The following is a 288,358-nucleotide window of genomic DNA, read 5'->3' as shown; positions in this document are numbered from 1 at the left end:
CGCACTGTAAGATGTGCGAAGTTCTTCCGTGCTTCGTAGTGAAAAATGTGCGTTGAAAACCGTTAAAAAAATCTCCAACGGTTTGTGTTCAATGTTTTTCGAAGCGTTTTAGAAAATAACTCTTGCTGTCCATAAGGGTGGCTGAATTTATATAGTTCTGTATTGAGTGTTTTAAAAGCGTGGAGAATAAAATCGCCGGCCGCGGTGGTCTAGCGGTTCTAGGCGCTCAGTCCGGAGCCGCGCGACTGCTACGGTCGCAGGTTCGAATCCTGCCTCGGACATGGATGTGTGTGATGTCCTTAGCTTAGTTAGGTTTAAGTAGTTCTAAGTTTTAGGGGACTGATGACCATAGATGTTAAGTCCCATAGTGGTCAGAGCCATTTGAACCATTTGAATTTGGAATAAAATCCATTACTCTTCTGCTGTTTGGATTAATTTATGTTGAAACTGCAGAAAGGGAAATTCAATGCGTTAGTTACAAGGTCATCGCATCAGCAAGTTGAAGTGCGTTTCGCGAGACTGCAGCATAAACGTACTACCGTAACTTGACAGTAGGCGACATGCGTGGTTTATGTAGGGGTCGAATCCAATGACGTAACAGGAAAATCTCGGGAATGCATAGCACAATGTTAACGGGAAACCTGGTCAAGGAAAGTGGAGAAACGGTTTTTGATTCTTGTTTCATTAAAATCTGTGGAATCCTTTACACGCTTTGTTTCGTTATTTATTGAGCATAAACAGTTCATTGTCTGGTTCTATATAGTTTTTCTCGTATCTCAGCATTGTCGGTTTGTTTCCTTACAAATTGTGTTGACTCGGTATGCGGACACTTATATGACAGATCGGGTCATTATTGTTTATCATAGTTTTCTTACGTTGGTACATCTTTTACATTGCCTATCTTAGCTACAAATTTTCTGTTTAATGTATTAGTTTAGTGTCACAGACGCATCTGATGACGGAGGAAAAGGTGTTTTTATTAATACTTTGAATTCTACAAATTATCTTGTATCTTTTAGTAGGGCGTATTTACGAAACTATTTGGTTTTGAAGGCAAAGGTTTTCGTTGTTTTGTAGCGGCTAGCCTATTATGCATGATACTGAATGTAATACTTAATTTAGAGAGATCCGCTTCACTTGTACTAACATTTATCTAAACCACGACTTCCAGACCTACAGAGTGCCCCCCATACAGTAGTGGTTAGCGTAGCTATCATGAGGCAGCCAGGCAACGTATAGTTTCCGTCAACATGCAACGACTGGAACTGTTGAACTGACTGTCCCGACTGCATGTTATGTATTACCGAATGCTATAATTTCGTACGCTTGGAGATAGAATTTTAAAATCTCGAGATCTGTCGCGGTATAAATAAATATCAGTACAACTGATGCGGATCTCTAAATCAATTATCATGCTTCTCAGTTGCTGATGTCCCACATACCAAATATTGTGTATCTGATAGAATGCATTTACTTGTTTTAAATTTTGTACCCAAGAGAACCCTGGTTTTAGTGAATTTGGTAAGCGCACCAAAGAAACGTTGATGGTTTCTTCCGGGTGAATAATGACAAAACCAAGGATTTTGGCCCCGAAGCGTGCGAGAAAAGGTAACAGACTTTACCGAAAATGTACAATTTACCTAAAAATCGGTGTATCCGTATAACATAAGAAACTGCGGGTGTTAAGTATATCAATGAAAAACGACACTGAAGTTAATATATGGCAACAATTTCAAATCGCTATCTCCCTCTGAAGTAAATGGTCGTGAACATCAGAAACTTAAAATGAGATAGGCCCACTCGACTCACCTTAAACGTACGATGAACCGAGTGTAGAAAGATGACTGTTTAATCGAGGTTAACAAGAGGATGCGGAAATTAGAGTGTGACAGAGAATTCAGCTTTCGACTTGTTTTACTTCAGCTACTCCGCTGTTAACGTCAAAAATACACGGGCACAGCAGCATGAGAGTGCGCGTTTTTTTGGGTGGGGGTCTTGAATAATTCATCCCGACTCAATTCAGACAGCTGTCACATATTCCTGTTTACAGCGGCAGATACAAACACGCACATAGCAACACACACTGAACTCATGCATGTACAGAAATACACAGTAATGCACACGAATGCGGCCAGGCATGCCGAGAACACACGGATGTAAATATGGTTCTCTAAATGGCACTCATTGCTGGTGTTCCAACATGAGGCTTGAGGGGATGGTTTTACAGTCCCAGCGTAACTGTTACACTTGGTATCTGAGACGTTACAGAGCCACAATAGTGACTACGCCTGAGCCATACAGTTTCTTTTCTTTGGAAAACAGAAACGAAACGTTCATACACGTCCAAAACCAACACCTATTAACATATGGGCCGTTTTACTTGTGACGACTAATGTATAGTATTCGGTGGTGAAGACAGGATTCACAGGAGATGGTATAGTAACTTACAACATCACGCACAAGTGAGCAGATGCAATCCTCGACTAATAATCGAGGTAAGGCATCAGTATCACTTCATTTTAATGTATGGGGGAAATTGTTGCTGACAGTCTTAGATTATCACGCACCGACTGATGAATTACTGACGATATTAGTGAATGTTTTCCTTGAAGAAGGACAATGTGTGCGATTTATGCAAGATGGGGCACCACCGCCTTGGATTGGTCGAGGATGTTCGGTATCGTGGCCTCCACGTTCGACGGTCCTTAAACCATTGGATTTCTGGCTGCAGGGACGTTAATGCTTAAGCCAATGACCAGGTATAGAAGTTAAATGATAGTGTGACTGGCGTATCTGACGCGAACCGAATGGAGCAACGTTTATCTGAAAGCGTGATTCCCTGCAGAAAACGACTGAAATGTGCATCAAGACGGGTTGGAACACTTGCAGCCCTGCCTTTATATTCTCTATAAGAGACGAAGAGATGGGTAAGAGAGAACAGGTTAGCCTGTATCTCAATAACTCATTACTATTTTAGGAACTTTCTTCTAGTTCTGACCAATGTTACCCGCTGTAGCGTCATGTGCCACATTTTGTAAACGCTATTTATAACATTGCTGAACGCATTGTAGCTAAGAGACAATATTTCTTCCACAAGGACGGCGTTCTGGTATATGCGTGACTCTTTCAAGTTCACGCCACCTGGTTGTGAGCATGGTATCCTTATACGATGCAGCTTATTCACACCCGCTCCTATAAAACGTTCAAATGTGTGTGAATTCTGAAGGGACCAAACTGCTTAGGTCATCAGTCCCTAGACTTACACACTACTTAAACTAACTTATGTTAAGAAAAACACAAACACTCATGCCCGTCCGGCAGGGGGGGGGGGGGGGCGGGGGGGCACGCAGTCCGTCGTGACATGACTACCGCTCCTATGCAACATAGTGTTGTAGGCGTTATGTGCGGTCAGCACCTACACGCTGAAACGCTGAAATGTGATGTGACTATGTATCCAATGGTAGGGGCACCTGTATATGTCTCGACAATTGATTAAATCATATGGAAAACAGGAAACCCAAGGAATCAAAACTGAACGACAGCAGTTATATCCATGAGCATAAGTAACTACACTGTGCAACACAATTAAAGGATAACTTTTTCGAAACGCTGTAGCTGTCTCCCATTGAGACACAGAAATTAGAAATTTGGCTCGAAGGTGCCCGCAACATTCCTCCGTAATGGTGCAGGGTCACGACATGCCCGAAAGAAGGGCCAGACTCAGACGCGATGGACTGATGATGTCCTTTGACACCAAATTTCACCACTACAAACTGGCAGCCCCTTGACACTGCTCCAATTCCGCATGTCTACTAGCAATCTCGAGAGCTGCAGTGTAGCCTCGTAGCCTGCCCGCAGGCGCCTTGGTTCCTCGTCACAGTTTTTCCTGCACGAGTACATTTGTAAAGTGCTCAACGAAGGAGGGAGGGTGGCACTGAGAATGTCGTCGAACTGTTTTTTTTTAAAGGGACACCTTGCTATTTCATTCAAGCATATGCAATGTCGCATCTCTCCAGGATCACGCCGCAGGAGGGAACGAAATTGGAGGGCTGTAAAAGCATAAGCACTTTTTGCTGTTTCGGATTGTGTTCAAATTTCGTCAGACGCCTTCAGTCGGTCGCCAGCGCAGCAATTGCTGTCGTACTGTACTCCGTAGAGGTGCGATCACTAGCAGTGGTATTACCTACCCACGAGGTCATCAGAGAAACGTTGAATTGTCTAGGAGTTGTCAGGAACTGTCAGGTACGTCGTCCTGTTGCTGATCACACTGGAAATTGTCGTTTTCGACTGCGAAAAACGTAGCTTCAAAGATGTCTTTTGCGCCACCACCTAAGGCCTTTTCATGTCTATTCTGATCGCCATTGTCGCGTTGTTACAACAGTAGGCGCTGCGATTCTGAACTCTATCACAAAGACATAAAAAGAAGGAGTGAAATGTGAGTAAGAGGGGTTGTTGACGACTCTCCCAACGCGTGTCACGACCACGTTTGCCTTGCACAGTACTGTGATGAAATTTGCTGCCACTGCGACATCATTAACCCACCTCACAGCACATATGAACTTCTGAGCTCTGATCTTTCTTCTCTCGTAACGGCACATTGCTGTTTGACGCGTTGCCGAGAGCGGAGTGAAGTTCACGCTTTGGCGCCATTATAGTGGAAGGTTTCGGGCAAGTGTGAATCAAATTTAAAAATGTTACATTGCAACAGGAGACAAGGCGAGACGCCAAAACGCAAAGTTCTATATCACTTGCCGGAAATCGACAGTACAAGTTCCGCGCAATTATGACTGACACTGAAAGAACTGGCTGTAAAAAAAAAGAAAAAAGTGGTGACTGCCGAATTAATGTGACCAGACGTTTTCAGTAGATGACAAATTCAGAGAGCGTGATGGCCTGGGCGACAGTCGAACTCCCCCTGTATCGAGGTAGGTGAGAATAGCACAAACAGCATGTGGTCTTGCGTTATCTTGTTGAACAATATCGTCTCCTTCTTTTACAAGTATGACGACCTTCTCACAACTAACATTCAAATACGGCATCTGAATCATAAGACCACTGCTTAATCTTTTATACGGAATATGCAGTAGGAGTGTAGATTATGTTACTTTTTCCTGCTTTGTACGGTCGTTATAATAAAAAAAAAAAAATGGTTCAAATCGCTCTGAGCACTATGGGACTTAACATCTATGGTCATCAGTCCCCTAGAACTTAGAACTACTTAAACCTAACCAACCTAAGGACATCACACAACACCCAGTCATCACGAGGCAGAGAAAATCCCTGACCCCGCCGGGAATCGAACCCGGGCGCGGGAAGCGAGAACGCTACCGCACGACCACGAGCTGCGAACAGGTTGTTTAAAACTCCAGTTATTTGCGTGTCCTATAACGCAGTACAACAACACTGAAAAATTGTCCTCTTACATTTCCCCATTCTCAATACCCTCACATTTCAGCTTCTTATCATTTCAGTTTTGTAATAAAAACAAAAAAAACACACTTTTCCTCAATCGTATATTGCTCATACATGGACGACGAGGCGTAAGCAGTCGTCAGCAGAGTCGGAATCTTTTTTATTCTATGAAGGAATTACTGCCTTGGAAGTGTAGAGCAAGCCGCGTTAGCATCGTACGTTGCGCACCCAAGCTGCGAGCTACGATTTCAAATCAGATAACAAGAGGAGCTGGCGGCATTTGGTCGGCGAGATGCGAAAGAGGCGAGGCGGCGACAGAAGGGGATGTTATTAGTAAGCCGATACCGTTACCAATACGCGCCCTCCCCGCATTCTCAGTGCGCTTGCCTGCGGGATGACAAGGCGCCTCTCATTTTACGCTCCCGCGGAGGTAAATTTATCAGTCGGACAAACAATCCCGTTGCGAGCGAGCTGAAAAGGAAGCTGCTCTTTCGGCGAAACATTCTTTAATTTTTAAGTCCCTAAAGCGAAACTCATTAGTGGAAACATCTGCACGCCCTCTCTTTCGTATACTATTCCGTGCGTCACTCGAACATCTCTCCGTGCTCTGCTCGCTTGATCTCTAGAATTTCCTATTTTACTGTCACCTGATCCAAGTGAATTCTCTGGACACACATTTATGAGGAGTAAAGCAGATCTCACAGTGAATGAAGAAACGCCTAATGATTAAGAATTTCCTTCGAGTACTTTACCTTTAGGGTGTCTACTCGTTTTGAGAGATGGCTACAGCGAATGCTGTATATTATTCTTTCGGTGGAAAAAACGAGCCCTTGGGTTCTTAGTAGCTCTCTTTCAGAACCCGAAAGCGTATAATCCTTTCCGTGAAAAATGTTAAAAACGAGTTTCTTAGCTTGGTAGCGGCTGGAAATGCTGAGAAAACTATGAGGTGGCAATACTGTCTTACATTAACAATTACCATGCAATTTCAGCAACGTCGCATGACTGGAAATGTGGCGTTGAGAACGATAAGGTGCTAAAGTACATTGTTTTAGGGTCCATGTGGAAGTGAATATCAGAGAAATCGGGGAGATAGCTGTTTGTATATGTTGACATATAAAAAGGTGGCATACAGTACTCGTAAACAGTCCTCCCGTAGTATCACCAGATTCAGTAGCAATGCATACATGCCACAGTCGCAAAAACGACGATGGTGTAATTTAGACGCTTATGGTTTCGGAGTCTCAAACATATTTTTCACGCATGCTTTAATACTGGCGTTGTTGTGTCGTTTTTGCTGAACATACGTTTTCTACGCACATGTGTCAGACTACACATTTTAGTACACATCTTCTTGTTTTTATTCTTCGGTAGGACAGCAACTGGAAACAATGTTAGGTTTCTTGACATATGTAGTAACTGAACATTTTCATTGTAGCTGGCCGGGGTTGCTGAGCGGTTCTAGGCGCTACAGTCTGGAACAGCATGACCGCTACGTCGCAGGTTCGAATCCTACCTCGGGCATGGATATGTGTGATGTGTCTGATGTGTAAGTATTTCTAAGTTCTAGGTGACTGATGACCTCAGAAGTTAAGTCCCATAGTGCTCAGAGCCATTTGAATCAACCATTTTAATTGTAGTATCAGACACAACTGAAACATTTGATATTGTTAGGTTATTCATCTGCTGAGCAACTTAAATTAAAAAATGGCACAAATTCAATGTTCGCATAACCACAGTGACAAGTAATCTATGGTAGCACGTGGGAGGGCGCACATTTTGCCGAGCCATTTTGATGTACACTTCAGAAGTCCTTACACACCCCATTTTGGTCCCGGTCCCTCCCCAAGAGATTTCCATATTTTTGGGGTTCTCATGAAACACATTTTTGGCCGACGATTTGCGTCGGACGAAAATGCGCAGATGTGGGTACGATCATGATTCAGTAGACAAACACAAACATTTTTCCAGGAAGGCACTGACTGTCTTGTCTCACAGTGAGATACATGTATTTACCACTTTATTTTTGAAATAATAAACAGTTCACTTGGTCTTTTCCTCAGTTCTCTCGTTTTCATTTGACTGCACGTTACATGAGTGTCGATTATCGAAACTGGATACCCCCTGACGAAGAAGAGATAGTAGCTTAGTGAAATAGGTTATTGCTATTATCATTATTCATATTGTGTTACTAATGATGGCTTATGTAAATTGTCACGTGTAGTCTCTTGACAAAATTATGTGTTTCCTCTGTCACACTTCAGTAGTACAATGTTTTGGGTTGGCGAACAACATATATATGATGGCGATTAACGAAAACCATAAACAGGACCTACTACGAATTGTAGCTTGATGCGCAATTTTAATTCTGGAATAGAATATGTATGGTTTGACCTGCAGTCGGATAATAATACAAAATAAGTCATTAACATTGGTTTCTGAAGCTTTGAAGTTCAACAAAATCAACTTTAGAATCTCAGAAAAACGTATTTCCAACTATCCAAACTAAACGTTAGACACAAAAGGTAACAACACCTGTCCTTTAATGCGCTGAGAGACACAATGATCACCATCTGTGGTAGCGATAGTAGATAATATTTATATATTATCCCCGAAAAGAGCTTTACTTATAAGGGTAACTGTGTTTGCTTTAACAACAAAAGAGAAAGTTCAGGTCCGGGATAAAGACTTTTACCGAGCAGGAAAGCACTGCTTAAAATGCAAATTTAATCTGTTAGTCTAGTTGCAAATATATGTAAATTACAAGTAGCCACAGTATGTAAACGTTCGGCCATAGTAGTTACTGCATAGAGAGCTTTCCGATTGTCTTGCTAAAGCGTACAACGCACCGCTACAAGAGGACACCAGATATCGTGTTAATGAATGTGTGCGGATTTGGTATTCGCTTAAACTATTTAATGATTTCCTGTAAATTAAGGGAAAACAGCAAACAAATCTAAGGAATGTCTATATCTAACTTTTTTAATCCCGGAAAATACACTACTTCTCAAAACTCAAATATCGACATATATCTGTTTATTTATCAAGTATTTATGTACTTCCTATGAACTGACGAAGTGCCATTAATCAAGGTAAATCGAGACGAAGGAATAAAAACACTTGTCGATGATTAACGTGGAGGAAAAGAAAAATGGAAATTACTTATATTTGAGAACCGACATGACTGTTCACAGCAGTTTCCTTTCCGTTATGATTTGTTTACAGGAAAAAGAGATAAAACAGTGTAGAATTTATGGGGACCCTAAATTTTATGTCACAGCATGAGCTGGTATTAACAGTAAAGTTCGACATATAACGTGCACGTAAGGAAAGACCGAACATGAATCTTTAGCAGACGTGCAGCTAGTTTCGTAGAAAGGGGGAGATGAAAAGTAAGGCGCAGTTACCCATCAAGTAAAGTTCCGAAGTACTGCTAACCAAGAAAAAGAATAATTCTACCTATTTACAGTAGACCTCTAGTGCCGTGTTAATTGAGAGACTACCCTTTCTATACAACAACTGCCGAGCACATCCATTTGACTCTGTTTACTGCATTCATGCTTGTCCCCCTCCTCAGTTATTACAAAAGGCGGCTCTGAGCACTAAGGTCATAAGTCCCCTAGAACTTAGAACTACTTAAACCTAACTAACCTAAGGAAATCCCACAAATCCATGCCCGAGGCAGGATTCGAACCTGCGACCGTAGAGGTCGCGCGGTTCCAGACTGTATTGCATAGAACCGCTCGGCCACCACACAGGTATTACACCCCACACATGTGAAGTCATGTTTGATTAGACTGTGGCGTACATTCTTATACTGCCGTACACGAGGCAGCTAGGAACGTGCAAAAAAACGAGGTTCAGTCTGCCACGGATACTAAAGTTGAATAACTAGCCCAGATCCCTTCAGACAGCGCATCAGGTAATCTTGTCTCTCCGTGACACTAGCAACTATACACGTATTCCAAGGTGTACATTCAGGAAAATGTGAACTCGTTTAAATATCCCACTTAAATCAACATTGTGCCACCAGATACTCCAGCTGAAAATAGCCAATCATATATGGCATGTTGCGTCCATCTACACAACTTTGAATGTTCCTAGGATTTGATGCTGACTGCAGTACAATTTTACTGCCGCCAACTTATTTTTCGCGGAAAGACCACAAAGGTAAGACAAGAGAGATTAGGGCTCGTACAGAGGCATATAGGCAGTCATTTTTCCCTCGTTCTGTTTGGGAGTGGAACAGGGAGAGAAGATGCTAGTTGTGGTACAAGGTACCCTCCGCCACGCACCGTATGATGGATTGCGGAGTATGTATGTAGATGTAGAACTATAATTGAGAGAAATTTGATTTGAATTGATCTGTGACTGTGTAAATACACTAACTGAAAACAGTGAAACATCTACAAGACATGGTCGGTTGTTAGTGTAGCTTAGACGTACACGCCATGGGCGGGTATGTAAATCACCATGTTGTAATCCTGCGACAGAACGGACACTAGAGTGCATTAGTGTTATTAGTGTTTAGTATTGTTACTACGTCTGGTAGGGTAATACTGGGCGTGAACAGCCCCAGATGTTAGGTGAACGCCGTGAAGGCACGGAGATGCCAATTGCTCCAGTGAAATAACGTTATCAGCATCCGACAGTTTCAGAGAGGCCGCTTTGTGGGTCTTCATTTATCCGTCTCGGGCAATATTCATATTTTTGGGGCTTTCGGATGTGCCAGTTACCCATGTTGGATTCTATGAGAAAGTGAGGGCAGGCATGCTCATCGAGTGTTCAGTAAACCACATCTGATGATCATAAGGGAGGATCTCTGTATTGTACAACAAGCACGTCGTAAACCCAACACATCTGGTTTACCATCTGAGTACAAGCCATGGGCTCCCTACAACGTTCTCTGTCATCTCGCACAACTGGTCGGACACTAACACCAACCGGACAATGGAACCCACGTCCCAAGTGCAGGCTGCCGCAAACGTCACAGCAAAAAACAGTTGCTTTTGTAGTGACACCATCACAAATGTGTGAGGTTTTATGGGACTTAACTGCTAAGGTCATCAGTCCTAAATTATCCTAATACACACACACACACACACACTCAGGTCCGAGGGAGGACTCGAACCTCGGCCGGGACCAGCCAGATACCATCAGAGCGAAGCATGGACTGCTGATGAACAGTGACGCATTGTGTTCGGTGCTGAATCGCGGTTATGCACTACCTCCAGATGAGCATTGTCACAAGTAGGGCGGTGACCTAGGAAGAGGTTCGATTCTTCCACTGCTTCGGGAAGCCACAGTGTTATTCCTCGAGTCATAGTGTGGATTGGTTGGTTGGTTGTTTGGGATAAGAGACCAAACAGAGAGGTTATCGGTCTCATAGGATTAGGGAAGGATGGGGAAGGAAGTCGGCCCTTTCAAAGGAACCATCCCGGCATTTGACTGGAGCGATTTAGGGAAATCACGGAAAACCTAAATCGGGATGGCCGGACGCGGAATTGAACCCTCGTCCTTCCGAATGCGAGTCCAGAGTGCTAACCACTGCGTCACCTCGCTCGGTCATAGTGTGGAGAGCTGTCGTCTGTGAATTCGGGGGTCAGCTGGTAGTGACTGAGGGAACTGACGATAAAATGTACGTTACGGATGTCTTGAGTCCTCATGTGTTACTTCTCAAGCGAACGTAACGCGATGGAACTTCTCGTAAGGACAAAGTCTGTTCGGGCATGGCATTTGTCTTTGTTAACTGTCTACATGATGATGAGGCACTCTCGTGACCGCCAGAATCCCGAGATTAGTCCAAGAAGGAACATGTGAGGGACCAGCCTGAACAACCATTTAGTTCAGGATACTACGGATCATTTGTAACAGTTGTGTGCCAGCTTACTTCAGGAGAGGAGACAACGGCTTTATGTCATCCTTTCCAGCTGAATCATCGCATGGATCCACAACAGTGAGAGCACAACGTCACCACCTATAAGTGGGCTCTTTCTGGCAAGTTCTGTGTAAATTCGACCCTATTTTATAACCACCGAAATGACATCACGTATCCTCTCATTCCACGCAGTTTCATTCAGTTTCCCATTATTTTCTGAGTGCTTCATGTTTCTTATCAGGCAGTGTGCATCAGCTGCATGACAGAAAAAAATACTATACGGGGTGAATCAGCGGCCCCTACCAATTCGTTCTTAAGTTCCCTCTCAAAGCTTTGAACGACAGTTAGCAAATGGCTTCATGCTGTAAAAAATAGAAGTGAGGAATGGCCATGAGCGACAAGGTATTTTTGGACCAAAGTGTCTCCCATCTTTCTTTGTGTAATTAGTGGTGTAATCATACAGGTTTTACATATCGCTGTAAGATAATTCCATGTACAATACTTAATATGCCGTAAATGATTAGGATGTTATATACCGTAAAGTTATTACTTCCAAACTACGCATTTTGATATCTCCTGGAATTTCGTTGTTACCGGTGGTGTGACACACTTAACAAGGCAACGTTTCTGAACGATTTACGAAGGATTAAGTACTATAAACGGAATTAACTTGATAGAAATATCAAAAATCTGTATGACTGCACCGCTAATTATATGCTATGTGCTCATAGGCCGCACACCGCGCCTGATACACGCATCGCTCGGGGACCACAGCACAGCTACGACACCTGAGCATACGCTTATAACAGTCCGAAACCGGTAGTGTGAAAATGAAGTAATTTACAACTGAAGCGATATTTTCAACCTGTGCTATACAAGGAAAAATTGGAGACATTTGGATAAGTATGGCAGAAGTAAAGTATATCTTGGTACAAAAATACCGTGTAACTCATGGCCAATACTCACTTGTATTTTTTGCAGTATGATTCCGTTTGCTAACAGACGCCCCATGCAGTGAGAGAGAAGCTATATTAATTACATGGCTGTCGCCTGCCTGGATACAGTTCCTGATTTAGTTTCATAAAACTAATCAGCAGGTGCAGCTGAATCACCACGATTTTTTTAAAAAAAAAAATTATAGCTCGCCTCTGTAACTCTCTGGAAAACAACCAAAGAATGATCATAACTTCTCAAAAGTTTAGTTATATCTAGCCATATAAATAAACATTCCTTTCATCAATCAGTCAATGATAGCATATCTGAAGCACCCTTTAGTTACCTGAAAATTGTTTAACGTGCGGCCGAAACATGTCCTTCACAAGAGGATGGTGTACAGCTATTGTTCAAATTACGGTTATTCAAACACAGATATTTGCCTTACCATCGTACTATTCTACAGGATCGTTGTACATATATATTTTTTTCCTTTCGACGCGCCGTTTCGATGTGCAGACGCTTTAGGAGCGTGACACGTTCAGCCCAAGTTTGTGTGTGTGTGTGTGTGTGTGTGTGTGTGTGTGTGTGTGTGTGTGTGGACAGTCGCGTGCGGGCGGCAGAGAAAGTTTGCGGGGAGTCTCAATCGCGGGCGTCGGTGGTCGCGCTGTAAACACACTGGTCGGGTCCGCTTACAGCCCAACTTGCGACAACTGTCCGGCGCAACGTGTGTCCGCAGCTAAATGCCTTTTTCCTACTCGTCTCCTTTCCTCTCCTATCCTCTCTTCCTCACCCGCCTCTCTCCATACCCTTTCCTTTCCCTCCCCTTCCTCGTTCGTTTCCTCGATCGGCGACCGTCTATGTGTCCTTTGCAAAGTGACGTGGGTGTCATCATGTTCCAGCATGTCATCATGTTCCATCAGCGTGCAGCGTGGGTGGACAGTACTGCTAAAGGTGTTGTTGGTTGAAAATTGCGAAAAATGCGGGCAGAAGATATTAACTGTCAGCTCACTAGGAAAACGGGAAAAGCCTATATTAACAGCGGAACAAATGTGGAATACACTCATAGCCGTTCGCACTAGCAGGACGCCGACTAGTTGATGGCGACTCGTTTCTGACAACAGAGCAACATAATTTGTCACTAAGCAGAGAGTAGTCGGGACTTCGGAAAAAGTAATACTTACACGAGGCTGACACTTTTAATTAAAAATGAAATACAAACAAGATAAATGCAAAAAGGTATATATCTTTAATCGTCTGGATGGTCTATTCTTAGGGAGCGACCGCTTATTACTGTCTAATAATATGGCTTTCTTCCGTAGAAACATACAGTGCCGCGAGTTTTTTATTAATCTGTAGCAATGATCTTCACTTTTTCAAATTAGTCTGCTCCAGTCTGGGAAGAAAGTCACCATACTAAAACGGTGGAAGTGAAGCTTTGCGAAGCAATGCGTAGAATCGCTGGTACGTTGTCAACTCTGACACCATGGCTCTCCGTCATCAGCACAATTTCTCGGCCTAAGGTAAGACGATGAAAATCACTATTAAAGGATGGCTAAAAATAATACAGGCAGACCAAAATACCTATCTATTCAAGTTAAGGTAATTAATTTACCAACTATCTAAGAGGACAGAACACCTTTAACCTAATGGATAGGTGGAAGAAGGATTCGGAGAACGCAGTAATCATCATCTTATAACTGATTCCTCAAAAGCCCTGCTAGATTTCAGCTTCCTAAGAAAACACTGGACGAGGCTCAACCGTATACGAAGAGACCACACAAGATTCAACGTCCGCACAAGAGGCAAGGCCATGCTTTCTAATGCTTTCTAAATGGGGTTCCTGTAAAACTCAAGTTGTGCCTTTGGAGAAACAGAGGAGACTCTGGAAAATATCATAAGAGTCTGCCCTATAAGAAAATGTAGTAGATCATCTGAAGACTATGTATAAATCACATGTCAAGCTATGAAATGGATAGATCTGGACATCGATGTGTAGTAAACAACTAGCTTCGCATCATAAATGTCTCAGTCCTTGTTTGTTATCTCATACTTACCATTACTTTTATGTTATCTAATATAGTTGTACATTTGCATATGTTGTGCATCTGTATTCTTGTTTATTATTGTATTTGAATTGGTATAGGTGCTGCTGCCATGTGCCATACGACAAAGAAAGAAAATAAAATTGTCATGGAACAATAAATTGTGACAGGAGAATGAATTCACTTGTGCATCTCGTGGACTGTGCGCTATAAATCTTATCTGTAACTTGATTCCTTGCAGTGTCACTAAGTGAATGCCCAATAGTAGAGAAATCGTACAAATAATCCCGATTTTTGAATCTGCATAGTATTTGTGAACCAGCTTGTCATATCTCAATTTTTATACACGTTTTCTAAAACATAATCATGGTGCAGATGTCAGCTGAAGTAGACTGGGTGGCTGGATGGAGGACAATGACACATGGTTTATTATCAAAGCACTATAGCATTTTCTCACTCCCAGTTTATGAAAAGCTACGCTACGCTTTTCCACTCTTTTGTCTCATATACGCTCTGCACAAGCAGTTAAGGATGTAGAAAGTTCTCGTTTATCTTAAAATAAAGCAGATCACCATTTCCGCTACGTGGTTAGGGGTGCTGGCTTAGCAGTAAAGACGAAATAGCGAAGCTGTTTGCGTAATTGCCTCTTAATAAGCTGTAGACACGAATAAGAATGATTTTGATTGGAACAGGAGATGCCGGCCGAAGTGGCCGTGCGGTTAAAGGCGCTGCAGTCTGGAACCGCAAGACCGCTACGGTCGCAGGTTCGAATCCTGCCTCGGGCATGGCTATTTGTGATGTCCTTAGGTTAGTTAGGTTTAACTAGTTCTAAGTTCTAGGGGACTAATGACCTCAGCAGTTGAGTCCCATAGCGCTCAGAGCCATTTGAACCATTTGGAACAGGAGATGGAAGCAGATACTAGCAAAATTTACCCATGTCAATTAGTTAAAAACTAGTGAAACAATGTAAGTACAATTACGTATCTGTCTGCTTCTGTAAAATACAGTACGCAGTACATCGCCGTAATGCCAGTCTGTGGAGTATTTTAATTACGTTCTCCTTGCGTTTTCCACATTCGTTAGTATTTTCTGCGCATAAAGCGCTGTCAAAGGCAGGTGTATTCCCACAATATTTTACGAAGAGTAGTATAGGAAAACAAATGGTACCTTTCCATATAGCTCACAACCATATCAGAACTGCCTGATACTGTTGATCTTCCAGATTTTCGCAGTGATCCCTTCTAAATTTTTCAGTAACACGTCTACCTTGTATCCCTCCTACGAATTTTCACATGGAAATTTCTCTGGGTGTCTGTCAAATATTTGCAATTCTGTTTTTTCAATGTGTACCTGAAATCAACCCAAACAAGTGCCGCTTATGACGTCTTTCATCCGATGCCCATTGTTGACGGAAAGTGGACGTTTGTTTCCATTTGCAAACAAAATGACTTTTGAAATGGCATTTTGCATTCCCGTTCGGTAGAGCAGTCCTTCGATAGCAGTCCCAGATTAGTGCAATCCGACGTTAGTTATATCGTTGTGTAGTTACAGGGACAGTAAAACACGAAGAATAACCATTACTCCGGCAAAGGCAGCACTGTCATGACTTGTGCTGACTGTGACTGTCTAGCAGCAACGCTGCTCAGTCGCTGTTGGAATATTGGTTATTCTTCTCCTTTTACTGCCCCTGTTAATACATATCGATAAAACGACTATCACTCTAGGTTGATTTTTGATGGCTCTATCGAACGAGATGGTAAAATTTGGTTTTAAAAATCATTTTGTTTGTGACGGGAAATAAACCGACGCTTTCCTTCGACATAGGACTCGACATGATGAATGTGATGCGCTGCATTTGTTTTAGTTGAATCCAACGACACTTCTAAAAAACTAAGTTGAAAATATTTGCCGAAATACGAGAGAAAATGCACCTGATGACTCGTAGGAGGACGCCCTGTATAAATAACGTCACAGGGTATTTCGTTTATTGCTGTTAAACGCGTAAAACTTATATTGTTGTTTGTACAAGTGGTGTATATAGTTCTCTATATTTTTAGTGACAATTATTACTTACAGTACGGATTTTCAGCTACTTTACGTAAAACAGAGGAAAGATTTAGGGCGAAATACCTCCAAGTAAAAATATAATACCCAATGAAGATGGCGGACGAGTTCATTCAATCATTACCGCAATTTACTAGATGATCTTCAAGCGAGATGGCGTAGTGATTTTCAGTGTTGAACTTTTAAGGACGTAACATGGTCCATGTTTGAATTTCATCCAAAAACTTACACTTGATATGAAATCAATTCTTGTAGGAGCGTAGGACCCGACATAAAGAGGGTAAAAAGGATAAAATTATAAAACTTTCTTCATATTCCAGTCGTAGACCACCTGCCAAGTACAACAAAAATCTCCTTACTTCTTATAATTATTGACCAAATGGTTCTCGTAATCTACTCAATATTAGATATAATCTTATCTACATCTACGCTGTTAGGTGCATGGCTTAGATTAGAAGTTTAACACAATAAGACAAGTATTACAAAGTGTGTATATCTTGACGAAGCGTTATATAAGGGGCAGTCAAATGAAAAAGAAACAGATGAAGAAAGTAAGTAAACTGTTTTTTATTTCAAATGTACACCACATAATTGTTAATAAACGTTCCCGCTGTGAGACAAGACGGTCAATACCATCATGGAAAAATTTTTGCGGTTGCCAAAGGATCCATGGTAGTCCACCTTTCGCCCGAGGCAACTCTAGTAACAGTATTGCAGATCTATATTGTTTTATAGATAAACCGGTGAATGGTTTTATTTGAGGAAACTATAATTTCAAAGAGAATTTCGAAGACAATAACAAAACTTTATAACAGTACCAATGAAGATATCCATTCCAATGCTCCTACTTTTACACTAGTTTCCCATTATCTAACCTTTTGATTCGTTATGGTACAGGACCACTTATTAATTTGAATGAACTATGACTGTTATCGACACACAGCTGGGCAGACTCATAGACATGATCAGAAAACGTCGACTAACTTTCTATGGAAACGTACACTGAATAAACAACAACAGACACACAGAGAAGATTTTTGATGCAGTAAACAGCTCAATAAAATAATAACTTAAACATGGGCTTCGAGAGGCAGAAGACGATCTAAGAAAATCAGAAATCAACAGGAAAATGATAAGTAAAAGACGAATTCAGGCGCAGAATTATTAAAACGAAATTTGAAGTAAAAGAAAGGAAGGAAACAGATAACATGGATAGATCAAAAGAAAAAGGAGCACAGTCAAAAAATGAAGAGATTTTAGGAAGATAAAAAGAAGAAGAAAATTTTTTCATCGTGAAATATTCAGGTTGAAACAATGTCTTGAGGTCAAAATACGTAAAAACAATAGTAATACTAATACTAATAATAATAATAATAATAATATTTAGTATTAATAACACGAACAGAAAGAAATATATTTTACTTTCAACAAAGTAATCTCCTTTGGATTTAAAGACTGTCACACAAACTCCAGGCTTGTGATAAATAAATTTTTCTCGGTATTGTGAGTTTATACGATTCCACACATCCTTAACATTACATATATGTTCCTGGTTAATTATGTGAACTTTCGCGATATGTCTGGCCATTTCATCACAGGCCATTTCACTAAGATTACAGTCACAGATTTGGGACAGCCACACGATACCTTTCAGTACATTGTTGTCAACTCCCTCTCCTAAAAAACACCCCAACCCATAATAATAGAACTCCCACTGTGTTTATCTGCAGATAGAATGCACCGCTGGTTCACCCTTTCTCTTTCATATCGACGTACAAATGTCGTCCTTCCCATTCTAAAATCTCTAACTTTGATTCATCTGTGAATAACTCTTCCTTCCATACTTTGTATGTCCATTTACTATGTCTCCTAGCCAAGTCGAGCTTCTTCCTTTTACTTACGGGTTTCAAAAGAGGTTTGCCCGCCGTAAGTCCTTTCAGACCGGCATCAATCAAGCTCCTTTTCACGGTTGTAACATATGTGCCATTTTTTGTCCATTTCTACCAATTCTGCGGTAATTTGTGCTGCTGTATCGAACCTATTACTCTTTGTGGTAATTATGATGAACTTGTTATCACTTTTAGTTGTTTTACGAGCGTCCTGGTCACGTAGGTTCTTATTGCTACCTGGTGTCTTATCTGAAACTGATTTTCTTTTAATACAGTTCATTTTAGACTCAGTTTATCCATATAAGCGAGCAAATTGCCTGTGATATAGCGTAAGATATTTAGGGAAATCATGTTAGTTGTACATTGATTACAACGTTGTCTTAATCAGCGACACTTTTTGTTACGTTGTAAAGTTATTCAGTCAGTTCACTAGAGCTGTACACTAGATGTATGTGAGTATTCTTCTAATCAGCTATGTGAGATGTGAGCCATTGTTTATACAAGCGAGATTTTTCAACTGTTATGTTGTTTTGATACTGTTTTTATAATATATTCATGTAATTCACTTTAGCCATACACTGTATGTACCTGTAGTTTTATTGTGAATATAACTGTTTATAGTGTTAAATATACTGTCAACTCACATCAGCTGTACACTGTATTCCAATTGTTATTTTAGTAAAAGAGTATGAAATGCGTTATATAAGAACTTCGACTCACGAGAGTTTTTCAATTAACAACATACTTTAATGTAACTGTATCTCCAAATACTGTCAGCCTACATATTATAGGTTCACTATGTTATTATTGTTATAGGCGTATTACTATTAAAGTTTTTCATAAATATGTAGGCAAGCCAAAGGCAGATAGACAGTTCAGTTTTAATGCGTTTCACACGTTCTTTCTTTCGGTGAAAAGTAAATCTGATGATGGTCTATAGGTCGAAACATACCACAAAAAATTTTATCAGCAACTCTTGGCTATGAATCAAAAATTAACAAGCGTGGGTCACAGCCTCCTAGTATTGTATGACAATAAATTAAAATAATATGAGCAATAATTAAATATTAAATGCCTTATAACAAAAGCATAGGGAACTGGAGAGTATATTCTGATGTTGGGGTGAATTAGTTGATGCACCTGTGCCTTGGAAGATCCCTGCCCTCATTATGACGGTGGCACGATATGAAGAAGGCCAGCATGGTTATAGTACGGCATCCGTCGTTATTAAAGAACATCTTGGCTTCCTTCATAACCAAAGGTTCCGGAACAAAAGCGAAGCCCCTGTTTGCTGCGACGCTGCCGCTTCGTCCCTGAGAGAATACGGCGAAGATAGTCACTAGCACAGTCAGTGCATAGTTAAAATGGCTCCTCTATGAACAGTTACTTTGCTACTCGTTGAGTGCATTCAGTGCACGTAGTTATCTGTCTATTATCGCATGGATGGACTTCACATTAGGGGTTTCAATAGGTGCAACTAAATTATGACTCACGGGAAACAAATCCGTAAAATTATTACAGTGACGTATATTTCCTGTTAGCGCTTCTGAAAGGAATGTTCGCTCTTACGATGGATGAGGAACATGTCATTTCTGTTTTGCTTTCGACCTACACAATATTTTTAAAGACAGTAGTGTTTCACCAGCTCTTCTGCTGCCAACCACCTTCCCCTAAGTTTTAGTATTTTTCTTTCTTTTCATCTCCGCGTAACCAATAGGTCAAACATTTTCTACAGCCCGTTTTGCATATTATAGTCCACATCTCCCACTACAGATGTTTCCCAGCGTCTCGTTTAACTGTTCATGGATGCTCTAGTATTCGTCCCACTAGCAAACCATTTCTTCCTGTATCAGTATTTTACTGACATCTTTCTGCGCCAAATCTGTTCTGTACTTAGGCAATTCGTTGTTTACCTCTTTACTTAATTATTAATATTCACGCTAATGGTTTCTTATTTTCCAAATCTCCACAATGCCGACTAATAAGAGAGGTACGATTCTGAGAAGTATTTTATCAGGTATGTGATTGGTGCAGAGAATGTTTTGCGCGGAGTGGTGTATTAAAAGACGAATATCAGGAGAACCAAAATTGAGAAGTAGCTCCGGACACATTCAGAGGAAATACAATATAACAGCGTGTTTCTAGTATTCATAAGTGACTAATCAAATTGATCCAGCACATACGAAGTTTACACTGGGATTTGTGTCTACAATCCAGTGTCATTGCAGAACGACTGAAAGGAAGCGCAGAATTACTGGATAGCTGTTACCACTTGGAGTATCGAGTGGCAGTTCTATTAACGTGGGAATAATGATAAGAATACAATGAATCAAGATAAATATAAAGGTATTTTAAGTTTACGCCAAAGCTGAAAATCATTTGCTTGTAACATCGGTTACGAACGTAGAATTATAACACGAAGTGATGTGAATAGGAACGTCATGTGAAAACATTTGTAGGGTGGACATACTGAAGAATCACGACAGTTCATAGAAACCTTAGGTAAGTAGCGCATCTGCTAAGGAAAAACACTCTTTTATTCACTAATACCTTAGTCGCGTGAGGTGGATCTGACCTAATCACTTTCGACTCCAATGAACCACCTCGGAACTAGTACATAGTTACGTAAGGAACACCTCCAGCACTCATTGTGACCACATAAATTTAACTTAATACCCAGTCGACTTAACACCCAGTGATAGCGTGAACTCATGAATTTGTCCGTTTTGTATTACGGTAATAAATCACACTGACAGTAAGTGAATCTATGAGGGTTATTCGGAAAGTAAGATACGATCGTTCGCGAAATAGAAACCACAGTGAAAATCCGATGACATTTTGCACAGGTATGTTGGGCAGTGTCTCTCGTATGCCCGTCGATCCCATTACGTCGTTCTGTTTAGTTCTGAGCACACAGGGAGCACATAAAGGTACCTCGAACAATAGTGTCTCCCGCAAAGTACGAGGGTCTGGTGAGAAATTTCGCCTGAAAATATGTAGCCAGCATTAAATAAATGTCGTGCGTTTTCTTCTTCAGGACAATGCTCAACCGCATTCTGCAGGGGCAATGAAGATGCTACTGCATCATTTTCAATTGGAAACGTTTGATTACCCACAATACAGCCAGTAATTGTCTCCCTCTGAGTTTCATCTCTGTTCACATGAACTGCTGGCTATGAAGACAACATTTTGGCACAGACAACGAGCTGTAGGCCAGCGAAGAGAATTGGCAGAAAGCACTGGCGACTGCTTTCTAGAACGAGGGTGTTGTAAAGTTGGTACAACGCTACGACAAACGTCTAAGTCGGGTCGGTGACTATGGAGGTAAGTAGCTGGAAGTTGTAGCTAACTATTGCAAAGAAAACATTTTTGATTTTCGCTTTGGTTTCCATTTTGCGACCTATCGTTCCTTACTTTCCGAATATCCCTCGTACATCTGATGGAAAGCACAGGTTACGTAAAAGAGAGCTCTATTTTAACTCATACGATCAACTTCTTTCTTTCTGGGTTTTCTGAGGCAAATTTGTGTGGCAGTACGATCTGTTATAAACTTCATGGTTATATTGCATCTCTGCTGAAACTCTCTGCAGCAAGCCAAGTGGAAACACGGCTACATTAAGGTGACAGCGATCACATAAGAATTGCGAGAAGTGTTATGGTCAGTTAGTGTACAATACTGCACTTGTCTCCGGAATCACACGTGGTGTCATTAACCTTTAACGTGACCGGGGCGACAGTAATAACGCCTTACGTAATGCACCACGCTGTTGGATAACATCACATGTTCTGTTTTGAATATCAGCGTCCCTGAGCAGCCGCTTTAATTAATGGACCGTGCGTAGAACTCAAATGTAAATGAGTTGCTAAGATATCTCTTTCATCTTGAAATCAATAGCGACGTGGAATAGAGGTGAGGTGTATACATCGTGTATACTTCTCAAATACAACAGTGAAATAAGAATCACGCAAATAAAATTACTCGTATTTTCCCTCAAATACCTCTGTCACAGTTAATATAATGATGTGTTTTCACCATTAACGATGGGCTACAAAGTAACGACCAACGTGTTTTAGTAACTTTTTTCACCACTATGGTGAAGACATTGCATTCTTTTCAATGGCAAATGTTGCCATTGAGATAAGGTAATCGTACTAGGAATGTTCAATGAAGTAGAGAAAACAGTGGATATCGGAAATTCTGTAATAACCCCAGATGCCAAACCTTTCTAAAATCAAATTAAGTGGAATATGGCTAAAACAGTTTCAAATTCCATGTCGTTGTAAATTATTTTTTTTAGACATGATCGGGGTTAGGATTTTAGCATGGAATCCAAACCATATATTCTATTTTTGTGATAAGTATCAACTTTGCACTTAATTGGACGGTGGCTGTACGATAAATGTGCATCATATACCAAAACTATTGAGCCTCGAAGACAAACATACCTCATTAAGATAAAGAAAATATTGGAAGCAGAAGTACTTTACTTTACTGAAGAGATACTGAAATTTATTTCGTTGTTTGCAGGCGAGGAGCAAGAATACCTTTGGCTGTTGAATATTCAGACACTTTGAAGATCATTATTGATGCCACATTAATGAAGTATTCCATCACTGAAAGAGGTGTCAATATGAGAAAATTGCAATTGTAAACTGGGTCCTATGCAATTTCGTATTTACGAAACAGTCACGTTAATAACGTTTTTTCACATGTAGCTGAGATACTGGAGGATAGAAAACTATACAGTTACATCTCTAAACAGCTGAATTCATGTTTATTTCTGTGGTTATTTGGCCGGCCGAAGTGGCCGTGCGGTTCTAGGCGCTGCAGTCTGGAACTGCAAGACCGTTACGGTTGCAGGTTCGAATCCTGCCTCGGGCATGGATGTGTGTGATGTCCTTAGGTTAGGTAGGTTTCACTAGTTCTAAGTTCTAGGGGACTAATGACCTCAGAAGTTGAGTCCCATAGTGCTCAGAGCCATTTGAACCTTCTAGTTGAAACAGTTCGTATTTTCTTCAGTGGTTCACGGTCCTCAGGTCGGATCATGTTGTGAAAGCTGCAGAGTATTTCGACGAGACGGCTGCGCGTCATCTTCTGAAAGCTGCATAGTATTTCAAAAAGACCGTTGCGCGTTATCTTCTAGTTCTTACTGACGTGTTTTCAGTCAAAATGTCAGTAAACGTTTGAAGATGATGAGGTGTCTCATTGAAATAATTTGCAGTTTTCACAACAATACCCAAGGAGATGACTGTAAACCACTGAAGCACTTATTACGTCGGGAAAGTCTCAAACAGCACAGATTGTATCTTCACAGAATTAAATAAATTTGAGGTGTTTTCCTAACTTCACCAGTTTTACTAGTAGATGGAGGTAAAATGGAAATAGCGAATATGCAGCCCGCTCATTATTCGTACATGTGGCAACTCTTAGTTCGTTAATAAGTCTAGCACAACGTGTGTACGTTTATGAATCTTAGAAAGATTTTCAACACCACTGAACTACTCGCGCCCGCGCGAAAAAGATCCCGCCGAGATTGTGGCATAGGAGCCAGTGCTTCAGTGCCCGCATACAGGGAGCAGTTACTGCGCAAGATGAGGTGCGAGGTCCCTGTGCACTTCAGATTCTTAGAGACGCCTGCTCAAAATGAGGCAGAGAGCATCTCCATGCTGCCAGCATTCATCGGATGAGGTTCTCTTCAGTAACCGGTTCCTTAACGCACATCGGTCTCCGTATATCTCGAAGCGCTTCTTACGAATCCTAGGACAACCATGTGACGAGCTAGTATCCTTGTAGCACTTCGAAGTGACAGCTGCCAATTGTCACCATACACAACAGACAGTCACTGTAAGTGGAAATTATTGAGAACGTCGGACGAACTAAAAGAAAAGGGGTACGAAGAAGAACAAGGAAAATATAGAAAACACGAGAGAAGAAGGAAAAGTCTAGGCACAGAATAGAGAATTCGCTTGTAGTTCTTTTGGGTAGAAAATATACATTTTAAAACGAAAACATACAGTCTCGACCGCTAGAAAAGTTTATTTTTGTGATTACGGGTTTCGATCAGTTACTGACCGTCTTCAGACCTCATACCATGTAGGTAGACAGTGGCGGTGAACGGAGGAGGCTTTACGAACTCCATGAACGTCAACTGCTCAGTCGAGACTGTTTATCTTCGTTTTAAAGTACTAAGAAAAATCTCTGTTCTCCACGAGAAATGTTTTCAAAAATTACAGAAAATATAAAGACTTGGAATTTTTCTTGTCTCTACAATTGGATAATAATGGAAAACATCTGGACCGGATGAGATAACTGTGAATTTCTACAGGGATTTTGTGAAATAACTGTCTTGACTGCAAGAACACATTTGATAAAGTTTAGTTCTGTCATTCAGTGAACATAATACGAGTTTCCTGAATATCGGACCAGATTTGTCACTGGATACAGGACTTCGGAGAAGATAGAACTTAAAACATCGTTCTTGGTGGAAGAAAATCAACAGATGTACAGGTAATTTGACAATTATCCCAAATAAGTGCGACGAACCGTTATTGTTTGTATATAATAAATTTCGTAGTGGACAACATCGGAAGATCTATAAGGTTGTTCTTAGACGATGCAGTTGCTTATAAGAAGGTAGCAACGTGAGAAGACTTGGCGAACAGGAGATGACCTGCACACGATGGATGATTGGTGCAATGACTTTCGTAGGAACGCATCTCAAGTGTTTCAGTTCTCTCCTGTTTCGGTTTCCAAACAGTTCGTGTTTCACTGCCATACAACGCTGTGCTCCAAACCAACATTCTCAGAAATTTCTTCCTCACATTAAGGCCTATGTTTGATACTCAACTGGTCTCTCCTTCCCCAAATTAAGGCCTAGTATTTGATAATGAGAGCAGTTAGCAATTTCCATCAAACTTCAAAAATCTGTAATCTTTGAAAGATGGGAATTACATTATTTTAATAACTGGGATAGGGGTTACTTGTTCATTAAAATTCAACACAGGAAAGATGCAGTTTGCCTCTTAGTACAGCGGTTCACTGCCGGATCGTTCCTATGTGATTGGGTATTGAAATTGAAGAACCAAGCGGAAACAAGCATACACGATGAAGCTGTAACTGGAGGACAGATGGAAGAAAATGTCGCTAGGTGACCGATTACAATACAGAGGTCTTGGGTTCTATTGTCAGTCGGTCCAGGTTGTTCTGAGCCAAATTGTAGTTCCCCCTATAACGTTTTTACACGTACAATTATATTTACAATTTTTCTAGTGTTATCGTCATCTGATTTGACATCCACCTTCGTACATTGGTCCACGTAATGCGCAAGTCACGTCTATCATTGATATGCTGTATATGGTCAAAAGTATCCGAATACCTACTAGTCACCGTCCATACCGAGAATGTCCACCCTTCGCCTTTATGAAGACTTGATTACCGTTGGCTTCACTTTCAGAACGTCTGAATGCCTATAGAGTAACGGCAACACATGCTTCACCAAGTGCCGAAACCAGATAATTTAGTGATATTGTACGTTGAGTTCTGTAGCGAAGTCGACATTATAAGTCAACCCAAAGATGTTCTATTGGTTCCAAATAGCGGCTCTGGGTACTGGGTACTTCAGTCCATTCCAGGAATGTTATTGCCCACAAACCGTTGCTTCACAGATGCTGCTTTATCACAGGGTGCATTGTCATCCTGACACAGTCAAGGTGTCCGAACTGTTCCTCTACTGTTCACGGCACATAATGCTGTACAGTGACTTCATATTCTTCGCAAATTTGGCGTTTTCGTGAGAGCAATAAGGGAACCACGCGCTAAACACGAGAAACACTCCCATACCTAGCACGAATACCTCAGTACTTCAATGATGACACTACACATGGCGGCCGGTAAAGTTCTCCTGGTAGTAGCCAAACTAAACCCATCCATCACTTTGTCACAGGATACAGTATGATTCACTACTCCATATCACTCGTTCCCCGTCTCTTACTGTCCAGTGAGTGGTCTAAACCCACGTCAAGCGTCGCTAAAAGAAATGTGTGGCTTGCGAGGAGGTGCTTGACCATTCTACACAGCTCATTACATTTAACTCTCTGCGCAGAATAACTGTGGTAGCGGGACTGGTCGTAGCACTTTGGAATTCACAAGTAATTTCTCCAGCTGATATAATAAGATGTTTTACAAGCAACATCCGCAACTTTCGACGGTACCTGTCCGTCAGTGGTCAAGGTCTGTCTACCTTTTGTTAAGCCCCGGTGGTACGTTTGCGTATCCACTACTCAATCACATCACTAGCAGTCAACATGAGCAGTTGCAGAAGTGTTGAAACGTCTCTGATGTATCTGTTACCTAACATACCATGTCTAATCCATGTTCGAGATCTCCTGACCGACGGATTGCGCTGTTACTGCGTCTTTACCGCAAACACAATTCTCTCTGACTCTTTTTATACTGGAGGGTCTGCCTCTCGCACCATCTAGTGATCAGCACCGCATTACACAGGGGGCTCGGATACTTCTGATAGAGTAGTGTTCACTACATTAACGAAGCGAATTGCAAACTGATTTTCAAGAGATATCTGTGTGGTGCAAAGAGGGGCAACTGACTCTAAATAATGAAAAGTGTGAGGTCATCCCCATGACAGCCAAAAGAAATCCGCTAAATTTCGGTTACACGATACATCACACAAATGTGAATGCTGTAAATTGGACTGAATATTTACGGATTGCAATTACGAAGAACTTAGACTGGTACTATCAAACAGATAATGTTGTGGGGAAAGCAAAACAAAGACTGCGATTTATTGGCAGGACAGTTAGGAAACGCAGTAGGTCTGCTAAAGAGACTCTTGTCTGCGCTCTTCGGGAGTACTACTGGGCTGTATGGGATCCGCATCGCATAGAACTGACGGAGGACATCGAAAAAGTTCGATGAAGAGGAGCTCGTTTCATATTAACGCGGAGTAAGGGGAGAGAGTGTTAACGCTGCGTAGGGGAGCGAGTGCCATGGACATGACATGCGAATCAGAGTGGACATCACTAAACTAAAAGCGTTTTACGTTGCGGCAGGATCTTCTCGTGAAAAGTCAACCACCAACTCTCTCCTCCGATGGCGAAAATATCCTGTTGGCGTCGACCTACTCAGGCATAAATGATCTTAAGGATAAAATAAGAGAAATCAGAGCTCGCACAGAAAGATTTGAGAGCTTGTTTTTTCCCGGGCGCGTTTCGAGAGTGGAACGATAGAGAAATAGCTTGATGGTGGTTCGATGAATCCTCTTCCACGCACTCAGTTGTGAATTGCAGAGTAATTATGTAGATGTAGATATAGAAGCCTAAGATATCTTTGAGGCAATATGAATCTGACATCGTTAGTAGTCACCCGGCTGAGCTTATTCTCACAAAGCAAGAGGTCTTAATATGCGAAACTTTAAATGAACATTCACTAGTGACACATATACTGTAGAACACGGAGTTTCTTGTGTACAGAGAAGAGTGGCAATATCTGTTGAGGCAATCTTCTACACTGGCGCACTTGACACCGCGAGTACTGGTGAGTGTAATGGCAGAAGAGTGGTAGTAGAGGCCGGTGCGGAGCGCCGTGCTGGCTGCATTCTTGCTATGCAAGTCAGGCGGCGCGCAGGGCCAGATGGCGGGGCGTCTGCCTCTGCTGGTCGCGTTATCTGCCGCGAGCGCAGCCCCTGGGAGCCGCTAGCCCGCAGGTCACGCGCGCCGCGCACACCCAACAACTACCTACCGCGTCGCCTCGCGGCCGAGTGCCTCCTACCGCAGGTACTTCAACCAATAATCAATACCGTGTATCTTTCCACAGCAGGCAACAATAAAAAACCGCGAACTTCTTCTAAGGTTATTCTTATCTTAAGGGTGGTAACAATAAAAGTGCAACCGGAATTCCATTGTCAAATACAGAGGAGAGAACGGATAGGTGCAAGAATACATGGAAGGCCTCCATGGGGTAGAACACTGGTCTGATGTTATAGAAGAAGAAAGAGGAGTCGATTTAGAAGAGACAGGGGTCCAGTATTAGAATCAGTATTTGCTGTGCAGGGCTTAATATCAAATAAGGCAGAAACGATCGATAACATTCCATCAGAATTTCTAAAATCATTAGGGGAAGTGGCAAAAAAAAACACTTTGATGTGTAGAATGTATAAGTCTGGCAATATACCGTATACTTTTGGAAAAATATCATCCACACAATCCTGAACACTGCAAGAGGCGACAAGTGCGAGAATTCTCGCACAATCAGCTTAGCATCTCAGGCATCCAAGTTCCCGACAAGAATAATACACAGAAGAATGGAAAAGAAAATTGAGGACATGTTAGATGATCAGTATGGCCTTAGGAAAGTTAAAGGAAGCAGAGAGGTAATTCTGACATTGCAGTTGATAATAGAAGCAAAACTAAATAAAAATCAAGACACGTTCATAAGATCTGTCGACCTCCAAAAATCATTCGACAGCGTAAAATGGTGCAAGATGTTTGAAATTCTGAGAAAAATAGGGGTAAGCTATAGGGAGAGGTGGGTAATGTACAATACGTACAAGAACCAAGAGAGAATTTTAAGAGTGGACGACCAAGAACGAGATGCTCGGATTAACAACGGTGTAAGACAGGGATGTAGTCTTTCGACCCTACTTGTTCAGGCTGTACATCATCGATGAAGCAATGATGAAAATTAAAGAAAGGTTTAGGAGTGGAATTATAATTCAAGGTGAATGAATATCAATGATACAATTCGCTGATGACATTGCTATCCTAAGTGAAGGTGGAGAAGAATCGCATGATATGCTGTATGGAATGGACAGTCCTATAGGAACAGAATATGGATTGAGAATAATCGAAGAAAGACGAAAGTAATGATAAGTAGCAGGGTGAGAACAGCGAGAATTTTAATATCAGGATTGATGGTCACGAATTAGATGAAGTTCAGGAATTCTGCTACTTAGCTAGCAAAATAACCACTGACGGACGGAGCAAGGGGGACATCGAAAGCAGATTGGCACTGGCAAAAAGGTCATTGCTGTCCAAGAGAAGTCTACTGGTATCAAACATAGGCCTTAATTTGAGAAAGAAATTTCTGAGAATATACGTTTGGAGTACAGCATTGTGTGGTAGTGAAACATGGACTGTGGGAAAACCGGAACAGGAGAGAATCGAAGCCATTGTGATATGGTTTTACAGACGAATGTTGAAAATTAGGTGCACTGATAAGGTAAAGAACGAGGAGGTTCAGCGCAGAAACTAAGAGGAAAGAAATATGTGGAAGACACTGACAGGGAGAAAGGACTGGATGATAGGACATTTGTTAAAACATCGGGAACTGACTTCCATGATACTAGAGGGAGCTGTAGAGACCAACAACTGTAGAGGAAGACAGAGATTGGTATACATCCAGCAGATAATGAGGACGTAGATTACAAGTGCTCTCTGAGATGAATAGGTTGGCATAGGTGAGAAATTGGTGGGCCGCATTAAACCAGTCAGAAGACGGACGACTCAAAAAAATAGAAAAAATGTTCGAATGACATTTCCTCTATTTTACTACACAGACTTCACTTTATATTACTAATTTGATTTCGACTTTACGCCATTACCAAGTACAATAATGTTGCGACTAATTAGATTTTGTTGCGTGTTGTCTTCTTCAAGACCTGTTGAGTGGATGTCGCAGCGTGTAGGTAAGTACAAAATGATCGAAACGTCTGGTAGACAGGTAGCAAACAAGTTTTGCAGCCAAAGTGCAGTTGAGTCACAGAATTAAAATCAATACTGTAGTTACATGTGCAGTAAACATGGCACGAAAATATAGTGTGGAAGCCACTGGTTGACTCCAATTAGTAACTTCCACAGCATATCTTCATACCATGTTTACCACACATGTAGCTACTGAGTGGGCCAACACCATACTGAATGCCAGCATTATCAATGGAGGGCGCCACGAACATGTAAGTCATTTTCAGCCAGTTGTCCGGATACTTTTGATAGCATGTTAAAATTTTTGAGAAAATTTTTGAAGCTGCTGAGGAAGGCGGAATGAGACAGTCCTCTACTTTTCAGTCAGAGTCTTTTAAATAAACACAAAAATAATGGTACTTTTTGTCCTCCGATAAGAACATCTTACCGTTCGTTTCCTTCTTTTCCTGCTGCAGCAGGGCATGTATATAATATGAAAATAAATGTATTGGTAGGTAAAATTCAGATAATTTGCTTATGTGAAACTGAAATAAATTAAAATAAATTATTCACTTCAGACCAGATTTTACGTGCAAAACATTTTAGACGTTCTTTAGTACTACAACGTAAGGTTGCAAGATGATAACGGAGATCACTTTACAGTATAGTTTCTGAGCTACGTTTTCGTCTCGCACGGCGTTTTACGTGCGTATTTTACGTGTAGATGTCGGATACCTTACAACTTATGTATCACAGAAACGGATAAAGATATGAAGAAAATTTTTCAGGACTGTTCGAGATCGGGATCTTAGGAATACATTGGAAAAATGACAGCAATTTGTACCTCGTCTGAATTCTGACACCCCAAAAAAAGTTTTTGGGGTGTTTATCTGCAACCGCAATGATTTTTGCAAACGGGGAGGTGTGAACTTCTAGATAAATATAAAGAGTCTATATCACTAAAATTTAAGCAATTTGTGGCGGGTATTTATTATTTAGATTTATTCTCATATGGTTTTTAACGTGCGGAGGAAGGGTAAATTTTGAATCTCTGTATCTTGGTAACGGATAAAAACATAAAAAAAATTCAAGGTTGTTCGTGTTTTTAGAAACATATCGCAAAAATTTCAGCCATTTGCTGTACATAGCCGCCTTGGAATCCACTGGTGACACATCAAATGATAAAGAGCTGACAAATTTTTTCCAGTTACCCAAGCATGAGGGGGTGTGTGATATTCTTTGACCTTTACTGTAGGATAGTGACAATATGACGATCCTTCTGTTGGATGTACAAATGGTCCCTAGCCCAAGGGCTGTCCCTACCTTTTTATCTGCAATAGAACCCGAAACACGAGCACCGGAATATCCTGATCCATACTACGCATGCGCAGTAGTGTTTCTCATGATACCAGAGAGTGAAGTCAATGACACGTGTGGGTGCAACAAACTTTGGAATATCACAAGAAAGAAATCAACGCACTTTTAGCCCATTAACTTCTGCGTAACTGGATATTAAGTGGTAAGAAATAAATTAACGTTAATTTATGCAGTTTCATCTAATTAGAACGACAAAGTATTCTGTCAGTCTCTTCCTGGAAAGGTTACGTTCCACAAAAACCAGATTTCTTTAAAGGTTTCTGGCGTATTCTCTAGGCAACGCAACTTCCAGAAAAATCTAAGTTATTGCTTCCTTTAAAATTACCGAACATGAAAATAGAGTATTATTCTGACAGCCACGGGATTCGGTGGACGAGTAAAGGCGGAGAATGACAAGAATTCGCGGAACAAGAACTTCTGATTTCTCCGGCACCTTTTCACTTTTTGACTATTATCTCAGCGGGGAGGAGGGGAGGATAAAAATCGTTTTCAGATGTTACCGGGAAGGACACTGAAGCGCTACTCAAAACAGCATCTAATTTCCACATTTTCAATTGAGTTAGTTGTGAATATTTTTGCGCAGAAACAGCAACTACGTCGACAGAAAACTTCAGTGCTTCACTTGTGAAGTCAGTAAGCAACATCACTCGTACCGTTTGTTAACATCAACACTTGTGCTCTCCTTCCATATATACAAACACACACACACACACACACACACACACACACACACACACACACACACACAAAGAGCAGTTGTGGTTAGCGCTATGTACAAGTCGTGTCTGAGGAAAAAAAAGCAGCAAAGTTGATTTGAGAATTCCCTCATTTGTATATATGTGTAAGTTTACTTATCAGTCAGTTTACTTGCAGTCTACGAAAGATATCGAGATTTAAATATATGAAGCGCAAGGCATAAGGAAGGTGAGTAAGTTTAAAAAAACTAATGTGGCGTTTTACCTTTTTCTTATGACGAGAAGTTTATTGTACTTACATTTACCAACATTACGCTTCGTATTTAAATTGTCGAATCGTTCCAGGAATCTCGGAATAGAAGAAGTGTATGACTTCACACGAAGACTACCCTGCGCATTTCGTAAATCCTAGTTAGCAATTTTTTTTTTTTTTTTTTTTTTTACGGTATGTGAGATGTTATTCTGACACTTACATACTATGACTTAAGTGATGGAAGACTTACATTCACTCGCAGAGAAGCCCATATTTAACATAGGAGGCTTTTGTTTACTATACATGACCTCGGTTTGGAATATATGAAACAAAATCTTAAGATACTCTGCTGCGGGCGTGGAAGATACGGCACTTTACGATACAGCATTAGGGGGGAGGGGGGGGGCGTTCTAAGCCGAATATCTGTTTTCCGTCGAAAGACATCCTTTCTCTCTTCGAATATCTATGAACTGGCTTTCGCAGAGCAACTGTAACTACGATGAACGTCGTTCAACCAAATCATAGATGTTGGCCACTGATGGAATCGTGTATACGATTTGAGTTAACCCCCATAATGTCAATTAAGTACTAAAGATGACGTACTGAAGCAGCGAAACTCTTAACCATGTAATAAATAACATCATAAGAACGGCTATGGGTGTTCCAATTTATTACATAAGAGAAGGACGAAGTCCGTCAAACCTCCAATGAGAAGGATGGACACACAAAAACGAACGAACCCTGGTGTTCTGTTCGTAAAACGCATTGTGTACCGAAATATATATTTAAAATACCATTGTACCAAACAAATCTGAGAAACTTTGACAGTAGATGGCATGTGATACCTTAAGTGTGTGTAAGTGCTGTTCGTAATAACTTGAGACGTCTTCATTAGCCTGTGCAAATTCGCACGTGTAAAATCATGCATTCGTAATACAATAATGTACTGCTAGTCTAACGATGTATTACTGGATAAGTCCAGCGAAATTTCCTGTTACTTCGTCTCCGACAGTGGTAGACTTCTTCATCTACTACGTATAAAATTTGTAACTGAATTTTTATGAGGTGCGCACGCACTAATTTTCTGTCATACGGGAAATGTTCATATCGGTTACAAGTGGAGAGATTTTTGTAGGTTGTAGTTTTATATGTACACATGTGGGTGTGTTGGTTGTCTTTCCTCTGCGTCTAACTTTCTTTCCCCAACCACGTCATGTAATTTACTACCGGATGTTTTCTGCACAGCTGCAATTGCATCACTGAGTGATCCACGACTGTCCGTGTAGATTGACCGTTTTGAGGCGACGTGTCCACGTTCAACACCTAATCTGCTGCACAGGGGAAAATAAGCATTATTATTGACTCTACACATGGACTCTGAGGTACCAACCAACCAAAAAATATACGATTTGTAATAGCAATAAGTATTAGTCTCCAAATGACGTAAATACTAATGTAACAGTGTTCATTGCACCGTCCTCAGTCGCCAACACAAATCCCTGCAGCTATAACGTTACACCCTGTATTTTTAATGGTTTTTTACATTCTATGGCAACACGAATTTAATGTGCAATGCTACTGGAAGCCTCTAGAACCCAGATCCGTCTGGCATTTGCAGTTGCAAGAAGCATATCGACGAACTACAAAAGTAATTGAAGGCGATAGGAGGTGGAAAGTGTTCAAGTTGAACATCTTGATGGAACGCTACTAAATCTGTACTCCAGTACGTGCATCCCTGTGATATATGTCGGTTAAAATTTCCTCATTATGCCGCTTATTTGGAGTACATAGAAAATCCATTGCTACAGAAGAGGAATCGTGTGAGTACGTAATGGGTATTACGCTTGTTTAACCTTGCTGAACTTTTCAGGTGGAGATTTTAGCACAACATGCACCTCAGTTATCATGAGGGACATATGAGCACCGAACCTCGATATCGCACAGCCATTAGGCTATAGGGCATTGATTACACAACTGATTGCGATGAGATGGACTCATGTGAGCAGTGTCGCAAGAAGATGTCCTTCCAGAAGAGCTACACCACGAAAGGAAGGAAGGATAATTCTTCTGAACTGCTGAAGTCGAGATGAGTTTTACGGGCAGAGAACCACCAAGAAGAATCACCCGGTAGCGTTCTCGCTTCCCACGCCCGGGTTCCCGGGTTCGATTCCCGGCGGGGTCAGGGGTTTTCTCTGCCTCGTGATGACTGGGTGTTGTGTGATGTCCTTAGGTTAGCTAGGTTTAAGTAGTTCTAAGTTCTAGGGGACTCATGACCATAGATTTTAAGTCCCATAGTGCTCAGAGCCATTTGAACCATTTGAAGAATCACCAGGAACTGCTGGGAATAGGTTATTGGAAGCTGTGTTGAGACCTAAAGCTGACATAGTTTACCACTGACACCACTCCAGGGGTAACAGAGACTAGCATGGTGTATTTATAGAGCCAAATGGTAAGTTGATATAATACTACGGTGTTCAGCTATTGTCTGTGTCGGTCCGATCGACGTTAACTCATCAGTGGACGAGTTGGTGAAAGATCGTAAAAATCAGCGATTCACGAGACTTATAACTCTCAAACTCCTGAATTTATGGAGCGGGTATGTACAGTATATGACAACAGGACTGATTTAGTAATTATCTGAAGGAGGTGGAATACTCACAAATATGTGACTAGAACGATGTCCCCTGGTGTCAAGTCTTTTGTAACCAGTGTACCCAATCGCATGGAATTACTAGGAGGACAACAAAAAATCTTGCACTGCAGTTGACGCCTTGAGGGATGTATCGGTTCTTGACTGGTCTTCTTAGTCACTTCATCTGTCAGCATATAGTCAGAAATCTTCACAGAAACAAATTCCGGAAGATGACGTTAGGAGACTGTCTGTGTCTGTGTTATAACGAATTTAGGGGTGTGTTTCTCCACATGGGGTTCACACCTGAAACTGATGTTGTAGGTGGACATCAGTTATGAATTGAATGAAATGTAATCATTTAGCACCCGTTAATTAACGAAACTCTACGCCAAGCTTTGTAAATATTAAAGTGGTGTCTCTTGGTGCAACATTTCCCATTTTCGTGAGTGCATTTTTCAGATTTCACGACTGATAATGAATCCCAATGGGTTCACATTGGATTGAGCGGTAATATCGTCAGAAAATTAGTTGCAGACTTTGTATAAGTGTGCTGTTCCAGTATTCCTTTAAGCTATATTGAGTAGTCTCCGATAACCTAAATAAAGATGACAGACCGACCGGTCATTACTCCGCCCAAATACTACAACCTCTCTGGGGAGTACTAAAACACTTCCTTTTTGATTCCGTTGCTCATTCGAAAGCAACAGTTGTTCTCCACAAAGGAGGATTTAGGCAATTTCTGGTTACATATTTCTAGATGGTAACGTGCTCGCCTCCCACGCAAGTGGACCCCCGTTCGATTCTCGGCCGGGTGGGAGATTTTCTCTGTTCAGGGACTGGGTGTTGTGCTGTCATCATTTCATTCCCATCACCGGCGCCCAAGTCGCCCAATGTGGCGTCGACTGAAATAAGACTTGCACTTGGCGGCCGAGCTTCCCGAGATGGGACCTCCAAGCCAACGATGCCATACGCTCACTGCATTTCATTTCTAGAAATAACACGCTCGTGTGGCCAGCGTGACTGTAATATCAATCGCCCAACCTTTCTCGTTCCAGTTACAAACGTTTCCCAAGTTTTTCTTCATTCATTATGCAACTCTGTGTTGTTAGTTTGTTAATAGAACAGTGATTACAACACACACTTCTGTTCAAGCGGAGACTCGAAAAGGATTAACAGCAATGTAATCCGAATGTAAGTGAGTGTACCATAATTTCATTGGCCACTACAGCAGTTTATGGCAAGAAATATCTTGCCATTAGTAAAAGGGAAAGTACCATGATTAATAAAAGAAGTTAAAAAAATGCTACCTAACGTTATGTCGTCGAAACGGCAAAATATACGAACCATGTTATGGTTGTGCAGTATTCATTATCGTCTTCATCATGATCAACATTAAAGATTACGAAAATTGTCCCGGTTTCAGGGATCTCAGAATTGTTCTTTTCATCTTTCTTGTATTCTTCCTGTACTACGTCTTCCTATGGCTTTGTAATTATATAATGGGAATCAAATGAAAAGGAGTTAATATCTTAGTCCGACTGTGAGATAAGACGGCCAATGCCTTTACGCAAAAATGTTTGCTGTTGCCTACCGAAGCATGATCGTACTCAGGCGTGCAGGATCGCGCCTGTTCGTTCGAAGCAAACTGACAGCCACAAATGCCTCCTTCTGGGCTCTAAACATTTTGAAACATTGTGGTGAGAGATCTGGACTGATTGATGTAAAATGGGTCACAGCGAAACTTCTGCTGCGCACTCGAAACAACCTTGGCAACATCTGAGTTTGCGCTCGTGTTGCCAAGGATGTTTCGAATACGCTTCATAAATTTCGCTGGGAAGCCCTTACACATCCTTCATAAAGTTTTGGTCGCACCCCACGTGATTTTCATGTTTTTATAGCTCTCAAGAAATCTTTGTGAACATCGATTTGGTTCGGACGAAGAGGCGCACACCTGGGTGCCATCATAGTTCCACATGCAGCAGCAAACACTGTTCCATGAAGGCATTGACCGTCTTGTCTCAGAGTGGCATAAATGTATTAACAGATATGGCAATTAATTTGGAAATAATGAACGGTTTACTTTTTTCATTTGACTGTCCTTTTTTGGATTATGCATTCTTGGCCACTCTATCAATATCAGCTAACCACATTGTTTGGTGTGCTTCAATTTCTTGTAGTACTTGCATTACAAATACTCACCTTCATTTTAGATCTATCATTTTTGCTACCTGGATTCTTCATTTATTTTTGGGTCGGTGCTTGACATTACTCCATAAAGAATTATGGGGACTGTCATGGTTCTAATATTGTATAATGGACGCTAGATTTTCCATCTAAGAATGGTTTGATACTGGAGGAAATGTCACTGGATTTGTGAAATTAAACTATAAATAATGTATTTAAATACATTAATCTCTTAAAAAAAGCTGGCCTCTTATGTTGAACATTCCCCTTCTGAAATATTTATGGTGTGTCTTAGGTGTAGACATTCCAAAATCACACTTTTTTGTTACCAAACATAGTCTGTAGGTCGTCTTTTGTAAATCGCCTTCTGATTCTGTTATAACTGCTTGGACATCTGCGAACAGAAAGTTCATGTTTCATAGTTACTTATTACACTGCAGAGCAAAGTATATGTTCCAGTAAAGAATTATGCTCAATAAAGTAGGTGATGAAGGACATTCTTGGCTGAAATTTTAGTTTTCAGAATGCTGAGTTACAAGGAAAATAACGTCTTCTTTCGGTGACAGTAATTACCTTCTTTCCAGGTGTGTGTGTGTGTGTGTGTGTGTGTGTGTGTGTGTGTGTGTGTGTGTGTGTGTGATTTCAGTAGTTAGTTATTTATACGTTAATGTTAAGTTAAAAAGGCGTGATAATGTCGTGTCACTGGCCAGATAGTTCACACTTCCATCGCAAAGGATAACTGTTCAGCTGGCGGCCGAATAAGTCCGTTGAGACGGCAATGCTCGGCTTTTTACGCTGTCGTTGCGACAACGAGAACTTGGTCTGCAGCTATCGCCTTTAATAATTTAACGGTTCCCTCAAGTTGAGATCTCAGCAGTCACCGAACTACGGAGAAAGGGAGAATTACAACGGAGGAGAGATAAAATTAATAGCGACTACTTGTTATCAAAGATCTCAATTGGCCGTTCCCTGCTCGCAATCGCCTGCGTTTAAACAGCGTATCGTATGCGGCTGCCTGCCTTAGCTATTCCAAGAGATGGCGCGCCGACCTGTTAGCGCACGCGACAAGCAAACAGTGCAGGAAGCCAACTATTCGAAACAAAACGGCAATAATGAACTACCAGCGCAGGAACGAAGCGGAAATCTCGTAAGGTCGTTCTACCTCCAAGAAAGCGACAATGCACGGTTATTTGTAAGTACCTCTGAGGTTCCTGAAGGCTACTGTGCGGAAACTACAAGACATACAGGGAAGTTACACATATCAGTGGATAGAGCGTCTCACCATGTTTCGATCTGTAATACGTGCCGGATCGTAGTTGCAGACCGAGCCACTAGGGGGCAGGCGTGTCAGAACATGTAGACGAAACATCCGCTCCGAATTCTCGCACCGGATTAGTACTCGCCTGCACATAGGCAACTCAGTGAAGAAATTTGCTGTCGTTGCGTTCACGCACGTGTTCTCCCTGTTGTAGTGACGTTTCGTTCCTCAAAAGCGTTGCACATGTTGAGCACCTAAAACACTGTTCACATTGCGCACCATGCGGAAAACACACAGTGGTGGCCAAAATATTCCGAAAAACTGTCACTTGTCTTCAAGGTTGCCAGTCACTGAGAAAAATTTGAGTTCCTTCATAGCGAAACTCAAGTGCCTCAAGAAGCTGAAAATGGCATGTTCATCTCAATGACACGACACTGGAATCAATAGAGCCAACGCCTAAATTCGCCTCTGTAAGGTAGTTTTTTCTATTTTTGACACAAACACTTTTGATTCAATCATAAACGGTTTTGGCCTTAAAAGGCCGTCTTCATGTGCTACAACAGAGGAAACGAACGTTTGTAATAAGATCTGACACAAGTACAATTATTTCCGATAGATCTGTTTCTGAGTTTCGTAAAGGGGTATTAACACACATATGCTCCGTACCTATGGGCGGCATTTGGTGAACAAATGTTCGTGGGCTGTCAGCTAAACGTAAAATAGAAAATCACGGAATTTTACAAGGTGATTCAGTTGCCACTACCCATGGGTCTTATGGAACCAACAAAGCCTTCAAATACCCCCAAAAGATTTTCGTATTCTCTCGCTCTCTTTGCTCAAACTATTCGTCTTTCATAAAAAAACGAACAGGATATTTTTGTCGGAAATTTACTGCAGTTAAATTCTGTGCTGAGATACGCTTACGCTAGAGGCCCTAGTTTTCCAGTTATTCAAGGAAACCCAGAAAAGTCACCTTTAAACGCGTTTTTCTTGATAACTCGAAAACCATAGTCTCCAGCGAAAACCAATCCCAGTACAAAATATAACTACATTAAATGTTCTACAAAAAAGTTCTTCATTTTTCTTCCGTTGAACTAATAGTTCGCGCGTAGTGTGTGGGAGAATATGGAAATGTCGTGCATAGATTTTGAAGGCGTTGCTGGTTGCATAAAATCTTTGAGGTAGGGGCAGCTAAAGCAGCCTGCATACATACAACACAATGTTCTTTTCCTTCCCTACTCCCTGCGCTAGACAATTTTCAATCGTAAAATGCGACAAATACTATTTCAGTTATTCATGAAGCATGAAAGTGGAATACAGGTCGTTAAAACTTTGAAACCTATTTAAAGCAGAGTGAGGTCCTTACATTGAAAGAGACAGATTACCAATATTTGCGATACGTTTTTCGTGCCTGTCCGCACTGCACATGGGGTAGCTAGGTGTTTACGCGACTGTACGTAATCTTAGGTGAGACGACAAGGAGTGGCAGACCAGGGTATTTCCTTGTTGCAGCTCTGTGGCACACTTCGTCTGCATATGAGGTGTTTACGTTGACTGCGTAAAACATAGAAAGTGCAGACGCGGCCCGCACGGAACAATGCGGCACTCGTTCGAAGGAAGACCCCATAATTAGCTGGAACATGTATGAAGGAGTGACTACCTCAGGTAAGTATATTGCCGTAAATATTCAAATATCATTAGTTGCATACCCATTTTGATCACTCAGAAGTTTATTTCATTTCTTCTACTTCGCTAACGTAGACATCTCGCAGCCAGAGGAAGAGTGCCAGTGAGCTGCCAAAAGGAACTACGCTGGATGTCCTTTCCGTGTCGACTCTCCTAAGCTCATGTCAAGTGGAGAAAATACCTAGCAACTTAAAGTGTAGCGCTATCAGGCACCGAAAAATATGCCATAAGGATTGGTACTCTGGTCTCTCCTATTGTACTGACGTCACTCTGTTTTAAATATATTTTACTGCTTCAACGACCTGTATTCTAATTTCGTATTTTATGAATAACTGATTGAAATATCATTCCAATATTTATCATATTTCGCGGCCTTTACGATTTAAGATAGTCTTACAGAAGACGCGCGCATCTAGTGCGAAGAGTAGGAACGGAAACGTACACTTGGTTGTATGTGCATAATAATTTCTGATTTTATATTTAGTTCTCAACGCAAGAACACTTTTTAACTAAATTTCGCCAGTAGTTATCAATCGTTTACATGTTAATAGCACTGTACTAAGCTCACAAGCCGGCCGAAGTGGCCGTGCGGTTAAAGGCGCTGCAGTCTGGAACCGCAAGACCGCTACGGTCGCAGGTTCGAATCTGCCTCGGGCATGAATGTTTGTGATGTCCTTAGGTTAGTTAGGTTTAACTAGTTCTAAGTTCTAGGGGACTAATGACCTCAGCAGTTGAGTCCCATAGTGCTCAGAGCCATTTGAACCATTTTTAAGCTCACAAGTAGTCCTAGTGAAAGTACTTGTTTCAGGTCTTAATATAAACTTTTCTTTTCTCTATTGCAAGAATCTCAAGATGGCCATTGAAAACTGAAACAGGTTATGATTGTCTCGTAAACGAAGTGATGCCGCCAAAAAATAAAATAGTATCTTACAGAGGTGAATTTGGGCGTTGTCTCGAGAGATTCCGTTTCCGTCGTGCCAGTGAGATGCAACTACCCCTCTCCTCTTCGTCCATTTAGTGAGGCACTTAATTTTCGGTACGAAAGCACTCTAAATTCTTAGTGCCTGGCAGCGGAAGGCTGAAACTTGACGGCACATTACAGCTTTCGGAATGTTTCATTCACCACTGTGTCCTTCTTGCATCGTGCATTGTATGAACAATCCAGAGTCATTCATATGTACGTCGTTTTCCAAGATTTGCCTCTTTAGGTAACAACGTAATCGTCCGATCGGGGTTTTCCTGTAAGAAATGCGACAAAAAACATGAGTAGTTGTACAGTTCGTCGTCTGTCACCTTCTGACATCGTGAAAAGGTGACAACGGCATAAGGAGCTACCCTCGTCGGAAGATTTTTTGCGTATTGATTTCAAAACTTTTTCCGAGAGCCAGCGGCAAGTCATATAAAACTTCCTCACAGAGCGGCAACTATTTATAACAAGCTGGAACGGCACCCAGTTCAAATACGAGGGGGGAAGGAATAAATCACAGACAACAGTACACGAAGCGACTTTATTGAAACCGTAAACAACCGCGCATGTTCGTCGAGGACCAAACTTTGGGCCGTCCCCTACATCTGTCACTCCAAAGACGCCCCCAAGTTACGAAACCGAGCCTCGACTCTACACGGGCAGATCTCTCGGCCTACTATCACAGCATACTGGCAACTGAGAGAAGCTATAAAGTAAACGCCGTGAAAAGTTAGTGCCGGCGAAGAGTCATTACATTCCGCCAAGGTGCACATAAGTAAGTAAAGTACACAGGACGGTCAAAGACAGTCTGAAAAGCACAAGGGCGTTGCAAGGAAGGTTGTGCTGAGAACTATTTGTTAAGAAAAAACTCCGATACGATGCGCCGAGTTAATTAACACTGAAGCTAGCCAATCAGGCCGTTGCGCGCGCCAATTCAAGCACCCGTCGGACATAATAGCATGGATGACAGCGCACGACACTGCTCAGCCTTTGGCTCGGGTTCCATCCTTACTACCGCCCCATGTCCAATTTCTGTACAGCCCTCCTGTTCGGTTTTAAGAGACACATGTAAAACACGTTTGGCGACTCCGTCTCTGTCAGGCAGCCTGAACTTGCGCACCCTAAGGCCTGGTTGACTAACTTCAACGCTAATTTAGTCGGAAACGCCGCCACGTATCGAATCTTTTCTTAACAATAATTTCTCAGTACAGCTTACGCTGGAACACACTTACAAGCATAAAACTTTGAACATAGCTGCTAAGATTCAGTGACGGTGTCAGAATTATATTGGAACAAATAAGCCCTCGGTCACAAATATTAAGTCAAAATTGACCAGGTTTCGACGCTACTATGTGCGTCGTATTCAGAATTAAACTAACTGTTCTAAAACATATTAGATATATAATACATTAGTAAAATTATAGTTTGTACTGACTGGAAAGAGATGCAGTACTTACAAGTCACATTTTAAAAAAATCTAAGCCGGAAAGGCGACGTCATGAATAGTTGTAAGTAAGATGGCGAGCCCCTGAGGGCTGCTTGTACTTGAGTGAATAAGGTTTGCAACGACTTGTAAGTAGTGCATCTCTTTCCAGTCAGTACAAACTTTAATTTTATTAATCTATTATACACCTAATATATTTTAGAACAGTTAGTTTAATTCTGAAGACGACGCTCATAGTAGCGTCGAAACCTGGTCAATTTTGACTTAATATTTGTTCTGATATAACACTTACAAGCATTTCAGATTGTTTCTGACCACCCCATGTATGGTGCATCTACGTAAAAAGTGTGTATGGTTGTATATGTAATTCGAAACTTAATAAAACGGGTAACATTGGTGTCCATAGGCAACTAGGAATGTATTAGGTCTCTGCTTGCTGCTACGGGATAACTCGTCTCAGTTGTATCTGGGGTAAAGAGACGAATTCTGAAGACAATTTTTACAAATGATAAAAATCGTTCCACTGTTCGTATAAATGTCTAAATAGTGGTCAGCTCAGCTAAATTTCCGCACTGTCATAAAAAACTGCAGAAAAGCAAAATCAAAAGTTAAGTAATTGTGTGTTCATTGGACGTAATTTAGCGATTTGATGAGTAAAATGTTATCCAACTATAGCTACAGGCTTCGTGTAATCGGTGCTGAAATGACCTAAGGCGTCCCGAAAACGCGTGAATCGTCTCACAGATTAGAGTGGAATTGAAACCACCGACAACGTGATTAAGAGTTACAGAGACTATATTCACCCTAAATTTATAATATGGAACGTGTCATGTGAAGAATAGTTGCAAATACTTACAAGATGCATAATTAAATATGTTCGGTATTTATGCGTACACAAGGGTTCGTTTATATTAATTCAGTAATGCCTCTGCGCTAACGAGAAATTTATCACGCAGAATCAGCTTTCACACAAATGTTATCCGTCGTTTTACCATCATGGTTACATTCTCAGTAAGATGTATAAGTCTTCATTTATGTGTGTGTGTGTGTGTGTGTGTGTGTGTGTAATTACTCACTAGTGAAAACCTCACTGCGCTCTTTATCGTTTGTTAAATTTTATAATAATGTGAAATTCATGTCATAAAAGGGATCTTCTCGTACTTAGTTCGGAAATTTCCCGAAAAACTGAGTGGCACAGTACACAAGTGCCCTCACGAGAAAACACCTTGCTGCACCTACGAATTATCGTATTGCCCCTTGCACCACGTTTAAACGATAGGATGAGGCAAAACTGGAAACTACAGTGAGTGATTAAATTATGAATTTTATAAATATAGACGACACATGTAGGATTAGATGCTTAAATTGGGTAGCTCAAACAGTTTGGCGCTGAATGATTTGTAGTCCACATTTATTGTGCGTGTTAATCAAAAACATTCGTTCAGACATTCGTAAAACTCATGGACAATCTTGCATGTCAGTGTGTAGCGACTGACCGTATCGTGCAGGAAAATTAAAATCCCGAGTTGAAAACCTACTGCATTCTCGGATTACGCATCTACTTCGCATCGATCTCTACACGTTCAAACATTAGAGTGATGTGAACTATAGGAAAAACAGAGTCACTAAGATAATATTTCTGAAAAGAAAGTAACACAGTAGCTATTACAATGACATCGTGTCTAAGTTAATTTGCATATCGAGAACACCGTGTACATTTCGTCATATACAGCTACATAGTAGAGTTGGCGCTATTACCAAAACCAACAGGATCTTCTGCGTCACGAAACTGCACAGAAACTCTTACAGCCTATAGTGTACCGCGGAACTTCAATGACGCTTCGCACAGCAACGTTGACATTACGTCCTTCTACTAAATTTCAGCGGTACAACAGCACGAAATATCGGTGGCTTATCTACCGTGATACGTGCTATACTACATTTTGGTATCTAATCGCACAATTCAATTACGAAGTGTGGCGAGTTTATTATGTGATTATTTCCTGAAAAATGGCTAGAAATGACATGTTTTGTACTGATACAAGTGCCTGGAACAGATTTCTCTTATGAGACTTTAAAACGCAACCGATTACTGTACGGTTACACTAACGAAATCCCACTTCACTAATTATTAATTTTTATCCTTACGTCTTGTTACAAGAATGGAAGAAAGCGATGTATCTATCGGTTATGTGTCCTTTACAGCCTAATTAAGAAATAGGGTAAGACAATGGCTATCAATCTAAAGTTATTAGTTTTATTTATGGCATGACGATTTATCGTGTAACAAACTCGCCATGCCTACTAGCCGGAGAACAGTTTCCAAAACGCACAGCTGTTCTGCATGCAGATAAAGATGCAAAAGAATCCAGCTAATAATGTACTGTAAGATTATGTGTGAAAAACATACTGCACTCTTGTATTGTTGAATTATTCAACAGTTACACGATCTAGCTGCAGATACAGAGTGCTTGACGTGTACTATTTTCTGTAAAAAAACGCTAATACAACAATAGATTTAAACATTCATGAAATTGAAAATTGATCGTCATACACTGAAAAACCAACAATGCCCTAAAATAATTAGTCATGGGTAAAAATTTTGTAATTCTGAAGTACTGAACTACTTGACGCTCGTCCTTCGTTTTGTATGAGTACATCAATTCGAAACAAGATAGTTGGTCGTGCCATTAGCGAAGAGATTCTAAAAGCTGGTAGGTAATTGTTAGCAGTGTACAATTTCCTTTGTTTTAACTACCTGCCACGGCAAGCTTACCATGTAACAGTTTTTGTTCGATAACTACACAATACACATAAGTGGTTTTGAAAAAACAGTCGCTTAAACGTGTAGTAAAAATACACATATGTCTGAAAGATAAGTGTGGTGTAAACTACGAGCAGATGGGTAGCGTATTTTTACAGTCTCGTATTACTGAACTACGTGGCGTTGTTCCATCGATTAACGATACGAAAGCGTTGTTAGTCATAGGTGGATGTATTTTGTTATGAAAGTATTTGTGCAGGTAACAGTGTCGCTAGAGTACGGAGGAATGGATGATATTAATACTACATAGCAAAATTAGTCATATACACAGGATATGAGACAAAATGTTTACTGGAAGCTTCACGAGTGTAACAGGAAGAATGAGTCGGTTACGAAATTCATTGGCATTTGTTACTACCGGTACTAACTACAGTAAAAACTTTGACTCTTTTAAACATAACCAAAAAACGCACTTATTCAGTTACAGATTAACGGTCAGATGCAAAACTATGAGCAGATGCGAAATGAGTTGTCTTATATTCGGATTATTGAACTACATCACACACGAACACGTGAATATTGCTAAAGACTTCGGTAAAAAGGAACTTGAAAAAGTAATCAGTGTCAGTAAGCGACGTGAAACGAGAGATCTTGTGACTACAGAGCAAATCAGCAACAGACAAGTACAGGTAATTATACCTGAATGAACGATAAAAAGAGTTGGATGTGAAACAGATTTCCATTAATGTCTAGTTATTACCAGTATTAATTATAGGACCGACGTCGTTTTGATTATACGTGTCCCAGTAACGCGTACAATATTTACGGGTAAATGGGCGGGAGAAAAACTGCATTATTAGCAGGTGCGTAGTGAATCGTTACATTTCCGTATTATTAGACCACTTTCCGTTCTTGGGTCATGTGACGAGATGGATATTAACTACGAGAGTAGCGTCGAGTTGATTAAGCATGTCGCAAGAACCCATTTATTTACTAGAAAGTCAATGGGAGGTGAGAGAATATGAGCAGGTAAGTATGAGCAGTCCATTGTTTCATTCCGGTATAGTTACTACTTATCAAAATGAATAGTATATACATAGACCGAAAACCGGACTACAGAACAACGCTGTAACACACAAGAAACACCAGGCTGAGAGAGCATTGAATAGTTCACTTGAATGAAATGAAAAACAAACTGTGTGAAAAACTAAGAGCTGGTGTATACGAATTGTCTGTTGTTAAGTTCCGGTATTATTAATGTACTTCGCGTTCTTGTGCCGTGTTAAAGAACCGCTTACAAAAGTACATCGTTTAGGCAGAGATCTTCTGACTAGAGACAAAAGTGGTAACAACACTAGACGAAATGAGCATTGGAAAGTTAATGCGGCCACCTACCACCAGCTATAAAATCAAGTGACGTCAAGTATATCGCAAAAATTGCTTGCACTGACTAAGAGGTAAATATGCACCTGGAAAACTATGAGCAGGCGTGTACGAATACTGTATTGTATATTCTGTATTATTAGTATAATTTGTGATCTTGTGCCATGTAAATGAGTTATCTACAGAACTAAATAGAGTCGCCAGAGACAGGTAAGGCGATGACCGTGTTACAATACCGCACTGTGATGATGTGCTTGAAGTATCGGACAAAACAAGCATTGCAAGGTTCATGTGAATGAGAGGCAAGACGAGATGTCCGAAAAACTAAGAATTTGTGGCTACGAAGTGTGAATTGTTCGATTCAGTTATCATTAATCTACTTTACTTTCTTGGGCTATGTTAATGAGTGTCTCGTAAATGTTACCGCGGGAGACCGAAAAACGATCTTGTCATTTTAGAGCAAAGTGCTAAGACACACAAACCACTGGACAAAAGGGCCAGTGGAAAGTTCACGTGGTCAGCTAGTATCGATATTAATTGAAACGTAACGTCGAGTTAAGCGCGTCGCAAAAGATGAGTGCGTTCACTAAGAGCTAAATATGCACCAGGTATGGGCAGGTATGTACGAATAGTGCATTGCTACATCCTGGTGTTATTAGTCTAGTTTGTGGTCTTGCGCCATGTTAATGAACTACTTGCAAATAGTATCAACAGAGACAGATAGACGGATGACCGTGTTACTATAGAGTAATGTGATAACGTACTCGAAGCATTTGAGAAAGTGAGCCTTGGGAAGCTGATAGAGATGAAAGGTAACACGAGACGTCTCAAAAAGTAAGATCTGGTGGGTGCGAATTGCGTACTGTTTCGTTTTCGTATTATTAATCTGCTTTGCTCTCCTGAGCTGTGTTAGGAGACTACTTACAAGGGTAAATAGTATCGGCAAAGACCGAAAAACGATCTTGTGACTACAGAGCAAAGTGATATTAGATACGAATCAGTAAAGGAAGTGGATACAGGGAAGTTCTTGTATTACTGCTACTAACTGCAAGAGTAACGTCAAGTACGTCACAAAAGTGAATGCAATGACTAAGAGGTAAATAAGAGTGTGAAAAATTACGAGCAGTGTGTGTGAATAGTGTACTGTTACATGCTGATAACATTAATCTGAGTTCTTGCCCCACGTTACGGAACCACTTATGGTAGTAAATAGTATCGCCAGAGATCGAAAAATGATCTTGTGACTGTGAGCACAGTGAAGAAACATACGAATCAGTAAAGGAAGCGGAAATAGGAAAGTTCATGTATTACTGGTATTAATTGCAAGAGTAACGTCCAGTCACAGAAGTGCTTGCAATGACTAAGAGGCAAATAAGAGTGTGAAAAATTACGAACAGTGTGTATGAGAAGTGTTCTGTTCTATTCTGAAAACATTAATCTGCGTTGTTGCCCCACATTTAGGAACCACTTATGGAAGTAAATAGTATCGCCAGAGATAGGAAAATGATCTTGTGTCTGTGAGCACAGTGATGAAACATACGAATCAGTAAAGAGAATTGGAAATAGGAAAGTTCATGTATTACTGGTATTAACTGCAAGTGTAACGTCAAGTATGTCACAAAAGTGCATGCAGTGACTAAGAGCTTGATAAGAGTCTGAAAGCTTACGAGCAGTGGGTATGAGAAGAGTTCTGTTCAATTCTGAAAACATTAATCTGCGCTCTTGCCCCACATTAAGGAACCACTTATGGAAGTAAATAGTATCGCTAGAGATCGAAAAATGATCTTGTGTCTGTGAGCACAGTGATGAAACATACGAATCACTACACTAAAAGTTAATGTGGCTAGCTTTTATCGGTGTTAATTGCAATAGTAACGTCAAATATGTCGCAAAAAATGCAAGAATTGATTAACAGGTAGATAGGCCTAGACGGCTGAAAAATTATGAGCAGGTGTACACGAGCAGCGCATTGCTACATTCTGACATGATCAGTCTGCGTTCTTGCGCCGTGCTAAGGGAATACTTTTAAAACTAAACAGTATTGCCAGTGGATGACGGTGCGACTATAGAGCAATATGGCAATACACACCAAAATTCGTGTGGATGAAAGGGAAGTTTATGTGGATGAAAGAAAAAACGAGTGAGCTACGAAACCTATTGGCAGTAGTGGCTAGTTATTAGTGGTATTAATTACGAGAGCAGCGTCGGCGAGAGGGCACTATCGATATTCGATTATCGCTGGCTGGGGCCGTAGCGTCGACACGGGCTCGGCACGTGGCCGCAGGTGCGGATCGCGGCTTACCTGACTTGTTGGCGGACGCGGCGGACGACGCGGAGGCGGCGGCCGCGGCGGCGGCTGCGGCGGCGGCGGCGGCCGTCGCGTGGTTGAGCGGGGGCGGCAGCTTGCCGTTGGCCTCGGCGGGGAACTTGGGCTGCGACACGGGCTGGTGCGGCGCCACCGGCGGCAGCGGCACCGTGGCGGCGGCGGCGGGGCCCGCCGGCATCATGAGCGTCGACATGGCCAGCATGGGAACGGTCGGGGAGCGCGAGCTCAGCGTCACCGGCAGGTAGGGCAGCAGGCTGGCTGCAGGCATAGAGCTACTCGCGAACAGAACACGCGCCTCCGCCTGGCCTCGCTCCGGCTCCGGTCGGCTACTGTGCGGCGGCTGCTGCCTGCTGCTGCTCGCTCTGTCTGGGCTGCGCGCGCCTCGGGAACGGCGGGCGGGCGAGAAACCGTGGCACGAGTCGGGCGCCCACGCTAACGGCGGCAGCTGCGGTCGCTTCCTCACTGCACGGCCGAGCGCACCGGCGTCATCGTCGCAGCAGGTGTGTGCGTGTGTACGAACGTGAGAGCGGGGGGCGGTGTGGAGTTGTGCGGCTGAGGTGATGCGCAGTTGGCCGTCGGTCGCGGAGGTGCGGTGCGCCGGCTGTGCTGCTGCTCACTGTTCCGCGACTGCCACCACTCTGGCGCTCGGCGTCGCGCCGCTGTGGTCCGGGGGCGCCGAAGGGCGCCGAACGCGCCCGAGCCGGGGGTGGCGGACGCAGCCGAGCGCCGCTGGGTGGCAGGGGGTGCCGCCGGGTAGGGGAGAGGGGGTGGCGGCGGCGGCGGCGGGCGCCGGACGGGTGGCGGAGGGGAGGGAAGGGGAGGCGCGTCGCGCGCGCGGGGGCGGCGGGGGCGGCGGCGGCGGTGGCGGGGCCGGGGGCGGCGGCGCTCCGGCGCTGCGCTGCCCGGCCGGCAGAAAGCCGGCGACCACGCACGAGAGCGGAACGCCGCGGCGCTGCGCGGCGCAGTCACTGCGAAGCGTACGTGCTTCTCAAAGGCGATTCGCAAACGCGTTCTCGACGCGGGGACCAATATCTTTCGCAACACTCAAACATCCTAGCTCCTTCTCCTTCAGAATCGCAAGATACAGTTATGTAAGCTACAAATGCACAAAAGAAAATTAGGGATGCGCTTTACATATTTTCAAAACTGATACAAGTGTTCAGAAGTTCTCCATCCTGACAAAAAGGGATACACATTTTAATTAATTAGAAAAAAATGGTCTAGCAGATGGGACCGAAAGACATAAAAAAGGTTCTGAAGAAGACGTTATTACTAACGTTGAAACCTAGGTAAACGATAAAGTTAACCTGCAACTGTAGGCTGTATATCCTTATATAAACATCAGTTGCTGTCGCTGCTTAAAAATGTTAAAAATCATAAAAAAAGACCTCTGTATAGCCCACGAATGTGAGAGACGTACAGGCGACTACGACGAAGGCCCTAAAATTTCTCGATCTAAAAAATAAATTAATCTACATCTACATCAACATTTATACTCCGCAAGCCATCCAACGGTGTGTGGCGGAGGGCGCTTTACGTGTCACTGTCATTACCTGCCGGCCGCGGTGGCTGAGCGGTTCTAGGCGCTTCAGTCCGCAACCGCGCGACTGCTACGGTCGCAGGTTCGAATCCTGCCTCGGCCATGGATGTGTGTGATGTCCTTAGGTTGGATAGGTTTAAGTAGTTCTAAGTTCTACGGGACTGATGACATCAGATGTTAAGTCCCATAGTGCTCAGAACCATTTTTTGTCATTACCTCCCTTTCCTGTTCCAGTCGCATATGGTTGGCGGGAAAAACGACTGCCGGAAAGCCTCCGTGGGCGCTCGAATCTCTCTAATTTTACATTCGTGATCTCCTAACGAGGTATAAGTAGGGGGAAGCAATATATTCGATATCTCATCCAGAAACGCACCCTCTCGAAACCTGGACAGTAAGCTACACCGCGATGCAGAGCGCCTCTCTTGCAGAGTCTGCCACTTGAGTTTGCTAAACATCTCCATAACGCTATCACGCTTACCAAATAACCCTGTGACGAAACGCGGTAAGTACAGTTGCAATATACCATACAAGCTCTCATGACCTCTGCCTTATTCACTTCATAATTCCGGGTTAATAGGCCGCAGTCGATGTCTAAATCTTCCTCCTAACGTTTCATCCCTCATTGCGAGAGGTATCTTCAGATATGAAGCTGCTTTACCTACGAAGATTTCTCGCACAGTCTCAGATGAATCTTATGGACTAATAGGCCAGGGTCGATGTATAAAACTCTGTCGTAACTTTCCATCTCCGACGGCGGGAGACATCTTGAGTGGTAATGCCGCTTTACCTCTGGTGTTATCTCCTGAAGTCGGAGACGAAATGTTAGCATAAAGTTTATACATCGAGCACGGCATGTTAGCCCAGAAGTTTCAAGTGAAGTTGCAATGTACATGGAGAGTCGCGCTAGTTGTTAACGTTGGGTGGAGAGGGGTTGGAGGGCAGATTCGAGACTAAAACTGTCATTTTTTATATAACTGAGTTGGTCAGTTCTGTCATGCCACAAAAACTAAAATTTATGGATTGTACAAAAAACTTATCATACCACAGAAAACAGTTGGGCATCCACTGATTTCTAGCACTCTACAAGAATCCTGTTTTCAATAAAGAAATCTGTACTCCTTATTCCAGGGGGGCGGGTGGGGGGGGGGCGGAGGGCGCAACAGCCAACTGCCTCCTCTTGCCCTCCCCCCCCCTCCTTTTCCCCCTTTCCGGACGCAAGTCGGTGTCATCTAACAAAACTTCAGGATTCGTTTCATATATTAGGATCCAAACGTTCTCTTCTTGATGAAGTAAAATGACAAAAAAATTCTAAACATAAACGAAAACCGTAAAGCTTTCCTAAGAATGAGGTAGCCGATAGAACTGAATAGCATAAAAAAATTAATATGCCTAGGAAGGTGATGGGCGTACATGAGATTACGACGGAGGTCCACAATTTCTCTAATTACTTAAAAATATAATGGCTTTTTTATAGGTAATGTACGCGGTCGGCCACTTTTTCAGCTTGTCACGACTTACTGTATAACTTACTGTAAGCTCTTCATCGCAAGAATGTGTTACAAGAACTTTACTTTCTGGAAAATGTAGGGGTAGGCATATGATAACGAATCTTTTGTAAAACCAAAATATCGTTACGATTTAAGTTACCGATATTGTACTGATTTGTGTTATCCATGAAAAATTCTAAATTTTTGCCTGTCAAACTCATTTCGACAGTTTTCATCCGGCTAAGATGTACGCTGCCAAAAAGAAATTGGCATAGATACCACGACACGTCGCAATGTATCTACCCTAAAGCATAAGATCTTTTCGTTTCGTAGAAAGTTCATTAATGCCTATATTTCTGTTACTATCGCCAACACCACTTTACTCGCTGTTAGGTGCTTTAATCAATAAAAGAACGTTGTCGTGTCAGTTCCATCTGATGATGAGCCTTCTGTGACTTGAAAACTATTGAATGGCACAGTAAAAAGTATCAAATTCAGAATTCATATTGTGTCTAGATAAGCCGCCAGTTTCAATCGATGTTGGAATTTGTCCACATTACCATACAAACAATCATTTATTCAGAAAGAGGTAAAATGTGAACATGTCTTACGTATGGCGCAAATATACATCAATGTACCTGAGAAGCGTGAAGGAGGTGCGGCGTGTTGCCACGGAGACTCACCTCCAGTTACGAAACATATAAGTTCGAAAGGAAGTACCAGTTTGTAGTCTCTCACTATAGAATACACGTGTACAACTCGTAGCGATCAGGGTTTTAATTATATACTCTAGCAAAGCGCTGCAGTGAAGTAGTTTTCCTCTCACTCATGTAATACTAGCATGGATAGGGGTAAGTGCAAAAAGGATTTAGTTACAAATAAGTAGACTACCCGACTCTCTATGGATGGGACCAGCATTCACCATGGGCACCCAAACTGACATAGTATCTATAAATGTCTTGTATAAATGGAAAGAAGTGCGTTGCTATTGTAACATTAAATGAGCGATTGTTCATTGAGTGGCACGGCCTTTATTAGTTTGTACAGAAATGGCTGTTTCGTATAGCTATGTGTAAAAGAAGTTCTCAGCCCAAAAGTTTGTTTAAATACAGTAGAATTTCACTAGGCATGGTTCTACCGGAGGAGATATGCCGATACCTTCCGCCGACCTCTGAATTGACTTACTCAGAGAGTTATGGAGGACTTAAGGTTTTAACGTAACTTCAAAATTAAGGTGCAACTTGCCCTTTTCGCATTAATAAATTATTGCGGTACGAGAAATATAACATGAAATTCTACGGTCGATTAAGGACTCACCATTTCTAAACACAATCACGTGGGAAATCAGTTTCTTATAGTCATAAGGCTTTTCAGCTATTTAATGTGCTCAGGAGGAAATGACTTGGCTCCAAATGAGCTAATTATGGGTGTGTCCAAACTTTGCCTTAGCTATTGTTTTTATTTATTTCTCCAACCAATAACCAGTTCTTCAAGTTTCGAAACAACTACTGATTGTTAGGTGCGAAGTAAGACGAGTGCGAAGGCTACATTTACTACTGTCCTACAGTCTTTGCCAAGTAATTACAAATCCACTTGTAATCTCTTGTTAGAAACTGTAGTAAATAATTCACTTGCGTTTAAATAAGCCTTAAAACCTTTTGAGCAAAGTGGAATGTCGAATTATCAATCACGGGATAAGCTTTGAACTAGCAAAACGTTTGTTTAGCATGTGATGTAAATACTATCCAGCAATCTGTACGATGTCAAGTACCACTGGAAATTCCAGCTGACGATCACAGGACAAAGAAGTTTGAATTTTTGTCGCCAGCCCTCGGTCGTATCGGGTTTACGGACGACCAAGACGTACATGATCTTCAGTGGGATGCAGTACCACGCTTTGACACAGCAGCTCATTCCTCAACTATCGAAAACAAAGGGAAGAATACCCTAGTGATGCATTTATCTCCTCCATGACATTCGTTCCGATTAGCCTCTGGGTGTTGTGATTAACCTTTGTAGAATAAGATATTTGATCAAGTCTTCAAATCAGCAGTTACTGACGAAAAGCTTAAAATTTCGTGATATCCGTGATCGTCATTAATTCATACGTCTCAGAATGCTCACAGCACGCCATCTAAAGAGCCGTACTTTCCCAGCAACACTGTATATTGACCGTCATTAAATAGGTCGAAATCACTTAGAAAGTCCTTCGTATTTTTAAGTATAATAATGTTCGCATATATTTTATACAACGAGAGGGCCGAGGATGGGAGTATTTAACGCAACTATGTAATTTTTAACGACTCTCAGGTGACGTCCAAAAGTGCAACTGAGTTATGTGATTTCCACTCATTATTTTATAAACCATTACTTTTATTGATTTTTATTTGTTGCTCTTAACTCACCTTCTTGGTTCACAGATTTCGATCTTTCGGTATTCTCCGTTTAATAAAAAACACAGAAGAGTGAAACACATTGAACGATTTTTTTGTGGTAAATTTGTATTCAGAAATTATCGAATAATGTTAAAATACCGGATTCAGTCTCCTGGTAGATGAAATGTTGCCAACGTTAAGCATACAGGAAAATGATTTGCCCTTTATGTATATAGCTTCGAGAAAATCATCAGAGCTTCCGGAAATATTTCACATTAACTGATTTGACGAACCTTCTGCATACACTAGAAAACTTTCAGGAAACAAGGGATACTTTTGTTTTGCTACCGGAAAACAAAGCGCCTCATAACAGTATGCTTGTGTCTTAATGCTACAGGGAAGGGAAATCTGTGAAAACGGATTTTTGATTGGGTCTGAGCCTGCATTATGCAGTTCTCTACGGTTTTCTGTTGTACATTGTTTCTATAGTGTTTTCTGTTTAACAAAGTTTGGAGGTCCCCCCAGTCAGTCACCTGCTCAACTCCTAATCTGATAATTGTAGATGATTAAGTACTGTTGCTTACATAGCTAATAAAAGTAATAGTTTCTAGTTTCAACAATCTTTCCTTATGATGTGCAGAATAAAATGATTGTGACAGCGCTTAAATCAATATGTCGTATCGTCGTTTTATGGGACGATTGTGTTGACCACTAGCAAAAGCAGATTAACTGGAATAATTTTAAGGAAATATAATCCATCCACGAAAGAGGTAGCTTAAAAAACACTCGGTCATCTAGTTTTTGATCACTCAGTTGTCTGGGACCTTCAACACGTAAGATTAATAGACAAGATAGACAATATTCAAATACTCCCACCAAGTTACATCAAAGATTCATGACGTAAGCATGAATGCGTCAAAGGAGGAATCCATGCAACTTCCTTATCAGGCGCAGCAAGAAAAGTTTTGTGTGTTATGTTCAATTCTTCTTCGAGAATAAAGTGTTGTCCAAGCAAGGTCATAATAAACCTGCATCATGTATATACATATATATAACAGTTACGAAGGTAAATCGAGCTACAACTTGTGTTTGGGAAAGGGAAGTAGGTAAGTTCGCTTAGAGCTCTCCGTCACATACCGGAAGCAAACTTACTGAATACAGATATTTAATTCTGCAAATTACGTACGGCCGTCGTCTTGTTTTGCTATGCGTAGTTCTTTTCAATGATAAACATATTTTGCAAGTTATATACGTAGCTAATTTGTACGTTAGTATCTAAAACATTCACGTTTATTCTTTGTAAGTCTAAGATAAATTATACGGTAACAAGATTTACATACATTATATTCATTTTTTAAGTTACCAATAAACAGCACCATTGTCAACTCACTGTTGCAAATACGTTGCTGCTGAAACAGCTAAGACTGCTGAATACGCGGTAGGATATTTGCACTAAGACTTAAAATCTTATATACTGTTGTTACACAGATTTTGTTTTTCGGAATTGCCTATAGGTAGCAATAAACTGTCCAAGAAATTTTCTCGGAAAGTAACTCTTTGTAACTGCACTGCTTTTCTATTTATTTGCTCACACTTAGTATGGAGCAGAAGCCACTGAAAAATAAGTAATATACCCGTGAAAAAGCTATTTTCCGGAAAAAATGTCCCATCTGTAAATTTCTACTCAGAACTATGCAGGAAATTATGATGCACTTGAATTAAAACGGGATTGTTACTTGTGGTGGCTAGTGTTTTTTGGGAGGATCCGACTTCCCTTATATTGTTCGTGGTAGTACTTAAATGACAGCTGGGGAAGCGAGTGAGGAATATTGTTCCAGTAAGTCCACTAGGTGAAACCCTTAAAGCTTTACGGGGAAGCAAGTAAAAAGAAAAATAAATCCTGCTTCAAGAAATAATACGTTTTTTGCTGATAACATTCGATGATGGTCAGCTAAATATACCATACGATCTTGTTAAAAATTTATATAACAAACATATGCTATGAAAATGACTTCTTAAATATAGTATACAAATATGCAGAATAAGTGAAGAAGGCATCCGTTCAACAAGACACAAAGCTGACAGATTCTTTCACAGACTGGATGAACTGATGAACAGTTTCAAATTTATACTCAATTAAGATCAAGTTAAAAGTTTTCTGCAACAAAAATGACATTTTTACACATAACGTTTCATATCCTACACAGCCTTTCAATGTTCAAGGCACCGGGATCCGGAGTGGAAAAAACTGAAAAGAGGAAAACGACTGTCGACAGCAGTGTCTTTAGAGACGGAGATCAAGCTGGGTTTACGAAAGGATGGGGAAGGCCTTTAGCCATGCCCAATCCTTAGCCATACCCAGTCCACAGGAATTATCCTAGCATTTGCCTGGAGCGACTAAATAAGGAATCTACAAAAGTAATTTCTTATGACAGAGTTTCGTTGTTCTACTGAATAGCGGATCACAATTTTATAATTGAAACATGTTCCAATGGAAACGCCACAAACGATTTTACGCGGTCGTGCTGAAAAGTAAAGCCTTCGAATTTTTTATCCTATACTGATAATCATTATTGGCTGACGTATAACATGTCCTGCATATTACTCGGTCGGTCTCCCTACTTCGATGATGCAAGCTGCAAACCTATGGCGGTGGACGGCTCCGAGTTGGGGGGTGTAATGTGCTGAAGTGTAACGTAACCATGTCCGTATGTGAGAAACATTGTGCTATAATCGAGTTCCTACCCGATAAAACGTGCCCTCAATTGACTCGCCTCTCATTCAGCATGACAATGCCAGACCATACACGAGTTCTGTGACATCTGTAACAATGGTTCCGTAACAATCTGTAACAATTACTGTCATTCGCTCATTCTCCACACAGTCGTCCCGACTAGGTCCCGTCCGAGTTTCATTTCTTTCCAAAACTTAGAGAACAACTTCCAGTACTTCGCTAGAAACGAAGAGGGGCAAACAGGTGTGACGTTGTGTCTCAGTCAGTGATCGTATCTACAAACTGGTCTCTGTGAAGCTTGAGATTATCTGGAAAGGGGACAGTGATGTAAACGTACCTTATTAAAATTAACAAAAAGGTTTCACTGCCTACACCATAGTTTATATTAGACAATTAAAGAAATAGTTAGATACAAAGTTTTTGTTGCTTAGACTCAAATTTGCATTAGATGGTTAAAGCTGTGTTATTAAATTAAAAAATATATATATAAAATTTTTTAAAATTTTAATAATAATATGTTTTACTTACTAGACTGCAACTTACATTAGACGTCAAAACAAGATGTAAACATGATGAAAACTGCGGTCTACGCAAGAAAAGTTTTTTGTGTGTTTCTTTTTTTCATTATTTTAACAAGCTGGTCTCTCATTGGGAGAAATATGTTCGTCCCCATGATGACTAGGTTGAGAAACAAAAATTTCTGTTAAATGCGAGTGGGAATCACGTACCGAGGGTTAACTATAAACCTAATTATGTTTGCAAATAGTTCACCCATCAAGGGAATCGAAAATCTCGTCGATTTGTGCCTGTTATGGGTTACGTTACCGGCGAGACATACGTCGAAACATTCGTGATGAAAAGGGTCAAAACAGGACAGACAAACAATCACATAACAAATTATACAAAAAATATTTCTTTCATGTGATGTCGCTACGAATTAACAATTTCCGGATATTATCCTTTGCTTTTACTGTGGAACGTTGCTTCTTGCCAAATATCGTGATCGTAGGTCAATGGTAAGTACCCTAGTAGTTCTGACGAGTGAGTTTGCGGAATAACGTAATAATAACGTGACACAAATGGCCTTATCCTTTGACATACAGTCAATTCGAATTACATTTACTACACCGCCATGGGACTACAGATCTCAGTAAGTGACATGAATGTCAACGTGATGCTTTCACCCATTCGCGGGGAAATGAGCGTTTAACAGACAGACAGATAAAAGAACAGACGGATAGCAAAGTAATCATAAAAGAGTTCCGTTTCTATCAATTGAGGAGCGGACTCAAAAATGTAGACAATAAGAATAAATATGTAGAATGTTAATAAAGTTTGTTTTATTTTTAAAAAATTGGGCTGTTTTCACATAAACCACAAGGCATTGGTTTTCAGAATATCCTCGTAATTCAAAAAACGCTGCATTGTTACCCTATCGGAATATCCTAATGTATGTAAGCAGCTCTTACTGCTATTTCTTCAAGAGCGACAGCGATTTTCAGCAGAAAATTATTATTTCCATCCTGTCATGGGAAATGGACGATGAAACATGGAAAAGCAAATTTCCATTCTCCATCTAAATAGACGTGACTCAGTGGTAAAGCAATCAAAATCTTGACACCCAAATCAGCTGTTGGCCTGTGACGAGAGGCATGTCGTGTACCGCCCTGTTATGTCGTTTAATTTGCTAAATGAATTTTCTGCGGCAGCCCTGGCTGTTTTTTAGTGCACACATTTTTATTTCATGATGTGTACATGTGGATGGGTATGACGTACGAGAATGCCGGCGGCGGTCGCGATTCGCTGTGGTTCGTTTCACCGGAAACATTATGCGTCTCCAACATCTGTTGTAAAAATAGATTCAAGCTGCTACATGCGTGTCGCGTTAATCTCACCCTGTTACGATTAAAGTTGTAGTTTAGGCTTAGCATTCCGGAAATCAGTGTTCCAGTCTACATCAAACGTTTGGTGAAAGCTGTCCTGAGAATACCGAATTAGCATCCGCTGAAAACGCATCGAAAATAATTTCTCTGGTCAGAAAAATTGTTGTATGAAGAGCACATTTACTTTCCCTGTAGAAAAATCAAAGATCCTTCCGGATACGGGGCTATCGTCTCAATCAATGTATCGGTGTACTATCTGAACAACGCTATAAGTGGTACTTTTAGGTTCTTCTAGGCTCTCTAAATTTGCAAACGTAGGAAAGTCAATGTAGGAAAGAAAACTTTGACACTCTAATTTGTAGAACACAACGAACACCATTACTGGCGTCAATATACATATTAACAAAAAGAGCCATTTCAGCATAAAATAAACGTGTATTAGACTCTCCGACAAAGCGACTGGATTCCGAAACTCGTCATCTAAAATACGTGTACCTAAGGAATAGCTATGGAATTCGAGACATAAAGTTACGGCTCTTAAAGGAACAAAAACGCGAAAATGTTGAATAATCACCTGACGATCTAGCTATTGTATTCCTTACTTCCTGCCGTGCTACATCCACTAAAATAGATAGGGAAAGAAAAGGTGCAACGCCTGTCTACCAAACACTCAGAAAGACTACTGTAATGCGGCGCCAGATTAAGGGCAGGCTCGGACTAATGTTACGTGAAATTTATGAGATTCGTTGTGAATGTGGAAGTAACTTCGAGGTTAAGCCAATAAGTATTTACAGTCATTCTTTATAATTAATTACAGGTAAACACAATTTTTTCTGACCATTTTTCAACATGGTCTGATTTTTAGTGCATTTGGTCCACCGTGGCACAATGTTATGGATACTCCCTAAAAAAGGTTTTCGTTTGCACAGCAAGCCACGTATGCAGTGCTTCCTTCACCTGCTTGTCAGAGCTGAAGCGACGGCCTCTTAAAGCATCTTTAAAAGGACCAAATCAGAATATTGTTCGCCAGATCGTCAAAAATCACTCGTCTGTTATTCAGAATCAAGGCACGGACTTGTTCCGTACTGGCATCAGCTGTAGCTATCTGCTCTTTCCTCATCCTTCACACTATTTCAGCCACTTTTGAACTGTTGAGTCAACTGGCAGACACTTAGTTGTGACAAAACAGGGTTCCCATATTGTACTGAAAGGATGAATAGCCAATTCTGCTGCACCTTCAGAGCATAAAAAACGGATTACGGAACGTTATTCTTTTATAATGCAAACTGAGTGTCGCCCGGCCCTCTTGACATCACAAAGCGGAGTGATGTGATGAAGCTGCAATCTATTAGCCAGAGAACCCACCAAGCCGAAAAGCCAACCTAAAGAAAATTAGAGCAAAACTGCCGATTCTTACTGATTTACCTTGCACATCTGTCTGTCTGTGCTCATCGTTGTCGATCGCTGTACATATCATCATAGACTGATAACAAACGAAACCTCATAATCAGCAATTATTGAACACATATCACAAATAAACACAGAATAATGTTTAATGAAAATAAAATCTTGTCTTACGCTTCTACATAGTGGGATTATGTTGTTAAAGAAGCAGCAGAAGTTAGAAAATATCATAACACGGACGGTGACAATAATCTTACAAGGAGACCACACGTCAGCCGAATTTTTGAATTTTTTTTATAATTACGTTATGTGGCGCTCCAAATTCAAACATCAGTTTTCCAAACTCCAAAAATTTCTCTATAAAATCTTCTTTGAAGTTTACCAATCGTCTTTAATACCTTACGGCAAGGTAAATTTTCCGACGGATCACGTGGCAGTGTGGTAGAATGCTCGCCATACACAGGTGTGCCCTGGGTTAAATGTCTGGCTGACGCACATTTTTAAACAAAGGTAATTAACAATTTATCTTTACATTGAAAACTTGAATTTTCGTATGCGATATGTAATTAGAAATAAAAAAACATGGCTTTTTCATAAAAATGACAATTACATATGTGTTTATTAACATGAATGTGATGAATTTTATTTTTAAATGACGTAGATATTCGATCAGTAAAAAGACGAGAAGACTAATGACCAAAACGTGACTCGAATCAGTAATCCAGTTAGTACAGATCTCGAGCCTACTGATTTTTTGTATCCATCTTTATGTAATAGCGCGCGCTGAAAAGTAGTGCGACCGATTTTTTTATATAAAGAGTTTTAAAGCTTTTAAATGAAACAAACGTTATTAACATTCTATACCTTTATTCTTCGTGTTTACATAGTTATTCCTCAACATTATCACCTCGAAGACAAACAAGTTTCTCACAACGAGAGACAAACTTTTTGCTATTGTTACTGTGTTACTGTACAACGATTGACTTAGTTGACGGAGGCACAACCTCACCTCTAGCACCGCTTCATCGCTCTCGAAGTGAAGTCTTCGAAGGTAATCCTTAAGTATGGAAATAGATGAACATCGGATGTCGTCATGTGGGACTATATGGAGGATGATAAAGTGGCAGCAAACCCAAGGCAAATGTCGCAGTACTCGTATATGATCAGGCATTGTCAAACTGAAGGAGCGGGTGTTACATGTGTAGACGCACTCTTGGAATTAGAAACTCGATTGGGGCACGCCATTTCTCTTGCACCGACATAGTTACTTTACAAACCACCATGGCATACGCTACAATTCGGATCGGTCTTGAGGCACAGGGCTGCAAAATAAGTAAATGTGAAAAGTAACGATGTAAAACGTTAATAAACTTTGTTTTATTTTAAAAGCTTTAAAGAGTTTTCACTTAAAAATTCGGAAGCATTACTTTTCAGCATGTTAATGTATTGTATGCTTCACAATAATGATAGTATATGACCTATGTTTAAAATATGCTTCTGCTGGCAGTCGAACACGGGCAGCTCACGTGACAGGGGAGCACTCTTTCGCAGTGCCACACGACCCACTGAAATATTGAGCTTGACTTAGTTTACTAAGGACGCTTGTAAAACTTAAGTGTCGAACTGATCGAAAATTTTTCAGAATTGTATGGAAATGATTTTGCGAACTGAAACATAAGGTCTGCACTTCACTTACGACAAACACGTAAAAGAAGATATAGAAATTCGATTGACGTGTGAAGTCCTCGTCAGCGCTGCGTAGACGCGTTTCTTGGCACTGAGTAGACGATGAACCGTTTATCTTCCTACCAGAGCGCTGCCAGCGCAGTCGACGACACTATCTTTGGCAGCATGACATAATGATGGCGTACGCTGACCAGCCACAAGCCATGTATGGGCTACCTGTAGTCACAATAACAGCAGCCATGACTGTCAGTTGTTCTCGACAATGGCGATCAAAGGTTTCGTCGAAAGCTCGAGATTGCGACCTGATCTGACGCGATAAGTCAACCGCGAATCACTTACACAAATCACATCCTGTTAGTTATAGCCTTTTCATAGAATTTACATAGGGTAAAAGACACAATGAGGGCTTAAAGCCGGCCAGTGTGGCCGAGCGGTTCTAGGCGCTTCAGTCTGGAACCGCGCGACCGCTACGGTCGCAGGTTCGAATCCTGCCTCGGGCATGGATGTGTGTGATGTCCTTAGGTTAGTTAGGTTCAAGTAGTTCTAAGTTCTAGGGGACTGATGACCTCAGATGTTAAGTCCCATAGTGCTCAGAGCCATTTGAACCAATGACTGTTTGTGGTCTTTGTTATGCGTTAAACACTATGAAACACACACCCTCACACAGAGAAAGCCCCAGAAATAATTTCTGTCTTTCTTTGTTAAACATAGACAGAGTGCACGTAAATACCTACGGTCGTAAGAGTTGACAGTAATCTAGTGAAAATAAGCCACACATATCCCTGTTAATACATTAAAAACTGAAGTTCCAATACTATATGGAGATCGACGTTAAACTGTCTTTAACAGAGTTTGGTAGAGGATGAGCCAAATAATAACTCAAGCGTTGGTAAAAGTGAAGAAAAGGGAACTGAACTGTGTCGGCGCCCATGTTAGTGCGACAGTGTTTATGAATTCATCGCCACTCTCATCAAATATAACTGCAAATGTTAGGGAAATGTACCAGAGTCGCCAAAGCATGTACGCAACTGTATTTCTGGTTTGTCTGCTATGACGCATTTGACATTGGTCCTGCTACTGAGAGCAGAAACGTGTAGGAGGAAATGATGTAACATACGACAGACTTGCATATCTCTGTCAGACAAATGAACGAAAGTCAAGCTGGGGTACTTAATTAAGCCTCAGAAATGGCACTTCCAGATTTATGTCTTCTGCTTCGAGGACGAAGAAAACGCTGCTGTATAAAGCGTTGGACCAACTCCCGTGTCTTAAGGTTAGCACTTATGTTACTAAGGACGAATATTTTGCTTGTTTCTGCATAACTATTACTCCGTGTACCGCACATCGTTTATACAGCCGATAACACTGTTAAAATGCTTTATTTAGTTTAATTTCTATCGTTTTGATCTCCTTGACGACTTAAGTCAATTAAAGCTTTAGGAACATCTGCAGGACTCTTCTTTTTTTCTTTTAATAGTACAATATGCCAGTACCCGCAATTTTGATGTATTAAGTAACTTCCATTCGGTGACTCAGAACAAGAAGGCCACAAACTGATTACCTGTTTATTTACTGTTTAATTTTGAAGCATATTTCCTATGTACACTGACTGACCAACCACAAAGAGTTTAGTGAAATTACGTGTTGGTGATTCCTTGACGCAGAATTAGCGGCAGTAAAGCGCAGTAAAGTCTGGAGAAATGACGCTGTGTCATTGACGTATGGTATTTCTACGCAGAGAGGTGTCATTCAAGGCGAAGAATATTCTGGAAGACCGATCAAGACTTACTAACGCTGTCAGTACACACGAAACGGATTAATTAGCAAAGGGACCGTCCCTCCGTTATACGAGGAACACAGAAATGTGATGTCCCCAGACTACATAAGTGGCTTTGAAATTTCTACGAAGCGAGGATTTTAGATGAAAGAGGACTTAACATTCGTGTGTGCCTTTGAGGGACAAACATAGCAACCGCGAGAGGGTGGAGATAATGCTCTTAACAGTAAGTAACCACAAGGTAACAGAAGTCGACTGACACGAATAGGACGTGTTCCTCTGTTTTGGGGAGAAATACATAATAAGACGTATACTGAAAACTGTGAGGAGAAATGAGTTAACTGGTTCAATGCGGTCTGCCATGGTTTCTCGTCAGAGAAACACTTACCCCCAAAGTCGTCAATTATTAGTTATATATATGTCAATCTCTGTCTCTTTACAGCTTCTTTCTCTTCGTCTACCTGTAGTGCTACGAACATTATACCGTCGTGCCCCAACACATTTCCCATCATCCATAATCCTATGATCGTTTCGCTTCTACTATTTGCTGCTTGCTATTTTCTCCTGCATTTCATACCTCGTCCATCCTGGGAAGGACCTAACCATTTCAAGTCTGATGGCTTCACTTAAATTTCAGCACTATACATCAAAGAATTGGATTCTCTTCTTTCCCACTTTTATCACATCCCATGATTTACTTCGATAAAGTATTGTATCAGCAGACATTCATTCTCAGAATCTTTCTCCGCAAAATAAGGAATATATTTGACAGCAGTATAATTCTTTTATCAAGGAGTTCCCTCTTTCCCTGTCCTAGTCTGTTTCTGATGTCCTCTATGCTTCCTTCATCTCTCATAATTGTTCCAAAGTAGCAGAAAACTTTCTACCTTTTTCGTCGTGTAGATTTTTTTGTATTGCATGTCTGTCCTCGTAATACAAAACGTAGCACATTTTCTAAGAACTGTGTAGAGACACTGGGACTTTTTCTACTGCCTGTTTTTATGTATTGGTCCACAACCCCTGCAAACTTTTTAAAGGAAATCATATTTGGGTATATTTGGTTTTTTAAAATCTGAAATAATCACTTTATGACACTGTGTGGCAGTTAGTTAATTTGTTCCCCTTGAGGACGGTTAAGCTTAATGGCAGTATAAAAATATTAAGCTTACTATATGTTAAGATCCACACAACAGAGTTTGACATGTTTGTAACGTAATTTGATAATACGGTCTGTGGCGGATCTAGGTAGCCGCTAAATGGATGAGGCGTTGAGTGGCCGAAAAGCACAATTAAAATACTGCTAAACATTTAAACTTTCGGTCACCTTTATGTGCTAAGTAGCAATCTATCCTATTCATAATCCTATTGTGCCACGTTAGATTTTCCATCGTTATATTTCACATATCTCTAAAATAACATTATTCCACAAAGAGAATACAATTAAATTTAGTAGTGTCAACTGAATTAGAGTAATTTCCAGTTCTGGAACAGAAACACTTCGACACTAGAAAATAAATCTTTTTGAAACATTGGCTGTAATTGCGTCGTCTCAGTGAAAATAGGTTATCATTTAATGTAAACAGAATACATCCCTTCGTGACCCAAATGACAAAGCAGAAAATAATTTCTCTTGGTCCCATACAGATTTCTAATCTTGCACAGATTGACGTGAAAATTTGTGTTTCTGGATATGTAATATCTGTGACAATGCTTGCAAGATTTATAAGGAAATTGTGGGGCGCATGCATTAGACGTTATTTATGGGTGAAGTATACATGCATCAATTTCAGTCCAATTTGAGAACGTGTTACATAAGACATTATTTAATTAATAATGTACATTTACGGATTCAAGAGTATTATTGGTAAATTTTATTATTTCTGTTTAGCAACAAGGCATTTAAAACCTCTACATCAAATTTTAATATTCTCATATGACCAGTAATCAAATTAAAACTCTGTCACATTGATTTTAAAAAAACAAATTTCAATATTTGGTACATAATATTTTTATTTATAACGATAATTATGGAGTTCAAACAAAAATAAGAAACGTATGTTGCTGCTAGGGAAAGTCATACCAGCGACTATATCTTACAATACTTTTACGCTATAGTCTCAGGTACAAATAGCCGCAATAATTTACAAATGTTTTGTACTTAACATCCTAGAAACTGCTTTATTCTTCATATGTTACTTTTGCGAATTGTTTTGACAGTTATATTGTACTGATTGAAACTGGCGATCTTCCAGTGACCTTCATATTACCCAAGCATGAAGAGAATTTAAGACTACTACTCCCTTGGGTCACGTATCAAGAATTCGATGGAAGTGAAACTTAACAGCCGAGCGGTCTGAGGCATCTTGTCACTGTCCGCGCGGCTGCCCCTGTCGGAGGTTCGAGTCCTCCCTCGGGCATGGGTGTGTGTCGTCCTTAGCGTAAATTACTTAAGTTAGTGTAAGCTTAGGTACTGATGGCCTCAGCAGTTTGGTCCCATAAGACCTTTACACAAATTTCCAGTTTGAAAATTACACGGAAGTGTCCCAAGCACCAAGTTCACGTGCTATAATTTGTAGATACGTGCCTGAAAAACAACTTACCCTTTCACGTAGTGAACCACGTAGAGAAAGCTTTATTGTAATAAGCCAGCTGCAGTCGTGTTTGGCGGAGCGGCCTACCCGGCCGGCGTCCGCCGGCTGCTAGCAAATGACTCTTGCCCCGGCCGCTGGTTTTCTAGGTCACCGGCGCACATTTCTTGGAGCTCGTCTTATTTCCGGTTTATTTCTCGCGGCCCATTAAGCGCCCTAATCTATGGGTCGTAAGTAGCAGGCGGCCGCAGGAAAGTTGCGAGATATTGTTCCGGCTGCGGCTGCTACCGCCGCTGCCGTATCGGCACTGAGCTGAGCGATGGAGGTAGTAGGTGACCGCTGCGCCGAGCTGGGCAGTAGGTTGTAGGCAGTAGGTTGTAGGTACTCCATCAGCGTAAAGCCGGTCAGGGCCTTCCCGAAACTGCCGCCACAGCTGATCAGATAGCGCTCCCGTGCAATTACAGCGCTGGATGTGCGGTCGAGCTCTGGGTTGCTGCTATGTCCTCGGCCCCAGAGAGAGACTTATCCCATTACTGTACTGTTCTGTCACAAAGGTGGGATATAGAACATCTGGGATTGTAGTGGTCCGTACATGCAGTGTCATATACGATGGGTTGGGCGACGTTGCTTGTAGGAAGGGCAGACAATTTTAGCGTAATTGGTTAGCTAACAGTACAGTCAATAATTAACATAAAATTTTATATTTATAACCGCAGGAAACTACAGTGCAACACCGCTGACGTAGAATTTTGGAAACTGTTTTAAGATTTCCTATTCTCAGGCAAATAGATATAAGGTATAGGGAAAAAGCAGATAATATAGAATTTGTGCAAGAACTAATAGAGGAAAGCAAGAATGAAAATACAAGAATGACGTGGTCGGATTAGAATGGATATAGCACAAGGGTGTAGTTTTGTGACTCTACTGTTCTATACATCTAAGAAGGAATGAAGAAAATAAAAATGTCGATTCAGATATTAATGAACATGTGGGGTGAAAGGATATCATTGATAAGAATAGTTGACAAAAATGAAAGTGAGGAAGAACTGTAGGACATGTTGAATGGTATGAATCGTTGAATAATGGATCAGAAGTAAGTCGATGGAGGATGAAGAGTAACGAGAAATGTCAGAAATGAGATTAGCGTGAAAGGTAACATCAAAATTGGGCACCACGAAGTGGACGAAATAAAGTAATTCTTCTATACTGGAAGCAAAATTTCCTGTAACCGTCGAAGCAAGGGGGGGGGGGGGGTGTATAAGAAGGAGACTACCACGGGTAAAGTGGTCATTTCTCGCAAAAATAAATCTACTACTATCAAAAATCACCGTTAATTTGAAGATAAATTACGCACAGTATATACACAGTAGCGTTGTTTAGATCTGAATCATGTATTTGTTAAAACTGGAAAAGATAATCAAAATTTTTGACTTGTCGGGCTATGGAAGGATGTTAAATATAAGATTGCTGTAATAAAGAATGAGTAGGGTCTTCGCAGAATCGGGAAATAGAACAACATACTGGAAAAATGTGTCAAGTAGAGGGGATTTGACGAGAAGACACGAGTTACTTCCGGTGTTACAAGAGGGAGCTGCAGGTCGTACAAGCTACAGGGAGAGGTAAAATGGAAATATATCCAGGAAATAATTGAGGACACTGTGTGGAATTGCCACTCCGAGATGATGGCACAGTAGAAGCAACGCGCTAACGACAAAAATTAAAGCAAGAACCCCCCACTCACATTACATGACATCAGAAGCCCTGCCATCGAAAACTGGGACAGGCTTGTGTAGCATCAAGACATCTCGTGGAGATCCTACTAAGGGCATCCAAGCATGTCAGAATGAGGCAGTTTGGAGCAACATAGTAAACATAGTATTATAGCAGCAGATTTCGATTTCGCAAATGTGCAGAGATGTACACTTCCGAACACACTGCCGTTATTCCGGTTTGTTCATGTTCCCATTTCACAGTAAACCTAATATTTTAATTTCAGAAGGCTTACTCTTTTATTCCGTGCACCCCTTGAATCTGAACTCACACACTTTAGGAGATACGCAAGTGATCCAAACATTTTTGACCGCGATAAACAAGTAACAGAACTGACGGTTGTTTCCACTTCAATTTTTTTTTTCGTTTACTCCCGAGCTTGTCACCAACTCGCTGTGTTCAGCACGGCATTCATCCAACCACTAAAAACCAGTTGTCCGTTTCTCGTCTCCACTTTTCTGGACGTTTTTTGGATTTGTGAGTCTTCATGTTGTTTGTTTTCAAACTCTGTATACATTTCTTCTTGATCCGTTTTGAGTATGTACACCAGTATTCTTCTTTTCGCTTTCGAGTGAAAAATGTTGCAGTCATTCGTCGTGTACATGTGGCCGTACATGTGTGCACATTCTATTCGTAATTTTTTCTATTGTATTTTTATATGAACTTTCTAGCCGGTACGTTATGTAAGAGTTTCTATAGTTACGTTCTGATATAAACAATAAATGTCTCACAGAAAAGGTAAGACACTCAGATGAATGTATGGCACAACGACTATGTAACCGTGTTGTAATGATGAATTTTAGTTTTCATGAAAAAGTGTATGATGCTTGTGGGTCGGAAAACTGCTTCCCTTACTCATGCATCTGTTTACAAAGTCTCTTGCATAGGATGGGCCAAATAATAGTTGCCGAGATTATGCTTCATGCTCCTAAAATAGTCAACCCAGCTGACTTATTCCGCATCAGGAGAGTATGATGCAAGTTGGGTTGCTCAACTAAAGTTGCCCCCTTTTTATTTTCTCATCCTGTATACAGGGCGCAAAAAAATAAATAAATAAATAAATAAATAAATAAATAAAAAACTAAAATAGGAAACGTGTCACAACTCTTTAGGTATCCTGTTTACTAGACCTTTTTTGTTCTCATGTAGGTAAAAGTAACCTGTTCCTAAAGCTTGTTGGCGTGTTTTTTCTTTTTTTTTGCACACCTTTTAATTTGCGAAACAAGTAGTACAACGTGCCACATTAGTGAAATGTCGTCAGTCAGTGGAGTATGTGACGGTAAAGCATCGAGATGGTAGCCCATTTGATCGTGGTTTGTTGACTGGTATGTAACCAATGGGTACTGCATTTCCTGTGTGCTCCCGGCACTAGATTTACGACGAGTCAATGGCTATAGGTGAGTATAGTTCCTCTTTCGGCCTCGAAAGTTTAGAAATATGTCACAATTAAATTATTTCCCCTCTCAGTTGCTGTACCATAGAGTTGCTCCTAAATTACTTACGTGTTGGTCGACGTCTTCCTCAGTTTGTAACAAAAGCTCCTCGCAGACTTTTTGTACGTAGACATGTTCATATTTTATGCTCACTAGTGACTGCAGCAAGCAGATCGCTTCAAACTTCCAATCTTACTTCTCAATAATGACATTGACACACAAATCTCTTTCAACATCGCACGTTTGAAGCAGCGTGGCACTTTTGAACATGCTTCTAGATTCGTGTGATCTGCGATTCAATTATGATGCATGCTTAGACGCATTTGTCAAATGTGTGTGGTTTTGTAAAGATTTTACACATATACTGTTCCTACGTCATAATTAAAAAGCTGAGAAAACGCTTTCGTCAGTACAACACAGAAAAGTATTGTGTCATTCGGCCAATTGCTCTGTAAATTAAAAGCTGTTTACGTAAACTGTCTGTTGAATAGAAACTTAAAGCTAGAAATTTTTTGATTGAGTAAATTATGGTAGCATGAGGTATTCCAACAGACAACATATATTTTTACCCGCTTGTCTCCTAAAGAACTACTTGCTTTTATGTTATTACTAAAGAATCTGGTAAATTAAGTGAATTTTTTAAATTTCTACTCAAATACACTAGTGTTGACAATTAGAGTAACAAACTGCTATTTCCCCGTCCCGTATCTAATTCACGATATAATCACAGAAACTGTCAACACATTTCTTTACGATCGTGTTCATCACGAAAGATCGCATTCCGATCAAGGGACATCCATGCCAACAATGACGACCGGCGCTTACTTATCAAGCGGGGTAGCGTTTCCAAGGTAGTCCTACATTCAAAATCACTATGTACCCAGTTACAGACATCGCATTATGGAACAGAGAAGATGCCTACAGACTCTCTGCTGTGGAGGGCTATGGGAAGGATGGAAGCAGGAGAGTTGCAAGCTGATGTGGTCCATGCTTAATATGAATCGTTCTATTGTTTCTAGCATGAGGAGATACCGAAACTGTATCCCAGAGATCACAACAGGGCCGACATCAGAAAGAGTGGAACGTTATTTGGCTGTAAGGGCACGACGGTACCGCCTTAGTACTGCACTACAACGACATCTGATCTCGCAGCATCCCGTGGATGTGTTGGATCGAGGAAAATGGTGTACAGAAGGCTTCAGCAGAGTGGCGTTTATTGTTGGACACCAGCTGTTTGTTTACCTCTGACGTGTCTTCACAGAAGGAAAAGTCTAGAGTGAAGCCGTCAACAAGCCACCTGGACGGTCAAACAGTGGGCCAGTGTTCTTCTCACAGACTAGTCCCGATTTCGTCTGGTGAGTGATTCCCGACGGATTCGCATCTGGAGGCACGTGGAATACGATCCTGGGGCCCAAACATTGCGGAAACAGAACCGATATCTAGGAGGATCCCTAATGGTGTGAGCGGGGATTATGTTGACCACTCGAACACCTCTTCATGAAATTGTGCCGGTGATTCAGCAAGATTTAACTGTTGTCAGGTACCGTGAGAAGATCTTGGGATCTCATGCGCGGTTGTTGCGAATTGCTGTGGGTCCATGCTTCTTACTGATGGACGAAATGCTCGACCTCATTAGAGCACGGGGGGCTGATGTCTTTTTAGAAACGGGAGATACTACACGCAAGGCGTGGCCTGCTCGCTCTCTCGATTTGAATCCCATAGAGCACGTCTGGGATGCACTGTGGAAATGTGTTCCATAACGTCAGCATCGACTAATCAGTCTCAACGACTTTTGAGCAGCTCTTCATGAAGAATGCGCGTCATTGCATTGCAGCAAGATGAGGTGGATGACATTATTCTCAGCATATCCCGTCGTTGTCAGGCCTGTATTGGTGCCAGAGGTGGTTACACCCTACACTGAGCACATTAATTAGTTGGCAGAACGTGCACGCATATCTCTTAAGATGAAAAGAAAAGCGAAGAACACTTTTGTCTAGCGTTATGCATGTTGCGATTGATTACGTTCTGTACCTACTCTTTGTTGTTTTTACTTTATTATCACCTGTTTATACCGTTTTGTGGCAAAACAAACGCAGTCTTTCAAAATTTCCTTTTTTGACTTGATTTTGGACACGAGTGTAGTATCACAACTGTTCTCGATGTCATCGGTAGACGATATGAATACTTTACATAGTAATCAAAAACTAAACACACCAGGAGGAAGGGTCAAAAAAGTATTGATATTATCTCATGATGATTTTCTGATAACTCTAAACTGATGACAATATCCTCTGTGTGACCCGAACCAAAAATATTGTTTTCAAGACGGTAGCTGTTTGTCCGTTTGGTAGTTCGCCTATTCTATCAGAGTTACAGTGAACAACGGAAACACAGTGAAACTATTGTACAGAAAAGTTTGAAGATACTGCCGTCCTTTACCAGAGGTTGAAAATACCGCTACAGTAGTAAGATTCTTTTACACAGAACACTACCGGTTTTGGGTTTCTATAGGCTCATCTTCAGGTGTTATTAATTCGTGCTGTGACCCCGAGCGCAGCGGTGGACTAGTATAGAGCGCGGTGCATTGAGAGCGAGCGCAGAGCACAGCTCTGGGCTATACGAGCCCGAAACCAATCGTGTTCTAAATAAAAGAATCTTACAACTATAACGGTATTTTCAGCCTCTGGTGTGATGCTCAGTGGCGGATTTTCTTCCGACAGGGTTGTCTGTATCGTCCTATAGTTCACAGAGTTGCAAATTTTGTGCATCATGTAGGACACGCCTAATAAAATCGACCAATTACAAAACGGAAGTGAATTTTCTGAATGCGTATGCTATTCCCTATAAGACAATCCCTCTATATGCCCTTGTTGCTAACTTACGTATAAAATAGTAATTAGGTTTATAAGCACTACTGAGCTTGCTTTTTGTTCGAGTATTCTCTCTTTACCTTTACGTAAGAAGAGATTCGGGGAAGATGGATCATTTGCAGCGTACGGTCACAAACATTCAGTTATTCGCCTGGCGGGTCGACGACGTCTCTTTGTTGCCGGGAGGTTGGCAGCCTTGACTAACTGTCCGACGAAAGAGGCCTACCTTTATTGCCAAATAATATTACGGACCCGAGGTACAGGCGGAGGGGTTAAAATTACTGAAGTTGTAAGCACCGTTTCTCGTTGTTTGCGAAACATTAACCAAGTTCTCTAGATTACACACGCCATTTAATTTTAATCTTACGTGCTGTAGGGGGCGGATGGGGTGGCCTGCGGAGACCTTAAGAGGACTTTGTCGGCGGCGAAGGAGCAGCCATGGTCGCGCTGAGCACGTCGTGGGAGGCCGTGCTGTCGCACTTAACGTTTGTACTGAGCTCATACTACTGCTCTCCCTGTCTCTCTCTCTCTCTCTCTCTCTCTCTCTCTCTGTGTGTGTGTGTGTGTGTGTGTGTGTGTGTGTGTGTGTGTGTGAGTTTGTGTGTGTATGCCCACGCGCGTACATGCATGTGTGTGTCTATTCTGTATGAGCTACTTTCGGCACAGATCGCTAAACAATAGCAAGTGAGAGAGAGCTCCGGTTAAGGTGCTGCAGTCGTACTGAGAAGGTTTGAGTCATCGTCAAGTCAGTCTGATTTCAAAATACCTTAGTTTATGTCATACGAACGCTACTCGTCCTTCTGGTTCAAAACGTTGACCACATTCTGATTACGGTGTGCCAAAGATGTAGAAAATTTGTTTCAAATACGACCTAGCATCATGGGTAAGACTCCAGTTTTATAAGATATTCGTCGTCTTCATCCTCAGCAGCTAACAGCTCCTGACGAGGTAGATAGAATTTCAAAGGCTCGAGTCTTAGAAATGACGCTGTTTGAACGCCAATAATATATTATACACTTCGCTCATATTATTCCATCGTTCGTAATAATGTATACCTGGTGATTCAACGGTGATAACGTATACGGGAGATCATCGTAAGTTTCCTCAACGACGCAGAAGGTCCCATACATGCGTCACAATTGAAGAAAAGAAATTGCTATTTATTTTTACACTCTGGGATTTCTTCTGTCACCTCTATATACGCAGAATTCCACAAAGTTTGAAGATAAATTTCTCCCTTCGTAATCCATTTACATATCTCAAAATGTTCAAATGCGTGTGAATTTCTAAGGGACCGGACTGCCGAGTTCATCGGCCTCTAGTCTTACAAACTACTTAAACTAACTTACGCTAAGAACAATACACACACCCATGTCCGAGGGAGGACTCGAATCTCGGCGGGAGGGACCGCGCATTCCATGATATGGCAACGAAGACCGCTCGGCCACTCCGTGCGGTATTTACATATCTTGCAGTTCGTGGATTTCAATAAGGAGTTCACAAAGGCTTCCAAAATTTGCCCTGAGATTAACAATGAAACGCCGTAGTAAAACAGATGCCAAGCGAGGTGGTTTAATAATTGGTGTTCCAAGAGTTGGGGGTCAAATCAGTGTCTGAATAGCCAAGATTAAATGTCTATGATTTCCCTGGATCACTTATGGCAACTGTCGAGACTGTTCCCTTGAATACGACGTGTCATATTATCTACCACATTCTAGTTGGTACGGAGTCTCTAAGGAATATATGGTCGAAAAGACTCAAAATTAATATCTCCAACCTCTCCTTCACTTTTTCTTAAATGGCCAACCTCATTAATCCACTATTCACTGAGGTATAAACTGAAACTTATTAGTGAAGGACACAGGACTTTCAATGTTTGTCTGACTGGTAAGAACGTCTGTGGACAAGTCATCTGATGGTGGAATTCACAATTGATTATTCTATTAAAACAGATGCCAGCTCTTGCTTGTAGTGTACTACAAATAAGAGGAATGCACAAAAGAATACTTTTTTTTTCTTAGTAAAATTTCGCGTTACTTGTACCGAAAGAAATGAATCCAAGCAAACGACTACAACCACATAGTGCGGATAGATGCCAAAAATCATGCAGTATTATAATTTAAAAAAACTGAAATATCTTTTTAGAACGAATGCAGGTTGTAAGATACTGACTTACAACTGCAGTGCATGTAGGCCCGCAGTGTTTATTATTTTTAATTTTTTACCTTTTAATGTCCAGACTGGGTACTGAACGTACAGAAATTTGAGTCGAGATGACGGTTTGTTCTTATTGTGGGCTTGGACCAATTTCGTTACTGCTTAAGTTGAAGACGATCGGAATCAGTCCTTTTTATTCAGGGACATCGTCGCGAAGTATATTGTTGGTTATCTGGGCAACGAAGAAATCCAATAAGTGAATTTTGTGACAGTTTCTGAGTATGACTATAGAATAGAATTTTCTTTTCTGTACCACATTCATCCCTAGATATTAACGAAATTAGTCATACACAATCTGATTAAATGAACTATCAGACTAATTGTTTTGGGACAGTGTACAGCACTTTCCCAATATGATTAACTATATTCTTTGTCATCACTTCACAAGCAAAGGAACACGTTTCAGCAAACGCCGAATATGATTTCTCTGATTGAATATTCTATGCTCAGATGGTGTTATTCTTCGCGGAATTCAGTAAGGTCATGACTCTAAGAAGCCAGTGAAATATAATTGTTGACGCTGCGTCGTTTGACAGATTATCATATAGCGTGGACTAGCGCGTAGATGAGTCTCTCAGAAAGTCGTGTGAAAATTGAGGAGTGAGTTCCAGTCGCCTAGCCAGCGTACACGTGACTTGACCAGAATAACGTTCTTGACGGAAGCTGAGCAACAAAGGGAACAGGTGGACGCCTGACAATGCAATCGATTTGTGGCGCCACTCTAGATGAGCATAGCATCAACCACGGCGCCTCTGACTGGAAACGCTTCCTGCCCACTGACCATAAAAGAGTTTGCTCTTGTGTACTACACTACTCGTAGAGTGCCGCGCTAGGTAGCCGCAGGGTCTAGGGTGTCTTTGCACATATTAAGAAATGACAAAAGTTCCATTCCTCGTGCAGCACAAAAATGATTCAAATGGCTCTGAGCACTATGGAACTTAACAGCTATGGTCATCAGTCCCCTAGAACTTAGAACTACTTAAACCTAACTAACCTTAGGACATCACAAAACACCCAGTCATCACGAGGCAGAGAAAATCCCTGACCCCGCCGGGAAACGAACCCGGGAACCCAGGCGTGGGAAGCGAGAACGCTACCGCACGACCACGAGCTGCGGACCTTGTTCAGCACAGTTGAGAACTATTGGATGGTCGTCCTTAAGTCTCGCAGAGTAGTTTGTATTCACTGGAGGCGAAATTTGAATTCTTAGTTACCAAGGCTCTGGTAATGAATTTGTATTAAACGCGATGTTCCTCCTGTCAATGGATAACTCAGTTACTGCTAATGCGACCTAGAGTTGACACTTGGAAAACTTATCGACATAAGAATCTTTATGTTTCCGATTCTGATTAATTTACGCAATATTCAACAGACCTGTTCTTCTACGGAAGCCTTTTATCAAACGGTTTCCCCAAATGTTAAGTGTTATCTCAACAAACTGATAGATTCTTTTTCATATTTATTCTTGAAAGTTATTTTTCGTTGTTTGCCAGGAAACGAGAATTGTCGTAATACATACTGGGTAACGTGTATTAGTGAAAATAGCCTTTTTGATCACAAGTGCCGCGGTTGACCATTGTTGAACTTATTTCTTACAGCTTATTTATAGGTGTAGTCATTACGTTGCTGCCGACATCTTCCTACCTTTAAAAACCCTTAAATTGTGCTTTTCACTTGTGTCTTCAGTATTTAGCTGAGAAAATTCTTTATAGTACACTCGCTCATTTTAAATACATAGGCCTCTGTTAATCGCCTCGCTCCTGGAGAGCATTACGTCGTAGTCTGAGCAGCAGGCACGTTAGCTGAGCTGCTGGTGGGTCGCAGATTCAACTGAGGACGTTTCATTTCCTTTGTTTGCATTACAGTCTCCTTTATTTTATACGCTCTGGCGTTTCCTTGTCATCTGTCTCGACCTGAGCTGGCCCTTTCTGTCTCCGTCTCTCCTTTTCTTCCCTTTTTTCACCATCAGTGCCACGCTTCAGTGACGGAGGTTTTCATATATTTCGTATACCTTGTTGTATCTCGGAGCTGTTTTTTTCCTTAAATATTTGACTTCTTTCAGCTCGTACCGTTGTAGCGTCTTTTATTTACCGTGACTTGTTCCAACTCTTGCCTTCAATTTATAATTCGTAAGTCTCACAAAATGAAGACGGCATTTATTAAGGAGCTGCCTGCATCACAGAGGACGCTTTTCCTGACGTTGAGCTCCGGATATAATTCTGGGAAGGGTGGAAGTTTCTAACAAATTCTCGTATATAAGGTGAAAGATCGTTCCAGGGACAGTCGCTTCAAATGAGTCTTCCCTCCTCCGATCGCACGCCACGCACAGCTGCCTGTCGGAACAGTTGCTCCGTTGCGGAACAGAAAAAAACTTTCACATATTCTCACTGCGCAGCATGTTTGTTATATAGTACTTTTTTTGTTTAGGGTATTCGTCTAAGGTGAAGTGAGACAGATGATTCAGGAAGAGATGCTGTGAGCTTTACAAAGGATTATTTGAAGCTTTATTTGGCTTGACGACGGGCTTTGGTACTTTTACGCAGATGGCGATAAGAATGACGAGTGCTCTACGGCATTGGGTGGTGGTATGTTGGTTTGTGGGAAAGAGGAGAAGGGTTGGGGAGTTGGAAGAGGGAACGGAAATTACTGACACAGAGCTACATCAATTTGTGGATGGAATGATTGGCACATTTTATTAACTAAAACAAGTTTACAATGTCTTAGTGTAGAAGACACGATGCTGATTATCCAGGTGAATCGAATCGGAGCTACAGGAGAAAACTGAACATTATTTTTTATGAAGATGTGTGGTGGTAAAGGTGACATAGGTTTAAACTGAGAACAAAGAATAATTTTTCAAGAATTTGTATATTGCAAAAGGAAGGGAATGTGTGTGATTTACGAATGTTTTAAATAATAAGCTTAATAAGAAATCCTCGCTACACCAAGGGGGACCGGGTTACATTGTGCCCACTTTTTGAAAGTATTGAAATGAAGTCTGGTACTGTATATTTTATTTTGAAAAAAAAAAATTCCTGTTTTTAATGAATTCTTGTATCAGATCCCGTCACGGTTTTAAATTTTTCAGTAAACCTTAACACCTACGTAGCTTTAAAGTGTGTTGTGCATGAAAATCAACGACAGTTGACTAAATGTTTAAAAATCTTTTTGTGGTGGTCATGAAGTACCATTCACTCGGTATCGGCATCACAAAAAATGACTTGGTGTTGCTAAGATTGTACTAAAAGATATTTTCACGTTCTGTACACTATTTATCAGTACTTTTCTGAAAAGTATGTTGGTAATAAAGGTTAAACACATTTAACGAAACTTGTTTTTTTTTTTTTAGGTGGTTTCTGGTGGTGCGCGCAAAGTAGGCTACCATGCCTTTCCCGCTTTCCCCCTCCCTCCCCCCCTCCCCCATTATTGGTACTGAGTGTTGTAGAAAATAGGTTGGTATTGCTCGAGCTAATGAAGAAAGTACTGCAGGAAAAATTAGTTACTATTAGTCAGTTGTAAGAGTTATGTCGATCTAATATGAGAGCAACCAATTTTACTTCATTTGTGTTGTAACTTTACATTAATAATTTTAGTAACTAGCTGCCATCATTTTTATCATAGATGCAATCTTTACGACTGATTTTTGTTAATGAATTTCTTTTACTGATCTTATTTAATTCATGGCACAAGATTTAAAAGTGCATGGTTCTGCTAATCGCCAATTATTTACATACGTATATGTTTTTAATGCGATCACTTGTATTTTCGGTAGAATACGTTTTTGCATAATTTACGTAATCTTCAGATACGACAGTCACTGGCATGTGCATAAATTTTTTCATACAACTTTTTTCTAAAGAAGAGATATTTAGAATTTTTACAGTCTTATAAGTTTCATCATGTTCACTCTAGTTTGTGCTTTTGAAATGTCACGTTTAAAAATTCCATAGAAAAAACATAAGTGAATTTATAGTGCGCTGTTTTATGCCTCTCTTCGCCATTGGCTCTTTTCTTCTTATTTCTCATAGCCCTCTTTTCCGTAATCCCCATATAAATAGCACACAGCAAATTTCAATGTCAGTCTCTCTTACTAAGCGACGACATGACGTATTTTATACGACTTCCAGACCGTCAAATTGCATAATAGGAATTATTATATATCATTTTGAAGCTGTCAGTCGATCAATCAATCTAAATTTGCCGAAATCGGTTATGTTATCACTCTCATTGTTAGGGTATTGTATATGTATGGGTATGACAGAGAGACAGAGTGAATGCCTGAGAAAGAGAGAGAGCTAGTAGTGAAGGAATGTGATGGCAATAGCCATAAGGTTTGTCATTTCTTTTGTTCTAGGTTTCAATCGATCTAGGAACTCAAAACAAAACGGTGTACAGTCAGACTATCTTCCTATCTCTATGACTCTTTTCATTCTCGTTAGACAAAAGGAAAGCATCTAAATCGTCAATATGTTAGAGATACCCGATGGGATACTCTGGCGACGGGTTAAGGCATAATGGCTGGAACGCTAAAAAGGACTAAATAAACCGAAAGAACCAGTTTTAACTTTGAAAATTGTATTGCGAGAAAAAAGAACATATTTCAGATTCGAATTACACACGTTAATAGTAACTAATTATAAAGTAAAAATTATTATTTATTTTTTCAAGAAGAAATCAATATTGCAGACTATTGCCGAGAAAAATTAAAGTGATTCAAAAATTCCAGACAAAGATTTCGCACGAACAGTCATTTTGGTCTTCACGTATCATCCTATATATCATAGGCACTTTACAACCACCTCACAGTTTCAAACATTTTGCGGAAACATGAATCGACTCTTTCCAGACACTCTGGTGTCCTTATTAAAATTATGAGCAAGATAATTCCTCAGTTCAAATACTGACGTCATCGGATTCTTGCCATGTCGAAATTCACCAAGTGATCATTACGTGATCAAAAGTATTCGGACACCTGGCTGAAAATGATTTACAAGTTCGTGGCGCTCTCCATCGGTAAGGCTGGAATTCAGTATGGTGTTGGTCCACCCTTAGCCTCGCTGACATACGTTCAGTCAGGTGCTGGCAGGTTTCTTGCGGAATGGCAGCACATTCTTCACTGAGTGCTGCACTGAGGAGAGGTATCGATGTAGGTCGGTGACGCCTGGCACGAAGTCGGCGTTCCAATACATCCCAGAGGTGTTCAATAGAATTCAGGTCAGGTCTCTGTGCAGGCCAGTCCATTACAGGGATGTTACTGTAGTGTAACCACTCCGCCCCAGGCCGTGCATTATGAACCGGTGCTCGTTTGCGTTAAAAGATGCAATCGCCATCCCCGAACTGCTCTTCAACAGTGGGAAGCAAGAAGGTTCTTAAAACATCAATGTAGGCCTGTGCTGTCGTAATGCCACGCAGAACAACAAGGGGTGCAAGCCCCTCAATGAAAAACACGACCACTCCATAACACAACCGCCTCCGAATTTTACTGTTGGCACAACACACGCTGGCAGGTGACGTCCACCTGGCATTGGCCTTACCCACACCCTGACATCGGATTATCACATAGTGTACCGTGATTCGTCACTCCACACAACGTTTTTCGACTGTTCAATCGCCCATTGTTTACGCTCCTTACACCAAACGAGGCGTCTTTTACATTTACCGGCGCGGCGTGACGTGTGATTTATGAGCAGCCGCTCGACCATTAAATCCAAGTTTTCTCATCTCCCACCTAACTCTCATAATACTTGCAGTGTATCCTGATGCAGTTTGGAATTCCTGTGTGATCTGGATGGATGTCTGCCTATTACACATTACGACCCTCTTCAACTGACAGCGGTCTCTGTCAGACAACAAACGAGGTCAGCCTGTACGCTCTTTTGCTGTACGTGTCCCTTCACGTTTCCATTTCATTATCACGTCGGAAACAGTGGGCCTAGGGATGTTTAGGAGTCTCAAAATCTCTCGTACAGACGTATGACACAAGTGATACCCAATTACTGACTGCGTTCGAAGTCCGTGAGTTCCGCACAGCGCCCTATTCTGCTCTCTCACGATGTCTAATGACCACTGAGGTTGCTGATATGGAGTACCTGGCAGTAGGTGGAAGCAAAATGCACCTAATATGAAAAACAGACGTTTTTCGGTGTCTCCGTTTACATTTGATCACATAGTGTATGCTGTCTCCAACAACAGGAGGTGGTCATAAATTTATATTTCTTGTCTTGAGGTAAAAATGTCTGTAACCCTCTAAATACCTTATCATTGTCGGTTGCAATACTCGTGTTTATAAATACCGGTAAGAAAACAAGAAAAAAAAGATTTTATTCGGTAGGTTTATTGGCCGCTGGTTGAACACAGTGCCCGCTAGGATGACATTCTAGAAAGATTGTTTTTAGTTGGCAACAGTCTCTGATGAAGCGTGTGTTGACATGGCAGATGATCGCTAAGTAACAGCTGTTTCAACAGAATTATGTCACTCAAAGCTAACTTGTAAATTTGTAATAATTGCATGAACTGAGAAATTACTTCTATTCAGTCAGGCTCAAAACCATTCGAAATGTGACTGAGGGACTACGTGATATCCTGGCTGCTTGAAGTGAGGATATGTAACCGACAGGGAAACTATTTGCTTGCGAGCAAGCACATTTGGACAACAATCCATTGAGGGATCATTAAAAAGGTCTGTTAAAGCGCCGGTGAATCGCTAAGCCAGTCGATACCAGTAGAGAGGGTGCAGAGTGCATGTGAACCTGGGTTTTGTGAATTTATTTGTGTAGTGAAGCACCAGATGAATCGGCAGTTGGTAATCGCTTACTACGTTGTCCGATGTTCGTTCTAACTCTATCGGCAACACACTTTGCCGGCAGCATGCTCATATATCAGTGATTGTACCTGCAAAATATATCACTATATACACATACATCAGCAGATAAAGCATCATAAACTCTGAGATACGTGAAAAACTACCTTGCTATTAAAAAGGAGTGTAGATTTCTCGACTATACGCATCCGTTGCTTGATAAAGAGAGCGCTTTGCGACTTCCATAAAACTTTAAACACAATGTAAAACTTTTCCCAGATTTGTTCTTGATTAAATGCTTAATCTCAAATACGTAACACATTAATTCATGTGCAAAATAAACAGATGTTTCAACCTGTTTTATAATGTGAGTTCCAATCTTTAAAGAATCGGCGGTTGACTGGTCGTCTCTCTCTCAACAGCACTCAGTCCTCTGATATTTTTATACGTAAACAGTTATGCTTTGACCAACATTGACTACTGATATATAACATTTAGTTTAATTTCCCCTAATTTTTGCTTACATACTCACTCTATTGCAGGCACGTTCAGGGATATTCTTAATAGCGATTATTAGCATTGTATGTAGACAAACGTGGTATGAAGATATTTGTCAATCATTCGAAATCAGTAACAGCGTAAAGTAATTTTATTCTCATTGCGATCAGAGTTATTAACATTTTTGATAAAGTGCTGTATAGACGATGCAGCACTCCGACATCGAGTAATGGCAGAAGTTTGCCAGCACTCCTTCATTATTTTACTATGAATTATATATCATTTACAAAACAATGTCGTCTTTTCGACATCCATCTATATTGTAAAAATAGCTGTATGTATGTGTATATGTCTGTGAATTTTCCACATTTCATCCTACACCTATGGACCAATATCAATGAAACTTGGTAAGAATTGTGTTTGTGAATGTTCCACATCTCATTCTACGCCACAGGAGTAATTTCAACGAAACTTGCTACACACATCCCTTAGTGTCATCCAACAATCGTTGTGGGGGGTAAGAACCACCTATCTCACGTTCTTGAGGAGACATGACATCATAAACATTAGATGCATGAATAAATTCCGCATCGTGCAAGAAGTTTTAATGCGTTTATATTTCACTGTTAAGGCACATCTACAGTCTGACATCTGGCAGCGCTTTTGACAGCTTTCAACTGCGAAATGCAAACAGGTTCAGGCGAAAAAAGTTGCCGTATATGCACCTCTGAAGAGAAGTTGCTATAGACACGTTTACAAAATCGCGATGTAACTAATGGACATGTAACCGGGAATATTATTTATAATCAAGTTCTGAGTTAAACAAACAACACGGAGAAATTGTATTTTTCATATTATTATTATTTTTTTTGTAGTTAGGATGCTGCAGTTATATATTTGTGCGATATGCCAGCTTGTTTCGATAATTTCAATGACATTTTAATGAATACGCGTACATGAAATTTTTTGTTTCTGTTTGTAATAGAAAATTTGAAAAACAAATCCCAGGCAATATATATATATATATGTACTCTCTCTCTCTCTCTCTCTCTCTCACACACACACACACACACTATATATATATATATATATATGTATATATATATATATATATATAGTGTGTGTGTGTGTGTGTGTGTGTGAGAGAGAGAGAGAGAGAGAGAGTACATTTCAATCCGACTGCTTCAGCAGAGTCTCACACAGAAGATACCAAAAGGGAATTCCTGCTACGGTATGAAATGACCACCAGACCAGGAGATGAGGGACAAAATGGACTGAAAAAAGAAAAATAATACACAGAGAAAACACGAGAACAGGTTTAAACATCGAAGATTGAACTATAATAGCTCGTGTTATCCCGTAGGTCGCAGTCACATTTCACGACAATAACAATATTACCAAGAAAGAGAGGGTGAGCTTAAGCCCGGCGTGGAAAATGTTTAGGGACAAATATTCCGTACTGCCTGATCGGTTATTGTGTTGATATTTAATAATCGCTATCCCTCCCAGTCTACGGAAAAGGCGAGTTCGGAGATGAGGTCATAGGACGCACTGGTCAGTATAATGCGAGTATACCGAGCTCATTACAGATCGCCGGCCGGGGTGACCGAGCGGCTTCAGACGCTACAGTCTGGAACCGTGTGACAGCCACGGTCACAGGTCCGAATCCTGCCTCGGACATGGATGTGTGTGATGTCCTTAGGTTAGTTAGGTTTAAGTAGTTCTAAGTTCTAGGAGACTGATGACCTCAGAAGTTTAGTCCCAAGTGCTCAGAGCCATTTGAACCATCACAGATCTGTAGTGTCAAAATTTCCTGACATCTGAAGCTGCCTTTCAATTGGTATCGATGATGTTACCCAATTGTACTTACACAGTGACTGTTTAGTAAACCTGATCGAAGTTACACTTTTTAGCAACAGTGCTGCTGCCAACACTAAACACAGATAGTTGTTCTTTAGTAAGCATGATCTGGAGATGTCAGTTAATCACCATAAACTGGTTATTAGCAAACGTTAATTTCAAATTTTATTGCGGTCAAGGCCATTAAAATTTTGAATGATGTTCGGTATAAGAGATACCTTACTCTGACGTCGACTCTGAAGTGACATTGGGCACTTCAAATTACGAAGTAACCATTTTGCGTTGAACTCATGACTGATCCCATCATGGAATTAACTGCTTTTGAAATACTAAAACTGAGCTCACTGCGCAATTGCTTACTCGGTCACAAGTAGTTCGTAAGCAGCTGCTTCAATCAGTAAGTCCTCGGGAAGAAGAGAGTGGGTACCTTGTTCACTTCGTCAGCCCGCTTAACGGCGAACAAGCTAGCCACCAGACGCCGTGGCGCGTGTACTTAATAATTAGAGCGCGGTGGCGCGTCCGCGTCTTGGGGAGTTCTCCCCCGCGCGAGAAGGTGCGAAACCCGATAAAAATTAATAAAACGGCCGCGCAAGGCAGGCAGCGCCGACGCCGACGGCGGCTCGGCATTGCTCTCCCGAGACGCGCATTAACACCGCCGAGTAGAACGCTATTCATTCCAAGTTGCGCAACTTGGCGAATATGTTTGCAGCGCGAAGCCAAGCCACGAGGGAGGTTCGGGGGAGGGGGTTTTACGGCGCCAGTAGGGGAGGAGCGGTTTGCAGGGGCTTGTCCCGGCTGCAGCGGCAGCGGCGGGGCGCAACTTGGCCCGAAACGTTTTCCGCGGTTTTCGCACTGCGCCCTCTCCGAGGTATGAATATTCACTCCTTGTTTCACCTAAAAAATTTAGCGTGTAAAAGAAACAGAACACAGCAGCGCAAACATTAAAATGAAAGGCCAGAAAAAGAAAAACAGAATGCGAGGAAGAAGGTGGAGGCTGTGTGGCGGAGGAGGAAGAAGAGAGAATCAGCAGGCCCAGTTGTGGAGGGTCTGGGGGAGGGGGATGGGGGGCTGGACGGAATAAAATACGTCGGGGGCGTAGCGCGGCTGCGGCCGGCGTTCCTGCGGGGCGTGCAGCGCAGCGCAGACGGCCGCCTCCAAATTACGTGGAGGGCGATATCCGTCTGCTGCTGAGCACAGCCGACTAAACCCAGGCCGAGCGGGTCTCTCTAGGCGCGAACCCAACACTGCGCACTCGCCGGGGATCCGTACAGTCACAGCCACGTAAATTATGAAAAAAATATTTATGGACCCTAATGGCAAGATTCAGCAATTTTGAAAGTGCCTGTAATGTAACAGCTTTGGAGTATGCTATACACTGCATATAGCGTATATTAGGACAAAGTGGAAGGAGTATATAGAGGGTCTATACAAGGGCGATGTACTTGAAGACAATATAATGGAAATGGAAGAGGATGTAGATGAAGATGAAATGGAAGATATGATACAGCGAGAAGAGTTTGACAGAGCGCTGAAAGACATGAGTCGAAACAAGGCCCCGGGAGTAGACAACATTCCATTAGAACAACTGATAGCCTTGGGAGAACCAGCCTTGACAAAACTCTACCGTCTGGTGAGCAAGATGTATGAGACAGGCGAAATTCCCTTAGACTTCAAGAAAAATATAGTAATTCCAATCCCAAAGAAAGCAGGTGTTGACAGATGTGAAAATTACTGAACTATCAGTTTAATAAGTCACAGCTTCAAAATACTAACGCGAATTCTTTACAGACGAATGGAAAAACTGGTAGATGCCGATTTCGGGGAAGATCAGTTTGAATTCCGTAGAAATGTTCCAGCACGTGAGGCAATACTGACCCTACGGCTTATCTTAGAAGAAAGATCAAGGAAAGGCAAACCTACGTTTCTAGCCTTTGTAAACTTAGAGAAAGCATTTGACAATGGTGATTGGAATACTCTCTTTCAAATTCTGCAGGTGGCAGGGGTAAAATACAGGGAGCGAAAGGCTATTCACAGTTTGTACAGAAAGCAGATGGCATTTATAAGAGTCGAGTGGTATGAAAGGGAAGCAGTGGTTGGGAAGGGAGTGAGACAGGGTTGTAGCCTATCCGGTTGTAGCCTATCCCCGATGTTATTCAATCTGTATATTGAGCAAGCAATAAAGGAAACGAAAGAAAAGTTCGGAGTAGGTATTAAAATCTATGGAGAAGAAATAAAAACTTTGAGGTTCGCTGATGACATTGTAATTCTGTCAGCAAGGGACTTGGAAGAGCAGTTGAACGGAATGGACAGTTTGAAAGGAGGGTATAAGATGAACATCAACAAAAGCAAAACGAGGATAATGGAATGTAGTCGAATTAAGTCGGGTGATGCTGAGGGCATTAGATTAGGAAATGAGACACTTAAAGCAGTAAAGGAGTTTTGCTATTTGGGGAGCAAAATAACTGATGATGGTCGAAGTAGAGAGGATATAAAATGTAGGCTGGCAATGGCAAGGAAAGCGTTTCTGAAGAAGAAAAATTTGTTAACATTGAGTATAGATTTAAATGTCAGGAAGTCGTTTCTGAAAGTATTTGTATGGAGTTTAGCCATGTATGGAAGTGAAACGTGGACGATAAATAGTTTAGACAAGAAGAGAATAGAAGCTTTCGAAATGTGGTGCTACAGAAAAATGCTGAAGATTAGATGGGTAGATCACATAACTAATGAGGAGGTATTGAATAGAATTGGGGAGAAGAGGAGCTTGTGGCACAACTTGACTAGAAGAAGGGATCGGTTGGTAGGAAATGTCTGAGACATCGAGGGATCACCAATTTAGTATTGGAGGGCAGCGTGGAGGGTAAAAATCGTAGAGGGAGACCAAGAGATGAATACACTAAGCAGATGCAGAAGGATGTAGGCTGCAGTAGGTACTGCGAGATGAAGAAGCTTTCACAGGATAGAGTAGCATGGAGAGCTGCATCAAACCAGTGTCAGGACTGAAGACCACAACAACAACAACAACAACAACAACAATGACAAGATTTAACATTTGTTGCTCATTATTCAACCTTTTACGTAGGATTTTCAGGTATCGCGCGAAAAATGGGATTCGTCAATTTTGAAAGACCTTATAACGCAACAGCTTTGAATCTCGTACTGGAGTATGCGATACATAGCTTTTAATATATTACTCGACCATATTTCATATTTGTCGCTCATTATCTTTTATGTAGGAATTACAGACACCGGATGAAGAATGTTTTTGCACCGTTATGATAATATTCGTCGATTTTGAAAGAATTTGTAATATAACGGCCTTGAATCTCATATTGAAGTATGCGATACACACCTTTTAATGTATTTTCCGATCGTACTATGAAGGGCAGTCAAATGGAAACCGAATACCCACCACAACGTGACCATGGTACGGTTCCAGTCGAAAGATTTCAGCACACGTTTTGCGACATTTAACCAACTGGGAGACGAGACGATCCTTTCCTGCCTCGTAGAACGCATTAGGCTGCTGACGGATTCACAACCACACTCGCTCTTGCACCTCTTCATATGACTGAAACCGAGGTCTACGCATGTCTTTCTTCAGGTCCCGTAGATGCGAAAATCACATCTCTAAAGGTAGGGGCTGTACGGAGGATGTTGCAGTTTCCCCAGCAAAATCTCTGTCGCGGAGCCTTCGGTCCAGTTTCTAGTGTGGGGGCGGCGTTACATGGTAACAGGATGACTCTGACAGCCCGAAGGCAACGCAATGCCAACAGTGGAAACACCCCACATCGCACTCTCAAAGGAAATTCAGAGCTGTTCACTCACGTTCCGGTATGATCATGACGACCTCCTTCTTCGACTGCAGTGGCCCTCTGCTTGTCGAGTTCCGCAAGACTGGAACCACAATCAATGTTCAATGCTAAGAAGAGACTTTGCAGAAACTGGAACGCATCATAAAGTCCAAACGCCCAGGAATGCTGTCGGACGGATTCATCCTGTTCCACGATAACGCCCACCCCCACGCAGCCAAATGGCTGCAGGCTACGCTTCATTGATTTGGTTGGGAAACACTGCGACATCCGCCGTACAGCCCAGATCCTAACCCTGTGATTATGACACCATTGGCGACCGAGAGAAAGGCATTGGTGGAACCGTCGCGTCAAAGAATCACATATTTCAGTTTGGTCGATTTCAAATGGGAGAGCAGGTTGCGGATAAAACAAACATCACTGGAAGGAGGGGTGGCGCAGAGGAAGCATGCTTACTAACAGGTGTCTCCTCCTAAAGTGAACAGTTTGCTTTATTTCTGAGAAGTAGGTAGCACTCTTGATGCACTCAGAATTGCTTCATCACTCTGTAAAAGACATTCCTAGAAATAAATAGTGTCAATATTGCCTCGCTGTCTCACAAGTTCGTCTTTCAATAAAACATCTTCAAAACTTGACATCATCTATTTTTCGTCATATTAAAAATGAAAATGTTTGGTGAAAATTATCTTCATTTTAAAAATCTGTTGGACGCAAATGACGATGAAAAGAGGGGGAGAGGGGAGAGGGGAGAGGGAGGGGTTGGAGTGGGGTTTGGAGTGCGAGGTGCAGGGACGGGCTACTAACCAACAGCCGATTACATTAATAAAGATTGGGAACCACTGGATTACATAGTTTCATAACCCTTTGGGCTCATCAATGTTTTGTTTGACGTGACCCACCATGATTAACTTTCCTTCAAGAATCTTATAGTTGCACTTGGAGACATAGTTCCCAGTCACTTATTTCATATATTTCACTCTAAGATTTACAGAACGATTTTTACCCTTCATGCCTCCCTCTAGTAATATGGAAGTTATTATGCTCTGTCGCATTATCGTTTACTTTTATTTAGGCCTATTGTTTTCCTCGCCATTTCTCTGGAGAACATGTCAGTTATCTTACCATACCAAACAATTTTGAGAATCCTTCTTTATCGGTACTTCAAAACGCTCTGAGTCTCATTTGTACATAATTTTTATTTTTTCACGATCCTTTATTGAGTCTGTAGAATTCTGTTCTCAACATGCACATTGAGAAAATTTTTCTAAAGGAAAGTCCAATTTTTTATGCTGGGAGGCTTCATTTGGAGAAGAAAACTTTTAAGAACCTTCAACATCGCAGCGCGTCAGCAATCGTTGGTTAATATATTAAAAACCCGCCTCGATTGCGAAAAATACTTAACACTTAACACTAGGTGTTTTTTTCGCAATCGAGCCGGGTTTTTAGTTTCTTAATATAGGAAAGCTTTTCCCCATAAAAGTCTATTGGTTATGTCGTCTTCGCATCGCTCTTCATGCATTATTTTACTTCCAAGTTAGGAGAATTTCTTCCTTTGTCTTGCATATGGTCCCTAATTTTAATGTCTACTCTGTCCTAAATCATATCTCTGTATCTCCCCAACAATTTTGCAAACCGTCGCCTGCTTAAATCAGAAATGTTTGCCTGAGTCTGCTAAAAGTTTTACTTTTTTGCATATAGAAAAGTTCAAGCTTCTCAATAACCTACATCAGGAGCTACATCCTTAAGTTTTGCACGTAATTTAGAAAATGTATTCATGCCACTTTCATTGTCTATGCTTGTGACCACTTTCAGAACTCAAATTAATAACCGAATTAGTTAATTTAATACGACTGAGCCTTAAATCGCTAGTGTACCCATGTACGACCACAATAAAATAGAAACAGCGAATAGCTGAAGGAATATGAATGAGAACAGTGGTGTATTTGAGTTCATAAAATAACTAAAGGCTTTATTAATCCTTTTGTAGCCGGCCGAAGTGGCCGTGCGGTTAAAGGCGCTGCAGTCTGGAACCGCAAGACCGCTACGGTCGCAGGTTCGAATCCTGCATCGGGCATGGATGTTTGTGATGTCCTTAGGTTTGTTAGGTTTAACTAGTTCTAAGTTCTAGGGGACTAATGACCTCAGCAGTTGAGTCCCATAGTGCTCAGAGCCATTTGAACCAATCCTTTTGTAACTACCAGTAGCTAATAAATGTTACACAAAAATAACAAGCACAAATCGGAAAAGGAATTGTGTTTGATTGACAAAGCACACAGTGAGGTGACAGCTATACAAATTCTCCTATGTTTATGACCTTTCTACTACTTGCACAAAGGCTCAGATTACAGCAGAGTCCCTTCAACAACTTCCTGCACCCACTTTCTGCCAAATGGTCACCTTTGCGATTGACTGTCGCCTGCCCCGGGTAAAATGTTTTGTGAACTGGCGCCATCCTGGTATGACCCTAAATGGGAAGAGGAGAATGGCATGATCCAAAGTCCATCTGCAGGTATAATCCACCGAGCGCTGCTTCGCAGAATCACTCACACACTGATGTCGTTGGACTCAGCGTTCATGGTTCAAATGGCTCTGAGCACTATGGGACTCAACTGCTGTGGTCATAAGTCCCCTAGAACGTAGAACTACTTAAACCTAACTAACCTAAGGACATCACACACATCCATGCCCGAGGCAGGATTCGAACCTGCGACCGTAGCGGTCGTGCGGTTCCAGACTGTAGCGCCTTTAACCGCTCGGCCACTCCGGCCAGCTCATCTCTCTATCTGCTCTCTTTTGCCCCCACTACGGCTCCTCGAGTGCAAGTTCTCTGCAGGTTACAGATGCAGTTATGTGAAAATTCTGTCCACAATTCCCTCATGTAAAAAGTCATTAATAACATATAGCAAATCTACTACTGGAGAACATGGAGATAATGACCTAAAATATTAACTTTAATCTGACACAAAGATGTTGTTTATGTGTGTGACGTGCCACGTCTCGATTTTTACTCCCTTTGGTATACTACACACTGTACGTCTTTACTTCCTTAAGAGGGTAGCAAGAGGTACTACTGTAGAAAATACTGTGAAAAACTCCCAAATATATGTACTAATTGATCAAAAATATCCGCTAACCCATCAGGAGACACCGACACTAGTTGTGTCCACCCTACGCCTTCACAACTAACTCTGCTGCGAACACTTTCAGCGAGGGTTGTAAATGGCCACCCATTGCCCCTGAAGAGGGGAAAGCAAAGAAGGTACTTAGACGCTGGCATCTGAAGCGAAGTCGTCATCAAAACTCATCCCAGAGGGTACACTGTCATACGTTGCTACAGTTACAGTCTCTGAACTCTTCCTCTACTGTAAGCAGTACTATATTCTGCAAAACGTAGTCATATCCTTTCAGATTTAACGTTTTCTTAAGAGTAAAAAGTGTACCACGCCCTTAATTACGAAGATCACCCCATACCGTAATACCATCTCTTCCGTAATTCCCTACTGGCACCACACATGATCTCAAGTAACATTTTCCAGGTATCGTCAAACTTAAACCTCTACAGTGGATTTTCACACGGAACAGCGCGATTTATTACTGCAAATCACTGGCTTTCAGTCATCCACTGTCCAATGGTGTGTCTACGCCACATCACATATCTTTTTGCATCGGCTGCATAGACGAATGGCTTTTGAGGATGTCCATAACAATGGTACCCCATTACTTCCAAGTCACTACACACAGTTCCTGCGCTAAACCGACTGCTGATAGCATGAGTGGTTCTTTCCGTTGATTTCATGGAATTTTTTCACAACCAACCTTCGAAATGCTTTACGGTCTCTGTTTGCTTTTCGTTTAACTGTGATTGTTCCTTTGCGTCTTTGCTTCACAATCGTATGAGCAACTGCGCAACTTTAGAGGAGCTGGATTTGTTTCTCAGATGACATCCAATGACTGGTCCACTTTCAAGGTCGCTGAGCTCTCCAGACGAAACCATTCAGCTGTTATTGCTTCTTCGCTTACAACACAAGATTCCCCCCCCCCCTTTTATACTGGTGAATCGGGCTTTCGTGATATCTAGCAGTCAATTCTTAATTACTTAGGGGTGTCCGGAAACTTCTGATCAGGTAGTACATTATATATGATCATTGTTGCGAAGAGCTGAAGATGAGTTGGTGAAAAAGGGTAACAAGTGCAGATACCCGTCATCAATGAAGAGGGGCACAATTTCACCATGTGAATGAGTTCGGATGGACATAAGTATTTCTCTGTGTAATACCAGTCGTGGCAAGTTTGGATTGTTAAATGTTCTCACAGGTACATAACTAGTCGTGCTTCCACGATGGTTCGCGGTAGAATGTTATTCCCCGATAGTTTACAGAGTTCTGTGCAATGGTTGTGAAATGAGCGTTGATAGTTACGAAGAAGAATTGGCGGGTGGTTCGCCTATAATTGTTGCTTCAATCTTGGTAGAAATGAACGCGACACCCGTAGGTTTCATCACGGCGGAAACAGTTAACTTGCAGCTGGATGGGTCTATGGCATGGCGGGCAAGAAAGGCGTTTTTGTCGACGTACTGATGCGAAAGTTATGGGGAGGTGGTTTGGAAAAGTGGATTGTGTACATACTGTACGTTTGGGACTGGGGATATGACGGATGCTTCCGGGGATTGCTCCAGCAAATGTCCAGAAAATTTTGTAAAGAGTGAATAACATGGGAAGTAAAAGATACATCTAGTTGCATTTACTTGATTGGAAGGGTATCTAGAGTTACGAAGAAGTTCTTGATAATTCTGTGATAATAGGAACCTGTGACTACTGTTTTGTTAGCGTAACACCTTACGAAGAGATAACATACTTAACATTTTGTAGCGTCACGTAGAGAGACGGTGTCCATTGCGGGAAGACGCGTCCCGTGTGCTGCAAGAAGCGCCGCGCTCCTGTGGCGGAGGTTGGCGCCTCTAGTTCCGCTTGCTCCCAACAGATAGCGCGGACTGCAGAATCCGCGGAGCGACCGGGAACGCCTTCTTATATCCACGCATGGTTCCATACGCAAGTTAGCTGATTCGAAAACGAAGTAAGAAACTTCTGTGAAATCAGCGGCAATGATACTTATATTCCTTGCCTGTCAAAAGTATTTGGCTGTTTTTCCGTCAACATGGTGTGGTTGGGAGGGAACATAAGAGGGCAGCTTAATTTATTCCTGGGGTAAATGAGCATCAGTAAAATTCAAGTTACAGTTTATCTGACATTGTCAGTTCTGTAGTGACACATCTTCAACACAGTACTACGCGACACGAATTTTGCTACTTGCTTATCGTACCATTTTAATGTACCTGTTACATTATGAAATGCAAAGGGGCGTGCCATAATACTCGCTTTACTGTGTATAAAATTGTGGAACAAAGTTACGACAAATTGTCCAATATCATAGATCGATGTTTGTGAAATCTTATGGAACTTAACTGCTAAGGTCATCAGTCCCTAAGCTTACACACTACGTAACCTAAATTATCCTAAGCACAAACACACACACCCATGCCCGAGGGAGGACTCGAACCTCAGCCGGGACCAACCGCACAGTCCATGACTGCAGCGCCTCAGACCGCTCGGCTAATCCCGCCCGGCTTCAGAGATCGACGTAGACACTACTTCAAATGGCTCTGAGCACTATGCGACTTAACATCTGAGGTCATCAGTCCCCCAGACTTAGAACTAACCTAACCAAACTCAGGGCCCTACCCCCATGAACCATGGACCTTGCCGTTGGTGGGAAGGCTTGCGTGCCTCAGCGATACAGATGGCCGTACCGTAGGTGCAACCACAACGGAGGGGTATCTGTTGACAGGTCAGACAAACGTGTGGTTCCTGAAGAGGGGCAGCAGCCTTTTCAGTAGTTGGAGGGGCAACAGTCTGGATGATTGACTGATCTGGCCTTGCAACACTAACCAAAACGGCCTTGCTGTGCTGGTACTGCGAACGGCTGAAAGCAAGGGGAAACTACAGCGGTAATTTTTCCCGAGGGCATGCAGCTTTACTGTATGGTTAAATGATGATGGCGTCCTCTTGGGTAAAATATTCCGGAGGTAAAATAGTCCCCCATTCGGATCTCCGAGCGGGGACTACTCAAGAGGACGTCGTTATAAGGTGAAAGAAAACTGGCGTTCTACGGATCGGAGCGTGGAATGTCAGATCCCTTAATCGAGCAGGTAGGTTAGAAAATTTAAAAAGGGAATGGATAGGTTAAAGTTAGATATAGTAGGAATTAGTGAAGTTCGCTGGCAGGAGGAACAAGACTTTTGGTCAGGCGAATACAGGGTTATAAATACAAAATCAAATAGGGGTAATGCAGAAGTCGGTTTAATAGTGAATAAAACTATAGAAGTGCGGGTAAGCTACTACAAACAGCATAGTGAACGCATTATTGTAGCCAAGATAGACACGAAACCCATGCCTACTACAGTAGTGCAAGTTTATATGCCAACTAGCTCTGCAGATCATGAAGAAATTGATGAAATGTATGATGAGATAAAAGAAATTATTCAGGTAGTGAAGGGAGATGAAAATTTAATAGTCATGGGTGACTGGAATTCGAGAGTAGAAAAAGGGAGAGAAAGAAACATAGTAGGTGAATATGGATTGGGGGAGAGAAATGAACGAGGAAGCCGTCTGGTGGAATTTTGCACAGAGCATAACTTAATCATAGCTAACACTTGGTTCAAGAATCATAAAAAACGGTTGTATACATGAAAGAATCCTGGAGATACTAGAAGGTATCAGATAGATTATATAATGGTAAGACAGAGATTTAGGAACCAGATTTTAAATTGTAACACATTTCCAGGGGCAGATGTGGACTCTGACCACAATCTATTGTTTATGAACTGTAGATTAAAACTGAAGAAACTGCAAAAAGGTGGGATTTCAAGGAGATGGAACCTGGATAAACTGAAAGAACCAGAGGTTGTACAGAGTTTCAGCGAGAGCATAAGGGAACAATTGACAGGAATGGGGGAAAGAAATACAGTAGAAGAAAAGGGGTAGATGAAGTAGTGAAGGCAGCAGAGGATCAAGTAGGTAAAAAGACGAGGGCTAGTAGAAATCCTTGGGTAATAGAAGAAATATTGAATTTAACTGATGAAAGGAGAAAATATAAAAATGCAGTAAATGAAGCAGACAAAAAGGAATACAAACGTCTCAAAAATGAGATCGACAGGAAGTGCAAAATGGCTAAGCAGGGATGGCTAGAGGACAAATGTAAGCATGTAGAGGCTTATCTCACTAGGGGTAAGATAGATACTGCCTACAGGAAAATTAAAGAGACCTTTGGAGAAAAGAGAGTCACTTGAATGAATATCAAGAGCTCAGATGGAAACCCAGTTCTAAGCAAAGAAGGGAAAAGAGAAAGGTGAAAGGAGTATATAGAGGGTCTATACAAGGGCGATGTACTTGAGGACAACATTATGGAAATGGAAGAGGATGTAGATGAAGATGAAGTGGGAGATACTATACTGCGTGAGGAGTTCGACAGAGCACTGAAATTCCTGAGTCGAAACAAGGTCCCGGGAGCAGACAACATTCCATTGAAACTACTGACGGCCTTGGGAGAGCCAGTCCTGACAAAACTCTACCATCTGGTGAGCAAGATGTATGTGACAGGCGAAATACTCTCAGACATTAACAAGAATATAATAATTCCAATCCCAAAGAAAGCAGGTCTTGACAGATGTGACAATTACCGAACTATCAGTTTAATAAGTCACAGCTGCAAAATACTAACGCGAATTCTTTATAGACGAATGGAAAAACTGGAAGAAGCCGACCTCGGCGAAGATCAGTTTGGACTCCGCAGAAATGTTGGGAGACGTCAGGCAATACTGACCCTACGACTTATCTTAGAAGAAATATTAAGGAAAGGCAAACCTACATTGCTAGCATTTGTAGACTTAGAGAAAACTTTTGACAATGTTGAGTGGAATACTCTCTTTCAAATTCTAAACGTGCCAGGGGTAAAATACAGTGGGCGAAAGGCTATTTACAATTTGTACAGAAACCAGATGGCAGTTATAACGGTCGAGGGGCATGAAAGGGAAGCAGCGGTTTGGAAGGGAGTTAGACAGGGCTGTAGTCCATCCACAATGTTATTCAATCTGTATATTGAGCAAGCAGTAAAGGAAACAAAAGAAAAATTAGGAGTAGGTATTAAAGTCCATGGAGAAGAAATAAAAACGTGAGGTTCGCCGATGACACTGTAATTCTGTCAGAGACAGCAAAGGACTTGGAAGAGCAGTTGAACGGAATGGACAGTGTCTTGAAAGGAGGGTATAAGACGAACATCAACAAAAGCAAAACGAGGATCATGGAATGTAGTCGAATTAAGTCGGGTGATGCTGAGGCAATTAGATTAGGAAATGAGAAACTTAAAGTAGTAAAGGAATTTTGCTATTTGGGGATCAGAATAACTGATTATGGTCGAAGTAGAGAAGATATAAAATGTAGACTGGCAATGGCAAGGAAAGCGTTTCTGAAGAAGAGAAATTTGTTAACATCGAGTGTAGATTTAAGTGTCAGGAAGTCGTTTCTGAAAGTATTTGTATGGAGTGTAGCCATGTATGGAAGTGAAACATGGACGATAAATAGTTTAGACAAGAAGAGATTTGAAGCTTTCGAAATGTGGTGCTACAGAAGAATGCTGAAGATTAAATGGGTACATCACATGACTAATGAGGAAGTATTGAATAGAATTGGAGAGAAGAGGAGTTTGTGGCACAGCTTGGCAGGACGAAGGGACCGGTTTGTAGGACATGTTCTGAGGCATCAAGGGATCACAAATTTAACATTGGAGGGCAGCGTGGAGGGTAAAAATCGTAGAGGGAGACCAAGAGATGAATACACTAAGCAAATGCAGAAGGATGTAGGTTGCAGAAAGTACTGGTAGATGAAGAAGCTTGCACAGGATAGAGTAGCATGGAGAGCTGCATCAAACCAGTCTCAGGACTGAAGATAACAACAACAACAACAACAACAACAACCTAAGGGCATCATACACATCCATTCCCGATGCAGGATTCGAACCTGCATCCGTAGCAAAATCGCGGTTCCGGACTGAAGCGCCTGAAACCACTCGGCCACAGCGGCCGGCACGTAGCCACTACTCATTTGTGGTAAGTGATCTGAATATTGCAATTTTATTTGCTGGAACCAGTTTTCAACGACCAAAATTTTATCATCTGGGCTAATGAAATGTCCTCAGAAGAAAACTAAAGCATTGACAAACGCAAATTGTTCCTTGTCACAAATATTTGGCTGTTTATTTTCACATATATTGCAAACTCCGAGCGTGTGGTTAGGCAGGAATTTCAGTGGACAGTTTAAATTGCTGTAAGTGAAATGTTCTACAGCCGGCCGGTGTAGTCGAACGGTTCTAGGCGCTACAGTCTGGAACCGCGCGACCGCTACGGTGGCAGGTTCGAACCCTGCCCCGCGCATGGATGTGTGTGATGTCCTTAGGTTAGTTAGGTTTAAGTAGTTCTAAGTTCTAGGGGACTGATGACCTCAGAAGTTTAAGTCCCATAGTGCTCAGAGCCATTTGAACCATTTTTGAAATGTTCTGCGGTTTCCGAGGGTTCACTAACCCGCAAGAGATAGTTGTGGTACTATGCCGCTCGGCTTGCTTAGAATATGCTGCTGAGCACGTTTACGTCATTGTGACGTCACTTTCAAATAAGCTTGAGTGAGAATAGCTTATCCCACCTACCGAAAGGAGTCACTGAGAGCAGGCGACGCCTTTCACATTATATTCACAACACTTGGACTGCCGCGTACACACAATTACGATTGAATCGCAATTCCCTTTTCACGGACGCGGTTTCTGGAGGTGAACGTGCAAACGGCAAAACCGGTTCCGCGCATTCGCGGAATCTGGAATGCCCCTCTCGGGCGACTGCACGCCACGGAGCGTACAGATGCAGAGGCAGGGGTGAAATGAGTACGTGCGGGACCGTGCCGTGAATATTGCAGACGCCGGTTCCGGGGAGGATCAGGAAAGGCCCGTGTCGCCGTGATTAACGCGGTCGTCTGAGCGCTGCTGCCAGCAAAACAATGTTAAATAATTCTCTTTCGAGACGGTGCTGCTCGCTTTGACGTCAGTGGGGCAGGGCGGCTGCGTCGAGACGCACGTCCCCTCCACTGAGCGGCCGCTGCGACGCGAAGCGTAGCTTTCTGCGGTAGCAGCAGACGGCGCGTCTGACCGCCGTGACGCGGCACAAGTACCGAGCCACCGTGCTGTCGAAGCCGGCTCTGAAACTCATCGCACTACGTGCGTAGGGGGTAAGCTACCAGCAAAGCGCACGCACTATTGTCGTCAAGATAGATATTCACTTTTCCTTTTAAGGCTTCCGCACTCTTCAGGATGTGCTAGATGACGATCAATTTCGCTTTAGAAAAGGTGAAGGCACCAGAGAGGTAATTCTGACTTTACGGTTACTAAGCAAAGGCAAACCTACCTTTCTAGCATTTGTAGACTTAGAGAAAGCTTTTGACAATGTTGACTGGAATGCTCTAATTCTGAAGGTGGCAGGGGTAAAATACAGGGAGAGAAAAGCTATTTACATTTTGTACAGAAACCAGATGGCAGTTATAAGAGCCGAGGGACATGAAAGGGAAGCAGTGGTTGGGAAGGGAGTGAGACAGCGTTGTAGGTTCTCCCCAATGCTATTCAATATGTATATTGAGCAAGCAGTAAAAGAAACGAAAGAAAAGTTTTGAGTAGGTATTAAAATCCACGGAGAAGAAGTAAAAACTTTGAGTTTCGCCTATGACATTGTAAATCTGTCAGGGACAGCAAAGGACTTGGAGGAGCAGTTGAACGGAATAGACAGTGTGTTGAAAGGAGGGTATAACATGAACATCAACAAAAGCAAAACGTGAATAATGGAATGTAGTCGAATTAAGTCGGGTAACGCTGAGGGACTTAGATTAGGAAATGAGAAACTTAAAGTAGTAAAGGAGATATTTTGGGAGCAAATTAACTGATGATGGTCGAAGTAGAGGGGATATAAAATGTAGACTGGCAATGACAACGAAAACGTTTCTTGAAGAAGAAAAATTTGTTAACATCGAGTATAGATTTAAATGTCAGGAAGTCGTTTCTAAAAGTATTTGTATGGAGTGTAGCCATGTATGGAAGTGAAACATGGACGATAAATAGTTTGGACAAGAAGAGAATAGAAGCTTTCGAAATGTGGTGCTACAGAAGAATGCTGAAGATTAGATGGGTAGATCACATAACTAGTGAGGAGGTATTGAATTGAATTGGGGAGAAGAGGAGTTTGTGGCACAACTTGACTGGAAGAAGGGATCGGTTGGTAGGACGTGTTCTGACGCATCGAGGGATCACCAATTTAGTACTGGAGGGCAGCGTGGAGGGTAAAAATCGTAGAGGGAGACCAAGAGATGAATACACTAAGCAGATTCAGCAGTAGGTTCTGGGAGATGAAGAGCACAGGATAAAGTAGCATGGAGAGCTGCATCAAACCAGTCTCAGGACTGAAGACCACAACAACAACAACAACAACAAAACAACAATGGAAACAAGACTAAAGACAAATTAAGACACGTTCATAGGATCTGTCGGCCTGGAAAAAGCGTTCGACGATGCAAAATGGATCAAGATTTCCGAAATTCTGAGGACAATAGGGTAAGCTATACATCTACATCTACCTGATTACTCTGCTATTCACAATAAAGTTCCTGGCAGAGGGTTCAATGAACCACCCTCAATCTGAGTCTCTACCGTTCCACTCTCGAACGGCACACGGGAAAAACGAGCACTTAAATTTTTCTGTGCGAGCCCTGATTTCCCTTATTTTATCGTGATGATCATTTCTCCCTATGTAGGTGGGTGCCAACAGAATGTTTTCGCAATCGGAGGAGAAAACAGGTGATTGAAATTTCATGAGATGATCCCGTCGCAACGATAAACGCCTTTGTTTTAGTGATTGCCACTCCAATTCATGTATCATGTTCGCGACACTGTCTCCCCTATTTCGCGCTAATACAAAACAACCTGCCCTTCTTTGTACTTCTTAGATGTCATCCGTCAGTCCCACCTGATGAGGATCCCACACCGCACACCAATACTCCAGAATAGGGCGGACAAGCGTGGTGTGAGCAGGCTCTTTAATAGACCTGTTGCACCTTCTAAGTGTTCTGCCAATGAATCGCAGTCTTTGGTTTGCTCTACCCACAATATTATCTATGTGATAGAGAGAGACGGGTAATATGGAATATGTACAAGAGCCAAGAAGCAATAATAACACTAGACGACCAAGAACAAAGTGCTCGAATTAAAAAGGCTGTACGACAGGGATGTAGTCTTCCCCCCCCCCCCCCCTACTGTTCAATCTTTATATCGAAGAAGCAGAGATGGAAATAAAAGAAAGCTTCGGAAGTGGAATTAAAATTCAAGAAGAAAGGATATCAATGATACGAATCGCTGATGATATTGCTGTTCTGAGTGAAAGTGAAGAAGGATTACATGATATGCTGAATGGAATGAACAATCTAATGAGCACAGAATATGGATTGATAGTAAAATGAATAAAGACGAAAGTAATGAGAAGTACCAGAAATAAGAACAGCGAGAAAGTTAACATCAGGATTGAGGGGCACGAAGCATATGAAGTAAAGGAATTCTGTTACCTAGGCAGTAACATAACCAATGGAGGACGGAGCAAGGAGGACATCAAAAGCAGCGTAGCAATGCAAAATGGGCATTGCTGGCAAGAAAAGTCTACTAGTATGAAACATAGGGATTAATTTGAGGACGAAATTTCTATGTGTCTAGAGAGCATTGCATAGTAGTGAAACATGGAGTGTGAAAAAACCAGAAAAGAAGAGAATCGAAGCGTTTGAAATGTGGTGCTAGAGACGAACGTTGAAAATTAAGTAGGCTAATAAGGTTCTGCGCAGAATCTGAGAGGAAAGGAATATGTCGAAAGCACTGATAAGGAGAAGGGACATTTGTTAAGACATGCGGGAATGACTTCCATGGTACTAGAGGGAGCTGTAGAGGAAAAAAACTGTAGAGGAAGTGGAATACATATAGGAAGTATTTGAGGACGTAGGTTGTAAATGCTACTTTCAGATGAAGAGGTCGGCACAGAAAAGGAATTCATGGCGGGCCGCATCAAACCAGTCAGAAGACTGATGACACAAAAAAAGAAGAAAAAAACCTCTTTAGCATTTGTCCTGTGCTCCCATTCGCCATTGAATTTTACTGTTGCTCATTTCAGCAACAAATTAAGCTACCCTCTATGTTGCCTGCCTAACTCTGAGTCTGAGATATTATCATCGCGATTAGCAGCGAGCGAACTGTTCAAATGACTCTAAGGACTATTGGGCCTAACATCTGAGATCATCAGTCCGCTAGGCTTACGAGTAGAACCGCTAAAACCTAACTAACCGAAGGACAATACACAGATCCATGCCCGAGGCAGGATTCGAACCTGCGACCGTAACAGTAGCGCGGTTCCGGACTGAAGCGCATAGAACTGCTCGGCCACAGCAGCCGGCTGAGCGAACAGTTGTTGAGAGGAGTCGGAAGTGGTCGGATGCAGCCTGCGGTGGAGAGAAGTTGCGCGACGTGAGAGGTCGCAGCCTGCCCTGATCGTGCTAGTAGCGCCGGAGGAGGCTTGGATATTAATTAAGTTTTTTTTATAATTTGCCTTTTTGTTGCACGTAGTTGTTGCTTGCTTGCGCACTTGAGACATTTTGTCAGATTTGTGTATGCATACACTGAGAGTAATATTCGTATCTTTGTTGTGGCCAGAGAAGTTTTTATTGAATATAGACATTGTGGAATAATTAAATTCTGTGTAAAGTTTGTCAGTATCTATTTTCCGAATATAGTAAATTAAAGTCTTCAATGGTATCTTTCTTTTTTTACACCGTTTAATAGTAGTTGACCAAATCGCTCCTGATCAAACAGTTTCTGTATATAAAAGAATATGACGGTAGTTACTGCAGTTATTATGACCATGCGTTGCACTCTGCATGGTTCGCAGTATTGCTTTGGAAGTATTTTTAGCATGTTATTGATAACGCAGTTGCCGTGGCAAGACGAGGTAAGTTGTCCGTTGTGTACAGGAGTATTGCAGAACAGTTTTTATAAGCTGTTTCAGAATGTTTTCAAACTCGCAATCAGATACTTGAGAATCGATTTTTCTATGACTTGTAGGAAAGCTAATTCATTTCTGTATCATTTTCTTCTCAGTGAGAATCCTATTATTGTCAGATATGCAACGTCACATTTTTCGGTACGTCTTTCAGTGGACAAAACAATAATTACAAATATACACAACATTAAAGAAAAATATTTGCGAACGAGTTTCATATTCTCAAGATCGGTTGAGGTATTACGTGTAATTCGTATTACTCCGTTGACTTTTGCGCTGCGCCGACGCAGGTTGCATAGTCCTGCCGCTAAAGGCTCGGGCACTGCAGCGTGCAACATTGTAACATCGTTGCGTGTAAGGTATCTTTGGCTGTGTACTGTGAGATCCTTAGAGAACTTAAAGCACGAATTCAAAGATTTTGTCCACACTTGGAGCACCCTCTCGTTTACCATGGCAATGCCAGACCACACACAAGCGCTGCGACATATGCAGAGATCCAACGTCTTGGATTCGCTGTTATAGATCGTCCTCCATACAGTCCCTATTTGACTCCATTCGATTTTCATCTGTTCGCATAACTTGAAGAACACCTACGCAGACTTTCCTCTGAGAGTGATAAAGAGATGCCAGCAGAGACGGTATCAAGAAGCTGGTCTCTCTTTGAGATAAATTTGTTTGTCAGCAGGATGACTAAGTTGAGAAATGAAATGTAGACATGAAGAATAAAGATGCAGAATTTTGATAAAGTTTTGTATTCTTTAAAATGTTTAAGAATGTTCACATAAAAAAACTTGGAGGCATTACATTTCAGCACGACCTCGTACGTAATACTGAATGTAGCAAAACAAACTTGTGTTACATTCATAAGAAATTCCTAGAATGATTTAAGGAAGCTAAGATGAAAAAAAAATATAACACACGAACCTACTTCCCTTAAGTCTGTAATCCACATCCTCGACCACTATGCTAGGCTGAAGACAGGCGACTTTTGACTCCAGTTTTGTCCGTCTTCGTACATCGTCAAAGCTTTTACCGCTGATGCGTGAGTAACCGACATTTAATTACCTGGTAATTCACCGAAGGTGACGTGTTTGTGAAAAATTTTTAGAGCATTGCTGTTTTGAAACGCCATACTGCAAGTTATAATTAAAAAACAGCGAAATACGACGAAATCAATATGGCCACTCTCGCATTGAGTGACACGTCATTTTTACGCCACTCCACAGTAAGGTATGCAAAAGCGCTGCTTACTTATCTTTTATTTTCGTGCCAAGGTATCATTGTCTGCCAGGGGGCACTTATCTAGGCAGCTGCTGCAATATTGCTGGGCAGTGTCGAGTGGTGTGTCTCACGTAGGTCAACGCTTTGGCCTGCGAGAGCCAGTCAGAGGCTATGCCTCTAAAATTAGAGTTATGGCAACATGAATGCACAGAAGAGACAGCTAGCCGGCTTCTGTTGGGATCCGATATACCGGTCATAGCAGATGGGCGGATGATGCTGATCTGCCGTTTTAAATACTTGGATGGGGTCGCTGCGTAAATTCCACGCTTATCACTTTCGTCTCTTATTGATCACGTAACGTCTATACAAAATAAATTCTCTCGTAGAGATGCGGTACAATTAGTACCGAAAACTAGCTCACCTTTGTGATGAGTTCAGGACCGTGTAGCTTAGTAGGTGCTGATATCCAAAAGTGATTATCACATCGGACAACGTCTGTAGCAATTAAGCTCTCTTTTTTTCTCTCAACAAAAGTTATGAAGATTGATTTTCTTGAATCATTTTCTGGTCATGTCACGTACGTTATTAATGTTTGTTTATGTGTGGTACTGGAAACCCATATCCGTCGGGTACGCTATCTTTATAGCACAATTTACGCACGTGTTTTCATTACGTTAAAAGAGTTCTATTTTACACGTTTGTAACTATGTGGATTTATATGCTTCCACTAGAACTGAGTGTACTGGTTTAATTTTTATTGTTTCGTCACGCTAAGAAATGCACTTCCTTTACCCAACACGCCCTATCTTTCTTTCTTTTGTGGAACCTACAGTTATCAGTTACGTCAATGAGTCGCAGTTAGGAGAAACGATGTCATCAGATCAGTCTCTTCAGAATAAATTCCGTCATTGTTTATTAGGAGCTGAAAATTCTCATCCTGAGTGTCTGTTTTCATAGTACGTAGATGGCAAATGCATTACCAGCACGAAAATTGTCTACAAGATGAAACTCATAACCCATTCAAGCACTAATTCAACGGCTTTTTTGATCAAATGTTATTAATATGTTTACCTCATAAACTTTCAAAATAAATCTTCCGGTTATGATTTCGAAAGCACTACAAGTATCGTGTCACACTACGTTATCACTGAACCGTGTCTAAAGGTTTGCTACAAATGAGGGTAAATGAATTTTAGTGTCTACATGTTTATCCCACCAGCTATATCACGTACATGGTATATGGAACAGCTGGAAAATTCACACGCCATGCAACTGCTCTTATACAGCATCTCGCAGTTTGTATCAATGAGTTCGTTAGAACATCGCACGTAAGCAGCTTAGAAATTTTAACTTTTAATCTTTGTCACTTTCACAATTAACGTGTATTATATTTGACGAGTGATGGTTTTCATAATGCTTAGCCGGCCGCGGTGGTCTAGCGGTTCTAGGCGCTCAGTCCGGAACAGCGGGACTGCTACGGTCGCAGGTTCGAATCCTGCCTCGGGCATGGATGTGTGTGGTGTCCTTAGGTTAGTTAGTTTTAAGTAGCTCTCAGTTCTAGGGGACTGATGACCACAGATGTTAAGTCCCATAGTGCTCAGATCCATTTGAACCATAATGCTTGAAAATAACAACATGTCGAAATTGCAGTAGTAGTAAATAACGTTTCAACAGCCAAAATTGGAATAATTTGACCTGAATCATATTCCAAAGATGTGAAACTGCGAGAGAGACTAATAAACCGTAGTGTAAGGTCACCATCACCTAGGCTTTCGAAGACAGTTTTAAATTCTACAAATATTTGCGGATTTCCTTCTTTTGCAAACAGGTGTGTCAGCCTAATTACTTACTAGGGGGACAGACACTGCGAGTGTCATTTTCTTTCAATTGGCTGTGTAGCACCGCGTTTACGACCTCCTGCAGTGGACCCTAGTGACATTATGAGCTTTGTGGAGGTGGTGGGAGAGCCTGGCAGGAAAGTTACGGAATTAGATTTTTAGTCCGCCCTCGGTGAGGGGGGCGACGTCCGTACGAAACCGCAGCTGGTTGCCTGGCCCGGCGTGGCTGGGCGATGAAGTCGTTGCCGCGCAGATGCCGTCAAGGTGGTGGGGGAAGGGGGGAGGGTATAGCAAGGGCGTGGGAGGGTGAGGGGAGGGGGGGGGGGCGAAGCGGTGAGGCTAAATTGGCGGCGCGAACGGCCACCTGAAATAGTATTGGGAGGCGCCGCAATCTGACCAGACATCTCATTCCAGCTGGTCTCTCCAACAGGTTCTGATGGGTAGTGCGTATAGAGGAATGCGGTGAACTCAACGAACGCCACCTACGTCCTGCTGGCGGATCTGTGGACGGTACTGTTACTTTCTTTGTTTATTTAATTTATTACAGATTAGTGGCACAAAGTGCATTATAATTAGTGGCACAAAGTGTAGTATATTCGAGGTTCTGATTAAGCAGTAGTCTTCACAGCTTCCGAAAAGAAAACGACGATAAAATTTTTGTCTAATGCTGCGGACAGCCACAAACTGAAAAAAACGCTGAAATACGACTCAGACAATCGCAACAGCCATATTTAACAGACAGATGAGAACAAAAGTAAAGTGGGTACTATAAAATGAATTACAATGTCCAAACAAACTTTTGGAAATAAATTGTACTGTCAAACAACCAACGTAGCATATAAAGACAAAAAAGGAAAACAAAACATTTACCTCGAGCACTTGAAGCTCCGGTTCTGAAGGGTCCATTCCGGGGAAACGAGGAAAGCAAAAATTGAAAGAAACAGTGTCTTGGATATAAAAAATGACCTAAAGGAAATTCGGTGAGTAAATGCTAAAAGAAATTTAAGAGGAAATCACTCTGGTTAACATAGTACAGAGAAGAACTACTACATTAACTACGCACCTAATTCGACGTAATAGCTTCATATAAGCACGTTTTAGGACACGTCTCGCGGCAAATCCAAGAGACTCGACCAGAACACCAGTATATCAAAGTGTTGCTGGTGGAATCGACTGGAGCAAGTACAGCCAAAGTTTGAAGATGGCGAGAGACAGAGAAGGATGGTTGTATGGCTGCACTGTGATGGGACCGCTGTTGTTCAAAATGTTCAAATGTGTGTGAAATCTTATGGGACTAACCTGCTTAGGTCATCAGTCCCTAAGCGTACACACTACTTAACCTAGATTACCCTAAGGACAAACACACACACCCATGCCCGAGGGAGGACTCGAACCTCCGCCGGGATCAGCCGCTCAGTCCATGACTGCAGCGTCTCAGACCGCTCGGCTAATCCCGCGGGGCCCGCTGTTGTTCTCCGTATACATCAATGCTATGGTGGACGAGATGGATAGCAATCTGCGGATGTTGGCTGATGATGCTGTAGTGTACGGTAAGTTATCGAAGTTGAGTGACCGTAGGAAGATGAATGATGGTTCAAAATGGTTCAAATAGCTCTGAGCACTATGGGACTTAACTTCTGAGGTCATCAGTCCCCTAGAACTTAGAACTACTTAAACTTAACTAACCTAAGGACATCACACACATCCATGTCCGAGGCAGGATTCGAACCAGCGACCGTAGCGGTCGCGCGGTTCCAGACTGCAGCGCCGAGAACTGCTCGGCCACCCCGGCCGGCATGAATGAAGGCTTAGACAAAACTTCTAGTTGGTGTAATTAATGGCAGCTAGCTCTAAATTTGGGAAAATATAAGTTAGTACGGGTGAGTAGGAAAAACTAGTCTGTAATTTTCGGATACAGCATTAGGAGTGTACTGCTTGACACAGTCAAGTCGTTAAAATATCTGGGTGCAACTTTGCAAAGCGATATGGAGTGGAACGAGCAAGTTAGGAATGTGGTACGGAAAGCGAAATGTCGACTTTGCGAAAGCGTGGTTCACCTGTAAAGGAGACCGCATATAGGTCTCTGGTGAGACCTATTTTTGAACACTACTCGAGTGTTTGGAATCATTACCTGGTCGGATTGAAGGAGGACATCGAAGCAATTCAGAGGCGAGGTGATTTGTTACCGGTCAGTTCGAACAACACACAGATATTACAGAGCTGCTTCGGGAAATCAAAGAGGAATCCCTGGAGGGAACTGAGAAAACTTAGAGAACCGGTAGTTGAAGATGGCTACTGAATGATTTTACTGCCGTCAACAAACACGCGCGTAAGGACTACGAAGGTAAGACCCGAGAAGTGAGGGCTAATACGAGGGCATATAGACAGTATTTTCCCCTCACTCTATTTGCGACTGAAACAGGAAAGGAAATGACCAATAGGGTATCCTCCGCCACGCACCGTACTGCAGCTTGCGAAGTATGTATGTATGTGTAGAGAAGGCATTGCCTTTGGTGTCTGATATGATGACTGTTATCTGCCGTCAGTTATGTGTTGCAGTGCCGGAGTGAAGAGAGCGCACGTGTGTAAACTCAGACTGTGCATTCAATATACTGAATTCCGAAAATAAAACTTTACATCACATCCACATCTACATCCATACAGCGCAAAGCACTATGAAGTGCAGGGAAGATGGTATTTCCCCTTGAACACCCTGTTACGATTTATTCATGGACCGTGAGACGACTTGCTGCTTAAATGCATTAATGCGCGCATTATTCGGGCAACGTTAATGTTCGGGGTCGCTACTGGAATAATAGGTAGAGGGCTGTGTATGTGCCTAGATTACATCTTTAATATCGTTTCGATAATCTTTGTGAGTAGGTTTTCGTCAGACAGCTGACATCTGTCTTCAAGCGTCTGCCCGTTCATTGTTTTAATCAATCCTGTGTTTTTCTCTAGTCAAACAAACAAATCTTCGGTATAAAAGAAAACTTTGTACATTTTTGGCCGTACCACTTTATTGCTTTTCTATTGGACAATTCAACTACCTTGTCATTATCAAGCACATATACCCTTAATAATATACCCCATGTCACAGGGGATGTGGCATACAAATCAAATTACCAATCCACGTGTGATGGATGTACAAAATACAAATGAGAGAGCTTTAAGTACGTAAAAATGCTAGCACAATACAAGTGAGGACAAGGAGGACAACTGAAATAATGGCAGTCTTTTGGAAAGTGTATAGCCTTATATACCAGTGAAATTAATGTCTTCTATTGAGTACAGCTCAGAACCATGTAACTCATCCTCGTACACCGTAACATGTTGTTCATAGAATGGGCGGCACATCGCTGATCAGGCCTGTGTCTTTTCGAAGGTGGATCATGCAGTCTATATGGAGTTAGTGTAGCGTGGCGTTTTGGTCACTTCCTCTCCTACACCTCCCCCCCCCCCCCCCCCCACCATCTCACACCCGTGTAAGCGTCTGCCGCATACAATATGCAGGAGCTATCGCGAGCGAGGAAACTGGCTGTCTTTAATTGTGTAAACATTTAAATCTGATAATGTGTAAATAAACATTAACAAAATATGAGAATAAACTACAAGGAGACAGAGAAAAGCGTAATTTATGGAAGGAGTTGTTTGAGTAGAATAAAAGTGTCAGTTTCCCTCCGTGTGTTTCTGTATCAAATTTAACAGAAATTTACCTCGCGTTCCATAAAATTTTACGTGTTACTAGAAATATGTATCCACAAACAGCTATCCAAATTAAATTCGTATGCTATCTTTGACCAAACAAACCTAATTTTAATTGAACTGAATACATTAAATGAGCAACTGAAGTAAAACAATATCTAGCGCCAATCAAAATTTCTTCTTACCTCGCGTCTTGACAACATTGTTGCAGATATCTCGAAAGCACGACAGCAAACAGCAAGCAAGCATGGTTAAGCTAAATATCTATTCTTCGATAAAATTTTCGTCAATAAGCAAACTGTTAGCGGTGTAATGTGATAATGCGCAATGATACACTTTTCTTTAAACTGAGGGTTGGGGAGTGTAAGTATTCCGATGAAATGATATTCGGAGACAAGACTTCAGAATGAAGTACGTATTCACAAAGACAGAAAAAACTTCGCGTCTTCTTCTCACATATCACTGCTCTGAACAGTATTATGCTTAACAAAGTGAACAATGATTTAAAAAGGACATAATGTTAACAGAGAAAAACCAAACAGTTTAATCATTTTGATGCATGACTCAGGGAAGTCGGATAGACTTTCTCTCGGCTGTGAGCAGGTGAATGAAGTTAAGTAGCTGACAACAACTGCGCAGTGCTACAGTCTTGCCTCAAACTTCTTCACTACTGAATAAGTCCATCACCTACCACACATCAGCTAAGAATGTATCAGATTGCACAGATAAAAATACTGTGCCACAACAAGACCGAAGATTGTTTAAGATGACTTGCTCTCTCTTTCTCTCTCTCTCTCTCTCTCTCTCTCTCTCTCTCTCTCTCTCTCTCTCTCTCTCTCTCCCTCTGACGTGTACGTCGATGACTAACAAAAATCAGAGTGACATTCCCACTTTACAAAAGTAACACGGTGAACTTCTAAAATTTTTGGACGACTGATATTTCGGACGCAGCTGGGTTCAAATCCAGCAGGGGCTCTGAGTGAAGTCACAGTCGAATTAACTGGAAAATACGGGGTCCTAATAAGAAAACTTCCTCCGTAAACTCCTTGCAAGTAGCTGCAACAGAATGCCTACAATTAGATTAATATACACTCCTGGAAATTGAAATAAGAACATCGTGAATTCATTGTCCCAGGAAGGGGAAACTTTATTGACACATTCCTGGGGTCAGATACATCACATGATCACACTGACAGAACCACAGGCACATAGACACAGGCAACAGAGCATGCACAATGTCGGCACTAGTACAGTGTATATCCACCTTTCGCAGCAATGCAGGCTGCTATTCTCCCATGGAGACGATCGTAGAGATGCTGGATGTAGTCCTGTGGAACGGCTTGCCAAGCCATTTCCACCTGGCGCCTCAGTTGGACCAGCGTTCGTGCTGGACGTGCAGACCGCGTGAGACGACGCTTTATCCAGTCCCAAACATGCTCAATGGGGGACAGATCCGGAGATCTTGCTGGCCAGGGTAGTTGACTTACACCTTCTAGAGCACGTTGGGTGGCACGGGATTCATGCAGACGTGCATTGTCCTGTTGGAACAGCAAGTTCGCTTGCCGGTCTAGGAATGGTAGAACGATGGGTTCGATGGCGGTTTGGATGTACCGTGCACTATTCAGTGTCCCCTCGACGATCACCAGTGGTGTACGGCCAGTGTAGGAGATCGCTCCCCACACCATGATGCCGGGTGTTGGCCTTGTGTGCCTCGGTCGTATGCAGTCCTGATTGTGGCGCTCACCTGCACGGCGCCAAACACGCATACGACCAGCATTGGCACCAAGGCAGAAGCGACTCTCATCGCTGAAGACGACACGTCTCCATTCGTCCCTCCATTCACGCCTGTCGCGACACCACTGGAGACGGGCTGCACGATGTTGGGGCGTGAGCGTAAGACGGCCTAACGGTGTGCGGGACCGTAGCCCAGCTTCATGGAGACGGTTGCGAATGGTCCTCGCCGATACCCCAGGAGCAACAGTGTCCCTAATTTGCTGGGAAGTGGCGGTGCGGTCCCCTACGGCACTGCGTAGGATCCTATGGTCTTGGCGTGCATCCGTGCGTCGCTGCGGTCCGGTCCCAGGTCGACGGGCACGTGCACCTTCCGCCGACCACTGGCGACAACATCGATGTACTGTGGAGACCTCACGCCCCACGTGTTGAGCAATTCGGCGGTACGTCCACCCGGCCTCCCGCATGCCCACTATACGCCCTCGCTCAAAGTCCGTCAACTGCACATACGGTTCACGTCCACGCTGTCGCGGCATGCTACCAGTGTTAAAGACTGCGATGGAGCTCCGTATGCCACGGCAAACTGGCTGACACTGACGGCGGCGGTGCACAAATGCTGCGCAGCTAGCGCCATTCGACGGCCAACACCGCGGTTCCTGGTGTGTCCGCTGTGCCGTGCGTGTGATCATTGCTTGTACAGCCCTCTCGCAGTGTCCGGAGCAAGTATGGTGGGTCTGACACACCGGTGTCAATGTGTTCTTTTTTCCATTTCCAGGAGTGTACAAACTCGTTGTATCCGTGTTTATTTGAGTAAAGGCTTCAAATTGAGGTTGCTTATCTGGAGAACCGTTCTCACTGTAGAAATATTTGGCATTAATTTAACAGCACAATTGGGGAAGCTATTCGAAATTTTGGTTTACGACATGGGGAATTTCTTAGCGCCTGGTCGAGTGTACCTTGTAAAAATGCCATGTGTTTCCTCCGCCGTCCACAGCCGTGAGTGTCGTTTTGGGCGTTAATGGCAGTGCATCCGGTCCGTATTTGGCATTTATTTCAGCCTTACTGTGGCTTGTGTGAAATCGTTCATTATAGAAAGGAAACTCGAGAGCATCGGATGTCTCCTTTGAGAACTGTTGAAGCGGTACGATGTTAAAGATTAGAACAATTATACGACACTGAACGTTCGACTGATGTCTGGAAGTGGCTAAAGCAGCTCAGGTTTTGGTATGTCACTTTAGTCCTAGCCTTGAATGAAACGCTGCGTGGCGAGTGGAGAACAACAATTTTCACTTTTTGGAGAGCAATTATTTCACTAAAGCAATCGGATGATACTGACTTACATATGAAGCTTGCTGGATATAGTGTGATTTTTTTGTGAGCGGCTTTCTGTGTGGGTTTAAGAGGGCATAATATACTAACTCCTATCAGAAAGGGCTTTAACGAAGCCAAAGCAAGATGCACTGCCATATTCCTTATGCAAGAAGCATTTTTACGTAGGTGGAGTAGAAATGACGAGTAGCTACTACTAGGCTTATTTTCAGTTTATCTATTCCACTCACCTGCTAGTGAAAATCCTAGGTAACGGATCGTGAACGCTGAGTTAGGACTAACAACGAGACAAAGACCAGCAGATTCTTTTTACTTTTTCTTTTTTCTCGTGCCGATATCGACATCGACACCATCGCCGTGCCACATGTCGAATAAGTAATTATGTCAGAAATCGAGATTTTCGGAGAATGAAAAGATTAACCCATCACACATGATGCATCCCGATATTTAACATATTTGCAACAAAGTGCAAATATTTTGTCTACATTAGAACATTGCCACTCCTCATTTGTAAATATACACTGTTTCACTGTTCATGTGTGTTTACTCTCCTACACATATCACGAGAAGCAGTACGGCTATGGAGATGCTGAACTTCGATTGTCAAAAGTCGTAGCTCCTTGTCGGGGTGGATCCAAAATAGTGTTCAGTTTATAAAAGGAACTTAAAATTCCAGGTTAAATGTATCTGTTTCGAGTTTTCTCCCATATACCGCTAGTAAAAGAGCATCCGGATAAAAATAAAGAACGAGAACACTGCATATCATGTTCTACAAAATACGTCAGAAATAAAAACATTTCAGTTCTCTTTATTGTTGAACAAACATGTTGAAATAACGTTAGAGCTACACTCGTATACTGTATATTTTTGAAATGATGTCTCACGGCAACCATAATGGAGGGGAAACTACCGCTTTCACGAACTGAGCCCGTGCATTTACATTTGGTAGATGCAAAGGTTTTAGCCTGGGGACCGGTCGAACAATTCGCAGGGGAAACTCAGCAATTAATGTGAAACCGATTTGCACGCGGCCCTTGTTCCACTAGGGACTTGCCGAACATCATTCCCCCACGCACTCGCTACAAGCTGAAAAAAATAAAATAAAATAGAACAACGTGAACGCGCAGCCTCCGGACAGCCTGTTTCGGGCGATCTCGACTCATTGTGCTTGTTCCCGCATCTGATAATTACAACCAAATGCCACAGTCAGTCTGATTACAACACCTCTGATTTTCAGATGGTCGTCTATGAAACTGGATAATGAATTTCGTCCCTCACAAATTGTCAAGGGAATCTGTTGTCAGGCTCTCTGTGGACGAAACTTAGTAATAGTTCATGAACTCGTAGACAATTACATGCAGAGCTCTACTTAAGAAATAGCCGACCAGTGATTGCCTAGGCATGTCTAGTTCATTGACGCATACTGCTTACCAGACTAAAACGGAAGGTTTATGGTGGAATAAATGAAGTACATAATCCAGAATAGCAACTAAAAAATATATCAGCGATCGTCAAGGAGAAAAGTAAGTTGATATCTTCCTTCCCACCTAATGTCTAACAATGGTGATAGTAATAATTTAAATAATGCTAAAGTAAATGAACATACAAATCACAATAAAAATGAAAAAAGTCTACAGCTCATTTTATATTTTGAGGCAAGTATTTTTACGTATTAATAAAGATAAAAAGAGTGTCTACATTATCTAAAACTCATTCTTCTTGCTCTCTTCAAAGTAAAAATCTTATATGTTGGATACTCTAGACGATAACTTTGTTTCCTTGGTTCTGGCAGGCAATTCTCCACACCTTTGAAATGATTCACAAAAGACATCTTAAACCCGCCAAAAGCATTAAGTTTCGATCTTAATGCATCATCAAGGCGATAAATAACAACCTAACATGGAGAATGGTTCGTTGATGCTAAAAGCTCTGGCAGAACACAGAATCAACTGTGATAAGCATCACCGTTTTACAATATAGTTGACTGTTGACATGACATGACACGACAAGACATGACATGATCAAAAGCGTCTTTAGCGCTGTGTAATCGGGAAGGAAGATTCAAGACTGGGAATAAAAATCATAGTGAAGGGCTATCAGTGATAGTGATTACACTCGCTGATGACATTGCTATCGTCAGTGGAAGTGAAGAAGAATTACAGGATATTTTGAATGGATGAACAATCTAATGAGTACAGAATAAAATAGTCTGGTATAACTTGTTTTAATAGCTCTATTTAGCAAAACAGGTGCATATCTGTCTATATGTACCTCCTTACTCAACATGTGACCTTACTACATGTGGCAGAAGGTTCGTATAGTACTCTATAGTTTCGAGATCTCTTTTTCGAATTGTTTGTCATCTGCTTACTGCAACGAAACGTCTGTTAAAAATGACTGTACGCAGGTGGTGGACATTTACAGTCATACGAACTGAATGCCAGTGAAATTATATAAGAGAGGGAGAGATGATACAGAGAGAGCGAAAAAGAGAGATTAGGAAGGTCGTAGCGTTATTGTAGCTCTAATAGCCTTCACGGACAGGTAACATGCAATGTATGCTTAACAGTTCATCACACCACTAGGTGCTGTAACACCAAATGAGACATTTCGAACAAGTAGGCCGATCATTTAATTGCCTGATTTAATAACCCTGATAAGGAGACCTCACTGACCGTGAGGACATTTTCTAGGATGGCCTTCGGCTGTGCGTCTGAGTAGGACTTTGAGGTTTTATTCTACTGAGGCTCTAAAATATTACCCTAACATGCTGCAAAACATGCGTCTGCTACACAGAAAGTAATGGCAACGGCCGCAAACACTCCCTTATCCGCGCGTATTGCGCAACCGGAAGTGAATTATTCTGCAACACGATCTAAGTAATGCGGGTGACCTTGAACGGGACTTAGTCCCTGGCGCGGCTGCTGCAACACACGATCTCATCCTAGAAAATGGCCTCACGGTCAGCGAGTTCTCCTTATCAGGGTGATTAAATTAGGCAATTAACTGATTATTATGCTGTTCGGGTGGTTAGCTGTGTGCTGATAAGGGAATGTTTGCGGCCGTTGCCATTACTTTTTGTGTAGGGGACGCATGTTTTGCAGCATGTTAGGGTAATATTTTAGAGCCTCAGTAGAATAAAACCACAAAGTCCTTCTCAGGGTCGACCAACACATGTTTGTATCGCCGTAAAAGAGCGTAAAATGTCGTCCTCAATGCCATATCGTCATTAGAGCATGTCAGGGATAAACACACACACACACACACACACACACACACACACACAGAGGCAACAAACACACAACCAGGATCATACCCATCACCATCAGTTATGGCCACCTGCTTAATAGCGTGTTGGTCCACATTTGGAACGTAATTCAGCAGCGATTCTGACACCAGAAACTTACGCAAAGGTTATGTGGACGCGGAGACGGCGGCAGATGGCGTCACAAATGTGTTCCCTCGGGTTCAGATCAGGAGTATTTGGTGGCGTCTCATATATTCACGAAATATTTATAGTGTGAGAATTTTGGATATGAAGTGGTAAGTTTTTTTTTTTGTTTTTAGGCTTGTCTGTGGACTACAAAAACGCAACAATAGCTCCGAAAATGCTCGTTTTCGTGGAAAATTGTAGATAAGTTTCGATCATTTTGAATTCTGTGTATCATTTGTGACGCAAAACTATCGTAGGTGCAACGCATCAGATGCCCACATACAGGTCACGAAAATGTCGGTCCTTGGTATTTGGGCTTAGAGATAAAATTATAGGATGCAGCGGGGCTATAACAATAATTTCCACTCACCTATATTTTTTCCCTGGAAATTTTAACTATATTTTCCTTTTCGGAAGTAGTAATATTTCTGTCAGTATATCTGTAAAATGTCTGAAAGGTTGTTGGCCAAAAATGCTTTTAAGTGGGGCTTTTCGGATGGTGGTTGGAGCTGTTTGGTTGTTGCTAATTATGGGCATATACACAAATGAATTAGATGGATGGTTATCTGAAAACAATGATAATTTCAATTTAATACTGATTAGGCTTAATATACAATAATAATTACAAATCGATAGAAATCAATCTTCCTGAAATGTTCTTGATCTTGTATTAATCATCTTCAGCGACCAGAGAGCAATGGCTTCCGACATCTCGCACCTGCACGATATTCATGATCTGTTTTAGCTTGGATCGATTCACTTTCATCTTCATCTGGAACAATTGACCATTTTTCCTGACAGAATCACATTTTAATTCCATCGATTTTTCTACGGAATCATTCAAGGGCAGAAAGTCATCGAAACTGCGATCTGAATCTTTGTCTAAAATTTTTCTTTTAATTTTGGTAGCCGTTTTATTGAATAGGCTTACATTGGTTCTCTTTCTGGCACCGGTAGTCTTTCAGGTAATTTCTGTACCGATTACGCCTGGTGATGTGATACCAATTTCACATCAATGGAAAATATTCCTTCTCTTGTTTAAATCACCTGCAGCGTCCTCAGGGAAATTGCTTCCGACCTCTCGCACCGTCGCAGTATTCATGATAACAGCTGATACACTTTTGGCATTGTATTCACTCATTGGCATTTTATCCACTCACTTTTATCTCTGTATCACTTGAACATTCTGCCTCGTAGAACTCAACTTTATATCCCATCGCTTTTTCTTATGAATCATTTAGGGTCACATCGTGGAACTGCAGTCTAAATCAGTGACTAGATCTTTTCTTCCAGTTTTGGTAGACGTCTTCGTGAGTAGGTCTACATTGGCTCTCTTTCTCCTACCGGTACTCTTTTTCGTCACCATTAGGCTCAAAAGAGCTCTTTTTTAGTTATATGTACTTCATATCGTTATTCGCCCTTACGACAGCGATGTTTTCTGGAGATATTGGGTGACTAGCGTTTGGTACAGCTCTGGATGTTTTTCTTTCAGGTTTGTTTCTGTGGAGAAGAATGGACATCTCGATTGGAGACACACGAGAGTTGACAGACTGCCTCTAGTTTAGTTGCACCATCTTCTGTGGTTCTTTCCGTGATTCAGAAAGAGCTCCAAGAGCAGCAAACCGGCAATCCTCAATCGCCTCTGGGCTAAACATACAGAGCCCCCGTAAAGAAAAATCCATTTGCAGCTAAGCGGACAGACGCAGTTCACACACATCCTTCGCTGAAAATTTCACTGAAATGGGCTTCGCTCATTTTGGTGTTGAGATTTATTTGCCGCCGTTTCGTTGCCATATCGAAGCATTGGGCGTTGAGGACCTTGAAACCACATCTGTCCAAGGGCTGTAATACATAGGCAGCGTGTGAAGGTAAACAGAACATTTCTATCTCATTATACTGGCGTAATTACGACGCTGCAGGGGAAGAAAGTGACAGAGGCCCATCAGAAATAGGGAGTAATTTTCGCGTCACACTATTTTATTGAAAATTTCCGAGGTGTCTCAGAATTATTTCCACTTCCATCCACGCCTGAAACAGATCCATTGTGGAAGTTAATAGTGAGTTTCGACTTTTGACTTTGGCCTTTAATTACAAACGGTGCTAGATATGTACCTGATGAATTGCAACATGCGACAGCCTCTTTCAGCGGTGGTGAAAGATAGGAAATCTTTTGTTGCTTTCCCTACAATGAGTTCCCGAGGTCTTTTGTTAAGTAACCCTGAAGCAGATGAAGTAATAATTACAAAATAGCAAATATTTTGTAAATGTACATTACCTCAGAATCAAGCGGTTCTAGACTAGCTGTACTGAAAGCCAGATCTCAGTTATTTATATAATCACAAAGTACCTTAAAACCGTAACGTGAAGTAATTCCTCAGCACAATGACAGATGGCAGCATCTGCCACATTATAGATACCAATACAATGTCTCAACATACTTCCCGTCTTTCTTTTCTCAAAAGCTGCAGGAAATCCCCAGCGTATACCTAGTTAGTTTTACAAACTCCACAAAGATCAGTTATGAATCACTTACCTACAACAATTTAAACCAATATTGACTAAATTTCTGAAGTCGCAAAACTAAACAGACTTGTTCGCTGAACAGACAAGACTTCCGACAGCCAATAGTCACTTAAATAATGTTGACGTCTCGACGCATGCGGACAAGGCTATGTTAATTAGTATAGACCTTCTATTCAAGTAGCCCACCTCTACCCTACCGAAAACATCCTGAAGTATCGCTAATTTCTTCTTCTTACGGATAATTAATTAAACCTAACCTTTATACATCACTGAGCTCATTATCATACATGTAATAGGTATCGACGCCATCCGCAATGCGAAACAACGTCAAATTAGTAACACAGAATCAAATCTATCGTCAGGTGGTACATTCTAAACAACATTAAGCGAAACAATACAGAATTACAGTGCCTCTGTGTAACGATACATAATTGGGTTATTCGTTTGACTCGCGTGTGTAGAATATTGTTTCCAGCCAGCCCTTCTCATGTTTGCGGTAATTACCTCGATGACCTGTCAGTACATGGAGGGTACGTTTGTGCGTCGAAAAAGGCTCGCAAATATTGACACTCCCTTTAGACTGATTCGCAATATTGCCTGGGGACTCTCATACTCATTGGTTTCCCCCATTCACTGCTGTGCTGCAAGTAAGAGCACACACTCGAATTCTAGAGACGCGTTGCTGGATTGATCATTTCGTCCTCAAAAGTATTCCACAGCTGGGATGTAAAATGAAAAATGGGAATTAAGGGATTGTTGGATAGATTCTTAGAGATTCCACTATGAGCTATGATCGCGCTCAGTGGCTAAGAACTCGAGATCTGTCTTTGCAATGCTACAATCAATAATGATCCAATATTCACTGCTACGCCGACAGGGAGAAACCATTGGAATATACACTGATGAGACAAGACATTATGACTAGGTGATTAATAGCTTTTTTCCGTCTTTGGAACAAAAACATCACTGATTGTGCGTATCAGGCATACGACAGTTTGTTGATAGGTTTGTGGAGGTATGTGATATTAGATGTTTACGCACAGGTCATGTAATTCGTGTAGATAATGAGCTACTGATTTGCATACACGGTTGACGTTGCCCGATACCGAACCAGATGGGTTTCATAGGATTTACATCAGCCAAACTTGGTCACCGAGACATCAACGTCAGTTCACCATAGAGCTTCTCAAGCCACTGCAGCTCGGTTCTGGCTCCGCGACACCAACAACCACTCTGCTGAACCATGACATCACTGTCGGGGAGGACATCAAGCATGACTGGATACAGGATGATGCGTGCCATAGCATAATACTGATCCCACTACCCAGCATCCGTGGCGCGCTGCACATTTCGAGCCGCCGTTCTCCTGGATGATAGCGTTTGTGGACATCTCCATCGACCTAGTGTAGTAAAAATGTGATTCACCGAAGGGCCTCCATGTTTCCTTTGATCGACGCTCGAAAAAAACATGTTCAAATGTGTGTGAAATCTTATGGGAGTTAGCTGCTAAGGTCATCAGTCCCTAAGTTTACCCACTACTTAACGTAAATTATCCTGCGGACAAACACACACACCCATGCCCGAGGGAGGACTCGAACCTCCGCCGGGACTAGCCGCACAGTCCCTGACTGCAGCGCCTGAGACCGCTCGGCTAATCCCGCGCGGCGATCGACGCTTGATTCCCGATGATGCCGTTCCCACTACAGTCATAATTGACCATGTCGTTCCTCCAGCCCGATGTTCAAGTCCTCCCTCGGGCATGCGTGTGTGTCTTGTTCTTAGCATAAGTTAGTTTCAGTAGTGTGTTAGTCTAGGGATCGATAACCTAAGCAGTTTGGTCCCTTAAGAATTCACACACATTTGAACATTTGATTTGACTACGTAGTTGGGTCAACATGGCAACACGTAGGAGTGGTCTGCTGCGGAGCTCCATGTTCAACGATGTACAATGAACGTCGTGAACGTGCAAAAGAATTGTGGTCTTTCGGCGGAGAAGTCACAGATCACCATCTATTCTACTTTGCAGAGGAGGCAAGTCCCCAAACCCCATTTTCTTTAAAGAGTCGTGGACATCCAGCCATTTAGCGAATGGTGTTAGTTTCGCTGTCCTTTTACTTCTTTTCGTAGACAGTCACGACGGTAACACGAGGACATTCGACCAGCTTCTCCGATTTCGACATACTCGTTCACAGGCTATGCGTAATAATAATCTGCCCTTTGTCAAAGAAGCTTATCTCGATGGATTTTCCCATTTGCAACCCATATCTTTGCTAGGGTGATCCCCCGTATGTGTCTGCTCCGCTTACATACCTTTGCTACCGCATCACTAGTTCGCAGCGGCATGCAGTGTCGCGGTGGTCAGCGGTCATTATGTTCTGGCAGATCAGTGTAGTGTACTTGTGAAGTAGGCTGTTAGCAATAAACAAGAAAATCATGGCTTTGAGAGAATGGGTGCATGATATAGTATAGCAGAAAGGCGATTGGGAAACCAAACAACAGTCGCATTTGAGATATCAACAATTCTTTAAGTTAATAAAGCATATAACAATCCAACTGAGTGCAGTTGTTCTATTTATGGAGGGCCCTCAGTAGCGACGTTATTAGCATGTTGTTGTGGTCTACAGTCCTGAGACTGGTTTGATGCAGCTATCCATGCTACTCTATCCTGTGCAAGCTTTTTCATCTCCCAGTACCTACTGCAACCTACATCCTTCTGAATCTGCTTAGTGTATTCATCTCTTGGTCTCCCTCTACGATTTTTACCCTCCACGCTGCCCTCCAATACTAAATTGGTGATCCCTTGATGCCTCAGAACATGTCCTACCAACCGATCCCTTCTTCTGGTCAAGTTGTGCCACAAACTTCTCTTCTCCCCAATCCTATTCAATACTTCCTCATTAGTTATGTGATCTACCCATCTAATCTTCAGCATTCTTCTGTAGCACCACATTTCGAAAGCTTCTATTCTCTTCTTGTCCAAACTATTTATCGTCCATGTTTCACTTCCATAAATGGCTACACTCCATACAAATAATTTCAGAAACGACTTCCTGACACTTAAATCTACACTCGATGTTAACAAATTTCTGTTCTTCAGAAACGCTTTCCTTGCCATTGCCAGTCTACATTTGATATCCTCTCTACTTCGACCATCATCAGTTATTTTGCTCCCCAAATAGCCAAACTCCTTTACTACTTTAAGTGCCTCATTTCCTAATCTAATTCCCTCAGCATCACCCGACTTAATTAGACTACATTCCATTATCCTTGTTTTGCTTTTGTTGATGTTCATCTTATATCCTCCTTTCAAGACACTGTCCATTCCATTCAACTGCTCTTCCAAGTCCTTTGCTGTCTCTGACAGAATTACAATGTCATCGGCGAACCTCAAAGTTTTTATTTCTTCTCCCTGAATTTTAATACCTACTCCGAATTTTTCTTTTGTTTCCTTTACTGCTTGCTCAATATACAGATTGAACAACATCGGGGAGAGGCTACAACCCTGTCTTACTCCCTTCCCAACCACTGCTTCCCTTAGCATACTTGTTAAAAACTAAGACGAATGCAAGTGCAACAGATAAAACAACCACTACAAAGAATATAAACTATCTTAAAATTAAAATCAGTTTGTGCTGTTTTCACTCACAATCAACTATGAAAACATACCGTATTACAAGGAATGTAAAACTGTCAACTTTTGCAATGTTATAAATGGGCTGCTGAAATCTTAGCTTGATGGAACAAAAATGATAATAACCTTAGTAAAGTGAGGCTGAACGATTAAAAAAAAGCAGGTTGAGGGGGGACACCGTGATACCACAATAAAACGTTCTTTCTGGTATTTTGAAATTTTAAAAGACGTACCGTTCTCGTTTGCCGTAACAGAGGACCAGTCAGATGCTAAACTGGCCGCTGGCCACTTGTTTGATTATAAAACATACGATAAATGTGTCAAAGTCAGTGAAGACTAAGTAGAAAAATAGTGCACGGTGTATAGTTCATAATGCCATGGTGAACTACTTTCTGGCAATAACGTTTCCGTGTGAATAGCAATGACGAAACTTACGTTCGGAATGACACTCGCAAAAGGAAAGTATGCTGTGTTTGTTTGACGTCATTCATCGGGTTGTGCAACCTATTTCACTTGGCTCACTACTGAATCTGCAAGTGCATTCTGCGACGAACGTAATTCGTTTAGAGACGATTATTATATTTTTATAATATGGTTATTTTATATATGAAGTAGCTGAATGCATGTTCGAGTTGGGATGTGTGATCCACAAAAAAGTATCGACAGCGCCGTAAATATTTCTTTACGTGAAAATAAGTGCATTATTTTTTTAAATTCTCTTCTGCTTCATCTGTTCCTTATTTCAAAGTTTTCCCAACACAGAACAGAGATGGTACAGCAACAAGTAACGTACGATGAAGAAACAGGTGCGTTTCGCCTAATTCAGGCATCTTCAGATTAGGTAAATGTCAGATGGTGCTAGGAACATGGTGAAACGGTGCATACACAGCGCTCAGCAAATAATTGCCTTCGTCAAATATCCTGAAACATTGTGCGGTGTTCTTTTTGAAGCATGCGACGTAATCCAATGAATCCAACACAGGATCAGTCCTAGATAGAAATGGTCTGTGTAAACAAGTGGTGGTGTAGTTGGCCGTATCTGGGCTATGCACTTACTGTGGGCTATATTCATTTTACTATGTGGATAGCCTGGATATGAGCAGCTACACCTTCAGTAACTTTTCATGGTGACAGATCTATGTAGGCCTGATCATGTTTTGTAATCACTGGACTACGCCGGACGCCTTAAAAAGAACATCGCGAAATTTCAACGAATATTTAACGAGGCCAGTTATTTGCTGGAACGGTATGTATGTACTTAACACCATCCAACTGCCTTAATTAGATGATACACAAAATGGTTCATATGGCTCTGAGTACTAAGGGACTCTGAGATCATCAGTCCCCTAGAACATAGAACTACTTGAACCTAACAAACCTAAGGACATCACACACATCCATGCCCGAGGCAGGATTCGAACCTGCGATCGTAGCGTAGACTGCAGCGCCTATAACTGCTCGGCCACACCGGCCAGCTAGACGAACTACGTATTTCCCAAATAAGTACCGAGCGAGGTAGCACAGTGGTTTGTACACTGGACCCACAGTCGGGAGGGCGACGATTCACTCATTATTAAATTCTGCAGTCCAATACTGCTCTTTCTTTCCTGTGGAAATAACACCACTGCACGTGCACCATTTTTATTAATTTGGTGCTTACTGCTTTCGAACCTGAAGCTCTATTTTCAGATACTCATACTCACTGAACTCACTTAATTTTCATCGTACTACCTTATCATAATCACTGGCCAAGTGATGATATTAGTGGTGATGCCTGGAAGCATGGTGACAGTTGGCTGGCATTAACGAGTATAAGCGCTTTAAAATGAGCTTCAACCACGAAGCTACTTGCGACCAAGAAAATTAAGAAATATTATACAGAGTGCGGTGGCGCAGTGGTTATCACGCTGGACTCTTATTCTGGAGGACGACAGTTCAAATCCGCGTCCGGTCATAGTGATTTACGTTTTCCGTGATTCCCCTAAATAGCTTCAGCCAAATGCCGGGATGGTTCCTTTGGAAGGGCACGGCCAATTTCCTTCCCCATTCTTCCCTCACTCGATAGGGCCGATGAACTTGCTGTTTGGTCCCTTCCCCCGAAATCAGCCAACCAACCCAAATAAATAAGAATTATATCCCCACAGCAAAGACTATTTGTTTATTCATCGTTATACTAATTTAATTTTCTATACTGTATACACTGAGAGACTAATTAATAAATGCAGATTATATATGGAAACAGTGCCTACCGTTGATAATGACGGATATGTCAGTATAGAAGCAAAATATTCTAATGTCACAGTTTCTCTTATAGGAGGTTCACTAACGTCAATGGAGAGTTAGACCTTATCAAAGAACGAAATTTCCCTTTTCTTTTTCAATGAAATGAACACCCTTAGCTGCTTACAGGCATTGACATACGTCAACGGGGATAGATGAAAATGTGTGCTCCGACTGGGACTCGAACCCGGGATCTCCTGCTTACATGGCAGACGCTCTACCCATCTTTATTTTGTTATTTTGTTCGTTGTTGATCGTTGTGTTTGGTCGATGCGGACGTCACATGATATCCGTTCAAGTTCGTTTGTTGATCTTTCCACTCAGTGCCGGCTGCATTTAAAGTAAGACCACTGATGTTCGCGTCCATCTGAACCACAGAGGACACAGAGGATAGTGCGACTGCAGGGATTTACCTCTGGCACGCCTCCCGCGAAACCCACATTCTCAACGTATTGTCCCGCACTACATTCGTAGTGCCCCCGCCCATTATTACTCGCGGCGCGTTGCCGATTCCTGTAAGAGTTGGGGCACTATTTGTGTATTCGTACAGAAGAAGAAGATGGTCAAGTGGCCGGTGAGCATTATCTATATGTATACTAAGAACGGATACCATCTTAGTATATATTCTGTGGTGTGCGTACTGTAAGACCTTCGGTACACACACCATCAGATTATTTGACTTGTCGCTCTAACGACGTAGGCGAGTGTCAGCAATACGTCTCGTGGTCTTATCGTGGCGTGTTTATTTTCTGCCGTTAGGTCAGACGATAGAAATGCCACTTGCACGCTTATAGTAGCAGACTGACGGTGACCAACTTTGAACAGAACTTGATTAATTTTCGTACACATTTATATTAAATAATAAAAAAACATAGACATTACGTAACTTGATTCTGGATGCTATTTGCAATTGACTATCCTTTGGTCTTGGTACGTTAATCTTATTCTCACATATCTCTGATATTTGACAAAGTGTCTATACATTTCTCTTCATGGCTATGTACAGGAATATGATGATCTTACTAGGCGCAGACTGATACTTGACTACAGACAAATGCAGACAAATGCACACTGACTGATCGGAGGTCTGTACACTCCTTATAATACCTCGCGCGTTCAGGTATCACAGCGCAAGTGTGATCTGCGAGGAGAAAAGGTTCTACATTAGCAGCAATCTCATTGGCTGCGTTACATATTAATACGCGGATCGGCGGAAGCAGAAATTGGTCCATCTCTAAGGCAGCGCCATCTTGTAGTGCGGAGACGGACGAGCGCTGTGCCTGCGCTGTTGTGCTTAGTGGGGCGCGCTCTAGTGGGAAAGTTGCGTACGCGCTGACTACGTGGAACTATGTACACAACATATTCCTTTTTTTCGTTCCTCTCGGATATTGGAAGTGGAGGTGGTGGTGGAGGGAATTGTAGGCGCATTCTCTGTCTCGATAGATTGCATTGGATCGGATACATGTGCTCGCTTTGAGCTTTTAATAAGCCGTTTCGGATGGCGAGAGATAGGCTTCAACGGACGCCGTGATGGAGCACAGCGCGGGGCGTCCCGGATGCGAGCCCTGCTTCCTGAGGGACTCCCTTATATCTGTGCAGGGGGGGGGGGGGGGGCGGGGGATGGGAGGAGGTGGTGGGGGCAGACAGAAAGACGTGCAGGCCTCGAACCTCGCAGCCCCGCCGTTATCCTCCAGGGTGGCAGATGCATCAGGACCACCCCGGCGCCATTTTACTAAAGGGATGAGCCAAACAAAAAGCCCTGTCCGACCCGCCGGAGAAAGCATCGGGCGGCGCAGCGAGCAACAAGAAATAGATTTCTCGCAACGATATGCTTCTCGACTGAGGAAAGAGCAGGGGCAAAAGGGTGTGGGAGGTAGGGTGTGTGGGAGAGGGGGGAGGGTGGCGGAGTCCCGAGGGAGGTGAGAGGGAGGCCCTACCCTACACCGCGTCCAACCGGCGTCGCTACAGCTGCGCCGGCCGACAGACGACGCCGACGCCGACGCCGGTAGATGCGCCGCCGTCGATAAACAGTAGCGAGCAGGCAGCAGACGCGGGCAGCGCGAAGCGTGTGCGCCAGCGGTGCGGCCCGCGCAGCTGCGACGCCGCGCCGGGCGCAGGATCGCGCACATCAAACGGAATTCGCGATCAGCTACTCGGGCGTCGGATGTCGGCCCTCATCACCTCGCGGATTCCGGCCGCACGCGCCCTTTGTACGCACACACACACACACACACGCACACACACAGACAGAGTACGGTGTATGTGTGAGCAGGGGAAGCTGCGCGTTTGCCGGGGTCACGACAAGTGGCATACCCGTCACGCTAGTGCGAGGTCACAGCTAACGGCCGGGCAGTATTGTGACGACGGTTCGTTCTAAATATCAATGGCAACCTCGTAAGAGGAATTTATAACCTGTAAAACTATTTACATGTTATATTGGAACAAAAAAGCCTTCAGTCACAAATATTAAGTCAAAATTGACCTGCTTTCGACGCTATTATGAGCGTCGTCTTCAGAATTAGACTAACTGTTCTCAAACATATTAGGTATATAGTAGGCAGTGTAAACGCTAAAGCCACCAAAATTGGTTACAAAAAGTCTTATAGATTTTCTCCTTTTCTTTAAAAGAAACACAAGGCTGCTTAACTTTTGCTGGACGTCCGATATGGCTCGTGTAGGATACACCAGGCAGCAACCCAAGTTAGGCGGTCGCAAGGCACGGCGTGCAAAATCAGGAGAGCAGACAGTCGGGCAGCCAACACATATCCTCCATCCTGAACCGGCAGACCGCGTACGACCAACTCCACATATACGTGGTTGCTTCCCACCTTGTACCTTGCGGCGTCTCAGCAGGTAGCTCGAGCAAAGGTCAACTGCCACTCGCCCCGCGAATGCCGAAAACAATAAGCCAAGCAAAGATAAGAAACATCGAAGGATCGATCATGGACATCCAAGAGACTGGCGCGCCAATAACGAGCGCCACGGCTCAAGTAGGTGTTTCATTTTCTCACAATAGTGGACGGCCGTAGTCCCCCAGAAGTCCATTCACAACGATGGTCATACAAAAATTTTTCATGCACGTCCAGTTTGCAACTCTTTGGTTGCTCAGATATGATCATGTATTTGGTTTTTTGTGTGGATACGATCGTATTTAATTTTTTATCTGCCACGTTAAATACATGTAAATAAAATTTTGAACGTAGCTGCTAAGGTTCAGTGACCGTGTCAGAATTATATTCGAACAAATAAGCCCTCGGTCACAAATATGAAGTCAAAATGGACCTGCTTTCGACGCTACTATGAGCGTCGTCTTCAGAATTAGACTAACTGTTCTAAAACATATTAGGTATATAGTACATTAATAAAATTAAAGTTTGTACTGACTGGAAAAGATGCAGTACTTACAGGTCACATATTAAAAAAGATCTAAGCCGGAAAGGCGACGTCATGAACAGTTGTGATATGGCGAGCCGCTAAGGGCTGCTCGTACTGTGAACAAGGGTTGCAACGAGACTGAGGTGCCCATTTTAGAAAGTGTGGGCAAGTAAACATGGTGTTGCTACGAGCGCCATCTAGAAGCCGCAGAAACAACTAGGCTCTTGTACATTCAAAATTAGACATGTGAAATTGTGATGCAGCTGATTCAGGCACAACGTAAGCATTAATAATAACAGGATGAAGTTACATATTTATCTGTTTTAAATAGATATACATTTTGTTCAATTAGTTCAAATGGCTGTGAGCATTATGGGACTTAACATCTATGGTCATCAGTCCACTAGAACTTAGAATTACTTAAACCTAAGTAACCTAAGGACATCACATACATTTTGGAACGTAAAAAACGTTAGTTATGACATACAAGAAAACAGCAAAGATGTGACAGGAAAACAATATTTCGGTAAACTGCAAGAGGAAACCTGAATCAAAGATCAAGCAATGGCTTTACACAGTCAAAAAAGTTTTTATTTCGCAGCTGCAGCTGTTCGTTGAGAATGAGGCCATCATGACGAGTGAGATGTTTGAAAATCTCCAATTCCTCTAAAACATCTACTACGCCCCTTCTTTTCGGTATCAGGTGCGACATAGTTAAACTTATGAAATACTACCATCTCGCAAGCAAAATACGGCAACACCCATGCGAAGTGATCGTTCGTCGCAAAAAATTTCTAGTATACACAGGATTCAATTTGAGAAAATAATTCCTTAGAATGTACATTTGGAACACAGCATTCCGCAGAAGTGATCATGAATTGTGAGAAAACATTAAGTGTTCACATAATTCCAAAACAAAAATGAACCCAGCAAATAAACCCAGCATACTGTACGGACAGAACAGTACTGGTGCGTTAAAACAGCTGCTGGATATGGCGTTCCCCACCTTGTTACAGACATTGTACCTACAAAGCATTTTCTGGTACACACTCTCCATTCCAACTGGTGTCTGTCGAATTTCTTGTGCAGCGGCCAGAACTCGTGCCAGCATATCTTCCTCCGTCTCTACAGAAGGCAGACGTAGACGTCGACTTATTACACATCTCGACTGAAACCATCGTAGAACTTAAACGATACGTTTTCGGACATGGGTTACGGTACTATTCACATTTTTATGTACTCACTCCATCTATAAGTCCTAGAAGTTTGTAAGAAATCTCCGAACACCATGTATGTATGAATATGATATACGAATAAAGCAACGTTTTAAGCATACGGAAGTGCTATTTATTATACCTGAAGTCCGCCCACTGCTTGCTGTCTCCACTTTACTCTTTCCATTTTAAAGCAATAACTTCCCCGCTAGTGTCCCGAGCATACGTCGACTGGCGGTACGACTCCTGTTGAGAAGATCTATCTCAGGTTTACTTTCGGAGAGCTGTTATATAGAGTATTTATAGGTTGAACTGCCTCATTTTAAAAGTCTTATCGCTTCTCATATGAGTACCTATATTTGTAAGTAGCTGAGGCCACTGTTTAATAAAACTTAACAGCAATTTCTGATGACCTATCTACATCTACATCTACATTTATAATCCGCAAGCCACCCAACAGTGTGTGGCGGAGGGCACTTTATGTGCCTCTGTCATTACCTTCCTTTCCTGTTCCAGTCGCGTATGGTTCGCGGGAAGAATGACTGCCGGAAAGCCTCCGTGCGCGCTCGAATCTCTCTAATTTTACATTCGTCATCTCCTCGGGAGGTATAAGTAGGGGGAAGCAATATATTGGATACCTCATCCAGAAACGCACCCCCCCCGAAACCTGGTCAGCAAGCTACACCGCGATGCAGAGCGCCTCTCTTGAAGAGTCTCCACTTGAGTTGGCTTAACATCTCCGTAACGCTATCGCGCTTACCAAATAACCCTGTGACGAATCGCGGCGCTCTTCTCTGTCAACCCCACCTGGTACGGATCCCACACTCATGAGCAATAAGTATAGGCCGAACGAGCGTTTTGTAAGCCACCTCCTTTGTTGAGGGACTACATTTTCTAAGGACTCTCCCAATGAATCTCAACCTGGTACCCGCCTTACCAACAATTAATTTTATATGATCATTCCACTTCAAATCGTTCCCTACGCATACTCCCAGATATTTTACAGAAGTAACTGCTACTATTCTTTGTTCTGCTATCATATAATCATACATAAAGGATCCTTCTTTCTATCTATTCGCAATACATTACATTCTCAGAGTGGATAAGCGAGCTGGACGGTGTAACTCTGTCCACAATGCCACGTCTACGCGCAGTTGGTAACAGAGCGCTGTAACAGATGCACCTGTTTTCACTTCAAACATTCGCGCTCGCCTGCGCGGGTAACAAGTGTGAAGTCGTTCCTCTGCTCTGCGGCGCTTGTCCAATGCGTCATTACTGGCGGAACCATGCAAGCGAACGTAGACGACTTGGCTCGCACAGTGGTTATAGCGCAGATAGAGCCAGGTGCGTGCTATTCTACCCGTAGGCGACCGGTTTGCCCGTGACGTCCGCACGCAGTGGCGTCCGCTACTGAAGAGAGAAAATACTGGCCACTGCACTGCGACACGCACATGGGACAGCCAGTGAAAATACGCAGCTGTGGCAGCGTCCAGACGGGCGTGGCTTTGTGCAGACCACGACACCGGGGGCCGACAACGGCAGCTTGTTATGTTTTCAAACAGTGCGCTGGGCGCTTTGCAACAGTGCCCGCAGTGGACTTGACTTGCTACCTCCGCCTCTGCGATTAACACGGCGCGCGGCGAGTCACATCAAGGCGCTCCGACTACCTTTGTAGATGCAGGGAGCGCACCGCCGTGCTTTCAAATCTACGTTCAAGAAATACCAGCACACATTCAAATTACAAAACACTCCTGCTCTGGACAAACAGTCAGGATAAATGGCAAATAGTTCTTGGCAGACCCTGCCGTAGAGCCCCCTAACTTAATCACCTGACTGGCTCCAGCTAGCTTCCATTTAAAAACACAGGCTGTTTCAAACTGCTCTCCGTTGGATCTTCTCTATCTCTTCTATCAACCCTATCTGGTACGGATCCCACACTGGTGAGGAATATTCAAGCAGTGGGCGAACAAGTGTACTGTAACCCACTTTCGGATTGCTTTTCCTTAGCATTCTTCTAATGAATTTCAGTCTGGCATCTGCTTTACCGACGATCAACTTTATATGATCATTCCATTTTAAATCGCTCCTAATCCCTACTCCCAGATAATTTATGGAATTAATTGCTTCCAGTTGCTGACCTGCTATATTGTAGCTAAATGATAAAGGATCTTTCTTTATATGTATTCACAGCACATTACACTTGCCTACATTGAGTTTCAATTGCCATTCCTTGCACCATGTGTCAATTCGTTGCAGATCCTCCTGCATTTCAATACAATTTTCATTGTTACTTCCTCTCGATATACCACATCATCATCCGCAAAACGCACTGGACTCGCATGTCTACATGATTTCAACGAAGTACATTCATTACACTCACGTGTCCCCCTGCTTAGCCGTCTGGTTCCATGCTCGTCTCCCATGCAAGCGGGCCTGGGTTCGATTTCCGGCTGGGTTGGGGATTTTCTCTGCTTGTGGACTGGGTGATGTGTTGTCCTCATCATCATTTCATCCTCATTACCGGCACGCAAGTAGCCCAAAGTGGCGTCGACTGAAATAAGACTTACACTCGGTGGCCGAAATTCCCTGGTTGGGGCCTCCCGGCCAACAACGTCAAATGCTCATTTCATTTCATTACACTCACGTATATAATAACTTAGTTCACATTTTATAAAAGGAAATGTAGAAGACAAAACGAAAATGCTATGTTAGACGCTATGTAACTCAATCAAATTTTATGGGAAAAAATGATTTAATAAAGATTACAATTTTAGAAGATGACATAGTCTCTTTACAGCATCGAAAGAATTTAATTACAAAGAGAATTACAGCTCACTAGTGAAAACATTATTCAATGTGGACAACGCACTCGCGCAACACGCTTGACAGACGGGATCTCGCAATAAACCACAGTCACAACAGCAAAAGGAAATAAAAATACCCTTCCTATACGTCTTCCATATAGTCACTGCTACACCTGTACAAGTCCTCCATCCATATACCAGCTCCATTCTATCCTTCTCAGCGACGAACCCTTCCCCTTCAACAATAGACTACCTACACCAAAGAAGATCCTTCCAGTATTAGTGCCAGTAAAGAGCTCCTTTTTATCGTTAATGTTCTGCGTTAAGGTATTTTAAAACGGTTTTAAACTTTTTAAAATATTATCTTATTGTGTTTCTGATTTTTACATTTTATTACAGCTGTTTTTAACTAAAAGCGAAGTAATTCTTGTCCCTTATATACAAAAACTTGTATTTTTTTCACCTTTGAAAAGTTTAAACTCGTTGTAAGTATCTCATCTCTGTCTCACCTTCCTGTTTATTGTTCTATTATCTCATTTAGATTTTCTTGGTAGCTGACTGAAGAGCGAGTTGACTATACCGCTGATGGGGAGAGGGTGAAACAACAATAGATAAAAAGAACATTCGTATATTTAGGAGTATGTTTCTAAATTAGGCTACCTCTATGTGCTTACATTTTTCTAGTTCTGGAGATGGTCTTAGCGGCCAAACTTTATTACCTGTTTTCATATACACAACGTGATCCAAGACTGGAATTAAAATCAAGCAAATATTTTCTGGAATTGCTGTAAACTTTCTCCTGTAGAAATTTTGCAGTTAGAAGCCTCAGAGGGCCATAGACACGGTTTCCCAGGTAGATGCCGTGTTTCCTAATCTCCGCAAGGCGTTTGGAACAGTTCCCCACAGTCGTTTAATGAACAAAGTAAGAGCATATGGACTATCAGACCAATTGTGTGATGGGACTTAAGAGTTCCTAGATAACAGAACGCAGCATGTCATTCTCAATGGAGAGAAGTCATCCGAAGTAAGAGTGGTTTCAAGTGTGCCGCAGGAAAGTCGTAGGACCGTTGCTATTCACAATATATATATATATATATATATATATATATATATATATATATATATATATGACCTTGTGGATAACATCGGAAGTTCACTGAGGCTTTTTGCGGATGATGCAGTAGTATATGGAGAGGCTGTAACAATGGAAAATTGTACTGAAATGCAGGAGGATCTGCAACGAATTGACGCATGGTGCAGGGAATGGCAATTGAATCTCATTGTAGACAAGTGTAATGTGCTGCGAATACATAGAAAGAAAGATCCCTTATCATTTAGCTACAATATAGCAGGTCAGCAACTTGAAGCAGTTAATTCCATAAATTATTTGGGAGTAGGCATTAGGAGTGATTTAAAATGGAATGACCACATAAAATGAATCGTCGGTAAAGCAGATGCCAGACTGAGATTCATTGGAAGAATCTTAAGGAAATGCAGTTCGAAAACAAAGGAAGTAGGTTACAGTACACTTGTTCGCCCACTGATTGATACTGCTCACCGGTGTGGGATCCGTACCGGATAGGGTTGATAGAGATAGAGAAGATCCAACGGACAGCAGCGCGCTTCGTTACAGGATCATTTAGTAAACGCGAAAGCGTTACGGAGATAATAGATAAATTCCAGTGGAAGACTGCAAGAGAGACGCTCAGTAGCTCGGTACGGGCTTTTGTTGAAGTGTCAAGAACGTACCTTCACCGAGGGGTCAAGCAGTATATTGTTCCCTCCTACGTATATCTCACGAAGAGAGCATGAGGATAAAATCAGAGAGATTAGAGCCCACACAGAGGCATATCGACAATCTTTCTTTCCACGAGACTGGAATAGAAGGGAGAACCGATAAAGGTACTCAAGGTACCCTCCGCCACACACCGTCAGGTGGCTTGCGGAATGTGGATGTAGATGTAGATGCAGATGATGCCTCTTAGTTTGGCGCCCCAAGGGGCCAATTGTGTTTCTTGGCCATTAAACCAGCCCTGTACAGCGTCTCTCTTTGTTTCTGGAAGAAACAGAGAAAAAGTATCATACGGGGCGGAATAAAGTAGTGGGTATGAAGAAATGTAGGGCCTCACGCAAGACGGCAGAGAACTAGTGGACAGACTAACGACTCAAAACAAGAAAATACGTTTATCTGAGTTCGCTTTGTTGCCGAAACGGAACATATAGAAGCATTAGCTCGAAAGCCACCTATGTTTCCTTCTTCAGTAGTACATGTGTCTGTGTGTATGTATGTATGTGTGAGTGTGTATGTATGTGTGAGCCGAAATAATGAAGCAGCGAAGCGACGGGCTGGGTGGGCGGCCGCTGCGACCATTGTCCGGCCAGAGTTATGGGCGTCGGCTTTCAGGGCCTGCGTTTGGTACCGCGGACCGCCTCAGTCGGCGCCGCTTCCACTGTGTGGACTGATTCCAGCAAAACACTGCACTGTCTGTGTGCAAGACCGTGAACCCGTGCTTTACCGAAGTTTGGGTGCGTCTCGTGTCGACGACCGTAATTCACGGGAGCCTCACTGTGGCCGAGGAGATCCATCTTTCTGTATGAGTTTAATTTATTCTACCCCGTGCAGGATAATATTTCATGCATCTTAGTGTAGGCAACCCAACATACATCAGCAAAGTTCGGTTGTCTACCTTAAGGCACACGAAATATTTTACAGAACTTCAGATTCTTTACTGGAGTCATGCCGATATAATTTCATATATGTAGACTGAAGCGGTGTGTCAAGATTTGTACCAAAGACAGAAATCGAACCCAGGTCTCCTGCTTACTAGGCAGGTGCGTTAGCCACTAAGAGAGATTGCCACAGTAGTTCAATCAATCGTGCGGATTACCCTTGGACGCCGCCCTCGTGTCTCACGGGGGAGGTTAAAGTGGACTGGAGCGGCAGTGGGAATTTAGATCGAATATGGAGGCCTGCCGGGGTACTACGTGCAGATGGGTTTGATTCCCGGCCTTGGTGCAAATTGTCACTCGCCTCTTTAGTCTACCTACATGAGGTGTTTTACAGATAATTTTTCTCATCCTGTATAAAGATTGTACGAATGCATGATTTAATATTTGAACAGCTATAATTTGCGTTTTACAACACGGGTTAAGTAGTGGCGCTACCGGTTTAGTACTCTATCAGAGAGATTTATCTCTGCCATAATACTAAACCTGTAGCCCCATTATCTGTCTTAAAAACACGTAAGACTGTCACTAAACGTGAGCCCATAAGGAAAATTACGAATGATTTCTTTTTCTTGTGACATAACCATCGTCATAGGCGCAATAGAAGTTTGTGAGCCCTGGCATTCTGCAGATGATCATCCCATTCTTTTCTGCTTAGTACTCTTCCAATTATGAATTCCACTTTTCCTTATGTCCTCTCTGAAAACTTTCTCCCACCTTAGCTTTGATCTTGCAACGCTTCTGATTCCTTCAGGAACTGTGGTGGATATTTTAATTAGGTTCTTGGTATATTGCTGTCAACTTAAAACCTTAGATGACTTTCTGGCCAGTCAAAACCGGTATTCAATTGTTTGTGTTTCACGTAGGCAGTTTACATAGTCTGTGTAAAACTTTTGCCGGATAAATGGACTGTTGTCCCTTAGTAATAAAAGTTTATTTGATATCACGGTTGCATATCAAGTATAAGATAAACGGGTTAGGTGCAGAGGATGCTCTACACATCTGTGGCCATCTCAGAGATATCCACTAGTATTGAACATAGCCTGTAAACTAAAAGGAAAATTTAGATTCAGCGTCGCTGTAGTGTATAACATTGTGATGGCTAAACGTATAAAAGTTTCTAACAGCCGTGATGGGACATGAACTGTTATCTACCAAGAATGTTTATTGATCTCTCTAGTCTACAAGCGTTCCTAAAGAAAGTGCATGTTTTTCCATAAGAACAAAGCGCGCTGGAAGAAATTGCGCTCTTCCAAAACATAGCATGTCTGAGCAGCCTTTCTGTGGCTCTCAAACGCTATTTAAATCTTAATAAATATTTAGATCTGTCAGGTAGACACGTGACACTGTTCAGAGTATTGGAAAAGTGAGGGAATATTATTTTTTCCCCTACAGTATCATTTTAAACCCTAGATAGCTTGAATTATTGCCGCAATGGGAGTAACGAGACCATATAGACAATGGAGATGTAGGAGAAATTTCAGTTCCCTTATCGAAATACGCTTCCGTATGTTCGAAGAAGACAGAACGTAAGATGAGCATCAGTAGAGGTAACCTCAAAGATAGATGAGTATAGTCGAAATAATTCACTTGATGCTCGAGGAATGAGGTTAAGAAATCAGAATCTGAAAATGGTAGAGAGTTTTTCTCTTTAGACAGCAAGACTAATGGCGGTTAGAGATGTAAGGTGAATAAGAAACGCATATTGACAATAGCAACAAAACCATTTGTCGGAAGGTTTTAGGAAGAACGTTTTGAAAGTATTTGAGGTATAGATGTTAAAGCATTACAGACAATAAGCAGCACAAACCGAAGGTAAAGAAGCTTCTGAAATGTGTTGCAGGAATTACGAAATTGGGTGGGTAGACTGAATAATATGGAAGAGGTCTGAATCAAATGGAGATGATAAGAGGTCAAACAGAGCTTAGACAGATCAGACAGATATAGGAACACAGAAAGTAACTGCAAAAAAACTTTGGGTGACAGGAGAAACACATCAATTGATCGATGACACAAGGAAGTACAAAAATGTTCTGGAAAATACAGGAATACTTAAATATAAAAGACTTAGAACTCATATCTAATATATTTTACTGTATTCCTTTCCATTTATTTTAATCATTAGTTAGGATTTCAATAAGTGGGAAATGCAGAGAAGCCAAGGCGAAATGGCTGCAGGACAAGAGTGAAGAAATCGAAAAAAAGATGATTGAAAGAGGGAACGATTCAGTGCATAGAAATGTCAAAACATGTTACAGTGAGATGGAAAGAAACTGTGCCAACATTAAGAGTGCAATTGAAATCACATATTAAAATCAGAGGAGAGAGCGGATAGGTGGAAAGAGAACATTGAAGATTTCTGTGAGAGTCTGGACTTGTCCGACAAAGTGACACAAGAAGAAACAGGAGTCGATAGAGAAGAGAGAGGGTATCAAGCAACAGAATCAGAATTTAAAAGAGTTCAACACTTAATATCAAATAACGCAGAAGGGGTAGATAACTTTGCTCCGAAATTTCGAAAATCATTGGGGGGAAGTGGCAACAAAGTGACTATTCACGGTGGTGTGTAGATAAATGAGACCCCGGAATATACCATAAGAGTTTCGGAAAAACACCACTCACACAATTTTGAATTAGCATACAATCCGCTTAACAGCCCATACATAAAAGATGATGAACAATACATAGACGAATCGAAAAGAAAAATGAGAATCTGTTAAACGACAATGTTCGGCTTTGGTAAAAGTAAAGGTAGCAGAAAGACAGTCCTGATGTCTCGTTTGATAATGGAAACAAGACTGAAGAAAAATCAAAACACATTCATAGCCTTTTTCTGCCTGTAAAAATTCGACAATGAATTGTGCAATATGTACGAAATCAGAGATAAAAAGGAGTAAGCTAAAGGCATCGGCTAGTAACATACAGTATGAACAAGACAAATCCGGGCTACCAGATTGGCTGAAGAAAACTGAAGTACTCGGATTGAAAAGGCTGTAAGACAGGGATCCAGTCTTTCGCCCCTACTGTTCCATCTGCAGACAGAAAAGCGATGACGGAAAAAAAAGGAAGGGTGAAAGGATATCAATGATAAGCTTCGCTGATGACGTTGTTACCCTCGATGAAGGTGAAGAAGCCTACAGAATCTGTTGAATGGAAGGAATAGTCTACCGAGTACATAATATTGATTGAGTAGCAGAAATGATAATAGCCAGAAACTTTACATGAAAATTGATAATCAGGAAGTATACCAAGTTAAGCAAAGCAAACCGTGACGGACGAAGCAAGGGGACATAAAAAGTAGAGTTGTACAGACAAAGAGGACGTCCGTGGCCAGAAAACTTCTGTTAATATCAAACATAGGCCTTGGTTTGATGAAGAAATTGCTGAGAATGTGAGCTTGGAGCAAGCACTACATGGTAGCAGCCGTGGACTGTTGGTAAATCGGAACTGAAGAGAATATAAGTGTTTCAGATGTGGTGCTACGGAAGAATATTGAAAAGTGGGCGGAAGGAATGTGGAGGTGGTCCTCAGAATCGGCGAACAGGGTAATGTAAGGAAAACACGGACAAGAAGAAGAGGCAGGATGATAGGTGTTAAGACCTCAGGGAATAACATCTTCAATAGTAAAAAAAAGTGCTTTAGGGGAAAACCAGGCTAAAAGGTCGGACGAGTTTGTAGCACACGCTCTGAGTAATCAAGGACTAATTACTTTAGTAGTTCATGGAAATCTGGGGGGATAAAAATTATGTAGACCAATGCTCGATTATATCAAGGAGGCTATAACAACAACATTTCAATTTACTCGTAATTTTCAAGTGTCTGTAATTAAGGATTTGCCAATATTTTGTGATTACTTCTTTATATTTTCGTTAGTTTGTAATTTTGTACTGAATGAGAACATTTTCCAAATGCGTAATATAAAGTGCTAAATAATACAGAGACCACTGTTTTATGTGTAAGATCGATGGAATTATAACGATGGTATCGCAGAAGCTGCAGGAAATCCCTCTGTGTTAGAGAAGGAAACACGCAGCAAAGAAAAAGTTAGCGAGTGCGAAGGCAGACCACCCACCGCGAACAAAGAACCATTTGGTCATTAGCCATCAGACGGTGCATATCACTGTGTGAATGCGTGACTGAAGTATCTTCAAGCCCAAGGAGTTAGAGCTCCTGATGGAAGGATTTTCTTCAGGTAGAGATGTGAAATTTTTATTAGCATTGTGAAAAAGAAAACCGTTTCAGCAAGTATTTCTTGTGTAATCTTTTGTTTTGTGAGTGGATTGAGAATTTAATTTACATGTAAATTCAGACTTTATTTAAATTCATGTTACCTGAGATACGATCCTGGTCCAAATCCTAAAATATACCTGAGTGCCATAATTAGAATAAAAACTTTTAAAATTTAAGATAACGAAGACTCTCAAAAATTAGTAATTACTGTGAAATAATTTACCAATTCAACAGCGCTGAAAGGTTACATGTGAGCTATTGCGTAATATTGAAAAAAGATCTGAGTTTATTAAAAAACCGTCTTAACCCCTGTATTTCATGGTACTGCCATTTGTCAACAAATCCTAAAATTACTGATAATGTTAAGAAAACTAATCGTATATGCACTATTTTTCCGTCTGGGAACACAGACAGTTAGGCTGCATAGAGCCGGACTTCACAGAGTGCTGCTTAACGTTATTATGTTGGTAGGAAGCTTTGAAAATAGATAATCTTTGCTGGAGGTCGTGTGAACGTAAATACCCGCGAAAACAGCTAAACGAGTGAATTATTTCTGCCAGTTAGATCACATCTACGTCCATTTTAAGGTATGCAAAATGATGCTTAATTACAGCATAGATTGTTTCTGTGACTCTGTAACTGAACAATTGTTAATTACTCAACATTCTCTGTTTGGTGTTGGTTAGCAACAAACCTGAAGTATTGAATAAAACAAAATTAAATCTACATTTTTATGCTGAAGGTGTTACATAGTATTTTGTGTGTCAGAGCCTATTCCCAAATATTTATTAAATGAAATTCCCAGATATTCATTAAATGAAATTTCTTTTTTAAAAAAAGTCATGCACTAGAGGGTTAATTTGAAAATAATTTGACCCTGATTGAGCTACTCAGGAAATTTAAGATAACTGTTTTAGTTTCGTTTAGCATTTCGTTGTTTAGGTGTCTGACACGAATGTATTAATTCCTGTGTATTTGTGCTAATGAAAATCAAAGTAAAAAACTGGGTCTGCATTAAATTTCCATCATGACTTTAGTGATTGATTTATTCAGAACTACGTAGTTGAATTTCATACCTGTTCATATGAGGAAGCGGTTTTCTTGTTGTATGTTATCTATTTAGTAAAGAGAAAAGGGCAATGAAAAATATGCTGTAGTGAAGAATTGAGTCCACAGTGTATTAGAATCATGAAGCTGTTGCTAAATAAATTTAATTTAGTCATGTAAATTTTTGCTTTAAATGTAATAACCGTGTTTACTGAAGTACATTTCCGATATGGATTGGGAACCATACCAGTAGCTTTCTTACTGCTGGTATCGGCAGCTCTGTAGGACCAAACAAAATAAACCTTTGAAAGCCTACATTAATACATATAGTGATTGCAATGTGTGTCGGAGCTGAGTATATCACTTGAAGTCCGGGTGCCCAGGCAAATCATTAGTAACAATGTCCAAATTTAGTAAAATAAGAGCACGTGAGCAAACGAAGGTTCATTTCAATTTACGGTGCTGTAGATATGCAGAGATAAAGAAACCTCTCCTGTAGAAAGTACGGTGGCGAGATAGATCAAATGAGTGTTTGAGGATACAACACCAACAAGAACAACAACGATTTTTTGCTGATTTACAGGCAGATTCAAGTGCGTTTCGATGCAAAGCAGGTCCTCAACACTTATTGTTAATTGTAGCAAGAAGAATGACGCTGGGTGGCAGCAACCACAGCTGAGAGTGAGCTACATATATACTCATCAAGTGTGCAACAACTCCGCAGGCAGGCGGTAGGACGCCAGACACCGCTGCGTGGAGAGGGCGGCCGGTCCCGAAGCAGCTCCCGTGCTGCCGCCTAACGACTTCCTCGGGAACCATCTCGGCAAAAAAAGCGCGCTCTCGCTCAGAGATGGCTATGGCTCGTTACGGATGGCACGGGCCCGCCCTCCATGTTTTGAAACAGCGCTGAACCGACTCCTGCACAGCAACGTTCTTCATTTCCGTATGCGCTCCAAACAGTAATTAAGGAATTTGGTTACTTAAAAGTTCCGTAAATTAATTGCACTATTTTCGATAGTGTGACTTGAAACACGTCAGTTTACAGGTCATGTACAATGTTTGTGAGCATAGGTAGATGACGGTCATTTAATTTTCACTATATAACAATAACAGGTAACATCTAACTGCAGTTTATTGTTTAGTTTAGCTTACAAAAGGTGAGCAAATCATGTTATTCTCAAATCCACAATCGATGTGGTCGTTGGTTGTAGAGGGCTGCAGATCCACAGTTGCATTACGAACCTAACGTTGTAATGTGTACTGCACATAAACCAAAGTTGTCGTTAACGCTGTTACCAAAAATGTCCAAAAATACTCGCTCAATATACTTCAAATTTTTACCGACACTCTAATAAATATTGAGACGGACATAGGGTATATATAGCTTTCTAATACATAAAACGTGTAAATATATAACTAATACCTGTCGCTTACATATTGTTATCAAATATCACGTACAATATTTGGCCGATTTGTTTCGTATTTATACATGATACTCTAATGAACATTTGAACAGATGTACTATATATATATATATATATATATATATATATATATATATATATATATATATATATATATGTGTGTGTGTGTGTGTGTGTATGTGTGTGTGTGTGTGTGTGTGTGTGTGTGTAATATATAGCTATGAAATATTGCAATCAAAAATCTCGTACAGTTACTGACTGATTTACAGAAAACTATAACCGATATTTAAATGGACATTCAGACAGACACAGGCTACATATTTTATTTAATATGTACATATATATTTTATGGAGGTATTGCTGTATGGCTTTAATGAATATTAAGAACTATATTATGTAATACATTGCTGTAACGGTATATTTTGTTAAAGACGATCGATTTAAATCTAGTATCAGACCATTATTGGGTCCAAACGCTAACTCAGCTATGCATTTCCGTAATTGGCACAAATGCATAGTTGAGATGGTTTTTGGACCCAATGATGGTCTGATCCTAAACCGAAATGAATTGTCCCTAATAAAATATGCTGTTAGAGCTGTGTATTACCTAACACGGATCTTAATGTATATGTAATAATATAAAAGGTAGACATTGTTACCAATAACCTCAAGAAGTTCTTGGCCAATTTATGTTAGATTTTCCTTACAATGCTCTAATGAACTTCTAGAAAGACAGAGTCCATATACTTTTAACGTATATTAAATATAAGTATATATTTAATATGGAAAGGGGAAATGTTACTTAAAATCTCAAGAAGTACTTGATCGATTTACTCCACATTTTACTCGATACTCTAATGGGCATTTCAAATGACAAAAGCTATATTTTTGTAATAGATTATTGAATAAATACATATTTGATATACAAAGATGAAAATGTCTCTGAAAGATATTGCCCAATATACTGACAATTTTTAGACGATGCTCTAATAATTATTCAGATGCACATAGGGTACATACATTCAAACAAAAATTGTATACACACATACCTTTAATTAAAAACTTTTCATGGAAAAGAGAAAAGCTGTATTTATGACTTATCAGGTTATGATTAGTAGACTCTACAGTATCTGAATTTGCAACAACAATAAACTGAGAGTCAGAGAGGGGGGGAGAAGAATTGGACAGAACGAAGGGGAAGGAGATGATAAACGGAGTGGAGAGAGGAGATAAGGGTGTGAAGCCAATGTCTTGCATATTTAGCTGACATGTATATATGTGTATAGATATACGTACGCGCGCGCGCGCACATACACACACACACACATATATATATATAAAGAAGGGAGCTCCAGAAGAGATGAAACTTCCTGGCAGGTTAAATCTGTATGCCAGACCGAGACTGGAACTGCCTTTCACAGGCAAGTGGCCTACCAACTGATCTACCCAAGTGTGACTCACAACCCGTCCCCACTGCTTCAACTCCGCAGTTGTACAGTGACGTCTGCGAAGAAAACATCAAGTGGTAAAATTTGTGACCTTCGTGAAAAGACACTTCGATATGGAAGGAAAACGACCAACAAACTGATATATGTACATATAAAAGCACCACATATAAATATATCTGCATGTATACCCACCACACCTATATAATCAGCACTAGTTGTATTATGCTATCATAAAACCAGTACTATCTATGTGATGACCCGCAAAAAACTGTTGTAGAAGTTGTCCATCAGAGTGAATTTGCTATTTATATATTTTCAGCTGTACTATGTTTAACACCTGTAAAAGTGTGGCAGCACTGTATGGTATAACGTTATCCTACTTGGTTTACATTGTACATATATTTGTATCTATATTTTTCCGTCATGAAACGGATCTGGAGATGGTCGTCACAGACTGAAATCGGTGATTAAATGATGTACATTAGCAATCAAAAACTGAGACTGGCGAGAGTTAAATCTACATTCCCCAGATCACTATTTCTCTTCATCATCGTGATGTCGCAACGAATAAAGCATATCAAATTCCGTATCGACTCGTCAACATCATCATCGTCTCCAAGGACTAGGCGTTTTAGTCTGTTCCGCCTCATAATTGTTCACGCCATATGTTTAAGGAACGACCAACATTCCTCTTGCTGGCTGGGTTATATTGCATTGCTGCTTTGGTTATTCTCTGCGTTGTACATATTCTTTCCAGTTCAATCAGTATTTTTCAGTTACATTTGTAATAGGTTCAATGTTTAGTTCTTTTCAAATATTAGTAATTATTTTGTGGTACAACAATGAATATACCGCTACAAAGTGGTGGAACTTCATGTAAACTCTCTTACTTTTAGAATTATTTGTCCATCTATTACAATTTCGGCTCCTACGGTTCCAGTTCTTAAAATTCCATCACTTTCGTTTTATGTGTTGATATTCCAATTCCGAAATTAGGAGCAATTTGATCCAATCTTTGCACTGAAATTCTTGATTATCAACAAACCGCATCGTCATAAGTTTAAAATTATCGCTTCTTACGGTATTATTTAATAATGTCTGTCATTTACGAAAGAAATCGTCAACGTAAACATTAAGGGCGTGGGTACTGGGCAGCTTTGTCTGACTCCTTGATTGATATCGGCAGATTGTATCCCATTCACAGTATAGAGCCTTATTTTATTATCTCAGTTGCCATAATGAAATGAGCTGGAACTTCAAATTCGTAAAAGATTTGCCATAGCATTTTCAGCTCCACCTTACGAAATGACTTGCGATGTTCGATAAAAGCGTAGGAAGTTGCAATCTAAACTCCTTTCTTTTCTCGATTACGTGTACCAAAGTGAAGAGATAGTGAGATCATGATTTATCTCTTCTGAAATAATGTTGCATGCACCTCTAACGTAGCTGCATCCGCTATTGACACTAATCTCTTGTTTATAATTTTAGCGTACAGTTTATAGCAGGAATTTGGTAGACTTATGCTTCAGTAATTTGCACTTTGTGATTCATAGCCTTTCTTATAAATGGGACACACCATTGCTGCATTCCATTCATCTGGTACATCGCTCAGCCAGCCAACGTTCATAAGATTGAAGAGTCTATGCTTCAATTTATCATATACATATTAATTAAATTCATGTTTACATGATGTGCCATGCGACATTTTATTTTTTGTTTCTTTGATCACATTTTTTAGTTCTTCTAGATCTGCAGAGTAGCTGGTATCGGTGTTTCTTTGCGATTCTTCTTCATTATAAATTAACAGACATTATAAGTAATTTAATCAGTCTTTTACAGATATTACATTTAATTGTGAGGTATCTCGATCTTATTTATTCGTGTACTACATGATACTGTATGCTCAGTTTTATCTTCCATGAATATCATGTCCTATTTCGCTCACATATCGCTCCAAACTTCCCCATTCAATTATTTCATATTTCTTTCTTTACCAAAGCGGATTACCTCTCCGTAATTCGCATTATTGTGAATGACTAATCTTTAACTTCCTTTTAGAATATTACTTTTACCTAATTCCTAATGCTTCAGCTCCTTTGTACGTTATAATTTCTTTCATAGTATTCCATTGTCCATCTATGTTATTGCCTACTGATTTCGTTTGACATTTCTCATTTAGTCTCCTTCGGTATAATAATTTGATTATATATTCTTGGAGTAGGTGAACCTTTAAAGTTCTGACATTCGCTGGCTGTTTATGGGTTGTTTCACCAATCTTTCTTTAAAAAATTATGTAACATCGGAAAAAGATTTATTAACAAGCAGTAAACATTTTTCTTCTTCTTGCACAGTGACTGTGAATATCAGACTTCTTGTCAGACTGCGATGAATAATTTATGATGAATCTCGTTAGATACAGCACAAAATTAAGCCTTAGGATTCTGAGAAGAAGTATACAAAATATTTTGATGTGTTGACACGTTTGTTTCCAAAATTAACACTTATACAAAGAGCAAAATATACTGAGTTTAGTGGATTGAGTTCCTTGGTGAAATAATTCTAGTCTCATCACTGTGTACACCGGATAATTTGGAATATTTTGGCTATGTAATGATTCTGGTTCTTGTTCTTGTTCTGGTTCTTGTTTTATTACCCATTTGTACAAACGGTGGTTTTTCTTCTCTAAATCATCGAAGAGTCCATTCTTAATGCTACAGCTAATAGTTTATTGAAATACATTATTGATAATTTCTTCTGCCACTTTCTCTCTAACAGGATTAATTACGACTTTTATAGGAAAGTAGTAACCAAGCTTGGCGTATGTTACGCCAAGTGCTATTCCCCAACACAATTGGACGCAAAACTGGACACTGTGGAGCTTTTTGATTTGCTCCCAGTCTGTAATATTTCTCACATTTCTCTCGTTCCAAATAGTGCCCGAATGGTTTATACTGTGATCAATTACATTATTTGTATGCGGTAACAAAAAAAAATTAGGTCTCTTTCCAGGGAAAATACTACTGACATTCACGCAAATAATGTTTTGCTTATTTACTGCTGAGATCTGTCGAAGAGCTACTACAGCTCTGCTAACGTAACAATAAAAGCAGGCAGAGACAATTTCGCTTCAAACACTGTAATTCGTCATTCGACACCATTTTGGTATTTGAGTTGGACTTGTGTTTCATATCTGAATGGATTGCGTTTTGCCAGGTTGGTGGTTGTTGTTGTACAGTTCGACAGTTAATCAATAAATTCCTTCGAATGTAATTTCCGTAAGCATACATGTGAAATAGCTGCAGTGTCAATGTATGGAACACACAATAACATTGAGCTCCAGCATTACGTTCATATAACGAGGTAACCACGATTTTTAGTGGCTAATACCTCACATATTTCTACTAAATAACTTCAGTGTTCTTCTCCAGACAGCATAATTTGGGAAAATCGTTTGAACCATGTATCATGCAGTATTACTACAATCTTCAAAATGCCGACTTAAGGATGATTACACTGAAATGGTACCACTTCACCAACAAAGATCATAAAAATGCGTTATTGGAATGTATTTTTCCTTTCCTTAATGCCATCGGCTACATTCGCATTTATTTTACCTTTTCATTTATTGGTAATAAGAGGGTGTCTTACAGCCATTTTTGTCGTGATTATTGGAATGTATACGATTCGGGAAAATGGACATGAAATAAAAATGGCTGTGTCCATGGGTTCACGTTATGTGTGTCGTTCTGCATTAGATCCCGTTGGCTGAATTTTGTCCCACCTGTCAAAAGAACCTTTAAGCTCATAAAGGACTGTCTCCATGAAGGCAACGAAAAACTAATTATCATAACGAATTTTGTGTAACATATTCCACTGCCCTCGGCAGTTTAATTAAAAGTAAGGAATTTGTGCAAAATACGAACTTTTGTTGCTTCTCTATAACTCACTCTGGCACAACACAGGGAAAAATTAAACTGAAGAAAAAGTTTGCGGCTATTTCCGCGGGATGGCATAATTAGCAAATTAAATATCAAATTAATTACGAAAATTAGCTCCCTCCAGGCAGTCCCTGGAAAAGCTACAGGTGGGCATTTGTACAGTTCGCCGCACAGTTTGTGCGTGTTATCTGCGTGATGACGTCTAGGCAAAACATATTTTAAAACACATCGATTTTTTCAATTGCAGATAATGCTGTCCGATGTTATGGAAAAGTCTTGTTTTCGTGATTACAGAGTTTACTGAAGAAATTATGTGAAATTGACTAATTCCTTTAAAGACATAAATAAATAAATAGAGTAGTCACAATGTTGATTAAGACACGACAATATGAAGTATATTTGGCCGTTATCAAAAAATTCTTTGAACAGCTCGTGCATTGCCGTACTTAAAAGATAAATCAAAGCATTTAAGTTATAAACTAACTGATAGAACGCAGTGTGATTAAAGAATTAAATTTCTGTCTTCAGTCGGAAATTTACTAAATTATGAAAATAATAGATTTTTTTACAAGCTCTCATATGAGAATAAAAATTACTGTGGCAATATAAAGACTATGAACCAGTGAGTTATGTAGTTGCTCCTGGTGTGAAGTTCGATTTGGGATGTACATACGCTGAAGACGCAGTGCGACACGATTCGTGAATGTTTGACAGCGATTATAGTTTGAGCATATGATTGCTCGAATGATTGGGATTGTCTCCAAGTCGGATTAAAGGAAGTCATCGTACAAAATCAGAGGCGTGGTGCTAGATTTGTTAATCGACTAGCAATAGTACATGCCTCCGACATAGACCATATGGTGGCTTGCGGTGAATGTATGTAGATGTAGATCGTCTTTTTCTGCCATTTGTGGCTCACGCACTTTTGCATGTTTCGCCTTCAAAACATATCTCACCATTGTTTAACTAGACTTCCTGGATATCTATTCCCTAAGTTGTATAGTACAACCCTCTTGTTGGGATCCGACATTCAGTAAGCGTAATGTCTCCAATCATTTATACTGCATACAATTTTTTCCCTCCCAAAGAGTTTATTCCTGTTTTTTTCTCTTTTTTAATATGTATTGTTATCTGAAATGGTACATCCGTTTACTGTTCACGTGAATTCCTTTTACGTGGTCTGCACCTTGGTTTTACCAGCTTTTGTCAATATCTGAGTTTTAAATCCACAGTAAAAAGCGGGCGCAACCATTATTTCATAGAACTTCATTCGTGTTTGCTTTCTTATTTCAGATTTTGGACTTTTGTATTTTGTATGGCATTGCCGTTTTGCTGGCATGTGTTTTTGAAATGCTTTACATATTTCGAACTGACGTACACACATCAAAGAAGTTTTGCATCACCTTGGTTCCGAGAGTTCCGGAACCTGTACAGAAAATTGGAATAGAGATCAACATAAACATCACATCCGCCCTTTTTATTGCTCATGAAAACCACACATTGCATGTTGTACCACCATACAGTGAGACCTTCACAGGTGGTGGTCCATTTTTCTGTACACACTGGTAGTTCTAATACCCAGTAGCACGTCCTCTTGCACTGATGCATGCCTGTATTCGTCGTGGCTTACTATACACAAGTTCATCAACGCACTGTAGGTGCAGATTGAACAACTCCTCAACGGCGATTCGGCGTTGATTCCTCAGAGTGGTTGGTGGGTCACGTCCAGCCCTTTTCTATCTATCCTAGGATGTTCGATAGGGTTCATGTCTGGAGAACATGCTGGCCACTCTAGTTATCCTGGAGGAAGTCATTCACAAGATGTGCACGATGAGAGCGCGAATTGTCGTCCATGAAGACGAATGCCTCGCCAATAAGTTGACGATATGGTTGCACTATCGGTCGGAGGACGGCATTCACGTATCGTACAGCCTTTACGGCGCCTTTCATGACCACCAGCGGCGTACGTAGCCTCACATAACGACTCCCTTAAACAAGAGGGAATGTCCAGCTTGCTGCATTCGTTGGACAGTGTGTCTAAGGCGTTCAGCCTGATCGGGTTGTCTCCAAACACGTGTCTGACGATTGTCTGGGTGAAGGTATATGCGACGCTCATCGGCGAAGAGAATGTGATGCCTATCCTGAGCTGTCCATTCGCCACATTGCTGGGCTCATGTGTACCGCACTGCGTTGTGTCGTGGTTGAAAAATTGGACCTCGAGATGGGCGTCGAGAGCGAAGTTGCGCATCATGCAGCCTATTGTGCACAGTTTGAGTTATAACACGACGTCATGTGGCAGTACGAAGAGCATTATTCAACATGGCGGCTCTGTCTGGGTTCCTCTGAGGCGTGAGCGAGGCATGTCATCGCCAGTTCTTGTCTCTCTGTATCTCCTCCACGTCCGAACAACATCATTTTGGTTCACTCCGAGATTCCTGGACACTTCCCTTGTTGTGAGCCCTTCCCGTCACAAAGTAACAATGAGGACGCAATCGAACCTCGGTATTGACCGTCTAGGTATGGTTAAACTACAGACAACTCGAGCCGTGTACCTGCTTCCTGCTGGAATGACTGGAACTGATCGGCTGTCGGACCCCCTCCGACTGACAGGCGCTGCTAATGTTTACATCTTTGCGCGGGTTTAGTGACATCTCCGAACAGTCAAAGGGACTAGGGCTGTGATACAATATATCGACAGTCAACATCTATGCTCAGGGGTTGTGGGAACTTGGGTGATGTAAAACTTACTTAATGTGTGCACTTGCAGTTCATCTTCAGTTTTACTTACAGTATTCCATTGATCAGGAAATAGCATCGCCGGCCGCTGTGGCCGAGCGGTTCTAGGCGCTTCAGTCTGGAACCGCGCGACCGATACGGTCGCAGGTTCGAATCCTACCTTGGGCATGGATGTTTGTGATGCCCTTAGGTTAGTTAGGTTTAAGTAGTTCTAAGTTCTAGGGGACTGATGACCTCAGAAGTTAAGTCCCATAGTGCTCTGAACCATTTGAAACAGCATCGCCTTAAGCGTAACATCTGGCGCAATACAAGTTCCTTCGTTAATTTTATACAGCCATTCTCTAAGCAGGTCGTCTACATAAATTATAGGAAAAACAAATTATGAGGATTTAATGGATATTTGTTGTTTTGTCTTTGTGCTGGTCTCTTAAACGGGCCCATCAAGTTCAGTTAATAATGCTTTGATGCTGTAAGGGAGAAATGTAATGCAAATGGAAGTAGTAAGATTCCTTACTGATTGTATACAGGGAGATGAAATGCCGCAAACATGGAACAACGTTGTAATCATCGTACCTTATCATAAAACAGGCATACAAAATACTAAAAGCTGCAGACCTGTAGGTCTAGTCTAACGGTCCGAATAACCGAGAGCACTAAAGTACACGCTACCGATACATTGGGAGGAGACCAAGCCATGGATCGAATCCGCCTTGTGGATTAACGAGGCATGCGGAGCTGGCCAAGGAGGATGTGGTTTTCAGATGGTTTCTCACATCCAACAAGGTAATTACCGAAGTCCCTCGTCAGATACACTCTACACAAACCTGAAAAACTTTGTGACACTTGAACATAATCCCTTTAGCAGGCAAAGACGGATGGGTACACAAATACTTTCCTAGGGAGGATGGGATCCGGTTACCAAATGTTAACAATATTGCTCATACAAAGAAAACAATCTGTTGTTGCAGATATTTAGAGTAGATTCGGAAATATAAAATTGGGTAGAGTAAGTTAGTAAGTTCTCTGAATGCAATAACATTGTGTATAGTATTAGCGAGAAACTGTACTAAGTTTTCTTGAATATTTGGGTATGGACTTTGAGTGCCGAGACGCTAGTTGCTCCATGAATGCGAGTTCGGAAGGCCTACATAAAAGAGCACAGCTACTCAAAATGACGTAACACTGATATTTTGTTTGAAGTGTTTAGGTGCTGGGTACATAGTATAGCTAAAGAGAATTTATTTCACATCGACGGATGACTGTATGAATGCATGCTTTACTAACTGTACAACTATAGGCTGTATTATATAAACTGCTGTAGGTAACGAGGTTGCAAGTTTATTTGTTAACAGCAATACACAAATAAATAAAGTATATCAGAAGTACTGCTACAGCGGCCTATAACACTATCGTATTGACTGACATTCCTGCTGTCTACATCGCTACCCGCCCGGCAAATACCGGGCCTGTCTGTGCGTTGCGGGCTTCCCTACACTGTTGGAGGTGGCCAGGACGAGGAATGCAGCGACGGCCGGTGACCAGACAGACAAACGGCGTGATGCTAAGTGGATTACGAGACGCCGGCTTCCTGGCTCACTAACTCACTTAGTCACTTCCATTTAGCACCAACTCTTTGCCGCTGCTGCAGTCGCCGCGGTTACATTTACTTTTTGTACGCTTTTCTTTCAGTACGCGACCGGCTACTGCGGCCTTATTTATCCCTGAACAAGGCTCACCCGCAGAATTCAGTTAGATGCACACACTCGCTAAAAACGCAGCCAGTGAAAATGTGCACTTCGCAACATCGTTGTTTTGTGCCAGCCAGCGTCTGGCTGTCTGTGAAAAAACACACTCAGGTTGCTGGAGGGAAACTAAATAGTAGTTCTATAAGAAGTAATTAATATAATAATTAGCGTCGCTGGTAGCTACAGCCATTTTCTTTTTTTTACGTAATGCTGAAACGGCACTACGCTGAAGCAAATACAACAGTACTGCTAGATTTTACGATGTGTAGTTAACAGCACTAAAATTATAGAAGCATTACAATGGTGAACCATTCGGCATACGAACATTATAAAAGGCGGTAAAACAATGTAACTATGGCATAGGTATTTAGTTACATTAGGAAACGGAAATATGGGGCACATAATAAAACCAGTCCAAAGACAAATGTTTTAAAAATAACAACTCCCATAGAACGACTGATATTTTCAATTTCCATCTTTGGCTCGGAAATGCGTTTGGATTCACCAAGGTGAAGTAAAGATAAAGCAGAAGAGAAAGTAAGTAACAGGTAAAATTAGATTAGCAACCTAGTGTAAACACTGACACTTTTATTGAAGAGAAAATCTCTAATGTTTTCAGCCAAGAGATGACAAACTGAGCTGCTCTCTCAGAAACCACGCAAAACAAGAAGATGGGGAAACTAAGCAATGCTGTGCAGTGAATAAGATCGAAATGGCAGAGTGCGTTAAACGTATCTATATTCACACTGAGATGTTGTGAAAAGAGCATTCAGCATTCCAAGTACGTTAGTGGAATGGTTAGAAGAGTAACAGTCAAAACAGACAGTCAGCATTTAAACCTAATTGCCAGGTATGCACCAAAGAAAGAAAAACATGATGAATCCATATCATTTTAGGCAACGCTTAAAAGCAGCAATGAAAAGGTACAACCAAATTTACCAAGTAACTCTGCTGGGAAATCTAGCTGCAAGAGTAGGATGTAGCCCTATATGTAACATGCTGGGTCCAGTAGTAGAGAACATAAACAAGAAAGGTCGACTTCTAAGACATTTCACTTGGTGGAAACAATAAACTAGAACGGCGGGCTCTTGTGGAACTTTTCTGATTTTAATAACCTAAAAATAACTAAGAATGTGAACTTCACTATCATCAAAGTCAAGGATTAGCCTTGTCCAGTCTGTTTCGTCCTTAAAGATCTAAAAATATTGCAATTCTAAGAAGATTCTCGATGGCTTTAAATTAATGGATTATTTTTGAATATCTATTAACGGCAGTCCTTAGACATTTTTCAGTCATTTTATTTGGTATATTCCTTTTTTCCAGTATAATGTTTCCATTCACTGGAGTCCTACATCCCAATCTCGGATGCGATCAGCTGTTGTGCCTCCCAGAGTCGAACATAGGAATCTAATTTCTGCCATCTGGCTTCTTCGCTCTAGTTTTTACGTCAGGATCAAAAACGCTGCTCCATAAAGCATTAAGGAGCCTGCAGTAGCCCGATAAAATTTTATTATTGACAGATCGCCGGCACTCCAATCTGAACCATTTAATATGTGCTCTTTGCCTAGCCAAGTCAGCGACATTGTTACGATTCGAAGTGTGTGCTAAATTTCGAACTGTCTACTCCCCAGAATCAAACCTTTCTTGCTGTTGATCTGAATACTCTCAGTAGGTAAATAATTCGCTCTCTGCTTGACTAACGGAAACTTATGTCAAAGACTGAGACATAGAATGTGAAAGGACTCGACAAATAAGAGCAGGCACCAAAAAAGATGACTAATATAAATATTCATCAGGTGGAATTAAAATTTAATATGGCACTGGGCGCATGGATGAACACCAAATACTCGTAAAATAAAATATAAAAAATCTAAATTCACTACAAAAATACATGCAGTTCACCCCTGGTAATATACAGTTCTTAAAGCAGATAGCAGTACAAGTACACATTGTTCCAAAATTTACAGAAAAAGTACAACAGAGACTTCAATGCCATCTTGTTCACAACATCATGTGTTTCGTCCGGTGCTCGGTCTCACAGCGATACAAATGTCAGAAAATGTTTGCACATGCAGAACAAGAAGCGGAGAAGAAGATCTTGCCCTGCATTTATGTCCCACCTGCAGTATTAACCATAACTAAAATCAGCTTGTGTACTGTCTCATATTTAGGAAAATGATCCAATAAATTTGCCACCTGTAAGATTTCAGTTTGTACAAGAGGCACCTCTTTTAGCAGGAAGCGTAACACAGGTTTATAAGGAGACAATGGTGTTCACAAAATCACTTGCTTCGATCGCAAATTAACAATTTTCTAGCATTTGAGGTAAATAAGCATTTAGGTAAAAGCTTTTATCTAGTTCTAAACGATGATAATACCTGCACTCGTAAATCTGACATGATCTAGTCAACAAGTCACAGACTTGAAGACCCAGTCCGATCCATCTCCAAAAACTTGTACCAAATAAATTTGACATTATACCTTCCTTTGCTTTTCCTTGCAGTCTTTTCTATTACATTCATAGAAATTGTATATTTTAATTCCGTGCTTTTTCTTAATTTACTGTGTTGTATTCTATTCGTCTTGTGAATTATAATTTAACAACGTAGTTTAACGTGTTTGCAGCATGCCATAAAAATAATAAAACAGTACTGAAATCAATTTTTAGCGAACTTAGTGAACTAAGCAATATCCTCAGCTTCACAATGCTGCTAATGGCATTTCTTGTCATCCTAAGCAAAGTCCGAGGCACTTCTAACACCAAAATATTCATTACAGTTGAAGACATTTCAAGGAAGACATAAACCACAATGTTATCTGCGACCGACGAGTATGGCTACAGCTGACTCCTGGCTTAACACGACAGCAGAAGTTTCCAGACTGAAGCCAATAGCAGACCGTGTTTCTGTGCCAACTACATCCCATCATCCATACGATATTTATATAGCTATACAACATACACATTATGTGGCAAAAGCTCTATACGTGTATTTCTGGTGATTACTTTTGTTTGTGATAATTTCGCCCGATTATGACCTTGTTCACTGCGTACCGAAGTATGCTTTGTTGTATGGCTGGAAGTTGTAGTCTTTAATAAAGCTGCGTACAGGTGTTGTGCAAATTTTGATCTACGCAAAATATTTAGACTCTATACATAATCACATGTTGAAAGTATTAATACAGTGATAAAGTCTATTTCTCAGCGAACTTAATCACGTCTCCAGCTTCAGAGTGCAGCTATTGGCATACATAGTTACCGTAAGCAGTTCAAAAATGGTTCAAATGGCTCGGAGCACTATGGGGGTTAACTGCTGAGGTGATCAGTCCCCTAGAACTTAGAACTACTTAAACCTAACTAACCTAAGGACATCACACACATCCATGCCCGAGGCAGGATTCGAACCTACGACCGTAGCAGCTTCGCGGTTCCAGACTGTAGCGCCTAGAACCGCTCGGCCACACCGGCCGGCCTGTAAGCAGTGTCTAGGGCACTTAAAACACTAAAAGATTCACAACAACTGATGTTTTATATGACTAGAAGTCGTGTTTTATGGAAAATAATTAGAATCTGTAGGTCATCACATGTTGAAAATATTTATAAAATACTGGAATGAGATTTTAAGACAGCTTAGTAACGTCTCCGGCTTCAGAATGCAGCTAATGACAAAACTAGTCACTCTAACCAGTGTCAAGGCACTTATAGCAGTAAAAGGTCCATTACAATTAATGAATTCCAAGCGACACGTTCGTGACGTCGGGTCGTCTGCGATTTATGGCTACAGCAGGCTATTTCTGGTTTATCACAAAGGCAGACTCTTTCAGGCTGAAAACTATAACAGACTGCTTTACCTGTACAAACTTTTGTTCATCAGCGCTCGTCTATTAGTGTCGAAATTCGTCACATAACTCTTACTCATCACAATACGTTTTTTAACAGGATTATTTTATCACAAATATTAGAAAGATGACATGCAAGTATGACTGCAGTTTCTAGCCAGGCCAGCTTATGATTTCCATGAGTTAATTATTAGTTACTTTTGTGTGTTCGTAGATTTTCCCAGCTGATGAGATGCCTGAAGGTCTCTCGTGCATGCAGCCGGGTTGACTGGTGGTTGTAGAAAGAATTTTCGACGGCGTAACGTGTCATCATCATCATCATCATCACCATAGGAGCGCCAACATACCAGCTTACCAAACACTTGACCGCAGTATTGAGTCCATTGGTTGGCATATGTGAGCACCACATCAAAAACTCGGCTCAGTTTGTGGAACGTATGGGGAAACTCAAGTTGCCCAGCTCAGATCTTATGGTCAGTTTCGATGTTGTATCACTTTTCACGAGAGTTCCACTCAAGGATTCGCTGGATCCTATTGAGAAGAAATTTGGGCCCACATTCACGAAAGTATTTAACTTTGTGCTCACGTCAACATATTTTCTTTTTGACGGACATTACTACGAACGTAGACAGACGGCGTACCTATGGGTAGCCCTCTGTCACCTGTGGTGGCCAACATGTACATGGAAGAATTTCAGGAGAAAGCGTTAGAATCAGCACCACTAAAACGTTCAGTCTTCTACAGATATGTTGACGACACATTCGTCATTTGGCCTAACGGGGAAGAGAAGCTCCAACTGTTCTTACAACATCTGAACTCTATCCACCCCCAAATTCAGTTCAACATGGAGGTGGATAAAAACGGACAGCTACCATTCTTGGATGTTCTGGTACGGGAATAGCCTGATGGAACACTGGGACACAGCGTCTACCGGAAGACAACCCACACGAATCTGTACCTTCACGCCTCCAGCTGTCATCACCCGTCACAAAGGGAAGGAGTACTAAATACATTGGTTTACAGAGCTCGTGTGATCTCCGACGAAGAAAGCTTAAAACCGGAGGTAGACCACCTCAAGAATGTGTTCCATAAGAACGGCTATAGTGACCGCCAAATTCGACGCGCCTTCAAGCAGAAAACCACACCACAGCCGACACCTGATGATGATCCACCGAAAGCGACAGCCTACACACCATACGCGGTCAACGTAACTGGAAAAATAGGCAGGATTCTAGGACGTCATAACATCAAATGCGTCTGCGCCCGCCGCCAAAGATCAAGTCCCTTGTACGGACAGTGAAAGATGATTTAGGACTCCGGGAATCTGGAGTTTATTTCATACCGTGCGAGTGTGGGAAAGCATATGAGGGGCAAACCATTCGCACGATCGAGGAAAAGTGTACTGAACACAAATGATCTCCAACAGCCTACAAAATCTGCACTCGCAGAACATTGTCTCAAGACAGCTCATCGTATGAAATACGAGAACACAGAAGTCCTGCACAACACATCCCGCTTTTGGGACTAGGTATACAAGGAAGCAACTGAAATCCGGCTGCACGAGAACCTTATTAACAAGGACAACGGATTTAAACTCAGCCAAGCGTGGAACCTAGTAATAAAAGTTCTGCAGGAGACGCGGAAACGGGGCACCACACTCGCCGAAGGCAGCATGCGTACTGACGCCCATCAGTCATCTCGTCAGCGCAAGCTACCCCCACCACCGCGGCCTGCACATCCCTCGGTCCATATGCGGAGTCAGTGGAGGGGAGAGGCGACAGGTAATATACCACACCATTCACCGGCTTAGGACGTCAGCCAACAGGAGTACCCTGATGATGATGGCACGTTACGCAGTCGAAAATTCGTTCTACTACGACCAGTCAACCCGGCTGCATGCCCCAGAGAACTTCAAGCATTAGTTACTTTGAATTAAATTCACACAAGTTGCCAACTATTCGTTTTTTTTCCCTTTGAATACTTGTCATCGTAGTGTCTCAGTCTCGATAGACTTATTCCCACGCTCCTCGCCTCTGCAGCTGCTCGTATATCATGATGGAAATCATATCCTACTACCCTTGAAAAGCGCACCTCTGGCAATCAATGTGACTCAACGCTACAAAAAATTATAATTGCAAAGTGGATGAGTGTTGGTATTGTGCACATGAAACAGGCCTACCCAGTATCAGTGTTAGCGGGATACGCGACTTCCGCCCTGCTCCCAAACTTAGGTCCTCGCGCGAAAGTAACTGTGCGCGGCGCAAACGGAAGAGTTTATACGTGCGGGGCCGGGAGCCCTTAAGTCTGACAAGTGTTGGCTCGCCCCGGCAGCTGCAATAAAACCTTTTGTTAGGGCGGCGGTAATTCGGCCCAATCCGCGGCGCACACAGGGCTAACTCTGCGGATTTGCAGCGGCTGTCCGCTGTGCTGGTAGCGACGCGGCCAGGGGCAGCTCACTGCTGCGGCTCGGGCTCGCGGTTCGCGGACACGCACGTCGTCCACCGGCCAGACACCGGGCCGACCCCGCGCTGTCCGCCGCCATAAACCAGCATTAAGGCATTTAAAAGGGCCGCTGCGACCCCTGAGTTACGGCGCCCTACCGCCCATGCCTTCCTTTTTTCCTTGTTTGTTTTGCTTTTGTTCCCGTCTCGCAGACTATAACGCTGCAACGCGAATTACCGGCCAGACAACTCGTTAGCTCCTGGTTACAAAGGCTTTCGTCCCTGGATGCTACCAAGGAGTGACCACTCCTTACGTTTATTATTATTACGAGGCCTAATCGCGAAGTGAGGCTCGATCAGTCGCAAAATGGAAATCACTGTGTAAACAAAAAGTGTTTTATTTGCAGCAGTTAGCTACATCTTCCACCTGTTCTCTACATAGTCGCCGTTCCGATTTAGAAATTTCTCGTAGCGTTGCACCAACTTTCCAATACTGTCGTCATAAAAGAAAGCCGCCTGTGCTTCCTTGCAATTCTATCCGCTGGCCTACACCTCGCTGTCTGTGCCACAACGATGTCTTCATCCCTAGCGGTTCATGTGAGCAGAGATGAAACTCAGTATGAGCAAATTACGGATTTTATTGTGGGTGATCAAACACTTCTCATCTAAAATGCTGCAGGAGCATCATAATTGCCCCTTCAGAGTGCGGCCGACAGTCTCATGAAGAAGGAAACGTATGACAGTTATGTTATGTGGGCTGCATGACATCAGGCGAAATCTCACACCAGGCTCTGGGAACCATAAGGATAAGATAGATAACGTATCATAACTTGCATTGAGGTTACGCGGGATATCTCCTAATATTGTGTCGGACCTACTTTTGTCCGGCGTTGTGCACCAAGTCGACGTGGCCTTGACTCAACAGCCGGCTGCTGTGACCGAGCGGTTGTAGGCGCTTCAGACCGGAACCACGCGGCTGCTACGGTCGCAGGTTCGAATCCTGCCTCGGACATGGATGTGTGTGATGTTCTTAGGTTAGCTGGTTTAAGTAGTTTTATGTTCTAGGGGACTGATGACCTCAGATGTCAAGTCCCACAGTGCTTAGAGCCATTTAAACCATTTGAACATGGACTCAACAAGTCGTTTGCAAGTCCCCTGCAGAAATACTGAGCCATGCTGTCTCTACAGCCGTCCACCACTGCTACTGTATTGCGGGTGCAGGATTTTGTGCATGAACTGGCTTATCGATTATGATCCATATAATTCCGCACAGCACTGGCCGACGTTTCCTCACCGCCTTCTATAGTCTTCCGCATCTTCGTTCCGGCGCTTGTGGTTACGCCAGAACGAACAGTCCTGTGGCCATTTGTTCATTGTGCACTTTCAGTATCCCCTGTTAGTCCTCTATGTTGGGGATAACAAGCACATGGGCATTATTATGAGATGGGTGGCACAAGTGTTATGTAAGCCATCTCATTTACAGACTAATTACATTTCCCTAATGTTCTACAAGTCAACCGACGTCTGCGACCTTCTTCACCTACATCGTGCTGGCTTATGGCGAAAGAGCATCCGCATTACATGGACTTAAGGAACGTCGATTATTTGCACTTGAGCGCTAGTGAAGGGCAGCTTCAGGTGTCAGAACGGCTTGAGATTAGAGATCATCAGTGAGCTCCATATACTTGAGTTGAACTCGCCAACTTGTCGTGCACTCTAGATGTGTACTAAGTCACGACTTTCATTACACCCCCAAACGATTGAAAGGTGGCTACACTGAGTCACAGCGTCAGAGATTAAGCCAAAGAGTTTTATTACGCCGCCTCCACTGGCAGTGCTTGTTCAGAAGTTGTCGTGGGCAGTGCTTGCTGAGAGGATGTCGATAGCTGTATTAGTTGAGGCCATGTCGTGTTCAGTTGTTTTGATGGGCTAGATAGCCGATGCTGTTGGAATGGGGATGTTGTAATGATCAGAGTGTATTTTTCGTCAATAAATATGAAGGTAAAAAACATTTTTTTTAAATTTCCTAAGTAACAATGTCTTTTGGTCACAGGTTCAGTCAACAAAGCATCTGGCTTGTGTTCATGTATTGGAGTGTAATTCTGATTTCTATGTGCAATTATAGTATTTCTGGTTTTTTTAATTACTTCATTGTAAATGGTGCTTAAAATACCTTGTCTTATTGAGGAAGAACCGTGCCAGATGTGTACGTTGAATCACACTTCCACACACAGAACAGTTACACTTGTGCTTTGTTGTTTCGTAGCTTTTATAGTTGCTGGGGACTTAATTAATTAATTGTGTTAACGGAAGTTTCCTTTCATTCTTTGTTGTTATTCTATGCAGTCAGATTGCGTACTAATACTAGTCAGGGCCAACCGGTTACGAGACTGCGTAACCGGACAGACAGCGACTAAAATTAAAAAATATTTGCATTATATTTAATTAAGCCCCATGCACGTGGCGACCGCTGCTTGGGATCATCCCTTGGAATTCTTTTGATAGTAAAAATAGCAGACAGTAGTATTGTTGTAGTAATTTGTAGTTTAGTAATTGTAGTCTATATTCCATGTGCAGATTTGGTAATTGAACGTTTGTAGTTGTCTTGTCTTTCTTCTAATGGTATTTTTGCAGAATTTAATATTTGATATCTTGTATACGGGTCTGACAATTTTGTGCAGTTGTGATTGTTTTAATTGTTCCTTAGGCATGTTTGTCGGGAAGCATTTCGTGTGAATGGTATTGTTGGTGATAAAGTGTTATATTGTGTGTAATTTTCGTATAGTGACGAGTTTTGTATGTTTTGTAAATGATTACGCGATCGATGAAAAAGGCAAAAATGATCGGTAGTGAGAATGATGAAATTATTAACATGGCAAACTCGCCAACACAGGAGAACAGTATGATGAATAATGAAGTAGAAAACAATTTAATAAATAGGGAAAATAGGCCGGAACCAGTTCAAAACTTTTCACAATCAAAGAATTTTCAGAATACGAGATTAACGACAGAAGATTCTGGAATAGTATCGAACACAGATAGCTTTACAGAAGTTGATTTTGCGGGAAATGTTAGGGGTGAAAAGAGTTTCGAACCAGTTAATATGGAGCAGTTGATGAGTGCAATATTAAATTTAGGATCACAGTTAGGATCTGAATTAAAAACAGTGGCAACGCGGTTAGAAACTGATATGGGGACAATGGAAACACCGTTAGACTCACGAATAGGGACATGTTTTAAGAACATGAAAGATGAATTAAAGAAATCAATTAGAGAAGAAGTACAACCAATTTTGAATGCTCACAATAATAGATTAATTTCAATAGAAATTAGACAAAAGGAGCAGGATAGAGAACAGGAAGAAAGAGATCGCGTGATAGTACAAAAATTTTCAGAATTACATTTACAACGTGCACACGATAAGGAAGAAATATTTGAAAGAATCGAAGAATCAGTACTAATTGACAGAATAAATAACCTAACACAACAGTATGAACAGTTAACTGTTAAATGTGTCAACACTGAAACCCGAGTCGTGACACTTACAGAAGACGTAAATAAACAGAAAGAAAAAATAGGTGACTTATCGGAAAGAGTTGAGGAGATTTCAGATAAATTGACAAATCTTAGTTTAAATGGGGACAGAGATTCTGATGATACAGCTCCATTGCCATTTGCAGAAACCGAAGAGTACCAGAACATAAATAAACATGTTGAAAATCAGGGAAAATTTAATGAACGCGTTAAAAGGGAATTTGAGGCGTTACGAAAGCAAGTCAAACAAATAGAAAGCGAAATCGTAGGAAAAGACAGCAGAAGAAATTTAAAATCACAGATAGCAGACGGCTTTGAAGAAAATAATTTATTTCATTTACGAGATGCAACAAGAGAGCGCCAGGCGCGCGAACTTGACAATAATCGACATTCGGACTGGGACAGACGCGGTAGGTCTTTGTCGCCACGAGGCGAAAACTTTGACTATAAACACTTTTTAACTGTTCGGAAATTTAAGATCTTTCGCAATTCTAAGAATGACATACATCCATGTTCATGGTTTGATCAATTTATGTACGCACTTCCACCAAATTGGCCACTAAGTCACAAACTGGAATTTATGTGTGGATATTTAGAAAACGAACCGGTGACGCGGATGCGCGCACTTATTAGAGAGTGTAATAATTTAAATGATTTTTATCATGCATTTCTATCGGCATATTGGTCCGAAAACACGCAAGACAGAGTCAAACACAGTCTTATTATGCAGCGTAATTTTAAACAGTCTGAGTTCCGCACGCCAGCAGAATACTTTGAAGACATGATTCGAAAGAATCAGTTCCTTTCCAACCCTTATAGCCCGACTGAATTAATTCGCGTTTGTTTAACTAAGCTGCCATAATCAATAAGACAAATTGCTTTAGCCGGAAGATGTAAAGACGACATTGAGACTTTTAAGACTTTGCTACAAGAACTTGAGTATGACAACGAAGACGGGACTTCTTATAATTTTTTCAGTAACGGTAATCACAATAGATTTTCAGAGAGAAGGGATAATGATCGGAACGGACGTTATATGGGTAATTTTGAGAATGACAGACGAAACAGACAGGACAATAGATACCAGCCTTATGACAATAACAGACGTTCTAACAGAAATTACACAGACAATTATAATAATGGAAATTCCTACCGGAATGATCAATCATACGGAAACAGTAATCGGTATCATCAAGACAGAAATTATTCATACAATAATAGAAATTCTTTCTACAGAAATAACCAGGGTAGTAGATATAACAATAATTTCAGAAGTGACAGTCGAAATTACACAAGAAGTAGTCATGCAGATAGACAGGAAAATAGAAATTTTAATAACAGATACAACCAAGAATTTATATAGACGGTTCAGAAAGTAATGACACTACGACTTTACACTACGTACGCCTGGAAGACGTGAGAGACATTTTGCCCTGTTATTGAAGTATGTGTGGGTAAGAATAAGTTCACTGCGGTTTTAGATTCTGGGAGACCATTGAATGTTATTAGTGAATCAGTTTTTAGTAAATGTGTAAGAACTATCGCTTGTCCTGTGTTACCTGTTTCTAAAACTACAATTCGAGGAGCTATTTCTGGAAAAAGTGTGGAAGTCAAACAACAGACCAACCTAAATTTCATTTGTCAAGGATACGAATTCTCTGCTAATTTTATTATTGTTCCATCACTCAGTAAAAAAATTATATTAGGTATGGAGTTCCTTAACACACATAAGGCAATTTTAAACTTTAAAGAAGGAAGTGTGAATTTGACTGTTGCCGGAATGCCGAAATGTTTGAAATTTTTCGAGTGTTTAACAAAATCTGAATCAGACACAAAATGTTTAAGGTTTCTTACTTCTGATGTTTTCGCTGAGCATTATGACGAAAATGTGTTCATTCATGACAACAACAATAGATACAGAGACGCGATGGATGATATAATTAATAGCGAAGAATTAATTAATGAAAAGGTTAAGAAAGCTGAAGTGCCAGATGACGTTGCAAGAGAAGAACTGCACCAAATTTTGAATTCACATGCTACAGTATTTAGTCATCACACAGGAACTATACAAAGCTTACAATATTTATTTAAAGTAAAAGAACACACACACACACCATTTCGAGGAAACACGTACGCTATTCCTTTGGCTTACAGAGACAAGCTTAAGAGTGAACTTCAATACATGTTAGATCAAGGCATTATTGAGCCAACAGTCAGTCCTTATACCAGCCCATTACATGTCGTTCTTAAAAAGGATGAGTCAGTTCGTTTGGTTCTGGATTCCAGACAGATAAATAATATCATCATTCCTGAAACTGACCGTCCACAAAATCTAGATGAACTTCTTCAACATTTCCATGGAATTAAAAGTTTTATCCACGACTGATATGCGCGCAAGTTTTTGGCAAATAGAACTTCACCCTGATTGTAGAAAATACACTGCCTTTTTAGCCTTTGGTAACTGTTATCAATTTTGGAAATTACCGTTTGGACTTACTGTATCTTCAGCAGCATTCATTCGTAGTTTAAACGAAATTTTACCTGTTTATCTTCGTGACAATATCACTTCATATGTTGACGATATTCTTATTGCTAAACGTTCTTGGAGTGAGCATAACAAAATTTTGGATTCATTATTACGTATTTTTGCAAGAGTTGGTGTTATATCCTAGCCAGTAATGCCACCCGAGCCCGCTGCCAAAAGGTTGACAGCATCAAAGTCCGGACGCCGTCCGCATAAGCAGCGCCAGCGAGAGAGGAAATCGCCGTCAAGTCTGCGCGCGCCACCGCTGGCTTCTGGCTTCTTAAGCGCTGGAGTCGCGAGCGCTAGGACAGTTCTGGATTCGCCGCTCAGTTGTATACTCGCCACCGAATTGTGTACTTGCTAGTCAGTTGTGTGTTCATCGCAGCAGAGTTGTTGTTTGTAGTCAGCCGACGCTGACCTAGCCGCTCCGACTCGAACTAGACAGATTTCTGGAGACACGGAGTTCACTACCGTGTTTCTGTATCTTCGTAATAAAGATAAGTACCGACTTTTATTTAATCAGAGTGTTTGGGTTTTCATCTTTCTGTTCACTGTTCCAGCGGACCGGTCGGCCTGCTATTAAAAGTGTGGCGGTGACTTCGTAAGCCGTTTCTACAGCGAATTGTTTGTCGCTACGAACGCCGCCACAAAAGTTGGCATTACAGTGAACTTGGAAAAATCTGAATGTGGTCGTTCTCAGGTGAAACTTCTTGGTCATATTACTTCTACAGAAGGTATTCTTCCCGATCCAGAGAAACTAGATGCTATTCGTAATTATGCTGTTCCTATTACAAAACGTGATGTTCGTAGTTTTCTTGGTGTCTGTAATTTTCTTAGACGCTTTGTTAGATTGGACAATTTGGCCACAACTCGTTTGTGTGAACTATCTGGAAAGAATTCTAATTGGTGTTGGGATGAGGAAGCTCAATCAGAATTTTAACAACTTCGTGATGCTTTAGTTGCTGCTCCACTTCTTTCACATCCGGATTTATCAAAAGATTTTTGTTTGGCGACGGACTCATCATACAAAGGCCTAGGTGAACATTTATTTCAAGAGATAGAAGAAAACGGCGTTGTAGTACAGAAAACTATTGCATTTGGAAGTCGTGTTCTCTCCAAATTAGAAAAGAATTATTCGATTACGGAACTTGAAGCTTTGGCTGTTGTATGGGCTTTCACAAAATTTCGCATATTTTTGTATGGCAGACATACTAAGGTTCACACCGATCATCGAGCTCTGGAATTTCTTATGTCAACAAAATTAACACATGGAAGATTGTCACGATGGGCGCTGTATCTACAGGAATTTGATTTTAGTATTGTTTACGTACAGGGTTCTTCAAATATTATTGCTGATGCTTTATTACGTGCACCTATGGGTTTGAAACAAAGTGCTGAGGAGGACGGCAAAGAAAACAATTATTGTTTGATGTATATTGAAGGTGTTGCGTTTGAAAATTTTATTTCGTCTTCGCTCCAGGACATCGCTAAGGAGCAAAATAAGGATCCAATCTGGAGGGACATTAAGGAGAAGTGGAGGAGAAAGGAAAGCGTAGTGATTAGACAGTATTATTTAGTTCGCAATGATATTCTTTTTAAACGAAAATCGGTCGACAGCTCTGTTTGGTTAGTTTGTATTCCTGATGAGTGGGTTAATATATTGATTTGGTATACACATTTCAGTTATGCACATTTTGGTCCCAGAAAATGCTTTCATAAATTACAAGAAAGTTGCTACTTCAGTAATATGGAAAAACGTATTCCATCTGTTCTTGCCAAATGCAAATTATATCAAAAGGCTAAGCCGCCAACTATTTCTCACACAGCACCGTTGTTTCCTATCATTCCAGCGAAATTAAAGGAGATGGCTGCAGTCGATTTGTTCGGTCCAGTGGTTCGTTCTACTAATGGTTTTGCATACATTTTGGTAGCAGTGGAATTGACATCAAAATATGTGTATTTTACACCTTTACGCAAAGCAACAGCTCGTTCAGCATCTAATGCCTTCATCAAACATTTTCTTAAAGAAGTGGGTCATGTTGATAAGGTCATATCAGATAATGGATCACAGTTTCGCACTGTGGTATTAATTATAGATTGTTCGCTTGGCAGAGCCTCGTTATAGAGATTGTGCTACATCCACTTGTTGACATTCTGTTCTCTACTGGTATATATAGTCGCTATTGCATGTTTTGCTTACGCTTAGTGCCTTATATTTTCAAAAATGGTTCAAATGGCTCTGAGCACTATGGGACTCAACTGCTGAGGTCATTAGTCCCCTAGAACTTAGAACTAGTTAAACCGAACTAACCTAAGGACATCACAAACATCCATGCTCGAGGCAGGATTCGAACCTGCGACCGTAGCGGTCTTGCGCTTCCAGACGGCAGCGCCTTTAACCGCACGGCCACTTCGGCCGGCTCCTTATATTTTAAGATAAGAAAATGAACTGCTACAATTCTACGAACGACGTTGGTACAAGAAACTTCATTGAAGTCACATGAGCTGGAGGTTTTATGGAAGCTGTATAAATTTACGCTAATAGGAAGGAAGCTAACGACATGACATACCAACACTAGGTTTAGACCATTGACAGTTATTACACTGCATTCTCCGTGAGCAATTGAAATAGCAAGTGACACTTGACACAAGAAATACTCCACATGTTTGCTTCTGTTTTGCCATGATTTTTGAAGTGGTGTACACACTGTGAAATATTACGATCATTCACACTCCGTACTCGTACTTACTTACTGAGAGTTATTCAAACTAAAGGCTGTTAGAGGTCATGTATGCATTGCTTTTATTTAATGATGGACAAGGTAACCAAAATGTATTTTACAATTCATAATGAGTAGAAGATTTGGGTCAGACGGATTACACAGAGGTTGTGTGTCGACATTGGGTCTTCAGATTGTATGGGATGATGAATTGAAGTTCGCACTAGGATTTCATCTGTACTTGTTCGAGGAGACTGACTAGAGGAAAGAGTTGTTATGGAAGTGAAATGATATTGGTGATAAGGTTTATATGTATCGACGTATTGAAGAGGTATTATTGAGGTATTGAGATTGTGTGAAGTTGATGATTATTGGAAATTTGGTGGACAAGAGGTAAGGTAAAAGATATTGATGATAAGGTTTATATGTATCGACGTAAGAGGTATTATTGAAGTATTAAGATTATGTGATGCTGATGATTATTGGAGTTTTGGTGGATAAGAGGTAAAGTAAATGAGGAACATATTTTTTGTTGTTGGTTTATATGGAACAAGGAGGATGAAGATGGCTGACTAGAACACTCAAGTGGAAGGAAGATTGTCTACACACACACTTTGTTAAATCACTAAGCAGTATATACCTTTCTTGGAGAGAGGAAGTATTTGCATATCGTGGCACACTGACAGTTGTTCAGCAACCATACATTTTGATTTGGCTTGGCAAACATTGGTCTTAACATGATGACTATGACGTTGAGAAACTATTATTGACTGTTATACACTGTTGCTACTACTACTTGATACACATGTCGAACATCAAATCTTTGACAGAATTGCATTTACACAGTTAACACTGTTCAATTACACAGTAGTACTTACTGTGGATGAAAGATGAGTGAGTGTGTTTTGTGTGTTTTCCCTTCCTAATCCCAAATAATTGGTACCGACCTATCTCCTAAATATTATTTTACTTGTTTGTTGTGGCTTCCACTGACACCCATAAATATTATAGGTTTAGTGGTATTTGTGTTTTTGTAATAGTTAATATGACAATTATCTGATATCATTTGTGTGTTTGTTATAATGTGCATGTTTAGTGTAAGAGCATTAATAATAATTTTGTAAAAGGAATTGTGTGTGCCTTCAAACTGTTGTTCGTGCTTACACATATTAATATTGGTGGGTGCCACTTGGAAATGTTCAATTTCTGCTGATAGACTCTGATGAACTGTCTGATTAGTGATAGTGAATATTATGGACTGTTACTTGCGCTGTTCAACATTGCTGGGTGCCACTGATGGAACTGTTTCTACTGACATAATGTCACTTGTTGGTGTCTGCACCTGTTTAACATTGCTGGGTGCCACTGATGGAACTGCTTCTAGTGAGATGATGTCACTTGTTGCTGTCTGCACCTGTCAACATTACTGGGTGCCACTGATGGAACTGCTTCTACTGAAATGATGTCACTTGTAGCTGACTGCACCTGTTCAACATTGCTGGGTGCCACTGTTGGAACTGCTTCTACTGAAATGATGTCACTTGTAGCTGACTGCACCTGTTCAACATTGCTGGGTGCCACTGTTGGAACTGCTTCTACTGACATAATGTCACTTGTTGGTGTCTGCACCTGTTCAATATTGCTGGGTGCCACTAATGGAACTGCTTCTACTGAAATGATGTCACTTGTTGCTGTCTGCACCTGTCAACTTTACTGGGTGCCACTGATGGAACTGCTTCTACTGAAATGATGTCACGTTTTCGTGTCTGCGCCTGCTCGCCATTTTTGGGTGCCACTGTTGGAGCTGTTTAAATACTGCTGATGAAATGTTATGAGACTGCTATTTGCACCTGTTGACCATTGCTGGTTGCTACCGTGGGAACTGTGAATTACTCTGAGGAGTCCTACTTGTTTATTGAACTATTGAAAGGATTTTATGTGAATATTTGTATAAACTGATTTTTTGTGTATTTACTGTTTATGAAACGCCTGAGTCGTGTGCGGGTGATGAGTACCGCTCCGGCGTGTCGCTTTGACACGTATTCTGCTAATCCCTGCCGGCTCTCGGCTTTCTGGGTGGCCGCGTGTTTGCCGCGGTGCGCGGCGGAAGGCTCTGTGGCAGCCGACCTACGTCATAAGCCCGCCGCGGCAAATATGTACTGTCGAGTTACCGAGCGGCGAGCAAGCGGTCCGTAAAAACTCGCCGCTCCTCTGAGGTTGCTAGCGCGCGCGACCAATGTAATCGCAGCACCGCTGTCACTGTTTACTCTGCAGAGTAATAACTGGCCGACAATCCGTTGTTTGAACAAAATTTTACATCGCACACGAAATAAATGGATGGTCCAGCAGGCGTACATTACAAAGAGTCCTCCGACACGCATGGATGGAAGCAATTGTCACAATGTGTCCGGGACGTGCGGCTAGAAAAAGTTCGGCAGTTGTTTGCACGGCCAGTACGTGGAATGGAATCGATGCAGCATGTACTTCTAAATTTTTCTATTTTCCTTTCTCTTAATTTCTAGTGCGAAAAAATTTATCTTTTTCTTTGCGATGTACATTTCAGAGAGACCAGTCAAGAGGATGACTGAGGTAGTAACATTAAGGAACCGTATTTACATTTTCCAGCAGAACATTTTTCTTTCTTCTTGAGTCATCCAGCTTCTGCATTGGTTGATGCAGCCGTACTCGAATTCCTCTCCTCTGCTAACCTTTTCATCTCATAATACGACTTGCTAGTACGTCATCAAATATTTTTTTATGCATTCCAATCTCCGCCTTTTTCTACAGGGAAGTATTTTCTGGCGTTTCAACACATCTGATATCATTCTGTCCCTTTTCCTTTTCAGTGTATGCCATATATTACTTTCCTAGCCATTTCTGCCGAGAACCTTGTCATTCCTTTCCTTACGAGTCCACCTAGTGTTCAACATTCTTCTGTAGGACAACATCTCAAATGCTTCGGTTCTTTTCTGTTTCAGTTTCCCCTCAGTCCTTGATTCACTATCACATAATTCTGTACGTTGTCAGAAATTTCTTCCTGAAAATAAGGCCCATGTTTGATACTAGTAAGCTTGAGATAACTTCCTTTTCAAAGAATAAATTGTTAAAAAATGTAATACCTTGTGAAGAAATAACACCTGAAAAAATTTCTGCTTAATTGTATAAACAACAGTATAAATTTCAGTGCGAAGAAAATAATGAATGCATCAGCAAAAATAAATTCTGCTTATTATTATGGCTACAAATAGTTATTTAGTTAAAATTAATTCAATATTTTGTATCAACTGCATATGTTGAAGTTGGTCGCTCGTTTATTTGAGCAGGGGTGGTCAATTTCCGCGTAATCCTTAATGGTCATTCCAACTGGAATCATTTTCGTCTGTCAATTTCAGGTTTCTACCTCTATTTGTCCAAGATGGACTCACGAACCTCGTTGCCATCTGTTTCGACAATATTCCCAGGGGACTGGTAATCAGGAGGTCCTTGGGATTGAGATGGATTCGTTGCGGGTATTTTTCTATGTGATTTTGGAATGTTTTTCAAGTTCTCAAGGATTCATGGGGACTGTCGAATGAAAGAAAATCCTCACCGTCATCTAGGCAAGAGGACGAGGGTGAAAGCTCTATGCCACGGAGGGGTTCTGTTGCCTCTATCATTGAAGAAGGCCACGCTTTCTTCATTTCGAACATAGCTAATATCTGACACACCGTTACAAGAATCAGTAAAGGAATATTCAAATCGAAAGTTTCTTGAAGATTTATTTTCTTCGAGTTCTGCACCTTAGTTATGGCACCCTTTTTGACTATACTTGATGGGAATACCTGTTAGAATAGCAGCAAAGGTTCTCTTTCTAGGCTGGTTTAATTGCTACTTCTGGGTTGGATGGTATTTATTTATATTGTACAGAAATTGTTTAGTTTTTGATGAGTAGTAATGGAGGCTTTAGATGGCATAGATGTGAGGCAAGTTATCACAGGTATTCCAATTGACCCATACCTAACTTTACCAGCTACGCCCACACCGATATGAAAAACAAAATGGACAACAATCCCAAACACCAAAACCATTAATGATCGCGTGCAACCATAGTTAACCCCTCACTCAAAAACGCCACCTGTAGCTCCTTAATTCTACTTAGAATTCCACCATAACAAAATAGCTGACGACGTAAGTATCTACGCACCAGTCGGAAAATAGATGAAACGTGGGTCCTTCCCTCACGACGCTTCCAAGCAGACTAAAGCTACGGTGGATGGTACACACTCCCCACTAGCATGGTCACATAGCTATAATTGCACGGTGGCAGGAAACAGAAGCTGTTTAGAAAGAGAAGCTGCATTCGGTCTAGCCCCTAATGTCAGATAACTCCGGTCTCTCCTACTCATTACACTGTTCATTCCATTCGACAGATCCGTAATTCTTCTTGACCTTATCACAATGTCATTAGTGAATCTTACCACTGATACCCTTTCATGCAGCATTTTAATCCCACTGTTGAACCTATCTTTTATTTGCGTCACTGATTCTTCGATGTACAGATTGAACGGTATGGGCAAAAGACAGAATTTCGAACATATCACAACGTTTTACATTTTCGAAATACTTCTCCAGATCTACAAACGCAATGTACATGCCTTGATCTTGTCTTTCAGTGTTGCTTCCATTTTCAGGCGCAACATCTGGACTTCCTCTCTCGTGCCCCTGCTGTTCTTATGCCAAACTGATTGTCACTTAATATGTCCTCTATTTTCTTTTACATTCTTCTGTGTATTATTCTGCTCAGAAACATAGAAGCATTAGCTTTTAAGCTGATTGAGCGATAGTTGTAACACTTACCAGCTCCGACTATATTCGAAATTGTCTGGATGATGTTTCCCAGGAATTGTGATGGTATGTTGCCAGTCTCTTAGATTCGACACACCACTGAAATGTCAGTTTGATTAGCACTTCTTCCAATGATTTTAGATGTGCCGATAAAATGTTTTCTATACCTTCTGCTCTATCTGACCTTAAGTGTTCCGAACTTTTTTATGAATTCTTACCAATTCTTGATTGTCCCTCCCTTCGATATCGACTACAGTTTCTTCTTCTATACGTCATCGGACAATTTTTCCCCTTCACTGAGGTCTTCTTTACAACCATAGAGTCTTCGTATTCTGACTAGTCTCCTGATATATCTGTGAAAGAAAAATGTACTGAGAATTCCACAGAATGCGGATATTAAGTTATGCATACGAGGGAACATCTCTGCTTCACCAATTACCTTCCTCAAATTTAAACGTTTGACGGAAAATATTCTACATTAAACGCTACCACACCGAATTGGAAAGAAACAACTTCACTGGTGCTCTACAACTTCCCTCCTCATTAAATGCAAATGTCTGCCGTCAACCTGGTATGGAATTTCTACTGGACGAACAATTACTTGATCTAATCAAAATGGTTTGTCGAATGCAGCAAATGTGTGAAGCTGAGCTATGTTCGTTCATGAAAACTAGAACGATAAACATGTTGCATACTGGATCCTAGGCTGATGCTTTCCTTTCTGACTCCCATACAGCCATCGATACATTTCCGCGAAGCCATAGCCATGCCATTGAATTCATAGTATATCGGTATTAGTGGGTAAACATATTCCAAGGGTGAAAGTAGCTTCAGTTGTGCCACAAGGTACTCTAGAGTGATAGCATCAGTACAATTCGCATTATTCTTAAGTGACCTGGGAGATAACGTATGCGCCTCTTCGAAGCTGTTTGCGCTATTGAGTTTGATGACAAGAATTGAAAACCAAAGCTCTTGCATACCTTTGGCATACAGAATGTATTAAGCCAAGCCAAAACTTGTTTACATTGTGATCCGATTTTTAAGCTGCTTTTAATACTACAAGAGCTGTCGGTTGCAGTTAATAAAAAACAAAGGCCTTAATTTTAGATTGTCCATTCGTCCAGTGCTTATGGTAGCGTATAAGAAAATTTAATTTCTCCATCAGGTTTGTTTTATTTATTTTTGGAATGCTTGATTATATGCGGGTTTCTGTGTGCATCAATAACGAGAGGTAAGATTTAAGAGGCAAGCTGGTCATGTATTTTGATTTTAGTCGGCTCTCTACGTGCAGAGGTGTAGCTGAACTTTATCGAACTCAGACTGAATCCTCTGGAGGCACCGAAAATTCAGTTACTTCAATAGCTTACTGCAGTGAACTGGGAAATGGCAGTTGATCAGCGAGGAACAATCAGTATTACTCTCTCTGTCAAGAAGGCTGTGTTCAACCAAGTCGTTGCGCATTATGATCTGGGATGTGTTCACAGGTTTGCAGTTCCAGCTGCATGGACCAATGTCAGATGCACGTGGACATTCTTGCAAAACGTCTGCACCCCTTTGTGGGATAGGGGAACCCTGATGAGGAAGACAATTTTCAATTTTGAACGTGACAAAGCCACATGCCGTGGCTACTTCCACAACGCTGTATATCTGAGACGTCAGCTGTTATGTCATTTGTTATGGAGAGTATTATTACTCGGTTAAAGATATCACCCATTAGGAGTTGCAGCCTTACAAAAGTTTCCAAGGGGAAGCAAAACTTTTTAGTTTTAGTATTTCATACAGCTACTGACGACCGTAGCTCGTGGTCTAGCAGCCGTCCGTCCCCGGTAGCCGAGTGGTCAGCACGATAGAATGTCAATCTTAAGGGCCCGGGTTCATTTCCCGGCTGGGTCGGAGATTTTCTCCGCTCATGGACTAGGTGTTGTGCTGCCGGCACGATAGTTCAGCGCGTTCGGTCAGAGGGCAGCGTGCTCTCTGTAATAAAAAACTGAGTCAAGGAATCAAAGATTAACCTGAACGGATGTCTTGTGGCGTCCACCCAGACCAAACGCAACGAACTATATCGCACAAAAAAAAAAAACGGCTATCGTTGCTGCCTCTGGATTACGGGGCCCCGGGTTTGGAATTTTTTCTGCCCGAGGACTAGGTGTTCGTATTGTCCTTATCATTTCATCCTCGTCATCATTCGTGACAGTGGCTCGACTGGACTGTGTAAAAAATTGGACTGTGAAAAATTTGGGACTTTGCACGGGCGCTGATGCCCGATAAAATACCTATATAACTTACTCATGAAGAAGTGTGATTAACACTAAAAGTTTAACGCAGTGAGTCAGGTATCGAAGTTAGGAAGTGTGTGTCTTGAGCCAGTGTAACTCGTGGTTCACATATTACGCACACCATACTCATCCAGTATTTGAAAGTGACAACACTTTAAGACTTCCAGTAAAGTTTACACGTAATTTAAAACTGTTACAACACTCTTTCTCGTTGACACACTGCACAAAATAATGAAAATAAAAAAGCTTATCACTTATTGCGTTTTCGCTTTTCATGCAGTAAGACTTCAGCATCCGCATGACGCCTTAATTTTTCACTTCTTTACTACTAATTCTGTTCGCAACACATTTACCATAATGTATCCACGTATAGTCCTGTACGAACATGCAAAATTACAGCATTGTACGACACATTGGTTAAGTGGTATGAGGTCATCACAACTGTTTTATACAGTCTCTTTAAAGAGACGAATGTGGGGTTACTGGTTGGACTACTCCCCAATGTGGTAACTGTAACACGGTAGAATCTTCGGGCACATCAACAGGATATATGTGTAGCTTTCTGAACATCATGGGAGAAACAACCGTTCCCTTCAGAGTGAAACCCTTTCTGTCCCACCCCATCGTTAAGCCACTATCTCGAAGTCCTTCTCAGTAACAGGAACTCGCCTCAGGAACAACCTCTTGCGTTATATTAGAGAACCGAATGGCATCTTCAGCTTCAGCAGAGAGCTAATGACGTACCTATTAAAGCAACAACAGTGACTCCATTGTCCCTGTACGTATTCGTTACCCTTGTACATCCTTCTTTCCAACAAAATATCTCTCTTTTCCCAGTATTGTTAGCTGGTGCAGTCTCCTTAAATATCTTTTCTCCAGAACTCGCTATATCAGAAAACATCTATTTGTACATCTATAAATTCTTGTTATATCTTCCACTATCATTGCTGTTATTATTTTCATTATTATCATTATTATTATTATTATCACTGTTAGAGGCAGCAGCAGCAGTAGTTGTACAACTACACAAGTGTTGCCCGTATTAACTTTATTAGTTCAAAGTCAGTGTTATTTACTCACATTATCACTATAAAGGCTCTCATCATTTTAATACTATTTGCCATATTAAAATTGTTATTTCTTAGGTACTGGTAACTATGATGTAAAACGGTACTGTATGTGTGAAACCCAGGTCCGAGGAAACAGCCGTAATCAGACTGGGTTAAATAAATTAAATAATTGTGTCACATCAATCACACCGCTAAAACAACTGAAGATGAAGCGATAGCTGATTGGAAATCCAGAGCAAATAAATTAAAACTTCAAATCGAAGACCAGAAGAAAATTATTAAGAAGTATTTTATTTCCGTCCTGTTAACTGATACTTGCCACTATGTCTTGGTCGTTCCAACCAGCCTATCTTAATCCTGTTAAACATTTATGGTATGCTGTCAAAAACAACGTATGCTCGATAAACCCAACTGCATAGCACTGGGAGAAGCAACGATCGAAATCCCATCAGAACTGTTCCATCACATTCTAGGTACCAAGCCTCAACCTGTTAACAGCACTTTTGAGAGCACGCTATTAACAAGATATCCAGTGAAAAGGAAAATTACTTCTGGCCACTCACGATATTTTCTGACGCATACGTATTATTTTGTTTGCTATCGCGATACCTAAGTACCGGGAAGCCTTGTTGCCGCCGTAACAGCGCAAAGCTCTCTACGCTCGTGGCGGTGGTAAAGGTTGTGGGTAGCAGAGACCAAGATTTATACGGAGGCGGGAGTGGAGAATCAGACGCGGAGCCCTAATACACAGCCACCAGACGCAGCGCATTATTTCAGTCCGATTCACCTTGGCGTTAAACACAAACGGGCTGGCGGACGCACAGTATTAGAGGCTCGGGCGCTCATTAGCAATTCATTAAGTTGTTGGGCGCGCACACTGGACGCAGGCTGCGTCTTATCCAAACACGGCCACCGCGCGGTTCGCGCTTGCCCCGGGCGCGGAATATTATATTAACGCTTATGCGGGCAGCGCCGCACGTTCTAAGCGCCCCGGCTGCTGTAGTCAGCTCTACAGGCAGAGGTGCCCGCCTTCCTGTCGTGCCCCCAGGGTTACCAAATGCTCTCCGCCGTCGAGTCGCAAAGGCTGCCTAAGCTGCCCCTAGACGGTCAGTAATGTTGCACAATAATATTCTGCAATAGTTCTTATGTTCTCCCCACACAAGTCAACAGTACTGTGAATTATATTGTCAACAATATTCTGCAATAATACTGTCGTTCGGTATGTTTCGTGATAGAGACGTTGCTGCTCTACTTTGTTGCTACTCCTGTGCCACCCTTTCCATCTTAGAGTAGCACCTGCAACTTACGTCCTCATATTTTACTGGATGTATTCAATTTTCCGTTTTCCTCTACAGATTTTACACTCATCAGTTACCTCTAAATTCACGAAAGTAATTCCCTGATGTCCTAAAAGATTTCCTATCATCTTTTCCCTTTTTCTTGTCAATGTTCCTCACATATTCCTTTCCTCGCCGATTCTACGGAGAACCTCCCAATTCCTAACCCTATCACTCCACCTAATTTTCAACGATCTTCTGTAGCAGTACACCTCAAATATTTCGATTCTCTCATAAAATTTCGGGCGTGCAGCAGCATAAATTCCACTTTTTCTTCTGATATTTCGGCTGTATACCGTCCAGCCATCTCAAGAATGAGCCGGGTCGAGTCACAAAGGCTCACGCTGAAGATGGCTGGACGGTATTCAGCCGATATATCAGAGGAAGAAGCAAAATTTATGCGGCTCCACGCTCGAAATTTTATGGAAATATGAAGATGCGCTTCGATTCTCATATGTTCCGGTTTTCCCACAGTCCATGCCTCACTACCATAGAAGGCTGTGCTCCAAACACAACCGAGCGAGGTGGCGCAGTGGTTAGCACACTGGACTCGCATTCGGGAGGACGACGGTTCAATCCCACGTCCAGCCATCCTGATTTAGGTTTTCCGTGATTTCCGTAAATCGCTCTAGGCAAATGCCGGGATGGTTCCTCTGAAAGGGCACGGCCGACTTCCTTCCTCGTCCTTCCCTAATCCGATGAGACCGATGACCTCGCTGTTTGGTCTCTTCCCCGAACCAACCAACCAACCATCCAAACACAAATGTTTGATTCTGGTAGTTTTATTTTGGCCGAGAACGCTTATTTTGCGTCTTTCTTGCTCCGTCCGTCGTGGGCGATTTTGCTACCTGGGGAGCAGATTTCCGTAACTTCGTCTACTTCCTGACCCCCAATTCTGATAGCCGGCCGTTGTGGCCGAGCGGTTATAGGCGCTTCAGTCCGGAACCGCGCTGCTGCTACGATCGCGCGTTCGAATCCTGCCTCGGGCATGGGTGTGTGTGATGTCCTTAGGTTAGTTAAGTTTAAGTAGTTTCTACGTCTAGGAGACTGATGACCTCAGATGTTAAGTCCCATAGTGTTTAGAGCCATTTGAACCATTTGATCCCAATTCTGATATTGTTTCTCGCTGTTCTCATTGCTGCCACTTCTCTTTACTTTCGTCTTTCTTCGATTTATTCTCAGTCAATATGCTGTACTCACTAGATTGTTCATTCTATTCAACACGTCCTGTAATACTTCGTCGTTTTAACTGAGGATAGCTATGCCATCAGCAAATCTTTCATTGATATCCTTTCGCCTTGAATTGTTATTCGCTCTTGAACTTTTCTTTTACTTCCGGCATTGCTTCTTCGATGTGTAGATTGAACAGCAGGGGCGAAAGACTACACTCGTGTCTTACATCCTTCTCAATCCGAGCTGCAGTTATGGCGGGTCATGGCTCCTTCGAACATAGGTCGGTGTGAGATCGAGCGTACACCATTAAGTAGTTGTTTTGATTTTGTATATATGTACCGTTTGTGTTTTCCTTTTCTTCGTTTATAAATGTATAGCTATGATGTTCTTTTAATCATTGACAAAGGTGTTCTTAGGCACTAGTGGGTTTTATTGTTCTGAAGAAGGTGTAGTTATCTACGTCGAAGCCTAGGTTAACACTAGGTGCTTTTTTCGCAATCGAGGCGGGTTTCTAGTTTTTTAATAAACTGTCAAGGATGTTGTTAATACTGCCTATAGGCGACACAGTATTTCGAGACAGCGCAGTATATTTCCGAAGTTTTCGTTGTTCTGAATATCATTGCACAACCTCTAAATCTCATTCATACACCTAGACGGTCATTGTTGTTGTGCATCCGGGAAATATTGCGGATGTTATAGGAGCCGCTGTGGTCTGGGTTCATAACGGTATCACCACGGGCTGCACTGTATACAATGTGCATTGGCTGGAATGCTGCGGCTGGGCAGATCAAATGCGATAACCGGCAAATATTTGTTATTTCATTTTCATCGTTCCTAGGAAGTTTACGAAATTTATTATGCGTGGAATGTTAGCATATTTTGGGACATTTGATGTTGGGTCTTGCCCACTCGGCTCGTATGCAGGGTGCCTAAAGGATGCTGCGTTCTCGGAATGCTATACAACAATCACGCAAATAACATTAGTAATTTTAATTCTATAAAGCAAACTGACAATATTTAACGTTAGATACATCAAATGTCACATGCAAACACCAATACATGTTATCTAAAGTATCCTGGCACCCCCAAAAACATACGTTTTTCGTATTAGGTGCATTGGGCTGCCACCTACTGCCAGGTACTCCATATCAGTGACCTCAGTAGTCGTTAGACATCGTGAGAGAGCAGAATGGGGCGTTCCGCGGAACTCACAGGCTACGCACGTGGTCAGGTGATTGGGTGTCACTTGTGTCATACGTCTGTACGCGAGATTTACACACTCCTAAACATCCCAAGGTCCACTGTTTCCGATGTGATAGTGACATGGAAGCGTGAAGGGACACGTAGAGCACAAAAGCGTACAGGCCGACCTCGTCTGTCGACTGACAGAGACCGCCCTCAGTTGAGGAGGGTCGTAATGTGTAATAGGCAGACATCTATCCAGACCATCACACAGGAATGCCAAACTGCATCAGGATCCACTGCAAGTACTATGACAGTTAAGCGGGAGGTGAGCGGCTGCTCATGAACCACACATCACGACGGTAAATGCCAAACGACGCATCACTTGGTGTAAGGAGCGTAAACATTGGACGATTGAACAGTGGGAAAACGTTGTGTGGAGTGACGAATCACGGTTCACAATGTAACGAACCGATGGCCGGGTGTGGGTATGGCGAATACCCGTTGAACCTCATCTGCCAGTGCGTGTAGTGCCAACAGTAAAATTCGGAGGCTGTGGTGTTACGATGTGGTCGGGTTTTTCATGGAGGGGGCTTGCACCCCTCGTTGTTTTACGTGGCACTGTCACAGCACAGGCCTACATTGATGTTTTAAGCACCTTCTTGCTTTCCATTGTTGAAGAGCAATTCATGGAAGGCGATTGCATCTGTCACCCAGACCGAGCATGTGTTCATAATGCACGGCTTATGGCGGAGTGGTTACACGACAATAATATCCGTCTAATGGACTGGCCTGTACAGAGTCCTGACCTGAATCCTATAAACTCCTTTGGGGTCTTTTGGAACGCCGACTTCGTGCCGAGCCTCACGAACCGACATCGATAGCTCTCCTCAATGCAGCACTCCTTGGAGAATGGGCTGCCATTCCCCAAGAAACCTTCCAGCACCTGATTGAACGTATGCCTGCAAGAGTGGAAGCTGTCATCAAGGCTAAGGGTGGGCCAACACCATATTGAATTCCAACATTACCGATGGAGGGTATAATATAATAAGAAAATAATAATAATGATATGTTTTTAGATATAAGGTATTAACGTGATTATTTTATCGGCACGCGGACAAGCACAATAAGCTGGGATATGCCTGAAAATGAGTTCTTATTAGTTCATATTGGTTCTGAATGCACAAAATAGTCTTTTTCCCTCTGTATATTTTTGCTTACCAATTAATAATGCTATGTCCGATCGCCGTATCCACCTACAAAATCTTGACAGTCTCCATGTTACGTTAATCGGAACTTCGTGAATTTTGCGTAGTACACTGGTGGGCTATAGTTCTTCTTATTGCAGTACTAATTGGAATTATAACGCATGCAATCTCTCATTTAATAAAATAATACTTTATTCTTCTCTTCGATGCACATAGAAACTACAAATTTTTCACTTGTTCACAGAATCCAAAATGGATAGCTCCAATAACGCTCTAAGGTAACTTGCGTTTGCCTTCGTTCACTAGCAGAGAGCAAGTCCTTCCTCTTACCGAATGGTTCAAATGGCTCTAAGCATTATGGGACTTAACATCTGAGGTCATCAGTACCCTGGAAATTAGAAGTGCTTAAACCAACCTAAGGACAGCACACACATTCATGCCGGAGGCAGGATTCGAACCTGCAACCGTAGCAGCAGCGCGGTTCCGGACTGACACGCCTAGAACCGCTCGGCCGCAAGAGATTATTTCATTATTTATACACGACCTTTGTTATTACGACCCTTATCAATTAAGCAGCTGACACTGAACATGTCTTTAATTTAAAGTGAAATTTAAAAGTCGTAGCTTTAATTCTAATAGTGCAGTCGGATTAACGTATTTTGTTGAGTAACTATTCCGCACAATTATTCGTTTACCTTTACACGAAACTGTTAAAAACTGAATTCTATATTTCGTAATGCTCACACATTGTGTGACATAGTTGTTTCTGGTGAAATGAGCTAGTACTAAACCAATAAAAAACTATCAAAAAGGACACTTGCTTTTGCAAACACACGTCATTGGAAAAGGTATTATTTACGTAAATTGTTATGGCTATATATTGCTTTTTAGTGAGGAGATAATAATGCGCTATCATGAAGACTGTAAGTACACAATCAGCTGTGGCTGGCGCCAAAGATTTGTTGGCTAGTTTTAACCGCCTAGTGCTAGCGCGGTCTGCCCTAGAACAATGCGGAGATTTAGCCGCGCGCAGATAGCCGGGACATGTTTACACCGGGCCGACTGCCGACGGCCTAATCTGGCGGCAGTAAAGAAGGGGCCTATCTACCGGGGGCGGCTGGGGGCGGCTAGGGGTGCTACGACCGTCTGGGATCCCGCCCCTCTCCACACAGACACGACGCTGAAGGACACGGTCCGATTTTAAACTCTCTTAACAAACTCATTACAAATCAGTATTTGCTACCAATGAAATCGTTACACTTGTTACAGCTCTTATAACGTTTTCATCTCATGCTCGGAAACTATGTCGCTGAACGTATTTCTACTACTAAGCTGATCTGCCGCTCCTCAATTAATTAATTTGATGATATTAGAGTCTATAGTCACTTCCCAACTAGGACCAAAATTTCATACATAGAGTAATATTACGTCAGTGTTACTTAAGAAGTGACTATAATTTTAGTGTTGTACATAATAACAGAATGGTATTAGTAGCACTAAAAATGTTTTTAATATACATGGTGATTATAATTATGTACAACAACAACAACAACATTCGAAACTCAATAACCATTTAAATTACCATGAAAATAATTACAATTGTCTATCCGCAATATGGAAATATAAAATATTGGATTTGCGTTCTTGGAAGATAAACCTGAAGATGCGTCTGTAGTCACTTGAAACCAGTAGCTGCGAATAAAACCTTCATATGGCTACGCAGCTTTTGGAACAATATCATCATTCTTCACTTTTTAACTGTTATAATTTTTATGATAATTTGATTTTTATAGAGTGTGAGTGTTCTTATTTACAATGTCCTGAGCTGTGGTTGTCCTCCACAGAAAGTTGTTTGGTTATAATTAAATTTTTGCTATCTGCGCCAGTGTAGACTGAAGACTATTTTCCATATTCCCGACTTTATAGGAATGGTATTTAGAATGTGTGTTGCAGGATTTGCGTCTTCAGTGGTGTTAGTTTCATGGCTTGCCGATAGGTGCCGGTACTGGTCGGGCGACGTTGGACTGAAACACAAACATCAGCGTGCATTACACTTGCAGACAGTCAGCTTAGGTCTGGACAATGTGGACAGGGCTTTACTCGTAAAGTTGTTTTATCAATAAAACAACAACAGTGGTGCTCCTATTGTCGATCTTCGACGCATGCGGAGAGGTCCTCTTACCGCATTGAAGTGATGAATATGATATTTATGTTCGAATTAACTACCAGTCTGGGAATTGTTCTTGGGAGAGGCCTACAGCCTATTGCGCCACAAACGTTTGAAGAAGTTATTACTGCCAAGGATGAAAACGCTGGACGCAATGCGCGATCTTCAATCACGGGCTGTGTCATGACAGCTCCACATTCTATAATCTACTGTTTGAAAAGTACTCCGAACAATGATGAAATAGTACCCGTACAAACTTCCAGGCTAGCGTGGATGCAGACGCTCGTGACAATGAGCAATGTTTACAACGTGGAACGTAAACATGACATTCAATTAACAAATATTAAACTCCCAGGCGGAAATTAAAATCTGTTTATTTAAATAGTTCACTCGTTATTTCTTATCCGCACGGCTTTACAAACGGTTCCACAAAGTGTCATTGTCCTACGATCATTTGATTTTCATGGGGACCATCCCTAGTGACGAAAGTTTAATTATAGCCATCCCGTACGTAAAGGCAATGTGGCTAATAGTACCGACTAAGAATTAATGTCCTTAATGCTAAAAGTACCATTACTGCTGTTGTTGCTGCCGTGAACTCTAACATCAGTAGTAATGATACTAATACTACTACGACTATTTTGAACGATTTTCGTCCTCTGACAAAGACGCTGTCTCCTCTGTAATGCAGATGCCACTGACGACGGGCACGGTCCCAGAATTATACCAGCAATAAATATATAAATAAATATATGAATAAAAGTAGTTTCTATTGGGCGGCTTACGTGAGTATTAGGTTCTCACACCTCAGCCGATACAAACGGGCCTGTTATGGATCACTTTGTCGTACGTGTATTAAGATTTTTATTTTTCGGGAAAGGGTGTACGTATCGATCTTCGACGCATACGGAGAGATCCTCTTACCGCATCTCACTCACATAGAGAAGATCCAAAGAAGAGCGGCGCGTTTCGTCACAGGGTTATTTGGTAACCGTGATAGCGTTACGGAGATGTTTAACGAACTCAAATGGCAGACTCTGCAAGAGAGGCGCTCTGCATCGCGGTGTAGCTTGCTCGCCAGATTTCGAGAGGGTGCGTTTCTGGATGAGGTATCGAATATATTGCTTCCCCCTACTTATACCTCCCGAGGAGATCACGAATGTAAAATTAGAGACATTAGAGCGCGCACGGAGGCTTTCAGACAGTCGTTCTTCCCGCGAACCATACGCGACTGGACACAGGAAAGGGAGGTAATGACAGTGGCACGTAAAGTGCCCTCCGCCACACACCGTTGGGTGGCTTGCGGAGTATAAATGTAGATGTAGATCAAGCTGAAATTTATATCACATACTAATGTCTATGTCCCACGAGTAGCGTAATGCATTTAAGCTCCTGTCAATGCAATCAATAGGTACGGCTACTTATGTCACCTATTTTGACTCTTGCAATCTCACTTATCAAAACCTGTAGGGGTACTTTCCACTGATCTGTAATTGAGGAACCTGGCAAGAAGCAAGGTTTCACAGTACAAATAAAGGGAAAAAATTCGAAAATTGTTAATATGTAATTACGTCACGTAAAAACTTCGTTTTGTCATTTGTTGTTCGTCTGTCTCGCTGTATGTCTGTTAAAACCCTGTTTCTCAAAAAAGATAAATGTACCAACTTGAGATTTACGTCAAATACTAATGTCTCCAATCACTTGGCGGTGTAAAAAAATTTAAGCTTAGAAGTCAGTGTTATCGACAGAAGCAGACAGTTAGGTCACATTATTTTGCTGCTTCCAAGCTCACTTATCAAAAATTTAGATGAACTATCTACTGCATATGTAAGTACGTACTTAAGGATATACGGCACCCACAGGGCGCGTGTCCTACTCACATTTGTCCGAGTTTACATATTAATTACATATTTCGAATATTTGCATTGTAAATACCACAATCTGTTCAAGACATCACACGACTTGTTCATTCATGATGCTTCTTGGAAAGGACAATAATACCTAATGTTATATTTTCGTCTCGTGTGTCTCACTAGCTGCCCCCCCCCCCCTGCCCCCTCTCGTTCGTTCTCTCTCTCTCTCTCTCTCTCACTCACACACACACACAATGCGAAACATTAAAGTTGTGACCTCGTGTCGTAGCACACATTTCGCTTGGACCGGCTGGAACTCCCTCGAATTTGCAAAGGCTGAGAGGCAGCGAACAGTAAACCCATGGGTGGATAATTCTATTGCAGAAGCCGCTGCCGCCAGTTCGGACAACGTTAAGTCAGTGGAAAGCCAAAATTTCTACCCTCCTGCTGTCAAAGGCGGGCGGACTCCCAGGGCAGCGTAAAAGTTACACACACAAACACACACATACGCACAAATACTCACAGCGAATGCGCGGAGAGACAGAAGCGACTGCCGAAGTGCCCTCCGGCGGTCAGACTGTCAACTGTTTGTGCGTTCTCCGGAGGCAAACCAATCACATTTCAGGACAACAAAGCATCAGACGACGCAGGTTCAGCTAGGTGAGCGTCAGAAGCTTGCAATGGGTCTCCGAATATTACTCCCGCCAGCAGATATTTCACAAAGTTACATTTCGTTCCGGGTGACACTGGTCGGACTTTTCCGTACTGACGTGCTGTGCCCTGCAGGGATGTCCGCTTTGTTACAAAGCTGTAGAGAAAGGAAAGAGTGGTTTGTGTATGAGTGTGTACGGGGGGGGGGGGGGGTTGTTCGGACGGGGCTTTAGAGGTATGGGGTTAGTGGGGAAGTCGGGGACAGGTCACGCGGAATGTATAGCGAAACACGTGCTTCTGCTCCAGGCAGCAGTTACTCGCTGCGACGAGGTTGGCCCATCTCCACGCCAAACGGATTTCGTCACATTTTGGCAGAATAATTTACAAACAGAAGCAAGGACGCGACGCGGCCTGCAGTGGCCCCTGCAATACTGTTCACTCGCATGAAACAGTAGCCCATTTTTGAAACTGCTGAAACATGTCTCGCCCAGACACTGAATTAATACCGAAATGAAACGTCGCGTTTGTACGGGTTGTGTTCAACAGTTTTTCTACTGGATGCAGCGTAATGTGGCTGAACGCTTTATATCGAGCAGTGGCTGTAAGAAAAACAAATCAGAAAGCTGATTTTACGACTTTAATTAAATTCGCAAAATACTCTCCATTCGAGGGTACCTGTTAGACTCGTTTCCCAGAGATACAGGGTTCAAACTCCAATAAAAGAGTCCACGTTTGTCATGTAAGGCGTATTACACGTGTTTCCTTCCAGAAGGATACGGCCAATTTTTTTCCCCCAACATTGTCCTATGCGAGCATGTAGCTTATCTCTAATAACGTCGTCATCAACAGGTCGATAGACCTTAAACTTCCATCTTTCCTTCGTTCGAAGTGATTCATCAGTACAACCCTTTGCACGGGTGGACGTGAACAAATACGGGGTGTTTCAAACACATTCATCCGATATCACAGGCTATACATTGATCAGTTAGAACGTTATGATCACCTACCTAATAGCCAGTAAGGCTGCCGGCACGGGTAACAGCGACGAAACATCGTGACACGGAAGCAATGTGGCCATAGTAGGCCACTGGAGAGTTGGCACCACATCTGCACACGCAAGACACCTAGGTCCCGTAAATTCCGGGGAGGGGGCGATGAGCTCTGACGTCACGTTTAATCACATGACAGATGTGTTCTACCGGACTCAGATCTGGCAAGCTGGAGGGCCAGCATATCAATTAGAACTCGCCACTGTGTTCCTCAAACTACTCCATCACACCCCTGGGTGACATGGAGCATTATCTTGCTGAAAAATGCCACTGCTATCGGGAAACACGATCGTCATGAAGGGGTGCATGTCGTCTGTAACCAGTGTAAGATACTCCTTGGCAGTCATGGTGCCTTGCACGAGCACCACAGGACCTATGGATGCCCACATGTATGTTCCCCAGGGCGTAATGGAGCCACGGCCTCTTTGTTTCCGTCCCGCGATACAGGAATCCAGGAGCGGTACACGTGGAAGACGACGGATTCGCGCCCTCCCAAAGGCATAATGACCATGTAACGCTCTGCCACAGCGCCAAAGTTCAATGTCGATGGTCACGTGCCCATTTCAGTCATAGTTGCCGATGAATTGGTGTTAACGTTGGCACATACGTGGGTTATCGGCTGCGGAGGGCCACCGTTAGGAATGTTCGGTGCACTGTGTATTCAGACACACTTCCCAAGCTTTAAAGTCTGATGGTAGTTTAGGCACAGTTCGCCACCTGTCCTGTTTTACCATTCCGCCAAGTTTAGGAAAATCGACATCCGTAATGAGACCTGGCCGTCCAACCCCACGATGTCTGGGCGTGGTTTCACCTTGATTTCGTCACGTGTTGATGACACTCGCCACAGCACCCCTCGAACACCCGAAAAGTCATGCAGTTTCCGACATGCTCGTGCCGGCCTCTGGGCCATCAATTTGTGCACTCGGTCATACTCATATAGATCGGGCGCCTTCGCCAGTCTACACACGGACAACACGCTCATTGATACTGCAAGCACGGCTTGTGTGTCTAACTGGCAGTCATTCCTCACCAGGTGACGCTGCTATCACCTGGACGGGTTTAGATCGACAGTACTTTGGTGGTCATAATGCTCTGGCTGATGAGTGTATTTTCTATACGAAAGACGATGGAAATTTGTGTTAGTTTTAACCCAGGGTGGATTCGAAACACTAAAATAAAAATAGAAGAGTTTTGCTACTGGGACATTAAATAGCACTGATGATGGCTGAAGTAGAGAGGATACAAAATGCCCACTGACCATAGCAACAAACCGATTTGAGAAAAATAGGAATTTCTTAATAACTAAAATAAATTTAAGTCTGAGGAAATCATTTCAGAAGGTATTTGTTTGGAGAAGAGCCTCGTACGATAGTGAAACATGGGAGATACGCAGTTCTAACGGGAAGGGAATACAAGGTTTTGGATTGTAATGTTACAGAAGAACGTTGAAGATTAGACCCATACATCCACTGAAAAGGAGGTACTTAATCGAAGTGAAGGAAATGAAATTTCCGGCACAGTTTGACTAACTGATAATAGTAATAATGGTAATAGTGACAATATAAGGGCCGGCTGGGCCGGCCGAGTGGTTCTAGGTGCTACAGTATGGACCCGCGCGACCGCTACGGTCGCAGGTTCGAATCCTGCCACAGACATGGAAGTGTGTGATGTCCTTAGTTTAGTTAGGTTTAAGCAGTTCTACGTTCTAGGGGACTGACGACCTCAGAAGTTAAGTCCCAAAGTGCTCAGAGCCATTTTTTGTTTTTGACATTATAAGGGAAGATGTGAATTGGAGTTTGTGTTGGTGAGGGTAATTGACTTGAGTAGTTCGCGCAGCTCTGTTGACCATAATGCTGTAGTGGTGTAATGGTCAGCATATCTGCCTAGTAAACTAGAAGACCCAGGTTAGAGTCCTGTCTGCATCATAAATTTTAATTCACTTCTTCACCTTCCAAGGTTAGCATAGCAATATGTTTTCTCTTATGGAGCCACGGACATCTCAGTACCCCCTTGTAATTATGATGAACACTGCAGGAACTGCACTCATTGTATGGCATCGCTGTTGAAATCGAGTTCGTAATTATTTCGTTACTACAAAGCAGCTCGAGTATATACAGGTAGGCAAAACAGAAGTACCCCAGAAAATACTTCATCAACCTTAATACAGGTAGTCCAGCTAACATCATTCACGGGTGGAGCATATGATGTAAGTTGGGATGGCTACCTTAAGGAGCATGAAGTATTTTCCATGCTAGTTTTACAGGATTTTCCCCACTCTCCATTTGCCTCGGCCGGGATGTACTGCCTCCATCGCTGGCGACTTCTCAGAAGGCGGAAGGGGCTTCCTTGCGCAGAGGCCTGAGGGCCGGAATGCGGCACAACGCAGTGGCTGACGGACGCGGCGCCACCTGACGCAAGGCGCCGCATTCCAGCCGTAATTGGCGCTCTCTGGCGGAATGCCTGATGTAGCCACTCCGCACTGGAACGCCGCCTCCTCTCAAGATGGCGCCCATTCCTCGCTCTCGCCGCGGGAAGTGATAAGCTGCGTGAGCGTCTTCTCCGCTTCTCAGCACACGCCCATTTGGAAGTGTCTGCTCCGATTTTGGTACTATTCGTGTTCATTAAGGTGACGTCCAACATCGTAATAATATTACTTTACAAAATTTTCGTATACAGTACTCTGTGTACAAACAGGGAACGTAAGACTGACACACTCAACAAAGTTCATCTCTAAACTGGAGATCCGTATTGCTCTCCAAATCCATAAGTGGCTTGTCCACCATCAACAGTAAAATATGAGTCATTAGGCCATGTCATATTTCTCTTCAGACTTCTAGACTGGTCGACGTTTCGATCCCTCGAACCTTATACCTCTGCTAGGGTCTTCTCTGATCCTCCACTGGTGTCCTTGGACGGCTGCGCACTGTGTTCAGCTTTCCAGGAACGCCAGTGAAATCTTGAACAAGATTTCTGCAGAGGGACAGAGAAATCGAACATTGAAGATATTCGAAGGGGACTAAAATGTGCCCGAACGACTCAGATTTTTCCTTCAATGACGCCGGCCTCGAAGTCTGTAGACTTATATAGCCATGATCCTACCTTGATCTCCTGTTCATTCCATGTTCTGCTAAGATCAGCCGCCTCATTCCCCTAGAGCGTCGTAAATTCGAACCTTCCAAACCAAAACTTCAAGCCACCTGTTGCTTCCACTCTCTCCCAGAAACGACCATCAAACTTACTAAAGCAAATATCGATCCACCTCTTTTCGGTATATATCTGACTGTCTTACAGACTGCCGCAAACTTAAATCCCGTCCATCTTGTGGTACCGTCTAACAGTCTAAAAATCGTTCAAATGGCTCTAAGCACTATGGGACAACATCTGAGATCTGAGGTCATCAGTCCCATAGACTTAGAACTGCTTAAACCTAACTAACCTAAGGAAATCACACACATCCATGCCCGAGGCAGGATTCGAACCTGCGACCGTAGCAGCAGCGCGGTTCCGGATTGAAGCGCCTAGAACCGCTCGGTCACACCGCCCGGCCGCTAACAGTCTAATCTCACTTTTTCCGGTAAGTAAAAACTTGAAAATAATCCCAACAGACCGACTGAATGCCATTTAAATTCCAATAACACTCTGCCTCCAGCTCCAACAGCTGAACATATTGTCCGCTTCATCACAATACTCCTCCAAAAATATCTATTCTTTCCAGTGTGCTCACATCCTGCAACCAGTTCCCCTAGCAGTCGAATTTGTCTTCTACCTCAACGAAACAAATACTTATTACCACCGCCAAACACTTTCAAGGTCTTCAGATATCAGATACCACCATAAATGTGTCCGTGATTAAAATATTCTTTCGCCTGTTTCAATCGGGTTGAGAATCTAGTGGTGACCTTGCTGTTTGCTGATGTTGCTGCACATATTGTATGCAGACTGTCTGTGTGCATCCACTGGGCGACAGCATGTAAGTGGAGTCAATTGTTCTGGGCAGTAAAAAGCACACCTCGGTCTGTTCGTTTCGCAGACTATGGAATACGCCCAAGCAAGCACAGAACAACGGCATTTTTAATTCGTAATAATACGCCTCACAAAAAATAAGAAAGCCCAATGGATAAAAAGGCGTCAACTCGGATTAAGAACAAGGACTCTGATTTGTGGAACAAGTAAAGTACAGGGATTAGAGGGAAGAATTGGGAATATAATTAAAGAAATGAAAGTGTTGAAAATGGATACCCAGAAATGACAAAAACAAAAAAAAGAGAGTTTTGATCAAGAAGTGATTGGAGAGTATGTTCTGTCTAAGAATAGAGTGGAAAAATCTGAAAGAACAGAATTAGGCGTAGCATTTCTAATAACATGGAAATGGAAAGAAATAATAATAAATGAAAATGATGTGAATTGAAGAATAATCAGAGTAACAAAAAAAAAACCATGGAATAAGAGTGGAACTAACTGGGATGCATGGTCCTAAAAATTGCCCCAGAGGAGAAGATGACCTGCAAGAAGTGGGTAACGAATGTGTAGATTGATGTGAACTGTTAATAATGGGGTACTTAAATGGACGAAATGGAAAAAAGACTAAATAAGACTAAATGAAAAATTATTGGACAAGGGTGGAGGATGTAAGTAACGATAACGGAAGGTACTTGGGTAACTGCTGCAAGGTGCAAATTCCAGTAAAAAGAAATACGTAAGCACACCTAGGCTATTTCGTCAACGAGCCTAGAATCAATTACACAATATGTAATAGTGCGAAGGCAGCGGATGGTTAAGGTACAAAATGGAAGCATGAAAAGAAGAGCAGAGTATGGCTCCGATCATTTTACGGTTACTTTTCTGTTTCAGACCAATATAAAAAGGGAGTAGAAAGAGGAGGTTGCTGAAATTACAACTATAGAGGATCCATCTACTTGAAGAAGGAAGTGTGCGAAATTTATATCAGCAGAGGCAAAATCTGAGACTGAATGCAGTGGATAACGACTGCAGCACTAGTGAACTATACGGTTTCCTGAAACAGTGGAGGAAGCTTTAGTAAGCGAATTTGAGAGCGTAGTAAGAAATGGATGGATGACCACAGAGCTGTTGGAAGTGATAAAATAAAAGAGGACATTGTGTTACTTATTGTGAAGCTCTGGGATTGGATTGGTATAGGTACAAGGTAAATAAAAAGAGGGCTAAGAAATTGACAAGAGAGACGAAGAATATAGAAGATAGACAGGGGCGTGGAAGGTGATCAGGAAGATGAAAATGGCTTGCAATCACGCACACACAATATAAGCTACTGTATATCCACTGGACAATGGAACAAGCACATTGAAAACCTTCTGCTTGAAGTAAGAAGAGACCATGTGACAGAAGTCTACAACAAAAATGGTAATACAGGAGCTTTACTAGAGAAGGAATTAAAAGAGACGTTGCAAAAGGCAAGAATTGGAAAGACCCGTGGACCGGGATGAACTGTAATGGAATCGTGGAAATATGGGACCCATCATGTACATTGTACAACACCCAAGTAATTATAGGGGAATTGGTGTTATGGCATCTATAAGCAGCCTTTTTAGCTCCATTCTGAAAAAAAAACGGGGTGGAGAAACAGATTAAGGAGAAGATACGAGTGGACTAACTGGCTTTACGATTGGACACTCCTGCATTGATCACAAATTTGACCGTAGACAAGTAAGTGGGAAGCAGCATTCTAAGGATCGGGAAGTACACCTATGGTAAACGGTGGAGTGTATAAGTATAGAAACATAGCGAATATCCCAGATGCGGAGAATATGCAAGCAATGTTACGTAGTAGTTAAAGTAGGGAGAAAGTTGAGTGAGCTATTCGATACCTCCGAAAAGGCATAGGTTGGGCTTCAGTGTGTCGCACACTCTGTTTAAAATATGTATGCAGTATATGCTGGAACGATGCAATCAGTCGTGCGGTGGTATGAATTCCTTCAGAGCGTGGTATGTCTGCTCATTATTATTTGCCTATGACCAAGCATTGATAGTGGAAAGTAGGGAGATTTTGAGATTAATGGTACAGGAGTTAATGTAAGCATTTTAAAGAGGTGGGCTTAGAAAAAATTTGACCAAAGCAGAACATCTAGTAGTAGGAGAATTTGGAAGGATATTGCACTGCCGCAAGGAACTGTTAATGCTGTAAGGCAGACTCAATACTTGGAATCAATTGTCTATTCTTCCCAAAGTGTGAACCATAGGTGCAACGCAGGATCCAGCAAGATAAAGGAGCAATTAAGATGTGAAGTAAAGTTGTGTGAAGCACAGCAAATTAGAGTTGATAGTATACTAACATATGGAGCATAAGTATGGACTCTGGGGGAACGACAGAGAATTAGAGTAGGGAGTAGAAATGAAAGGAATAAGGATGGGAGCCAGGATTTCCAGAACATAGAGGAAAAAATGAGGAAGTTACGGAAATAATGGAGATGGAACAACCAGTCGTGCAAAGTACTGAGAACGAAGTTCTTCAGTTTTATGGCCATTTACAGGAATGGAAGGAGGACGATGGCTAAAAGCAATACTTTCGCCAGGAAGGAGGACGCGTTGACAGCCAAGGATAAAGGATAACATGGAGAGTGGGAGTAATTGGAATGATGGGGAAGAGAGATCTGAAAGAGGAAGACTGACCATATCTTGAAATTTGGCGCATGGGAATAAAGGCCATCTGCTGAAGAGTGTAGAAGCTCTTAAAAGAAAAAGCGGTGATGCACACGTCGTATACAATCACACTGGGATCTGAAGCGCTGCTCACACAAAGATGAATCCATTGTGTTAATCACTGAGTTCCCTCACTCCGTACACTACATGTGGCGCTTCTAAGGTAATTTCAGAAAAATTAAAACGACTTTTAATCAGGTACTGATACATTTCCGCATCCCTCCAAATTACTGACAATATGCTAGAAACTAAACCTAATCAGAGATTTTGATTGTCATTATCACGAACATTGTGACTGGTTCTACACGGAATAAATAGTTTGTAGTCGTGTAGTGCCTCGTACAAATAACTTGAATGTGCACTAGAGGCATTACTACTTACGTTCCGTGACGTCCCCATAGGGTGAACAAGAAGAAGTGGGGATGTGAACTCACCGCCGAAGGCGCCTGGCGATCTCTCTCTCGATCCGTAGTCCTAAAATGATTATTACTTGGTCTCGGCGGTTAAACAGTAGGCTGCACTTCGGATGGATTGCAAGAATTGTTTTCGCTACCTGTGGCACCGAGTCACCTCTTCGGTTGCGTGTTTCAAATTATTGTTATGAAATCCCTTTAATGTGAAGTATCAGTATTATGGATTTAAAATACGTTTAAACTTTGCATCCCTGAAACAAATAGACGTGCCCTGTAGGAGGAAGAAAGCACAGGTCACACCGCCTACAAGAAGGGTGGCGGAAGTGATCCATAAAACTACCGACCAATATATTTAACGTCCCTATGTTTCAGAATCTTAGAACCTATTCTGACGGGAAACAGAATGAGGTATATCGAAAACAACAACCTCCTCCATGTCAACGAAAATCGATTTGTAAAACACGTTTCATGTGAAACGCAACTCGCACTTTCGTCACGTGTCATCCTGAAAAACATGGATCAAGACCGTCAGACACATGCGGGATTTCGCGATTTCCGAAAAGCATTTGGATCAGTACCACACCAATGCTTACTGTCAAAAGTTCGATCTTATGGAGTATCAGACGAAATATGTGACTCGACTGAGGATATCTTGGTAGGGAGGACGCAGCAAGTTATCTTACATGGACGTTCATCGACAAATGTAGAAGTACCTCCAGATGCAGCTCAGGGAAATGTGTTGCGTGTTGCTGTTCATATTGTACATCAGTGATCATCCTGACGGTACTAATAGTAACTTTTGACATTTCACAGATGACGCATTTATCTACAATGAATTACTATCTGAGCGGAGCTGAAGAAGTATTCAGTTAGACCTCGATAATATTTCAGACTTGCTTTAAGGGTTCAGAAATGAAAACTGTGTACTTCACAAAAAGAAAAAACATAGTGTCCTTTGAATGTAGTATCATGGAGCCACACTTAGTATCGGTAAACTCACACAAATACCTGGGTGTAACACTTAGTAGGTACATGAAGTGGAACAACCATGTCGCTTCAGTCGAGGCTAAAGCGGGTAGCAGACTTTGGTTATAGTAGAACACCAGGGAAATGCAATCAGTCTGAAAAAGAGATTGCTTATAAATTAGTCGAACGACCTATCCTGGAATATTTCTCAAGCGTGTGCGGCCTGTAGCAAATAGGATTAGCAGGAGCTATCAAATGATCAGAGAAGAGCAGCGCGAATAGTCACAGGTCTGTTTCACCTGCAGAAGAACGTCACAGACCTGCTGAAAGAACTGAATTTGCAGACCCTTGAAGGTAGACGTAAAATTTCCCGAGAAAGTCTACTAGCAAAGTTTAAAGAACCGGCTTTAAATGATGACTCTAGGAACATGGTACAATCACCTACAATTCCTTCCCATAGGCGTATTGAGGACAGGATTAGATTAGTTACAAGCACACAGGCATTTAAACAAACATTCTTCCCACGCTCCAAAAGTGAAAGCAACGTGAAAAAGCCCTAGTAACTGGTACACTGGGAAGTACCCTCTGCCACTCACTTAATAGTAGTTCCTACAGATTAGATGTAGGTGCAGATAAAGTCTTGTGATCTTGAAGTATTAGAAATACGTTTGTTAGGATTTAACTAATTTGTTCAAAGGTTATTCCTCTCGGAAGGAAATAAAATTTGTGAAAGGAGTTTGTAGTTTCCCATTTTGCTTGAACTGCGTAATTGTTAAAAGCTATTCAGACAGCCAAGATCACATAAAATATACTTTTTTTATTTAAGACAACCGGTTTCAACAGACTATGCTGTCATCTTCAGGTCTTAAAATCTTTTGTTGTAAAACAAGTTCATGCTACGCTGATGTTGTTGTTGTTATGGTCTTCAGTCCTGAGACTGGTTTGATGCAGCTCTCCATGCTGCTCTATCCTGTGCAAGCTGCTTCATCTCCCAGTACATACTGCAGCCTACATCCTTCTGAATCTGCTTTGTGTATTCATCTCTTGGTCTCCCTCTAAGATTTTTACCCTCCAGGCTGCCCTCTTATACTAAATTGGTGATCCCTTGATGCGTCAGAACATGTCCTACCAACCGATCCCTTCTTCTAGTCAAGTTGTGCCACAAACGCCTCTTCTCCCCAATTCTATTCAATACCTCCTCATTAGTTATGTGATCTACCCATTTAATCTTCAGCATTCTTCTATAGCACCACATTTCGAAAACTTCTATTCTCTTCTTGTCTAAACTATTCATTGTCCGTATTTCACTTCCATAAATGGCTACACTCCATAGAAATACTTTCAGAAACGACTTCCCAACACTTAAATCTATACTCGATGTTAACAAATTTCTCTGCTTCCGAAACGCTTTCCTTCCCATTGCCAGTCTACATTTTATATTCTCTCTCCTTCGACCATTATCAGTTATTTTATTCCCCAAACAGCAAAACTCCTTTACTACTTTAAGTGTCTCATTTCGTAATCTAATTCCCTCAGCATCACCCGAACTAACTCGACTACATTCCATTATCCTCGTTTTGCTTTTGTTGATGTTCACCTTATATCCTCCTATCAAGACACTGTCCATTCCGTTCAACTGCTCTTCCAAGTCCTTTGCTGTCTCTGACAGAATTACAATGTCGTCGGCGAACCTTAAAGTTTTCATTTCTTCTCCATGGATTTTAATACCTACTCCGAATTTTTCTGTTGTTTCCTTTACTGCTTGCTCAATATACAGATTACTATCACGCACAAAATGTCAAGTGCACAAAAATAGCACACAATAAAAGGTTTGTCATCGCTAAAATATTTAAAAACATTCAGCAGCTTGTGCAACACGTTGTATCCATCATATATTGCTCAAAGTTGTGCAACTGCGTACTGTGTTTGTATGGTTCAGCAAGAACAGCAAGCATACGCTGTTGAAACCGGTTGTCTGATCTCGGCTGTCTGAATGGTTTTGAACAAAGAAGTTCGTATTTCAAGGCCTAGCACCTCACTCTTTCTGCCCCGCGCACTGTTATTATTTCAGATGTGCCCAAAATGCTCTTAGAATCTTGTCTTGGGCTGTAGTTCTTTCATTAGCAGACTCTCTTTTTTCCAGCGTGTGAGCACCTGTTTGCTAGTGTTTACCCCTTTCACTGCCGACTTGTAAGCTGCTGCAGCTGCGGAAGGCGCTGCGATACTTCGCCAGCAGTGTGCAAAGTGGCGGCGCCGAGCTAATTCAGGGCAAACATCTCATAATCGCTGGCGTCTATACGGGACGAGGAGCCACCTCGCTCTGCTAATACAAGAACCAAATTTGCATAATGGCCGTAGGTCATTTCCCACGTTGCTAAGACAAAACATGGCTCGTGAGAATACATGAATAGCTAATGGCAGCCGCCGCTATGTGCGCCTGGCCGGTATCTGGCTGGAATCGGCCCGCGGTCGTTGTTGGTGTAAGTGCCCTAATGAATACATACCCGCTCGGTATTTTCCCGATACAATAATATCCGGACGAGGGTTGGCAGCCTGCTTGTGGAGTTCGCAGAGCGCCTCCAGCCGCGCGGCCGACGAGCTGTTTGCTGTTTAACGTAATACCCGCGAGCAGGCTAGTGTTCGGGGAGATCGCAGAATGGCGAAGCGGGTCGGGGCAAAATGTTATCCTCCTGTTGCATTCAGAAGCCTAACTGCATTACAAGCCTGACTCTTACACTCTGCACGCCATAGAACCTTCTTTTATAATGGTTTTACCTATTTTGATAGCAGGGTTAAAATGGTTACCTCTGTAACAGCATCCACAGGCAACAAAACTTTTTCTCTTTTATATAGCTATTGACAAATATAAAAATTTTAAAGGTTGTCATAACCTACTCATTAAGATGTATAATCTTATGTTAAAAGTTTAACACGGTAAGTCAATTGTTAGCATTAGCATTAGCATTAGCATTTTGAGGCAGCGTATTTCACAGCGCGCTATTTATCCAGATTATATCCAACGAGTGTTTGAGAATCAGAGCATTTAGCGGCCCCAAAAAAACTTTACAAATAATTTCAAATCTTTTAGACGGATTTTCTTGTTGCCAGAACACAAAACAATGAGAGGAAAATTTTTTTAGCGCCGTTCATGCAGGGAAACTTCAACATCAAGCACTATGTTTTGATTCCTTACTTCCTTACTACTTGCTCATGCAGAAAAACTTCAACATCATGTACGAAGTTTTGATTTGTTACTTATTCACTATTAAGGGCGTTCGTAACACATCTTGTAGACGGTATCCGCGTATAGCAAGGGATGTATAGGGATCAGTCAAATGAAAACGTGACAGAAGGGAAATAAAATAAGTCATCAGATTACCCTCCATTCAGAGGCTGTTGCATTCAGCGACCGTTATTTTGATTTGTAAGTAATACATTTGAGCTATCAGTCGTCCTTTGAAATTTTTATTGGCAGATATAGATTTCACCTAGAAATTAGCAATTCTCAATGCACTATCCTTTTTTGCTCAATGCATGTAATGTCTGTTGGTCGGGCTTTGGACACAGTTCATTCAATACTCAATGTATTCAATGAACTGTGTACAAAGCCAGGGTAGTGCATTGAGAATGGCTAGTTTCTAGCTGAAATCTAGATCTGCCAATAAAAATTTCAAAGGACGACTGATAGCTGAAATCTATTATTTACAAAGAAAATAAGTAAACCGTGTGAAGGGTTCTCGTGTGTACACCGGTTCCTGTAAACGGAACTGAAACACCTGGAGACTGTGTTCCGCAAGAATGGATACGACAACTGCCAAATTCAAGGAGCCTTCCCACAAGAGAAGCGCAGTAGGGACCAAGATAAAGAACAAACGGAACACGAGATAAAAGGCCTGGCGTTTCTATCCAGGGAGACTATTGAGGCAACACAAGATCGACACAGTCTTCCAACCACCGGCTAAGGCGCCCCTTACTACGGAGGGTGAAAGACAATTTCGGGCTCAAGAAAGCTGTCGTATACAAAATTCCGTGCGGTTGTAGAAAATTATATACCCGCCAAACACTTCGTACGGTGGAAGATCGATGCAAAGAACATCAATGCTACACCCACCTAGGCCGAACAAGCCAATCTGCCCTAGAACAACATTGCATGAACACTGGACACATTGCGAATTACGACGAGGCAAAAGTACTGCCCTCTACAAATAAATACCGGGACTGGATCTGCAAACAGGCCACAGACATTAGCGTAACAGACAACCACATCAACGGGAACCTGATTACCAACACAGTGAGGCCTGGAAAGCAATACTAAGATCTATCAAGTAGCAACGGAGCAAGCGGATACGAGATCATTCAGCAACGGCCGCCGAAGAGATACTGCGCCTCCACCCCCCACCACCACAGGGCACGCCGCGCTGTCGGTGCACGGAATCGCACCTGGACCCACGAGGGATAAATAGCGGCAGAGACCGGGCAGACCATTGCATCAGCAGCACCTAATGATGGGGGAACATTATTCATCAAAATACCTTGAGCGTTCGACAATCGTCTCCTTCAAACAGCATATACATTTGGAGGGCCTCAGAGCACAAAGTAAGTAAACTGGTATTTCAAAAGTAATCGCCGCAACTCTTAGTACATTTATTCCAGTATGCGACAAGGCGGTCAATATCTAATGCCTGCAGGGAAAAATATTTGTGGTTGCCTACGGAACCATGAATGTTCCCAGTCGTGCACCTCTCCGTCAGAAGCAAATGGACGGCCACGATCACTTTCTTCCGGGCTCTAAAAATAAGTAAAACGCGTGGGAAGTAAGCGGGAATGTATGGAGGGGCGTATGGGCCTCACAACGAAACTTCTGCAGTGCATTCGCAACAACCTCGGGAACTTGCAGGTTCGTTGTTTTGACATCTCAGAAGTTTCCCTGGGATGTTCTCATCACTCCCCATACGATCTTCATTTTCCTCTTTTTTTTCTTTTTTCTGAGTCCTGAAGAAAGACATTCGCGGCTGTCGACTTGCTTCGAACGACGAGGTGTGAGCCTCGGTCTTGGTTTCGTAGCCAACTGCAATCATATTTCCATGTGGACAATGACTATCTTGGTTCACATTGGGATAAATAGATTAATAGTATGGTGATTAGTTTTCAAATAATAAACAATTTATTAACTTTTTTCCATCTGTCTCCTTTTCATTTGTCTGTGACTTGTACCTGATAGCCCGCAGCTCGTGGTCGTGCGGTAGCGTTCTCACTTCCCGCGCCCGGGTTGCCGGGTTCGATTCCCGGTGGGATCAGGGATTTTCTCTGCCTCGTGATGACTGGATGTTGTGTGATGTCCTTAGGTTAGTTAGGTTTAAGTAGTTCTACGTTCTAGGGGACTGATGACCATAGATGTTAAGTCCCATAGTGCTCAGAGCCATTTGAACCATTTTTGTACCTGATAAATTATGTCAGTCTGCGCTACACGCATATATGACGCCATAAACAATTAGATACGTGAAAAACTAGTCCCCCGGAATGCAATCCACTCAGACTACATACGTGAAAAACTAGTCCCCCGGAGTGCAATCCACTCAGACTACACTGTATTTGGTAATGACGCCGTAAGAAGAGGTGAAGAGGCAGAGGAAGCACATGACGTAATACATTACGTAAAGGGACAAGAAAATTAAGCAGTCATGGGGGATTGAACGCGGTGTACATGAAAGGCTTACGGGAGGTCATGAGCTTGGTAGTAGGAACGAAGGGAGAACGATTAATTGAGATCTATGTAAGTATCAGTAAGAGCGAGGACTCTCTCGAAGGATCACAAGAGTAGCCGGCATACTAGGGAAAGGCACAGACTCCGAAATCAGATATTGGATTGTAAGGCGTACCTAGGAGTGGCTATGAACGCAGATCAAAACTTAACAATGACGAAGACTATGCTGAAGCGTAAGAGGCTAGTCAGGAAGAATCAATGGACAGAGAAGCGAGATACGGAAGTACTAAGGAATGAATTCGCTTGAAGGTCTCTAGGGCTATAGACATTGTGATAATAAATAGCTCAGTATGGAGTTCAGTTGAAGAGGAATGGACATCTCTACAAAGGCAATCACAGAAGTTGGAAAGAAAACCGTATGTTCAAGGAAGGCAACTGCGGCGAAACCATGGATAACAGATGAAATTCTTCTGCTCATCGAAAAAAGAAGGAAGCACAAAAACTTTCAGGAAAATCCGGAATGCAGAAATACAAATCACTTGGGAACGAAATAAACAGGAAATTGAGGGAAGCTAAGGCAAAATAACTGCGTGGCTGCGTGAAAAATCTGAAGAAATCGAGTGGCAATTGATTGCCTCATAATGAAAATTAAAAAAAACATTTGGTTAAATTAAAAGCATGGGCAATAACACGGACAGTGCAATGGGAATTACACTGTCTAATGCAGAGGAGAGAACGGATAAGTAGAGAGAGTACACTGATGGTGGAGCAGTCAGGCAAGAGAAAGGTGATCCACTATTAGAGTCAGATTTTAAAAGGGCTTTGGAAGACTTAAGATCGCATAAGGCAGAAGGAATAGAATATATTCCATCGGAATTTCTAAAATCGTAAAGGTGAAGGAGCAACAAAACGACTATTCACGTAGGTGTGTAGTATGAATGAAACTAACGATATACCATCACACTTTCAGAAAAGCCTCGGCCACACAATTCCGAATATAGCACGAGCCGACAAGTGCGAGAATTATCACAAAACCAGCTAAACAGTTCATGCATTCCAATGGCTGACAATAAAGCTATACAATCGAATGGAAAAGAAAATTCTGGGTCTGTATGACAATCAGTTTGACTTTAGGAAAGGTAAATACAGTTGAGCAGCAGTTCTGACGTTGCAGCTGATGATACAAGCAAGACTGAACAAAATTCGGGAGGCGTTAATTGAATTTTCGACCTGGCAAAGCGTTCGACAAAGTGAAATGGTGCAAGATATTTGAAATTATGACAAAATTAGTGGTAAGATATAGGGAAAAACGGGTAATGTACAATATGTATAAGAGGGAACAGTAAGAGTGGAAGACCAAGAATGTGCTCAGATTAAAAAGGGTGAGAGGTAGGGATGCGGTCTTTCGCCCCTACTGTTCAATCTGTACATTGCAGAAGGAATGATGGATGTAAAAGAAAGGTTCAAGAGTGGGATTAAGATTCAATGTGAAAGAATATCAATGAGAAGTTTCGGTTACGACCTTGCTATCCTCGATGGAAGTGAAGAATAATTACAGATGTGTTGAATAGAATGAACATTGTAACGAGTACAGAATTTGGTTTCAGAGTGAACCAAGGACTGAGGAATGCAATGTAAAGTAATAGAAATAGAAAAGTGAGAAACCTAGTATCAGAACTGAGGACGATAGACTAATTTAATGAAGTCTGTTACCTAAGGATCAAAATAACCCATGACGGCCACAGCAAGTAGGGCATAAAAAGCAGACTAGCACTGGACATTTCTGGCTAACAGAGGTCTGCTAATATCAAAATTAGGTATTAATTTGAGGAAGAACTTTCAGAGACTGTACGTTTGGAGCCCAGCAGAGACATGGACTTTGGGAAAACCGGAGCAGAAGAGGCACGAATTTGAAATGTGGTGCTACAGAAGAATTTTGTGAAGTAGATGGAGTCATAAGGTATTGAATGAGGAGGTGCTGCGTTGTATCGCCGCGATAAGGAATATATTCGAAAGACTAACAAGAGGAAGGGACAGGAAGGCAGGACATCTGTTAAGACATCAGGGAATAACTTCCTCGGTACTAGATGGAGGTGTAGAGGATAAAAATTGTTGAAGAAGACAGAGATTGGAATACACGCAGCAAATAATTAAGGACGTAGGATGTAAGTGCAGCTCTGAGATGAAAAGGGTACAGAAGAGGATTTCGTGACGGGCCGCATTAGACCAATGAAAAGACTGACGACATTTTGTGGTGTGGTAGACAAGAAAATTTTAGAAAAGGTTTGTAATTAGGTTTAAAATTTGTTGGAAGTAGCTAAGTACTCTTATTTTCAAAGGTGCTCTTATTGTCAAACACCGGAGGAGTGTTGTCTGGGTAATTAGCAGTCAGTTCTAAGAACAGCTGCTTTTTGATATTTGTCAATAAGTATTTGAAGTATGTGCCGGAAAATTATGTAATTTTACTGACAATTTCAATGGTTTCTGTGGTCGCTGTTTGCTAAATGTGTTGCTAATAAAGTTACTAGTAAAGAAGTAACAAATTACAGCTTCATAGCTAATGCTGAAGTTTTACTACATGAACAGCGCAAATGTAGTAATCAATAAACTTCAAACAATCTAAGACGGCTACTCAGATTGTCTCCTATGTCGTTAATATCGATCAGGAACAATAGAGGACCTATAACACTTCCTTGGGGAACGCAGGATATTACTTCTGTTTTACTCGACGACTTTCCGTCTATTACTACGAACTGTGACCTCTCTGACAGGAAATCACGAATCCAGTAGTACAACTGAGGCGATATTTCATAGACAAGCAGTTTGTTTAGAAGACGCTTGTCAGGAACGGTGTCGAAAGCGTTCTGCAAATCTAAAAATTTGGAATCAATTTGACATCCCGATAGCACTCATTACTTCATGAGTACAAAGAGCAAGTTGTGTGTCACAAGAACGATGTTTCCTGAACCTGTGCTGATTATCTGTCAATATATCGTTTTCTCCCAGGTAATTCATAATTTTCGAACACAGTATATGTTCCAAAACCCTACTGCAAATCAACGTTAGTGAAATGGGCCTGTAATTTAGAGGGATTACTCCTATTTAATTTTTGGGTGTTGGGTGAATTGAGCAATTTTTCAGTCATTAGGTACGGAACTTTCGGTAAGCGAGTGGTTGTATATAATTGCTAAATATGGAGCTATTGCATCAGCGTACTCAGAAAGCAACCTGACTGGTATACTATCTGGACCAGAGGCCTTGCCTTTATTAAGTGATTTAAGGTGCTTTGCTACTCCGAGAATATGTACTGTTGTGGCTTGGCAAGACAGCGAAGCCACCAGGAGGAGGAAGCCGAAAGGCACGCGTTTAAGCTCACGCAGGCTGGCGTGAGGTCTGGAACAGGTAAAGTAATTATACTAGCAAGAAAAGTACGTAGCTGCCAGAATACTTAACTTTAATTCATAATTGGTGAACATCGGTCTGACGGTACATGCATCACAAGATAAATAGCAATTGATAATGGCGCCTTGCTAGGTCGTAGCAAATGACGTAGCTGAAGGCTATGCTAACTATCGTCTCGGCAAATGAGAGCGTAATTTGTCAGTGAACCATCGCTAGCAAAGTCGGCTATACAACTGGGGCGAGTGCTAGGAAGTCTCTCTAGACCTGCCGTGTGGCGGCGCCAGGTCTGCAATCACTGACAGTGGCGACACGCGGGTCCGACGTATACTAACGGACCGCGGCCGATTTAAAGGATACCACCTAGCAAGTGTGGTGTCTGGCGGTGACACCAAATGTACTTCTATGTTTCTCACTTCGCAGTTGTTCTTGATTGGAATTCAGGAACATTTACTTCGTCTCCTTTGGTGAAGGAATTTCGGAAAACCGTGTTTAATAACTCTGCTTTAGTGGCACTGCCATCAGTAACTTCACCGTTGTGATAGCGCAGTGAAGATATTGATCGCGTCTTGCCACTGGTGTGCTCTTATATATAAGATATATTCACATTTTCTAACTTTAATGTTCCACCTACTGTGTTGAACCTGTACCGTAAGATTATACCTCTTAATGATACATTAAGTCAGCATTTTAAATTATCAAATACAGTAAATAGATAGCAACCTGCTCTTGGAATTTTGTGACAGTTTTAAACGTTTTGGAATATAAAATATGTTCTGGGTTCGAGTCCCGGTGCGACACACAGAAAGTTTGAATTCAGTATTTGTTAGCAGCGCTAGTTGGAGTATTCGTAATGTAGGTCGACCTATTTCGCGAATTAGATTAACAGAGGCGGAAGCCACGTATCTGTCGAAATGTTATCCCATCTGTGAATCGCAGTCGGAAGATTAAGCTATGTTAGAAGATATAAGACAGCTTAACGAATAGCGGCTCCATCTTCTCTGTTTCATCTGCTTTTGCAAACATTTTTGTTCAGCTCGCCGAAGAAAATGGAAGAGAAACAGCTTCCTGAGAACGCGGCCACCTGAAGGCAGCTTAATTAATTAATAAATGCTTGAAACAACAGCGAGGCACCACTCCAAATCCTCTGCTTTCAGCGACGGCCGACTTCCGCTGTCCGCTGCCGGTGGCCGCCATGCACTCTGCGAACCGGCGGAAAGCATAAAAATAACATCCGCCGAAAGAAATAAATCATACGGAACAAAGAATCAAAACCATTAATTCACGAGAGAAAAAGGGGGAAGAGAGGGGAAGGAGGGGGGATGAGGTGGGAGAGAGAGGGGAGAGGCGGTAGAGACACAGAGACAGGCGGCGAGCGCAGAGCTGATCCTGAAATTATGGCTCCATTCTGAGCGAGTCTGCACTGCGCGGGACAGTCGCCTCGCCTAGCTGGGGACTCGTGTAACGCACTCGTGACAAATTCAGTTAGTTTTATTTATGGCCGCCCGCCTTTTTCCGGTGCCCTACAGAATGGGAAAGTTGAAACATGATGGTCAATTCGGACGTAACTTACACGGTGTATCTTGTGAGGACAAAGGTTGCTCCTCTCACGGTGCTTTCGGTCGCTGTTCTCATTCCGTGCAGCTCCTACTCCTCCTTAAAAATATAATCGTTATTCTTTTCGAGTTGATAGTTAATCTCGTAAACAGTGCAGACTGTTGACTTCTTTTAACTCTCCGAGTGGTTTTTTCCTAATTGCTTCTCTACTTCATACTTAGTTATCATGCTAGATAACACGAAAGGAGAGCTGGCAAGTATCGTGGAATAGTCGTAAAAGGAAACTAATGATGACATACGTAAGAACATCAGAGACTACTGTTTGCTCAGTGGGCGGAGGATAGGGAAGAAACTCTCAACAACATTTGGTTTTCAGACGAGGCGCATTTTCATTTTGATGGTGTGGTTAACAAACAAAATGTACGCTTTTGGGCCACTGAGAACCAACAAGTGCTTCATGAACGACAACATTATGCTCCGAGGATTACAGCGTGGGCAGAAATTTCCGGTCACGGACTTATTGGAAGAAACTGTGAACAGCGAGCGTTATTTGAGCATGCTTCGCAATAGCTTCATTCCACAGCTTCTTGCTACTTCCCTGCCCTTCAACACGCAGTGGTTCATGCACGATGGAGCAAGGCCACATACTGAGAACACTGTTTTGGAGTTTTTACACGAGCATTTCGACGTGCGGATCATTTCACTCAGGTTTCCAGGTCACTTCAATGACGGACAAAATTGGCCTCCCAATAGTCCGGACCTCAATCCACGTAACTTTTTTCTTTGGGGATACCTAAAGGAAAAAATTTTCTCGAAAGGTCCACGTGACTTAATGGAGCTCAGAGGACTTATTCTTCAAGCTTGCAGTGAAATTACGGAAGACATGTGCCGTAGGGTAATCACTAACTTCAGTGTTCGTTTGAAGGAAGTTATGAAACGAAATGGTGGACATATTGAGCACGTGCTGAGTTAGAACAAGTCTCCATGGACGGCTCTTCATTGTAGTATATGTTCCTTTCAGATTGTATTGACAATAAAGTTTATATTCAAAAAGAAAATGGTAACACATTTCGGGCGCCACCCTGTAATAGTCGCTTAACTACAGAATTAGTGAGAAGACGTGAAGGAATAATTTCCATGGTGCAAGGGTCAGCTGTAGATGGCAAACATAGTAGAACAACATCAGAGAATAACGCTCATGGTAACACCTGTAGAAGGCAAAAACAACAGAGAAATAAGGTTATCGTGTGCAAACAAATGATTTAGCCCTGACGAGAGAACAGGTGGAAAGACACCAGGGAACAACTTCCACGGTATAAGTGGCCCTCGTAGAGGGTACAAATAGCAGAAAGACAGGAGATAATAACTATCGGGGTAGCAGCTGCAGAGGACGAAAATGGCAGAGAAATCAGAGTCGAATATACGGGATGTTCGGAAATTCCCTTACAGATTTCTAGTACTTGTAGAGGGGAGTGAGTATATAATATTTTGAATAGGAACCTGTGGTGTCACCGCCAGACACCACACTTGCTAGGTGGTAGCCTTTAAATCGGCCGCGGTCCGTTAGTATACGCAGGACCCGCGTGTCGCCACTGTCAGTAATTGCAGACCGAGCGCCACCACACGGCAGGTCTAGAGAGACGTACTAGCACTCGCCCCAGTTGTACAGCCGACGTTCATAGGAATGGTTCACTGACAAATACGCTCTCATTTGCCAAGACGATAGTTAGCATAGCCTTCAGCTACACTTGCTACGATCTAGCAAGGCGCCGTATTCAATTGATAATTAATATTATGAAGCATGTACCGTAACGAGAGATGTTCTACAATTGTGGATTAAAGTTAAGTATTATATCAACTACGTACTTTACTTGCAATTCTCAAGATATTGTCCTGTTCCAGACCTCACGCCAGTCAGCGCGTAATTAAACGCGAGCATTTCGGCCTCCTCTAGAAAAACAGTGTTGGCTTTTCTGCCAACACTACAGAACCGCTGTCTGGAAATGTACAGTTTCCTTGCTACAGTCATTTGAAAACATTTTGGTAATTCATAAGGTGTAACCCAGCTTGTGGTTCCTGAAGAGGGGCAGCAACGTTTTCAGTAGTTGCAAGGGCAACAGTCTGGATGATTGACTGATCTGGCGTTGTAACATTAGCCAAAACGTCCTTGCTGTGCTGGTACTGCAAACCGCTGAAAACAAGGGGAAATTACAACCGTAATTTTTCCGAGGGCATGCAGATTTCCTGTATGGTTAAATGATGCTGACGTCCTCTTGGATAAAATATTCCGGAGGTAAAATAGTCCCCTATTCGGATCTCTTGGCGGGGACTACTCAGGAGGACGTCGTTATCAGGAGAACTGGCGTTCTACGGTTAGAAGCGTAGAATGTCATATCCCTTAATCGGGGAAGTAGATTAGAAAATTTAAAAAGGTAAAAGGATAGGTTAAAGCTAGATATAGTGGGAATAGATGGAAGTTCGGTGGCAAAAAGAACAACACACCTGGACAAGCGAATACAGGGTTACAAATACAAAATCAAATCAAGGTAATGCAGGAGCAGATTTAATAATGAATAAAAAATAAATACGAGCGTGGGTAAGCTACTACGAATAGAATAGTAAACGCATTATTGTAGCTAACATTGACACAAATCCGACGCCTACCACAGTAGTAATACTTTATATGCCAAATAGCTTCTCAGATGACGAAGAGATTGATGAAATGTATGATGAGATAAAAGAAATTATTCAGATAGTGAAGGGAGACGAAAATTTAACAGTCATGGGTAACTGGAATTCGATAGTAGGAAAAGAAAGAGAAGGAAAAATAGTAGGTGAATATGGAATGGAGGTAAGGAATGAAAGAGGAAGCCGCCTGGTAGAATTTTGCACAGAGCATAACTTAATCATAGCTAACACTTGGTTCAAGAATCGTGAAAGAAGGTTGTATACATCGAAGAGGCCTGGAGACACTGGAAGGTTTCAGTAGATTATATAATGGTAAGACAGAGATTTAAAAACCAGGTTTTAAATTGTAAGATATCCCCATGGGCATGTGTGGAGTCTGACCACAATCTATTAGTTATGAACTGTAGATTCAAACTGAAGAAACTGCAAAAAGGTGGGAATTTAAGGAGATGGGACCTGGATAAACCGAAAGAACTAAAGGCTGTATAGACTTTCAGGTAGAGCATTAGGAAACAATTGACAAGAACAAGAGAAAGGAATACAGTAGAAGAATTGGGTAACTTTGAGAGATGAAATAGTGAAGGAAGCAGAGGATCAAGTAGGTAAAAAGACGAGGGCTAGTAGAAATCCTTGGATAACAGAAAAAAATGAAGTAAATGAAGCAGGCAAAAGGAATACAAACGTCTCAAAAATGAGATCGACAGGAAGTGAAAAATGGCTAAGCAGGGATGGCTAGAAGACAAATGTTAGGATGTAGAGGCTTATCTCACTAGGGGTAAGCTAGATACTGCCTACAGGAAAGTTAAAGAGACGTTTGGAGAAAAGAGAACCACTTGTATGAATATCAAGAGGTCAGATGGAAACTCAGTTCTAAGCCAAGAAGGGAAAGCAGAAAGGTGGAAAGAATATTTAGAGGGCCTATACAAGGCCGATGTACTTGAGGACAATATTATGGAAATGGCAGAGGATGTACATGAAGATGAAATCGGAGACATGATACTGCGAGAAGAGTTTGACACAGCACTCAAAGACACAAGTCGAAACAAGGGCTCGGGAGTAGACAACATTCCATTAGAACCACTGATTGCATTGGGAGAGCCAACCCTGACAAAACTCTACCATCTGGTGAGCAAGATGTATGAGACAAGTGAAATACCCTCCGACTTCAAGAAGAATATTATAATTCCAATTCCAAAGAAACAAGGTGGTGAAAGATGTGAAAATTACCGAACTATCAGTTTAATAAGTCGCGGCTGCAAAATGCTAACACGAATTCTTTACAGACTAATGGAAAAACTGGTAGAAGCCGACCTCGTGGAGATCGGTTTGGATTCCGTAGAAATGTTGGAACACGAGAGACGATACGACTTATCTTAGAAGATAGGTTAAGGAAAGGGAAACCTACGTTCCTAGAATTTGTAGACGCAGAGAAAGTTTGACAATGTTGACCGGAATACTCCCTTTCAAATACTGAAGGTGGCAGGGGTCAAATACAGGGGGCGCAAAGCTGCTTACAATTTTTACAGAAACCAGATGGCAGGTATAAGAGTCGAGGGGCATGAAAGGGAAGCAGTTTTTGCGATGGGACTGAGACAGCGTTGTAGCCTAGCCCAGATGTTATCCAATGAGTATATTGAGCAAGCAGTAAAGGAAACAAAAGAAAAATTCGGAGTAGATAATTAAAATCCACGGAGAAGAAATAAAAACTTTGATGTTTGCCGGTGACATTGTAATTCTGTCAGAGACGGCAAAGGAACCTGGAAGATCAGTTGAACGGAATGGACAGTGTCTGGAAAGGAGGATATCAGATGAACATCAACAAAAGCAAAACAGGATAATGGAATGTAGTCGAATTAAATTGGGAAATGCTGAGGGAATTAAATTAGGAAGTGATACACTTGAAGTAATAGATGAGTTTTGCTATTTGGGGAGCAAAATAATTGATGATGGTAGAAGTAGGGAGGATATAAAATCTAGGCTGGCAATGGCAAGGAAAGCGTTTCTGAAGAAGAAAAATTTGTTAACATCGACTATAGACTTATGTGTCAGGAACTCGTTTTTGAAAGTATTTGTATGGAGTGTAGCCATGTATGGAAGTGAAACATGGACGATAAATAGTCTAGATAAGAAGAGAATAGAAGCTTTCGAAATGTGGTGCTGCAGAAGATTGTTGAAGATTAGGTGGGTGGATCACATAACTAATGAACAGGTACTGAATAGAATTGATGAGAAGAGAAATTTGTGGCACAACTTGACTAGAAGAAGGTATCGGTAGGTAGGACATATTCCGAGGCAACAAGGGATCACCAATTTAGTATTGGAGGGCAGTGTGAAGGGTAAAAATCTTAGAGGGAGACCAAGAGATGAATACACGAAGGAGATTCAGAAGGATGTAGGTTGTAGTAAGTACTAGGAGATGAAGAAGCTTGCACAGGATAGAGTAGCATGGAGAGCTGCAATAAACCAGACACTGGACTGAGCACCACAACAACAACAACAACAACATCAACCCAGTACGTCACTTTGCCTTATACTTCCACACATTAATAACCAAAGAAACAAACAGGAAATTTAATCAGTTTTGACAAACACTATTGATTACAGTTTGCTCAGGTGGGCGGCGTCTCCATGGAGCACAACAGTCATGCCTCCTGACGGTGTCGTTCCGTAACTGTGGCGGAAAAGGCATACAATGAGTCACATATTGTGGACAACGATCTTGATAAAGTCGACAGGCAACTCTTCCACTACCATGAGATTAGCGATAAGGAGGATCTGCAAATGCTTACTCAACCATATTGCTCTAACAGCCACACTCACGCGAATGAGGTTCGAACCACGTTAGAGACTACCCTGCTGTTCATCTACCTAGTAAACATGTTTTCAAACAGCTGTAGCATGGAAACATAAGTTTCGGAAATATTCGTGGAATACGTTTCTAGAACATCTGCAATCTACCCATCAAGTGTCTGGGAGGGCACAGAGTGCTTTAAAGAGAGTTCTCCGCAAAAATATAATAGTGTTGAGAACCCTCGCTGCGCCGACATTTAACGAAAAATTATCAATGATATTTTATCCATCCACGAAGGAGTCGGTTACAGAACCTTCGTTCTGGCAGTTCTTGTTCACTGTACGGTCTCACTACAGGGAAAAATTTGAAAACACCGCGAGAAATGCTGCCTTCAAAATAAATGCAGACGATAGCCAAGCGTTCAGGTCGAGCTGTTGTACGTGACCACTAACGGCACTTGTGCAATCCCCTAACTCATTACAAGTGAAGGTTGTGGACAGAACAGTAAGCTTGTGTAGTGAGTGCATTATATAGGAGCTAAGTGAATTCGAACGTGGTCACATTGATTGTACTCGTATGGTAGCTGTTTCAGCAACCAAAGTTGTCGAACTGCCTGTTGTTTCGATGCACCGCCTAGAAGATTTATTCCACATGCAGAGAAGGGGGGGAAACATCACCGATGTCACGACGTGTGCGTTCAGTAATCGCGGCAGGCGGTTATTGAAGCGGCTTGTGACGAGAGTTGAAAAGGTCACTTCAGAAGAGAATGTCACACTCACGAACCCGATCAGCACAAAAACAAGAAGTGAGGTTCCACAAGTTGGAATTACAGGGCTGAGTCTTTTTTCAGTTTTCATTCTCCGGTCGAGTTTACAACTGGCGCACGCCGCTGCAAGCCTACGGTGAAGACTGCTTGCTGAGACAACTGAAACATGACACGGGTTTTGTGTAGATTTGGGCAGTCATACCGTCCTTTTCTATGGGCCCCGAAATTGCTCTGCCAGGTCAAATTTCTGTCAACGATTATGGCACCATTGTGCCGGATCAGGTCCATCCCATTCTGTTATATAAAATAAGAACAACAGAAAATAGGAATGTATTGTCAAAGACATTTTCAAGTTTCCACTCGCCTTTTTTCCAATTTTTCCGCCTCGGCTCTTTTCCACAAGTATTCAGTTTATTATGCCGTGCACGATTGGCCAATTTAGGCCATACAAGTCAGTTTCAAGCGCAGTAAGTGTCGATGTGATGTAGAATTATACTGTTATTAATCTGCGAATGTAGCTGATGTGAAAGCGAGTACATAACATGCGTAATTCTTTTTCTCAATCTGTTGCCTTTCCGGCTGTGCTCATTCAGCCATATCAATAGTAATATCAATTATGACGATATGAATTTGAGAACAACACAAAACCCAGTCTCCGAGAGGAGAAAATCTCCGACCTCGCCGGGAATCGAACCGTGTACCTCCTCTTACCAATCCGCCGCACTGACCGTGCAGCAACCGAGTCGGACGCGCAGTAACTGTGAAGATATTACTGCACACAGTAAGCTTTCTGGTTTTACTTTTACTACCTTGGAAGCAAAATAACCTACGATGGACGAAGGAAGGACGACATAGAAAACAGAAAAGTGCAAGCAGAAAGGACATTCCTTATTAACAGACGTCTACTTCTGTCAAATGTAGGCGTTAATTTCAGATGGAAATTGCTGATAATGTACGTTTGGAGCACAGTATTGTATGACAGTGAACTATGGGCGATGGGAAAAGGCGATGGGGAAACTGGGACACAAGACAATCAAATCGTTATAGACATGGTGCAAGAGAAGAATGTTGAATATCAGGTAGCCTGATAGAGACTGAGGAGGTTCTCCGCAGAACTGGTGAAGAAATAACCTACGGAAAACAATGACAAGTAGAAGGGAGAGGATGATAGAACATACGTTGAGGCATCAGAGAATAGCCTCCGTGGTACTAAAGGGAACTAAACAAGATAAAAACTGTAGAGGAGAACAGAGATTGAAATACATTTAACAAATAACGGAGGACGTACACTACTGGCCATTAAAATTGCTACACCAAGAAGAAATGCAGATGAGAAACGGGTATTCATTGGGCGGATATATTATACTAGAACTGACCTGTAATTACATTTTCACGCAATTTGAGTGCATAGATCCTGAGAACTCAGTACCCAGAACAACCAACTCTGGCCATAATAACGGCCTTGATACGCCTGGGCATTGACTCAAACAGAGCTTGGATATCGTGTACAGGTACAGTTGCCCATGCAGCTTCAACACGATACCGCAGTTCATCAAGAGTAGTGACTGGCGTATTGTGACGAGCCAGTTGCTCGGCCACCATTGACCAGACGTTTTCAATTGGTGAGAGATCTGGTGAATGTGCTGGCCAGGGCAGCAGTCGAACATTTTCTGTATCCAGAAAGCCCGTACAGGACTTGCAACATGTGGCCGTGCATTATCCTGCTGAAATGTAGGGTTTCGCAGGAATAGAATGAAGGGTAGAGCCACGGGTCATAACACATCTGAAATGTAACGTCCACTGTTCAAAGTGCCGTCAGTGCGAACAAGAGGTGACCGAGACGTGTAACCAATGGCACCCCATGCCATTACGCCGGGTGATAGGCCAGTATGGCGATGACGAAAACACGCTTCCAATGTGCGTTCACCGCGATGTCGCCAAACACGGATGCGACCATCGTGATGCTGTGAACAGAACCTGGATTCATCCGAAAAGATGATGTTTTGCCATTCGTGCACCCAGGTTCTTCGTTGAGTACACCATCGCCGGCTGTCTGTGATGCAACGTCAAGGGTAACCGCAGCAATGGTCTTCGAGCTGATAGTCCATGCTGCAGCAAAAGTCGTCGAACTGTTCGTGCAGATGGTTGTTGTCTTACAAACGTCCCCATGAGTTGACTCGGGGATCGAGACGTGGCTGCACGATCCGTACAGCCATGCGGATACGATGCCTGTCATCTCCACTGCTAGTGATACGAGGTCGTTGGGATTCAGCATGGCGTACCGTATTACCCTCCTGAACCCTTCGATTCCATATTCTGCTAACATTCATTGGATCTCGACCAACGCGAGCAACAATGTCGCGATACGATAAACCGCAATCGCGATGGGATACAATCCGACCTTTATCAAAGATGGAAACGTGATGTACGCATTTCTCCTCCTTACACGAGGCATCACAACAACGTTTCACCAGGCAACGCCGGTCAACTTCTGTTCGTGTATGAAAAATCGGTTGGAAACTTTCCTCATGTCAGCACGTTGTAGGTGTCGCCACCGGCGCCAACCTTGTTTGAATGCTCTGAAAAGCTAATAATTTGCATATCGCAGCATCTTCTTCCTGTCGGTTAAATTTCGCGTCTGTAGCACGTCATCTCGTGGTGTAGCAATTTTAATGGCCAGTAGTGTAGGTTGCAAGTTTTACTTTGAGAAGGAAAAGTTGACGCAGGAGAGGAATTCGTGGCGGACCGTGTAATAATTAGTCAGAAGATTGATGATTCCTGCCTTGAAAGAGCATACTGCTTGCTTTGGAGGACTATAGAGAGCAGAACGGGCACTGTAGGCCATCATGTGCCGCTCCACTGCTGAAGTGGTGCGAATGTGCCAGTCGGTTGTGTGGAGGAACACATCTCCACACTGTGAATCAAATGGCCCGGGTTGTTGGTGTTTTCAAGAAAAGGCGTAACCTTCGCATTCATATATCACTGCGTGGGAATATTGGTCGTAAGACGCTTTGTCAGTCACACTCGGTTTCAAATCTGACAGAAATTGTGGTTGTCGGCGTAAACTGGTGCGAAGCGGAGTGCGTGTAATGGAGAGTCTCGCGTCGAAACGTCATTACAGGAGCGGCGCATAAAACTGAATGCCCTCGATAGGCCAAATAAGATAGAAACTGGACAGTGGTTGAGTGGAAGCGTGCAGCGTGCTGTGGTGATCCGCGGTTATACCTCTGTTCAGCTGATGAGTACCATCGAGGGCACTGACGAACAACCTGTGTTGTGTGGAAAGTGTAACTCAGACCAGAGTCTATTAAGATATTTCGGGTTTGTTATTCGTACTATGACTTGGCAATCTACTTAAGTTTACTGATTATATGAACCAGGATTTTTATTTCGATATTCTTTAGTATCACTGTATTTCCAAATGATATTTATACAGTGGATTCTCCCGCCTGTCAAGATGGTAACAGCCGCATTTACATGGTACCTATCACATTTTCCTGGTTTGACAGGCGCACTGGCAGCATATCGCTTATCGACTGACCTGCTAAACTGTCCGATTGTCATCCCATTGTAAACGCCTAAGACTACCTCCTCCTACTCTTCCTTGTGAATGAACTAATTACATTAAAATATGTCACTTCAGTAAACTGCCCTGGAAACCCGCATCTTTTTACAAAATTTTGACCGAAAAGTAATTGATAACGTTATTTGATCACTATTTCGTAATTATATTCCAGATTAGGAAATGCTTACATTGTTCTGCGGTAAGAAGTTTTCTAGTTCATCACATTGAGCCTCCATGTAGGCAGGCCACGTGCAATATATGAGGCTCAGTCCGATGGCCTAAAATCTGTCCACACAAAAACATAAACTATAGCAATCACGGCGAACAGAACGTGTGTAGTCTCGGAGTCTCAAAGGCACTAATTATGTTCCGATGTGTATAGGCAGACAGAGACTTCTTCTGAATGCAGTTTGACATTCCAATGATTAGTATTTCTGCTGAACGCTCACTTAATGAAATTCATGCTCAAATTAAATGCAGATTCTAGAGCAAATATAAAAGCATGCGAGCAGTCAAACCTTAGTGTGAATTTCATTAGTGACTGGGGAAAGGAAAATAAATCGTAAATCCATGATTATTAAGACTCAGTTCACAAACAAAAACAGGCGACAGATTACACTTCCATTGGTGGAACATGTAGTAGAAACACCACGACGTATTTGAGCGAGTGATGAAAAGTAATGCCTCCCGTTGTTCTAAGAGAAAATTATTAATGCTTTATTTTATATTCGACATCTTTATTCTTCGTGGCTACGTATTTATTTCTCAACATAGTTACCCTGGCGATGAACCCGTGTGAAGAGTTTCTTCATACCGTCACTGCAGAATGTTTGACGGAGCGACAATCTCACCTCTGACTTCGTCACTTCAACTCTACCAAATGGAAGTCCTCGAGGCTGTTCTTTATATTTCGCAAACAGATGAAAATCAGATTGTATGAGGGGTAATCGATGACACTCAAACCGAGCCGTCGGATTGTTGCAGATGTCGCAGCGATCCTGTGTTGTCTGGCACTGTTAGGAAGGAGAGGGCGCTTCTTGTGTTGACGAAATCTTAGACCTCGAAACTCGATTACAGGACACTGTTTCTCACGCACCGATCTAGTTATGTTACATACCGCCATTTTACAATTAGAAATTCTCTAGAGAAAAAAGACTGCAAATACGAGTACAAAGACATGAAGAATAAAGATGTAGAATGTTAATAACGTTTGTTCTACACTCCTGGAAATGGAAAAAATAACACATTGACACCGGTGTGTCAGACCCACCATACTTGCTCCGGACACTGCGAGAGGGCTGTACAAGCAATGATCACACGCACGGCACAGCGGACACACCAGGAACCGCGGTGTTGGCCGTCGAATGGAGCTAGCTGCGCAGCATTTGTGCACCGCCGCCGTCAGTGTCAGCCAGTTTGCCGTGGCATACGGAGCTCCATCGCAGTCTTTAACACTGGTAGCATGCCGCGACAGCGTGGACGTGAACCGTATGTGCAGTTGACGGACTTTGAGCGAGGGCGTATAGTGGGCATGCGGGAGGCCGGGTGGACGTACCGCCGAATTGCTCAACACGTGGGGCGTGAGGTCTCCACAGTACATCGATGTTGTCGCCAGTGGTCGGCGGAAGGTGCACGTGCCCGTCGACCTGGGACGGGACCGCAGCGACGCACGGATGCACGCCAAGACCGTAGGATCCTACGCAGTGCCGTAGGGGACCGCACCGCCACTTCCCAGCAAATTAGGGACACTGTTGCTCCTGGGGTATCGGCGAGGACCATTCGCAACCGTCTCCATGAAGCTGGGCTACGGTCCCGCACACCATTAGGCCGTCTTCCGCTCACGCCCCAACATCGTGCAGCCCGCCTCCAGTGGTGTCGCGACAGGCGTGAATGGAGGGACGAATGGAGACGTGTCGTCTTCAGCGATGAGAGTCGCTTCTGCCTTGGTGCCAATGATGGTCGTATGCGTGTTTGGCGCCGTGCAGGTGAGCGCCACAATCAGGACTGCATACGACCGAGGCACACAGGGCCAACACCCGGCATCATGGTATGGGGAGCGATCTTCTACACTGGCCGTACACCACTGGTGATCGTCGAGGGGACACTGAATAGTGCACGGTACATCCAAACCGTCATCGAACCCATCGTTCTACCATTCCTAGACCGGCAAGGGAACTTGCTGTTCCAACAGGACAATGCACGTCCGCATGTATCCCGTGCCACCCAACGTGCTCTAGAAGGTGTAAGTCAACTACCCTGGCCAGCAAGATCTCCGGATCTGTCCCCCATTGAGCATGTTTGGGACTGGATAAAGCGTCGTCTCACGCGGTCTGCACGTCCAGCACGAACGCTGGTCCAACTGAGGCGCCAGGTGGAAATGGCATGGCAAGCCGTTCCACAGGACTACATCCAGCATCTCTACGATCGTCTCCATGGGAGAATAGCAGCCTGCATTGCTGCGAAAGGTGGATATACACTATACTAGTGCCGACATTGTGCATGCTCTGTTGCCTGTGTCTATGTGCCTGTGGTTCTGTCAGTGTGATCATGTGATGTATCTGACCCCAGGAATGTGTCAATAAAGTTTCCCCTTCCTGGGACAATGAATTCACGGTGTTCTTATTTCAATTTCCAGGAGTGTATTTTGAAAGCCTTAAAAGTTACAGCGTAAAAAATTGGGATACTTTTATTTGCAATACGCCCTCATAAAGAATTTAAGAAATGCTACATATTAGCATACTTCAGTGGGAATGTGATGTAGCAAGTACACCTATTGTACAGATGATCGAGTGAAATAGCGATACTCTACTGCGGGCGCGTACCACGATGTACCTCTTTGAACAGTGGAAGTCTGAACAGAAGCAGAGCCATATGTGAAGGCCTGAGACGTTTGCGGGAAGATTACTGCGCCCATATACAAAATGCACGCCGCTATCTCATCGTAATCTTGTAACTCGTAGTCTAAGAATGGTCATTAGAAGGCAACCTCAGTTCAAGCACTCAGCGTCCACGAGAAAACTGCGACACTAGTCGCCCAGGATACAGCAAATGGAAATGGCGAGACGAGATGCATGCGAAAACGAAGAGCAGCACAGTCGTACAGAATGCGTTGTCGGCCGTAAGAGGAGGCTCACACGTACGCGGCGCTGCACGCGAAGTACTCTGATTGGTCTGAACAGACTGTTTCCAAAGTATAGGATAGCATACATGCCTTTACGGGACGAATCAAACACTGCAATGCATTAAGCAGTCGATTACCCGGTACAAAAAGTCTTTACAACAGGATTTGGACTGACAACTCCTGTAAGAAGAGATAACTTGAAAGCCGACATTTTAATGAAGGAATTCCACTAATTACAACAATGGATGAAACGTGTTCATTTACAGTATTTTGGGTCCGCTACGTTGTGTAAGTCTTTTAAAGACGTTATGTAATTACTTATCCAAAAACGCTACTACGCAGTATCGTTTTATTCGTAACTATAGCCCTATTCCGCCAAATAACCGTCGTCAGGTAATCCGTAAATAAATAATACATATTTCTGATACAATGTTACATACAATATTACTGATATTGTAGATAAATATTAATTAGCTTATATTAGTATGACGTTTGTTACGTATGTCAGATGGGTGTGACATCCATATCTTATCGCTAGTGTTCTTAGAACAATAACAGTTAGTTATACTAGATATTCTTATTAACTGACATAATTTTCAGAGTGTCTTCCTATTCTTTAGAGCAATGTTTATGCGACATGACAGATGTACCAGCGATATGGTATGCTTACAAAAAATGGTTCAAATGGCTCTGAGCACTATGGGACTTAACATCTGTGGTCATCAGTCCCCTAGAACTTAGAACTACTTAAACCTAACTAACCTAAGGACATCACACACATCCATGCCCGAGGCAGGATTCGAACCTGCGACTATAGCAGTTGCGCGGTTCCGGACTGAGCGCCTAGAACCGCGAGACCACCGCGGCCGGCGGTATGCTTACAATTAGTTTCACTTATCATGCTGTAATTTAGGTAATATTTGCTGTTGCGCTTGTGTAATTCCCGGTTTTTCGTAACATTATTTGTGCCTCCCTCTGTTTTCTTGATTGATGATTTCAGTAAAGTTTTCGTGTTTGTGTTTTTGTGTTTTGGGTTAATTTGCTCGTTAAGTAATTTTAGTGGGTACTTGTGCGTACGTAATTAGAGTTAGAACTCTTCCAGAATGTTCGTCAGTGGCTTCTTGATTTTACGTGTAGGAATTGGATAGATTGTTGTAAATTTTTTGCTGTGTATTGTTCGGTTTTTAAGTGGTGGAAAAAAGTAGATGAATTGTTGTTGCTGGATCTAATATGTTCGCGGTATCTAATGCTCTTAGAGAAAGGGAGACAACTCGAAAATTATATCAGATAATAAGTCATATCAAGTATAACCAGCTGTTATTACTCGAAGAACACTAATGGAGTATAATTAAAACAAAGAGATAGATACAAAAGCACACTAATCTACTAATCTCAGACGCATCTGACGTATGTAACATATTTTATAATAATGTTTTCTAGTTAACATTTACCTATAATATCATAAATATTGCACCAAAATTACATACCATTTATTTACAGAAAAACTGAAGACGGCTGTTTACCGTAAGACGTATTGTAACGGATAAAACGATCTGACCTCGCAGCATTTTTGGAATCGTAGTTACGCAATGTATGTTCACATCTGCCCAATTCAGTAAGTTGGGTTGGGTTGTTTGGCGGTAGAGACCAAACAGCGAGCTCATAGGTCTCATTGGATTAGGAAAGGACGGGGAAGGAAGTCGGCCGTGCCCTTTCAAAGGCATTTGCCTGGAGCGATTTAGGGAAATCACGGAAAACCTGTCAGGATGGCCGGACGCGGAATTGAACCGTCGTCCTCCCGAAAGCAAGTCCAGTGTGCTAACCACTGCGCCACCTTGTTCGGTCCCAATTTAGTAAGTCTATGAGGTTTTCTTATCCGCCGAATTAAGGTCATTATCAAAAGCAGAGGTGACATTACACGGGGTTAGCTTGAGTTTAGGCGGTGACTTAATTTTTGTCCTACGTGGTTAGGGCGAGGTGACCATTTGTTTTAACTCGTTGTGTGCCCGACAGTCGTTGATTAGAATGAAGGGTCAGTGAAATTGAGTCTCTGGTAATTCATCAAGGAAAGTGAGACTGCAGCCGGACACAGAGTACCTGAATAATAATAACAAAACAAGCGCTGCATCTGAATCCAAAGTCGTTTATTCTTTGTAAAACCTGCTACCAGTTTCGAAACCAAAATTGTGTCATCTTCAGGCCCCAAGCGTAACCTGCTATCCCGCAACCATTTTCACGTGTAGTGCACAGAATCGTATGTAGCGGGCCAAAATTAACTGGATTGCTTACCTTCCGTGTCAATAACAAGCCCATCCTGGTCAGACCATGGTGTGGAAGGTACTGAATCCGGTTAATTTTGGCTCGCTGCATACGATCCTATTCACTGCACATAAAAACGGTTGTTGGGCCCGAATATGACACCATTTGGTGTCGAAACAGGTAGCATGTTTTAGAAAGAATAAACGACACTGGATTCATATACAGTTGATGGTTTTGTTATCATTATTCAAGTACTGCCGATCTTAAACGTGTTTCTGGCTTTAAGGTGGCTTCCACTGTTGGTAGCCGGCCGTGTGGTGTCGAGTGGAGAGGAATGCGCGGCAGGAGTGGAGCAGTAAACGGCGAAAGCGGCTTGCGGCCAGGTAGACGTCGCGCCGGCAGTACGAGTGGAGACTGGCCCCGTGTTATCACGGCGAGGCTATTAGCAGGCCGGCATTAGCATTAACTATTAACCTGGCGGAAGGGCCTGGAAATGGCGCCGGGATTACTGGGGTGGGCGGGGGCTGGCGGGGGCGGTGGGGGCGGAGGACGGAAGAGTGGCGCGGCTCAGCTCCGGCCACGTGTGCACGCCTTCCACACACGCGCATATGCACAGCACATTGTGCTTGACATGTATCCATCTTTTTTGATGGAGCAAGTACGCTCTAGGGAAAATCAGAGACACGGTTGTGAATAGAGCGTTTGTAATTGGATTAAGTAACCGGAACACCTTGCCGATGTATTCTTCAGACCGAAGAATGAATTCCACGCTATGTACCATCATCTTTGAACAACTACTGCATCAAACATTCACCTGAACCTGCTTACTGTCATAGCAGAACTGACAAGAGCTACTGATGAAATAAAACTGGTTCCGACAATTCGATCACCCCCAATATCATAAAATTATTTACAGCAGCCTGTATCCATATTATTGTGGCGTCAAATAAAATAAAAGCCATCTTGTGTCGATGCTGTCAATAGTAAAATGCACTACGATACAGCACGGAGGTTGTTCAAATGTATGTCAAAGCACTTTCCTTTTGACAGTAACACACACTTTTCTCTTGACAACAGTGATTCAAAATGACCTTTATGTTACGTGGTGCCACTGTGAGCTTATGACTGTGAAACTGACATACGCCTGTGAATGTCAGAACAACCTGTACCGGGTGACCTTACCTATAAGACGATAGCTCCCCATAGGTACATTTGAATTACAGGTGTCACGCAAATTAATTAATTATATTAATTGAAGAGTTGTGACCCTAACACACATGAAACATGATTGCTGTAACTCACAAACTCGATAAAAATAGGGAGTTCATCAAAATGCTGAATGAAGCAAATGGTCAGTGTAGACACATATATATTAAATAATCGATCCGGAATTAAGGGTTACTTTCATCACAACATTTAGGGAGGCAACTAAGTTCGTGGGAACTGCACAGTGATTGTCGATTACTAGTCAAGAAGAAAGATGAGAGCAGCATGAAAAGCCACGCACCTATTTACTAGCCTGATTGACCACATGATGAGCCTGCATTTGTTGACAAGCGCACAGAAAATTAAAAGTGATGGTTCTACCATTGTCTTTGCGCGTCATATGAATGATATAGTTTTAGAGAACAGAACGAGACGTATACACACTAAAACCTCAGACGGAAGAGAAGCAAGGAAAAGCTGAATGGTTGAATGAATATGTTCAGGAGCTGTAAAGGGGAAATGAAGTTAATATTTCAGAAAGGCAATAGGAAGTAAATGACAATAAGATCGGAGACAGGATACTCTGTAAATAATATGACCGAACACTGAAGCAATCGAAAAATGGTCAATGGAGAAGACAAGAATTCGTCAGCGTTATTGAAAGTCAGCCATTACAAAACTTTTACATCTGATGAGCAAAACATAAAAGGCAGACGAAATACCATCACACTTCATGAAGAATGTACTAATTAGAATTGCAAGGAAAGCAGCTTCTGATGGTTGCGAATGATACCAAGCTATCAGTTTTGTAGGACAAGTACTGACACAAATTATTCACAGAAGAATGGAAAATCTGGCAGAAGTCGTTCTGGAGTAACTTCATTTTGAGTTTTTCAGGAATATAGTACTAGAGGAAAAGCGTTTTTGGTTTTCTAGAAATATAAAAATTCTCTAGGCATTACTAACCTCCCAACTTTTCCTAGAGATCGGTTCAAGAAGGGAAAGCTCTGTTAATAGCATTTATAGACTAAGAGAAAACCTTGGACGATGTTAGTTTGAATAAATTCCTTGAACGTCTGATGTTAATAGCAAAAGCTTATGTGCAACTTATACAGTAACAGCACTGCTGTTACACAGGCTGAAGGACATGAAAGGGAAGTTGCAATCAAGGAGTGAGACAGATTTATAGTTCATCCCATTGTTATTCAATCTGTACAATGAACTAACAGTAAAGGAAATTACATAGACATTTAGACATGGAATTAAAGTTCAGGAAGAACAAAAAAAGCTTCTTGATTTGTTGGTGATATTGTCTTTTCGTCAGGGACAGCAAAGGAGTTGGAAGACCAGTTAAATGGTATGAATAGTATCTTAAAAAGAGTCATCAGATTAATGGCAACAAACGTAAAACAAGTGTAATTGTATATAGTGGAATTAAATCAGGAGATGCTGATGGAATTAGCTGAAGAACTGAGACACTAAAAGGATCACATTAGATATAATACTTCAACAGCAAAATAACTGATGATTGCTGACGTAGAGTGGCTGTAATATGCAGACTGGCTATATCATGGGTAGCATTTCAGAAAAAATGGCATTTGTTAACATGTAATGTAAATGTAAACTATCTTATTATGATATTTTTCTGGTGAAATGTGAAAGATAAGCGGTGCAGTCAAGAACAGAACAGAAGCTGTAGAATTGCGGTGCTACAGAAGGATGGTGAAGATGCTTGTGTAGATCACATGTAAGAGGAGGTACCGAATCAAATTATGAAGGAAAGAAATTTATGCACAACTTGACTTAGAGAACAGTTGACTAGACGTATTCAGAGGCATTAATCGTTTATGGTACTGGAGAGAAGTGCAGGGTATGTACTGAAAAGAGAATCGATGAATGAATACAATTAACACGTTAAGATGAATGTAGGTTGCAGTATTTATTCGTAGATGAAGAGTCTTACACAAGGTAGACTACCATGGAGAGCTGCATCAAGTCAGTCATCAGAAAAAGAATACGACGACAACGACCGCAAAAACAACAACAACAACAACAACAACAACAACAACAATCTGATGATTATTAGATGGTAGAAAGCTTCAATAGCTAATATATACATTCTAAAGTTACAATTAAAGTGCCTAACTCCTTGAAGACGTCTTGAGGCGCTATACAGTATTCTTCCTACTCGCTTTTTTGCTATCAAGTGATAAGTTACCCCACAAATTATTCCATAATTCGTTACTGTGTGAAAATATGCAAAATATGTTAGGAGACTGATCTATTTGTTTCCAAGTCAATTAATTAAAAGAATAGGAACAGTAATAGTGCTTACCTGTTTGAGTAGTTCAGTAATATAGTTCTTCCAGTTTGCGTTTTCATCAGTATGAAAGCCCGAATATACAAGTATTCTACCTTGTTTGTTTCAGGTGGTACATCAATTTTCGATACGACCCAATTTTTTGTATCTATCTGAAAAAAGTGTGTTTTCTTCAAAGCTTTTGAAGAATTCATTTGAGAGAACCACTTAATAACTTTGGAAAAATATAATCAATAATTTCTTCTGCTGCTTTCTCCCTCTAGTGGGACTTATAAACAGCAGTATCATCTCAAAAAAGTAATTCTGCAAGCAGAACATAATACAGAAAGACACACTGCGACAATTAGATGCTAATAACGGTAGTACAAACAATACTTTAACTGATTGCAAATATATTGCTACTCAAATAGGGACACATACATTCTTAACTGTTGCGAATTTTTTTTTTTAATATTAGCTTTCTGAGTTGGAGTTGATAAAGAAATTTGATTTCTTGAAATCCGTAACTTCATTTAGGATCTTGTTTCTCGACTTTTGGCCTTGGATGAACATTTCCTCCAATATGTCCTTTTTCCCGACTCTTCTTTAAAGTATGAAGGTATGAGATTGTTATCTATTGCAACACTGTTTCATGTTTAGTTTAGTTTATTTTCTTCGACATAGATGATCTGCTAGCCTTCTCAAGTCTAAAATAATCAATAAGTTCTTTAAAACTGGTTTTATAGTTTCTGTCCGTTTAAACACTGTTGTATCTGTTTCAATGGCTGCATGACACTTTCTAAATTCATAATTTACTCAGCTTCACAGTTTGTTGTGACATTACACGCATCTTTCTCTTCCTTAATTTACTAGTGATGACAAAACTGATTCTGATATCAATGTTTTTAAATAGCTCGCCTAGTTTGTCTGAACTGTAGTATACATTGGGTACCGTTATATTCTTGCGTTTCTGAATGTGGTGGCCTTGACAGTTTCTTTGATGTTCACGGTCATGGTAGCAACTGATATGTGCAGCTGATTTGACTGCATTCATTTCTACCTCCTAGACTGTCGCACTAAGTGGGAATTTCTGCGTTTTGCATAAAAATGCTATGAATGCAACTTGTTTATGTGAGTTTTGATGTGTCTAAATTTTTTATGTTCACTGGTGTTCATTGTCTCTATATATGAGCTACTTTCACGTCTAAGAGTTTAGTTTGCAATCTTATTGGAGTTCCATGCTGAAGTTACATGTTTTTGTGTACAATATTAATCTATTTAATAAAATATCTGTTCTTAAAAATAATTTTCATACTGTCGGTATTAAAATCAAGTATTCAGTGTTTACAGTAATACATTTCGTTGACTTACAAGAGATGTGCCCTAGGGATGTGCACAAAAGACAATGCAAATGAGAAGTAATCCTAGGATCGACAAGTCGATAGATGAAGCGTAACAAGTTTTATTTTGACCATCTTGTTTCTACAGCACGATGTAGTCGATTGTGATGTTTCTTAAGCGTCCTTCCCAAGTTTATAAACATTGGTAGGTAGGATCCAAGGAATCATAGTAGTCTATGTAACTGGACATACCACAAGAAGACAGTCATTCCACACGAACAAAGTGTGTGATTATTACGGAAATGTCGTGTGGCTAAGGCCTCGCGTCGAGTACACCAGTCGCCTGGTGCTTTTGAGTTGACCCCACTTCGGCGACTTGCGCGTCGATGGGCATGAGATGATGATGATGAAGACAACACCCAGTCCCTGAGTGGAGAAAAATCTCCAACCCAGCCGGGAATCGAACATGGACTCCTTGGCATGACATTCCACCGCCCTGACCACTCAGCTATCGGGGCGGACAGTGATTATTATAAAAAGCTGTGAACGGCAGACTAGTAAACGAAGTAAATATTTGTCGGCTAGCAATTTCTTTCACAGCAGATGATGATGGTACAACATCATTTGCTATGAAATTCCGAAAACTGCTTTGTGCAGCCCACCAATCGGCGACTATGTAATGTCTCCTGCAGTATGTGGGCTGCAAGCTGCGTGAAGCTCGGCTGTTTCCGCCCCGTGGCGCGCGCCTTGTTTGCTGCCCGGCGTGCACACAGAGCTGTTGGCCACGCGCACGGACACACGCTTAAATGGATGCAGGTGGTCCTAAAACCGCCAAACGCACGCAAGTACAAAGGCATTAGCAAACACCGGGTGTTTAAAAATTAAAATCCCGCATGCGCAGTGGCAGCGACGGGGGCGCCGCCGTGCGGCCGCTTTTGGAAATGCACGGGCGTCCCAGCCGGCGCGGACTAAGCCCTGATTTTTGCGGCTGACAAAAACCTGATTAATCTGTGGGATTACGTTCTGTCGGGTGTACAACAGCTTTATTTCCGTGGTCACTCCAGACTGTAAACGTCATTAAAGCCTAGAAAGTGTCCGACAGCTCACGAAAAATGCAAAAGTTCTTTATATTTTAACTATTACAATATTAGTTAAATCTAGCTTGTAGATACAGTCGTTAAGACTCAGTTCTTTGATTTTTTCAGTTTCTGATTTCGGTTCCCCGTCCAGCTAAGATTCCCGTTCAATTTCGTGAAGCGTACACCGACAAAAATAGTGTTGTGGATAGACACAGGACACGTATGTACTCGGGAGGAGAGCGAACGAAATCTGTGTGAAAATGGGCCGTAGAACCTTTCTTTGCTCCTTTCTAAACTATTAAAAACGCCAAGAATGTGTTGTTGGTGTTCCATTACACTATTGGTAATCAATGTAAAGCGATACAATCGTACGATATCTTGTAGTGAGCAGCTGACCGAAACGAATAATGTCCTGAAAAAAGAGATTGCAAGGTGAACATCAACAAAAGTAAAAGGCGGGTAATGGAATGCGGTAGAATTAAATCAGGCGATGCTGACAGAATTATAACGGGAAATGGGACACTAAACGCAGAAGACGAGTTCTGCCACTTGGGCAGCAAAATTACACGATGGTCGAAGTAGAGGAGGTGTCGAAAGCACATTAGAAGTAGCAAGAAAACCATTTACAGAAAATAGGAATTTATTAAAATGTCATATAAATGGGGGTGGTAGGATGTATTTTCTTGCCTGTAATGTAGCCTCGTACGGAAGTGAAACATGCTAGACAAGCAGTTTAGTTAAAAAGAGAATAGATATTACTGAAATGTGGTGCTAAAGAAGTATGTTTAAAATAAGGTGGCTAGACCGATTAAATAATGAAGCGGTAGTGAATAAAATTTGACTAAAAAGAAATTTATGACACAAAAGAACGAATCGGCTATAGTCTCTTACTAACAAAAATTTCAAGTTCTTCCAAATTGTTGGGGTATCTACTTTTGGGTGCGATGTTCAAAATTTTATCTTATTTAAATACAAGTGAAAATACTGTGAAGGAGTGTACTGTCAAATAACCTTGTCTTAATTACTCTGTATAATTATCTCTATATGTTATGAAAGCATGAAAGGCCTCTAGGACTAATTTGCATCGTACATATACCAGCCTAAAGAATGCATGGAAGTTTAGATTCATATTACTTTTACGTCGTTATGACCTTTACATTTTCTTTGCTTATTTTTTTGTCTTTCTTTAAATGCACAGAAATATCTTTTCTTTCAATTCTCTTATAGATTCTGAAGATAGCTATAGTATAGCTGAAACCAGTAATTGTGTTAAAAAAAACTTCACTGTTAGGACAGTTAAACAAAAAATATTGTATATCATATAACTGCTGACCAGGAACTTACACTCCATCGTACGTAAGGAGGTGGTAGACTTCGGTTCACTGGCAGAATACCGTGCAAACGCACTCTACAAGAGATACTACTGACGAAGCTTTTATTCACGTGTGTAAGACACGTACCAAATAGGACTACATGGAGATACTGAATGTATGCAAACAGGGATACGCGCAAGCTCACAGGTTTGACTCGCTGGAGAGCGCCAAGGAAACGTTGAGAAATCTGATGTTATACCTTGAAAACCTACTTGCAAGCTTTCCGGAACCAGAACGCTATCACGATCCTAAAAATATTGTTCCTGCTTCCTTCGTATTGCTCCCTTTGTGACTGTGAAGAGAAGATTAAACTGATTACAGTACATACGGAGAAATTTAACCTGCGACTCATTAAGTGTTCCATACGCGACTGGAATGGGGTAGAGGGGGGGGGGGGGGGGGGACGAAAACTTAACTTGTGGTAGCATGCTAAGCACCCTCAGCCATGCACAAGATAAATGTACTAGCATCAAACATAGGCCTTAATTTGGGGAAGAATGTACGTTTGGAGTACAGCGTTGTATGGTAGGAAACAAGGACTGTGGGAAAACCGTATCAGAAGAGAGTCGAAGCATTTGAGGTGTCGTGCTAGGACCGAATGTTGATAATTGGGTGAACTGATAAGGTAAGGAATTTGGTGGTTCTGCGCAGAATCGAAGATGAAAGGAATATGTGGAAAACACCGGCAAGGAGAAGGGACAGGATGGTGGGACATCTGTTTAGACATAAGGGGATGACTTCCATCAGCCATGCACAACGCAATGATTTGGAGAGTATATATATATATAAATAGATCTAACACGTTTCAGTTCCTAAATTTCGCATAATCTGTGGAATTAAGCATTGTCAAGGTGGAGTACTTTTTTCAGAACTGTCTTGATGGCATTTGCCGTCATCCAGCGTACATCGCAGTTTTTAAGCGACGGCAACGTGCTATAGATGACTAAATGATGTATCACTTTAGTTACAGGTGAGCCATGTTTCCACTTGTTTTGATTTTGGGTCACATCAGAGAACCTTGGTGTCATTGTTGGAGGCATGTTTTTTTCCGGTAGCCTTGTGGACACGGGGGACCGTAGCAGTAAGTATGTAATTAGCGCTGGCCGCGCGTGCGCGGAGAGAGAAGGTGGGCCGGTGGCCTTTCAGAATACTGAGGCAGCGGTTGATTGATGATAGCACTGCTAGACAGCAACGCGGGGATAGCTGCGCCTTTTCTTTGATGTGGGACGAACTATTGCTTGGACGATTAAATGGAAGTTCTCGGCCAAGTCGCTTCTGAGTGTGCTGTACCTTTCGTCACAACTTTTCCATGGTCGCTGCCATGAGCGTTCTTCGAACTATTACGTTTTGGATTTGCGCCACTGTAATTGAAACTGGTGAGCATCTGTCTCTGCGGAAAACCTCTGACTGTATTCAGACCCATGTGTTCATTTAATGATTCTGACCGTGCTCTAACATTTATTTCCTCCATAATAGTCTGCTTCCCCATATATATATATATATATATATATATATATATATATGACGGTTGGCAATCATTTAGTTGTTACCTTGGTTTGACTGTTTTATGGCGATACCTCCAGCTGTCATTCTCTGAATTCGTGTTCTCCTTCAAATACTCTTTAATGTCAATTGTTCAGAACAATGGTAGTAATAGTTTGTTCTCTGTTGGGCTTCCGCAGTTTCACAAAATCTGTTGCGAAATGTGACTGCCGTTCTGGAAGCTTGGTTTTTTCCTCTGTTGTAGTGCTGTGTTAGATGACAATCAGTTTGGCATTAGGAAAGGTCAAGGCACAAGAGAAGAAATTCTGATGCTGTTGACAATGGAAGGAAGACTAAAGAAATATCAAGACACGTTCATAGGATTTGTCGACTTGGAAAAATCGTTCGACAATGTGAAATGGTGCAAGATGTTCGATATTCTGAGAAAAATAGGGTTACGCTATAAGGAGAGACGGGTAATGTACAATATGGACGAGAGTCAAGGGGGAATAACGAGCGTGGACGACGAAGAACGAAGTGCTCGGATTAAAAAGTATGTTAGACAGGGACGCAGTCTTTCGCCCCTGCTGTTAAGTCTGTACATCGAAGAAGCAATGATGGAAATAAAAGACGCTGCTATCATGAGTGAAAGTGAAGAAGAATTACATGATATAGCAAGTGGAATGAACAGTATAATGAGTACAGAATATGGATTGAGAGTAAATCTCCGGATGACGAAAGTAATGAGAAGTAGCAGAAATGAGAACATCGAGAAACTTGACCTCAGGACTACTCACGGTGTAGATTAAGTTAAGGAATTTTACTACCTAGGCAGCAAAATAACCAATGACGGACGGTAGTCAAGATAAATGTACTAGCATCTAACATTGGCCTTACTTTGGGGAAGAATGTACGTTTGGAGTACAGCGTTCTATGGTAGGAAACAAGGACTGTGGGAAAACCGTATCAGAAGAGAGTCGAAGCATTTGAGGTGTGGTGCTACGACCGAATTTTGATAATTGGGTGGACTGATAAGGTAAGGAATATGGTGGTTCTGCGCAGAATCGAAGATGAAAGGAATATGTGGAAAACACCGGCAAGGAGAAGGGACAGGATGGTGCGACATCTGTTTAGACATAAGGGGATGACTTCCATGGTACTACAGGGAGCCGTAAGGGCAAAAAGTGTAGAGGAAGACACGGTTCGAATACATCCGAAAAATAATTAAGAAAGTAGGTAGCAAGTGCTGCTCTGAGATGAGGAAGCTGGTGCGGGCGAGGAAAAAAAGGTAACCGAGTGTTGCGTGATACGTATCTGTATGAAGCTTGAACAAGCGAGTAAGGTGGAAGCAACACAGCGTCATTTCGCTCCTTCGTGCGGAACCCAGATCATTCACCTATTTGGTTCATGTATTATTAAATTTTCTCACTTTGTAACAAAATGGTTCAAATGGCTCTGAGCACTTTGCGACTTAACTTCTGAGATCATCAGTCCCCGAGCTAACTAACCTAAGGACATCACACACATCCATGCCCGAGGCAGGATTCGAACTTGCGACCGTAGCGGTCGCGTGGTTCCAGACAGCAGCGCCTAGAACCGCTCGGCCACACCGGCCGGCCCACTGTGTAACAGATGCATGTAAAGTTCAGTGTAGCAGAAGTTAGTGTGTTTCTTTTTTAATCCGTTAGAAGTAATTCTTTCAGAGTCTTAAGTTTTATCTGATTAACTAAGTTTTATGTAAATTCATACTGAATACTGTAATATTAACTAGAGTCCACGTGTGTTAGAGGAGACTCGATCACCTTACTACAGCCGTAATTTTTCCCGAGGGCATGCAGCTTTACTGTATCGATAAATGATGATGGCGTCCTCTTGGGTAAAATATTCCGGAGGTAAAATAGTCCCCCATTCGGATCTCCGGGCGGGGACTACTCAAGAGGACGTCGTTATCAGGAAAAAGAAAACTGGCGTTCTACAGATCGGAGCGTGGAATGTCAGATCCCTTAACCGGGCAGGTAGATTAGAAAATTTAAACAGGGAAATGGATAGGTTAAAGTTAGATATAGTGGGAATTAGTGAAGTTCGGTGGCAGGAGGAACAAGACTTTTGGTCTGGCGAATACAGGTTTATAAACACAAAATCAAATAGGGGTAATGCAGGAGTAGGTTTAATAATGAATAAAAAAATAGGAATGCAGGTAAGCCACTACAAACAGCATAGTGAACACATTATTGTGGCCAAGATAGACACGAAGCCCACGCATACTACAGTAGTACAAGTTTATATGCCAACTAGCTCCGCAGATGATGATGAAATTGAAGAAATGTATGATGAGATAAAAGAAATTATTCAGGTAGTGAAGGGAGACGAAAATTTAATAGTCATGGGTGACTGGAACTCGAGAGTAGGAAAAGGGAGAGAAGGAAACATAGTAGGTGAATTTGGATTGGGGCTAAGAAATGAAAGAGGAAGCCGCCTGGTAGAGCTTTGCACAGAGCATAACTTAATCATAGCTAACACTTGGTTCAAGAATCATGAAAGAAGGTTGTATACATGGAAGAATCCTGGAGATACTAAAAGGTATCAGATAGATTATATAATGGTAAGACAAAGATTTAGGAACCAGGTTTTAAATTGTAAGACATTTCTGGGGGCAGATGTAGACTCTGACCAGAATCTATTGGTCATGAACTGTAGATTAAAACTGAAGAAACTGCAAAAAGGTGGGAATTTAAGGAGCTGGGACCTGGATAAACTGAAAGAACCAGAGGCTGTACAGAGTTTCAGGGAGAGCATAAGGGAACAATTGACAGGAATGGTGGAAAGAAGTACAGTAGAAGAAGAATGGGTAGCTCTGAGGGATGAAGTAGTGAAGGCAGCAGAGAATCAAGTAGGGCTAGTAGAACTCCTTGGGTAACAGAATAAATATTGAACTTAATTGATGAGAGGAGAAAATATAAAAATGCAGTAAGTGAAGCAGGCAAAAAGGAATACAAACGTCTCAAAAATGAGATCGACAGGAAGCGCAAAATGGCTAAGCAGGGATGGCTAGAGGACAAACGTAAGGATGTAGAGGCTTATCTCACTAGGGGTAAGATAGACACTGCCTACAGGAAAATTAAAGAGACCTTTGGAGAAAAGAGAACCACTTGTATGAATATCAAGAGCTTAGATGGAAACCCAGTTCTAAGCAAAGAAGGGAAAGCAGAAAGGTGGAAGGAGTATATAGAGGATCTATACAAGGGCGATGTACTTGAGGACAATAATATGGAAATGGAAGAGGATGTAGATGAAGTTGAAATGGGAGATACGATACTGCGTGAAGAGTTTGACAGAGCACTGAAAGACCTGAGTCGAAACAAGGCCCCGGGAGTAGACAACATTCCATTAGAACTACTGACGGCCTTGGGAGAGGCAGTCCTGACAAAACTCTACCATCTGGTGAGCAAGATGTATGAGACAGGCGAAATACCCTCAGACTTCAAGAAGAATATAATAATTACAATCCCAAAGAAAGCAGGTGTTGACATGTGAAAATTACCGAACTATCAGTTTAATAAGTCACAGCTGCAAAATGCTAACGCAAATTCTTTACAGACGAATGGTATAACTAGTAGAAGCCGATATCAGGGAAGATCAGTTTGGATTCCGTAGAAATGTTGGAACACGTAAGGCAATACTGACCTTACGACTTATCTTAGAAGAAAGATTAAGGAAAGGTAAACCTACATTTCTAGCATTTGTAGACTTAGAGAAAGCTTTTGACAATGTTGACTGGAATACTCTCTTGCAAATTCTGAAGGTGGCAGGGGTAAAATACAGGGAGCGAAAGGCTATTTACAATTTGTACAGAAACCAGATGGCAGTTATAAGAGTCGATTGGTATGAAAGGGAAGCAGTGGTTGGGAAGGGAGTGAGACAGGGTTGTAGCCTCTCCCCGATGTTGTTCAATCTGTATAATGAGCAAGCAGTAAAGGAAACAAAAGAAAAATTCGGAGTAGGTATTAAAATCCATGGAGAAGAAATAAAAACTTTGAGGTTCGCCGATGACATTGTAATTCTGTCAGAGGCAGCAAAAGACTTGGAAGAGCAGTTGAACGGAATGGACAGTGTCTTGAAAGGAGGATATAAGATGAACATCAAGTCGGGTGATGCTGAGGGAATTAGATTAGGAAATGAGACACTTAAAGTAGTAAAGGAGTTTTGCTATTTGGGGAGCAAAATAACTGATGATGGTCGAAGTAGAGAAGATATAAAATGTAGACTGGCAATGGCAAGGAAAGCGTTTATGAAGAAGAGAAATTTGTTAACATCGAGTATAGATTTAAGTGTGAGGAAGTCGTTTCTGAAAGTATTTGTATGGAGTGTAGCCATGTATGGAAGTGAAACATGGACGATAAATAGTTTGGACAAGAAGAGAATAGAAGCTTTCGAAATGTGGTGCTACAGAAGAATGCTGAATATCAGATGGATAGATCACATAACTAATGAGGAGGTATTGAATAGAATTGGGGAGAAGAGGAGTTTGTGGCACAACTTGACAAAAAGAAGGGACCGGTTAGTAGGACATGTTCTGAGGCATCAAGGGATCACAAATTTAGCATTGGAGGGCAGCGTGGAGAATATAAATCATAGAGGGAGACCAAGAGATGAATACACTAAGCAGATTCAGGAGGATGTGGGTTGCGGTAAGTACTGGGAGATGAAGAAGCTTGCACAGGATAGGGTAGTATGGAGAGCTGCAGTCTCAAGACTGAAGACCACAACAACAACAGATCACCTTAATTCTATCTTTTGTTTTAGGTGGAACCTTTTATTTCAAATTAAGGTAAATGCAGTAATAAATCAGCTCAAAACATTGGTATGAAGTTTAAATTATTGTTACTGAAGGACTGATTTCATTTAAGGGTTGCTATTATACCAAATTTCCTTTAAAAATAAGGGGAGAGAAGAATTAAACGACTCTGGGAAATAAATGTGCTACACCATAAGAAAATTATTTCTTTCCTAGGTAAGCATCCCTTGCTAATTTACTGTCCACGTCATTCCTAACTAGCCCCATTTCAAGGAGGCTCTGGTGCTGATGATGACTCATCAGAATCTTTCTTTCTTTCACTGGTGCCACCCCGTCACCCCGTACCTCCCCCCCACCCCCCACCCCCGTCCCCGGAACGGAATTAGTGTACCCCAGCTGTCTGCATCTAGTTTAATTCACTGAATAGTGCGAACGTGTTCAGATGTCGGCGAGTTGAGGCCGAACGTGGGGACCAGCCCGGTATTCACCTAACGGGATGTGGAAAACCGCCTAAAAACCACACCCAGGCTGGCTGGCAAACTGGCTCTCGTCGTTAATCCGCCAGGCGGATTTGATCCGGGGCCGGCGCGCCTACCCGAGTCTAGGAAGCAGCGGGTTAGAGCTCTCGGCTACCCTGGCGGGCTTATGACTCATCAGAATCGAACTGTTCTCTAAACGTGAGCGAGAAAACTGTGAAGAAGAGATTTCGTTATATCAGAGGCTATGACTTTCGGACACGCCATACAAGTTGTGTTCAGTAAACGGGATGAACTGAGGATACAGAGAGCGGCGCTCAGTGCACAGCCCCATTTGAACCGCGGCGGCAGCGCGATGCTCTCTCGCCGTTTTGACCGCACCTTGCTTTGCCTCGCCTCGCCGGGCCGCGCCGACATAACTCAGCCGGCTGTTGACAATGGACGGCCGAAGCGGCGACTTCCACCTGCGGGAGCGGCGCGCCTGATGGATGAGCAGCCGCTGCCGCCGACGGCCCCCGCCCCCGCTGCCGCCCCCACCACACTGCTGCCGCCTCCGCTACCGACTTATTATTTATCGCACAACGCATCGGCTGGGGAAATTAGACGTCGGCCGCGAGGCGCCGGCTCGCTGCGAGAGCAGTTTCTTATTCCGACACCAGAGGAAGTGGTGTGGCCGCCGCCGCTCCACACCCTGGGGAGCCGCGTTTCTCTGCTCACGACATCTGGTCTGGGGCTGCGCGTAAAGAGGAACAGTCTCGGAGTAACACTCTTCCAGCGTACCGCTTTTGGAGGGCACTTTCACTCTCCCTGTCTGCTTCACCCCTGCTCCCGTTCCTCGTCTCACTCTTCATCTCTTTCCTCCCATCTATCCCCCCTTTTCTCACACTCCTCATCCCACTCCCTCTCCAACATCTCTCTGGCTCTGTTTTGCTCTTTTGGTCTTTTCTCGACCTCTGTATAAATGCGCCCACATCTAGCAGAGCATCAACTTCACTCTCTTACGTAAATTAAAAACCGATAGAAGATTTTAGCGTTTCCGTTGAATAAAATGCAAGGTTTGTCTAAAAGAATCATCCGATTTAAAAAAGATCTTAACGTACTGTTGGAAGGAGGAAACTCACATGGCTCCCGCTAGGTAGCAGCAGTGTGCACCTACTTCAGCTCTAGTAAAAGTGGTGTGGGGACAATATAAAGCGTTTTGTGTTCTACGTTTGGCGCAGTGCGGGTCGGTAATAACTGCTCAGCGTGACTTTCGTACTAGGTATGGTGTGGATTCTCCTACAGCACAGAGCATTAGACGATGGTATGAACAATTCCGAGAAACAGGTTGTTTGTATAAAGGCAAGTCACTTGGCCGTTCCCGAGTGTCTGACGCAGAGGTCGAATGCATCCGCCATTATTTCAGAAGGAATCCACAGAAATACATTCACCAAGGAGCTCGACAGCTCAACATGCTCCCGATGTCCACCTGCCGTATGTTGCGTCGACGTTTACACATGAAACCATACAAAATTAAGCGAATACAAGCTCTTCCTGGAGGTGACAGACAGCAACGGGTGGAGTTATTTAATTTCGTTCCTGGCAAGATGGAGAATGAAAGTTTTCTTCCGCGCTTTGTGTTTAGTGACGAGACAACATTCCTTTTAAATGGAAAGGTAAACCGCTGTCATGTGAGAGTATGGGGTAGGGTACAACCACAAGAAGTTGCCCAACATGAGAGGGATTCTCCAAAATTTGATGTGTTTTGTGCGGTTTCAAGGGAAAAGGTGCATGTTCTATTTGTCTTTGCCGAGAACAGTGTTACAGGAAGCACATATCTCTTTAAGCTTGTGAACTTTCTTCTCCCACAGTTGGAGGCTGATTCAACGACTTCATTTACCAACAGCCAAACTGGCATCTGAAAGTGCGGGAGTATTTAAATCAAAGGATTACTGAACGATGGGTCAGCTGCACTGGATCAAATGATTTAGCTTTACATTATTGGCCTCCATGGTCACCGGAACCGTATGTGATTATTTCTTGTGGAGGTTTTCAGTTCACCAAAAATCAAAAGATATTGTATATGTTTGTTAGTTTCAGAAATACAGATGAGCCAAATCTATTGATTATTTTGATACACCCTGTATATTACACGTCATACCATCCATACATGGTCATAAACCTACTGCACTGATGGAGTTAATGTACGCACATCAAAAAAAGATTACCATCACCTCGGTTCCGTGAGTTCCGGAACCTGTACAGGAAATGGGAATAGATATCAACATAAACATCATTTCCCCCCTTTTTATTGCTCATGAAAACCACATATTTCATGTTGTACCACCACACAGCCAGACCTTCTGAGGCGGTGGTCCAGATTACTGTATACACCGGTACCTCTAGTACCCTGTAGCACGTCCTCTTGAATTGATGCATGCCTGTATTCGTCGTTGCATACTATTCACAAGTTCATGAAGGCTCTGTTGGTCCAAATTTTCCCACTCGTCAACGGCGATTCGGCGTAGATCCCTCAGAGTCGTCCATAAACAGCCCTTTTCAATCTATCCCTGATCGATAGGGTTCATGTCTGGAGAACGTGCTGGCCAATCCTCTGCTTGATGTGAAGGAAGCACGTTGGCTGGAGAAGGCATGATACCATTCAGCTGTAAGCAAACCCAATGAGTGGTAACTTAAGAACCATAGTAATTCGTCTGAGGTTAGCTAATAGCCGTGTCGTCGAGGGAATGTGGGATGCTATTATATATGCTCTGGATATTATCAACATGAATCAGGAAGACTTGTTGCACGTTTGTTCTATTATCCAGTCCTAGTGGCCTCTCTCAGCCACATGAGGCTTCCGAAAATTATTCCTCATTCACAAGAAAATAACATGATATTCGGGTAGAAATGTCATTGTGTCTGTATTTTCCGATGACGACGGACTTATGGACATCGATATTAAGGAACGAGCTGGTGTTGCACAGCTATTCAGTCTTCCATATGTGGGTGTGGGATTTCAATGATGTGGTTAAATCAGAGTGGAACAGAACAGTGTACACATCTGGATAAAGCCACTTTAATGATTCAGCATTACTTCTGCACTGAAGCAGTCCAATATAAAATGCCACACTAACTGTATTTTCACGCGATGGTATTCGTGTCTCAACCTGCCTTTTGCCCAGTATGTTGTGTCATAGGCTTGTATATCTAAGCAGAAAGATGATGATACAGCACTAAGTGAAGTCTGATATCTAGAAGACGGTCAGATAAGTTTACTTCTTGTTTATCGCATCGTAGTCTTACAAGAACAACGATCTTTCTCATTTAGAGCTTGTGTTGCCGAAAGAACTACACATCAAGATGCTGACAATATTTTCTTGTTTGTGTGTTTTTGGTCATATTATTTCGGTATTTTGTTCCTTCGCTTTACCAAAGGTACTGTTAAATCTTGGATGGTGTTTTCTGAAATGTCTCTCATGGTAGACGCGCAGTTTTGTATGTGAGTGGTTCATACAATATTTTAGGAAGAGCAAAATCTTAGCACACTTTCGTGCCATTCTGAGTTGTCGAGGTCACACACTTCCCTTGTTTAAGAATGCTGAAACAAACAGTCGCTGACAACCTTTTATAGCAATTCACGCGTATTTTAGATGTCGGCGTTGATCTGATTTAATTAATGCAGGGAGACAAAAACAACAGTAATCTTAGCCCACTACTGCCCACACTTGTAAAAGCTACACAAATTCTCCTCCACGCACCCTCAAATAACGGGTATTTCCGCCTTGAATAGTGTGACCAGCTTTCCTAGATGCACTCACTGTAGCCTAGGCTTCTGCCCCGTGTACTAAGGTCTCGGACGCCTTCATCCATTTTCGATCCGTCTATCAGCTACACTACGTCTCCTTAACGCTGTCGTGGTTCCACTGTTCTCTTCCTCAAATTGTTACACTGAAGGAGCTGGAAGGTGATCTACGGTCAGCCGGCATTTTCTCAAAGGTTCCTACATTTACCGCAATAACTACACTGAATAGCCAAAGAAACTGGTACACCCGCCTAATAAAGTGTAGAACCTGCAAAGGTACGCAGAAATGCCGAAAAAAAACATGGCATGGACTCGACTAATTTCTGAAGTAGTGCCGGAGTGAACTGGCACCATGACTCCTGCAGCGCTGTCCATAAATCCGTAAGTGTACGAGGAGTTGGAGATCTCTTCTGAACAGCACGATGCAATGCATACCAGATGTGCTCAGTAATGTTAGTGCCTGGGAGTTTGGTGGTGAGCGGAAGTTTTTAAACTCAGAAGAGTGTTTCTGGAGCCACTCTGCAGCAATTCTGGACGTGTGGGATGTCGCATTATCCTGCTTTCCAAAGTCCGTCGGAATGCACAATGGACATGAATGGATGCAGGTGATCAGACAGGGTGTTTATGTATGTGTCGCCTGTCAGACTAGTATCTAGATCTATCAGGGGTCCCGTATCACTCAAACTGCACACGCCTCACACCATTACATAGCCTCTACCAGCATGAACCGTCCCCTGCTGACATGCAGGGTCAATGGATTCATGAGGTTGTCTCCATATCCGTACACGTCCATCCGCTCGATGCAGTTTGAAACGAGACTTTTTCGACTAGGCAACGTGTTTCCAGTCATCAACAGTCAAATGTCGGTGTTGATGACCCCAGTCGAGGCGAAAAGCTTTGTGTCAAATGGCTCTGAGCACTTTGGAAGTTAACTTCTGACGTCATCAGTCTCCTAGAACTTAGAACTAGTTAAACCTAACTAACCTAAGGACATCACACACACCCATGCCCGAGGCAGGATTCGAACCTGCAACCGTAGCGGTCGCGCAGTTCCAGACTGTAGCGCGTAGAACCGCTCGGTCACCCCGGCCCGCAGCTTTGTGTCGTGCAGTCATCAAGAGTACACGAGAGGGCCTTCGACTCCGAAAGTCCATATAGACGACGTTTCGTTGAATTTTTCGCACGCTGACACATTTTGAAGGCCCAGCATTGAAATCTGAAGCAATATGTGGAAGAGTTGTACTTCTGTCAGTCGTCGTTGGTCCCCTTCTCGCAGGATCTTTTTCCGGTCGCAGCTATGTCGAAGATTTGATGTTTTACTGGATTCCTGGTATTCACGGTACGCTCGTGAAATGGGATAGTAATTTCATCGGTCCCTCGGAGATTCTGTGTCCCATCACTCGTGCGCCGACTATACCCGACTATAACACCACGTTCAAATTCACTTAAATCTTGATAAGCTGCTATTGTAGCGGTAGTAACCGATCTAACAACTGCGGCAGATACGTGTTGTGTTTTATATAGGCGTTGCCGACCACAGCGTCGTATTCTGCCTGTTGACATATCTCTGTATTTCAATATGCATGCCTATACCAGTTTCTTTGACGGGTCAGTGGATGTCAGTGTGAGATTCCGGATATGGTAAAGGAATCCAGTTATTTTCAGTTTTCAGTCAGTAACCCCCTATTATTATAACGCTATTTTTTTCGTGTTACCGAAGATCCTTTCTTAGACCCTGATTAGGTGATAATTGAAATTTCTCTCGTGGTAAAACGCGCAGTTATGTTTGTGAATACTGGACTCAGCACGTTATGCTCGAAGCACATATTCATGCGCTTCTCAGCGCGCAATACACGCACTTCTCTTGTTAGCACATTCTCAAGAATCCTCTCTCTGATTTCTCACCATTCACTTGTGGCGGTCTTGGTTATCATTCGAGCCTCGTATAACCGAGACTTTCAGTCGCTAATATGACGTTTGTACTTCGGCTTTTGTAGTGATGTGTTTCGAGTTAACGTAGCCAGCGTTGAGAGACCGAAGAAACGGCCAGCCGACTACTGGTCAGGTGCGGGAATTCGCTCCCTGCTGCAGGCGAGGCCACTGGCTGCAGTGACGAATGGCGGCGCCTCTCGCAGCCATCAATCCCCAGTTAACCAATACTACGGCCCTGCGCCGTACCGCGCCGCGCTGGAATTTTTCAATTGCCAAACGCCGGAGGAGTGGCGGCGGCGGCGGCGGCGGCGGCGGCGGCGACGACGGCGGCCAAGGAGTGGAACACGACAGGCGCTAAGTGGCGACTCCCAGGGGCGGCCCGAGAGGGAAATTAGTTAGCGGCAGCTTAGAATCTAATAAAAGCGACGCGCCCAGCGCGCGAGCAGTCATAAGGACACGCCTCATTGGCAGCCTCCACTCCATTTTATTGGATTCCCAGCCATCCTTGGCGGCTGTAAGACACCCCGGATATATTAAGCGCTGCTGCCGAGACGTACGCTAGCACTGTGGAATGTAGGCGCGAAACACGCGTGTGTCGAGTGAAAACAGATAAAGCTGGTAGCTTATTTCATTCTTCCCAACCATAGTTGTTCACCGTCGTTCTTCACGACCAAAACTGTTAGATCGTTTGATGTATTTCCATTTATTACGACGTTTCGGCTACTGCCATAATCAGATCTAAAAGTTTTATGTACCATAAGAATGAGAGATGCTATAAACACATTCTCGAAAAATGTTAGAAAGTGAAAAACCGAAAATTGTCGACCAATACTCAGAACTCGGAAAACAGAGTTCAGTGACTCTTGCATATAAAACGAATCTGCTAGCCGAGAGCCCGCATCTCGTGGTCGTGCTGTAGCGTTCTCGCTTCCCACGCCCGGGTCCCCGGGTTCGATTCCCGGCGGGGTCAGGGATTTTCTCTGCCTCGTGATGGCTGGGTGTTGTGTGCTGTCCTTAGGTTAGTTAGGTTTAAGTAGTTCTAAGTTCTAGGGGACTGATGACCATAGCTGTTAAGTCCCATAGTGCTCAGAGCCATTTGAACCATTTGCTAGCCGAGATGTGACTCCACAACCGTAGGTGCAAGCACAAGCGGCCAAAGACACTACTGGCTAGGGCGTAGCCACCTATGGTAAACTAACATACACTAACAAGCGACAAACGTCGGCAAGCCCCTGCATATTAGCAACACTGACTGGTACTTATCAGCTGCTATTAGAGCCGACCAACAGGGCACAGCAGGGATACCGTCGAGCTTTGACCACTGACGCACAAACAATTCGCCAACATCACCCTAACACTGTGCATCCGATATATGACCTATCGGACACAAAAACGATAATAAACCTAACTGTTGCAGGCTGCTGACGCTGAACGAGAGTTCTACACCAGCACCCAGCTGTAGCCTCCGAGCAACACCATCGCACAACGTCGAAGGTATCGACATGCATGATACCCACTACTAACAGTTCCTACCCTTGCACGACCTATCGCAGGCAGCAAGACATCCGCTACTGCTCTTACCACCCGACCTAACTATCGCAGAGGTTTTCTTTCCCTTGGCTCTTTCCTTGGCACTTTTTTTCCTCTGCCCTTCAAACCGCTACCCTTCGTTCGACTTCGACCCAATCTATCTCCAGATGAGCGCGTATTAATGATTAACCTTAAACAGACGTACTCAAACATCGCAGTACTCACATCCTGCGACACCTCACTTTAGTGAAAACTAACCCTTATGCAGAGATCGCAGTAGACCTTTTGAGTTGGCCGTCATGCCGGTGTGAGCGTGGAGGAGCTCCACCTATATATATATATATATATATATATATATATATATATATATATATATATATAGAGAGAGAGAGAGAGAGAGAGAGAGAGAGAGAGAGAGATGTGACTTTGCGGAATAAAATGTCTTCCGTTATCAGGACAAACTCACACACACAACACGACGAGAGTGTCTTCTAGACTTCTCTTTGTTGAATCATCCGTCTTCTAATTGGTGAGATTTGACCCGCCACGATTTCCTTTCCTGTGCAAACCTCTTGTATCCTTCGTCCTCAGTTATTTATTGGCTGTATTCCAACTTTTATTTTATGAGCTCCGCCTAATACCACTCCCTGATATCTTAACGAGTCAACCGTGGCTCGTCTTCATATCAGTGTTTTCCGTGTATTTCCCTCTTCGCCTATTCTACGGAGAACTACTCCAGTCGTGCTGTACTCCAGCCGTGTGTTCTGAGATACATATTTCTCAAATTAAGTTCTGTGTTTGATACTATTAGACATTTTTTTCCAATAATGCCTTCTTAACCTGCTTTCTACGTCGTCCTTGCTTCGCTAGTCAAGTGCTATTTTGCTACTGAGGAGCAGAATTCCTTCACTTCATGTAAGCAGGGTCGCCATTTACGGTGTTGCGTTTATCGCTAATCTGGTTTCCGCTGATCTTCATTAATTTCGTATTTCCTGAGTTTACTTTCCGACCCTATTTGGTTCAAAATGGCTCTGAGCACTATGAGACTTAACATCTGAGGTCCTTAGTCCCCTAGAACTTAGAACTACTTAAACCTAACCTAACGACATCACACAAATCTATGCCCGAGGCAGGATTAGAACCTGCGACCGTAGCGGTCGCGCGGTTCCAGACTGAAGCGCCTATAACTGCTCGGCCACAACCCCTATTTGGTAGTCATTAGCAATGTCGTCAGCGAATCTTAACATTTATATCACTTCACTTTGAATTTTTAACTCCTGTACTTTCCCTTCCATTATAGCTTTTTTGATGTATTGACTGAACGTAGGGATCAGAGACAGCATCCCTGCTTACAGGCTTTTTAATCCAGGCATTTCTTTCTTGGTGTTACACTTTCATTCCTTTCTCTTCGTATCCATCTTCTCCTCAATTACGAATATAACGTGCGATCAAAAAGATTGAGGGCGTAGCTGTAGCACATACGCAATGTAACGGGACTATATAAACCCCGACACATAGGCAAGGGCCTGCTGTGGCGTTTAGAAGTGCTTGCAGTAAGAGCGGAAACATTAACTATGACAACGTTATTACTATATACGTCCAAACAGGACAAACTTTCTGTTACTGTTTTGTTAGATGCTGAAGGACAAACACCGGTAGGCATCCATAGGAGAATGAAAGGCATGTTTTGAGCAGCAGGTCGTCGAAAACCAACACTGTGAAATGATGCGCCAATTCCACGCTGGTAGCTATTCGGCACAAGACGCTGGTAAATCTGGGAGGTCAGCCTCATTCATTCTGGACAGCAGTAACCAGCCTTGTAGTCCTGATCGCTCCCCATGCGATTATCACGCCTTCGGTACCTTACAAAAGGCACTGAAGGGTCGACGATACCTATCGGACGAGAATGTGCAGCAGGCGCTTACGCGGTTCTTCACACAGCATGACACCTTGTTTTAGTAAGCGGGTATCTTCAACCGGGTGCGTAGGTGGATTATTGGTGCCGGCCCTGCGGCCGAGCAGTTCCAGGCGCTTCAGTCCCTAACCGCGCTGCTGCTACGGTCCCAGGTTCGAATCCTGCCTCGGGCATGGATGTGTGTGGTGACCTTAGGCTAGTTAGGTTTAAGTAGTTCTAAGTCTAGGGGAATGATGACCTCAGATGTTAAGTCCCATAGTGCTTAGAGCCATTTGAAGCATTTGATGATTGGTTGGTTTGGAGAAAAAAAAATGGTTCAAATGCCTCTGAGCACTATGGGACTTAACATCCGAGATCATCAGTCCCCTTGAACTTAAATCTACCTAACCTAAGGACATCACACACAGCCATGCCCGAGGCTGGATTCGAAACTGCGACCGTAGCGGTCGTGCGGTTCCAGACTGAAGCGCCTAGAACCGCTCGGCCACTCCGGCCGGCTTGGTTTGGAGAGAAAGGGACCAAACTATAGGATTCGGTGGGATTATTCTCTCAATGGTCACGGCGATTTTGCCCGACCGGCATACCTATTCTCTACCGTGTAGCCTTCAAACAGAAACTTTCTGACTACGTTATAGAAAGGCTAGACAAAATACAACCTTACTTTACACAACAAGATAAATGTAGAAAACGTATTGTAACTCTTTCGTGCAGATTTTTGCCTTTGGTGCTTGTTAACTCTCGCCGTAGACGTTTAATAAATTAATAAGTAATCTAAGGCAACCATACATCGCGGTATCACTGCATACTCATTTAACGAATGTTGTTCTTTCGCGTAATCTGATTTCACTGCTGCATGTCCGTCGTAGAAATTCTCGCAGTGCCCTGATTTTCCTCCTTATTTATAGACAAGAGTAAGCATGAGTGGCTATTCATCAGATAAATGTGTCACATTTCTGCCGGCGTATATCACGCAATAATAACTGGCTGCACAGGAAAGCGTTTCACTCGGTAATTACGCTGCAATGCGGGGCCGAAGTATGATACGGCGTTCCCTTGAAAGTCTTTGTTATTTCAGGCTAACAGCGAGAGGTCGACGTGGGGCAGAGCCGAAGTCGCGGGTCGCGTGACTGGAGCCGTGTGAGCGACGCGGTCAGTGTTCCAGGGGGTGGCGGGGGTGGTGGAGGTGGTGGAGGGAGCAGAGGCGTCAGCGAACAGATTTATGCCTCCGGAAGGCACCCGTGAGCCAGCAACAGGCCACCGGTCCGCCTGACGGCTGTTTTATGCTCACAGCCGCAATTAAATGGCAAATAGAAATCTCACCTTGAGTTAGTGTAGGCTATACAAAATGTATTCGCAGATGCGTATATGGACAACCTCCAACAGTACATTGCAATGAAATCTTTGATATTTTGTGCCGGACCGGGACTGTAACTCGAATCCCCATCTTCAAACGTGTGGTCGCCTTAACTACTCTGGCTGTAATTGCTCTACAGGGGAGACATTTATTTGAAAGTCACTAGCTTGGTAAGGGCGTATAAATAGAATATTGCAGTGCATACATGCTTATCCGAAGAAACGTTACATCGTTCTTCTAACAAACACAGGCACTGCAGTATCGTATTTATACGCCGACACCAGGCTAGCGACATTCGATTAAAATTTCAACCAAGAACGGGATTTACAGTAAGTGTACAAGTGCACGTTAATGACGTATGGACGATGACGTATGAAAGTCTGGGTCTGGCCGTGAAGTGTGCACGGTAGGCGAAATTGTTAAGGCGACCACTCGCGACAATCGGCAAATCCGGGTTCGAGTCCCGTTCGGGCACAAATTTTCAATGTCGTAATTACATTCTACAGATGAGGTTGTCAGTATTCGCGACTGTGGAAACATATTCTGTATTTCATAACGGATGTAGTCGCTTATATCTGTGTCTAACAGCCGGCCGGAGTGGCCGAGTGGTTCTAGGCGATACAGTCTGGAGCCGCGCGACCGCTACGGTCGCAGGTTCGAATCCTGCCTCGGGCATGGATGTGTGTGATGTTCTTAGGTTATTTAGGTTTAAATAGTTCTAAGTTCTAGGGGACTGATGATCTCAGAAGTTAAGTCCCATAGTGCTCAGAGCCATTTTTGTGTCTAACTTTTCATCTCCTAAAGCTAAAGGTGATACAAAAATTCAGACAGCAGTCTCGAACTTCTTATACGTATTCAAATGGTCGTGGCGTGACGTCATCAGACGTCTGCCCAAATTCAGGGTCTCGCTCCTAATGGAGTACCCAGTGGGTAAGAGCTGGCGTTGTTTACTTCATTCAGTATTTAGATCCACAAATTATCTAATTTCACTACTTCTTTTCTGTTGAAGCTGTTTTCGTCCTTTGAACTTCTATAGCGTCATAGTAAAACCTAGCGTAGTAATGATTGGACCGTGATAAAAATCATAATATCGGAGAAACGAATTTGATTTTTCTCTCGTCCCATTGTAAAGGACAAGGCGGTTCTCTATATATACTGTTGCACATCCACTTACTTTCGACACCACAATAAATTCTTAAGACCAAACAATAGCGGGGCTATGAAACTTCAGAAAGTCGAACTATTCATACTTATGCACACAACAGTCTCCTCATGACGTCATCAGACAGCTGCCCAAGATTGCTGAATCACGCCAATGTGTGGTATGGAGCTTTTAATGGGGAGGGGACACGGTTTACTTTATTTAGGACTATCGCGTATAACTTGTCTACTGTAATTGCAGTGAATTTCTATATGGAAGAATTTGAAGAAAGCAAAACTTTCATATTCTCTTCTTGGGCTCATGCAGAATTTTTTTTAATATTTCGTATACCTATTAGTTCTATTTTATGAAAGAAATTTAAAATTAATTTTTGGATGTACAAGGACATAGAAAAACCTGATGGAACTTCAGGGCAGATTATATTTAGCATATGGCACAAATCACAATTTACAAAGGACACCAGGAAAGTACATAAATTCTTTAACGCGCAAGAAAAATACAAATAAAAGTTACAGACAGAGCACAAATATGCGAAGGAAAATATAAACATAAGTATGCATAAAAATATTTATAAACACATAAAGACACAGAGGTATTAGTATATAACAAAATAAGATGCACATCACAGATATATACCCAGATTATTCGATGATTTCGTCAGTCGCTTTCGAAAATTAACAGTGTGGTGTGGCACCTTCTAATAGGGCATTCCTTGACAACGTCGCGAATCGTTTGTCTTTCAGCACTGCAGTCACCCACAGGAGGAGTAACCATGGCCAATTTGTAAATGAAATCTGCATATCTTACGTACTTTATTCTTATCCTATTTAGCCCAGTCTACAATCTCCTAGGCGATCAAACCCTCGCTGTTTTTCCGGGTATGCACTGTATCTCTCTGGGATATGTTAAAAAAGCCATTCCCCACTCTCTACGCCAAAGTCTGCCGTGTCAAAGTCATCTAATTGCAGGTGTGCAGTAGTAACTATTGTTTACGTCCTGAGAGGAAGAATAAGTAGAGAGCTCTAGGTTGTTTTGTATTTTTTGTACTCTATGAGTAATGAGTAATGACAGCACAAGTGTCGGTAGCCAATCGACGGGTGTACTTTTTACTGTACCGTATATGATTCCCATGGCTACTGGTGAACAATATCCTGCAACTGAGTATATCAGTTTCAGAGAAGATGTAGGTACACTGAATGCCCTAGAGCCCCAAGCTGTACCACACAGCTTTTGAATTATATTGTTTCAACTCGGAGTTTAGCTGCTATTTTTGTCAAGTATTGTTGTAACTGATCGTCCTATCCAAGGTGACTCCCAGATGCTTCGGTGTTTTGCTACGGGTGAGTAAATGAATGTTAATACAAGCCGCTAGCTATTTACTTACAATTTTCAGCATTGAAGTGCAAGCATTTAACATGTGTTAAGCTTAGCCATAGACTACAGGCCTGGAAGTTGTTTCTCATATGTCAGTATACTCAGTCTCCCCTTGTCTTTATGCTGTGTGGCCAGTGCCCAAACGTCAACCTATCCCAATTTTAAGGATGTTGTTTCAGAGATATAAGCAATGTATATGCCATTCAGTGTCGGTGCCAGGACTGACCACTGACTGAATGATCTATCGGTTAGCATTAAGGCACGAAATATTCAGTAATCATCCCAGGCATAAAGAGAGTGGTGGACCGGTGTAAAACAGTCTTCCAAGTACAGGGAAATTACTCCTCCCATTCGTAAAAACATTAACGGATCGTATCAGTAGAATAGTAAGAGAACTATGTATCGACACAATGTTGAAACAAAAAGGAGAGTATGTTTGAGTATTTAACAACGCAAAATAGCTCTAATACCCACCTTTACAGAAACAATAATGTTATCATTTGGGATACACAGGTAGTTCGGAAGTAGCTGATCATGCACTGAGACAGTTGACAGTGATTTTGACCTGTTCTCTCCATATTCAGCGAATATTTAAGATATTCGTCCTGAGCTGCAGCAAGAAATTATTGACCTGCAGTGTGACAGAGAATACAGAGACAAATTTCAGAACAAGAAAAACATTTTGGAATTCTACAGACACTTCCCTCAGGATAGATTTCCTCGTTTGCACAAACTGGCGGCTACAATAATATCAATGTTCGGTTCCACGTATGTTTGTGAACAACTGTTCTCTGCAATGAAATGTAACAAGACGCGCCTGAGAAACGCATTGTCTGATCAAAATTTAAACTGCATGCTGCGCCTAAAATGCACAAGAACAATTACTCCGAACATAGACGCAATTGTAAAGGGCAAAAAGTACAAGATAACCGAGAATCCCACACTTCAGTGACACCTTTTATTGTGTAACAGTTCACAAATTAATGCCTGGCATGTGTACATCCTCCTTTATTTGTTTCATTTGTCACAGTAATAATTCGTGAGTGATATCCCTGCAGGTGGCCGCGGATTTACATTGACTGGCGGCAGCTGTTGTGTGCCCCAGGTGACTTTCCCCACTCTCCGCTCTGGTCCGGTAGTGGGGGTAGCGTGCTCGCGCTGCTCCGTGCTCGCGCCTTGCTGCTCACAGCTTGCTCCGCGAGCACGTATGTGTGAAGCCCTGTTCTAGAAGAACGCGGCTAGGATTTATCATGGAGCAGCATCACTTCACGCAGTCTTCCTGGTCGTTGTTCTTGGACAGCGTCTGTAAAACGTCTCACTTGTAGACACCAAATGTCAGCAGTGATGACTACACCTCGGAGAAGCAATTCGTAGCATACCACGGCATCCCAGATGCGTAACATTACCTTTTGTGGATGCGCGTAGGCCTTTGTAGGGAGAGTTTCTGTTTTGTTGGGGCTCAATCATTATTTCTTTTCCTTTTATGTTAGCATAAAGATATCATTTCTCGTTATCAGTAACGATACAACATACGAATTGTCAGTGGTGTTCACGAGCCAACTGAAGACGAATAAGCAGAGATGCACATATAGCCACCTGATGAACTTTGTGGTTTAGAGCATGTGGTACCCATACATCCGATTTTTGAACCTTCCCCGTTGCATGTAAATGTTGCACAATGGTGGCATGATTACAGTTCATCCTATTTGCCATTTAACGAGTACGTTGATGTGGGACAGTGTAGATTAATGGGTTTAAACGACCTTTACCAAGCCCCGAAGGTCTCCCTGAACGTCTAGAGTCACAAATGTCAAAACCATTCTCCTTAAACGAGAAAACCATTTTCTTACCGTGGTCTGTCCAATTACGTTATCGCTGCCTCCACTGCTTTCACCCTTCCACTAAACTCAAACAGAAGTATATGTCGTAAATGTTCCGATTTCTCCACTTGGCATTCCACTTTCTGTGCTCCACAGCTCCACTAACTGTCTCCAAAGTGACAACATGACAATATGAAATTCAAATAGCAACAACGAACAACAAACATAAAATGACAGTCGATAAGTTCAAAATAAAATGGCTCTGAGCACTATGGGACTCAACTTCTGAGGTCACTAGTCAGAACTTAGAACTAGTTAAACCTAACTAACATAAGGACATCACAAACATCCATGCCCGAGGCAGGATTCGAACCTGCGACCGTAGCGGTCTTGCGGTTCCAGACTGCAGCGCCTTTAACCGCACGGCCACTTCGGCCGGCTAGTCGATAAGTAAACCCATAGTGCCAGAAATACCAAGAAGCAAAACAATAACCGTACGAACTTTTGCACTAACTTAATAAAAAAAGGGCCTGCTTACCGGCGGCTCAACTAAGAGGTGTAGGAGAGAGCATCCAGTAGATACCTTTGGTAAGGCAAGACAGAGTGCATGAAACGTAATGTTTCTGGCACGATGTAAGGCAGGGAAGCTGTACTACGTGCAGTGGTATGATCAGTAGCAGAGAACACGGCGCCTCTTCATCGAAGTTCTGCTCGTCTAATTTACGAAAGACGGCTGCTGTGAGAAAGGGTAACTCTGCGGAAGAGGGGTGCGAAGTGATGGAGGGGGAGGCTTGGGGAGTATGGAAGGCGCAGAAGAGCATATCGATTCTGGGTAAAATTGAATTAATGAGAATCGACTTTAAGTTCTCACCGCGAACATAATTTAACTCGAGATTAACTTGTAATCTAATTAGAGCGTAATCACCATTAAATATTTGAGAGAACTTCTCAGGTGTCTCAGTTTTCTTCAAGAGAATGCGATGAATATTTCCAGTTAATATACTCCACTGTTCCTAAAGACAGTTCCTGTCTCCTCACATTTGTCTTATAAAGCATAAATTCTATGGATACATCCGTTTAGTTAGTTAAGATGATTGACTTTCATAAGTAATGTTATTTTTGTGCATAGCTGTAGGAGGTTTTATTTGCGTTCATGGAGATAAACAGTATCCCTGTCGTTTAAATAATGAACACTTCTGCTTGGTCTTATTATTAAAATGGTGGACACTAACCACTCACCGATTTTCAGTATTAAAATACGTGCTCTAATAATAATTGTAGCTATTTTCACATCATACTCGTTGAATTTTCTAACTCACAACAAACTGTCACGTCACCTTTGAAAGTAACCACTCCATTGGGATGCGCCAAAGGTAATTATCTCGTCATACCTAAGATTTCATGATCACACTCACATTCTCACAAACTTCCAACCTACTCAAGATCCCCGGATACAAAGAAGGCAGTAAAATAGGGCTTAACCACGAACGACTAAGAAAAAAAAAAGCTGTTGAGTCGCGATCGATAATCGAACGGTGACTAGGAAGAGCGATGATGATGATGTTTGGAATGAGAATTATTTTCAGTTTTTATTTTGGTCATTGGTTCTCTTGTGTGACGACATCAAACATGATGTCCCTTCCTCCAATAATCTTCTATTTCAACCAACTATTTCTTGTATATATTCCAGTTTTGCCCTCTTCTAGACACTCACGTCTTAAAACACATCCTATCGACCTGGCTCATCTTGTAGCTCATTTCCTCTCTAATTCTACAGAGAATGTTGTCATTTCTTATGATCTTCGGTTTCTTCCTGCAACACCACTTCTCGAATTCTTCGATTCTCTTATTTTCCAGTGTTCCTACAATTCATACTTCACTTTGCTTGTGACAAATATTATCAGGAATTTCTTTCTAAAATTTAGGCCCATCTTAGATATTGGAGGAATACTCTCTTTCCCAAATCTATTCCGCTTTTGACGCCCTTGTTTCGTCTGCTATCCATTATTTTGCTATCAACGCAGTAGAATTCCTTTCATTCATCTGTTACATGATCCAAAATTTTGATTTTACGTACGTCAGTGTCCCTCAACACAATCTAATTTCATTAGTTTGTTCTCAAACCATATTGTGCCCATAGTAGACGGCGTATTCAATCTAATATGTAGATGGCTAAATGGTTCAAATGGCTCTGAGCACTATGCGACTTAACTTCTGAGATCATCAGTCCCCTACACTTAGAACTACTTAAGCCTAACCAGCCTACGAACATCACACACATCCATGCCGGAGGCAGAATTTGAAACTGCGACCGTAGCAGCCGCGTGGTTCCGGACTGAAGTGCTTAGAATTGCTCGACCACAGCGGGTGGTTTTTTCATTATTTCACCAACAGATATTCAGCATCGTAATTCCTTCACAGAACTTCCATTATCTGTCACCTATGCTCCTGACTAAAAAAATCATTTGTTTCAAAGTCGTCCTTTCATATGTTGACGAACCCTTCATTTTTGCTGACTTCCATGACATAAGTTTTTTTTTTTTAATTATCATCATTCGGTAGTATTTTCCTCTTACAGTCCTGTCCATTCTAATAGTTGCTCTGATTCACTCAACACTACATTCTAATCTGCACCCTCCCTCCTAATACTGTTACACCTGTCGCTTTTTACTTTAGTGTGCGTTTTGTTGCTATTCTGACCAACAATTTTATTGTACAGATGAAGAACTTTTCTGCTTAACAGTTGTTCCTGAAGCACGCTTCTAGAAAGACAGAGAATTCAAATCAAGAAATTATGGTCGATTAAATGAGCCAGTGAATTAGGCTTCGCTTTCAAACAGATATCCTTCCTCGACTTTTACAGTATCCGAACCGTTCTCTTTTAAGGACTGTTTTATCCGGAAAGTCAATGAAGCGCTTCTATTAACAGCAGTCGCCTAACTTTCGAAAAATTGTGCAGCCATCCAAGTTCCCTCTAACCGATCCGCTTCACTTGTCAATTTCCCTCGCGCAATAACAGAATGGGTCCTTTCCTCCGGCAACCCGGCGATCTCGAGGGTGGAGGGTTTCTACTCCACTGCACCCTCGTACCGAATGTGGGGTGACTTTCCTTGTAGACTAGCCTGACGAGCAGACATCTTGCGAGTCAAGATCGCCGCCCTGTGTTCCCACATAGTGGAGAAATCTGTAAGCACGGCATTATCTTTGATGACTGACTTTTAATGTCTATCTTTCGTGGAGACGGCAAGCCTGCGGGTGTGCACTAGTTTTCCTACAGAAAAATATTTACACAAATCAAAAATGAGAAAACCGCTGAAACAGTAAGTTTAATTCATTAAGCATAAAAGTGTTTAATCACTATCAGTGCAAATATGGCACAGAGTGGGCAGATGTTTGCAAAACACCGTAACAAAGTATTTGAATTACAGCATAGAAGATTATTGACTATCAACAACTGACATTTCGCTATCTGCCGCCGAATCTCAGATGGAGACGGGATAAAATGTACCACATTCACTTTCTTCTTGAACTTTAAACCCATCAAATATAGATGAATAGTTTTCTTTAGTTTCCTAGTGCCCGTATTGCCCCTGTTCGAGGATTTTACCTAGAGAATATGTACGTTTCGAATAGGAGATACAATTAGTTTGTCTCGATTGCTTCCCGTTCAGATAGCTGGAGGATAATAATTTTGATCCACGGCTTGCGTATTACTTTCGTGAATCAAAATACAACCGTTTGAACTATTTAAACTCTTGTTAGAAATGAGGTTACTGAAAACAAAATCCGGGTGTAAATTTGTAAATTTGAAGAAAGTGTGTTTGTGTGTGGTGGGGGGCGGGGGGAGGGGGGGGGGGGGGGAGAGGTAGAATAAAAGATATTTCTCCGTTGTGTTGCGTTGTACAACATGACGCCCCACTAATCGCTGATGTGTAATTTGCACACACAGTCTTTGCTTTCATATTCACTGGATGACGTACGGTATAACCAATCAAGGTAAAACTGAATTAATGAGAGTAGTACAACCCATGATCAAAGGCAGCGTCTGTTAGTAAATCCCTTGTGCTGTACTAACAACAGATGGGACTTGGTTTTTAAAAGTAAATAATCATTAGAAATAACTTAAGGAATACTATAACGATCGTTGATGTGCAATGGATTTACACAATACGAAGAAAAATCTGCTCAAGTGGGCTTCACAGCGCGATGATTTACATACCAAAAATTCAAAAAGTCTGTAACAGAATTTAGACCTTTTCATATGTTGCACAGGTGGACTATTTGCCGACACAATAACATCTGGATATACAGCGTGTAAATTTTAAGTTGACAAACCAGAATAACTCTGCCGGCCGGGGTGGCCGAGCGGTTCTAGGTGCTACCAGTCTGGAACCGCGCGACCGCTACGGTCGCAGGTTCGAATCCTGCCTCGGGCATGGATGTGTGTGATGTCCTTAGGTTAGTTAGGTTTAAGCAGTTCTAAGATCTAGGGGACTGATGACCTCAGAAGTTGAGTCCATAGTACTCAGAGCCATTTTGAATCAGAATAACTCTAAAAATAAGCTTCATATTAAAGCATCATATTAAATTTTTCTGCAGATTCGGATAAGTTTCGTGGTCATGTTTGGTTAGTTAGTTTGCTAGACAGATGATTTGTTTCATCACTAGAAGTTGTGTGGCCTCATTGGTGGAACTGCACGTTCAAATCATGAGTGAGTGTGCTAACCTGGACGGGACGTGCCTCTACAACGTTGTGGTCTCACCTCCCTAACAATATGCAGGTTGTTATTAAGTTCAGGGACGGAATAACAAGGTACGAGGTGCATTCAAGTTCTAAGGCCTCCGATTTTTTTCTCCGGACTGGAAAGAGATAGAAATATCCGGATTGTTTTAAAATGAGGCCGCGTTCATTGTCAATACGTCCCAGAGATGGCAGCACCGTACGGCAGATGGAATTTTACCGCCAGCGGCGAGAATGAGAACCGTTTTAAATACTTAAAATGGCGACGTTTTCCTTACTTGAACAGCGTGCAATCATTCGTTTTCTGAATTTGCGTGGTGTGAAACCAATTGAAATTCATCGACAGTTGAAGGAGACATGTGGTGATGGAGTTATGGATGTGTCGAAAGTGCGTTCATGGGTGCGACAGTTTAATGAAGGCAGAACATCGTGTGACAGCAAACCGGAACAACCTCAGGCTCGCACAAGCCGGTCTGACGACATGATCGAGAAAGTGGAGAGAATTGTTCTGGGGGATCACCGAATGACTGTTGAACAGCTCGCCTCCAGAGTTGGCATTTCTGTGGGTTCTGTGCACACAATCCTGCACGACGACCTGAAAATGCGAAAAGTGTCATCCAGGTGGGTGCCACGAATGCTGACGGACGACCACACGGCTGCCCATGTGGCATGTTGCCAAGCAATGTTGACACGCAACAACAGCATGAATGGGATTTTCTTTTCGTCGGTTGTGACACTGGATGAGACGTGGATGCTATTTTTCAATCCAGAAACAAAGCCCCAGTCAGCTCAATGGAAGCACACAGATTCACCGCCACCAAAAAAAATTTCGGGTAACTGCCGGTGCTGAAAAAATGATGGTGTCCATGTTCTGGGACAGCGAGGGCGTAATCCCTACCCATTGCGTTCCAAAGGGCACTACGGTAACAGGTGCATCCTACAAAAATGTTTTGAAGAACAAATTCCTTCCTGGACTGCAACAAAAACGTCCGGGACGGGCTGCGCGTGTGCTGTTTCACCAAGACAACACACCCACACATCGAGCTAACGTTACGCGACAGTTTCTTCGTGATAACAACTTTGAAGTGATTCCTCATGCTCCCTACTCACCTGATCTGGCTCCTAGTGACTTTTGGCTTTTTCCAACAATGAAAGACACTCTCCGTGGCCGCACATTCACCAGCCGTGCTGCTATTGCCTCAGCGATTTTCCAGTGGTCAAAACAGACTCCTAAAGAAGCCTTCACCGCTGCCATGGAATCATGGCGTCAGCGTTGTGAAAAATGTGTACGTCTGCAGGGCGATTACGTCGAGAAATAACGTCAGTTTCATCGATTTCGGATAAGTAGTTAATTAGAAAAAAAATCGGAGGCGTTAGAACTTGAATGCACCTCGTATTAAATGATGCCTGTAAAGATTTCTCTGGAGGCGACTGTTTTGTCCAGAGAGCTTGTAATTCCCACAGACACTCCACACTCCACCTTCCATGTTGACGGTTTTGGCTTGCATGTTTTCAAAAAAATTGTTCAAATGGCTCTGAGCACTATGGGACTTAACATCTGAGGTTATCAGTCCCCTAGCCTTAGAACTACTAAATCCTAACTAACCTAAGGATATCACACGCTTCCATGCCCGAGGCAGGATTCGAACCTGCGATCGTAGCGGTCACGCTGTTCCAGGCTGAAGCGCCTACAACCGCACGGCCACACCAGCCGACTTGCATGTTTTCTTTGCACCGCGTAAACTGCCAGTCTCGAGGAAAGAGCTGTACCCGTCATTGACTGTATTGCTTGTTGGAGCTTTCTCCCCATATTAGCCAAGAAATCGTCGCCGAACCATCAAAATTGATGAATTCGACGACACTTCATTATAGGCCATGCTCTGACGCGCCTGCGCCCTAGTGGTGCGCTCTGTAACTACGCCACGGCGCGTATTACGAATTGCCACTTCCAGAGATGCTCTGCCCACAGACAAGCGTCATTTTCACGTTTGTCTTGTAGCTCTTGCTCAGACTTCTTCGAAAACTCGGAGGCATTTTAGAATAAGCTCATATTACCTTCCCGAATTGGCGTCTGTTTCGGCGTTAGGAATTCCGCGCAGACAGGAGCCCCTGCCCGGTTAAAGAGTTTGCTGGGAACCCGTCGAAGCGGCTCTCAGGACGCGCACCACGGCTTGGGGCCGCGCCGGCTACGGATTAATTAATCGTGAAATATAACGACCGCGGGGGCGGCGGTGGCGGGAAAGCGGGAAAGCTGCGAGCGCGGCGCTAATTAAAGAAACTGCCACTCGCCCGGCAGTGCCGTAGCGTGCAGCAGGCCCGGCTCTTCCTCTCCATTAGCTGGCGGTGGCGGCTCCAGCCTGCACGCACAACTCCGCGCACAGAAGGCAGCAGCACACGCTACTTGCTGGCTGCCGGTGCGCGCTGGCAAACACACCACCTATTCCAAAAGTCCGATAGATTTTTATAGCAGAAATCGAGCAGTTCACGATGGCAAGTGGGACATCCTGGCTGCTCCAGAGATGCATATCAGTCCCTTATTAAACACGGAGCTCCAAAAATATGAATCACACAGCCAACCGGTTGAAAATAACTGTTTGGTACATTGACCTAGGGTTCGACACCTCTAAGGACGTCTTCATCTTCAGACTCACAGCCATTTTATGGACAATGGCTGTGTATGGAGCAGGAACCGCTGAATGGCGATAGTCGACTGCTCTTGACCACCGACGTTCAGCGGTTCCTGCTCCGTACACAGCCACTTCCATCAAAATTTCATTCTGATGAAGACATCCTTAGAGGACGTCTAAACCTAGGTCAATGTACCAACCAGTTATTTGCAACCGGTTAAATGTTTGATTCCCATGTTTGAAAATTGTATGCGGTTGCTGAGAAACAGCCATGTTTAATACTGAAACACATAGCTGTAAACACTCAGAATTTGTACGAATCATATATGCGGACGTGTTTGGTGGTTACGGGTACTCAACGGTGAGGTTATCAGCGCCCTGGAATCAGATGTGGTGTTCCACAATGCTCGTGTTTCTCTCCTCCGTTGTTTTGGAAGACATAAACTATTTACCACTTGCTGTTTCGAAAGATGCAGTTTCGTACTCTTTACGTGTTATACAAGTATGAGAATCAGAAACGTACGAGTCCCTTTATTGAAAAAAATGCAGTTAATGAAATATTCAGGTACATCAACAGATGCATTGAGGGAAATTGTTTATCACTGACCTTCGACAAGACTGAGTAAATGCAGTTTAGTACTTTACACGGAACTTTATATTCTGTAAAAGGATTTCTCAAACAAGAAGTACAAAGTATTAAGTTGTAACCGCTACAGATGGTCATAGCCTCATCCGGAAAACCTATTGCCTGAACTGGATGAAGCGACTTGAATCAGCTACAGTATGTTTACAGTACCATGATTGCTGCTACAGGCTATTTTAAACTAAAGGAACTGATTTACTCCGAAAATTACGATTCAGTAATGAGTTATAATTATCGTCTAGATAATTCAAGTTACAGGGTTACTGTTTTCACATACAGAAACGTGTCATAAGAAATACATGTTGTGTTACTTCACGTACATCCTATAGAAATCACCTCAAAAATCGACATGTTTTTCATAACTACTTCACAATAAGTATACTCACTCCTTCTCATTAACAATATTTCTTAGTTTTGGAGGTATCAGCGATCCAATTAAAATATTTAAAAATAATTATGACAGTATAGAATGGAAGGAACATTTAATCAAAGGTGACCTGTTTCGACCATCAGATGATCATCTTCAGACCTACAGCCATTTGGCGGACAGTTATTGTGTGTGGAGCAAAAACCAGCGAACGCTGGTAATACACTGCTCTTGACTACCATCATTCAGCAGTTCCTTGTCCGTTATTTTTTTTTTTTTTTTTGTCATCAGTTTACTGACTGGTTTGATGCGGCCCGCCACGAATTCCTTTCCTGTGCTAACCTCTTCATCTCAGAGTAGCACTTGCAACCTACGTCCTCAATTATTTGCTTGACGTATTCCAATCTCTGTCTTCCTCCACAGTTTTTGCCCTCTGCAGCTCCCTCTAGTATCATGGAAGTCATTCCCTCATGTCTTAGCAGATGTCCTATCATCCAGTCCCTTCTCCTTATCAGTGTTTTCCACATATTCCTTTCCTCTCCGATTCTGCGTAGAACCTCCTCATTCCTTACCTTATCAGTTCACCTAATTTTCAACATTCGTCTATAGCACCACATCTCAAATGCTTCGATTCTCTTCTGTTCCTGTTTTCCCACAGTCCATGTTTCACTACCATACAATGCTGTACTCCAGACGTACATCCTCAGAAATTTCTTTCTCAAATTAAGGCCGGTATTTGATATTAGTAGACTTCTCTTGGCCAGAAGTGCCTTTTTTGCCATAGCGAGTCTGCTTTTGATGTCCTCCTTGCTCCGTCCATCATTGGTTATTTTACTGCCTAGATAGCAGAATTCCTTAACTTCATTGACTTCGTGACCAGCAATCCTGATGTTAAGTTTCTCGCTGTTCTCATTTCTACTACTTCTCATTACCTTCGTATTTCTCCGATTTACTCTCAAACCATATTGTGTACTCATTAGACTGTTCATTCCGTTCAACAGATCATTTAATTCTTCTTCACTTTCACTCAGGATTGCAATCTCATCAGCGAATCGTATCATTGATATCGTTTCACTTTGTATTTTAATTCCACTCCTGAACCTTTCATTTATTTCCATCATTGCTTCCTCGATGTACAGATTGAAGAGTAGGGGCGGATGGCTACAGCCTTGTCTTACACCCTTCTTAATACGAGCACTTCGTTCTTGATCGTCCACTCTTAGTATTCCCTCTTGGTTGTTGTAAATATTGTATATGACCCGTCTCTCCCTATAGCTTACGCCTACTTTTTTCAGAATCTCGAACAGCATGCACCATTTTATATTGTCGAACGCTTTTTCCAGGTCGACAAATCCTATGAAAGTGTCTTGATTTTTCTTTAGCCTTGCTTCCATTATTAGCCGTAACGTCAGAATTGCCTCTCTCGTCCCTTTACTTTTCCTAAAGCCAAACTGATCGTCACCTAGCGCATTTTCAATTTTCTTTTCCATTCTTCTGTATATTATTCTTGTAAGCAGCTTCGATGTATGAGTTGTTAAGCTGACTGTGCGACAATTCTCGCACTTGTCAGCACTTGCCGTCTTCGGAAATGTGTGGATGATGCTTTTCCGAAAGTCAGATGGTATATCGCCAGACTTATATATTCTACACACCAACGTGAATAGTCGTTTTGTTGCCACTTCCCCCAGTGATTTTAGAAATTCTGATGGAATGTTATCTATCCCTTCTGCCCTATTTGACCGTAAGTCCTCCAAAGCTCTTTTAAATTCCGATCCTATTACCGGATCCCCTATCTCTTCTAAATCGATTCCTGTTTCTTCTTCTATCACATCAGACAAATCTTCACCCTCATAGAGGCTTTCAATGTATTCTTTCCACCTATCTGCTCTCTCCTCTGCATTTAACAGTGGAATTCCCGTTGCACTCTTAATGTTACCACCGTTGCCTTTAATGTCACCAAAGGTTGTTTTCACTTTCCTGTATGCTGAGTCTGTCCTTCCGACAATCATATCTTTTTCGATGTCTTCACATTTTTCCTGCAGCCATTTCGTCTTAGCTTCCCTGCACTTCCTATTTATTTCATACCTCAGCGACTTGTACTTCTGTATTCCTGATTTTCCCGGAACATGTTTGTACTTCCTCCTTTCATCAATCAACTGAAGTATTTCTTCTGTTACCCATGGTTTCTTCGCAGCTACCTTCTTTGTACCTATGTTTTCCTTCCCAACTTCTGTGATGGCCCTTTTTAGAGATGTCCATTCCTCTTCAACTGTACTGCCTACCGCGCTATTCCTTATTGCTGTATCTATAGCGTTAGAGAACTTCAAACGTATCTCGTCATTCCTTAGTACTTCCGTATCCCATTTCTTTGCGTATTGATTCTTCCTGAGTAATGTCTTGAACTTCAGCCTACTCTTTATCACTACTATATTGTGAAATGAGTCTATATCTGCTCCAGGGTACGCCTTACAGTCCAGTATCTGATTTTGGAATCTCTGTCTGACCATGATGTAATCTAATTGAAATCTTCCCGTATCTCCCGGCCTTTTCCAAGTATACCTCCTCCTCTTGTGATTCTTGAACAGTGTATTCGCTATTACTAGCTGAAACTTGTTACAGAACTCAATTAGTCTTTCTCCTCTTTCATTCCTTGTCCCAAGCCCATATTCTCCTGTAACCTTTTCTCCTACTCCTTCCCCTACAACTGCATTCCAGTCGCCCATGACTATTAGATTTTCGTCGCCCTTTACATACTGCATTACCCTTTCAATATCCTCATACACTTTCTCTATCTGTTCATCTTCAGCTTGCGACGTCGGCATGTATACCTGAACTATCATTGTCGGTGTTGGTCTGCTGTCGATTCTTATTAGAACAACCCGGGCACTGAACTGTTCACAGTAACACACCCTCTGCCCTACCTTCCTATTCATAACGAATCCTACACCTGTTATACCATTTTCTGCTGCTGTTGATATTACCCGATACTCATCTGACCAGAAATCCTTCTCTTCCTTCCACTTCACTTCACTGACCCCTACTATATCTAGATTGAGCCTTTGCATTTCCCTTTTCAGATTTTCTAGAATCCCTACCACGTTCAAGCTTCTTACATTCCACGCCCCGACTCGTAGAACGTTATCCTTTCGTAGATTATTCAATCTTTTTCTTATGGTAGCCTCCCCCTTGGCAGTCCCCTCCCGGAGATCCGAATGGGGGGCTATTCAGGAATCTTTTGCCAATGGAGAGATCATCATGACACTTCTTTAATTACAGGCCACATGTCCTGTGGATACACGTTTCGTGTCTTTAATGCAGTGGTTTCCATTGCCCTCTGCATCCTCATGTCGTTGATCATTGCTGATTCTTCCGCCTTTAGGGGCAATTTCCCACCCCTAGGACAAGAGAGTGCCCTGAACCTCTATCCGCTCCTCCGGCCTCTTTGACAACGCCGTTGGCAGAATGAGGCTGACTTCTTATGCCGGAAGTCTTCGGCTACCAATGCTGATTATTTATCAAAATTTAGGCAGTAGTGGGGATCGAAATCCGGGACCGAAGACGTTTTGATTGTGAATCAAAGACGCTACCCCTACACCACGGGAGCTAACCATGGGAGCTTGTCCGTACACAGCGACTATTCATCAAAATGGCTGTAGGTATGAAGTTGATTATGTGTTTATCGAAAACGGACACCTTTGAGTAATTGTGTCTTGCAAGCTTGACTGTCACAATTATTTTCAAACGATATTTCTCTCTTTACTAGAAATAGTGAAAAGTGTGTGTACGCCACTAGGACCGAAATTAACATCTACAAAGTAGTATAGAAAGGAGTCTGAAACATAGGCGCAAATGTATTCAACAGTCTAGTAGAGCACATTAAATTCCATGCAAATAATGTAGTGAAATTTAATGTAAATTAAAGAACTTCCTACCAGGCAACTCCTCCACAGAAACATTAAATTTTAGCTCTTAAATTAGTGCATACTTTAAATTAGCACTGTAATACAGTAATGTAATGTCAGTTTACGGCAGTGCTGTCACATTAAATTGAATGTACATTCTTCATCTCTTTCACATTCCACAGCATGCTCTTCGTGGGCCCATGGGAGAAAGCTCATTAGCATTAACAACGCGGTTTTCTCAAGATGCTTGGGAGTGAACTATTGCTTCCTTCTTATGATCGGAAGAATGAAAACGACCGCCGATAACGGTAATTTCTTTATGAGATTAAACGGAATTATGCAAATCATTCTTGAAAATAATTCCAATAAACACCGACGTCTCCAGAATGAGCGAAATGTCATTAGTACCACTATCAATAAATTTCAGTCTTGCTACATGTTTTCTGAAATATTCGCAGAGAAAGGGAGGAAGGGACAGAGAGAGATAAAAAAAAATTCTACTGTTGCGTATACAAAGGTAAAAGAAATGATTGATTTAATTTAACTTATCCGTTACGACTACTATGGAATATTGAACGAAATATAATTACAGACAGCAGCGAACCCCCATGACATACTACTTTACTTTCACGACCTAGTCTTCCAGGCATTGTAGATATGCAACAGACGTAGTACAAATACAATCATATTTGTGGCAATAATCTCACCCTGTATTTATCATAACGCAATTATTCAGTGCGGTAGATCTTTACATACTACAGCCACGGCACAACAATTTGATAATAGAAGAAAAGATATTCCACTCAAGGTTGAGCCGTAAACAACACTTCCTTATTAGAATTGAATCTGAAATTCATAATTAATGCTTGAGTATATGTACAGAACAAGTTTATGATACGTAATGCCTACAAGCACATCTGTTTATGCGTTATTAGTTCTGAAACCGATAATGTGAAATAATGTAATAAAAGTATTACATAGCAGCCTGTGGAGTCAACTAAATCAGACAGCATAAAATTACGGATGCATTTGCTAAACACCACGAGGACCAATGGAAAGGCTTCAAACGTCACCCTTTATGCCCTCCATATTTGAAAATCCAGGTATATAGGATCTACAAGCCACGATGAGCTCTTAAGTAACAAGCCTTAGATATTACCATCGTATAGGCAGAATGACATCGAGGTATGTCATGAAATAACAGTTATTCAGTGTTGATATAATTTCCCATCTTCAGCTTTTGGACCAATGGGAAAATCGATATTTGAAGCGGATGTATGTACTCCTGATTAGTACGTTGCAATAACTGTTTACCAAGTAGCTCACCCGATGACAGACAAGTCACTCATTAAAAACCAAGTAAATTCACTTCGTTACCAATGTAAATATGAGAGATGGGAAGTCTGTCTGCGCTCTTGGGATGGCTTAAACTACAATTCGATGACTTCGAGGTATCTTTCGCAGGTTGAATGTGCGTTATTTAGTAAGTAAAATATTTTTCGGAAACAATCCTATTACCACAGGTTTAACGTGTGCCTCGTTAGACAGTGACGCTATCTCTCTACTAACATAAATAGGCATTACACAGTATAACGTAGAAACTAGCTTTGTAATACAGCTTGTGATATTTTGCCCTATCCTGCTGTTAGTTTTTAATTTGAAACATTTAATTGAAGAAATAAGCAATACAGCCTTCCTTGTTTCATGGAATTACAGTAACGCTTCTTTGCAAGTGGTAGCATTTATTTGAATTTCCTATTGTTGTTGCTAAGTTACATGACACTTACGTCCAGATTTTCGTTCTGTGTGTTTAGATCTGTGTTTAAGCTGTCATAAATTTCTAAATAAATGTGTTTTCTACGCGTTCTTAAGCAGCCTGGTAAGAGAGCATGGCGTTGAGCGAAATCTGGCGTTAAATGTCGGCTTTCCTAGTATTTTCGTTCAGTGATTATTATTTTGCATCATATTCGTAATAAAAGTGCACCAGTAAATTTATGTGTTTACTTTGTTGTATCAGCACTTCACAGAGGTTATTTTGTGTGATATTAATGAGCATAAATCTTTAGATGTGGTTATAGTAAATGTGTATCGCGTATTTAGACACGCAAGTTGTGTTGTAACATCACAATGTATTGAGAAGGGTGCTTTTTAGTGACTTCGGTATGATGAAACTGCTTTATCACGCAAACTGAAACAAAAAGCTATATTTAGCATTTCCAGAAAACTTTCAATTTGCGTTTTGTAGCGCTGAAAAAAGACGTTATTACTACTTCTTTTCACAGAGAAATAGTACATATAAAAGCTGTTCCACTGCACGAACACATATCTTTCCTTCAAAATTCTCCGTCATGGTCATCCTCCAAAACTGTGCTTTTAAATCAACAACAATACCGACAAATTCGATACGGTTTCTCCTTATTCACAGCATACAATACGTTATCTGGATTCGTCTTACATTTCACGTTTTAATTCACTTTCGAGTGGACGACGTTCATAGTTTATTTTGTATGAAGATCTTTTAAAATGTTGATATATGGGATCATTGAAAGTTAATGCCATTTTAGATTGTTGCACTAAAAATATTGTCTTAGGCATTTCTTCGTTTCAGAGATTCAAACACATTCTACCACAGCTGTTGTTCCTCTTTAGCGTTCATGTAGGTTTGGATCCACAAAATCTCAGCAAATTTTCGGGGCTTGCCCCTTTTTCACAGATTATGCTGTTTTCTCTTAATTATTGACCATAAAGAACTTTTTTCGAATTACTAAACTGCATGGCTTTGCTATTTGTGACCTTGTGACATGAGAGGTTTTAGTGACAAAATTTTGTTTATACGGAACATTAATAATGAACATGACGCGTCTGTGCCTTACAGATAAAATTAATATGTGCATTAGGTAAAAGGTTGTAACGGTTGTAATTTTGTTGCATGTACATCGGTATTTGTCGACTCTGCTGTCAACCGCCTCTTAGAAAAATAACCACGAGTAAATTCATCACCCGCACAATTTTTAGGATTAATGAAAAACTTCTGTAAATACAGTAATGCTTCTCTACTTCTTTTTGATGGTAGTAGTTATATCAGAATTACAACCAAATATATTAATGGAACAATTCTAGCATCACTGGACAGCGGATATTACAAACAACGATGGACAAAGGTAAAAATTAATTAATGACACGGTCACACTTAGGTAACAACCATGTAATTTGTGTAAGTAAATGAATACAAGAAACAAGAAGAAGGGAATACATGAAGAAAACGTAAAAGACTCAATGATCTTGAATGTGATATGCGGAGGCGAGGCTTGTGACTTGCAGCTAACATCTACTGCGCTAGATAAAACGCAGCGTGTAACACAATGTGGCAGCTATGCGAACTATGTCTGAGTATATTAATAAGTAGTACACACCAAGTGGCTTTTATTTGCTTGTCTTGAGTATAGCTACAAAGAAGTCGGAATTTTGTCTATCTCGAGCTTACCAGTGTTTTTAAAATATATCTAAAAAATAAATAATGATTTTATATATGGTTAGCATCTTCGTTGTTTTTAAGTTACCGCTTCTTTCGAAGTGTACAACGTGCACAGTATATTTCTACTCCTAATTACAGTCCTCAGAACACTTCTCTCCTATAACCCATTTCACCATCGCTTACCATGAACAATTTCCTGCATTCACCAAGTAGTTTTAGGCAGTGTGCGAAATAGCCACTTGCCTAACAGCTCACACACATATATTGACATGCAATTTCAATGCTCTAGTTTGGAGTGCGAGGGTGACAAACTTACTGTAGCGTCAGGTGAAGTCTTCCATAGATATGAGCGCTCGCTTCAATATGCTTTAATCTTCCACCACTGTCGACATATTGTGTGTATATATCATTATGGAATTACGCCAACACTCAAAATTTCGATGGAACCATATCTGCCAAATATGATACAAAATTTTTATTTTTATTTATCACACAAATATGTGATAATTTGCTATAACTATACTTTCTTGTATTCTTTATGACAGAACTCATTATAAAAGCGTGGGTAACGTTAAGTTTAATATTAAATACGACGTCATATCAGTTCGTAAGGGAATGGTAATAGGATCACAATGCAATAATTATTGATAATGCTCAGTCACTCTTCTGGTATTCTCGGATGCGAATTTCCTTGAACATGCACGTGGTTTTTGATAATTTGTTTATAATGTTTTGCAAAGACAGATATTACACCACGTTATATATACAAAAACGTAGCGTCTGTTGTAAGAAATTGTATTACACTTTACAGTAAATTAAAACCGGAAAGGACAACGAGTGAAGATTAAAATGGTGAACTGTAGTAACAAAAATTATGGAATATAGTCTGATCTAATTGTAAGCAAAATGCAAGATTAATTAGTAATAAAATATAAATACATAAAAGAGAAGTAATTTGTTGAATTAAGAAAAAAATATGAGTAAAGAGGAATAAGACTTATGTATGACAACCACTCTAACAACAGTGCGAATATAAAACAAATAATGACACCAAAACTCGTAGAAAAAGTCGAAAAATTATTAGAGCATACTGAGAACAACGAAATAGGAGAAACAATTAGCAATAACAAGAAGATTAAGAAGAAGAAGGAGAGATAGAGAAAAAAAGAAACTATATTTCTGAAACATATGCAGTGCAAGCAGTATTAGAGAAAAAATAGAGAGAGGATGGAACTGGTATATACAAAAGAGCAAAATAACGATGGATGCAGAACGAACCAGACTATAGAGACCGGTGTATCATATGTGTGTAAGCGGAGGAGAGTATGTTCTTAAGACGCGATACGTGTGCCGTGCACCACGGGCCTCGGCGCACGACGCTGCGGTGTTGCTGGCGGCGAGCCTCCCGTAGCTGCAACCACAAACACCACACACCCAATCACCAGCCGGCCTAGACGGGCGCGCCACCACTCTCTCCCTACCGTCACACAACATGGCAGTACAGCATGCACTAGCATAGCACACATGGAAACTGGACACAACACAGGAAAGATCACAGCACTAAACAAATTTTGGGCTGGAATGAGATTTTCACTCTGCAGCGGAGTGTGCGCTGATATGAAACTTCCTGGCAGATCAAAACTGTGTGCCGGACCGAGACTCGAACTCGAGACCTTTGCCTTTCGCGGGCAAGTGCTCTACCAACTGAGCTACCCAAGCACGACTCACGCCCCGTCCTCACAGCCTTAATTCTGCCAGTACCTCGTCTCCTACCTTCCAAACTTTACAGAAGCACTCCGCAGGAGGTACTGGGAGAAGTAAGGCTGTGAGGACGGGGCGTGAGTCGTGCTTGCGTAGCTCAGGTGGTAGAGTACTTGCCCGAGAAAGGCAAAGGTTCCGAGTTCGAGTCTCGGTCCAGCACACAGTTTTAATCTGCCAGGAAGTTTCAAATTTTAGGCTATTCGTTTTCACCGTTCCGAGATACATCAGATGTGGGATGATATGGAACTGCGTGGCAAAATGTTTTGTTTCCTTAAACTCATTCGGGTCCATTTAAGAATTTATACATAGCAATGTTAATACAGATTATTCAATTCGCCATCAATTCGCTTCTTCAGTACAGCTGTGATGTTTCATAATTCACTGTGCAACATGCGAACGACTTCTGTTATTTAAATCCCCTCCTCAAGCATCTTGCAAAGGTCGCCAAATTCAAACCCGCAGGAACGTGCCTGCACATGTGTCACAAGAACGAGACATCCTGCAAGTAGCACATGGTCCAGAGGTGGAGCGAAGGAAGGGGGAGGGGAGGATGTGGGAGGTCGGATGAGGTGTTGAGGTCGTCCCCTCTCATCCGCCCAAGAAAGACGTTAGTAGAATTATTTCTATACTTAGATATATCGACTTCCAAATTTCCCAGCTAATGAAAACTAAAAGTCTCTAAAATGGCAAAGAGTTATAGAATATAAAAGCTGCGTTGAACACAGGAAAATTTTCAGTTGCATGGTTGAGAACAAGCTCATAATATTCCAGCCAAGTAAAGATGTGTATGCTCAGCATAACTGTGTGACTCAGGTATCTGATATATTTTCCGCTATATGCGTTTCAAAGGCAATATTTTTTCGGATATTGCAATTTCTTGGACGTTGTGATAAAGCACCGTACAAGTTGCTATTACTGCATTAAAATATTTTGTATATTTAATGTTAATTAAACAGTTTAGAATTATTGTGTTAAAATGTTTCGTGTATTGTTCTATTGTCAACATTAAAATAATCTCCATCTGTGCACCATGAAATGAGGGTTATGGGGAAAGTTATATTTTGGGAGGAGGTTTGGAGGGAGTAGATAGAGACAGAAACGAACTTTGACACACAACCTACTACGGCACCGAAGTTTAGTTGCAAATATTTCGAGCATTTAATAGAATTCTCTTTTCGGTCGCTGTGCTATACTATCCTATGCTGCCTTGAACTAAGAGCTTGTCGGTGCTGACATTGCCCTATCCCACATGGAGAAGGTGGGGCAGTTCATTACACTGAAATAAATAAATATATAGTGGATAGGAGGGCGACAAAACAGACATAGTACACGCATTATCTTTGAAATCAGTGAGAAATCGGACTGATGGTACTCAACATTGCAATAAAAAGCAGTCCAGGCAACAGCAAACAATTTATTTTAATTTCTGGTAACTTGTGTCAGTGTACATCTGCAGACCATATGCTCCAGAGGAAGTATGGAGCCTCTTCAAGATTCTGTTTTGTACTAGCAAATGGTACCTGTCATCAACTGGAGCAGCTCATTACAGGTACCAATCGTTGTTACACTGCGGCTCCATGAACAAGTTCCTCACTTCATCTGAGCCTTTGGTCTGAAGAGGCTAGCGTACAGCGAAACTGGTCGTTGGAATAAAAATAATTCGTGTATTGCGATATGGACGGCTTTTACTGAAACGCAGTAAATTACTGTTAAACAGACTGTCAAATAACAAACATATTATTGCTCGTTCAGATTGCACACGAAATCCGTGTGGGTGCAGTAGATCTTAAGAGAAATACATGAAAATTACTTCAGCAAAGTTATCTGCATTCAAGAATTAAAAGAGGTACATTAGTCTATGAAAAAATTGACGGTGTTTTCTTTAGGAGATGTATTACAACCAGCTTCATTCTGCTTACAGTGTTTCTCCTATTTGGCTTTCTTCTGTATTCTAGCTTCTCAGATGGCACAAGTATCTATTATCACTTCCCTTATTTTATCTTATTTAGGTCGTTTTTCTCCCTTATATTACTTATTATAAATTTCATTGCTCCTAGCAAAGGATGGGGCGCTATTTTCTCTTCCTCTGTCGTTGCGTGAGTCACGAAAATGTATGTATACCCCACGCCCATAGGGTCATCCGGGTCTTCGCCAACTTAACTGGGTCAGGTGGCTGGGTAATGTGCAGAATATAGATGGAATATTTACACTGGTGATAATTGAGTGGCACTATACCGTCGTACGATTCTATGCTGTTTGGAAAGTTTAACTCGGAACCTTCTACTTCTGCGCGGTTTCTACAGCTCAGGGCTGGCAAGTAACTTCGAGAAGCATCTTAAGAAGGAAGTTACCCTTGGTGGAACAATTCTGGACACACGACATCTAGGACTGTGGAACTATTACTACAGAACAGTCATCTACAAACATCTAAACACAACAAAAATTATTTGGTTAGAACTTTATGCTCAAATTGTCTCTGCGGATCTCACTGGAAAACTGGCACTGTAATTCAGTTGTTACTGCTAGCTATCGTTAATATTTCACGTGTGTGCTTGCCAGTTTCATCTATTGTAAGTGATGATGTTTTCCTTAGCTCTGTCTGGATCGAAGGCTAACGGCTGAATACTGTATGAAATCTTTCAGTTACAGCCTCAGATGGTGACTTCGGTTTTCTTATATGACAATTTCAGGAGTGTCAGTGCAGAGCATATTTTCTGAAACTCTTAACCGTAGGTCTTTTATATACAACTGCTGCAATCCTAGGGATTTTCTCTGCCTCGTGATGACTGGGTGTTGTGTGATGTCCTTAGGTCAGTTAGGTTTAAGTAGTTCTAAGTTCTAGGGGACTGATGACCATAGATGTTAAGTCCCATAGTGCTCAGAGCCATTTTTTTGCTGCAATCCTTAAATGTTTTCAAGTATAAAATTGGCAGATTCCAGGTTATGGCAATCAGATTTTATCACTTCTTTAAACAGCTGTTTAATGTTCTATGTGCTCGTTTTTACTGTCTCTTTTTCTCTGTTAAAATCCTGCACTATTTGTCATCATGTCAAACTGTTATTATCTTCCAAGTTCTGCACTGGTCTGATTTTTTCAACACCAGTGAGCCAGAAACATCTCTTTAACTTCTTAAAGTGAAAGTTGTTTGATCTGCTCACTTAATAAAAGCCTTCTGTTGTCTATTTGTCTTACACTTGAAGTTGAACTACACCCGCAAAACAGTACTTTGTTGATGAAATGTAGATATATCATTTGCAAGAAATTGTATGTTATCTTGGGTGGTAGCCTAAACTAATAAAACTTTGTGATGACTTCCTGTTCAAAGCTATTACTGTCACCCTACCATTTAAAAGAACACTAAAAGTTATTTATCTTCCAAATTTTCACGATCAAGTTTTGTTTTAAGAGAAATGCTAACTGCCTTGGAAGTACTGAAAATGAATATGTTTATTGTGTCGTTTGTCGTTACTGTGGACAATATGCCCATGTTAGGAGCAGCTCCTGTAACTGGTCACGAGTACGTTCCACCTATACTCTACTCCAGAGATATACAGCTTCACCAAACTGCGCCAACATAGTGGGAAATGTAGATGTCTGCATGAATATAAGTGTGCGTAAACAACTGCATGTGTATGGTTAGCTGAAAACTGCAGGTCAAACTATTATCTGCAATCTATAAGTTATGTCTCCCGAAAACATGCTATCCCTATTCAAATGCAAACATTGTCGGTTAGGTATGAAACTGTTATGAATATCGATAGTACACGCAACACACTGTGTAGAATCAATTATTTAGTTTTAAGTTCATTGCACAGTAAGTAAGATTAATATCATCGATAAAGAGCAAGTTATTTTACATCCGTATTACGTAGTCATACGAAAATATGGTAAGAGGCAAACTATTTAAAAGCTGTCTGTAAATAAACATGTGAATTAGTAATTCTTACTTATCACTTTTACATTTAACATAAATTTAAATTCCTTTGTGAACAAAAGGAGTTGTCAAAAAGCACGTTTTTCACTTTGTGTCCTGATTGACTATGATTCCACTGAACGTAGTTGAATCGTAATGTCGATGATTTGGGTTTCTTCCTGAATTTAAAGACACACAGACTATATTATTTATTAAAGTAATTAACATCATTGTTCTTAGTATTCTGTACTTAACATCTGTTATGCGGTAAGAACATGAGGAGAAGGAAACTAGTGCAACAGCGATAAAAATGTTTATCAGTGCAGGTAATTATTAATCGAATAAATGCAAGAAGAGTAGATATGATCGTTTTTTGTTTGTTTGTTTGTTTGTGTGTGTGTGTGTGTGTGTGTGTGTGTGTGTATGTATGTGTGTCAGACATTTTATATCACTGGATAAGTAATGAAAGAGTTTGGTGCCGGCACCGTGAGTCCCTTTCTGTGCTAAAGACGAACTATAAGTATTTTATCTTTTGCTGACAGACTATACCACATGTTGTCCACAAAAATGTCATCCATATATCATATATGCCTCATTTAATGAAATAAATTCAGCTGAAGATGGAGTTATAGTACTCTAGAACTCGTAGTGGAAAGAAAGTTAATGTGACTGGTTACCTAATTTGCATGTCGAGTGATAACCATGTTACGCAGCTCGGATTTGAATCTATAACTGTTACACTTGTAGGATAGATGCTCTAAAAACATTTTGAGTTTCTTATTCATAATTCAATGCAGTAAAACTGTCAAAAGGAGTAACTAGTGATGAATACATTCCATGCGGCTTTTCGCGGATGATGCTGTAGTATACAGAGAAGTTGCAGCATTAGAAAATTGTAGCGAAATGCAGGAAGATCTGCAGCGGATAGGCACTTGGTGCAGGGAGTGGCAACTGACCCTTAACATAGACAAATGTAATGTATTGCGAATACATAGAAAGAAGGATCCTTTATTGTATGATTATATGATAGCGGAACAAACACTGGTAGCAGTTACTTCTGTAAAATATCTGGGAGTATGCGTGCGGAACGATTTGAAGTGGAATTATCATATAAAATTAATTGTTGGTAAGGCGGGTACCAGGTTGAGATTCATTGGGAGAGTGCTTAGAAAATGTAGTCCATCAACAAAGGAGGTGGCTTACAAAACACTCGTTCGACCTATACTTGAGTATTGCTCATCAGTGTGGGATCCGTACCAGATCGGTCTGACGGAGGAGATAGAGAAGATCCAAAGAAGAGCGGCGTGTTTCGTCACAGGGTTATTTGGTAACCGTGATAGCGCTACGGAGATGTTTAATAAACTCAAGTGGCAGACTCTGCAAGAGAGGCGCTCTGCATCGCGGTGTAGCTTGCTCGCCAGGTTTCGAGAGGATGCGTTTCTGGATGAGGTATCGAATATATTGCTTCCCCCTACTTATACCTCCCGAGGAGATCACGAATGTAAAATTAGAGAGATTAGAGCGCGCACGGAGGCTTTCAGACAGTCGTTCTTCCCGCGAACCATACGCGACTGGAACAGGAAAGGGAGGTAATGACAGTGGCATGTAAAGTGCCCTCCGCCACACACCGTTGCGTGGCTTGCGGAGTATCAATGTAGATGTAGATGTGAATTTTTTATATGTCTTTTATTACAATCTAGAGCCGCACATTATCTGCTATGATAACTAGTTTTGTTCAGCCGCATAACATCTTTGGACCAATAGTAGCCCTAGAGTACTTAGTCAATTTCAGGTGCTACAAACAAAATCAACGTGTTACTAACGTCTCAGAACTGCCCCTTGAATGGTGTCTCAAAGGACAACTGAAGATTTAGTACCATTATAGTCGTAGGGCAACCAGTCACATAAAAGGGCTGTAAACAGCATTCTTGAGTTAGTAAGGGCTTATATACTGAGGTCTTGCATTTATCTGTATCAGGAAAAGAAACGGTCCCTCTATGGAGCCTTGAGGAATAACTCAAGTTTTAGCACCTTAGTAGCTGCAGAGCAACCAGTAATTTTCTATTGCTGTACAGAATGTCCATGAGTTACTTAGCTTTACAGGCAGAAGCAAATCCTGAATGCACGTCAGTAAAAGAAACGCTCCTTGTATGAAGCCTTGACGAACAACTCAACAACAGAGCAAGTACTCTGTTCCAGACGTTTTACACTACGTCTCTGAACTGCTAAGGTCTTACAGATAAACGCAAGTGCTCAATGTACATAAGAAAAGAATTGGTCCTTGTTGGTGCCCGGCGGAATAACTGTACTTGGAGCTCATTTCCTGTAACTTGACAGTCTGAAGCAATGTTCTCTTTGAATAAATATTTCAGGAGGAATCCAGGCCAAAGAGCCGCAGAGCGCCTACCCTGGCGCTCTCCTGCCAAGACGGCGGTCAATCGGCTTGGGGTAGCCAAGTCGGGGCCGTGCCCCAGGGGAACCCCGAATGTCACTTGCCAATAAGTTCGCAGCCGACCGCCCCTGCTGGCCGCAGCTTGCCCCTTCAACATGCAGGCAGCGCCTCGGTGCCCTTGTTGTACCGCGACCAACGTTTAACACTGTTCAGAACACCTGCTGGGTGAATAACAATGCGACGACCGGCGACAGGGGCGGTGCACGAATGTGGATCACGAAGTGACAAGAGAAATGAAGCCGGTGGGAGGAATAAAAATTAAAATCGAACATTCGGAGGTCACATTTCCGCATTTTATGTCTTCAACAAGCAGCATTTATTGTAAACGCCACTTTCGTAGGATAAAATATACACACTAATTAGCGTCATTCTACATCGGGGTCCAGTCTGTAGAATTCGGATGTTCATCTGGTTGTAAAAAGCTGACTTCCGACATCTACTGGCTCGAAGGGATTTCAAAATGGTCACTTCACCCAGTCAGCTATTTATACATTGACTGATAACATAATGAAATCCTTTAATACTACAATATCGCTGATTGGGGTCTTCGGTGAATTATCAAAAGCTTTTGACTGTGTCAGTCTTCATCAGAGAATTAGAGAACTTAACTTGTTACTAAAAACGTAGTAAGTACGTGAATGCGTTAGATGGTATTTAAGAAACCGAAAGCAGAAAGTAACACCAGGCTGTTAGAGTACAACAAGTAAATACCGTATCATATTCATGGGGGGAAATTCTCTGAAAGTCTCAGAGGGTTCTAGCTTTTGTCCAAGACTGCCATTGTTTTGTTTTAATGATCTGCCATTTAATTTGAACCAGGAGGCAAAATTACTCCTTTTTGCAGGCATTGTTGTACAGCCAAGCAAGTAACGATCAAGAGAGGGATTACTAAATGAAGTTTCTATGGATCATATTGAGTGATTTTGCTGAATGGAACAGCTTTAAATTACGTTATGCTACTTATGTCATAAGATTAGGTGCCAGATTTGGCCTAATAGCAATCAATAATTTAACATATTTAGCCTGTATTCACTGTTGTGCTGCAACCTAACTCCTCACATAGGCACGACGTGTTGACCATGGCTTCATTGTATATTTACTCACTTATGAAATTACTGATTGACGATTCACCTAAGTTTTAGTAAAGCAGAGATAGTTTCAAGTACAACTGAGTTTGAGAGTAACTGTGATACTCGCAACATTACAAGGATAAACGAGCTGCGATATCAGGCCTGTGCATTATGAAAAACGCTACCAATTTATTTCTCTTACAGGCATATGTTTTTCAGATGGAACACATTTTGTGATTGTCAGTACTGTATAATTTTGCGTTAATAAACATTATCATGTGCGTGTTGTGCCGCAAATAAAATTAAAGATTTGGATATACATAGAAAGAAAAAAACATATAAAATAATGCAGATGTATGTATATCGACAGAGGACTGTAGCTATTCACCATAATACATTCTGAAGACAGAGCTCCATAGCTCTTAAAATAGTCAGAGAAGACATTTTGAAACCACCAAAAGCAATCTTATTAATAACCTACTTTAAATCGTCATTATCATTACAACTTGAGAGAAAGGATCGTTACATCAAAAATACAGGTAGAACACAAGAAAGCATCATATCAGGAATCATGATTCTTGATACAGCGGCACCGCACATGCTGCCTGAAGTGTTGTGTTACACTGTTAAGGTGTGCTTGACATGTATCAAACTGGATCATACTGACCCGTGTATATTTTAAATGCCTTCGCAACAGATTGTGAGAAACATAGTGAAATGCCTCAGGTCACTCGCAGATGATTGCGTTGATGAGATGTTACCATGTTCACAGGGAAAGTACGACAACACATCTCTTGAAATAAAACTGTAACACAGGTGTATAACAGCAAATGATTAATGTACAATCGCTTTTGTAATCAAGTTAAAAATTTCTCTCTGTGCAGTCACTAGTAAGCGCACGTTACGCCAACAAATCTTTACATTTTGCTCGTTGGGTAAAACTGAAATTAAAAGTGGCTTGTACACGTACATTTATTGTCTTCTAAAAATGGAACATATTTCTACTTCATACATGGTTTTATTAAAAATTCAGATTCTGTTTTTTTCCCGCTATTTCATGATACCTTCTCTACAAAGGCGTACACCAATATTACATAAGACTGTTACATTCTTAGTTACGCTGTAATTTCCTAAAATGAACTATTCAAAGCATCGTTTTCGGACTGCTGGCCATAATGACATAATGAGATTTTGTGAAAATAATTTATTCAAAGATGTATTAGTCATGAAAATCACGTGCGCTTCAGAATGCGATCTCATAATTATTTGATTTCATATTGATGTACGTCGTTCAAAAGCCCTCATTCTTTTCTTTCTAAAGAAAATAGTATGTTATGAGAAAAAGTTGTATTTCAAACGTCATTCATATTCAGATTTATCGTTTCTAGACTGTTCAAATTGTAAAATGTAATAATTTCCAAAATACAGTACTCTACTTTTAGCCCCATTTTTTTGTTTTCATAAATTTTATACATATACTAAAATAGCATATCCAAAAAATATTCAAATTAAAAAATTAAAATTTGCAGAAAATTCTTGGAAGGCTTTTGTTGATCTAGGGACGCAGCAAAACTTCCACGGCGTAAAATAGAATCTATCATTTATACCAGGCTATGAGGTACAGTTTATCGTTAAACAAATTTATTCGCTGCCTAATGTTTTCATGCATTTCTTTTTACTTCTTTAAATGAATATCTGACACGTAATTCATTTATATTTTATAATTTTTAATTCTTGTCCTACCCTCGTATTTAAACAGTCGTCACGTACAAAGCCACAGACAATCGTCTCTTATTATTGAGTGTTTAAAGTTGTATGTCAATCTGCGTCTAGCGGTCTTGGTGTAAACTTCCGTTTCAATCAGCCAGTTCGCTATCTGTGACGCTCAGTTACAGTGGTTATTACAGTGAAATTTATATTTCTCAATCACTTCTTAATTAGCAGGTGGCGACTTATTAATTTTCGTTACGCTGTTTCGAACTTGTACGAGCTGCTGACCTTTGTTATAGCATCTAAGAAATTACAAGCTATCATCATGAGTATGTTTAGTGACACTAAATGTGCAAGAAAAGAAAATTAAACTTGACAGTATTGTGTTGAAATATGTAATCACCAAATAATCGTCAGTAGGATAAAGGGAAAAGAACATATACGAGACTTATGAGGGAAGAAAAAAGTTAGGTAAGCTAACAACTGGAAAGACGGAACTGTCCATAAATGCCTTGACACAAATGCGCGACGCAATTTAATAATGCGATACAAGATGTGCAAGATTACCGAGGGTAAGCATGGAATATTTCACGTGTGAGGATGCAGTGGACTGACTATTTGCTGTACTGTAGTTCAGAGGACAACGCATTTTTTAATTTTGTTTAAGTCTTTTGGAGGCTACGTTAAATCAACGTCGTTTCTGCTACTTTGTTTTCAACTGCAGCTCATTTTCCAACGCTTCTTTCGTTCTGCAAGCCTATTGTTTATTCTCGTCTTGCGTCCACTTTCTTCCAGTTCTTGACTTTTTTTGTCCTGAAAGCCTACTTTTCCTATTGCGTCTTTAAAAGGTATTCAGTTTTTTATTGTTTTTGTTCCAGGATAAAGTTTTTTTAGTATATGTGTTTCTTGTTATTTCATAGACATTCTCCATTTTATGTGTTCTAGACTCTGTTGCTGTCTTTTCCTTAATATTGTTTGATATCTATTCTAATAGATATTTAAAACAGTTCACTACAGATATTCTTAGTGATTTTAAGTTTTTAAGGAGCATTACCAACGTTTGTCATTAACAAGTTTTACTCAAAAGGTATTTGTAACCCTACTTTTTCTGCTTGATGTGGTAGTTCTGTGATTTCTTCTACTGCACATTCAGGGGAGTCTGTAATCAGTTCCATGTCATCTACAATCTCAGACAATCTACAATGATGCGTAATTCGTTATTGATATAAAATGCTTCGTCCGGGGAAGAATGTTACTCTTCTTCTCTGTAAAGGAGACTTCGCCTCAGAAGGACCCTATTCATTTTAGGGGAGGTGGTTTTATTCTGGTCCCTGCGGATCTTCTCGGAAACTGTGTAAGGCCCGCTGATAAGCGGCTTAAGTCAAGTTCCTCGAGCGGGACAACTCCAAAGTTCCAATTAATACCGGCGAAATATTACATGACACAGCGGTGTTTACTGTATTATGCAAACACCTACAAACTCAATCAAAGCATTAGAGCCTACGACATTCAGTTTTCATCTAGCCTAAGACGAAATGATTTCGGGCAGAAAAATCATTAAAGTCATATCAATTTTTGAAACTCAGAAGGTGAAGGCATATAGAACCATACTGAAAGCATACCGAGTACAATGTCCCCGTATTTCCTGGATGCAACAATCGCAGAAACCAAAGAACTGAGAAATGTTTAATATGGGTGAATACCTGATACTATATAATCATGCTAAATTGTTTCACTGTCTTGTTATTTTCTTGTATCTTAAGGGAATGAATAGTTCCTTTTCTCTGACAAATGAAAAGCTTTTTTCTCGAAAGTAGCCAAATTCCTCGTTAATAGATTGCATTCATCATGTACTGTTGAACTAGAGGAAATGTAACACAGGTCTTAAATACGTTAGGACTACGGTTATGTCATTGTATCTAGAACCAATCCCAATAATCATCTTTAGCACTTGATGTGTTGATTGATAGCTATGGGTGAGTAAGTGTGATGTGTTAAGGTTCGTATCTGATAGCTCAGTGCCACGTCGGTAATATGGTTAAGAGAGTCACTTCTTGCTTCTATGCTCCGTTTTGTGTCGGACAATCCTGCTTGTACCTTAGTGCACGATTCCGTTCAATACTGATGTAGCCTTATCTGTACTCGAAATCGATTTTTCTTGCCGTGAAGTCTGCAACTTACTGGTTCACTAATAACTATATTTGTTTTAGGAGAATAGGTGAAGATTACGAAGCATGAGCCTGACTTTGTTAAAACAGTTTGATTCGGAAAGAAGTAGTAAGATGTAGCAGTCAAGGATATCCGCATTTTATACAAATTTTACGATAAAAGAATAGACAATAGATAATGCTTAGTCGAAATGCACAGTTACCTCATATAAACTTCATTTGATTTGACTGTCCTACAACTCGTGTTAAAAATTCATGTAAAACAATTTCATACATGAAATTAGTCGTTTAAAAGACAAAAGGTGTTTCTCTTCTGTTATATGTCTGTTATGACATTTAAATATGTGTTACCTGTACGATTACATGGCTGCAGTAATACTACGTGAAGGAGTAACTAGGTAATAGTAACATAAATGTATTCGAATTATCAGTGAAATTTACCATTGGACCAACGTTAATGAAACAATGAATGAGCATCAGGGACTGATGCAATTACAACCTACAATGTTTCATGGATGTATTGTTAATACACGAAACTCGGTATGTAGGATAAAACATTCTTGTACTACAAGTCGCCGCGTTTAGACTGTCAGACTTGAACATAATAGAGCATTCGTGGTGGTTTTTCACTACATGCGTATAATTTTCCGAGTAATATTCGTTCCAATAACAAGAGAGTTTCTTAGCGGGCATCTGTGAGTGTGTTGTGAAATTAGGTGCACCAGGTCTCATAATATGTCAATATTTTAACTTTTGTATGGATTTCTGTATACTGACAGTACATCGATGGAACCGAGATGACACGTAACACAAGTGTAACATCAAAAGTAAGATAACTTCTATAACGATGTTCCGTTGGCCATCAGCCTAGAAACTCTGAAATTAACTTACAGTTTACTCGACTTTTGACTGAGTAAGTATTCGACAGTGTGAGTTGTATAAATGTAGTAACAATGAATGTTACCCAGATTATGACTCAATACATCCCTATAGAAACTTATATTTCATCCATACATGCACTTAAAAATGTAATTATGTGTTTCCTACCTCGTCATGCCACAAAAAAACCGAAAATACAAAATATGTTGTAAAGAACAAAAATTATGGACAAGATTTTTCTGTTACAAACTCAGCACACCATCTGCGTCTAATGATTAAGAAAAACCTTTTCTTTGTCAGCCCCACACACACACACACACACACACATACACACAGCGTTGACAGAGATGAAAGAAATGTGACCGATAATGTCATCTACCATGTACATAGCCCTAAGTCCCTTAATTTATACTATGGGTCTCAGTCACTAAATGTCCCAAGGATAATAACACAGCAGTAGATGTAAGAGCAAATCCTCTATCAAGCAAAACAAGTCTGTATGGTAAAATCCATAAATAACCAAAGAAATTCACCAAATTTTTTTTAATACGTAGAACACCGGCCAATATCTGAGCGTCTGTAATTTATGGAAAATATTCTTACTCATAAAACACCTGTTGGAGTAGTATTTGTGTGCACCCCAACAAAAGAATCTACACAGGATGGCATCTGACTATGACAAAATGTGTCAAGTGGTGAGATGAAGCTACACATAATTATTGATGGTTGGATGAACATATTGACAAGTAGCCGGCGATTTCCTAGTGTGAGTGTACGGTGAGTGGCGGGTGTTAATGCGTTCGTGTCGCTCGAAGCGAAGGGGCAATGTGGGGTAGGCCGTCTGGGCTCACGCTTTCACACTGTCAGTGGACGTGTGGTCTGTGGTTCACAGGGTCTCAGCAGGCAAACACTGGAAGGGGTTTACTGGTTATCGGGAGCTCCAATGTTATTTGTGCAATTGAGCCCCTTCGACAGGTCGCGTCCAGGACTGGAAAGAAAGCCAATGTGCGCTTGGTATCTCTGCCGGTTGCGGAGAGGGGGTGGGGGGGGTGGGGGGGTGGTAAGGGGAGGGAAGGGGCCTCATCCGTGATGGCCCTTCCTGAGGCTATTGTGTGTGCAGGGTGTAGTTGTCTGCAAGACGTGGCTGACGTACGCAGTAATGGGTTTTGATGACATCTTCAGTTGATACAGGCCGCTGTTGGAGGTGATAAAGAGACTGCTGGCCTCACACGCGTCGTGCAAGTGGAGTTGATCTGGGTCCTTTAGTCTGTAGCCTAGTAAAGGGTTTCAACCAAAGGCTTCGTCGACCTTGATAGGTCGGGATTGCAATACACTGTGCGACTGTCTTGGCTGCAGATTTCTGGACATGCGTTATCGAGTAGGGATATGTAGGGTTCTCCCTGATAGGTTAGGGGTGCACTACACGAAAAAAGTAGCTACACCGGTCGCAGAGTACATGCGCATATGAAGGTTTTTTTAGGGTAGACGGTAGTTTGGGGTACTCAGAGTAACACTCGCCACTCGATACACACCAAGGGATGTCAGACTGAGTTTAGAGTAAAAACACTTTGACTTTAAAAGTTTTATCAGTAAACTGTCCAAGTATTCGTTACAAAGTTCCCGAATGCACTGTCCTACTTGAATGCTTTGGTGCTCAAACCATTCTTGAGACAGAGAGCTGGCTGAAACCCGTGGTGGAAAGCTTTGACATATATAGCGAGTCGTGGAATTTATATGCGAAAGACAGACTGGAGGCCAAAGGAGGGGGAGTGAGTGTATAGTTTAGTTGAAGTCGAAATGGGGTGCGACGGTGAAGTTACCTAGTCACGTATAACAGGTGGAGGTGAAACCAAGTTAACTGCTGGATCTACCAGCCATCCGATTCCTCTGTGACAGTTGTATAGTCATTCATAGAGAGTCTACGGTCATATCATGCAATACTAGTTGGAGTCTACTTAAACCTGTCAAGTATGGACTTGAATGTCTATGGACTCGTTGAAGGCGGTACAGACAAATAACAGGGCGAAATCCTATTGAAAATGTCTTTTGAAACAGTCTTGAGCAGCTAGCACATGTAATGAAAAAATCTTAGACATTGCAGCTACAGAGAAGCCGTGTGTTATAGACAATGTCAGTACAGAAACGGGGATTGGTGGTCATGATGTCATTTTAGCAACGATGGTTACTGACGTTAATAAATAAATCATGATGTGCGACGTAATATGCAGCGCGACTCGCGATAGGACACAGAAGTAATCCACATTAGTGGAGCACATAGAAATATAGTTACAGCGATTTAACTTATTCACACGGGGACGACACCGACACAACAACGATAAGCATCCAATCTTACAGCCCGATGCAACACAGAATGCTGGTAGCTCCACGCTGGTAAATGATACGACACACGTGGAGTAAAATTACAAGTCACCTACAAAAATTGTTTTATGCAGATGGAGCTATGTTATGACCGGGAGGGCGTTGTGCTGGCCACATGCTCCTCCATATCCGCATACAGTGATGCCGGTGGGGTTAGGACGACACGGCGGCAGGTCGCTCCCATTGGGCGCTCCAAGGCCTGTTCTGACGGAGTTTAGTTGATGGAGAAATATTATATACACCTCTGTAGATAGTTTTGTAGTCAGACTTTTGCTTTATATGTGAAAAAACTTAAATACCACTGTTTTGGGATTTGTGTCTTTTTTCCGCTATGTCATCTTTCTCATTCGATAAAATCCGATATCACAGCATGATAATGAACTGACTTGTCATACAATGAAATTCAGAAAAGCGTGGCGTTTAGTCTGGAAACTTTGCACTAAAAAATATACCGCTGGCCAGTTTACGTTTGGCACATTGTAGATCATACGAGGACACTGAAGCTCCAAAGAAACCGGTATCGGCATGCTTGTACAAATACAGAAATATATGTAAACAGGCAGGAAACGGCGCTGCGGTCGGCAGCTCCTATGTGAGACAAGTGTCTGGCGCAGTTGTTAGATCGGTTACTGCTGCTACAATGGCAGGTTATTAAGATTAAAGTGAGTTTGAACTTGGCGTTATAGTCGGCATACGAGAGATGGGACACAGTATCCCCGAAGCGGCGATGAAGTGGGGACTTTCCCATACGACCATTTCACGAATGTACCGTGAATATCAGGAATCCGGTAAATCATCGAATGACGGACATCGTTGCGCCCGGAAAAAGATCCTGCCAGAAACCAACGACGAGTTAGGAGAGCCTTTGTGACAGAAGTGCATCCCTTCCACAGATTGCTGCAGATTTCAATGCTTGGCCATTAACAAGTGTCAGCGTGCGAATCATCTGACGAAACATGATCGATAAGGGCTTTTGTAGGCGAAAGCCCACTCGTGTACCCTTGATGGCTGCACGACACAGAGCTTTGCGCCTCACCTGGACCCATCAGCACCGATTTTGGACTGTTGATGACTGGAAACATGTTGCGTGGCCTGACCAGTCTCGTTTCACATTGTATCGAGCGGATGGACGTGTACGGTTATGGAGACAACCTCGTGAATTAATGGACCATGCATGCCAGCAGGGACTGTTCAAGCTGGTGGGGCATGTGTAATTGGAGTGGTATGGGTCCCCTCATATGTCTAGATACGGCTCTGGCAGGTGACACTACGTAAGCATCCTGTCTGATCACCTGTATCCATTCAAGCCCATTACATATTCCAGCGGACTTGGGGCAATTCCAGCAGGACAATGCGACACCCCACAGGTCCATAATTAGTACAGAGTGGATCAAGGAACACTCTTCTGAGTTTAAACACTTCCGTTGGCCACCAAACTCTCCAAACATGAAGGTTATTAAGCATAAATGGCTCTGAGCACTATGGGTCTTAACATCTATGGCATCAGTCCCCTAGAACTTAGAACTACTTAAACCTAACTAACCTAAGGACATCACACAACACCCAGTCATCACGAGGCTGAGAAAATCCCTGACCCCGCCGGGAATCGAACCCGAGAACCCGTGCGTGGGAAGCGAGAACGCTACCGCACGACGACGAGCTGCGGACTATTAAGCATATCTGGGATGCCTTGCAACACGCTGTTCAGAACACATCTCTACCCCTCGTACGCTTGCGGACTTGGACAGTCCTGCAGGATTCATGGTGTCATTCCTTGCAGCACTACTTCAGACATTAACCGAGTCGCCGGCCGGAGTGGCCGAGCGGTTAAAGGCGCTACGATCTGGAACCGCACGACCGCTACGGTCGCAGGTTCGAATCCTGCCTCGGGCATGGATGTGTGTAATGTCCTTAGGTTAGTTAGGTTTAAGTAGTTCTAAGTTCTAGGTGACTTATGACTACAGCAGTTGAGCCCCATAGTGCTCAGAGCCATTTGAACCATTTTAGCCGAGTCCATGCCACTTCGTGTTGCGGCACTTCTTCGTGTCCGCGCGGGCCCTACACGATGTTAGGCAGCTGTACCAATTTCTCTGGCTCTTCAGTGTACACTGTCGTGTATTAAATGTAGCTAGCGCGTCGAAACTGTTTTTAACACACAATATCAAGTAAAAACGTGACATATTTGGACACTATTGACCCTGCTGTGTCTTGTTGGTTGTTGCATCTGTCCTGTTGGAGTAGGAGTGACGCAAGGACAGGCATCGCATGGTGCGGCCTTTATTGCAACATACCGCATATTGTATAGCGTGAATGTGGTAAGCGCGTAAGAGTGCCTTGGATCCGATATTCCTGCAGCGTCGGTGGTGGAGTAAAACCGTATGGCCGCGTCCAGGGACTGCTGCAATGAGTGCACATGTATGTAGACCACACACACACACACACACACACACACACACACACACACACACACAGACACACACACGAGGTTGGTCCGCAGCGTCGCATTACCAGGTGGCGGCCCGCAATTACGTATCCAGGAGCAGCACGATTCGCGGGCGAGCCATAACTTCTAATTTCGCGGCAAGTAAGCACACGGCCGTGACGCTGCAGTCACTAAAAGGCTGTAATTAGAAGGTCGACAGGGCCGCCCGCTGAAAGAAGACGCCCCGCGCTAGCCACGCAGTGGAGTCCACTGTCCCCTTGCCCTGCTCTGGCACCGTCGCTAATGAGCAGTGTTCCGGCCTCATAGGCTCTCCACCACTGTGACGTGCAAGAGCGCCGGCTACAGCTGACCACAAGGCGCTGTGTACTTGCGTCAGGACCGCGCTGCCTGAGGAACGACTACAGCAGTGGAGAACAGTATGAAGGCACGGATATGGGCAGTTGGAATAGTTGTGTATGAGTTATTTATTTTAGCCGAGCGGTCTCAGGCGCTGCAGTCATGGACTGTGCGGCTGGTCCCGGCGGAGGTTCGAGTCCTCCCTCGGGCATGGATGTGTGTGTTTGTCCTTAGGATAATTTAGGTTATGTAGTGTGTAAGCTTAGGGACTGATGGCTTTAGTAGTTAAGTCCCATAAGATTTCACATACATTTGAACATTTGAGCTATTTGTTCGTACTAACCCAGTCAAAAGGCATCGCATCCGTTGTCAGTGGTACAGTATATTCGAGTGTCGTTCAAAACGTAATGCCCTACACTTTATTTAGAACATATTTATTGTTAAGAGGCAGAATTTGGTGGCAATATACATCAACATGTGTTCTCCATGTCCTATTTTCTCTACACAGTAACCATCACGTTCTATGGCCGTACGACAACGTTGTGGAATAGCATGTATTCCCTGCAGGTAGCTCTCGTCCTATAAGCGTAGCCGTGTTTTCACTGCATGACTTACACTCTCGTCATCTTCGAAGTGTGTTGCCCGTAGAGAATCTTTAAGCGGCCCAAAGATATGGAAGTCAGAGGTTGCCAGGTCTGGATTGTAGGGTGGATGATGCAATGATGTCCAGCCCAATTTGGCGATGTGTTCCCGGATACTCAGGCTTGTGTGGGCGTGCATTATCGTGTTGGAGCAAGATTCTGGATTCTTGTCGATCGAACACGTCTGAATTGATGGTTGACCCTCTTGGCATCACATCCACGAGAATGACGCCATCACAGTCCCAGAAGACGCTCATCATGACTTGTCCGGCAGAGTGGGTTGTCTTGAATTTCTTCTTTTATAGTGAATGAGGATGATGCCACTCCATAGACTGCCTTTTTGTTTCCGGCGCAAAGTGGTGCACCCAGCTTTCGTCCCCCGTAACGATCCGTGACAGAAAGGACTCTCCGTCGGTCTCAAAACGCTCCAGAAATTCAGGTGAAACGGCCTTTATTTGAGTCTTGTGGTCCGCTGTGAACATGGTTGACCAGGGAGCTCTGTTTCTGCATTTTTTGAGGCTGTAACTTTCTTTACGCATCGCCCAAATATATCCCTAACAACTGCAGCATCGCCATACACTGCGCACAAACGTTTATGGATGTTCACCACGGGTTCTTTTTCTGCATACAAGAATTCAATAATGGCACGCTGCTTGTAACGTGAGTCGTACGTAGAAGCCATTTCGACGGTGTACTGCGGCTCTGCCATCCGCCATAACTATTCGAAACTTCACGGTGTACAGAACAAAAAATGGTTCTAATGGCTCTGATCGCTATGGGATTTAACTGCTGAGGTCATCAGTACCCTAGAACTTAGAACTAATTAAACCTAACTAACCCAACGACATCACACACATCCATGCCCGAGGCAGGATTCGAACCTGCGACCTTAGCAGCCACGTGGTTCCGAACTGAAGCGCCTAGAGCGCTCGGCCACCGCGGCCGGCTGGTACAGAACAAGCATCAAACATGAAGCACCAACAAGGACGTTTGTCTATGTATATTAATTGGTTTATGAAAAATATGTGGGGCATTACTTATTGAACAACCCTCGTAACAGGATGTCAACGATTCAGGAGGGTGAGGGTGGAAGTCGGAATAAAGACAGTCGACTCTGTGTGCGTACGTGCCTTAGCTGTAGCTAGGAAACAGACACATTAGTGACAGTGCGTGTGGTATACATAAACCCCGATTGCGACAATGCCACGCGGAAAACATGAGATGAGAAAGCAAAAATCGGCGCGTACAAGGAAATGCAACTTTCTAATCGTCAAATCGCCAAAACGTTTAACCGTTCCAGTACAGTGTATGATAGTATCGTTGTATTGGGAGCACGATACACGATATGGACAGACCGGAAAATGTGGTTAAAGTAGGATATTATCCGAAGTACCAAAACAGTTGCTGATGCGCAAAGCAAGGACCACAAACTGTTACCTTCTTAACTTGTTGCTCATTTACGGTAGTGAGTAGCACGCAGACGTGTACGACGAATTTTGTCATATGACATACATCTTTGCATTCAAGAAACGACTGAAGAAAACTGCTCTAACATCTAACCATAAACGGGCCAGCCTGTAGTTTACTGAAAACACATGACATGGAGCAGTGGATGGTATAAAATTATCTTCAGTTACGAGAAGACGTTTAATTTAAATGGGCCAGTCGGATTTCAGTATAATTGGTATAATATGAGTAGCAGTTAACAATGAGCACAAATTTTGGTGGTGTAAGTGTTATGATGTGGGCAGTCAACTGCCCACATCAACTGCGCTGAAGGTAAATCACGTGTTGATTGGATGAACATAGCGTCAACACTGAGATGTTAGTGACACAGATGATTAGAATGTATGAGGACCTAGGAGGCGAAAGTCTAATATTTCAATAGGATAATGCATCTGTGCATTTTTCTGTTACAACCAAAAAGTGGTTTGAAGACAAAGGTAGCGTTGTCTTGCCCAGGCCTGCAAGTAGCCCGCATTTGAAAACTTTGGAAAACTTTTGTGGAAACTTGCATGGCATGTTTATCGTAATGGAAAGCGGTATGTGAGCTGAAGATGGCGATACGGGAAAAGTGGGTGACGATTTCACTGCAAGAACTAGAAACATTGGCCAAATCAATCCCGCAGACAGTTTTTGAGATAATTAGGAAGCCCGGAGGTTGGTCAAAGTACTAAGAGTGCAATAAAACTAAATGGCATTGAGTTACTTTACACCATTTTCCATACAGGAAATGCATATGCTTTATTTTGTTACTCGTGTTACGATAGAAACTATATAATTCCGTCGTGATTGTTGGTGGCTTATATGTATATATTACTTTCATAATAAATTCGATATATGTGTATACTTCAGACATTGTACTGCCACATTCATAGTAGCTTGCCTTTATACTGATTTCCAGTACTGTATTTTCAACAACAGTAAGGGTGGCACAAGTGATCCAAAAAAATGTCATCCAGTGTCCTGGGATCCGGCTGTTGTAAAATCTTACAACATACTCTGAGTTCAATGAGGTACTTATAACAGAATGACCTCCTCGGTGCCAAGCAGCATGGTTAATGAAATTATAGGTCGTGTGACTCTCAATTTGAAAATTTCACACATGACATCCTGAAAGTAGTGGATGAAAACAGTGAGGTAGGTGCGATATCTTTTCAATTTTGGAAAACATCTGGCTTAGTACCCCATCTACACTTATTATCGAAAGTACGATCGAATGGGGTAAGACCATAATTTGTGACTGGACTGAGGATTTCATAGTATAGAGGACGCAGTATATTATTTTATTTGAAGAGACCTAACCAGGCGTAGGAGTAACTTCAGGTGTGCCTGAAAGAAATATGTTGAGGTCCGTGCTATTCGTGCCATATCTTAACGACCTTGTAGACACTGTTATAGCAACTTTACCCTTTTCATACGTCAATTTATAATAAAGTAGAGGAGAGTGTTGTACGGTGATCGCTTTTGAGAGTTTCAGATCTAGTCAGCCTAATGGAAATGGAAATGAGCGTTTGTCGTCATTGGTCAGGAGGCCCCTTGCAGATCAGGTACGGCTGCCTTGGTGCAGGTCTTATTACATCCGACGCCACATTAGGCGACCTGCGCGCCGGATGGGGATCAAATGATGATGAAGACAGCACAACACCCAGTTCCTGAGCGGAGAAAATCCCCGACCCAGCCAGGAGTCGAACCCGAGCCCGTAGGACGGCAATGCGTCACGTTGACCACTCAGCTGTCGGGGCGGACAGTCAGCCTAATAATAGGAGTTTAATATATTTTCTTACTTCACTCTAAGATAACATTCACTTATTACGTGCTACTGTCTTTCACTGACACTACAAAAATCACTCCGGAAAATTAAGGGTTTTCCAAATATGAAAACGTTTTCCAAGGTACAGCATGATCATGTGCGGTACCTAGGAACAAATATTCTATTGAAATTTAAAAGGCTTGCAGTCTAGAATATCTTGTCTACATTACACGTAATCGTCCATCTCTTACATTATTACTCTACTACACACCGACAAACAGCAAGAGAAATAAGATTAAACAGAAGTAATGTCAAGAACGATTTACTAGTTAAATACATTCTGAATCTGGTGCAGTCGTAAATCAACAAAAGTTTCCATTTTCAGGAGAGGCAAAATTTTTAAGCAGTGTCCAAAAGGGAGGTAAGGAGTGCGGTAGTCACGCTGTGCAAGTTTAGACCTGTCGTGTAGACGGCAACCTCCACGTCTCGAAAGTTGCTCGCCGTGACTCTCAGACAGGAAAAGCTAAAGCATTGTGTCGGGAGAGCTGAGAGTACTCGCAGAGTCCTGAGCGGCCTTAAGGCGTCCAGGATTTGTGCTGTATTTCACAATTTTCACGCTACCACACCTTCGTAATATACTTTTCCGTACTCACGTACACATTAAATGGAAGTAATCAGAAAACTGCGTATTCTGAGATATAATTTATGCTCGTAGCATGTTTCTAAGCGAATAAATCGCCTGTTGTACCTCCTACATGAACAGCAAGAGCAGTTAGCCTGTTTTGCAAATCCTAGACTTAAACAACGCAACGTAGGGGAGGAATTTTAAAGCAATCATAGGCATGTGTCTAGAATTAATAAACGAATAAAATTATCACCATGGAGACTCGCTCATAAGTTAATGTGAAAATATGTGAACGAAAGACTAGCGAGTTATCCAGTGCGCCATATATACATTACAACCGGCTGCTCCGTAGACTTGTAGCAGCGTTGTGGGGACACCTGACACTACAGTCACGTTGGATACGCACGATAAAGTGAATGTCAGCGATGCGCATTAAGTGATGAAGAAAGCTGCCAGGAAGTGAATTCAGGGCGAAGTTGGACATTTAAGTAGTTTGTACAGGCAAAGTTTGTTTACTAAAATGCCTTTAGTTTTTAACATCGACACAAAAGAAATTTCCCAGATAATCTACAATTTCAAAAAGTAGACAAAGTAGTTTAATAACTTAGATTTATAAACACATAGAAAAAGTGAAGTTATGTCAGAAAGTAATAGTTTTCGACCTCGGAAAATTATCGTTATATTAGTAACAAAAAATGGCTCTGAGCACTATGGGACTTAACTTCTGAGGTCATCAGTCCCCTATAACTTACGACTACGTAAACCTAACTAACCTAAGGACATCACACACATCCATGCCCGAGGCAGGATTCGAACCTGCGACCGTAGCGGCCGCGGTTCCAGACTGTAGCGCCTAGAAACGCTCGGCCACCCCAGCCGGCGTTATACTAGTAGTAGATTGGGTGTTGATGGACAGACCTTTATGAATTTACGAGTGGTTTCTTAAGTCAATATCGGTAAAAACTTACAAATAAATACACATCCGCTCTGTTTGGATTCTGAACGGTTGTGGGTATCAACAATAAATTTGTTCTGTTATTTCATCGTAATTGTTACTTTTCTAAATGTTAAAAAAAATAAATGTGTCTGGTGTTAGAAATCTCAGTATCACACACAGTCTTTAATGCTAATGGACTTTCAGAAAATAGTGTCATTCTTGGTAATTTTTTGTTCATTTGTAAGGAATACTTTCCCAACACCACAGTTGCCATTCTCGTAAAATTTGGACGTTGCTCAGCATCTTCCGCCAAAGGCTCGACAACGTCATTTCTCGAAACTTCAAAATCATGCCGCCAATTAACCCACTGCGTTATCCAGCAATCTGTTTCTTCAAGCACAGAACTACGACTGAAAAATCTCTCAGCTCTCACAGGACGTTTCACCCTGCTGTGTGAAAACGCGGCCAACTGAACGTACTCGCAAGTAACTATCAGCGAAAATCCGCCTCTAGTGAAAACTATTGTAATAGCACTATGAGAGAGTACCAGACTGTGTGAATGCTCAAAGTACCCTCACGAATAACCCAGCCCATAAGTGGGTGTTCGAGTGAGCTTGTCTAAAATATATTTTGTAAGCTTCAATGGTTTTAAAGTGTGTATTATTAGTGTGTCGGAGAAGTTGACACGGGGCAATGGTAGTGAAGATCGTGCAATGGCTCCGCTGATGGGGATGATCTCTTTCGATTGCTGGACACACGCATCCGTCGAACGCAGGAGGTGTGCCGCGGCCCGCTTAAGCTGTGAGAGAAGCCGCCAGAGGGCATTCCTGTGTTTTTCCAGCCAGCGCCCCGGCGAACCCGGATCCACTATTAGCTGTCCGCCATAAGCCGCCAGCTGCCAAGGTCGGGGGTGGGCGGACGCTGGATCGGATCGGACACAGGGGCGTTCCGACACCGCAGATCCTGCGTGGGCCCCGACAGGTGCTTCCTGTCTGCCGTCGAAATGCCGGCTTCTCTTACCAACAGTGTACTTCAGGATTGCTCTTCGGCGGCAAAGCGTGGCACTGTGCGTAGCACATGCCTAATCTAATCTGTGACCAAAAATTTTAGTTTTCGATTTTGTTTCCATCCAGTAGTAAAATTCATTGACAAGTGTTTATCAAACTTTTATTTTCGAAAACGCATAGGATGATTCCAT

This window comes from Schistocerca piceifrons, chromosome 4 (assembly GCF_021461385.2).
Source record: "Schistocerca piceifrons isolate TAMUIC-IGC-003096 chromosome 4, iqSchPice1.1, whole genome shotgun sequence".
Classification (NCBI taxonomy): Eukaryota; Metazoa; Arthropoda; class Insecta; order Orthoptera; family Acrididae; genus Schistocerca; species Schistocerca piceifrons.
Note: the sequence above shows the minus strand (reverse complement) of the source record.